The sequence below is a fragment of the Meleagris gallopavo genome, chromosome 1 (assembly GCF_905368555.1).
Source record: "Meleagris gallopavo chromosome 1, MGAL_WU_HG_1.1, whole genome shotgun sequence".
In the NCBI taxonomy this organism is placed as follows: domain Eukaryota; kingdom Metazoa; phylum Chordata; class Aves; order Galliformes; family Phasianidae; genus Meleagris; species Meleagris gallopavo.
This window is the reverse complement of record NC_139404.1, coordinates 167,766,412-167,999,066: the sequence shown is the minus strand read 5'-3', so window position 1 is coordinate 167,999,066 and position 232,655 is coordinate 167,766,412. Positions and strand designations below refer to the sequence as shown.

The following is a 232,655-nucleotide window of genomic DNA, read 5'->3' as shown; positions in this document are numbered from 1 at the left end:
CAGGAAAGAAAAAGTAGGAGGGCTTAAAGATTAGTAACATTTAAACAGGAAAGTGAGTCTTTTTAGTGAGATGTGAAATACGTTTGAAAACGTGCTTTAAAAAAATTGCTGCACAAAGGGGAACCAACAACAGGCTGTACAGCCAGGAAAGCCGGGGTGGCATCATTTCAGACCAACCAGCTGCAGAATGCTTGAACACCATTTAAGGATGTATAAAAAAAAAGAATTTCCCCTGAAGAATTTACCTTCATGGAGGCAGCTCCTCAGACTCAGATTAATGTTATGAATGGCACTTACCTTTTTAGTTCTATTTTTTTTTGCATTCTCTCTCAAGTGAAGGCGTACAGCTCTTCTCTGTGTATCAGTGTGCTTTATAGTGGTAAACACCACAATCTCCCACCAAGAGGGGAGAAGCAAAGTGCAAAATGGGAGCAAGGCTGAGTGCTGCTGACTGCTGTATTTCATCACAAAGACCAACAGCAGCCCTGTGTCAATAGGAGATACAGAAACACTCAGCCTGCAGATCAAGAGCATTGCCAATAGTGTGTTAAAAAGCAAAATGGATTTAGAGGAACCCAGAGATGACTCTTCATTTAAGACAGTTTTAGCAAAACTTTTGTTTTTCCATCTTGACACTTTCCTTTTAAAAGGACAAGTTTGGTCAATCCAGGTTTTTTAAATACTTCTTTATTCTTAAAAGAAACCGCCAAATATGACAACAGGACAATAAGTGTTGTTCAGCAATATCAGTTTCTGATCTAGAGAGGAAATTAATAAAAACATCATCAGCATTTTAAAAAATAAATATGACTAAACGTATGGAAAACAGGAAAATCAAATTCATGTTTCAACAACACAGACAGGTACAAATGCTGAAATGCTGCTGCACAAGGTAGAGGTAGAGGTAAAACAGACTTCTCAACTCCAGATCAGTTTTAGATCTGCTCCCCCACTCCCCTGCGCACACTCCTGAAAGTTGTTGCCAATAATTTCATTTGAATCCTCCTCAGCCTCATCAGACTCCAAGCAGGTCCGTGTGCTCTTTCTAATGCTCTGAGCTGGAAAACTATTTCAGCTTTTGTAGAAATAAGTTGCTAAGCAACCTGGCCCCTGGGTTTTGCAACTGGTGCAGCAAGGAAAGTGGCAGGAAGCCATGCTTTAGCTACAACAAAACAACAAAATGCTCTCCAGATGATGTCTGCTAGGATAAGAGGATGGTAGAGCCCTTGTTAGGAATTGCAAGTCCATCAGATGCTTGGTGATGTGACCACAGAAGGTGCAGTGCCGTGCCTGGAGCTCTTCTGCTGAAGCGAGCACTGTCAGCAGGAACATCCCAAACACACAGGTGGGGAGAGCCGATTGCCTTACACTGGAAACTGACACAAACCAAGAACCCTCGGTACAAAGCAGCAAGTATCCTGACATCACGATGTATAAAAACTAAAAATTGCACCGCACACGGATTCTCCAAACAAACTCAAGACAACTGAAGTCAGATCGTACAAACCGTTAGTTAAAAAAATACCTTCTTGTGTATTTTGAGAATAAATGGAAAGAGTCTTCGTGCAAATGTTCAACCTTGATCAAGCAGAGGACATACATCGTTGTAAACACATGAGTTCCTTTCTCATCCGCCATATGCGCCCAGCATTACTTATCTTCTGCAGAATGATTAGGGTTAGGAAATCTGCTTCTTCTGTAAATGTCACCCTTCAAGTTCCACTGATGTATCAAGACACTACCGGCGTCATATCCCACAGCTGTTAATACAACAACATATCATAACATGGTGAGTAGTGGTGAAATATAACAATATATAAAACCAATTTGCACTTTTTAATTTCTGTTTAAGGGAGGCTACGTGCCCAGAGGGGGATGCACCAGGTCCAAAGTTTAATTTCATTTTCCAACACTCATATCACTCGACATGGGCCCCTTATAAGCCAGGTTAATATCTGGTTTTAAGCTATAAAAACCCATATCATATTGCTAACTTGTGTGATTAGCAGTTGTAACACAATTACAAGGTAGATCTTTTCTTGCATCCAAGCCTGGGGCCCCCAGCACAAGAAGGAAGTGGAACTCTTGGAAGAGGTTCAGAGAAGGGCCACTAAGATGATCAGAGGGCTGGAGCACCTGTCCTATGAAGAAAGGTTGAGGGAACTGGGCTTGTTTAGCTTGGAGAAGATAAGGCTCCAGGGAGACCTCACTGTGGCCTTCCCATATTTGATGGGAGTGTATGAACAGGAGGGGGTATGACTGTTTACGAGGGTGGATATTGATGGGACAAGGGGGAATGGTCTCAAACTGAGACAGGGGAGGTTTAGGTTAGATATTTGGAGGAACTTTTTCACACAGAGGGTGGTAATGCACTAGAACACGTTGCCCAAGGAGGCTGTGGATGCCCCACCCCTGGAAGCATTCAAGGCCAGGCTGGATGTGGCTCTGGGCAGCCTGGTCTGGTGGTTGACAACCCTGTACATAGCAAGTGGGTTGAAACTAGATGATCACTGTGGTCCTTTTCAACCCAGGTCATTCTGTGATTCTATGATTCTATGATTCTACTGTTGTTGTTTTTAATTGCTGAAGTCCTGTTACACACTTATTATTTTAACTACTTTTCTGCATGGAGTTTTGACATCTGCGGGTCCTTTGTTAACCTGGCCTCACAAACTACATAAGCCACTCCAAAAAACTGTTTTGTGTTCTTTATGGAAAGGGCACTGTTAGCACTTACTTGGCCGTGACTAATCTCGTCCCCATCCCTTTGGGTTTACAGACCAAGATCTCTGTGGTCTTTTTTGGGCAGAAGCGTATCAGTTGGTGTGAGAGAGATCAGTGTGGAAGAGGGTCGCTAGGACATACATGGATTCCCATGGGAGAAGAAGAAGAAATGAAGTACAGAAGCTAGAGCTATCTCCTCCCTCCTACCTTAATAACCTTGTCTGTCCCCGAGGTCAGCAGCCATCCTCTAGTGGCATCAAAGTGTACATGAACTATGTTATGCTTACTGTCGTGGAAAGTAGCTGTGGGCGCCCGCCTTGAAGAAAGAGATCCCAAATCAGCAAAAAAGACGGCTGCCAGGTATCAAGGAAACAAGCATTTAAAGCAAGCACTCATCTATTAGGCACTGATGGGACTTCTTCTGCTAATGGGACCCAGGGACCATCCCACTGGCTGCTCCCTCCCCAGCCCTGCAGCCACTCGGGCCACCCAGGCCCTCCCAGTTACAGGCATTTTGTCCCACTCCAGCTCTAGGCTGCTCGGTGCCCACACTTACTCCTCATCCGTTATGGACTCGTGGCAGCTATCGCAGACCCTCACTTCAAACTCAAACCCCATCAGCGGGATGGAGGAGCGCTTGGAGCTGCACTTGCCGCAGACGGCCTTCCCGCATTTGCGGCAGTGATGCTGTAGGAGACAACACATGAAAGGACATCTTCAGTCATGAGCCTGGGGACGAGTTGCTGCTCTGCTCCCAGCTCTCCCATCTCACTTTCGCAGGGCTCAGCTGAGGCTGCAGCAAAAAGGAAAGCTATTCTTCCAATGGGAGATGAAGGAAAATGGTCATCTTCATGAACACCCACCTTCTCCTAGCCATGTCCATCTTTCGAGTCTCTCTTCAGGGCAGTAGGGGACTACACCCCCAGTGAGCAATAGGTATTGTATTAAAATATGTCCAGCTCAAAGTAGGACAGTGTACACTGGTACAGCATAACTCCAGAGCCTCATCTCAGCCTCTCTGTCTAAATACAAATACACATCACCTGATCATCTCACTCAACCCTGCTGGCCATTTTCAGCCACTGCTCAGCACCACTGTTCCTGCATTTTGATACTACCTGTATTCTGTTTTCTCACACACTGACTGCATAGGACCAAAGGGCTGCCAAGCCTGTCATAAGACAGCCAGGCCCTGTGGTGACAAGCATTAAATAAAGGGGAAAGGGAAGCATAGCTGTGACCCAGGCACCTGTTTCAGGGCCCACGAGGTCACCCTTCCCTGCCTTTTCATGCCCCTCTCCCAGAAGATTACAATCCACAGCCCCCTCCTGTTGGGTAGGGATGTGCAGCAGTATTCCAAGCAGACCAGTAAGCCTTTTCCAACACAGCTTAAACAGTTACAGATGTTTACCCAAGCCCATTAAAAACAGCTTTAGTTCCAGCACGATCTCCAAGAATTAGCTGCAAATTTTTTCTACAACAGATTCAGATGACAATAAGCAAAATCCCACATGGCTAAAGCTACAGACAGTCCCAAAACAATTTACTCAGCTCAGACTCTATGATACACATTTGCTATTGGGACAGGCTGACAAAATTAAAAAGAAAAAAAAGAGAGAAAAACCTTCTGCTTCTGATGAGCATGAATCATTGAGGGGAGCTCAAACTATCCTATTATTGCTGGAAGAACAAAGAGAAAGTTCTCAAGCCTTTATAGGAAAAAAAGATACCATAACATACTATGAGAGAGAAAGAGGTTAACTGCATCATATTGACACAGCAAAGGACCCATACAAACCTGCCTGAGGCCTATTTTCTTACTGTCCCACATTTGCTTGAAGTTCCAGAAGAAAGGCTGGTCACATTTTTGACAGGAGTCGCTGTCCAGCCACTCAGGGGTCTGCAACACACACATACACAGGTGGAGGACATGAGAAATCAACTTCCACCACAACCCAGGGACAGGATAAGGAAGATGTGATGGAGTGCAGTAATGTGGTCAGCTGAACTTGATTAGAACTCCCCACTGATCATTTTACCTGATCAAGGTAAAAGTATGCAGGAGGAACACTTCTCATCCACCACATGAAGCAGAGTCTGATTATAAGTCCATAAAAAGAACCTTGGAACAAATAAGCCTCCCCAGCCTCTTCAAGTTTGGAATTAAGTATCTAAAAATGAATGTCTTATCTGGACAGCATTAACCATCTGCACTGGAGGCAATTAGTACTTCCAGTATCCAAGCTACTCCAAGAGGCATTCTTGCTGTTAGAGATATCTGTGCTGCAAATCTAACAAGGCAGGCAAGATGAAGTTCTGAAGAAGCCTGAAACCCCAAACACCTCTTTTCCCTGCTTTCACATACAGATGATGAAAGGAAAGCTTTCTGTTTCCTAATTCCATGCACAGATTTGCACTCATGCTGTGGATGAAGTGGGTAAAAAGATTTAAAGAATATAAAGAAAATATTAAAGGCCTTTCTCCCTCCTGCAGCCAGGTTTTGCTGTGAAGAGTAGCAAGGATGGACTCCCTGCAGGGAAGCACTCTCACCAGACACTGAAGGAGCTCAGGAAATGCCTGAAATGGCTGGAGGGCTTGCGGAGGAAGAGAATGACCTCCTACCCTACACTTGGGTCCCCTGACACGTGCCTTGCTGGTGGACATTCAGTGCTTCTCCCCACAGAGTTAAGGAAACACAGCTTTGGACGTGAGACTCCAAAAGAGTCGTGGTTCCTGCATTTGCAGAGGGCCACCAAAATGATCGAAGGGATGGAACACCTCCCCTACAAGGAGAGGCTGTGAGAGCTGGTGCTGTTCAGCATGGAGAACAGAAGGCTCCAGGGAGAGCTGAGAGCGGCCTTTCGGTGTTAAAAGGGAACTGTAAGAAGGAAGGGGACAGACTCTTTAGTAGGGTCTTTTGTGATACAACAAGGGAAAATGGGGAAATTCAGACTGGATATAAGAAAGAAGTTTTTTACAATAAGGGTGGTGAGGCAGTGGCACAGGCTGCCCAGAAAGGCAGTGGATGCCCCATACCTGCAGACACCTGAGGTCAGGCTGGACAGGGCTCTGAGCACCTGATGGAGCTGTAGGTGTCCCTGTTCAGTGCAGTGGGGAGTTGGACCAGATGGCCTTTAAGGGTCCGTTCCAACTCAAAAATTCTATGATTCTATTATTTGACTCTTCTCCATCTGTCTGTCCATCCATCTGTCCTATTTGGGCTTAGCAGGAGTTCTTGGATGGGGGATGACTTCTGCTCTTCTTACCTCACCAGCAGGACTAGACCCCAAGGACAAGGGTTCAGCCCAAAGTGGTGTTGGTGAGCAGGCCTGTTCCAACCCCCGAGAGGGACAACCCTCCCAACACTGCCTCAGCATGCTCCTACCCAGCCCCAACTGGGCAAGATTAAACAAATACCAAGTAAAGTTCAAAGTGAGGAAGCCCCATTAATAAACTGCATTTGGCTTCTTCCATACTGTAATTTAAAAAGGCAAGAAATGCAGCTGAGACTGAGAATTAAAAATACTATGAAAGCCAGACAAAGATAAGGGAAGGAGGATGGAGACCCTCAGATCCCATGGCAGTTTTACCCCCAGCAATAAACTCAGGCAACTCTGAGCTTCAGCTTGTTCTGTCAGTTACTTTGAATGCTGTTCATACTGTAGGGGCAAATCCCTGTCTTTTCTATCCACAACAGTCTTTTAGATTAATGCCTACAGATCTGCATCTGAACACTACACATGAAGATGTTTTGCTTGTGACAAGGAACTGCTTTGTAGTCAAACAGAAACACAGCTTCCAGCATTTTTCAGATGTTTTCTTCTCACAGCTTTTTAAAAATAGATAAAAATAAGGAATCAAGCAACAAAATGGCATAATTCACTCCAGTGCAATCGCAGAGACGTGGGAAAACCTGATATCAAACTGAAGACAGCACACATCCAGTGGAAAAAAAAAACAACAACAAAAATTACATAAGGGGAAAAATAGCAAAGCCAACATCCAAGTATTTGATAATCACATCTCAAGGGTTCATGTTTGGAAGTGGTTTAACACAATGGTTGCCCTACTGTGCTGTGGATAACAAAAACGAGCCCACATTGCCATAGTCAGAGAGCACCACACACATCAGCACCTGCTGCTAAGCCCTCCTGTAGCTCATTATACTTCCTCTCCACTTTTTAACCAGTCTTCTCACATTATTGTTGTCTGTTTTGCAACCAACCAGTCTTAACCCTTAGTGCAGTCTTTTGAAGGCTGCCAATAAGTAAGTTTTCCATTTCTGGATGTTCAGGCTGCACCAAAAAGGAAACATCTGTTGGGAGGCAGAAACCCACTCTGCTTTTGTTTCACTTTTGGAGCTGATGACATAATCAGCCATTAGATTAGCAATTAAAGAGAGCCAAATGGAATGCTAATTCACAGAAAAAAAAGGGAGCAAGAGTAGCTCAGTTCCTGCTTAGGTCTGTTTGAGCAGGTTTTTAAATCCAATTTTCCACTTATCTTTTTTCCTTGCTCTAGGGAGACATGCACAACCCGGGGAGACCAAAACCTTCGTGGAGAAGCAGCAAAGCTGATTACAAATTGTGCTGCCAAAAGCAGCTGGAAAAACTTGCTGCCCTTATCCTTCCTTGCTTTTCTCTAATCTTAATTACAGTGGTCTTCCCCACCACACACTAGAAGGAAGACATAAAGGGATGTACCCAGACGTGTGTTTCCAGATGCATCTCTCCCAGCCACAGCCACACACTGGCTGGGAGTAACCTTGCCCCAACTGACCCACCAGGGGTATTCAGGGCCTCAGCGCCCTCCCACAGAAATAGGGCAGAGCATTAGGAACAGCTGTTACCCCCATGCAGAAATTCGCTATGACTCATTTTACCAGGATTTGCCATGTTCAGGGCTAGGGCTGGAGCCCGATTCTCTCACTTGTCCTGCTGAGTCAGGTCTTCAAAATTGCTGAGCGGAGGCTCAGCACAAAGACTTGGGGTACATTTTGCACTTGTTTGCATCCGTTGGCCACACAGCACCAAGGTGGTTGGGAACGTGTCAGTGAAATCTTACTGCCTGTATCAGCAACGCTGTCATCTACCCAATTCCAAAGAGTAGCAAGGCCCAGTAGTAGCAGGTGAGAGTGAAGCCATAAATAAATGTCTTTTCAGCAAGAATAGATGGGAAACCAACACTGGGTTGCACATTTCCAGAGATAACAAAGAACTTTCTAGTTCTGTTTTCTGAACAAAAATTCCAATAATTATCAATCCATCCATTTACCTCTGAAATGACAGCATTTCTCATGATGTCCTTAAAAATAAAGCAGAACATCTCACATCCTTAGAGGACACCTTCAGAGCAGTAATGTAAAGGACAGAAACCATTTAGCAGCTTACTTAATACACATTTTCTGCCAGATAATTTCCCCTGTACCATATTATCAAAGGCATGGCATAATTGCTGTATGAGAACTGGAGCATATCCAACAACATTTTTAATGTCTGAAAAGTTCTTGTTCTAATTGAAAGTTACACACGTTAGAAAGGCCACTTTCTTCCCAAGACTGCTTCAGACAGAATCAGCAAGAATCATGCCCCTACCTCCTGTCTCTCAACATCCATGTTCCAGACAACTATTCCCCCGTCGGCACCACAAGAGATGAGCTGCCGAGTGTGGTGAGCATAGGAGAGAGACTGAACTTTATCGCTGGAAAAGAAACAACACAGTTACTAATCAACCATTTAAAGCTAGCACAAAAGTAAGGACAAAACATACAATAAAGAATCATAGGACCATGGAATCATAGAATGGCTTGGGTTGGAAGGGGCCTTAAAGCCCAACCAGTCCCAACTCCCTGCCATGGGCAGTGCCAGCCAGCAGCTCAGGCTGCCCGGGGCTCCATCCAACTTGGCCTTGAATGCCTCCAGGGATGGGGCCCCCACAGCATCTCTGGGCAGTGTAAATCATTCATTTGCCTGCATGTTTTTTTCTCCCATTCTCAATGCACTTCTGGTATTTATCGTAAGCCTTTGCTGTCCAGTTGGAACCAAAACCAGAGCGCTGCTCACTTGGACAACATCCACAAAATCAAGGACCTGTTCTGATAACTGGCTGCACTGCTCCTGAAACTGAGAGTTGAGCTGGAAAGGCAAAACAGAGCTGCAGCTTCAGGGGCTTTCCCAAAGCACATCTGAGTGCATAAATGTGGCTTTAATAAGGTCCATTCTCTTCAGTAGGTTAGTAACACTTGGTTTTGGTAAATCTCTGCAACATCTAGACATGAAGCGCTGAAGAACCACTGAATCTTTTCTTTTAGCACTAATAAGCATTATAAAAATAATATAGGAATTGTTAAATTGTTTCTAAGCCTTCCCAAGATTCAGTTTATTTTCCTTCTTTTAAACAAAAAGCTGCATGTGAAAAATAATACAGCTTAAACCCAACCTGCTGACTCTAATGTCACCATTTCTTAGTGACATTCCTTGGTCCCCACTGCCATCAGGTCTCTATACTATACAGAGCCAGCCAACAGCCACGCTATGGATTAAGATCCAGATGCTAACTTCATACTAAAAGATCTAATTTCCATAGTAACAAATGTAGCAGGGGTGCATTAGCAAGCATCAGTGTTAGGGTATGAGGATGATCTAGGGATTTCACAAAAGCTCTGCAGCGCTCCGAAATCCCAGTGGCCCAACAAAAATGTCCAGCAGAGTGCAGCATCACTCAAGAGAAATGTATGAATACATAAGAAGCTGTAAATACTGTCAGACCAAAACAGCCATGGGATTTTGCCTCTTCAAATCTGAGCCTGGCATGCTATTCCCACATATATGCTCTGTCAATGCACCAAAAACCTGTTGTAAGTATTTAAAAGGCTTGGAAGTGATCACAGCTAGTGACACTCTACCTCTAATTTACTCAATGTCCAGAAAAAGATTACTCTTCTTCAAATGCATCTATTGTACTACGCAACTGTGAGGTCTGTATGTGCAAAGATGAAGCCTCTTTGCATTAAGGAGATGCTGCAGGCACATATGGGTAAAGAACATTCCTTATATTTCAGGCTGCAGGTAAAGTGAGATGGAAAACACATGGTTAACATGCAGCAAAACAGGACTAATTGTCCAAGCCTGATGCTCCCTCTAGGGGAAGGAAGGAAAGAAATAACCTGACACCTAAAAAAGAAGGAATTTTCCCTGCAGCTGTTCTCATTTGTGGACCCCTCCTTTCCAACTGAGGTGCAGACTCCCACATAACACACTCTGGACTGTAGGTAACTGTGCTTTCTTTCACTATCTTTTGCAGACTTTCACATCAGCCCATGGTCTGGATGCTGAAAAACTTACTATAAGCCATTTATTCTCATTGTATAAGGACCAAGGGGAGTCGCACATACAAGCTAAAGCCATGTGAAGACTGTAACCTCTGGGCTGTTTTTGCTTCCACATGGGGTAGGAGGAAGGGCTTTGAACGTACTTATGTCCTTGCAGCTCGATGGCTGTTCCCTTTCTTCCTCCGATATCCCACATTATAATGGAATGGTCAGAACTGCCTGAGAACAAAACTCGCTGTATTGGGTCCCAACAGAGAGCAGTGACACCACCTGAAACAGGAGATTCATAGAACAGCCAATTAATTACAGAATGTAGCTTAACATATAGATACATACTTAAACATTATTAAAAAAAAAAAAAAAAAGAGAGAGTGATGAAAAATGTGGGTCTCTCTAGCAAGGGCCATGCAGCCACCGTACTGGCCATTTGGTAAGCAGCAGCCTAGAAATCCTACTGAAGCCCTGCCCTGCACTTCTGCAGCCTCGTGTGGGCAGAATGGGCAGCAGAAAGCCACCATATGATGGTCACAGTGTGATTGCACAGCTTTTCATCTCCATTTCATTCCCAGGAGAGAGATTTTATTATAGAAGAGAAGCAAGTGGGGAATATTATCAGCAACCTTATCTAGAGGGAGGTGTCCCTGCAGGGGAGTTGGAACCAGATGATCTTAAAGGACCCTTCCAATCCAAATCATTCTATGATTCTATGATTCTATGATTATGGGCATCTTCATAGTGCCTTAGCACATGCACTGAACTACCTTGTGACTGAACTACAAATATGCAGTCAAAGAGAAGGGATATGAAGAGAGGATGCTGAGCAATGCCCACCATTTCTTCCATTACATGGCAAGCTTATATCCTAGGGCTGCGGTTTTAAAGTGTGATAGAGCACAAGTCCAAGTAGGGAAGCAATCAGCCAGCATCCCCAGTAAGCTCATCCAAGATACACCTAACCCACCTGGGCAATAGTATCCACCCATATGGGTCTTTCCCCAGGAAGCATCTTTCCCCCCAGAGTTACTGCAACTTTTATCCTTACTCTGCATTAACGAGCTACTGATCATGGCATTTACTACACTTTTCAGAAGTTTGATCCCTTTCTTGTTTTCCTCAATAAAGAACAAGCTTTCCTGAGTGATAGTGACAGTTTAATCTCCCTTTCACACTCCTGTTTCACAGGATAGTTATAGCACCTTGATGCAGAGCACAGGTGAAGAACCAAGTAGGGTCTCCTCCTCAAGCCTTACCTGTGTGCCCCTTAAATGTCGTCACCAAGCTGCAAGACTCTTGCTCTAATTTGAGTATGGTTACTTGCCCAGAATGATCACCAACAAACACGTGCCGGGTTTCCACATCAAATCTGATGCATAAATGCTGAGGAACATAGACTGTTTACACAAGCTATGCATTACTTTTAGTGGCTTGTTAATTCTTTTAACATGAGCGTTCTAAAACCTTGTGAATAGCACTCTAATCTCAAGGCAGTAAACAGAGTGTATTTTTAGGTATTAACCTCATAGTTGTTCATATCAATAATGCAGTCTCCCCAAGCTAAACCAAACAGCAAAGAAAAAATAAAAAAACAAAGTTACCAAACCTTGCAATAAGCCTTTTGTCATCAATGAGAAGTCTCATCTCCCTAGTATCTCCAGCATAAGTTGGATGGTGTTCATTCTTCCTCTTTCCCCGTATTGTTTAAAAGAACTGTTTTCAACTTCTTCATTATATTTAAGTATATGAATACAGCTCCCATCTTTTCTCAGAACACTACCCAATGTCACAGAAGTCCTCCAGAAGAATATGTCTGATCTAGTGGTTGGCAACCCTGCACACAGCAGAGGGGTTGAAGCTAGATGATCATTATGGTCCTTTTCAATCCAGGCCATTCTATGATTCTATGAATATCTCCTTAAATGTTTTTAATACCAATTTGGTGGCAACACGGTTATGATGCAAGAACTAATTTACTTTTCATGGCATATTTGGCAAGTGTTGGCTACATCAGATGTACCACACACCATATTCTAAATGGAGTAACATCCACCTACAGGAACCATCTATCTCAACTGATTCTGACCTCATTTGATTTAATTGCACATTTAGATTCCTTATTGCTTATTTAAGGAAAAGTTGCTTCAACTGATCAAGTGCACACATGACACTGTTGGAAAAACAGGTTCTGCTAAGTTTTTCTGCAGTATTTGTCAAAGGTTGTCCTGTCCCCTGCCCTCCACCAGAAGGATCTAATAACCCAAATTAAAAAGTCCTCCATAATTTGGAACCTCTTGCAGCAGTCTGCCTCTCTAGGGAGCTTTAGGAAAGGCAGAACAAACTCCTGCATTGCACTTTCTAAGCTCTTCAGAAAATTAACTAAAAAGGAGTTCATCCTGTAGGCCATTTAGATCAGTTTGCCCTTCATTCAGCCCGAGATTACAATGCAAGGCCATATACTTCCCTTATTTAATTCTGAGTCAGTCTCATTTCCTGCAAAGTAGCACAACACATATCATCTACACCACATATGCTATGGGCCACTAAAAAGTCTGTTTATGCAGACCCCTGCTTCCAGCCTAAGAGCTCATACTTTTCCACATCCCTTTTCATTTGCAATAAAGCTGAATTAATATTTCTTTTATTGCTAGGCAGCTGGGGCAGCTCTAGGTGAATAAGGCACTTGAGTGCCATTTCTGGAGCCATTTATTCTTTAGTTAGCTCAAATTCCCAGTGCACAGTGGGCTGTTCCAGAGTGAAGGACGAGTGCTGATTATTTGATATTAAAGCCATTTAATTCTTACCATCACGCACAAATGCACACTGACCTGATCACTGACCTACTTTGTTATACCATCATTTCTCAGAAAAAAAAGAATGTGCTGCATGTTTAAAACGAAGGCCCTGTCCTTATTTATTACAATGGCAGACCACAACAGGTTGCAGATTGCCCATTGTTTCGCTTAGACCTAAATATGCCACCCCGCATTAAAGAGACGAAGCAAGGAGAGCAGACAGTTGTTTTGTGTGTTTTTGTTTTTTTTTTTTACATTGGCTTTAGAGAACAGTTTCTCACAAAACACTGAACCTACACAGGGCACAAATGCTGGAGGACAGTTAGAAATAAAACCAAACAAACCAAAAGCAAACAGAAAAGTTGTTTAAGGGCCAAAGGGCAGTGCCAACACGGAGGGCTCAGCAAAGGATACTGTAGGCCGCAGGCCCCCGCGCTGGTGCGGTAGCCTCCCAGCCGCTGGCCGCTCTCTGAACAGTGCCAGGTGAAGTGCTTGTCTTGGCCGGTGCTCAGCACCCACTCCATCTCCAGGACAAAGAGAATCATGATGACCCTGCTTTGATGAGCTGAAAATTAAGCAGACAGACAAAGAGTCACATGGCAAAGAACACATGGGCAGCAGACCACTGGAAATGCCATCCCCTTGTACCCAGCTCTGCCATTCCATAGTCATCTGCTCACTCTTTCCTATAGAAGAAAATGATGTTCGATAATCCTATTGACCTGAGCTACCATGTAAGTGAGGTTCCTCCCCTGAATTTTAAACACTGGCTTGAGGAAGAAGAGAATCAAAATTAATGTAAGTTGCTCTGAAAGTAACGCCTCCTATTTATTTCCATGGAAACTACAACAACTACAAAGAGCACAATAACACTATTTTGTAGACCAAATTCTCAGCTACAAAACATTTTTCAACATAGTCACCACTGTTCGCTGATTTGTGTGGATGAGCTGATTGAGACCCTCTTCGTTACACGGTATGACAACTGTGCATGCCTATCCAGAATATTGCTGGTCTTCTGCATTGCTGTCTTCACTGCTGAAACGCACCACCCACCACCTCACTGTGCTCACACCCTCTGTTTTGTCTCCATAAACTTTCAGCAAGCATCAATGAGTGTCAGTGGGTGCCATTTTTTCTGCATGGAAGAATTCAGTGACACACCTTCATACACACTTCTGATATGTCATTTTGTCAGACTGCCCCTCAACTGCCATCTGTTACACAGCAACAACATGGAATAGAATATTGGTGGGCAGGTTCAACCTGTACTTCCATCCAACCAACATCCACCTTTGACACTGTGGGCCAATGTAATAAAATAGGAGGCGTTACTTTTTGGAGTAGCCTTCGTAATTCATTCCTTGCATGCCTACAGGAGCCATCCATCTTCTGATGTAACACAAGTCTTCTTTCCATCACTGTACCATCATCCACAAAGCTGCCATTGTGGAAAACACCCCAGGCTGTATTTAAATCTGCTTTGAGCTGGTTTTTAGACGGCGGAGCAGATTCTCATGAAGCAGCACACTGCCAGCTCCAGTGGATCTGGCCATGGATCGTGGTACCTCAGTGGAAGGAGGAGTAATGCACAGGCACAACCCTACATCAAAAGGAAGCTTTAGATCTGCATGGGAACCAGTTAAAAAAGAATATGGAAAACAATAATAAAAAAACTGAAAAGATCACAGCTGGGCAAAATGAATAAAACAGATGAATGAATAAATTTCTGCTGTCACCTAAACAAAGTCATCAAAAGCTTTTCATTAAACCAATAGAACCCAGGCTTGTATAGAAAGATTTCTGTATGAATGACCACTGGGTTTGGTTGTGAAGTGCTGACTGAGATGACTTTTTATAAAAACAAGTGGCTTGAAAGACACACAGAATTATCCCCAGCTGTAAGTGAACAGCGCCTGCCGTGCTCCTCAATCCACAGGCTTACTGCTTTATTGCTGTTTTGAGACTTGCACAAAGAGGGCTGCTTGCGTTTCTTAGTGTAGAAGCTGACACACTGGAAACATTAAATATCTCTGGAAGCATAACAACCACTCCAAACCCTCTGTTTGAAATGCAGAGAAGTTCAATAAGAACAATATGGAAAGATTGCTGTCTACCCTGCACAAATATAAAGCACAGATGAGAGCTGTGACCAAACTCTACAATGCGGAACAAGTTATGTTAAAATACAAGGCTTGCAAACAGATCTCTCTATCTTCAGATTTCTTCTCTGGGTAAGAAACTCAATGATCCCCATTGCACTAATGCAGGGCTTCATGTATCTGTTGATCTGCCTGCACGCACCTGCATGAGCCAGTCAGTGCAGTGCGGCACTGCAGAAAGGGCCATGCCAGTATCCATGGTGATGCAAGGACCCGATGAGATCACAAACATGTCTTGAGGGCTTGTGTGCTCCAACAGTGCTGCAGACAGGCTGAGGCACTGCCATAAGACTGCAGAGCTTGCTGTGATCAGGCTGTTCAAAGCCTGCTCAGGGATGTTTTCTTTATCGACAATGGAGACGTGCCAGGCTCTCTGGGCAACTTGCTCCAGCGTTTGACCTCCCTCATTTTGAAAAACAAATCAAATCAGAACATTTTTTTTCCTGTGTTGCAATCTCTGCCTGCTGCCTCTTATCCTTTCACCGTACACCTCCAAGAGCAACGTGGCACTGCCTCACCACCCTCCCATTGTGTGGCTGTAGACCACTGTCAGACCCATCTCAGCCTTCTCTTAACACCAAGCAAAACCAACCCTTTTGGTCTCTCCTCACACACCACGTGTCCCACTCCCTTGTCAACTTGGCAGTCCCCCACTGGCCCTACTCAGGGACTTCCTCATCCCAGGAGGCCAAAACTAGACACAGAAACCTCATGAAGTTTAACAAGGTGTTCAAGAAATTTGTGGGACCTATCACACTAAATACTTTGCAAATATCTAGTGTCTGTTATGATCGTTACTGACTCAGCACTGATGTTGGTAAATGTTTAGCTAGGCTGGCTTGCAACCGAACTCATGTTCAGATATCTGCTGCTAATGCTTCTTCTGTAAAGCAGGACCTTTTGCTAGAAGTACAGCCCATGGATGGTGAGGCAATTCTCGCTCTGCTTTTGAAGAAGATGTTAAAGAAATGCACACATCTCGTGGTGGAAGTGGAACATGAGAGAACTTTGCTTATCCTCCTTCCCCAAAAAGAACTTGCAAATTCAGCACTGCTGCCCACACATTAGCTGGTGCCACACACACTGATGTCAGAAATATCTGAACTGAGTGAAAGCCTGGTAGAGGTCACCTAAGCCAGGGAATAAAGAAAGGACAAATGCAGGTGGAAGTCATTTGGCATTTAGAGAGAATGTGATCCATGTGATGCTTAAAGAAAAATTCCAGAAGTTGACAGTAGGGCAAGGCAGAATTCTTGGCCCTAGGATTAGTATAGGCTCAGAGACATGAAGCAGCAAAAATATGGTGGTCCTTCGTTCACGGAAGGCTTGACCACTGTGTGCAGACAAAGGTGGAGAAAACACTTCCAGCACTGCTCAGTGCAGCAACAGCACAAAGAAGTGGAATGGAGGGTGGCTGTTGCCATGGTACAGGGAAAGTGACAGTGAGCAGCAGGCCAGTAGGAGAATGGAATCCACATATGGGGGAAGATTATGGGATAGGGAACACAGAGAAGCAGCAGAGAGGAGGAAGATGCAGGTCCATTTGCAGAGGGAAGGTAGGAGCAAGAGGACAACTACATTCCTAAGAGAAGGCAGCAACAAGCATTGGGCAAAGAGCAGACTGGACAGATGGAGGGGCCATGCCTGGAGAAAATAGGTTTAGTAGTAACAAAGAAAAGGGATGGACTGTGAGCATTCAGGGTAAAGGGGATGCACAGAAAAGTCCAAAATGTGCAAGAAAAGTCCAAAACAAGAGGTTGTACATAGGGAGAGCAGTAATAAGGAGGTGGCGTGAGCTGGCCTGAAAGGAGACAGGAGACACTCCTGAAATGGGAAGGCTGCAAATGGCATGGGGCAGAAATAGATCCAGAAATCCTATTGAGTGGAATAATCTTGCAAATAATAAACAAAAATGAGTAAGAGGTAAAGCAGGAGCCATTCTTTTTCATGCAAAGAAAGAAGTTATTTCCTGTGAGAGGTCAATGTCCCATAACTTGCCATGGAGTACTGAATTACAGTGCCACAAACTTAACCTCTTTGTTTTGATTCCTTTCAAGAAAGAGGTTTCACAACTCCAGGCACAGCCTTGCAACAAAACTTTCAAGGTACCATGCCAGCCATGTCCTGGCTGCACGATACCAGATCTGGCCATAGACTCCTGCCAAAAGTAAAGCACAGCCTATCACATGCACCAGCAGACTATTTGGCAGACATACAACTGGCTTTTTAAGACACAATTAGTGCTTTAGCCACTAGAGCAGCTTCAGCTACTCAGAACAGTGCCTCATTGTTTCCTACCTATCCCATCCCCTACACTTTTACATGGCCATATTAGGACGGTTTGGAGAGGTTTGTGGAGGGGAGTCACCACAGACAGGTGAGGAAGGCTCATCTCTGCTGGATCATGGCATGCCTACTAGAAAGATTACATTTCCGTTCCCTGAACACTCTCCCAGGCTGCCAGGTGCAATTAGGCACCTTCTCTTTGCAGCAATGTCTCAGCAGCACTGCTGCACTCCATCCCCAGTGATATCCCCCACAAGCAAAGATGCAGTGTCAGGATGGAGGCAGCTGTGCCTACCAAAGTGTCTCCTGGTGCATGGTATGATAAAACTGTAGCAAGCTGTGAGCAGCCCTTCACTGAGTCTTGTCTTTTATCCCAAACACCTTTCCTGTAGCAAAGAACTAAGATCTGCCTTCCCCCTTTCTGGCCACCATTCCCATCTGCAGCACTGGCAATAAGTCTGCCTTTCTTAAGTGGGGAGGAGATGGGGGAGAAGAAAAATACATCTCCAACAGTACCTGGGGGCACTCTTTTTCCAAAACAACCATTTGCTGACAGGGTTGGCGATGCGCAGAACACAGAACATTGGACCTACTGCTTCTTTAACCCCTTTATAACAGGGATTACTATCCAGATACCCCTCCCACATACAAATTTAGGAGATGCCAGCAACCTGGCTCATCACACTCTGTTCTCCCCACCCAAAAATAGCACAACAAGGATGTGGAGGAGGTCCAGAGGAGGGTCACTAAGATGATTAGAGGACTGGAGCATCTCTCCTATGAAGAAAGCAGGCACTGTCTGTGGTCTCTGACTGCCATAAGAAAAATGGCTTCTGCAGGTTATGGTTTGCCCTAGACCTGAAATGATGCCTATTCTGGGCACAGATGTCACTTACCTTGCCCTAAAATAAGTACATAGCTTTCAAATAAAATCTTCTAACACACTGTCTGAGAGTCCTGCACCTGGTACAACAGGCCTCCACAGTGGCAACACCTGCCTCCAGGTTGGTCTCACCAGGAGAATGCCCATCTGTACATGCCCTGTCCCTGGAGGTGTCCAAGGCCAGGTTGGATGGGGCCTTGGGCGATCTGATCTAGTTCTTATCTAGTGGCTGGCAGCCCTGCGTGTGACAGGGGGTTGGTGCTCGATGATCCTTGAGATCTCTTCTAACCCAAGCCATTCTATGGTTCTTTGATTCTCTTCATACCTTTAAATCTAAAGGTTACGAAGTGTTCCCCAAAGCCTCCATTTAGAGATTTAAATTATTCTCTCAATTTTTCAAGATACAGAAACTCAAATACATGAGTAAATATATATGTGAAAGGTATGAGAGAGATCTTAAGCCAACAGGTCAGAGACTTCTACAGAAACATAATTCTTAGCATATAATACATCACCTCTCAGTCAAACAGCAAAAAAGGTGTAGAAATAAGTGGTAGCTATTATGTTACTTTTATAAGGATACCTGATCTAAGTGTGGTGTCCTCCAGAAGTTTAGTAAAGATAAATAGCTATGTTTCTTACAACATCCCATTAATAAATAGCCAAGTGGAATTAGAAAAGATATGGACCTTTTAGTATGGCAGATATCCACTGATAATATTGAGATTACTAAAACAAACATTTACTGAAATACAACTGTACTCGTCCCAAAAGCTACATCCCTAAAAGACAGTCAGCTTTCTACATAAATTCATTAAGTGCATGATACTATTAAATATTAAAAATTAATGTTCCTCTTCCCTCTACACATTTGGATTTTCGACAGCTTGCTGTTTATGATGACATTCCTAAGGTACACTTCAAATGAAAAATAGAGCATGAAATAGCTCAGTAACAGTCTTGCAATCTCAAAGCACAGTATTGATCTATCGATAAAAACAGCATTTATATTAGCTTAAAAAATTACAGTAAAGGAGAATATTTTGATTCATGCCCCTTAAGAGCACATTAATAGAAAGTAATGACAATACAGACTAATTAGCACAGACCATGGTTCTTACCCTGGTAACTCTTCACTAGTGTCATCTTGTTGTAATCTTCTGATAAAATGAATTCCTGGGGAAAGGGAAAGAAGAAGAGCAATACAGAAACAGGGTTTAGAGATGTGAAGTGTCCAAGACTATTGTCATTTGAATCTATGTTTTTGCTAATTTTGAGTACCTCCATCTAAAAACCCACAAATCATTTTATTTTTTAAAAAGGCCTAACAAAGCCTCATGAGTGCTTCTGAACAGAAAGGTGGAGATAAAAGAGGAACCATTAAAAAGAGCTTAAGAAGCTGACAGGATGGCTGGCTACAAATGAGCCAGTGTACCACAAAGCAGGAGACTTGAGTGCCAGCACACAGCAAACATCTCACAGCTCAGGATTGCTGGAGCAGATATCTGTGCATGCACCCAGCTGTGTGCACATCTGCATGCACACCCCAACCTGAACCTCGGGAAGCTCCAATTAAATTTGTGAGAGTCCCCTGGAGATGCTCTCTCCATACTATGTACTAATAATCCACAATGGGGGAAAAGCTCAGATTTCTGTTCAGAAGTCTCTCAATACTTCAGTCAAACAAACACAGACATTCCTCCCCACTTTGATTTTATCTCACTATTAATTATTATTTATTCTGGTATCTTAGAAGCAGGCTTTCTTGCTTTGCTGCTGCTCTGCTGTGGCTACCAAGCAGTAGTGCATGAGCACAGAGGGTGGCTGCCCAGGGACAGGCCAGGGAAGAACACCCCTACACGGAGATGCTCTGCAATCCTGCTGCCCTGGTGCTGCTGTTTAACCATCTTTAAACTGGCTTTTAGAGGATGCGAATGATGAAAATCAGCAGTAAAGAGTCTTCGCGGAGGTCTCAGCTCCCAGACAGTCCCATGTGGTTAAAAAGAATGAGCACCTGGGTGTTCCTGCTGTTTATTTTGAAGGGGAGAGCTGCTCAGAGCAGGGGAAACAGTGGTCACAACACAGTTCCCGCAGCTTCACCTGGGAGGAAACACCTGGCAAAGGCTGGGCCCTGCAGCACCACTACATGAACTGGCTTTCAAATTGCCCTCAGGTAATTGTGTGCACACATCCTACTGAGAGAAATGTGAGAAAGAACAAGGAGCTCAAAAACACATCGTATTAAATTATTTAAAACAAACTATGCAGAAGCTCCCTGGTCTAGTCTAGCTTGGGGCCAGCAGTAAAACCTGATTTATTTAATCTGGAAATAGTGTGAAAATAAAAGGAACTTTGTAAAACACAAGATGAGCTACATTTTAAAGTTGTGCAATATTCATGCATAAGCACTGCCAAAAACACTGACAGAAAGGACTGGGCTTCATGAGCCCACGGACTATTTTTAAGGCAAATCAAATGTTTAGTGCTGAAGAGTATGAGAAAACATTCTAACCACTGAAACACTCATATTTACCCAACTTTTCTGAACGGGAACAAAAAGAGTCATTCTGCATATCCTGTGGGATCTCCAGGTAATCAGCATGGCTCTCCAGCACCTGGATTGTCCCTAATACACCATAATTCCTGCTTGGCACCAAGGTGGAGAGGCTGCCACACGCATCTGTTGGAAACCAACAGCTCCCAGCTTCCAGGAAACAACAGTGAGTGGGTTGAGACAGCTATGTATTGTGCTATTTCTAGTTTTCTGCTTGTAAATCAGTAATGAATATGTTCTCTTGAATTGTACTGCTTCACCTTCCTCTCCTTTATTCTTATCCACCTCCTCTTAGCTTTCCTCTGGCAGCTGAGGATTACAATGAGGGGTGTTATTTAAACAGTGGTGACAAATCAATTAAGTCAGCTGGATTTCTATACCAGGGTCACCTTAACTCTACAAACCACAGAGCATTAAAAATCTGTTATACCTCCCTACCTACTTACAGGGGAAATGGTTTTAATTAACCATGGCCTGAAGAATGTTAAACCACCACACAGAATGCTTCTCTGCAAAGCCCACTTGAATTAAAGACCCTTTTCTACAAACGTTAACTGTCTGCTGACGTTGCCTGAAAAGAAACAGCTTTAATTGCTGCAACACGTGGTGGGAGAATATGTTTGTCTTTCCCATCCTGATACTGAACCCAGATTGCACTGGGGTGACGCACAGATGCGGGTGATCAGAAGTGCAGAGGTGAGGAACAATGTGCATTCAAATTCCGCTTTGGTATTTTGCCTTTGACAAACTTGACATGGCCATTCTGCTCAGTTATCTGTATACAACTTAATGGAAGACTGAAAAAGCCTCCTGAATCTCCCCGTTACAATGCAGTGAATCAAAACACAATGGCAATTAGTAAGGCTAAGCCAAGTATTGATTAGGTGTGCTTTAATACAAGCCACAGTTACATGTTATCAATTGAGCACTCTGTCTAAAGAGATGAACACAGTACAATATGAACAGAGTTCCATTAACCTGAATACTGGATGTCATGATATTACACGTTCTTCTCTCCACCTCCCCCAAGACTTCTTGCATCTTATTTTCTCTCCTAAAAGCATTTGTTACTTTGAGAGTCATCTCCTTTTCACATTTTCTAATTTTTAAGTTATTTTCTTTCTTGCTCCCCTGTACACAGTCACATGTTTTTCCACTGCCCACATTCCCCTATCCCTCTCAAGGCCAAATGTTTTAATTACATCAATAGACAGGTAATTTAACACAGGGCACCTTGCTCCACGAATTCATGCTCTACTGCACATACACTGTGGCTGCTGCCCTACAAAAACATTGACTACATCTTTTTAACATTGTACCAACAGAAACTGGTTCTTATCCTTCCATACATCAACATTTCACTCTTTTCAGAGCTGCTGATGCTTCAGTTCTCATTAGGCAGTTTTTGGACACTTCTTAATGAGCTAGAAAGGCTGAGGTCAGCCACACAGCTCACACACAGCTTGTTAACAGAATAGGGAAAGATTTGAGTCTTGTGACAGTGCTTTTGCACAGGAAGAACTGTGATACATCACAGCACTTGGAATGGAAAAACCAAAAACCTTCCTCATAGAGATTAAACATTTTTCTGACAAGATCATCCTTTGCTGTTCAGAGAGTTTTCTTATATGTGTTTTTTTTTTTAATTACATTTTTGTTTTTCTCCTTTGAGTTTCTTTTTTTTTGCCATACTGAAACATTACTGATCAGTCTTGTCTGTTTAAAGAAAACTTATTACTATTACATCAGTGGAGTAATCAGTGCCATGAAAGCCTTTAAGGTGAAGTCCTGAGCATTTGAAAAGGCCAACCCAATGCCCACTGCTGTACAAAGGCTCTCAGTTGCACCTTCATAGAGCACATCTCCCTCACACTGTAACATATACACACCAAAACCTTCCACTCTTGATTTTAAGACTTCTATAAGTCTTCTGTAAGACTGCAAATATCACTGATGTTCTTTTTCTAATTATTTGTGTTAAGGTAAACAAAACATATACCCTAGTGCATGTCATTTCAGAATCCTTGGCCGTGCATGCTGGCTGATATGACACAGAGTCTAAAGAAGAGCCATACCCTTCCAGAGCTGCAGATGGACATCATGTGATGGATGACAAAATAGAATTAGAGACCTCTGCATAGGCAACTGAATCCCATTCCAAAGAGTTAATACTCTTTATTTGTTACCTACTCACAGCCTAGCTCCCACCCCAGGGAATTTACAGTCTATACTCTGTTAGATGATGACATTTTGACAGCACAGTGTGGATCTTAGAGGCTTGATCCTATTAATACAAGTTACTGCCAGTGCTCTCACTATATCTTCCAGAGAACAGCAAGCTAGCTTCAGAAGTTGAGAGGAATGAATACTCTTAAATCTAATGTCAGTGACTATGTCTACATCTGCTGCAAAGAAAGGTCTTCAAAATGATTACAGCATTCTCACTTCATTAAGTGCAAAAATCAGAATAGGATAGAAACTATTATGCTATTTCTTGGAGCAAAAAAAACATTAAACTTCCCACTGTGGCAGAGGTGCACACCAGCAGGTACAGCCTAGGTGTTCCAAGCACTGTTTACAGCCAAGCTTGTGGACATCTGCAAGATCGGATGATGTGGATGATGAATATAGATGAATCTATATTAAGTGCCATCCCCAAGATAGAATTCAGAGAGGGCTGTTCCTGTGACTTGTTTTCCTTGTGGACCTTCTCCAAGTATGTAACAACTTCATCTGAATACAAGCAAGGTCAGATAAAAAGTTCAATTTCTTTCAGTTTCAGCTACCTAAAAATTAAATGCCTCAGTTATATCTTCAGAAATAATGTAAGCAACATGGGTATTCCCAAGGGCAATTCACTTCTCTACTGGCAGCAGAGCCTCATGATTAACTTTGTCTAGGAAGCTAACTTTTAGATGAAATTAAGTGGAGAGTTGCATCCTGGCAGTCAACTCTCCTATTTATTTCAAGTGATAGACCTTTGCTCTGTTGCTTGCTATAGTGGTATCAAGAAACTTGCACCCATTAAAACAATATTTCCTTCACTTCAGAGGAAGGAATTTATGACTGCAATTGTGTCTTTTGGCTTCCAAAAGCAGCCTAAGGCAGCCCCTAAGACAAAAAGAAATACAAGTGCCATTTATCCTAAAAAAGGGACTGCAAGGCATAAAATGATCACAAGAAACTTTTTTTGTGCTTCAGGTACTCTTGCTTTCCAAGCAAGATGCTTGACAAACTTTCACTCAAGAGAAAAGTGTATTGTGCTGCACAAAGTTGATGCAGCCTTCATGCTGAGAAGTTACAAAAGGTTGAAAACAGTCTCTTCATCTTTGTAGAAGTAAAAACTGTCACTCTGTTTCCTAAGGAGAAACAGGGCCTAAAACCTCACTTCACTGTGGCTTTGCTGGAACATCTTTATCTAACAATAGCTCTGCTGCCCATCCTTCTTAAAAGGCACCACAGGCATTTCTGGGGTGTCAGACTTAACCAAAAGCCACATAACTTTCCAAAGTTTCATGTAAAAGGCAGTTGCACTTTCTTATTCATATTTATGTGTGAAAGTAAAAGCAGTAACACAAAAAGATTAATTTGACATCATGGGAGCTATATTAGCTTATGCAGCCCTTGCGATGAGTTCTTCCCTTCCATACAAAGCAGAGATGGACATGCCTTTCAGAGCTTTTCTGACCTGCACACAAGGTGCTGGAGCAGCTGCCAAGTATTTCAATCTACTGAAGTGAATTGTCTGTACATTTCTTCTGAGGGTTACACCGTAAAAGTGCACTAAGACCACCTTGTTGCAGGAAGGTCTCTTACTAAGTGAACAGCGTGCCTTCCTTGTACACTTTTGTTCTAGACTAATTTTACGTGTATACTCCTGTATATGTGCTTAGAATGTCCCTCCAAAAGGTGCTTGTAACCTACCCTTGAGTATTTGGTGTTGGACTTGAATGTGGGGCTACCCTTCGTCTTCCTCCACGTCCACCTTCAACACATCTTGCAAGATAATACAGTTGTGGCTTTTCCTGCAACCCTTGGGTTTGCTGCAGAGGGAAACTTTCCATCACTTGTGAAAGTTTGTGGAGTGTATTTTCTGCAAAATCCTCTACTACACAGTTGCTTAAAGCTAGTAGGGACAAAATGAAGCAATGCAGACTAGCCCTTCTCTCTCCTATTTATTGTATTCAAAAGAAGGGAAAAGGAAAGCAAAGCATGGCAACAGATACAATGTCTAAGAGGTGGCAATGCATACTAAGAAGTACCCAAAGTAACATGTTGGTTTACCACCTGCAGACCTCATTGACCATCTTTAGCTCTGGAATGGAAAATACTTCACCCCGTTCAGACTCTCTGACTCTTCAAGGCAAAACGCCATGAAGATAAAGGACATCTCTTTCATCAAGCTGGAATACTTAAATGCCTTATTTACACTTGCTTTCACATTCCTCAAAGGCCTGGTGAAAACAAATGCGTCCAGTAGGACTGGAAAATTAAAGCTATTTTGGAGAGTGGGAAGGAGGGAATTTCAGAGGTGCAGGGAATTCTCTGGCAGCTGTCCCATCTCCTAGATAGAAAAAGAGAAATCTCCTACGAGCACTGAAAATCTCTGGTGCTGATCCATTAATAACTTTATGGGTCAAAACCTTCACATCTTTGAAACAGCTCATGGGCAATAGCTAAAAGGATTACAGGTCCCATCCCAAATACCATCTTGGTTTAGTGCAGACAGCTGCCTTTCTGTGAACCTATGGGCATACATTCAGTTATAAAGCCCATAAAGCAGAGACAACAGCAGTAAAATTGGAAATGACAATAAAAATGATCTTGAATTGTAGAAGTCTAATGATGGGGCATAGGTGTGAAGTCCCTCCCTGACCCTTAGTTCCTTTCTATATGGCAACACAGCATTTCATCAGCTATTCCACAAGAAAAATCCAATGATTAAGGTCAACTGCTATTTTCTATTCCAAATCTAAAAGACAGGCTCTTGTTCTGATATCCTGCTTCCTTTCCACACACACAGATCTCTGAGATGTTAATAAACCAAATCTTTCAGCAAGAGCATTGCCTATATGAGCTACTCCTATGGAGGAACTGAGATGAAAACAAAATCTGAACCCTGAAACTTGGAAAAGCAGCTAAATATAGAGCAGAAATTCATCTTCTGCCTCTCAAATATTATTTTTCCCCTCTCAACTGCTGCTTTCAGAAAACTTTGGTATGGCATGATTAACAAGACACGCATTTAATAAAACAACAGCTGTTCAGCTGTTTTTTCTTTATTTCTTTTTAGTATTTTTTTAAGACAGATGCAAATTAAGACTGTTTAGTTGCCTAATAAATATTGCAAACTCCACTCAATCTTTATGTGAGGGCTGGAGAAAAATTTGGAGTAATCTACCACTTTCCACACTACAGCTTTAGATCCACTGCAGTAAAATTCTCTCTCCCAAACACTAGCAAAAATATCCTCACCCCATCACACATATACTTCTCAAAAGGGAAGCGTTTCAACTAGAAATCTTTGTATGTACTTACTGAGATTGTACCATTGTCTAGACCTATGGACAGCCTTCTGGTTTCCGGGTTAAAAGACATGCATGAACATGGAGCTGAAAAAAATGAACATGATGATGAAGTTAACAAAACTGCCATTTTCTTGTAGTTCTGGAAAGCCTAAAACTAGCTAGCATGCTTCACGGTGCTTCATCATTTTGCCCCCTTCCAATAGATAAACATTTAAAAAAAAAACAACAGTGCTTGTGCAATTCATTCTATCCTATCCTATTAGGATATGGATTAACAGTTATTTATTGCTCCAGTTTCTTCATTTTTCCTTACTAATGCTTTCTGAAAGTGGGCATGAGGCATATTATACAAGAACTGTGCTGGTGTAACCATATGAGCGGTACCTGACATTTCAGTACACATTTTATATTTATTTAGCTGAATAATTTGGGCAGTTTTTATAAAAACAAAACAAAACAAAGTCATTTGCCTGCCCTTTATCAGCAACAAAAGAAAATGCTGTCAAAGACTCACATCCTACACCTGCAGTAAGAAAGTGAACTCAAATCACTGTTAACAGGAGCTGACCTACCAGCCAGTACGAAGAGCAGTCAGTCCAACTGCTCTGTGGTCATTTCCCCAAACAACGTTATTGCAATATCACATACTATGGCCAAAATACAAGACTCTATGGAAAACTAGCCATTGATTCTTACATCAACACTAATAAATATCTTAAATTGCTCATAGATCAGTCCCTCTAGGATACGGAGAGGTTCGCATACAGGGTAAAATCAGACTTTTCTTGTAATAACTTAAGCGGTATGCTTGGTTTAATCAAGATACTGTGAGGCTGCATTCAGAAGGCAGGGATTGCTTTTACCACCCAGCACAGCAGGATGCTGTCCCCACAGAACCCTTCAGTGATCACTTCTCAGCACTGTGACTAGGGACAGGCATCCATCCCCTTTCTGTAGTGGTAAGACCGTTGATTAAACCATATTTGTGTAATAGATGCTGAGTGCAGTCAGATGTGCTTTTAATTCTTTTCCCCTCCTTCTTAGTTTCTTCTCTCCACTGTGATTACATGCAGTGGTTTTGTTAGTAACAGACTCGGAGTTCTTTCTTTTACAGTGCCATGCACTTGCTATACTCCCCATTTGAACAGTGTCTTACCTACAGTCATATAGTTCATAGCTCAGCAGATCTTTGTTAGTTAGCAGCTGAGCTATATCACAGCAAGGAAAGCCTGTTTAACAAAACTATTCCACCTTTAGTATTGCACACCCCCAGTACTTTTCCTAAGGGACAACTAATTGCAAGCAGGAAGCCAATCACATTCACATCCAAGAATTAAATCAAAGAAAAGGCTTCAGTTCAAGGGAACTACCAGAATAGAAATGCCACATTATGGCTACTAACACTAATGAAATCATTCCTTTCTGCACCTCTTCTTCAGAAAAGGCAAACTCAAAGCTTTCCTTCATATGGTGGGACACTGCTATGATATCGAGACTTCCAGGTCATAGTGGAATTAGGATGTTGTAGGAAAAGCTGGCAGAGACAAAGCAATTCTAAGTAAACGTCATACCCTTTTAAAAGGCACTTAATACCGGAACAGGCATATTCAATATTCCAGCTTTAAAATGTCAGACGGTGTGCATACATTGAAAAAACTATCAGTAGCTCTGAAGACGACAAACAAACAGTTTACAGTGAAAAACTCAGTTAAATTAGCTATTTAAAGTATGCTTCTTCCAGATAGCTCAAAGCTTTTCAGATACAAAAGGTACAAGCAAATATGAGACACGCTGCTAAATAAAGGTCACATTTGAGTTCCAAACCCACATGTACTTTGTCACAGCAGTGTAAAGATACTTTGCTATAATCATTTCCCTAAAGGAATTCTTAAATAACATGTACTCTTGGAAAAATGAATGTCAGCCCTAGCTACACTAATGTAATTGAAGTGGTACCAGTTGCAGACAGCAGTAGCTTATATTTTACATAAAGTTAGACAGTGACATTCAGATACTTAAACACTTGGGCTCATTATAAGAAGGGGAACAAAAAAGAAGAAAAGAAAAAAAGAAAAAAAGAAAAAAAGAGAAAAAGAAGAAAAAAAAAAGCTCTAATTTTCCAAGATGTTAAAGAGTCTTTTAATATAATACCGAGAAAAAATAACAGTACTTTGAAGACTCTCCACTTTAACATCTGGCTATGATTTGGATTTCACACTACAAGAGGCTTGATCTGATCTGATGGGCTGGATATTCCTGACATGTAAGTCTGGCTGTATTCTTCAATATAGGGCAAATACACACTGATGCTATGATTTTTTTGCCTTTGAAAACAGAAATCCTGAATTACTTTATGCTGTAAACAATGAGTCTCCTCAATTAGAAGCTGACAGAAGTGGAAGACAAATACAAACTTTATATCTGCATTTTCAGAGGGCCAGAAATGGCACAGTGGAAGACCTAAGGGTTGTGTTTCGCTTTGCACAGTTTTGACCATCTGCTTCAATGCAAAGTGTTAGCTAAAAAAAACCATCATAAGGCCATGTACTATCTGCCTCAAAATCTGGGTATTCCACTACAATAAAACCTTTACTCAGTTCTCCATCTGCGAGAGGTTTTTTCTGGTTGGGTTTGGATCTATTGTAGTTGTTCATTTTTATGCAAAGCTTTCTTGTATTGGCTACAATATCCTCTTATAATTTTGTAAAAAGGTGGGGTTTTTTTCCTCTTGTGCAGATACTAACAAAAAATTTAAAGATCACACACCTAACCATGAGGATTAACCTGTTCAGAGGTCTGTTGTTAACACAAGTTGTTCAGACAACTCTGACATGAAGTAGTCAGATATTCAGCTTACCTAGTTTGCCTACTGACAACATAGCAGTGTGTATTTTTGATAGTGGCTCTGCCTGTGGTGGTTCTTGAAAGCAGACTGAGTTCTACCAGTGGTTGAATGCAACCTACCTCCAGCCACCAGCATCCATGACCACGCTCTGTCAAGTGTTTATCAAAGGCCTTCTGGTGCTTAATGCTGTGACACTCTGGCTGAGGAAACCAGTAAAAGACCACAGAAATGATATCTGTCATGGGGTGTTTCCATTACCCTTCTCTTTGCAAAGGCTTGGCTGTGCAGTGACCTGGTTTGAACTCTCACAGCTCACTCCTTCTCAAAAATGGGGCTGCTGTGTTGTCCACTATTTTCTGAAACACCCACGGGTTGGGCAGAAAACTCTGTAACTGAGGAAAGTCCACTCCTAAATAGCAAAAATGTCCCTAGTTGGAAGAACCTACAATACTGAGCAGCTATTTAATGGGCTTCACATTCAGAATGCACTGATGGCTCCATTGGTTGTCAGAGCCTGACCAAAACATATGGCTGGCTCAGCCTCAATGCCTCATCCTCCTCACCTCCCAGAGTACCCAGGATGCAATCTCAGTTATTAAGGCTACCTGACAACAAATTATGAAAGGGTGTGGGTCACGCAGCACTGTAACCAGCCATGAGTCATGCTAATGGGTTATCTGTAGGTGGAACTGCCATTCTCACAGCTTGCTAAGCAGCACAAAAGCATCATCATGCCTACTACTTTTCTTCTGCAAAGAACCTCTGTTGTTCTCTAGACAACAAAAAACAACGTGAACCTAAAGCAGAGGACAATCAAAAAAGGTGATCCATGCAGAAATAGACAAAACGCAAATGCACGCCTGTGCAGAGGCTGACTCAGAGCCCTCCCTATGATTTTAAAGCTTAAAGCCATGGCTGATAACTTAATTGGCATTGCTCCAATGTTTAATTATACTTGATCATTCTTGAAACTGGTGAATAACTCAGTACAATGTAAATGTCTCATGACTCAAAAATTTTCCAGCCTTAAGTGAAGGAACAGCATCAGGTGCTCAGATTCATGAAGGAACTCTAAAATAGCCCCCTCTGAGTGGGTCTGGATCTACTCAATCTTTTCCAGCGTAGCTATTATTACTGGCAATAATGCAGCCTCTCTATGATCAGTGGAAGAGCTGATTTTAAAGTAAGAAGTGCCATTTCATAACAGTTTGTCTGAGGGAAGCAAACCTTTTTGGACAGGTCAGGGGAACCAAAGCCATGGCTACTTATTGTTACAGAGGTCCACAAACTGCCATATCATTAGCTGCTTTCCAATACCTTTTTGAGCCAAATTTTGAATAGAAAATACCTTTTAGGCTTGACATATTCTTATGAGTCCATCCATCAGCAAAGGAAAAAAAAAAATCTTCCTCTCTATTTAGCAAATGAATGCTTTCCTGGAGCAGGCAAGCAAACATTGAGGCCACTCTATGGCCCCAAACTGCTGATGTCATGGTACTATAACTATTTAACATTTATACATACTAAACATTTTATGCATCATGGAGATCCTCTTGCAAATCTAACAATAAAATACTTAAAATACTACTTTCTCCAGACAGTAAGAATGTCTCAATGGGACTTGATAAATGCTCCTTGATCTGCTTTCCAGAGACAAGCTAGCCCAGCACATATGAGTTAACTGAGGAGCATCAGCGTATTTCTGCTGCTGATGGCCTGCAAAGTTTTCTCCTGCACTCAACACAGGTTATGACAGGGCAATAGTCTCTTCAACTACCTCTAGGAAAAATGAACATTAATCTGCAGTTTCTTTTAAAGCACAAACACTCTCTTTGGGATAGAAAACCTACAGTAGATTATACTGGAGAAATTCATGATGAAGGCTTGGTTTTCTGCATCTAATTGTGGGGTAATACGATTCTGCTCCTCTACTGGAAAACCAGCCCTCTCTGTCTAGTATGCCCTCTATTGTATTAGCTACTACAGGATATTAAGTTATTATCAAATAAAACCATTTACCATTGTACTCTAATGGACTGAGCACATGCAGTAGGAAGGGCAGAGTGATTTATACTGGAGACTTACAAAGCTTTATGGACCCCATTAGTGGTGGAACACAGGACTACATTTCAAGCTTCCACATTTGTTGATCCATATTCACATAAATGCTCATCCCTTCCTAGCATATTTGTATGCTTTTGCTGCTGTAATCCCTGATGCCTCTTGGGAACATTAGCATGCAACTTGGTAAAGCTTCACAGAAACCATGAGAACTACTCAAGCACTGAATTTAATATAGAGTGGTAAGCCCACAAATGGCCATAAACATTAAGTTTAATCAAATAAAAAAAGACATTGTGCAAATACGCAGTAGATAATGAGCATTTCCTTATACTTACATGGCATTGCATGGTATATGCTGGGCCAGTACTGTCCACTGTCTCTCTTCAGCCAGACACGAACCGTTCTATGAAAGAAAAAACAAAACATGTGAGGAAGAATGAAGAAGTAACTATGAATGAAAACAAACCAGTGATGCTGAATGCACAAGACTATGTTCAAAATGACATTATTTCACAGAGAAGTAAACACAAACTCCTACAGCAGGTCTACACATCCAGCACAGATGATGATGATGAGGGTAGCCCATTCCTTGGTACTACACAGTACCAAGCTGAACACATCATACAAGGCAGCCTGGCAGTCTTCCTCTGCTCTGTCAGTTCAGAGCTGCTGTCTTCAAACAGAAGCAACTAGACCTTTTGCAGCGCTCCAACACTTTCACAAACACATCAGTGGTTTCCCTCTGCTGGAAAACCTTCCTAGTCTTTTGCTTGCTCATACTGGCATCATTTGCAGCCCCTGTCACTCAATTAGCATGCAGTTTATCTGTGCCCATTGCACACTAGATGTTTTTCACTTGTTTCCTAAGCAAACAGTGTGAAACTGATGTAGAACCTGGGTCATTAAATATTTATTATTTCAGCCTTTGGTATCATTTGCTTCTTCTGGTCCAATCTCTAAAACTCCTTACTGGGACTCTTTCTCAATTTGATTTATCAGCTAATTTCATCAAAATATGCATAGTGTCACTGGCTAAAGCAGCTGGCAGCCAGTCCTCTGTTAATCTCAGCAGTCAGCTCCTGATTGTTCCTGCACATCCCACTGTCATCCCAATTTCAGTCAACTCTTACCTGCCTCACTGTTCTTTGAATCCTTATCTCTAGTTTTAACTAGTGAAATTTCCATATAATTCAGTATTCCATCCTTTACTGATTTACACTAAATGTATTAACCTTACCTAAAATACTTAGTTATCTAAGACAGCATCTTGTTAATGCAGCACAGTACATTTTCATTCATGCCAACATGTCTATTTTTCTCCACCAAAGATATCATGTGGCAGTAGATACAAGAGGGATTTAAAAAAAGCAGTGTTGAATATTCTCTAGCAGCAAACCTAAAGTTTGCATGTGATAGCATTGAGCAAATACACACCAAATGAACAACAGCTCTGTCCAATTAATGAAACATGGAAATAAGCTTAAGGAGAGGAATACATGGTAATAATTCATGTTACATCTTTACCACAGAGAAAGTAGATTTCAGTCCTTCTTAGTCAGTAAACTTTTGTTTACAGCAACACTTTATTACAATTTAGTACAAGTTGACCTAAAACACTACACATGCAAAACATAAGAACAAAGATGTCATATGCTCTAATAAAGCAGCTCAAACTACTTATTTGCCCTGTCAATAAATTAGTGTGCAAACTTCAGATTAAGAGCTGCACTATTCTATGTTCCTGGATTACAGATATTCCAAATCAGTTTTCTGCTCATCCTGCCCTGAATCCAAACTGATTTTTCAGCACATATTTCAGAGACCTGAATATATGGCCACTACACAAGCTGCACCATGTTACAGATTTCTCACATTTACACTTCAACATCATATACAGCTGTAAAAAAGACAGTATCTCACTGGATCTCCAATTCCCACTGTCATAAATCTCTCACAAATCACTCAAAACTTAAAAATTCAGTATAATTACTTCCTCACTGTAGTGGCTTTTTTGAAATGAACACATCAGCAGCTCTTCAGCAGACGTGAAGTAAAAGCACCAATACCTGTGCAGTGAGAGTGCCAAACCTTGTGTCCCTTCTTGCTTTAGATGACTCTGCATCCTGACCCCAGCACAAATGGCTGGGAACTCCTTCTGTGGCTGTGCCCTGAGTTTGGGACACATCCAGCACTGCCTGCTCATCAGAAAATCAAAGTGCTTGAAAAGCTTGAAGTAGAAGTAACCTTAAAGACTATCTAGTCCCAATACCAAAGAGGTGGTAAGAAGGTCACTGCAATCCTGAAAGAGGATCAAGCACTGTTTCCCAGTCAGATGAGCTCACGACAATGTGTTTTCCACAACTGAAGTGGAATGAACACTGCATGCACAAGAAAATACTGGGATGTATCACAGGGAATTGAAATTAATCAGTTTGAAACTGCCTTGAGGATATGCACCAATACTCAGTGACAGACCTGTCTTTTTTGGCCATTCCAATCCATATATTCATTGCTACTATTTTTCAAACTCTCGAGCTGAGATAAGGTTGCCTCTCCTTCCCACTTCAAGGTTCTGGCAAATAATAAATTCAGCCTGGAGAAGAGAAGGCTCCAGGGGAAACTTATAGCGGTCTTCCAGTACCTGAAGGGGGCCTGCAGGAAAGCTGGTGAAGGACCTTTTTTAAAGGCATGTAGTGACAGAATGAGGAGAAATGGCTTTAGAATGGAAGAGGGTAAATTTAGACTAGATATTAGGAAGAAGTTCTTTACTGTGAGGGTGATGAGACACTGGAACAGGTTGTTCAGAGAGGCTGTGGGTGCTCCCTCCCTGGAAGCATTCAAGGCCAGGCTGGATGGGGCTGTGAGCAACCTGGTCTAATGGGAGGTGTCCCTGCCTATAGCAGGGGGTTGGAACTAGATGATCTTAAAGATCACTTCCAACCCAAACCATTCTATGATTCTAAATTTAGTGAGGTACCATGTGTTACAGATTATTCAACTTGTTAAAACAAAACCAAACAACACCAAAGACTATGTGTAAGAAAAGATCTTCTAAAAGCTAGGAGAAGCGAAAATAAATGTTTGCAAAAATGGCAATACTTTGGATGCTTTGTTTGTGTTTTTGTTGTTTGTTTTGAAACTACTCACTGCAGACTTCCTAGTTAATCTGATAACTGTGTCAGCTAAGACTGTTCACCAAGTTGTGCTAGGAAAAAAAAAAAAAAGCTTTTTTATGCTTACTTTAGGAAAGACAAAAATGAAATAACTGGCGGAGTTTCCTTGGGAAGAGTGTAACTACGTGTAACTACTTCTACCAGTGCATGTTTCTTCTGGAGGTACACAGTAAGTTCATTCCATAGTCAAATATATTTCTATTCCATTACTGCTCATGCAAAATGAGAAAAAATATCGTAAGAACAAACAGTATGAAAAGATGTTATCTGAAGTGTCTGAAAGTGAACATAATCAGTAAGAACATTCATGTAACTCGCTACAGAAATTCATTTTACTCTCCCTAGTAATTCATTTTAATTAAAAAAAAAAAAAGTCTCGTTAACAATTTATTTTTACATTAAGGATGATTATTATCCATATCTTTAAAACAACTATCTAAAGGATATGTTAAGCTTTATAAGACTTCCAAAATCTATGTATAAGCAGACACAAAAGTACAAAAGTCCTTATGGCTTATAACTTTCTTCTCTTAGATCACTGGACTACTGAAAGAAAAAAAGCAGATGTCAGTTCACCAACTTCTGGGTAACCAGCATTTTTCTCCAAGAGGGCTCAGGCTGAAGAACCAACAGCTGAACGTGAGAGAAGCCCTCAGAAGAGAGCATCTTTTTTCAGATGCAGTTCTGCACATCTTTGTGTACTTTAAACAGTATTATCCACCAGATGTGAAACCCTAAACTTTTGAAGCCTCAAAGAATGCAGAGAAAAAACAAGTATGAATGAAAACTTCTAGTTTTATGGTTATGTAGCACAAAGAGTACTTGCTGGCTGCAGGGTTACTGGATGGCAACCAGCACCCACCCAGGTAAGGATCCATTCTTCAGCTGCTCTGGAGCGATTCAGTTGGCATTGCCGTGGAAATGAATTGCCCCTTCATTCTGTGGCCAGCGAACTGGCTTGGAAAGATTTTTAGAACCTATCAAAACAATAAATACTCTTCTAGTGCTTTCAAAACAGAGATTGTTTATTTTTAAATGATACAAGCTTCACAGCTACAATACTACCATGCACAAAACAGATGGGGGAGGTAAGGATGTAATACAACCCTGCCGAAAAGGACTTGGTGGATGGGAAACTGGACATGAGCCAGCAATTGGCCCTGGCAGCCTAAAAAGCAAACCATATGTTGGGCTGCATCCAAAGCAGTGTGGCCAACAGGGCGAAGGAGGTGATCCTGCCCCTCTGCTCTGCATTGTGAGGCCTCACCTGGAGTACTGCATCCAGATGTGGAGTCCTCAATGCATGAGAGATGTGGACCTGTTGGAGTGCATCCAGAGGAGGGCCACAAAAATGATCCAAGGGATGGTACACCTCCCTACGAGGACAGGCTGAGAGAGATGGGGCTGTTCAGCATGGAGAAGAGAAGGCTCCCAGCTGACTTGAGAGCTACTTTTCAATATCTAAAGGGGGGCTGTAAGAAGGAAGGGAACAGGCTCTTTTTTCAGCAGGGTCTGCTGTGACATGACAAGGGGAAATGGTTTTAAACAAAAAGAAGGGTGATAGAGATTGGTCACAAGGAAGAGGTTTTTTACGATAAGGCTAATGAGGCAGTGGCACAGGTTGCCCAGAGAGGTGGTGGATGCCCCATCCTTGGAGACACCCAAGGTCAGGCTGGACGAGGCTTTGAGTACCTGATGGAGCTGTAGGTGTCCCTGTTCACTGCAGGGGAGTTGGACCAGATGGCCTTTATGAGTTCCTTCCAAATCAAAAGCTACGCTATGCTATGCTATGCTATGCTATTTTATTCTATTCTATTCCATTCCATTCCATTCTACTCTAAAGCACTGGGTTTAGCAAAGACCAAAGCCTGCCCCATTACAGTTCCTGCTCTTTGGAAAGGGGTGGAGGTTATCAGTGCTAATAACATGACATGGTTAAAAATGAAAGCACCCCCTTCTGTCAGCAGTCCTAACCACAGAGCTGATTTAGTATAGTTACAGAGCAGTTTGCAAACAGGAAAAGGAACTATTCTGGAAAACTCTTTAAAACTCAAAGCCAGCTATTTAATTGTCAGACAATGAGAAAAGAGTTTAGTTTTATCCACACTTACTGCTTTTTGTGAAGTTTTCTGCATGCACATTTTCCAACCATCAATATTTTAAATTTTATCTTGAAACAAAAAGAATTAAAAATGCCACGTGTTCCTCAATATAAAATAATGGACAATTCAGAATTATTGAAAAGCCATGCCTCTCTGGAAACTAAATAACTGGACTGGAAACAGCAAACTCTTTATCCACTGTCATTAAATAAACATGACAATAGTAGTATTTAAAATCCAAGCACAGCACTGACAGTTTTACTGCCTCTAACAGAGAGACACTATCATGAGAAGTAGGATAAATAAAGATATTTAACAACCGCATTAAAGATACTACATCATTACAGCCCATCACCCCACAAGTTTTTCAGGCACTTTAATGGGCAAGAGACATGAAGAGATGCTGGCGCCTGTCTGTTATGATACAAGACATTCCTGGGATTTTCTGAAAGAACAAAAGACCTTTCATTTTAGGGGCAGTTCATGAACCATTGTGCTGAGATCAGTAACAGACAGTTTCATTTCTGATAAATTTTGCAAGCAAGTGTACAAAAATAAAAGTTAAAAATGGAACTGATTTCCAAACCAGTCTCTGTTTCAGGGAAAACAAAATAATTTTAACGGCTGAGAGCCAAAATCTCAAGCACCAGGAGAATTTTTTATTATAGACCGTCATCCTATGTCCCCCTGCAAAACAAATCAAACAATCAAGAAAAACCAAGCCAAGCAGCCAAAACCCAAAACACTTCTATCACCATCCCAGTCAAGTTCACGATTACTCCTCTCAGGCTCATTCATTGTAGTCCCCATGAAGGCCATCATACAACCCTGATCTGCAGGAGCCATACAGTACCGGGGCATGTGTCAGGTTCTACCTCACTTTCAGTGGTTTTGTTGAACAAACATAAGATTTAAGCTGAAATCACTGTGAGTTTACAAACTCTACTCTTGCTAAGAGTATGATATGGTATAAAATCATTCTTCACTGTCCTCTGGGTCTCTCTTAATAAAAGAGCAGGTTGGGTTTCCAATATGTAATGCAAGAACTTCTGGTTCAAGAAAACAGGACAATGAGTGGGGAACAGTCCGAATTTCAAAAAAATTGGCTTTGTTTCAGGCGTGTTTTAGTGAGAGGTTATCTCACAAGTGATTACACAAGTGTGTTTCAAGAATTTCAAAGCCTTTGTTGTAAATTTAATATCTCAGACATCAGGCTTCCCATAGGACAAACACCTTTTAAGTAAACATTGCTCTCATTGCTCTGTATGCATCGTGCCCCACAGCAAAACTGTAGGAGTGGTACGACTCCTCCTTTGAGAGAAGCTGGGACAGCTCCCAAGAAGTTCAGTATCCTCCTGTTGTATCTGAAATCCCACAACAACCAGCCTAGCAATCCTTGGGCACAAAGCTCAGAAGCGCCAGACAAACTCGATCACAGCCAGGGAGCTGAACCAAACTACTGCTGCAAGCAGCCCTGGATGTGAATGGCACAGGGAGGCAGCTGGATCCCATGGAAGTAGTACAGGCACCAAACTCTGCCAGGGGAAGGAGGCTGGTGACTCCTTCAGCCTTCAAGCATTGATTGAAAAGACCCAGTGATATAAAACCCCACTGCTAAAAGTGTATGATATTCAGGCTAGCACAGAATGTTTTAGGTGATGTTCATCACTACGGCAATCTCTGTGGTGGTGACCTACGCAGCATTTGTCATACAGAGGTCAATAAAACTCCAGACTTCTCATTTCTACTCTTGCCATATAAAAATGAAGCCACAGGCAGTACTTACAATTGAGGCACCTAGAACATCAGAAGCAGCTCTTCAGCCTGGTGCAAAGATCAGGGCAGGGGAGAAACATCCATGGGGGGTTCAGCCATGGACTTTTTTGATCATCAGCAAAGGATATGACTTTTGCTACCATTGATTTTTCTCCTTACAAAATCTAAATAGTCATAATAAGTCTTTACTTTCCATCATAATCTTCCTCTTGCCTCATCCATTCTCAGAGTCACTCATATAGTTTGTTGCCATGCATCACAGCAAGACCCTGGATCCTATAAAAATCGAAGTACATATGCTCGATAAAATTTTTGATTATAAATAGTCTCATTTTGAGGCTATTCTGAAGAGACATGGAATGAGCTACACAAGAGTTGTGTAAATTAAGTTCAGGAGTTAATGATCTTACAAAGCACTTGCTAGTTTCTCTCTCCTTAGGAAAGGCACAGTGGAAGAGTCTGGGAATGAAGCTCAGAGCTGAGGTGCACTAGGAAAAAAAAAAATAGCAAACAAAGTGCTGTATATCTACACCAGTCTAAAGACAGAAAAAAGAAAAAAAAAGACTGCACAGTATGCCAAGAGAGTAGACAGATGCCTCAAAAGGTGGGATTTTTTCACATTTTTCTTTGTAAAGATTCAAACCACTTTTAAGAACAGCTGCAACATCACATTCTGCTTGCACAATATTCTAACATAAAGCTTGCTTTGCTATTTCCCTATTTAATTTATGCTGCCATAAACTAAATGCAAATGCATATTGCATAATAGGGAAAATGTTGAAGTTTTGGTAGGTTATATGCAACTCTGCAACTACAAGTCAGAAAAAAAACTATTATGACCGTCAGTGGTACTTGGTCTTAAGAGGAAGAGATGCCTCTTTATTTAAAACAGCTTGGCTTACAAAAAGGGCCTTTTTTATTCTGTGAGAAGTGACTAGAAAACACAGCTTCACAGGAGGCAACCTTAAGAGAAGTGGATTTTTATTACTCAAGAAAAAAATGATAGCAACTCTCTCTTCTACTCAGTTCTTCTACTCAGTTGTGAAACAGTTTCCACCATTTTTTCTTCAGTTTTCTGGACAATGAGCAGCGCAGTTCAGTGATTTTTCCAGTTACCCAAGCACATACGCCTGGAAGCAGTCTACATTCTGCTGCACCAAAATCAGATTTGGACCGGTTCCACTGCTAGAGGTGAGTAAAGAACAATCAAAAATGGACCAAAAGTCACAACTACAGAAAAACATCGTGTTATCTGAAGATTACTGGCACAAAGGTCAAGGTGCTGAGCTACCTCAGGCCTTCAGCAGCCCCACAGAGGCACTGTAAATCACGTATCATGTGAAATTGTGCAGTCATTTTGTGTATTTTATCCACAAATTCAGGTAAATGCAGGGTTGAAGTTCTCTGTGAGCATCAACCTACAGCTTTGGAAGATATTAAATATCACACTCAAACTCATTCCCAGCACAGTTTCAAAATTAATTCCCTCATGAAGACCTGTGCCTCAGTCTCCTTTTCCAGGCCTTTGGGGGAAATCAAAATGATTTCCATCATTCCCATTCACCCCCGGATTTCCCACTCACGCACCCCACTGAATTTCCATCCAGAACAGATCAAGTGTCAGTGCTTCTTGCACTGATCAATTCTAGTTTGCGTTCAAGAAGCATAAACACACAACGTTTTGAAGGTAGTCGCATTGCATAATTTAATTATTTCAATCCAATTACTTTCACCTCCTTCCCACATTCAAACTTCTAAGTAATAGAAGTTATTAGAAAGATCCTCATTAGATTGGAACAGAGGCCTGCTATGCAATACATGACCCAGTGGAACCATGCTAAAAACACCTAGTGTTTTGAGAAAGCAACCCACCAACTCCCCTCCACATTTCCAGCAAAGCAAAAGAACAAGACTCCATCAGCCAGGTCATCAGCCTGCTTCCATGCTGCCCCGTAGGAAATCTGTTCAGGGGAGGGAACACTTTCTTTTTTTTTTGAGCTGGTATAGACTATCAACTAAGTTAACGATCAATTTTGTCATTTATGCATAGTTCACTCTACAGAACAGACACAAAGTAAGATGCTTTTAAGTCTATATAGTGAAAGTTAGATACACCCATTTCAATATACACACCATCAGCATTACATTACTAAAAAATAATATCCATATATGGGTTTCAGAAGAAGACTGATATTTGATTCCAAGCACTAAATGAAGTCTCTAGCTGGAATTTACAACAAAAGTGAATGGGGCAGAAAGCGTTCCCTCAGTTTTTTTCTTTGTTCACCTTCTACTCAGAAATGATATCATGGCATCCATGAGAATGGCACAGGACCTGAGAAGAGAAGGGAACATGGAAGAACAAAGCTTGCAAGTAATAAAAGGATGTGGAAGAAGACAAGAGATCCTGGCTCAGAGTCATAGCTTTCGGTTACAATTTATTTTTCAGATAAGCATTTCCCTTGGTTAACTATACAGTGCAGCATGTAGTCAATATTGTACTTACTGCAGGGAAGAATCCCACATTTCCACTTTCATAGGATCATGCCCTCTCTTGGCATTATAATTTCTGGGTGAAAGTCATGTGCGAGAGTAAATGAAATCCTGAATTGCTTGACCTTTTCTTGAGCATAACCATCTATTGCAGATATTTGAGAATCCTAGTATACATGTACCAGAAATAAGGTTCTGGCCACTAAAAGACAAAGAGCACAGAACATGCAAAAGCACTGACGATATAGTTTGTAAATTCAGTAAGATAAATGTCTAACGTATAGTTAATGCAAATAAAATTGTAAGGGAAAATCTGCTTCTATGAGGTTTTTTTTCCTAATTTTGAGTAAAGTATTGATCATATCCTGACCCAGAAGACCCCCTTCCTATGAACTTTCTTTTCAGTTAATTATTCTTTTGGTTTTGTTTTCTGTGCAAAAAACAAAAGCCTCACATCTGTACTGTACAGGTAAGTTCCTTAGCCAACAAGCAGGACAATCAGCAGGTCACACAAGGCTGTAGATGCTGAAGACTTACTGAAACAGCCTATGTAAAAACAGCTGGGCTTTGTTTTTCACATAGCAATGAACAATCAGGTCACTGTTTTTCCAAACAAAGCAAAACATCTACTTGGAATGTGTTTGGCTAGTCTGTGCCACACCAAGATGCTTCTGGAAATGCTGTCCTTGGGATATCAAGTTCTGCAGAGTCCCATTTCTTGTTCATCCAGTTTCCCACTGAATCTGAACTCTGATTCATGGGTGATAGTGTTTCCTCAGCTTTTCTGCTCATTACTGCTTCACTCTGAGGGCAGCCTGACTCACAGATGTCCTCACATAAAACCAGCTCCTACTTGCTTCGGTCTGCCAAAGGAGACTGGAAACTCTGATCATGAGAACAGCAGGACCTGTTGGTCTGAACAGCAGAACAACTTTGGCTGGGGTGCTGAGTACTCATTTGAGAAGGAAAGAAGCAAGCCCAGTAGCTTTAGTGCCACCAACAAGGGACAGAGAGCTAGGCAAAGCAATACAAATCCAACCTAGTCCTCAAGCATTTGTTTTTCAGCTGCACAGGGACTGCAGCCCTAAAGTGGCATGCAAGGTGTTCTCAGATTTTTTCTTTGCATGCAGACTGAAGATGCCTTGTGAAGTGTGAAAAATGTCAAAAACTCTGTACGTGTAACTTAGAAGAGATCTGACATTTCAAGGCTTTAGCAGACAGTCACAGTTTGTCACCTTGGCATTCCCGTGGGGGTCGTGCACAGGGATGGAAACCAACACAAGTGAATAGAAACTCTTTTTGAATGTGTAATGTAAGACTGAACATCACACTCTAAACTTGAGATTTTCCTATTAAAAAAAAAAATCTATTTCAAACTGGCAATACCTCTTCACACCCAATCACTTCTTACATACAACCACATTACAACTTCTCCACCCTTCAGTATTCAATATTCTCGTGTGCAAATTTTGTCACATTTAAGGCTAGTTAACTGATTCATGGCACGTCCTCCTGCTCTTGCGTTACAAGATTGGAAGTTTCTCTACTTTCTACACAGGTTAGTTGTTGTGTATAGTTCTGTAATTTCTTACATGCTTCCTTTTTAACGTAATCAATCTTCTCAGTCTCTTGGGAAAGCTGCACTTGTGTTTTCCCTACTTGTCTTCCAATCCCTCTAATGAGGCAATATCCCGTCTGAACCGGCATCTTCTTCATCAAATACAGCAATCCAGACTCAGACAAACCTGATGAATTGTAAGAGCATTATCATTCTTTTCTTTATCCATCCTCCCCCCTTCCTTAAATACCCTAGCAGTGTTTGCATACTTGACAGCAGATGTGCATGTTTTTTTAAATTAAAACTGGCGCTATTTAAAAATTTACAAAACATGGATGAAAGAATAATGCATATTTATCAACATCAGATTTTCTCTATAATACACTGCAATCCACCTACTACATTTTTCCAGCAGTTCTTCCCATCTCCCCAGACCCAGTAATTCATCTGCTAATTTTGGGCAGTGGACTGGCCCAGACTGCATTAGGCTGGCGGGAAGCAGAGGATTCACCAGCTACAACTCCAAGGGGCAATCCTAAAGACACATGTTCCTTGCAGGAAGTGTGGGAAGAAAATAATAAAGGAGAACTACAGGCAGAGGCAATCATATGCCAGGGAAAAGGTTGATGGTACAAGTCACACTTTCTCCTTTGAAAAGGAGAGACCAGAAAGGCAAGTCTGTGACATAAGCATGGGGAGGACACAAGACCAACTCCATCCTTGGGTGTGGAAAATAATATCGCTTAAACCTATGAAATGGTGCAACATATTACAGTGCACCCTTGCAAAGACATGTGGAAGAATGGTGTACTGACAAGAGGCCACTGCTTAGGCAATTGTCATCTATTCACCAAATCAATAAAGCCTGCAGAAGCTCCAGTTCAGTTATCTGATTGCTACCTTATAAATAACTAAGACATTGCAAAAAAGGACAGTATCCTATTTGTTGCAATACCACTAAATATTAAAGCCTCTCTGCATCTTGTTACTATCCTACTACTTACTGCACCTTGTATTCTGCACCTTGTCGCTACTTTACCTTTCTGACTTCTTTTAAATAGAGGGTTACAAGAGGAATCCTCTGCACTTCAGGTCCAGATGCTGTCTATGCTTGCATTCTCCAGATCTTTGTTGCTGCCATTCATTGGAGAAGTAGTGGCCTTATCTCAGGAGAAGCAGATTTGAGGTCTCAAGACAAAATCAGCTCTGAGGATCAGCTTCTTTGTTTTGCAGCCCCCCACATTTAAATCTTATTTCAAGCTGATATAAAAGGCAATATCTTGAAGTTCAAAAGCAATACTTTCTTACAAAGTCATTCTACTAGCTATGGTGATAACAATAGAAGTATTAATATTTATGTACTCGCCAGAATCAGGGATTTGAGGCAGAGTAGTTCAAAGCAAGGACTTTTATCTTCATTGCTGATTTAACTCCTAAGCAACTGTATGTTTTCATGGGATAGTTGATGCACTTTTTCCCAGCTTGAATAAAGGCAGGATTCCTCACCAGAAAGCTTACTTTCAGTAAGCTATCTTTCCAACATGTCAAAAATCAGACAGATACATATTCTTCAACCCACATCAAAACACTGAGAGCTGACATATATAGATTATAACAAATCCAGACTACTTCATAACATTCACAAAGCTGGCCTACAGTAACACAGTGCATCGTTTACCGTGTAGCACCATTACAGGCAGCACACCTCATCCATATCACGGTCAATGAAGTGCCATGGACAAGAGATAATAGCCTTAAGTTGTACTAGGGGGGGTTCAGGTTGGACATTAGGAAAAATTTCTTCTCAGAAAGGGTGGCTGGGCATTGGAATAGGTTGCCCAGGGAGGTGATGGAGTCACTGTCCCTGGAGGTGTTCAGGAAACATGTAAATGTGGCAATGGTTAGTGGACATGTGTTGGTGGTTGGACTAGATGACCTTAGAGGTCTTTTCCAACATTAATGACTATATGATTATATGTTACTATTATTAATAAACTGGAAAATCCCTATAAAGAACAGTAGAGACTGGAGACAGTAGGCTATTCTTCTAGCAAGAAGAAGATGACTTGTGTGACTTCTTTTTAGGAAAGGGTAACTTGGTGTAAAACAGGACAAATACACAACAAAAATCTTTGGGTCAAGAAACATTTTCACAATGGCTGGAGTTACATGTAGAGGGGTTACATGCAAATGAACACAGTTCTTTCAAAAATGTTTTATTCAAAGATATTGCCTTTCAGTAGGAGACAACTAGTTAGCACAAGCATGGTCTGTGAAAAGGAAGGTGTGCGAAGTAATGACTTTGGGCTATTTGAGAGCCATCAAAACCAGAGGATGGCAGCAGACTGAGGCAGACATTGACCTTGATGGAGGACACCAGACTTTAAATGGTAATACAAGGTGGAAACCAGCTAGAGACCACCCATTGGGCAAGTAAATCCTAAAGCATAAAATCAGCTCAAAGCATTTGCTGGGAGAAAAATGAGCTGAGAGAGAGGTAACAGCAGTAAGTAAGGGAAAAGTCTTTCATGATTCTGCTGCCTTGCAGGCTCAGCACTGCCTGAAAAATTAGATCAGATTTGCAATTCTAGCTCAGCTATTCACAGGTCAGACAGGATTGCATGGGGGAGAGGAACAGCTTCTCCTGCAGACAGCTAAGTACCATGCAAAAAAACTGATAAGATATGCCCAGTTATCTCAAGCCATGAGAAATGCCCCACACGAGCTTAAACACTCTTTTGGTTTCAGAATCTATGCATGTTCTGCTGTGTCAAGCCATTTCTGTTCCCACTCTTCTGTTCTGGCATTTGAGACATGATGAAGACACCCAGGTGGAACAACCTGACAGTCCAGGCAGTCTCTGCCACATTTCATAACACGAGTGAGTTCTTCTATTTATCAAGTATACACAAGGAGCTCTGGAGGGAACATATACAATCCATGTGTAGTTATCAAGAAATGTAAATCATTAACAGACTTCAGCAGATTAAACAGTTTACTTAATTTGGGGATGTCCCAGCTACTGAACATCTAGGGGGAAGGAATGCAAGAGAGCTTCGGGGAAGTATTTTATTAATTTACTCAGAAGCCAGTGGAAGCTAAACATTTTTGTAACCATTTTTTATTACAGTTGAGGGGACAGAAAGAGAACATTCAGATGTTAGAAAGAGCTGTCCTGTGTGTGTAGGGTCTGACCCCTAAAACAGATCAGCTGGACAGCTTACTCTAAACAATACCAATAAACAGCAACTGTAAGTTTATAAGGAAGACCCAAAACAATTCTGACCTTGGGCACTGATGTGAACAAATGGATTGTTCACGCACTTTCATCATCTGCACTGCACAGTACAAATATATAAATGCAAGCTAACAAAGGCTCTTAGAAGTACATCAGTCAGATCATTTCAAAAATGCATCTTTTCCTCTCTGGCACTATAATCTTTAAAATACTTCTCTCACATAAAAGATCAAGGTTTGTCTCTGCTTTTTCAATTTATTTATTTATTTCCTGGAGAATTTAGTAGTTTTGTTCAAGTAAGTACAGTGTTCAGTTTTGGGCACCTCAATACAGAAAGGACATGGAGGTGCTGGAGCAAGTCCAAAGAAGGGCAGCAAGGCTTGTGAAGGGCTTGGAGAATATGTCCTTTGAGGAGAGACTGAAGGAACTGGGGCTGTTTAGTCTGGGGAAAAGGAGGCTGAGGGGAAAACCTTCTTGCTCTCTTCCAGTATCTGAAAGGTGCTTACAGTGAGATCGGGGCTAGTCTCCTCTCACTGGTGACAGATGACAGGACGAGGGGAAATGGCCTCAAGCTGCACCAGGGTAAGTTTAGGTTGGATGTGAGGAAACACTTCTTTACAGAAAGGATTGTTAAGCACTGGAATAGGCTGCCCAGGGAGGTGGTTGGGTCACCATCCCTGGATGTGTTTAAAAATCATCTGGATGTGGTGCTCAGGGACATGATTTAGCAGAGGGTTGTTAGAGTTAGGCAGTATAGTTAGGTTGTGGTTGGACTCAATGATCTTCAAGGTCTTTCCAACCTGAGCAATTCTATGATTCTACGATTCTAAGTGTTTAAAGGAAAATATTTCTGCAGAAGGAAACAAAAGCTCATTGTATAGTAGCTACGTGCTAATTAGAAGTCATTGAACACTAGGTATCTACACCCCAGCTTTCCCAGTGCTTACTAGTAACTTATGTTTAAAACACATAGGCACGAAAGACAGTCCATTATTCTCTTCCTTCCTAAATCAGTCACTGAAAATCTTAGAGACATTTTTCTTTACTTCCATCAGTTCTCCTAGGCATCTGCTCGTCTGGCACCCTTCAATTCCAGGTACATTTCAGCCACACTGTTTCTCTCCCCAAGAACTTTGTTGCAGCGCTCTGGTTAGACAAAGGCTGACGGTGATTCATGAGTCCTGCTTGACCTTTTAACAACTCATGCTGTTGCCAAGAATATAGGTTTCAGAAGTGTGTGTGTATGTAGGAAAGGTGCAGATACTCCCTCTGCATTCCTGTCCTCCTGTTCTCTGAAATGCAATTTAACCAGAAGCCACCAGTCTGCCAAGGTCACCCCTCTCCTTGGCAACGGAAGCTTTCAGCATGCGTGCACCCACACACAGTTGCGGTGGTAGCCCACATACCCACTCCAGCAGCTGTTGTCCTCTTCAAGTCAAATATGACTTTGAAACAACGAGGCAAAGGCAGATATTACCATTCACTCCACCTCTCCCCATTTAAACGCCAGTTTTCTACTGCATGTAGCATCCCAGCCCACTCCCTGTTGCCTGAGAGGCATCATATATTTAGTGTCTCTCAGTTATTCAAAGCAGTTGAATGTATTTCAACAACAAATAAGTGTAATAAAATCTATTACTAACTTGTCAATTACTGTAGATTGCTGTCAGGAAAGAAGATACTGGATACTTCAGGAGATACAGGAGATACTTCAAGTCTTCAGAAGGCTACATCTGGCTGATAGAAACATTGAACACACCCAAATACTCTCTCAACACCAATTCATGGGGTACTTTTTTTCTTTTGCCCTTTTTTTTTTTTTTGGTTATTTTTAAATCAAATATCAGATGCCAGTGTTTTTCCAGTCCAAGCAGTCCCATTTCACTTTCATTACAGATGACTGCTGAATATTGCTATTGCTAATGCTGTTAAATACCAAGGATGTGCGACTGACTGCTCCAAGACTTCATGCAGGAAGGAGACAGCCTGCCTTTTTTGAATTTCAAATTGATAAGACAGAGCCACCAAAAGAATGAATAAACAGGAAGGCAAGGAACAGGAGAGAGCAAGGTGAGAGGAGCTGCATTACAGATGTAACATGAGTGGGAAGAATAAACAATATGTTATAAACAGGTTATAAAGTACAAACGACACAAAGCCTGCAGTAAGGATGGCAGCGAGCATCTGTTTCGGTAACCTCAAGGCAAGAAAACCATAACAGCATAGTGTTCTGAAATAACAGATTTATTCAAACTGAAGAGCAGGCTGAAGACAGACTCTTCAAACCCCAAGGCTTCCCCCACACTCCAGTTACTGGGATTTCTGGAGCATCAAGAAGGCTTTTTGCATGAGGTCAACCCAACACCAGAAGGAACGGAGAACTCCAGCTCCACACTTTGAATTTATGAAGCAGTCTAGTGGTGACAGACATGGTAACAAAAACCCTTCAAGCTGCACTCGACAACTGTGTATTTCCCTATGTGTAACCTCTAAATATGTAACATGGAAAGTATTTCTTACATTAAGGCTTCTGTATATAGTGCACTTGCATTTAACAAATGTGAGGTTCTTGCACTGCTACCTGGGACACTAAATCCATTAGGCTTTAAAGGGATCTAAGGCAAAAAAAAGTGAAACATTGTGAAATAAGCAGATAGCAAATTAAGTAACATTTTTAAAAAGGAGGTTAGCTAAGGCTATTTATCTGAATTCAAATTCGAGGTTGTTCATTTGTTTGCTTTTCAATTGAAAATTTGTATTTGAAAGAAAAAATTTTCAGAGAGAGAAAAAGCATCAGTTCAGATGACTTCTACTGCAGGGCTCATGGAAAGTTTCATGTTTCAGCACTGGCTGTTAGCAAGTTCTTCCTCTTGTTGCCTACCCAGACTGAGTCAAGTTGCTATTGAGACTCAAGAATAAAACATTTTTCATTTTTAACTCAAAAATCCTTAGTAAACAATAAGTAAACACACAACATGGAATGAAACTTGGTGCTGTTTAGTTAGCATTTACAAAATACTCACATTTGGTACTTGCCTGTTTTCAAAAAACTGCAGATACTTGATATGCTTCTAGATTAATTCTGGACAGATAGAGAAAGAAACACCAGGATCCAGCTTCATAAGAGAACTTAAGCACAGTAACACCAGACACTTGGAGGTCTAATGTAAGTACACAGGTCTGGTAACACTGTCCTCATAAAGGAGGTAAGTACTCATAAACGAGGGTCATAAACTAATCATAAACTAGTAAACGTGGCAGCTCAAGCCAACCAAAGCAAAATGCCAAAAGGCTGTGTGAAATCCCACAATCTCCCCAGACTGTGCTGTACCTCCAATCCTAACTTAAACTGCATGACCTTATGGATTCCAAACTCTCTCCTCATGACACTCATTTTTACTCCACAATAAGAGTAAGAACACTCAACTAGGAGGACAAGGCAGGCTATGAGATCTTCTGAGCATGCAGGCATTGGCATTACACTCCCTAGAATAAGTTTCAAACAAATCTGAGGGAGGAAAAAAACATGAAATTAATAGTTGATTCTAGATCACATGGTGGGATGCCATTAGTCCAGCCATCCTCTTCCCAAGAGATCCAGAAGCTACCTATCATAGAACAGAATCATAGAATCCTTAGAGTTGGAAGGGACCCCTGAGGGTCACCTAGTCCAACTCCCCTGCAGTGAACAGGGACACCACAGCTACATCAGGTTGCCCAGGGCCTGATCCAGCCTGGCCTTGAAAGTCTCCAGGACAGGGCATCAACCACATCACTAGGTAACCTGTTCCACTGCCTCACCATACTCACTGTAAAAGATTTTTTCCTTATATCTAACCTAAAATTACTCTCCCTGAGCTTGAATCCATCTCCTTTTGTTCTGTCACCACAGGCTCTGCTATAGAGTCTGTACCCTTCTTTCCTGTAGCCCCTCTTTAGATAATGAATGGCTGCTCTCAGGTCACCTCGCAGCCTTCTCTTCTTCAGGCTGAACAGCCCCAGCTCTCTCAGCCTGTCCTCATAGGAGAGGTGCTCCATTCCATGAAACACCTGTGCCTGCTAAGATCTTATGACAGTAATTAACTACTATAAAAAATGCATCAAGGATGCAGCAGTTACCATCGAAAGCAGTTAGAAGCATAACATCAAGACTGGATATGCTCCTATTAAACAAAAATTACATTTATCTGCTGGGCAGGATAGATAATCAATCACACATTCTCAAACGTTTCCTCCATCCATAAAGAAAATTTTCATTTCTATTTTCAGCTTCAGCAATCGATTGCCCCCACCTGCTTACTTTTTTCAGGTAATAGATAACCTTGCCAAATGGCAATACCACGTTGCTCTGATCTGTGATTTCTGGAATCTAATCAGTTTAGCTACACAGGAGGAAAGGGAGCCAAGTCAGGCATCTTGTTCTGTTTATTTTCATGTTACTTATGCATAACTGATAGCTACTCATAACTTCAGTATATTTGACTGCAAATCCACTCCTCCTTCACCCTTTCTGGCTAAAATTGTTTCCATAAGACTTGATGCAATGGAAGCTGAGTAGAACTTATGTATCTGGAATGAGAAACTACAATTTTGTGGTACAACAAAAGAAGGAGCTTTTGTAGAAAAATGTTATGAAAGCCACAGTAAAACCACTGTTTCCAAGGTATTCAGAGTACACATGATAATAAGGAAATCTTTTTGCTTTTTTAATTCTCCGATCTTGGATCTTAAAAAGGCAAGTCAGCCTTCAAAGAATCACAGAATCAAAGAGGTTGGAAGGGCTCTGGAGATCACTCAGTCCAACCAAACCCCTGCTAAAGCAAGTTCCCTACAGCTGGTCTCACAGATCGGTGTCCAGGCAAGTTCTGAATACCTCCAAAGAAGGATACTCCACAGTCTCTGAGCAGCCTGTTCCAGTGCTCTGTCACCTTCACAGTAAAAAAAATTTTCCCCATGTTTATATGGAACTTCCTATGTTCCAGTTTGTGCCCCTTGTTCCTTGTTCTGTTGCTGGGAACCACTGAAAAGAACCTGGCCCTATCCACTTGACTCCCACCCTTTAGACATGTATAAGCACTGACAAGATCCCTGAAGTTGTCTTGTGATAACTCAGGGCTAAGTAGAATAACCCAATACAATTTCCTTACTACCAAATGACCAAGACCAGAGGATAATTTCACACTAAATCATCCTGAGAACAACTGAAATGATATTAAAAACTAACCAAGAAACTTTTCATAGAAAATTTTCATAGAAAAGGTGTAAACACAGAAGGTTCCTATGATGGAACACACAAGAAGCCCAAGCTAGAATAGGTTCCTTCCTGGATTGTGAAGGAAGTTACAATGACTTTCCATGAAAGATGAAAAAAAGCCCAACTTGGAGGCATGAAACCCAGTTAACAATTGGGTGAAGCTCAGGAGCAGGAGAACACAACTGCCATGGGCAGCACCATACCAAAGTCCTGGAATAGCGATGAAACATCCTACAGGTATTTCCTACTTTTGCTTCCACTGCTGTGGAAGCGAAGGGTAAGACATCATTAGCACCATTCTGCCTCATATAGCACCTGTAGAGACACTACTCTATTAACACCAATATCAGAAGCACTTACTTGATCCTACTCATGGGATCAGCAGCAGAACGTTCAAGTGGGATGAAAACAACAGTGATGATTTTACTGTTTATATACTGAAGTAAAGCAAATTAGAAATTTTTTCCTAACAGGACACATATCAGTGTTATTTGGATGGGAGGTGGAAAAAGCACACTTCAATTCAGGATAGTGCATTCCCTCACCTCCAGACTCTTTCCTAAAATTACAAAACTGAATGGGTTGGAGGTGGGAAAGGACTGAACTAAAGGACTAAACAAGGTCCTTTAACCAGGTACCCAAATGTAAACAGCTTGTACAAAAATAAGCTATGGAAGACTCCAGAAAAGATAATTTATCTCTTGAATGTGAACAGTGGCAAGCAAACCAGTCAAGACCTACAGAACGGTTACAGAACAAGAATCTCCATCTGTACAGTGTTTTCTATTGCAAACACATTCCAAATATTTCATTTCATTTCTGTACTTGAAATTTCCTGTGGTCTGAATGTGGAGAAATGCACAAGCCACTGAAGTAGCACACGTCCTTTCCATGATTCTGTGTAGCATTACCATTTTTTAATAGGAAATGAAAGTTTATTATCATCTGTCCACCCGAACATTTTAGTTCATCCTCTATATATTGTGAAAGTTCTCTGTAGCCATTTATCAGCGAAACCAGATCTTAATGAAGCCTTGAGTTATAGGAAAAGGCATATGAGGTGAAAACAATGCTTAGAGTAAGGTCTGTGGCTACTCCATGATCTTATTTCAAGAATTTTAGGAACTGACAGGAGCAGAAGTGTCACTTCTATGACCAGAACTTTCTTTCCAAGACAAAAACCTTAGGTAAAGCCTTCCTGTGTAGGGACTACAAACTTCCTCGATCTCTAAGTTTTGTTCCCTACCTACATCACCTTCATGATGAATTCTTTCTTCAGCACATAACCCCTAACTGTATGCTTGTTTCAAAGGAGTGGATGGCTTTTCAAAATTTGTCTTTACTACCATTTAGCACACAGAATGAAACCTTTCATCTGCTATGAAACACTAGAGGGTGTTACCCTAACTATGAGTTAGGCTTGGGCTCTTCTGGCAGGCTGCTAAGCAGCCCCACTGCTGTAGCCAGGAAGGTGCCACCCCAGGATGACAGAAGAATGGCACAAGCTAGCTTGTAAACTCATACCCCAACTCCCATACCTACAGTACATGACAAAACAATGCTCTATTCAAACCAGCCAAGAGTATTTCTCTGGGAATCAGAAGCAAAGAGAGGTTATCTTGATTAGTGGTAGACTCCATTAATGAGCACCACAAGCAGACGTAAGCAGGTCTAGCAGCTAGAGGGGCAGCAGCAGCCACTGAGATCTGAGCAGAGAACCAGACTGCAGAGGCTGTGGGTGCCACCCCTTTATTCCAGCTGGGGCTCAGCCCTGGCAGCAGCCCCTCAGGTCACTGGCTGGTGTCCCACACAGGAATGCTGCTGGGGCTGCTCTTCTACTCGGCACTGAGGCCTTGAAGATCTGCCCTCCTCCAGACATTTGGTTCATCTTCAGAATGTCAAATTATTTTTGGTCTCAAATTCCAGCTTTTCAAACTTACTTACACAGACCTCAAGTTAGCAGAAATATTTGCAGACTCATCTGCTTAAAGACCTCTATCTTGTTTAAACCAGTAATTTTATTTTTATTTTAAATCACAGAACCAATTTCTCATAAGCAACGTGACACCTCGAGAACAGGGCCAGCCACATGATCTGGGTGACTTAACCTGTGAAATGCATCCCGATGAATTAATGATACAGGTCTGGGACATGATTCTGGCAGAGAGGCCACCTGGCACAGAAAACAGCGACTGCATCCAGGCTGTGTACTGGGAATAGTCCCCGATCCAAGCTAATTCCGTCCCCAGGCAAGCTTTGGGTTTGACACCAAGCAAACTGGCTCACAGCACAAACAGTGCCTGGTACCAATGGTCATGCAGCGCAGACAGATTCCCCTGCCTCAAAACATATCCTGGCACTGTTAAGCTTATTAGAGAGTTAGTCATTACAACAACTGGCCTTTAGGCTCAGCTGCTTCTACCAGCTGGCTCATGCCATTATTGAAAAGAGGAAACAATATTGATCTTGTTGAAGTCCACCCTACATCTATAGTCACGTGCAATTTGGTGCTGATCTAGAAGAATTAGAAAGTTGGAACAACATGGTTTTTGCTGACTCTACTCAAGACAGCCCTACTTCCTAGTTACTTTGTACCACAACAATATGCCAAGGTAGTCCATATTTTCCTCTTTTTCCTCCTTCATTTTTATTAGCCTGAAGTCACTGTAAAGGTGTAAGCCAATAAGCCAGCAACTGAATAAACAATTTCTGGCTTAAATACAGTCATGACTTGCAGCCATAAATAGAAAAACCAAGCAGAAAAAAGAAAACCCAACCCACAAGAAGTGTAAACCAATGCCAGGATAATGCTCCAGAGAATCACAACAGCTGGTATGCAAACCAGGAGCCTGCTAGCAGACAATATATTTCCGGAAGAATAGCACTTATCTGAGGTGTCAGTACATGCACACACACCACTCTCTGAAACCATTCTTTGCACTTTTTATCTTGCATGCAGAACACCTGAACACAAACTACCCATGCCATGTTTTTCCACATCCAGATTTATTTATGGTCATTTATTTACTTCTCCCACAAAACCCAGTAGAGAACTATCTACATAGTTAACAGGTACATTCTTGTAATCCAGAGATAAATAACAATTCTATTTATTTCTAAAAAAAAAATATGGCTCTTTAAACCATGTAAAAATGTCTGTTCGTGTCCAAAATGCATGTGAACAAAAGCTCAATTGTAGAGCAAGTCAAAGGAGAGACCACAGCAGACAGCAACTGAGGTACACCAAGCTCTTTGTTAGGCTTATCCAAACTTCCTGCTTCTCATCCCAAAGTTTGCAGACCTTGAGCCATTCCTTCAGACATGTTCACATCTCTTAAAAAGCAGATGGATAAGTTCATTCCTGCTTCCTCAGAAAGGGGTTTTAAGTCATCAGAGCTTTAGAAGGACAAATATAGCAGTGACCAAAAGTGATGCAGTGGATGGAACTAGTTGTGGATGGAGACTTCTTGGCTTGGTTTCCTGTTAATAAAAACTTATTGAGGAAATCTTTGCCAAGCTCACCTCTTATCTACCAAAGAACCTGCTGGGGAGAAGGGAAAGGAAGAGTCCAAGCATCCTAAATCACAGAGAAGCTTTCAGAATTCAGTTAAACTTGATACATTTCCAGAGATGACAGCATGCAATTTGTTTTTAAACAATCAGTACATTCATAACCCTTTCCCTGGTATCTAACATGGACTAGCCATAGTATTTGAGGAAAAAAAAAAAAAAAGACTGGAAACCTAAGGATCGCATCAACCAGTATTCATAGAATTGCTGATTAAACCAAAAAACCCACCACTGCTTTCAAACAACTACTCCAAATCCAAGATTTTACATAAGTAGTGATCCAAGCTACTATAGGATTTCATACATTCCTGCTGGTCTTATTCTCCCCCACCATACAAGCAACTATAGTAAGGAAAGAGCACAGATAGGGGAAGGTGCCAAACAACAGCATCACAGCCCCACCAATGTTCCCCAGAGCAATGTTCCCAGACATTTAGTCTGGAGAAATCACGCCTGCAATGGCCCATTGTGCTCCTTGTCTGTCCATGCTTTAGACCTCCATGTGCCACAAGACTCCAAGTGCTGCAGCAAGTCAAGTTCTCCATATTCTTCAGTGCTTTTGCTTTTTTTGGCTACAAATAAAACTAACATCAACATGAATGTAACCCAAAGGAGTTAGTTCAGTAAGTGTTTATATGGGACTGAGCTTAAGATCCTCTCTAGTCTAGCAGAAACATTTACTAGCTGGTATTCTGGAAGCACTATCACAGATTCATCTATTCCCATTCGTTTACTGGCAGTTGCAGAAGTCAGTGAGAAGAGATTTGTTTATGAAGTCTGATTCATTTCCTGAGGGGAAGAGACTGCACTCTTCTAGGGAAATGGATTAGTGTCTATACATTGTGTAATCAGCCCCTTATATCTTACATACAGTGCTGATGACAGTGGTCTACCACGCACTAGAGCTGACATGCTGAAGCTAACTGCTCTCTCCTGCTTGGAGAAACCCAACATATGTCTAATCCTAGCTGATAATTGCAGCTAAAACAATTTCAAAACTGCAGTGCAACCTAGAAAAATGAGGTATATTATACTTCCACTCTTCAGAAACTGCTAAAAGCCTTTACTGCTAAGTACAGGTGGGGCAAGGCGCAGGTTGGCCTAACACACACTTCTGGAGCTTACCTGTAGACTGTCTGAGTCTACATAGGACATGAAATAGGGTCCTGTAGAACTGAATAAAATGCATCATTTTCCTGATGCAGAAAATATCAACTTTTTATCTCCAGACATTAAAAAGTCTTGGTCCAAGCTTAGGGTACAACAAAGCCAAAGGTGTCCATTCTGACTTCACAGATACATTATCTTCTAGTCCCTCTCCTTCAGCACCACTAATACAGGATCAGTTTATTCTTTTCCTCTGCATGTTTTTAGCACAAACAGAAGCAAGAACTGATAAAAACCTTGTTGTAGTGGTGGATTGAAATCAATCCTTCAGCCCTTGGAAGCCAAATGCAGGGCTATTCAAAGGCCTTTCCACCTCCCCTTTGGATGCTGGCCTGCAGAAAGCCAAGCACACAGAGGCTGCTGGAGTCTGAAGCAATGAGACCTATGGGACAAGAGTGGCACCAAGGGCTGTAGGCACACCGATGGGACAAGCACAAGGGCTCCTGCTGGTCTTCCAACAGAAGTGCAATCAGCTTCTGACAGGAGCTTACTGGTACTGGAGCTGCTGAAATAAAAACTCAGTTCATGAGCCCAACAAGGCACCATGTGGAGGATCTTTCCTGAAGGTCATTTTTACTGTATGCTGCACGCAAAGCTATGTGTGTGCTGTAAAACACAAGGCCTTTGCAACATCAGTTCGAACCACGTTTTGGATGCCTCTGTAGCCTACATCTGCTCCAGCAGCATGGTGGGAGGGGAGATACAGTTGTCCCTGTGTCAAAAATAAAAGCAGGGAATGCAGAAATGAGAAGACACTGCTTAGTAACATAAAACTCCACAAAGAAGCATTTAAAGATTATTCAAAACATAACGAAAATGGATGCAGATTAAACAAAACATAAGCCATTATTTCCAATTCCAAGGTACTAAAATTCCTAAAGTTTCCAACTCACATAAAGGGCAACAAGTACCTAATAAAGACCCCCTCTATTAAAAGAGATACTTTTCATTACTTTATGTGGCTTTCAGAGATAAGAGGCAACCAGGTGATATAGCCAGGCAATCTCTTTTAGATCCCCGAGTAATAAATGAGCCTAGAAACAACACATACAGGAAAATACCTGGCAAATATTGAGTCTGACAGTATCTTCAGCCAGAATCTGTAAAGAAAGAAACCTCAATGTATGCGTTCTCAGATAAGCATTCAAATCAGAGGACACATGCACAAGATAAACTTTGCTGCACTGCTTCATAAAGGCTCAGCAGCAACCAGAATGAATGCATGACAGCAGACTAATTTTCAGCACTCTCCTGCTTCATCTTATCTTGCATCACAATAAACATACTGATTTTCCTCCCTTAATCACTTATATATGTAATTTCAAACCATGGATAAGCTAACTAATGTGGAAGTAGGAGACTGTTGGTACATCTAAATCATGAAAGCACTGCATGCAAAGGATATGTACCAATGGTTGGAGTTCTGAATCAATCTCTTACCTCTTCCCCTCCATCCTGTGGAATACATTAGTTTGCACAAATGCAATTATGTTTCTGATATACGTTATTATCTTAGAACTAAATAAAAGCTTCAGCATCAACTCAAAATGAGACCCTTCTTGTGCTTAAAAATGCAAGCTGTTTACTTATGTATTTCACAATGCAGATGCGCTGCCTGTTTAAAAATACAAGTAAATTCTTATTTGCTATTACAAATGAATTTGAAGCTGCGGATAAATTCATCAAATTTGTGCTCACTGCTGGAGCTGAAAAATCACATTATCTATCACATTCTATGTGATTCATTCATTCATTCTTTCCCCTGTGAAGATAGGCTCAGGGAGCTAGGCTTGTTCAGCCTGGAGAAAAGAAGGTTGCGGGGTGACCTCATTGCAGCATTTCAATACCTAAAGGGAGCCTACAGACAGGACGAGAATCAACTCTTTGACAGGGTAGATAATTGCAGGACAAGGGGAAATGGTTTTAAGCTGAGGGAGGGAAGATTTAGGTTGGATGTCAGGGGGAAGTTCTGTAATATGAGAGTGGTGAGGTGTTGCACAGGCTGCCCAAAGAGGTTGTGGATGCCCCGTCCCTGGAGGTGTTCAAGGCCAGGTTGGATGGGGCCCTGGGCAGCCTGGTCTGGTATTAAATGGGGAGGTTGGTGGCCCTGCCTGTGGCAGGGAGGTTGGGGATTCGTGATCCTTGAGGTCCCTTCCAACTCTGGCTATTCTGTGATTCTAAACACAGTGATGGCTCTTTCTTTGGTGCCTCCTGAAGAGGGTGCAATGCATTTGCTCTATCATCTGCATCCAGAGAATGCAGCCTGGTGGCAAAATAGGCCAATTCACATTAGGACAGCTCTTTCTCAGATGTCTCTCTACAGGAAACTGCTATTACGTACTGGTAAAGGTCAAAAGCATTGCCTTGTGGGATAGGATTGACCACCACTGTTACTTCAAAAACCTGCTAGGAGCACTGATCTTTCCTCTCATAGTAAGGAGGAATGATGCGCAATTTGAAGAATAAAAGACAACTTCAGATCAAACTTGTCAGTAAGCTTGGCAGTAGAATTGTCAAGGGCTGTGCTTTGGCACTGCCTTACATTCAGAGCTCAAATCCTTATAAGTTCCCTGAAAAAAACTTGATTTAAATGGAGAATCCACATGGTATGACAAGCAAAGCCCATATGTTCAAAGCCTGGCCAAGGTTAGTTACACAACACTATTTCCTGCAGCCTAAGAGCAAAATTAAAACACTTTTTTTTAAAAAAAAAAAAACAACACAGTCTCCACAAACATTCTTCCTTTAATGAGGATGGAGGCTGTATTTTGACCACCCACAATTTTAGCACAATCTCATTCTCAAAGTTTGTCAACTATCTGATATCCAAAAATTCTTTTTGACCATTATTTAGCTGCAATTTCAAGCCAGCAGGCACACGAAGAGTGACAAATACAGAATCCTAGGAGATGCATATGGTTTTGTGATTATGCAAAGCTCCCTCCCTGAGGGGCAGCCTGGCACACTCCCCCTCCTGCTTCTCCTTTTGCATAATTGTTCTTCCCATTCTCTAGGCTTGCTCCAGACATTCACCCAACCCTTGACAGCATTTACTGCATTTTATACTTCATCCCATGAAAGTACAAAGAAACCCATTGTGTTTTCTCTTTCCTGGAATTACCAGTGGGGACTGGCTCAGCTATGCAAGCTGCCTGCCCCCATGCACAGCTGCACCCACTGTCATCCCAGCATCCATCATTTCCCCAAACCACATATGGACAGGAAACAGAGCTTTTTACACTCCTATTTTGCAAAACCTTACAGTAGTGACTACCACAATTCTCATCAAGTAGCTACAGAGTTTTATAGGAAGGCACCTGTATCTGACAGGCGGGTGATGGAAGCAAGGCAATTAAATACAGTCTCTGGAGAGTTTTGTGCACATCCTTTCAAATTCAAGAGGCTCAGAATGCAGAGATGCGCAGCAGCTATTTGTGAAAAAGCCAGCTTCTTTCCTTGGGGCACTGCCCACTGTGTATGAAGCTTTCAAAGCTCTCTAGCACAAGAGCTGAACATTATGCCCTCTCATATTCTCCTCCCCACTTGTTCTCAGAGATGCCAAGCATATTCTGACGAGACTGTTACAAGCTACATTTTGCAAAACAAGGAGCAGCAGGTTTTTGGAAGAACTCCGGCATCACATCTGAGTGGTCTTCCTGCACACATTACTATGTGCATGGCAGCATGCAAAATCCTGTGCAGCTGGAGAGAAGAAAAAAAAAATAGGAGTTTGCCTCAATAGCTCAATCCTTCAGGGCAGGTCAGGCAAGCTGCTGACATATTTTCACAGTGCCACAACTTCATACACTATTTGAGAACTTCAGTCTGCTAACTGATCTTCAATGAGAGCCTTACTGAGCTACCAGCTTTACAAACGTTGCAATTCATTTATTGTAAGCTATTGCAGCTATTTAAAACTAAAGCATCACTACCTCCTAGGCATAATTAGTTTTAGGAGAAAGACCAACAGGTTTTGTGCAGTAGTCCATTTTGAGTTGTATGCCAGCTCTGCACTGCACAGCCAGCCCATAACCCCTGTTTGTTGTCCTGCCAGTGGCACAAAGAGGTGGCATTGTGTGGTCCCCTCTGCAGAAGGAGCATTGTTCAGCTGCAGAGCTGGAATGAGTGCAGAGAACAGTCACCAGGACAAACAGTGGAGCCCGACAGATATACAATGTGCTGATGAGAGATGGGTGTCGACAGACACCAGTGAAATTAAGTTGAGGTTAGAGAAGACAAGGAGAAAGATAAGACCAAGTAAGACAGGAGGTGGATGCGCAGTCTCAAAACTTGCGGCAACTTGAGAGCTTTGTGCAGCTGCTGGCAGAAAATGAGGCTGCTGCAAGGCAAATGCAAGCTGCATTTAGCAGCTCTCCTTGTTTCATACGGAGGCTGTGAGATATGATACATGCATCTACACCTTCTGTATAATGGATAACCTCTAAATCAGAGAGGGGATCAACAACCACTGCATCTCAGACTAAAGGCTCAAGTGCCTAATCTCCCACTGTACTTTGATACCTAACCACAGCACTGAAGCTGGGTCTTTACAAGCCGTGGTCCAAGCCATGCTGTCATATCACATTTTTGCAGCTGCCAGCTTGCAGTTAAGACATGAACTTAACACAGCTGCAGGAGCTGCATCCATTTCTGCATTGACCTACATGAGCCAGCAGTAGCAAGAGAATGAAAAATCAGAGAGACAAGGCTGAGTCCTTGTGCTTTAAATCTTTAAGTGACACTAAGTGCTCAGTGGAGAGTACCAGAAGGCAAGGTAAACACAGGCTTTGTCAGCCTTCAGTACATCATCTCTTGATGGCACAAAGCAAAATCACTCAGTACCCCACAAACTGCTGAGGAAAGTATATCATTCCAGCAAATACTCAGAGAATCATTTTATGTACCAGCCCCAGCATTTTGGCATCTCAATGGGATACATGTTAATGAAAGCAGGAACAGTCACTTTTCAACATCTGGAACAAGTTCTGATTCCATGAGGCTTTTGGGCCTCCTCTCAAGCCTCTTGCCAACAATCCACTTCTTTCACTTAAGCAGCCAGCACTATCCTCCACCCCGAGCGTGGTTCCAAACACAGTCATCCACTTGCAACACATCCAAATAGTTGGAAAAGAGAACATAAACCCTGAGCAAACAAGTTGCATTTGCAACAACAGGCCTCAAATCCTTATGTTGTTTTTGAAGGGTTCCTCCATTTCCTCTCAATAATTCCATCAGCAACTGATGTTCTTAATCAAAATTTAAAGAACCTCCAGCACAGATGAGTCTTCTTATACTTTTAAAGAGCACCCACACCTTCTGCACTGCACTGCACTACTCATACTGCAATAACCTGGGTGTGAAATTACAGGCTTGGACTGATCAATGCACAAACAGCCACCACCGAAAATGTTCTCATACCACCTGCACTTCTACTGCAAGCCAACAGCCACAAAGCAGAATGGTTTTCAGTGGAATAACTCTGTGTTTAGATGAGAATTACAAACCCATGTCACAACCACTGCTCTATGAAGCAATTGCTCTGCATCACTCCAGCACAGAAGAGAAATTCAGAATGTTTCTGGGAGCACGCAGTTCGTCACATCTTGCCTAACTGCAGGACAGGGTGATGATCCCATCTCACTTGGGAATGAACCACAATGCTTGTCCTGGATCCGGACAAGAAAAGAATCACAAGGAACAAAAGACTGCTTTTGAGGTATTTCAGAGTGGAAAGCGCACACTTCATCCCGTTAGAATGACTGTCCGCAGATGCAAAAGCCAACTTCCATGATTTTTGTCATGTATGCATATTCCCATCCCCAGCGCATTATTAGTTTATCAAAGTCCAGACTTCAGCTACAGAAGACTCACTCACTTTTGTACCCCTTAAAAACCCTGTCAATTAACATGCCCAGAAGACAAGCCCCAAAAAACAAAGTCTGCATTTAAAAACCTCAACCTGCAAAACAAACCAAGGCATAGAATTCTGTACAGTTTTCTCCATGTGAGACAAAGACATGAATATGAATGTACATGAACAACAGCTGGGGCTCACTGCCACTTATGTTCAAATATTGAACCACACAAAGCCGAGACATCTCAGAACAAAAGGACTTCAGATGACAGAAGAGAGTGGAAAAGGCAAAGGTTTCTGTTCCCTTATTTAAAAAATATAGAACTATTTCCTAAGGCATACAGTTTACTCCTGGATTTTGTCTCCTTCTAGAGGACTAGAGCGCTTGTTTTTGAGAATAAATTAGAGGGGTTTCAACAATTTTCTATTGTTAACTATGGAAACTTTTACTTCCCATGAATACTTTAAAGAAAACAACTCTTGCCTGCAACACTGGCAATATATCATTCAAGGTCCGTAGCACGGAAGTTATAGCACACCTAAGAGGATGCAGACCAGAGTTCATATTTATCAGGAAAGCTGTCTGCTTCAGCACACTTCTAAGCTTTTCTCCCCTACAGTACAGCTGATAGTACCACAAAAAGAAAGCTGGTGGCCTCCAGCCCCTCCTACCACGGCAGCTCTGCATCAGCGCGCCAACACTCAGCTGAATTAACATTCACATCCCTGGCAGGCTCAAGGAGTCACAGAAGGATGCCAGTGCCAAGCCCTTGCTGGCAGCAAGAACTGGGTGAGTCGGGATGCTTCTCCGCCCCATCCCCATGCTCAGGTGAGATTAGCGATACTAAATCTCCAAAGCACGAAGGAGATGTGTCCCAACTTGACATACCAGTGACCTACTTTGCAGAAGTGCCCAACACCCACAGCTCCCTATGAAGTCAACAAAAGACAAGGACGCACACCAGTTTTGAAATGGCAATGCATGCTTTTAACAGAGCAAGCTGGTGACAGCCTAGGGCCAGCTGTGCACATTAGGAGAATCCCATTTAGCTCCACGTGGAGAACTGAGAGCGCTCAGTACTATGGATCCCTCAAGATGTATGTGTCTGTTTGGATGTATGTGCCTGTTAATTCCACCCATTTGTTGACAAGGAAAAGAGCACAGATGAAAGCTCATCTCCTCCTTGTAGCTCACCTGCATCAGGTATATACATGCTTGGATAATGAATGCTGCTGCTCATTTAACTTTCACCTTCCTAGACAGGTGCATTCTCTTGCAAAATAAAATTATGTATTATTCCAATGTAGCTGTCTTGTAAAGAGATACAGACCCAACCTACTTTGCCCTAGTAAGGAATAAGCAGTAGCAATTAAGATCAGAAGACAATGCACACTGTGTAACTCATGTGACTCCAACTAGGAGTCAGAAAATACATACACAGATGATGCACACTGAAAAGAAATTAACTCCACAGACTATGTCAAGTTCAGATAGTCTTAATCAACCCCCCCTTGAGATTACCTGTTTCCTCATCTATGCCTTTCTTTTTGAAGAACCTCCATACTCTGCATTATTACTTAGTTTTCATTTTATTCCTGAAAATATATGCTACAAACACAAGCAATTCAGGGCTACATCATGTACAGCTATGTCTGCAAGCTATAGCTGAAACCACTTCCACAGTCTTTAAAAACCAGATAAAACCGCTTGTACCACACAAAATACAGACTGGCGGCCACGCTCCTGCTTTGAAGGATTTATGGTTATAGAACCGTATGATACACTAAGGAACTCCTTAAAGCAGTGTCTAGCTGTTGTGCATGTTGAAACCTAACTTCAGCATCGATGTATCCAGCCACTAGCTACTGAACAGAGAACTGTCTCCACTGTGCTCCCCAGCCCAAACCAGCACCAGTAACAGTCCGTCCCTCCAGCTACTCCTTGGAAAAGTTTCAGAGCATCTCTCTCATAAGACCAATGCATATCACAAGCTGGTGAGCTCAGCCAAAACTCACTTATTTCCCTAAGAGACAGATAACATCTCCACAACCGGCCTTTGCAGATTCCAGGAATCTCTCAAAGCCCTCCACATTCCAAGGCCATGAAACAACAGCCTTAACGCTAACACCAGCAGACAGGTCTAAACAGGAAGGATCTGCGAAAGCAGTGATGTTGAGAGCCTGGTAAACTGCGCTCCAGCCCTAGGTACCCTGAAGCCTCCAGGTTGGATTCCTAAACTGCTCTTCCTTCCAAAGTTTTAATCTCTGAATCTTCTAATTACAATAAAAATGCTAACATGGATGGGAAATGAAAGAAAGAGCCATCAATGAACATCTCCATGCCTAAAGAAAGAAAAGGCATGATCACAGCTTGTAGCACCTCAAAGACACCACAACCCAGCCCCACAAGCAAGCACTTTACCTTGGTAGTGCCTTTAAACTAAACAACCTGTGAGCCTCCAAATGCAACACCATATCTCTTGCTTTGATGGAGTTACCCCGTACCATCAGCAAAGCTTCAGCCAAGCATCTGGCAGCACATTCAGCAGCACAGTTCTTTGCAGGTTTCAGCAGCTAACAGGACTCAGCTGGCCTTTGTTAGGGGTTGGAGGTGGGAAGGAGAGGGGGGTTATCCCACTGAACCAGACAGTTTGGAGAGAGAAACCCCTAGGTTCTGTTTCCCCGCTGCTTTCTTGAACCTGGTATCTCTGGTATTCATGAAGTACAGACCTCTCACTAAACCTCTCCTCTGCAAAGAAACGCTGACATGGAACACCAAGCTGCTCTCCACAAACCATAGCTGCTAAAATAACACAAACCAGGTAATAAGGTAGGGAGAAAGATTGAGTGAGAGACCCATATAAGAGCAAATTCATTTTAGGAACACTTTCTTACAAATAAAACAATTTGACTGAGTAAGCACTGTTCAGCTTCACAACAAATACGTAAAACACAAAAAGAAAATAGAATTGTGGCCATGTAGTGCTGTAAAACTCTACATCAAGTTCCCTTTGCAGAGCATTTGCTTGAAGCAGCTCTTCTCCCCTTGCTATGAGGCATGGCAGCTCACTTGGAAACCATGGCTTGGATGAACTTAAGCCATCTCAAATTGGCATGGTTCACGTATCTGACAACTGGCTGGAAATTAATGCACATAGTGACAAGATAAGAGATACTGACAGATTTTGGGAAAGCTAACAGAGAAATAACAGCAGTCACTCTGCAGGATAACAGGCAGAGACGAACAGTCCAAGATGACCCTTGGGAATCACAACACATCGGCCAGCATCGGCCTTTCAAGCAGACAGCTGGGGACGCAGTTACGAGCACCTGAGCTGTAAAGAAATTCCGGTTAAAATACTTATTCGTGGGCTCTGTAAGAAAAATAAGCTCGTGTTTTGAAGGCCGGCACCTCGTGAGTACAGCGCCGACACCGCTGAGGGCTGAATTCAGCCCCGGCTCAGGAGAGGACGAAGAGGCGCCAAGCAGCCTCGGACACGCTCACCCCGCAGCGCACGGCTGAGGGGCCCCGAACAGCGCTCCTTGGAACTGAACTCAAGATCTTATCAACGAGATACGGTATTTTAAACAACTATACGGAGCAGGGAAAGGGGAACTGGAAGCGCTGTTTCAGCCCGGTCCCGGGGCAAGGTCAAGCAGCGATCCCCGCTCCGTGCCTGCAGCCGCCTCGCTGCGGCCAGGAGCCCCCGCCGCAACCCGCCCGCCCGCCCGCTACCTGTCCTCGGAGACGCTGATGACCCCGTCCTCCTTGGGCACGATCGCTGCCATGTTCACCACCTCCTGCGAGCCCTCCACTTTGTTGAGCAGGAGGGGCCTGCGGGTCAGAGCTTTGGGCTGCGGCTCCGCCGCCATGGGCACCGCCGCTGCGGGAGGACAGACGTGCGGGTGCCCGGCAGCACCGCGCATCCCCCGGGCTGCCCGGGAAGCAGGAACCAACGCGGCGGCGGCACCGCCCCCGAGCCGGGCCCCCGAGGGGCGTGCCGGGCTGGCAGCGGGAGGCGGGGCGAGGTGTGATGGCGGCCGGAGGCGTCGCCGTCTCGCAGCGCCCCCAGGGGGCGGGTCCGCCTGCTCGGGGCGGGAAACGGGCGCGCTGAAATGCTCCCAGGCAGAAGTGGCCGTGAGTGCGAGGCTCTGCTGCATGCGAGAATTCGCAGTGATAGGGTCTGCAGTAAAGCAGGGCTTCTTGTGTGATGGAAGCAGAAATTCACCTTCAGAGTTCGTCCCTAAGGGAAACGAGACGGGACTCCAGCAGCTGGATTTCAGCAAGCTGCTGCTGCTTACTCGCATTTCCCGTTGGATTTGATGAGGTCCAAGAGGGTCCAACTCTGTGCTTAAAAAAGCACTTAAAGTGTATACCAAAGGGAAACTTTGATACTCAATCTGGAGGACTCTGGAAAACAATGTGAGGTGTCTGAGCTGTAGTCTTGCATCACAGATGCAACCTGCAGGCTGGAAAGCATTATTTCCTTCCAGCAATCCACGGGAGCATATGAGGAGGGGGGGGTGAATTTTTACACGGTGTGATAATGATAGAAGAATAAGGAATGGCTTTAAACTAAAAGAGGTTAGACGTTAGGCAGAAATTCTTTACTGAGAGAGTGGTGAGGCCCTGGCACAGCTGCCCAGAGAAGTCATGGGTGCTCCATTCCTGGAGGCACTCAAGGCCAGGTTGGATGGGGCCCTGGGCAGCCTGAGCTGCTGGCTGGCACTGCTCATGGCAGGAGGCTGGAACTGGATGATCTTTTAGGTCCCTTCCAGCTTGGGCCACTCTATGATTTCAAGTGTAATATTAAATTTACCCACAGTAAGGTGAATAGTGGCAGTTCTCTAAAAAATAATAATAATCCAAGCCAACAAAACAGTGCTCATGCCTGTCAGTAGAAAAACTGAGGAGGCTTATGAATTCAGTGGATAGGGATATATTTGTTGTGTCAAGATTTATAGAACTGAAAACTAAGCTCCAGCTAATGTTTAGTAAACTGAATGTGTTATGCTAAATGAGGAAGCAGTACCTGCAGGAGCAGAGAGGCACTGAAGCTCTGCTTGACTACACTATGTGCAGTTCACAAGTGTACTGCAGGGGGGAAGGTCTGGTAGGCAACAGATAATGGCTTGCAGGAAACGAATCTGCACTCTCAAGCTATTTCCCAGAGGATGTATGATCACATCAGATAACATCCCTTTCTCACAATTCATAGAAAGGGAACTACTACCAGAGAAGCAGAAATGCAGACCAGCCCTCCTACTACTGTGGATGACCTGAAGTTCTAGGCTGGACCTACAGCCAGAAATGCTTGCCTTGCTACTTGATGAGATGTGAGAGGTATTTTTTGAAGATGATGATAAAATGGACAATTTTCAGAATAGATATCTTAAAAATGCCTTTTAGAACTGAAGTCTGAAGAAATCTGGCAAGGGCTGCTCCCTTTGCAGTTTGTTTGTATTCAAGACTATGCACTGTTAGCAGATAAATAGGGACTGACTGTATGCAAAAGGCAGCATACTGCAGGCTGCAGGGAGACATACAGTGCTTTTTGTCCAACAGACTCCTAAGGAAGTGAGTAAGGGAGAAAGGAGTGTCATAAACAGTAGATACATGGTTCACAGGACCAGAAGTGACTCCTATGCATCTTCCAAATTAGCTGTTTTTTTTTTTTTTTTGTCATTTGCTTATTAAGGTGTTACATTTTGCTATTTACCTTGCCTCTCCTGTATCTTTAAACATTTTCAGACAACACTTCTCCTTCAAGATTTAAGATACTGATCTTCTGGAGGAAAACACTGAAAGCAGTTTGAGATGCACTTTTTGTTTGAATCTCCTTTTTCCAAAAACGTGAGGGAGAAACTTTTTTTAGTTACTATGACACAGTTGTTGGTGTGCACCTGTTGAATGCGGGTTTCAAGGGCTGCTACCAAGTACATGCATTTGGAGGAAAGCCAAGTAATAATATGCTGAAACAAAATCTATGCTTTATATAAAAATCTGATTTTTGGCAATAATTTACCCATTGAAAAAACAACAAAGAAGAAACCAAATCCACAATGCAAGAGATGCTCCAGTGGGCTTACAGACAGTCAAGATAAAAATTTTCAGGACTTATATTACAGATTAGCTTTAATGGTGACTTCTTCAGCAAGACTAGAAAGGCACTTGAATAACAGAAAATTAATGGTGTCCTGAGGTCTAGTATATCATTTTATGTGGTGTCCAAATCTGAGGTCAATGCTCTAATTTCCTTGATCAGGTAGGGTAATATGCTTGAGGTATTCTTCCACTCAAAGCAGCATTTGAATGGCTCAGAGAACAAAAAGTGATGCTTGAAAGCTGTGGAGAGAGGGAAGGGAAGCAGTGAAAAAATAAGATCTCAGAGTAAGCCAGGAGCCTGTAGCATACTCCTGTGTTGCACTGACAGGCTATGGTCATAATGATGGAAAATACATTGATGAAATTACCAAGATCTGAGTGTTTTTCCAGATCTAGAGTTGTCACACATAATCCATCCAAAAATGATTTGCATTTTAGAAACAGTCTTCTTACAACTACACAAATTAAGGAACAAAAAGACTTCAAGTTAGAATAGCTATAGTCATAACTTTAATAACTACTTACAGAATCAAACTGAGGGTAGTTTAGAAAAGCATTTCCCACCCTAAACAAGAAAAAAGAATCAAGAAAAGAAATCTTACAAATACTTCTTAGCAGGTGTTTTTTTTCTTCCATTTTCTATCATAGTTTTGTAGCTAAAATGCATGGATTAAGAAGTATTTCTAGGATTATGTCTTGCAACTAAATTAGAAACCATGAGAAGCAAGCTTAAATACTTCTTTTTCAACATTCATAAAAAGCACAGAATTAAAAACGATGCTTGTCAGGTATGTATTTTTTTGCAGGTACTGCCATGGTATGCATGGAGTATTTGGACTTTCCTGTAAGAATCTATCTGCCAGTAACACAGGCTGAAAAACAAGGTGAAAAAAACACTTAATTGCTATCAAGTTAATACTGCATCTTTGTTTTTTTTGTTGGTGGTGGTGGTGCAGATTGACTTTCACCCTTTTGCTTTGGATGGAGTAGAACTAGCCTACCTGCCTGCTTGCAAGACTGGCCTCCATATTTCTGTGCTGGAAGAAGACAGAGGAGCTCTGGGAAAGGGCACTGTGCTGTTTGGAATTGGTGTGCTTGCACACAGTGGAGCTGTCTTCCATGCCCTTATATCACACCAGAGCCTTGGTTATTTTCCGCAGTTTCTCCTCTGCAGTCTGGTTTGAAGCTTGTGAGCTGAAACCAATTCCAGAGCTTCTCTGGCACTCTGCTTTAAAAGTTGCTCTCTGGCTCCATCTCCTGTTTTGTTTGCTGAGTTTTGTTTTTCTTTTCTAGTTTTGGAATAGCTGGGTGAGATTTTTCTGAGTTTTATAAACTATACCTGTTTTAAAAAGTAGGTAATTGCTTCTTGTGTGACAGTTGTGACCAACAGGTGAGTGTTTGGCCCATCCTGGCTCTTTCCCAGCTCTACCCTTAGCCCTGGTTTTAGAGACTTGTTTCTGCAAGGCTGTTACTACTGGTAGAACCAGAAGAAAGAGCACAGCCCTAAAAGCAGTGTTTATCCTTTTGGGTAACTGTTTTGCAAAATGGTGATCATGACATGATCTGACAACACAGTGACACTTGCAAACCTTTCAGCTAGAACTGGAAAGCATTGGGGCCACCAAGTAGGAGTGAGATGACTTTAATAAACAGCTTGAATTTTGTGGATACTAACAAAAACAGTCCCTTAGTAGAGTGCTGAGCAATTATACATGTGTAATATTTATAATACCAGGAACAAGCTTTTCATAAAGAAAAAAAAAAAACGATTTTATGTTGATTAAATTTTAGGCCAGAAGACATGCCCCTTTGAGCCACGAAGTAAACTGATTGCGGTTGCTCTCACTCTGCAAGAAGGGCTAATGTGGGAGAGAAGCTGCACTCTTCCTGATTCAGTGCTTAGATTCAAAAGTGCTCCATTGACAGCGAGCCAGATTTCAGCTTCTGAAGCTTCTTCCTCAATCACCCGTGCAGAACCAAAGGGCTTGTACACACAAAAGGTAAAAACCCTTGGCAACAAGTAGAGGCACCTCTCAATAGCCACTGAATGCAGCAGTGGCTTACTCTTGCCCATGATTTTCTGCTCTGCTGGTAAGCTAAATGTTTTATTACTTTATACTACATGGGATTTACTGTTTCTTCAAAGCCTATAGCTCTATGCAACAGCAAAAAAAATTGTCCTTAAAATTCTCTCCTTTGCAGTTGCCTTGTTTTGTCAGCAGTGATAGCCTTCATGAGATAGTTACTAAAAAAATTAATTTCAGATGTTACATCATTCTTAGAAGCATGTGGGAAATAGATATAGATCCATTCTTCATATAGAAAGGCAAACTTCACAGAGCACCAAAGGATTCAGTGGGAAATACGTTTGTCCAACTTCCTCAAAAATACAAACTGTTGTAAAACTACACTCTTATTTTGCTCCAGGTATTTATCATTCATTCAGTGAACAATACTGCCTATCACATTTCTGATAAGAAATCCTTCTTGTTTATTATGACAGTTATTAGTTTTATGTGGGCATTCAGAGAATGGGGACCTATCAGAAATCAAATCTGCTGTATGCAGAAGTTCTGAAAAAAAGAAAGATTAGCTTTAAAACATATGCAAGGCACTAGGCATAGCACCTTGCTGAGAAGAAGTACACTAATTTTTAGCTGCCATGTAATTGCTGTTGGCTTTGTAACTGACTGTGAACATGTGAGAACAAAAAAAGTGATGCTGTGTCAGTGTGTGGGCTGCAAATGAGAACTCCTGGCTCATGCATTTTGCCCCATAAGCAGTTCTGGCATTGTATGCAGTCTTATTGCTGTTTCCTTTGTCCTCATTGATCCAGCTTCATCCATAGTATCACTCACATTTTGGGCTTCCAGCTTGGTGTCAAAAATCTCTGTAATTTAAATCACTGTCTTTTTGGTGGAACTCTCTGATCACTAATTCTTATAAGCTTATTATTCTTGTATTTTTCTAGGCCTCAGGACTTCAGAACTTGTTCTTCTAAATCTTCCTTCTCTGTGATATTGAAGGATCAAGAAATAAATTCATATTCTATTTGGAAAATGGATTAAAGTCACCTATGTTATTTGGTTAAAAGGTAAATAAATTTATCTTACATAGGCACAAACAATACAAAAACTTTGAAGCATTTCCTTTTTCTTTTTTTTTTCTAAAATACACAGTTAAGAACATTTCTAGGGAATATCAAAGAACATTTTTTTACAACAGCTTGTGTCTTTTAATTATTTTCTTTATTTTTCTTTACTACTAATCACGCAGCCCTGGATTTTCTTAGGACAGCAAAATGCTTTTAACCAACTGAGCATATAGAAGTCAAAAAGATCAAAAGAGTACTACCTTGGTCATGAGAGGAAGTTTATGAAGGTGAGCAGTTTTCTTGAAGTTGAACCCTTTCGAAGATTACTCCTTACTGCAAGTACATGGAAACCTTCAGAGCGTACAAAACCAGCATGAGAGTCTTTAAAAAAAAAAAATAGGTAGACCCTCACTGAAGCCATTAATTTTTTTCAACTCAAACCTGTAACAAAAAGTTTATTTAAAAGCTTGTGGTTTCTGAACCAGGGTAGGTGAACTTTCCCTTTCAGTGGAGAAGGATTCCGAAAAACCATGGAAGTTGAAGTGTGTGCAAAAGCTTGTGACTCAGTACCATAGGGCTGTCTGAGGAGTTAAAAAAGAATCCCAGATCATTCAGTTGAACTCTTTCAGGTCTTATTCTGTGTAAATGTTAGGAGTCACCTTCACTTTAGCAAATAAGTCAGCATTTCTGGTCCTCACTGAAGCAAGGAGTTTGTCAGTCTGTAAGCATATATATACATTCCAGTGATTCTAGATGTAGATGGGCACTATTGTAGACAGTGTTGTGAAGCATTTAGTTGCCTTGGTAGCCTTGTGGCCCTTCCTGATCAGCATGATTTTTGTTCTAGATAGATTTCAGTCCAAATATCTGATTGCTTTGAGTATCTTGGAGTAAGTTCATAAGTCTATAGTCAGAATCTACAGAGTACACTTTGATTTTGAACTTATATCCATATCAAACTCAGGTTTAGCTGCTTTGAGGATATGATTTTGGGAGAAGCATGGGTACACAGGCAAGAAAAATCTATGAAAACAGGAAAAATACTTCTTATTTTTAAAACAGCAAATGCTCTAAAGACAAGAGGCCACACATGTTTGAAAGGGAAAACCAATTATTTAGTTATGTTCTCATCTGTAACTTGATGACCTCCTTGTGTAAAAATATCATCTGACAATTACCTCTGTAAAGACTGAAGAACTGGTGAATGCCTATCTTGTACCTCCGAAAGCAAATGATGAAAGTCCAAATGGGGAAAAAAAGTCCTGGGACTGACTGAAAAAAATGTTTTACATTCTCACAAGTTTAGATTAGAAGCCTGATGTTCAGGCTAAATGGCACCAGAATAGCCTCTGAATTGTATGCTTAATATCAGCACGAGGGAATTTTCACACACAGGCTCTAAATCAGGTATCAGTGGCAATGAGAAAGGTGCTCAAAAAGATCCATATGAGGCCAAGTGATGCTCTGAGGTCAAAAGAACTCATCTGTTGTGTTAGACAAGTTCCCACTAATAGGAGGGAACAAGGTGATAGTTATTTTTTACTGAACCGTAGCAAGAAACACTGTAAGAAATGGCCATGTAAGTTCTCATGAAGTGCTTGAATGAGAAGACCTTGGATAAAGGGCAGACAGTAATCGTGAGCATGTAAATACCCTCAATTGTAAAGAGTGAGCATTGGAAAGGAGTTTCCCACTTTGAAAAGCCACAGGGCTATGCATGTATTTATGTATATACTTAAACATGTTGAAAACATAAAATGAAAAAAAAAGCTTTCCCCAAAGCCAGAGAGCCTGAGGCCATATATGCAGCAACAAGTTTCGCTCCAGGACAGGTCCACCTCTATTGGTTCACAACATAGATCCTCTCTCTGTTTTTCAGACCTTGCCATTTCAGTTTTGAGGCCAAACAGTGTAGCACACTAACATCACAGAACTAAATTTCCTTTTTCCTCCAATAAAGCCTGATCATACATAACTGTCTATGGGGAACAGTTCGTATTCCACGTTTTCCTCCAAGCTGTGTCCAGATAGCTTTTAAGAGAGTCCTAAAAGTCATAGTGCCAAAACTGCCAGGCAACATGCTCACAGTTCAGTTAGAGCTCTGCACAGCAGTGCCTGAGCACTGGCTTTTCATTTTACCAGTTGCACAGCAAAAGAAGGCACTGTCATTGCCTTCTAATGGGATACAAGCACTACAGAACAACAGCAGAAAATTGGCTCGCCCCTCCAGCAACCAGTGATAGCTCAAGAAGAGCACAATCTCTATCTGGAGGTATATTGTTCCTTTGGCTGCTAATCCTTTAATGAGAGGAGGGTCAGACTCAGAGTCCACCCTTTTCTGTCACTCAGGTGCATTGCTTGCAGCTGAGCTCCCTGGGTTAGCCACACCTTCTCACCTGCTGCTCAACCATTGGTTCAGGCTGGTCCACCTGGCAATTCTGCTGCATCACTGTGAATGTAGCTGATGATTTTTTTTCTGGAATTTTGGTTCCTAACAGCAATTTGACTTTAATGACCCTTATGCCATTAAGAGCAGGTATCAGCAAGACATCTACTGAGCTTTTCTGCATGTGTGGTGAGGGTCCCAGGCAGCTGCTCAGGAGTCTGAGTTTTGTTCTTATGATGCCATAGTCTCCAAATTTTATCGTGAATACTTCATCTACTAACAGATAGAAAAGAGAGAAATGTATCAGTGTCTGGTGGTATGCAGCTACCAGCAGTACAGTGAGCACAACCCCCAGTGAGAGGCCAAAATCCAGATCCTTCCCAAGGAAAATCAATGTGATTTTGCACTAAAAGTTTAAAGGTTTATAAAAAACCTTTTCGTGTGCCAACAGTCCAAATTCTCTCCACTGCAACTGAAGAGGCAGAAAAACAGATGACAAGCTAGGACAACTTTTCTGTGTAGGGCTAGGTCCTGATCTGAATGGTGAGGTAGGAGGAGGGAACAGTTGTCCAGCTGCCATGCGATGTCATAGTGTGTGCACATCACTACCCAGAGCTAATCTGGTTCCAGTGTCTCAAAACCCTCTTGTATGACTACATTTGAATATACGTAAAAGTGATGGTCTAAGTTTTTCCTATTGTGGATTTTTCTGACTACTTAACTCTTTAACTCTTCCCCCAACTTAAGGGTTGACACTAACATCTCTGGCTTGTTTTTGTAGCAGTGCTTTTTCTTTGAAATTATATTTTGATTCATTTCAGTGTATTTCACTCGTGTCCTTTTTTTTTTTTTTTTTTAACCAGAAAAAATGCAAGTATGGACATTTATGTATGAAAACATACATATACATAAAGATTCAAAAGAGAATGAGGGAGAAATGCCATTTGTTCTAGCCAAGACAATTCTCAAGGAGAGATTCATACACTTTTTATGCTTTGTTTTTTAGGAAGCGGTAACATGCTGCCCTAGTGCTGACTTGTAGCAGAAGAACTAAAAGTTCTTGGACCACCAGCAGCAAGAAATCACAGAGTTGTATTTACAGAGACCATTAATTGTCCAGACTGTTGGGTAACAGATTCTGATAAACACGGATCATGATATGGTTCTTGAATTATGCAGAGGATTATTTCACAATCCAGAAAACAGAGAATTCAAGCATAGAAATAGCCATACAAAACATCTTACTGCCAGCTGGGGAGGAATTTGCAATAATACCAGAATTACAGGAAAGTTGAGTGCTAGTGACAGTGGTCTGCTGGATCACTCTGTGTTGATAAGGAACAGCTTTACTCAGTGATCTCAATTACAGTTACATACTCCACAAAGTAACTGACATTATGGCAAAATGGGCCATAGCAATTAGAGGAATGCTATGAAAAAAGCTATCTGGACAGAAGTAAAGCCTGCAAATGCCTTAGTGAAAACTACTGTAAAATATGTTGCTACATCGGTAACAGATTTCAATATATTAAAAAAAAAGGGGACTTAGGAAATGATGAGCAGATGTAGCAATGGGGAAAAAAAAAAGCCAATGGTGGAAATAGGCTGGAGCATTCCAAATGATACATAATTAAAGCACAACAGATCTTAGATCGTCTTGAAAAAGGAATATTGTCCCTTTCCTGGTAACTTAACTGTTCAGTAGAGGACCACAAGCAAGCCCAGTACTGCTGCCCTTTACTGTAATCAGGTTAAAGGGCTGTCACTTACCTCTGAAATGGGAGCTCAAGTGATATCTGTCAACCTTTGGAAGTTTTGCTGGATCAGGAGTTACTTATTAGCTGCTGCTGAAGTCAAGCACAGAGCACAGCAAATCATCAAAAACATGGGGGTGAAGACTTGTCAGGGCAAATAAGCAGTTTCAACTTTTTTCTCTCAGCCAGCTGTGGAGAGCCACACTGAGTATCTAAGATAAAACATCAGGAAAAAGATATTGTAACTGATGAGATAGAGAGCTAGAGCTAGAGTAACTAAGAGATGACCTGAAATAGAAGACGTGAATGAAGAATTGATCGAGGAAAATAAAATAAATTGGAAAAAAAAGTCACAATACTGTGAAAAGGGATGCAATGTATGTCACACTTAAAAGCCTAGATTTGTCTCCTTTGAATTATTAACCTCCATCTTCCTTCAAGACCACAGTTATGTAGATCAGTGGTAGCTGAGTATTCCTAGCTCACATAAACCAGTCAAACATGAACACATACAACAGTGTCAGGGCCCTCACAAAACAGAAATAACAGCAAATAGAAATACCTCAGGAGCCAGAAGGAGCAGGAGGATCTCAGGGAAAGCATTACACTCAACGCACAACCAGAGTACACAATCTACTTTGCCTAAACTGGAGAAGTGTATGCTTAGCATCAGCATGAATTATGGGGAGGGATTTCTTGGACTTTTCGTTTTGGATCAGTGTTTGGAAAATAACCATAAACTGTATATTGACTTTAAAATGGCTTACCAACAGGAAAATATTAGAAGTGATCCTGAAACGCTCAAGGCTTTCCGATTGCAACATAGTGAAATTCAAAGCCATCTGCAACAACAAAAGAACCCATTACTGACCAAGCAGCACTGTTGGATGAAGACTGTTATGAAGAAGAGTTACACTTACAATTCAAGGTTCATTACAGGTTGGTCTCAACTCTCTTCTGAAATTTTCCTTGTGAGAAATGCTTTTGTGATTTCATCTTGGTGAGAATTATCCTTTTATACTTTTCAAAGCAGTGTTTTAAGTGTCTTTCCTTCCCATTTGGGATTTTTCTGCAAGAAGTCCCTTTCTGCAAGTTACTGCGAAGTAGATTTGCCCACTGTGGAATCCATTTGACTTTGCTGTGCAAGATTTTGGACCTTTTTAACAAGTAAGTTTTATATCAGAGCTTTAACATGCAACTAAAACCAGAGACAAACACAATCTCCTTGTATTTGAATTGTATCTTTTGAATAACATGCTCAACAAACAGTCGCAAACATCTAGCCAAAGGTGCTTTAAGTCAGGGAATACGGACAAACACATTTCTTTCTCAGATGAAAGGATGCTTTACTTTTTATCAGGCTTGTTTTATTCTAGAATACCTATGTCTTTGCTTCATAGATGGTCTTTTAGAGAATTCCAGTTACTTGTTGAGATTTGGTAAGTTTTCATTAAATGCTAAGTGTCTAAAGGCAGACCAAGTGACATTTATTCCATATGACACCAGTCACATTGTTTCGTAGAGCAACCAAGTGCATCTTTCTTTTACATTGTACTTTGCTTTGGGGCAAAAGATGGCAATGCATGATAATCACATTTTGAGTAAAGGCTGGATAATAAACTTTTACCACGTGCCAATACTGTAAAGAAAGGACTCCTAGCTCTCAAATACTGCATGCAGGTATGGTACCTCAGTGGGATACACTTTAGGGATAAATGTATAATTCTGCCTTTTAGTTTACTATGACCATGCCGATTACACTGGCCATTCAAAATAAATAAAATAGACCTCATCTTTTCATTTTCAAACTTGTTTTGCCTCCCTGCAAAGCACTTATAGGATATTTTTAGCTGTAACCACTCTGTGCTCCAAGCCAACTGTAGCTGGAATTGGTGTTCTTGAACCACTTGATTAGTTGGATAAATTCTGCACGCCCATGTCTGGGATCCATGGCAATAGAGTTACGTTGCTATGCTATGAAATGTGCAGGAGGGTGCAACCCTTCAGAAGGGATATGATTTCTGGAGCTACTGAAACTTTGCAGTGTAGGCAAGAAAGAATGCTTAAGGCAACAAACAAAAGAAATCTCTGGAATGGTGACAAGTAGGATCACTCAGGTCAATGAGTATAGGCAGAGCAGGGAAACGAGCTATCTGAAAATTGTTAAAAAATTATGTTGTGGGCAAAGATTATCCTAATTCTGTGATGGACATTCTGAGGAGAGAGCACATGGCAGCAGCGTGTATAACAGGTATTTATGTGAAGGGCTGAATTAACCCATCATGATACGTACAGGAGCTTTTAGTCAGGGCTGGAAAAGTGAGAAAACTAAAAGCAAGGATTCTAACTAAAAGCTAAAAAACAGAGATTGCTGCAAGCAATCTCTCACAAACTACCTGACAGATGTAACTATTATTTCTGGCCTTACTGATGACAGGATTTTCTTTTTCTCCCCTGGCATAATAAGCAAAAGTATCCTCAGACCTGTTGTTTTAGTGAATGCAAAAAACTCTTCCTGTTTTCATGGCCTGGGGAGAGGAGGGAAGATGAGAAGTCTGTACTTGTATTTTTTCCTAGGCACTATGGTACCATCAGGAATCAAGTGGACTGCTGCTACCAGCATCTGAAAGATGAATAAATTCAAGAAAAAGGGAGTGGGGAAAAAGAAATAAAAAAAAAAAAGGTAAAAATACCTTAGCTTTCACATGCCAGAGAGTGTTTTCTGTTCTCTTTGGGTCTTGACACTGCTAGCTGAATTACCCAAGAGACTGAATTTAAAAGCTTGGAGTTGTGACAGGTTTTTGTTCTTGACCAGGATCCTACCTGAAGTGAAAGGAGCAATGTAGCACATCAGGAAGGATATGTAAGGACTGTAAATCTACTAGAATTCTACTGCCGTATTAGAACTGTAATCTTGAAATATTTGTTCTAAGCAGTTTTCTCCATGTTAAATTTAATATTTCCCTAAAGTGCCAAATAGAAAAGGCTCTGCTCTGTTAAACACTGTTAAAAACATATGAAGACAACACGTAGCCCAGAAGACCTTTCAATCTAAGGCCAGTAATACGAAGGGAAAAGCAGGTATCAAATAAACAGTCTAATTTGATTTTATCTTTCTCTTCTATTCAGGTGCCTTAAAACCTTTCCATCATTAATTGACTGACTTCCACTGTCACAGCACAGATGGTCCTCGAAGAGATTAGTTTTTCCTCAGAAAATAATCTGACTATGCACTTCCATCATAACGCACTTTTGAAAAGCTTAAGTACTTCACAAATATTCATGAACTTCATCTCTTGGTGCCCACATTCAGTCTGGACAGTTAGAAAACAAACTATTTCAAACTATCCTAACCCCAATTTCCTTGAAATTCCACATTAACTATTCTACCCCTGGATGGCAAACTTGTGTTCTCTGTGCTCCCAACTATTGAGCCAGGAAACAGCAAGGGATGAATGAAGTAGTGGTGGGGAATACAAAAATCCCTAGGAAGCTTCAAGAGCTATCCTCTGGGCTTCCCAATCCACAAGCACTGAAAATGAAGCTGTGTTTGAAAATGGGCCAAGAGAAGCCAGAATGCAACTTCTTCTAGGGGTCATCATTCTGCAGATTGGTGTAGTTTCACTGTGCTGGGAAAGCTAAAGTACAGGCTTCTAAAAGGTGCTAGACAGTCTCGAAGGCAGACAGCTGCCTCTGCAAAATTTAGAAAAATAGGCATTCTTGGTCAAAGTCCTAGAATATAGATAAAAAACTGAGATCAAATTATCTCAATGTCACTTTTCTGAAAAAATGTTAGGGATAACATCTTATCTGAGCCTTCTCAGAGCTTTATAGTTACCTGAATTACAGTTTCTCTTTGGAAACAATTTCAGGAAGAGGGGGAAAAAAAGAGTAAGGTAAAAAAAATCACTGAATATAAAATAGAGAAAAACAATCCATCTAACAGTATAAGTTCCCATGTAGTCAAGTTCAAGACAAGTGGAAAACATCATTTTATTTGTAAATAAAGCAAATAAACCAAATGCACAGAGCTTGTATAAAGGAAGACTAAAGGGAATATGATGCAAGCAAGAAAAGTAATAAACTGAAACTCAGAATGCTATATGGGAATATGTTTTAGTGATGAGCATTAGCATAAAACTAAGCAATGGAAAATTTAAAACTTTCAATTGTGAAAAAAAAAAAGTGTGATGATGACAATTTTCAAGGCTATGGAATGGGATTTTAATGGAAGCTCTGAAAAATCTACCTGTGTCACTAGAACCTGAGCAGATCAAGATCTTTGTATCTTTGTGAAATGATTCTGTATACAGGAGGAGAAAGGCAATTTGAAATAAACAAATAAATACATAAAATATTAAAGTTGAACTGCCAGTTGTACTTCAAACCTGTGGTTTAGGACAAAATAAGCCTAACAGTCTAATAATATAACAAAAATTCTGTGAATATTCACTGGGAGAAGTTGTTTATCTTCAAGGAAAAGAGAGAAAAAAAAAACAAACAGCAACAGTATATCGAAGCCTTTTTTATTTTTAAATAATTTTATTTTCATGCATGTATTCATACTCATATTTATATTTTGCTTTACAGTGTTAGCATTTCAATTTTAAGTGAAAGTTGCACTTTTAATACTGCTTTGTTTGTTCTCAGATGGATAATGCCCACTCTGAAGATCAGTTCATGAGTATTCTTAGATATGGATGAACGCTCATAATCTCCTATGGATGCACGAAAAATAATAAACAAAAACTGTGAATGAAAGAAGCTGGAATTGTTTTCATTATCAGTACAGCAAGATTATTCCTTCAGACAGAACCATGCTGAATTAATTCATCTAGATTTAGGAGAAAAGCTAGAACAAGCTCATTTAGCCTGTACACGGGGTATAATTTTGCCCATCATGTAGAAGGGCTGAAATCAAAGAAAGATGCATCTGTTTTCGGTGATAGAGTTTCATACTCTCTTGCTGCTCAGCTGCCTCAGCTGTATCAGTAATGAGCATAAGCACAAATATCACTAGGTTTTGTTCCTTCATAACAAGTCCCTTGTACAGATTTATAAATGTGGCTCTGATGGCAGCACTAGCCATTATGGCTCTCACATCAAGAGGCTGATACACACTTAGGCTTGGGTTGATTATCTTTGAAAGAATCTTTCTCAATATTAATCAAATTGGCCAGCTCCCAGCAGAAAAGTAATGCCTACTACAGACAACACAAAACTACCCTTCATTCTGCCCTATAGGGGATCTAATATGGATCTAATATAACATGCACAGAAAGAACTCAGTGTTCCAAATGGCTTCAAAGATAATAGCAAAAAGAAAGCATGTACAGAATTCATAAAGTATTTCTGCTTGTATAAATCCCATTGGAACTGTGCGAGTTTTGTCTGTGGGATTCTTTTATCAGTGATGATCAGTGGGGCTGAGCAGACTGGGGTAGAGTAAGCCCAGATGCTCCAGCCCCACCTTCTTCTCATGTTGGTAAGGAAAACACAGTGTACCTACTGCTTCCACTTTCAAAGTCAATTCAGAATTCTTGCTGTTTTATGACTGACTCTACTACTAACAGTTAATATGCCTTTCACTCCCTACCCCCACGCACACTCTTTCGCTTACTGGCAACAAAAATAAAAATTCCAAATGACCTTCCAGGCCTTGCACAGAGTCTCCATGTCCCAGGCTGCCTTTCATGTTTTCCTGGTATGGCAAGTATTCTAAAATGCCTTATTTTATTTTTTTTATTTTTTTCCCCCTGCAGTTCGCAGAAGGCTACCTCCCAGAAGTTTTCCATTTTTAGAATGCTCTCCAAGAAAATGGATGCTTGACACGTAAAACAGATGGTCTTTTATTAGGACAGTCAATGAAACATCACTGATACACAAATAGGAGAGAAGATGGCATGTCTGAAGAACGTGCCTGTGTAAGAGATTTAAAAGGAAGCCAATTAAGAGGCCAACATCATACACTCACTCAACTTGACTCCCAAGTGAAGCTACTAATCCCAAGGCATGATTTGTTAAAGCAGCATTACAGCCTTTACTTAACTTGAATCCCACCACCTCAGAGATGATCACCAGCCTCACAGCAGTCAATCCTGCTGACCTCAGGAGCTGCACACCTGACAGAGAGCCAGGCGATGCACACAACTGTCTGTGGAGAGCTGAGGGGAAGAAGGACATCTCAAAATACAGCTGTGGACACAAAAAGATTGTGAACCAAGTCTTTCCAGTAGTCCAGAGGTTTTAACTGCATGATGGGGCCTGGCATGCAACTGATTCCAGAGCAACCCAGCAACGTGCCTTGGCAGCATCTTCTGGTTTACTTCCCCTAACAGCAACGGTTCGGGTTTATCAGTAGAACCCAGGCCAGAACAGCCTTGCTGTTGGTCACAAGACGCAGGACTGCTACTTTAAAAATGAATGGCTGGAAAGAAACAAGCAGCTCGGGAATCAGCGTGTACAGACAAGCTTGGCTATTCTTACTAGGCTGAAAAATATTCATGACACAGGCTGTTACCATAGAAGAAACATAGTTGCCAAACTTCATTAGCCCTCCACTCTAAACATGGGAGTTCCTTTACAGATCTCATAAGCTGGAGATTCCTTAGTGGCTCCTAGCAGCGACCCAGGATAAAAGACAATATCCCTGACTCTGCCCCAGTGCCTCAGCATGGATGGCACAGGTCACAGGTGCCAGTAGGAAAGCCAAAATATCTATTCACAGGCGTAAGGACATATACAAACCTGTAATGGAAATGTGATTCCACCTCTGTCTTTCCAGCCTTCCTAGAAACTAAATGCTAATCTTTCATTAGTCTTAAAAAAAAAAAAAAAAAAAAAAAAAAAAAAAAGAGTCAAAAACAGCTCTTGCCTAACAAGACAGAAATGTTGCCTGGAAGAATGAAATGATTCAAACCAGGACACTGCCAATTTTATCTTGAGAGAAGGAGTACAGTGGCTTCGTACCTTCTAGAGCAGCGGCTGTGGGAGCACATCAGCTGGATCGGGGGAAAACATCAGCCAGAGAGGAAGCAGAGCAATCTCCTGAACAGATTATGTTAAGAAATGGCTCTGGAGTCAGCGCTCCAAGGCTGGGAGAGCTGGAACAGCGCAGGCACAATTGTGGGGAAAAACAAACAGAAACCTCCAAAGGACGGAGAGCTCAATGTAAGGCATTAATTGGCTGGAAACACTCCACGATGATGTGATTTATAGGAAGTAAATTCGGAGTGCCCGAGCACGGATCAAAGGGACACCAGTGTTAATCTCTGCCTGCGCGTAGGGAAAAGGTCACAGCTAAGGGCAGCCAATTTTTTTTTTTCATCTTTTTTTTTTATTTTTTTATTTTTCCACATCAAGTGAAAGACCAGAGCGGGTCTCTGGAAATTGACCACACGACGAGCCCGGCGCTGAGCCCCGCGGGTCCGAGCCCGGGCTCCCGGCGTCTCCTCACAGCCCGCGGAGAGGTCCGGGGCTCTAAGCGCTGTGCAGGACCCCGCTAACCCCCTCAAAAATAAAACGGAGAGCACCGCCCTTCACGCCTCGGAGGGCGACGAGCGCAAGCAGCGGCACGGAGCACGGCCGAACGACAGCCTGGAGGGGCTGGGCTGAAATGGGGTCACCCCGCCGACCCTCAGCCTCCACCCCGGGGCAGGCGGGGACTCCGCTCCGCGCGGGGACCTTCCCGCGGCCTCGAGGAGAGCGGCGGCGGCGACGCCCGCCCCTTCTCCCCCCTCACCATGACTCACCCGCGGGGACAAACCGCCGCCGTCCCCTCCCCGCTGGGCTGCGGTCCCCCGGGCCAACCCCGCCACCCTGGCTACCGCCGTCCCCCGCCCCGGCCCCGGCCGCAGCCCAGCTCCCGCCCACGGCCGCAGCCCCGCGGCGGGGCGCTGTCCGCCCGGGGCTCGGCAGAGGGGCGCCCCCTCCCGCCATTTTCGGAGGAGCGGCGCCCCCCGATCGCCGCCTCTGTCACCCCCCTCATCCCACCGCCACTGCGCATGCACGGCAGCGGCGCTCGGGCGCGCGCTCCCCCCCCCCTCCGCCGTCTCCCACAGCGGCTCCAGCCATCCCCCCCGCTGCCCCGCCCTCCCCCGGCGATTTGAATATGCTAATGAAGCGGCCGCCAGAAGCCCTATGGCGGGGCCGGGAGGCGGTCACGTGGGGCGGGGACGTGTCCTTCGGGGGCGGGCCCCGACCTGCCCAGGCGCCCTTAAAAGCGGGCGGCGAGCGAGGAAGCGCCTCAGTCAGAGAGAGAAAGTGCCGGGGCGGTCGGGCTGCGGCTGGTCCGCCCGAAACTTCTGAGTAACATCAACAGGGGGAGGGGAGGGCGGGCGGCGGTGGAGGAGGACGGTGGTGGCGGGGGGGAAGATTAGCAGCAGCGCAGCCCTCCCCGCCGCTCCCGCAGCACCCGGCCCGTGCCGGGCTGGGCAGGCCCCTCACACAAAGGAGGGCAGGGCAGGCAGCGCTGCCCCCTTCCCCCGCCTCGGCAGAGGGGCAGCGGGAGGCCCTTCCCGTGCGCAGCACTCACAGCCACTCGCTCCTCTCCCGACCCCGGCTGCCTCTCCTCCTCCTCCTCCTCCTCCCCTCGCTCTCTCCTCTCCCTCCCGCCCGCTGTCCATGTAGCCGCCTGGCCGCCGGCCCCTCCGCACTATGCCCATCTTACTCTTCCTGATAGACACGTCCGCCTCCATGAACCAGCGCACCCATCTGGGCACCACCTATCTGGACATAGCCAAAGGCGCTGTAGAGACTTTCATGAAGGTACCGGCGCTGCCTGGCGAGAGGAGGCGAGAGAGAGCGAGAGGGGAGGGGGCGGCGGGGGGCTGCGGGCCGGGGGCGCGGGGGGCTGCGGGAGAGACGGGAGGGGGTGGGGGGTGGGCAGCGCCGCGCCGGGGGGGTTCCGGCGCCTCCTCTCGCCTCACCCTCCGCTTTGTCCCCGCGCCGCAGCTCCGAGCCCGGGACCCGGCCAGCAGGGGAGACAGGTACATGCTGGTCACTTTCGAGGAGCCTCCGTATGCCATCAAGGTAACCCCGCTCCCCCCTCCCTCCCCGCCGCCCCCCGGCCCTCCTTCCTGCCCCGCCGCGCCGCCCCCTCGGTCGGGCCGGGCCGCGCGGCGCCGCGCACGCACGGGTTCGGGCAGCGGCGGCGGCGGCGCTGACATCAACATGGCCGACATTTTTTTTTTTTATATCCCCCGTGTGGTGTGTGTGAGCGGCACTGAACTGTGGGGGAGGTGTGCTCAAGTTGGGAGAAGTGACAGCAAGTCCGAGGAGAGTTCGGCGAGGAAGGGGCGGGAGAGGAGAACCCTCCGGGGGCGGAGGCTGCGGGACGCGGGGGGTGAAGCCGCTGGGCATCGCCTTGCGAGGGTCGCGAGCCGTGTGTGGAGGTACCTTCGTGTCTGTGTGTGTGGCTTCGCAGAAACCCGTCCCTTGTAACAAATACTCGATGAACGCGGAGCGTTAAGATCTTAAAAGTCCGTCTTTTCCTCGTGAGATTGAATATTGGTAACTTCTGAGGTGTTCTCTTAGCGTTAAAGGGAGACGCTCTAGCCAACAGAAAAGCCCGATCCCGTAGGAGGCTCCTGTCCCGAGCTCGTCCCACCAATAAGCCTTCTTGCGTTTCTCTTTTCAGGCTGGCTGGAAGGAAAACCATGCGACGTTCATGAATGAACTGAAAAACCTTCAGGCTGAAGGACTTACAACTCTTGGCCAGTCCCTAAGAACAGCTTTTGATTTATTAAACTTAAATAGATTAGTAACTGGCATAGACAACTATGGGCAGGTAGGTTGACTGGTAATAGGTGGAAAAATCATAAAACACAACCCATTGCCCAAAGTGGTGTCTTCAAGAAGTATTAAATACAGGGGCTTCATCAAAAGCAAACAGAGCTCAGACAGTCTGAAGAAGTTCAGATACTGACTACAGTTCTGTGCCCAACTATTATTTCCTATTTTACTCATTACTCTTTTTTTAAAACTACAGAGTAAGCTCCAAGTTGACCTTCTCAGTTAAACTGTAATTTTTTTTTGGTAACAAATTCCAGAACCTTAACTGATGAGTCCGGTGAGGTCTTCAAAACTTTAATTTCTGTATACGGTGCTGTATGATCAGTTAAGTACAATCTGGGAGATGAGCTTTTTTTCTGACAGCACTAAAACACCTGAAGTACTAAGCTGAGCGCAACTTTTTCAAACCTTTATTTTCCAGTGAGTTTACTTAAACATTTCTCTGAATACCCTCATTTTCACATTCCTTTTTGTTTATCAGAACCTTCAAAAGCTCTGCTTTTCAAATGCTTATATTGCAGCTGTCCCTTTAAAGCAGGACTACTTCTGGGAAGGGACAGTGTTCCCTTGCTCGGTAGTATGACTTGCTACAAGCCAGTAACTCTAGGTTAAATATGCACTTTAAGAAGCATACCCAGTTCTTTCTGGCACTGGATCAAACCTGGATTTGTTTTACATAAAAGATGTTACCAGTACTGGGCAAGGTATATCCTGTATTTTTCATGTGGGATGTACTAAAGTGAATCTCCCCTTTTCGTTTGTTGTTCTCATGTAATGCTTCATCTGCTCTCTGAGGATTAGTTACTGCTCTTGGTATTTAACATGGGAATGTGGCTGTGAAAATAAGTCCCCATTTTCTCCCTCCCTTTTCCAGTCTGAGTGCAGTTTATGATAACACGCCATGTTTGTTTGGGAAGGAGATCTCTCTTATGTTGCACTGTATGGCTTTGCCACTAGGTGACTAAGTGAGTCTAAACATTTGTAAAATGCCACTTTGGTGATGAAACTTCAAAAAAAAAAAAAAAGTGCTAGTTCCACACACAGCTTTTTTTTTGTCTATTACCATCTGCTGTCCTCTCTTGTGTGCTAATCTTTCCCATTTTCTGCCATTTTTCTTAGTTACATTAGCAATGTGAAGCTTTTTGGAACATTTACCATAGTAGACACGTACATGAAATACATGCTCTTTACCATTGCTATTGATAATGAAAAAATATATGAAACCTATGTCTCATAATTTGCACTGAGTGAACCAGCTAGGCTCGAGTACTTAGTCAAGTGGATTATTGAGTGGTTGTGACTATTTTGGCCAGTTAGTAGTTCTCATTATTGCAAGTCGGTGCTCTTTTGTCTGTGAAGCAGTAGCTTTGTCTAGTCTGTTTTGGTTGGAGGTCTTTCTCTGTGCCTGAACCCACTGTGTTTAGGCATGCTATTTGCCCTGTTCCGTGCATGGAACAGGCTGTTAAAGAGGTGTCCAAATGCACAGTCAAGTGACGGAGTAGAACTTTGACGACTTTTAGCATCTGCAAAAATAGATGGGTATATTACAAGTGCCAGATCATCTGCTGCTGAAGTGTCTGGTTCCCATTCTGGCTCTACTAATCAAAGTAGCAGATTTTCATAAATCAAATTAAATTCTGTAGCTTTTAGTTGGTCTGTCGGCACTCACAGGATGAGATGCAGGCCAGCTCACTTGCCTCAAGTTCACGCTGGCCTTTGAGTAATAGCTCACGTTATCCATTAGACTTCTTATTGTTGAAGTCTACTACCTAAATGTCTCAAAAGAAATCTGTATCTAAACGTATGTGCTAAGAGAGGCTTATGAAGTCAGGATAATAAAAATCACCAGAATTCTCCGTGACATTCAAAATATATATTTTTTTAAACTCAGATTCACTTATTTCTTTGTCCATTTAAAAATACTAAGATTATAGAATATTTGAGTATTTTACTTAAATGTAGTGAAATGTTTGGAGAGTGATTATCTTAGAGTGGGGGAACAGATAATTTTAGAGAAACACAACATTTAGATTATTTTAGGTGTGTTGCTATGTGAAGTAATAAGTCCAAACATTAGTTGAGCTTTTCTGTGGAAAAAAATCTCAACATCTTTTCACTAACATGCTTGTTTTTTGGTTTTATGGACAATCTTCCATTTGTTTCACGTGTATGAGTTGTAAAACAAATACTTATACATAAAAATGACAAGACACATTATGAACACAATGGGGTTGTTTGCTTAAGTCATCCAGCAGCATGATGTCTCCCTACTAACTTTGAACTGTTTGTTTAAATGGCAATGTGACTCACTATGCTTGATTTCTTTCTAAGTAGACCAGAGTTCTCCATCAGCTGACTTCCTGAACGAGAGTGATGGCTGGTCATTCTGAAATTGAGAAAAATCTCTTTCAGGTTTTCTTGGAAAATTAATGTTTATAGTTTAATGAGTATTTACCATTTTTACTTTTTCAGTAAATAAGTACTCAGTTGCTCATGATGATTGAGCATAGAGTTATATTAGCTGATAATAGTATCTCATGTTCAGATTTAAGGAGACACAGTCAGCATCATTAGATTATCAAGAATCTGGAAGATATCTTTAATAGCTGTTTCTGATATTATGTTTTTATAAGCCCTTTGTCTTACCTAGGAGTTTTTTACATCAGATTTTGAAGGCTTCTGTCAACAGCACACACACATACATGCACACACACAAGGAGGCAGTAAAACAGACAAAAAGAAAACAATTTTATATTCTTAACAGTCAGCTTATTAGGGATTTTGGAAGTAAACATTTTCAGGTGAGTATTTCTTTAATTTTTACAGCACTTGCAGACTGATGAACTGTTTTATATTTCTTGAGAGTAATAATTTCGTGCACTACTATGTTTTGTCCCGATTATAATAGCAAAAGAATGAACCTTCAAATAAGGTGTCAGCTTTTTGCTAAAAAATAATGATCCTCTTCACTTCCTGCATTATTATAGAAAAGGAAAAGAAAAATTAGGAAAAATTCACGAGATTTTGATATATTTAGGAAGAAAGCAATTTAAACATACACAGTCCAGTATGCTCACTGTCATATCACACAGAACGTAGTACTTCATTAGCCCAGTTTTAGCTAATTGATTTCCCTTTGCCATCTTTTCCCCAGTTCAGTTTCCCCATTGTTTTGGGTAGTCAAATACTGAATCTATTTCTAGCAGATTTTTCATCCTTTTGGAATATACTCCTATCTCTTACTGCTATGACTTATTCGGAGGTATGAGTTACAAGTTCAGCAGTGTAGTTACAATTTAACTGAATATTTTTGAGTGTTACAAACAAATGCAGCTTGTTAGAGATAATGGAAGAGTTAAATACTAGCGACGTGTTGCTGGAATTATTCTGTCAGTGAAAACAGAAAACACAAATGTATCTATTATATAACAGCAAAATATAAACAAGTGGCTGAATTGAACCAGCTATTCAGTTGTTTGCAGTTTCTAGTCAAGTATCTAAGAATGAGCAATAAAGCTAAGGTAGGTGAAATGCGTCACTGGTATTTTGAAACTTGCATGCAAAGGACCAGCACAGCACTACTAAAAATGAATCTGATGGATATTTGAAATTGCTAAGGCTCTGATTATCTGAAACCCCGTGTTTCACTTTCTCTATTATTTGCTTAATGAAGGTCTCTTACTATTTTTTTTCATTATTACATCAAATGAGGCTTGAGAGGTAAAATGCATTTAAGGATTTTCAAAGTCATTGTGTTGGTATTTTTTTTCTACTTTTCTATTTTTTCCTTTTTCAGGATGAAATTTCATTTCAGTATTGCTAGTAGAAAACTTTTCAATAGCAGATAATGAGCTTTTTATCTCATTAATTTAAATTGCAAGTATCTTCAGCAGCATAATTATTGATATGGACCAACTGGCTTAGAGATGAATTTCACATGTTAAACGTGATGGTACAAAAGCACATGCTAACATAGTTGTTTTGAGACAAAAAGGCCAACAATAATTCTTCCAAGTGGATTTGAGAGACGTATTTTTCATTCCCACTGATGAGATAGGTGCATTCCCTATTTAAAAAATGGATTATATTTTGAGTGTCTTAAACAGTTTGTGCCCAGTTTTAGTGAGAGCTTCTTTTTTTTTTCTACACTGTATTTCACCCAGAAAAGTGTATTAAGACATTTTGAAACTAAGATAAATCCAAGTGGAAGTGAATTGTTTATGGGTATTTTAGAAATACAGTAAAAATTAGAAACACCCATTTCTGATTTGGAAGTTGAAAGGTGCCCTGCATTCAATGGCTTTTTTAATTAATTTTTTTTTTTTCCAAAGGTTTTATTCATACAATGCATGAACATCAAACAACCTATGCTCAGATTAGTTGCTGCTCTGCATTTCTCTGAACACACGGTTAGGCCCATTTGTAGTTAGGGTAGCATAATGCTGATGTGTTCGCACTGTGAAGCTTAGAGTTGGTTTTTAGAGACACGTTTGACCATAATAGCTTAAATATGAATATATTCCAAGTACATGTAGATAGCGTGCCTAGGAGATTGATTCTAATTTTGCTTGTAGGTGCTCTTCAATTTTTAAGTCACACACTGTAAGCTGTCTTCTTATTTGTTGCGCATCTGTGCCCTAAAATATGCTGAGCTTAAAAAGAGCATGAACCACTCATATGAAATCTTGTCCCTGGTATTTACATATGTTATGCTTTTGCAGTGACATGTTCTGTTGAATAGTTTTATTTTCTGATTATTTTTTGAGGATTGTTACTGGAATTCCTTGCTTCCAAAAGTCAAAATCCATCAAGCATACCTCTTGTCTTGGCATTTTGGGGTCATAAACACTGCACTGGAGTGGCTTGTGTTAATGTGCATCCAAATTTGGAACCAAAGTTTAGATAAGCATTTCCTGCTTTGTCATGCTTGCATGGTTACACAGCGCTTTGCTTTTCATGTTGGTAGAGGCAGATCTTTACGCTCCTTGTGGAGTTCTCCCATTCTCTTTCACCTTTCCCAATAAACAGAAAGAGGAGAATTTCAGACAACAGAAAACAACATAGCAAACTTAAGTATAATGTCAGAAATACTTAAAGAAAATAGAGGGCTCTGAATTATCCTATAAAGTAGAAATGGCCTTAGCATAGCTTTTAATGCCTATTACATCGAAGACGTATGTGAAGTGCTGGTGAAAATCAGTGTTTTTCACCTCCTATATGATGAAGTTAAGCACAATTTCCTAATTTATAGTTTTTAGTCTGCAATTTATGAGTTTGTTATCTAGTCCATATTTAAAATGATTCTAATTTGTAGGTAGCTTTGTTTTATCATATCGTTTAGTGAGCACTACGGCATCTTTTTCCACTTGCCAGGAGGGGCTGCATTCTTTTCAGCCTTCCCAGACTAACAAAGTTCACTGAGTCTCAGGAGAAATAATCACATCAGACATAGGTGTTGTTAAAATCACTTGTCTAGTTCTAATCCAGTATATTTTTAAGGAGGAATTAAAAGTTAAAGCAAGCTTACACAAAATGCTGTGCTTTTCCTGGTTAAAATGATCTCATCCATCTCTTTCATTAGCAGGAAGAATTGAGATACTTCCTCATGTTCTGAATATCAAATATACTTTGGCTGCTTTGATTCTTTAAGTGCTTGATATTTCAATAAATTGGATTTGGAAGGGTCAGTGCCATAATGTGTCAGCAGTGACTTTGATTTTTAGGGATCAGGTGGAGGCGGGCTGCCAGCACTTCAGCAGCTGCTGTAGGTGTCTGTGTCAGGCTGCTCCTTGGCCTCACTGGCAAGTCAGAAGAGGACAGTCTGGAGTTCCAATATTGTATCTCTTGCCTTTTTATCTTGAATCTTGTATCTGCCACAGTTCATCATAGAGTCTTTGGATATGCTTTCTTATTTAGGTGCTTAAAGATGTGTCCTCTAGGTGAAGTATTCTTTATGTTTTGTGCTTCATCGGAGCCAACTGCCAGGGACGGGAAGCAAATACTCATATGTTCAAAGGCAGAGATTGGTCATTTTATAAAACACAAAGTATTTTTTCCCCAATGTCTATCACTGTATTCTCTTTAAGTTTTTTTTTTACTGAGTAGTTGGACAGCCCATGCCTCTGAAGTCTGAAGGGAAGTGCTGTTGTTTGTTATGTGTCTGACTTTATTTGACTGAGATTCATTTGGAACTAATTGTGTTGCTTGGGAGCCCTGCTTGCAGTTGCTTTTTTTTTTTTTGCTTTTTGTAGTGTATTTGTGCCTGTAATGGCACAGTGTGTCTTTTGGTTCACAGAATATTTCCATATCTGCATCTACCAGTTGGAGAACATATTAATGTTTGCACTCCATGTTGCGATTTTTAGCATCATACTGTGTGGCCCTTTAATCAAGTTGTTTTCAGCTGTTGTTTGTGCAACAGATTGGAATTTCATAAAATTTGTGAGCATTAGCATCTGGCTAATACAGAACTCCATCAAGTATGCAGTTTGCATTGTGTGATTATGGTGCTAATTTTTGTTGTTTTAAGCATAGCCCAGTCTTGTTTCAAGAAAAGCTACTAGATCAGATAGGAAATGGTTTGTGTGTATTTATGTAGTATTTTCTATGTATCAATGTGTTGATACTAGTCTAATGCCAAATACTGAAAGCAAATAGGATTTCAGGTGCTTATTATTGCTTGTATGCTTTACCTTAAAAGTTAAGAAGGGATGCCAGTAATACTGGTACTGTAAAGCTGACCCCTAATGGACTAGATTTTACAAAAAATGTATAGCAATTTTTATCTTAAAATAATGAGAACTCAAGAATGTTGTCTAAGCACCTGCTGTTTTTATTCTAGAGGTAGTGCCTCTGCCTCAGTTAATTGATTTGCCCTGACTCACGTAAATCTGCAGTCCGCTGTAGATTTAAGCCTACGTTTTTCCAGTAGAGAAATTGGATTTGTGCCTACAGCTGAATTAAAATAGGTAATATTTAAATTATAGTATATATATATATATATATATATATATATGTATACATAAAAAAAAGTAAAAAGTATTTAATTTTAAGATGGCAACTTAACTTTAGTCTGGAAACATGAATGAGTGTGACTAAGAAACTGAATCGATAAGGCCTCTATTTGAATGAAAGGATGAGAGGTTTTGTCAAAAGCCAATCCTACTCTAAAATGTGGGTCTGGCAACACTGATGACTAGATAACCAGAATAGCAGATAAGTATTGGTTATGTCTGGTGTTGTTCCATGGCTTTAAATATGGGGATGTTATACAAAACTGATCTAGCAGGAGCAGAGTAGTTCTCTAGTGTGCAGTTCTGACAGTTATTCAAGGACATAAACACTGAAAATCATGCTTAGTGTCCAGTTGTTGATTCATCCAGTAAACTTTTGCCTGAGTAGTCATATTTGGTGTCTGTCCAGTGTCTGTTCCCTTTAATTCATGGATTTTTTCAGTCTGCATATAACTGTGCCTGCTTGTGGAGAGCAGGGTGTTAACCTGATTTCATCCAGTAACAGTGCTTGAGGATAAATGATCTGAATATTCTGTGCATTTTTGTCAATGTCTCCTTGAGACAAAAGACTGCATTGGACAAATCCAGAATATTTGTCACTGGAATCAATTTAAGGTGCTGACATTGTTGCTTTAGTTGAAGATAGCCATTTCTCATATTCTGTGTTCATCTTTCCTTCACCAAATGCTCCACCCTGGGACTTTAAAGCCCAGAGCACTCACTTCATATTGTGCATTGCTGTAAGGCTGCTGAAATGACACCCATCCTAACTGTCTGCTCTGCTCCACACCTGAACTTCTGGATTCTCATACTTATGCCAAACTAGGAACAAATTGTGACTGTGACTTCATGAAATAAATTAAACTAAACTAGTGATTGATTCAGATACCTTAATAAGCTGAACTGTGAACTTAAGTAGTTCAGAATCAATTTTTTTTAACAGCCAGGTTGTTCCTGCTGTAGTGGTGATAAACTCCAAGAGGGAATCATTGGGAAGTGTTGGGGCAGCAATCATTTATCCTATATTCATGAGTCAATACTCTACCTTCAGTCAGATTGGCTTTAACCTGAGTTGATAACCTACAAAAAGGTAGGGTGAATTTTGTATACATCTCTTTGGCTTTTCCACTTTGGTTATTTGATTTTTTTTTTTTTTTTTTTCCTGCTCAGTAGGCTGGTAGGCTGTGAAATTTGCTACTCCAGTACATGGAGGACAGAGACCTGTCCTAGCCCTGTGAATTCCACTGACTGAGCCAGGCCTAGCTATATGAAGTCATTGCTATGAAGCAGAAAGACTGCAGTAATTAGGGACTTGATCCAAAGCCCGACAAGGTCAGTTATTTTTAGAATAAAAGATTCAGAAATATTTTTAGAAAATATGAGCAAAATGATCTTCCAACCCAGTTTTTGGGAGGTTGGCTTTAAAGATCAAGTCATGTTTGGCATGGACAGTTATATCAGCTGTTTTTAAAAAACGTATAAAAGCTCAAATATAAGCTGTTCTTTAGCAGCTTGCATTTACTGTACTTAGCCAACAACTTTGGAAACCACCAGGATTTGTTGGCTGATTTATCCAACTTCAGTGTTATTCCAGTAGCAATTCATTTACAAATCTATAACTAATAAGATGCATCTTTATTTTTAAGTAACGGTTTCCATTACCTTAAAAATAAGGTGCAAGATATGCTCACAGTTGTTTTCCTCCTTGTATATTTCAATTTCATGCAGAATTAGTTCTTTCATTTGGGGGATTTTCATGAATCAGTTAGTTTGGTGCCAACATGTTTAAAATATTACTAGCTTTTCTTTTTGTTGTTTTCAGTTTTATTGCTGTTTCTAACTATTACTTGCTGGAATTGACTGTATATGAAGAACATTATGTAGTTCTTGTTTTTTTGAGAATATCATGTTAAATTACCTGTCATAAATTGTGAAAGTTTCAAGGACTTGTTTCTGAAACTTACCAAGGACCTAACCTAAATTGGAGTGCTTACAAGTTAATCAAGAAGATATAACTTACATAATATGTTATTTAGAACTCAATTAAATTTACTCTTAGATAAAAGAAACAGGACAAACTTTTATAATGAAGTGGTGTTTTTGAGGCTGATTTCCAAATGTTTGGAATTATGTGATTTATGAACTTAGAATATCTGTGAATCTTGGGATTCATGGTCTGCTGTCCTAGTAAATCCTACTGTGTATTCATTATTTTTGTATTATTCAGTACCACATCTATAAAAATGCTTCCTTGAGAAATCTCCCTTCTGTTTTCATATGTGCACTACTCACTGTGGAGGCTTTATATTCCAGAATAATCATCTTTTGCATTGAATCTCCTTCTTAAGCTGTTTTCAGTTGCCCTTTTGGTGTTTTCTGCCGTCAATCTTGGTTTTGTTCTTAGGACAAACTTTTGAGTAGAGTTCCAAGATGACTGAGTGTGCATAATTAGGTAGTATTGTATGCATTAGTCTTCACTAGATTCAGTGCTAGACTTGGGAACTCAGAATCTGCAAAGTTATGAGCATTGTAAAAATGATACTACAATTGCAGAATAACTTTACTGCACGTTTCAGGACAGGTATACAATGCAGTTATTGCTTATAGAAGTCAGACTTGCAAGGGCAAAACAAGCAGAGTGCCTGTACTTAAATATTTATCATATATTAAAAATTTGTGATTTTTTTTAACAGAGTTTGGTATCTCATTTCTTATGTAATTCAGTAGTTTTGTCCCTGTAGTATATAAGTAATATCTGATTGGATCTCTGAATTTTGCTGTGGGGCTTCCAAGCTGGACAGAAAAGATATAAGAATATATTTGCAACTTCAGTATTATTTTAAGATATGTTCAAGAGTACTCTGGTGCAAATTACCTTTTCATCCTATGTATATTTTACTAAATACCTTAAATCTCCTTAAGTGGAACAGCAAAACCTGTTTAAGAATGCTCCCTTCATTCCTATATTCTGCAACTGCTGTGCCAATAAGTGTAATTTCTGACCTGGCTTAGGAGGAAGTTACACTTGTGTTCTCCTTTGCTAATTGTTTTGTTTAACCTGCAACTCTTTTTCCAGTCACCTGAAATACAGAAAACTTCAGTTGTATCATAGAATCAATATCCTGCATGTGTGAAGATCATTCAATTTGCTGTTAATCTGTAGTGCCAGAAAGAGATGAAGGAAAAGCTGTACAACTACCTTGTAATCCTTTGCAAGCATTCCGGATAAGAAACCATTTATTGTACGCCTTGGACATTGGAGAGTAATTCTTAGTTATTTGTAACATAGTTAGCTAAAGAAGAGTTCTCGAGGAAATGAAAAATCCTTTTGCCTGTAATATCTTACATGTAGCTTGTAAAGAAGGATAGCTGTAAGTTGCTGAGTTCAGGTTTTGAAATCACATCACGAAGAAAAGCTCTTCTGCGGTATCCATTCTTACTGCAAAATCATTGGCATCAATATACTGACTTCCAGAGTGTGAATGAGTGCAGGAGAAAACGTGACTGCTTGAACATCATTATTTTCCTGATGACTTAGTGGAAGCATGAGTTCAGATCTTGATAAGTTCTAGAAAACTGTTTCTTAAAGTTGTTCTTAAGGTTTTGTCCAAAAGATAAAATAGTTCTTCCTATCTTCAGAACAAAAGTGTGGGGTGAATATAATTGAATGTTGTAACTGAGGCTTCCAAAGGATGGGCATTAGAATAAGGGCAATAGACAGCAAGAAGAACCAAACCAACAAACGAAAAAAACCAAACCAAAACAAACAAAAGATTTGGTTTTATGGTGTGTACTCTCTTCGGTGTTAGAAACCATGAGCTAACAGATTAAGATAGTTTGATTAAGAGACTAGGATCCAGTAAGCTGCTGCTTATCTCTGCTTATACAATTGTTCAGCCTTTTCTTAGGTATATGCAGTCACAGAGGAAAAGAACGTTTACTTGTTGCTATGTATTTTGAGATAGTATTCATACAGAACATGCCTCTCATTTATCTCCTTGTTCCTCGATCACCTCTTATGAGGTTTCAGTAACTTGTGCCCCCTCTGCTGGCTGACTTTCTAATTGCAGAGTAAAAATACCAGATAACATAGCTTACTAGCGAGTAAGTATCTCTCTTATTTTGGCCAAACATCATTTTATGGATACTTCACTGTATGGGAGTAGAAGTACAATAAAAGCCAATCTAATCCTAGTGTGTGGGAACTGGGAGTGGTTTTGGAAGTTGGTGTTTTCTTCTTAGTGTGTTTGTCACAATCAAAACTCCGTCGGCAAACCTCTTTCTTTCCCACATCCCTCTGTCAGACACATTGGTGTTTTTAGTTACTGTATGTCTGCTACTATTAATTATGTTTCTGATTCACTTTTATTTCAGGATGTACAACTCTTCTTTTTTTGAGGGGGAAGGGGGAGGCGGAGGGGGAGTGGTGTATTAAAGAGTCTCTCAAATGACCTTCAAGTATTATTTTACCTGTATTCTTCCTGAAACCTGTACTTAAGGGTGAAGTAGTATTCCCAGCTGCCTAGCTTCGGAGGAAGGTAGAACATAAATCCTCCCATCTTGGATCCTTTAGGGATGAGAAAGATGTTGATGTTTTAATAGAAAATGGATGTCTGTACTGCTTACGTAGACTATAGAATGAGAATTCTATAGAATGAGAATAGAATGGTAAGAATTCACCCTCTTCTTTGTGTCTCTTTCAGAAGAATACTGGGCTCTTCCTTTTTGGTGGTAGTGGAATTCCTGGATTTCCTAATTTCATAAGATTCCACTCTGTTATTGATTGTCTGTCTTTGCCATTAATCGGATATCAGTGGAGACTTCATAAGTCTTCAGCCACTTATGTCCTATTTACAATTTGGAACTGTTAATTTAGCTTTCATGAAACTTTTAAGGCTTCTGAAAGTGATCTTGAAATTCATGTGTGGTACAGATATGTTATTCTAGTAGTAACAAAGTTGTTGTTCCTATTATAAAGCTACATTGTCTTCTCAGTGATCACCAGTGTCAAGAGTATATTAGAATCTTACAGGTAGCAAAACAGATGACTTAGCAACTCTTTTTGCATGAAATCTGGCTTGTCAGAGCTCTTAATCCTGTGTATAATACCAGAAAAAGCTTCAGTTTAAAGCAGTACTGCTTCTTATCAAATAGTAGGAAAATTTATTAGACTACTGAACTAGAAAGCTTATTCTTGAGCACTGTAGTATGTATATTTGTGTGTAGTTGTAGTGTGACTACATTCATTTGAAAAAATCTTAAAGGCAAAGTAGTTTCAGTGAACAGTTCTATTGCCAATTTTGAATTCATTTAAACTTTAGTATGATGCCAGAGTGTTCAATTGTGTTTGGGACTTGGGAAACAATTGTGTAATGTATAAAATAGAATTGAATTTATAGTCCTGCATGACTATACTAACTGGTTCTGCAGAGATAATAGAAGATAATGAGTGCTGATAAAAGTTGAATAAGATGCTGTTCTTGTGTGGCTATTGGTGCAGAGCAACTGTTAAATACCTGTCTGTTTCCCTAATAATCTTCTGCCTTGAGCAATGAAAAGTCTCCAGTAAAGGCAATGTTCATGTTCTAAACACTTTATAATTATGCTAGAGCATAATCGATATTGCTAAGATAAAAAAGAGATGGGGGAAAAAACATGATAGATAGGATCATTTATTTTGCTGAAATCCAGTTTCAGCATTTTGGTATTTAAGTCTTTACCAGTGTAGGAGGTGCAGATCTTCCAGTGTTATTGCTAATAATTCTACCATAATTCTGTCTTTTTTAGATCTCATTTGAAACAACTGTTTTTGCACCAAGGTTGTTCACAGATGCTCATTGTCATTTATGAGAATTTTGACCTTTTAAGATCTGGAAGGAAAAAAAAAAAAAGATTGAACTGAAAAGTGCACACTTGTATTTCCTGAACAGATTACTGAGATCTCTTTACTGACAGTTAGGGCTGTTATTCTTGAAAATAAAAATAAAAGGATTTACTGCAAAAATGTGTAATGAACGAGCAGTAGAACTTTCATTCTCCTGTTAAACTCTCTGAATTACTGAAATGAATGCATATTTGCATTCAGGAACTTGATCATGATCTGAAAATTAGCATGAGAAGAATTTTCCGTGAGAACTCCCTTTCTGATGTCTACTAACACATTCTTTTAAAATTAGTCTCTTCCGTTTGCATTTTTTCAGCTTCTAGCCTCTGGAATTTACATGAGTCTTTCTAAGTCACTAATCTTGAATTTTTAGTAGTCATTCCTTGTTGGTATGCCATTTTTAATCTCTGACTTGGTATTTTTTGTCATGTTTCTAGTTCAGCTATTTCTTACATTTGTCAACACTTCTGACGTTGAAATTAATATTTAAATGTATGCGTGATGGTAGTCTTAAGTAAATATTCTCTTGCTGCAAGTATAATAGTGTAAAATACGGTATATTTGTTCAGCTGCAGGTGATGGTGGTTCTAGAATTGATTTAGCTGTACAACTTGGAGAAGAAAAAAAATCCATCTGCGTATTAATCATTCTGAAAGTGGTTGCTAAACTTGGTTATGAAATTGAATCTTTGGTCCTGGCACTCTTAGCCAGACAATTGGGCTTTTGATAATTTATCCATTTCTGGCTCAATCTAAGGCTCATTTTAAAAATGACACACAAGCCAGGGCGAGCTAGCCATGTCTCTTGCTGTGGCATATGAGAACTGAGAGGTGAGAAGCTTCATGGTGTTCACAGCCCTTCCTTTGTTTTGCATTATTTGAGCACAGAAGTACTTTGTTTGGAGAAGAAGCATCTAATGTAACTGAAGTTGCTTTGTGGTTTGGAACAAGCAGTCTTCAAGTGATCAGCTGTTGAGAAGTATGCATGTTGCATAACAGAAGTTTGTTTTTTCAGGCTTTGGATTTCTTGCTTATCCAATTTTAGCCTAGCAAACCTCCAGAATTTGCCCTAATGTTTATACTCACTCTTAAGTTTTCTTCTAAAACTGTGTTTTTTTTGGTCTCATCAGTGTCTATCTCTTGAAAATGCAGGGCGTGTCTCCTGTAGCACTTTACAGTACTTGGTGGTTAAATAGGTCAGCTGCTAAAACCTCAGGTGCTGGTTCTTCAGTATGCTTTTCTACCACTGCTAGAAGCCTTCATAAGGAAGACTGTATTCAGAGAAGTTTGCAGTTGGGTAACTGAGCTAATTGAAATAAAAATTAGTATGTATCAAATATGATACAACTAGCTGGAGACCTTATGGGAGCTAGCTGGTGCTGAATTTTCAGCTAGAAAAATACTTAGCTTTTCCAAGATACTTATCTGTAAACAAACCTACTTTTTTATCTTACTAAGAGTTTAAAACACTTATTTGATGTAACCTGAGCAAATTGACACTCAAATTACCACAGTATAAATGTAACTATAGAGTTCATAGACTCTGAAATGTTTATATCCTGTCAATGGTTATAATTTATCCGAAAGCAGAACACAGGAACAGAAATATCTTTGCTTCTACTTTGTTGGAATAGGCCTATATAATGCTAGCTTAAGTAGTGAGCAAGGCTCTTGTTTTCAAAGCAATAAGCAAAGTTTGCTTATACTGAAGCAGAGTTGTCTTTATGTTATTTAAGAAAGGGGAAACCCTGAGTTCTTGTCTTTGAGTTTGTTATAGGAATGCTGGATATTTTCAAGAGCCTGGTATTTCTAAGACGTGGAAATTCAGTGTTTTGTTGTAATAGCATATTTCAAATCGAAAGGCAATCAAAAATTATCAGTTTGAAATAAAGTTCTAAAATGTTAATTAACACTGCTACAGTTCTCTTAAAAAAAAAAAAAGTTGTAAATGTCTTCAGGAATTTCGTTTTGCCAAACTTAAAACATCTGAGTTTTGAAAGCTTATTTATAAGAGGTTGTTCTTAAGAATGTCTGACAATACTGGTTTTGTATGCCTCCGTGTGGCTAAGTGAGGAGTATGGCTGGAGGAATTGGGATCTTAAAGAATTAAGGACATAGAATTTTTTGGTCAGAAACAGTAGGCGTGTTATTGATACATTTCTTTTTCCCCTTGGTATATTCTAATTAAGTTTACGTTCCTCTAGATGGAATGTAGATCTTCATTTCATGTTTCTAAATTATATGGGGCTGTGAATTTAAGTGCTAGGCAAACTCATGTCTTTAATTCACTGGTGAGTTGTGTAGTCTGGCTTCATTTCGTAAATCCTTTCTCGTAAGGATAATATGTAGCTCTTTTGATGAACTCAAGGTTATATGGGTAATTTCACATGTGAAGAGATTTCAAGGGGAAACTTTCCCTTATTACTTATATAGATATGAAGTATTCTGCAACAGTGAATTGCTACTGTTTCCACATCTAGGCCTTGTGTGAAAAGAGTTACTTACTCTTTGAAATTCTCAAATCAGTTGCTACTCTGGCTATAAACTATATGTTTATAGCTATATGTTGCTCTTTTCTGTTTTTTTTTTTTTAAAAAGCTTTTGTAAATAAGTTGCTATGTTTGCATTCTAGACAGTATCTTGATCATTATCATGTGAAATTATGAGAGATTAAGGCTGAAGTCACTATGCATACAATCTTCAGAATTTTTCTGGAGGAGGTGCAATTTTTGTTCCTCCTTTAAGAATTTCATAATTCTAAGATCCTAAATTTAAGGCTTAAATTTTGGATGGGTAAGATTAGGAGATTATAATTGGGCTACATAAAAGCACTTAAGATAATGAGGAACTGTAGTTAATAGATGATGTTAGAGACTAAATTTTCCGTAATTATATTTTGAATTTGTTGTGGTTTTATTATTTTTGTTACTGGTATTCCACGTCATAATGTCATGTAGTGCCAGAAGTACTAGAAGAGTATACCTCATAATGTTCTAAATCTAAAATCTTGTGTTTTTATTCACTTTTTATAACTGTTGTTGAGCTAAGATGAAAGTATTTTTTAAAACTCCATATTCATGAGAAATATTTTTTTCCTCTAGATAGAAACCCTTTTTCAAAGACTATTCCAGTTGCAACATCATTAGCTTCCTGCTGATATTTTGTAGTTGTGGTGAAGTTCTAGGAGGAAGTTTTTTCACACAGAGGGTGGTGACGCACTGGAACAGGTTGCCCAAGGAGATTGTGGATGTCCCATCCCTGGAGGCATTCAAGTCCAGGCTGGATGTGGCTCTGGGCAGCCTGGTCTGGTGGTTGGTGACCCTGCACATAGCAGGGGGGTTGAAACTAAATGATCATTGTGGTCCTTTTCAACCCTGGCCTTTCTGTGATTCTAGTTGGCAGAGTAACATAACTGTTCTTCATAGTTAAATGAGACTAAAAATTCTACAATTGCTTTCAATTAAAATTAATTGTATTTTAGGAATCCTTAAGTTCATGTAGCTATTTAAATTAGATTATGAACTGCTTGTCTATCATAGAAGGAATTGATCTTCACTGTTTAATTTCTGGTTTTGCTTAGTTTTGGTATGTAGTGCTATTCTAAAAGAAAATCTTATAATCTTCACTAAGCTTCAGAAAATGGAGCAAATAGCTTTTTCATTTTTCTGTTGGCCTAAAGTAAATTGTCCATGGTAAACATGTTGGTGAAAAATGAATGCCCCTTACCAAATGGATTTCAAATTCAGTGAAGTGATATTTCTGATCTAAACAATCAGTACTTAAAACCACTATATATATACATATATGATAATTTAAAAGGTCTTTTTACTGAAAGCTGTTAATTGTGTCCACTATTTCAGAATTAATTATAATCCTTCATGAGAGAGTTTGTTTATAAATGGTACTAGGCTGTGAGTCTGGCATTGTGTTTATTGTTTTCTGAAGAAAAAATGAGGTGTCAAGCTTGGATGTAGAGAATAGGACCCACTAAACAAAAGCTTGTGCTGGCCCTTAGGCCATTCTGTCTTTAACCCTGGCTAGGGTATAATGTACTAACTCTTCTTGGAGTTGACACATCTATGGATTAATTTAGGATCTTCTTTCTTATTCAGAAGGGCCTGAAGATTCCTAGCATACTGGCAGTAATAAAAAAGGAAGCACCAATAGCAAACCAAACTTATTTTTGTTACAAATCACTTGAATGACTTGCTTGGATCACAATGTCTTAGATTGTATGTTTGAATCTTAAATAATTCATTATAGAAGGTTTATTTTTTTCAAGAACTTTCTTGTGAAGTTTTCTTGCATGCATGATTGAACTCGAGTGGGGGAAAAAAAGAAGTAGCTAGTACTGTTCATTTGAAAGTTTGTCCTTAATATATAGAACACTTATCATCACTAGAATCACTACCACAGGGTGCTATGAAAACGCTTTAGTTGGTCACGCAGTAGTTAAATCAAGCATAAAATCAACTATGCAACAAGTAGAACAGGGCATATCTGATTTGAAGAGTAAGTTGCTCCTCTAAATAGCTGCAAGGCTGTCTGAATACTGCTGTACATGTTATTCTTAAAGTCCTCTGTTAATCATTTTTTGCCATATTTTGTATATATTATCTGAGTAGAGATGTGTTGCATACCTTTCTATGGCCAAACTGTAAAAAGTCTGAGAAACCCATGGAACCATACATGAGAATAACACTTGCTGTTTTGTCAGTGACTGCTTAATGAACTGAAACTTATGAATTTGTTGCATCATTTTAAATGAAGTTACTTTTTTCTTTTCTTAGGGAAGAAACCCATTTTTTCTGGAGCCAGCAATAATTATAACAGTTACTGATGGGAGTAAATTAACTACAACAAGTGGAATACAGGAAGAGGTAAGATCTGACCTCTGTTTGCAGTGGTCACTAAACACAGTTGAATACTCCTTTGAGGAGAAACTTACGATCCTACTGTAAGGTGCTTTAATTAATAGCTTAAATTTGCATGTTTTTTCTTTTATCTTGAGGTAATTTTATACAATAGTACTGTCAATCTAAATTGCTCTTTTTTCTTATCACGTGACAGAAGCATGTAGTGCAACTTTGGTCTGTTTAGTAGACTCAGTTCACTATTTCTTTCAAGTGAGTTTATTTAAAATATGTTAGTGAAAGAAATTGATTTCTTTGAGACATCTAAATATTTAACTGATCTAAATGTAAGTATGTATAATCCAACTTAATGTAGTCATTTCCCAAAGAAAATTGTTGCTGGTCAGTATATGAAATACGTTGTTCACACTAAGCTCTTAAAGTGATTATAATCTAATTAGTAATATCCTTATATTTCTTCCATTCTTATTTTTGATTATATTTCAAGTTAAATCTGTAGTACAGTTTTTAAAGCACTAAGAGGCTTTAATATATTGGATTATCTGCTTGGATATCTAGCCAACTCAGAATCAGTTAACGCTGAGACACCAGACTGTTTTAGCTTAATGACTGCACTGAATTATTTCCTTAAAAAGATGTGGAAGAAAAAAAAAATCAAGGATGGCTTTGTGTGACTGTCTTAGTATCTATTTCATGCAGTAGAAAAACAAAGCTCTCAACTCATTTCCCTTTCAAGGACAAGCCTAATTTTCAAATGCCTCTCTTGAAACTTAAGAGGTGTATTCAGACTTTTTCATGTGGTACACCACATTTGAGTATACAGAGTAATTTATCAGACATCATTGTTCATCAGTTTCTTGAACTTCTGTTAATACTCTATTATATTGCATTCTGATAACACTTATAGAAGTTGCTTGTATGGAAAGTGATATTTGAGCATTTTTGTAACGTGTTTGACATAGAAGGAAGACACTTGAATGACTTGATAATTCTATATGGACTACTAACAAATAGACATAGCCAGTAAATGAAAAGGCATGCCTGGATCCAAAACATCAAGTAGGTTATTTTTATAAAACTTCTGTGTTTTTTAACCTTCTAAGTTATGAAGTAGAATAGCAACTTCATGTTAACTGGAATTTGGTGAGCAAGTGTAAACTAAAGAGAAGACAAGCTTTCTACAATATGTAGTAGCACTCTTAACAGCAGAATACTGTGTTTTATTTTTGAAAGATAAAACTGATCAAATAGTCATGTAAATCCTTCCTTGAGGATGAGCAACTTCAATATTGAGTGACAACACTGTAAAATCTGGTACTGACATCCTGGAGTGAGGGTACATAAAGGTGATCAGTGGGTACTCAGCACTTGAGTATTGTGTTCAATTTTGGCCCCCTCACTACAAGAAAGACATTGAGACCCTGGAACGTGCCCAGAGAAGGGCAACGAAACTGGTGAGGGATCTGGAGCACAAGTCTTAAGAGTGGCTGAGGGAGCTGGGATTGTTCAGTCTGGAGAAGAGGAGGCTCAGGGGAGATGTCACTGCACTCTACAACTGTCTGAAAGAGGATTGTAATGAGGAAGGGTTTGGCCTCTTCTCCCAGGCAACAAACAGAACCTGAGGAAATGCCACAAGTTGTACCAGAGGAGGTTTAGATTAGACATAAGGAAGAACTTTTTCTCTCAGAGAGTGGTCAGGCACTGGAATGGCTGCCCAGGGAGGTGGTGGAGTCGCCATCCCGTCGTGTCCAGTTCTGGGCTCCCCAGTACAAGAAAGACAGGGATCTCTTGGAAAGAGTCCAGCGGAGGGCCACAAAGATGGTGAAGGGCCTGGAGCATCTCCCCTATGAAGAAAGGCTAAGTGAACTGGGTCTGTTTAGCCTTGAGAAAAGAAGACTGAGAGGGGACCTGATCCAGGTTTATAAATATCTGAGGTGTGGCGGCCATAGTGGTGAGGCCAGTCTCTTTTCAGTGGTACGTGGAGACAGGACGAGGGGAAACGGACATAAGCTGCAGCATAGGAAGTTTCGCACGAATGTGCGTAAGAACTTCTTCATGGTAAGGGTGACAGAGCACTGGAACAGGCTGCCCAGGGGGGTTGTGGAGTCTCCTTCTCTGGAGATATTCAAGTCTCGCCTGGACGCCTACCTGTGCAACCTGGTGTAGGGAACCTGCTTTGGGAGGGGGTTTGGTCTCGATGATCTCTAGAGGTCCCTTCCAACCCCCACAATTCTGTGATTCTGTGATCCCTGACAGTGTTCAAGAGGCGTCTGGATGAGGAGCTACGAGATATGGTTTAGTGCTTGTGATAGCAGTGGTGATGGGAGGGCGGTTGGACTAGATGATCTTGTAGGTCCTTTTCAACCTTGTGATTCTATGATTCTAAAGCAAATGTGCACAAGGTTGAAAATTGCACGTGTTCAGCTTGTACAAGAGAAGCCTAAGTGTGGGGGACTGTCTTACCGCTGCCCATGTGAAGCCAGTAGGAAAGATGAAGGTAACTTTTTCTTTCAAATGGACATTTGCATTCTTACCAATGAAATTGGCTTTATTGCTGTTGGAATGTTGTCACTTGCCCTACTATAAGCTATCAAACTCTATTTCAGAGCCTGAATTCTTGGCTGAATTCTTCAGTTGTCCTTTCCCTCTGGAATTTGACACCTTATCTCAGACTAAAGACAAATGGTGCAGTCTATACAACTCTCATAAGTACCAACACCAATTAAAAGGACTTAAGAATCTCAGTCCTTCAAACACTGGCTTCTAATGAACCAGTGCTGAGGTACTGAAAAGTGCCTGCATCAGTTCTATGTTCAGCAAGGCATGTTGAGCAGATTCTTCCTTTGATTCACTTTTGTTCAGTTATAACTTAAGGAACTGAGGGACTCATACTGTTTGAATACCATCGTTAATTATAAATCTGATGCTATAAGATCTTGGAAGTGACATTCACTTCTGTCATGGTCCCTCAGATTTGGTCTTTGCCTTTTCCTGATATTTCCTTTAGAAAATGTTCAGTTGCTTGAAAGGATTTCTTATTCCTCTTTACATTATGAAATGCTATAATTTAAAGGCTAGTCAATCCAATGTCATACTTCTCAAGTTTTGCAGCTTCTGGGATATCTCCCCCACGTCTTTCTTCTACATGTACTCCATTTTTAGTATGAAGCATTAAACTCCCATTTGCAAGCATGAAACTAGGTTATTGACACACTGATGCATAATTATGCATTATGTTCTTTGCCCTCTGTATGTTGCCATTCTTATGATTTCTTCCTGCTATAGGAGACTCTTATGGGAGGAATTGGTGATTTTGGACTCTTCATTCCAAAGCCATTGGCATTGCTACATCAAGCCTTTCCAGAATTTGTCTTAAATCCTGGCTGTAATAACTGTGACAAGTGGCAAGATCCTCCTTACTTTCAGCAGTAATCAAGAACTGTAAATACTCAATAACACTTTTAAAAGTAGCTTTTCCAACTCAAGTCTGGGTTTCTAACCAAACTGTGCAACAAGTAGGTGACGTATCCCTTTCACTGCGTGTTCCCCTGCTTCCTCATCCAAGTTATTTCTCTTAGCAGTTGGTGGGTTTTCAGTATTTGGCGCTGAGGCCCAGAACACTTGAGATGAGAATACTGTGCAACTATTAGCTGAGCATGTACTTGCTTGTAGCTAACATAGTTAGCCTTAGAACGGTAAAATCAGTCACGTCATTGAGATGGTCTCTCTCTGATCTGAAATTGTTTCCTATAGAAGAACATCTTGTGGTTTTCTGTTTTAACTGCAAATGACTGCACAGAAAATAATAAGAAAACAATGCTGTCATTTCCTAAGGATCTGAAGTAGAGATTCTGAAGGACTCTTATCAGCTGGGCTTGGATCTTGGTAGGTTGTTCATCCTACTGTCCTCTAGTGCTGAAATACTGAGTATGCTTGGAATGTTAGATCTACTTGTCATGGGTAAAAATCTTCAGGAAAAAGTAGAGTTTGTGTATGCTCTTACAAATAAGTCTTGAGATAAAAACAAATCTGTTTCCCAGTACTAAGTTACAAGGTTATGAGGGCACTTGTGTGTTATTCAACACAGACAATGTTGAAGACTGTGGTTGGTAAATAACTTCTTTTTCACTTGTTCATTCTTTCTCTCAATGACCAATCTGAAAGATAAAACAGGAAAAGGTGTGAAATGTGCAGAGAAAGAAAATGCAAGTTGCAGGTTTCTGGGCCCACCTTATTTTCTGTCAGGTATGCAGTTGTTATGGTGCTACGGTAAATACTTGCTAGTTTTGAGGGGTGTTTTATTTGTTTCAAAACAACAGCAACAAAACTTATGAACAATGCTGAGTGTAAAAAGACAGTTGTTTACATCTGTGGAGTATGAAACCTGGTTTGAATCTACAACTCCTCCAATAATATGGATGTTAAATTTAATGAAATTAGACTGTAGGGAAGAGAGTGAGGACATATGATGTAATACTGATGGCTCTGCATGTGGTCTTAGATTTTAAAAACGTTTCTGGCAGTAACCTGTGCATGTTGCAGTGGTCTGCTGCTGAGACCTGCTTTGTTTTTTGGGTTTGCTCACTTATAACCAACTGAGCTGAATGAAGATTTTGTAGCTTGAGATGCACTGAACTCAGAATAGCATTGGGGCAGGGTCAGATAGGAACCTTGTAATGTGTGCTGCCTGGAGAGAGATAGTGCTGCTATGAAGGTATATTTTGCCAGGGAAATGTGCTCTCCAGAACCACTAAATCTTACTCATCTGTTGGCTGAGATCTGTGTTGGAAAGTTTGTTGACTCCTAAATAATAGTCCCAGTAGATGACATTGTGGTGCTTACAATTGAATCTTCTTACAATTGGGATTGGAGGCTATTTATGAAGAAATTGGCTATTCTTTTAGCTTTAAGTTTCCTTTCTTGACCAGGTGTTGGGTTCTGTTTGCATAAAAAGGGAGAAGGCATGTATGAATCAGTAATAAATCACATACATAACTGATTACTCCTTGAGCACTTTCCCATAAAACATTTGGAGAAAATAATGTACTTCTGACATGCTGTCTGCTTGTAACAGCAAAAACAGATTCAGGAGTAATCATCAGGTGCTCTGAGAAGGCAATATTCTGATTCCTGCTGACATGTTGAGTGGCTTTGTCTCATTTCTACCTGGCTTTGAGGCTGCATAAACTAATTATTCTTCGAAGATGGAGGCATGTATTTTTCCTAATATGAGATGCTTGCAAATAGATAAGCAGAAATAGTTTGTTTCTGATTTGGTAATTAAGATTTATGCTTCCAGGTTAAACTTTAAAACAACAACAAAAAACCAAAACATTTTCCAACAACTTTTTTTGCAAACTCCTTAACCAATCACTGTGAACTAAAATATATCTTTGGTGGACTTGCATCAAATTTTGAAACGATGCTAAAGTAGAGAAGGTGCAGGTTTGGAATTTTTTAAATGCTGTGTTAGAAGGAAAACATTTGAATTTTATTCTAGCAGCTGTCCCTGGGTTTCTGCTGGTTTGGGTTTAACCCTTTCACGTGGTAATAGATCTGTTAGTACTACTTGGCTATTGTTCTGGGGATTTTTTCCTACCCTTGTGGCTACATTGCTTTAATAAAACAAAGATTTTGCTTGTACTGATGGTGGCAACATCTGCCAGGGGTTTGTCTCATTTTTCTGAAACCTGTAATTACTTGTTATAAGCCTAGTTTATCTGTACAAGTTTTCTAGAGTTGATTATGTTTAAAACTTTAAAGCGTTTTGCTCCACTAACTTGTGGATAAAGTAACTGTGTGCAAAAAGAGATATCTTCTAAATGCCTTCTAAAGCATCGATTTGTTTTCTTGTTTCAGTTAACTGTAGTTATAAGTGTACAGGAATTTGAGATGTTCTGATGATCTTTGCTTGTTAATTAATAATTTTGTTGTATTGTTAGTGAACTGTGTTTAAAGTTGGAAACTTTTGAATTGCTACTATTTCTATTGGTACCTAAAGCAAAATGAATTATCCCCATCTATTCTGTGTCCCTGGGTGGTATCTTTTAATATTAGAAATTAAAAATCATTTAGTTCTTCCCAGATAAAGGCAATACAATGGCACAGCAGACGGTTCTTCCTTGTATAGATAGCTGTAGCTGTTGTTATTGATTATGTATAAGTAAGAACTTTAGATTTCAGTATTGATTTTAACCTGTTCTTTACTTACAGCATAGAGAAGGTATGGTTGAGAGATGTGCCCAACTTAGCTAAAATCACTCTTTTCTGATGCTGTAACATAACCACCAGATTGATTTGCTTGAAGTTAAGTTATTTGGATCAGATTGTCGTGGTAGCTGGATTATTTTGAGCAGCTATACCCAGGTTATGTTTCTTCCCTAGTAGGCTTAAATTAAAAATACCTTTTCATTTGGCTGTGCCTTTTAACTTGAAGAATCCTCCAGAAGACTCAGCTGACAATAGGCTTATTCAGCAGAAAATTAGTTCTTACAGATACAATTCTAAAGAAGATATTCTGTTGATTCTTAAGTTTATATTCAGAAGGTGTGGTTTCCACTCAGTTTGTGGTTCTCAAGTTTCTGCCTCATCTTGTCCTTAAATTTCTTTGAAGTGCTGATTAAATTAAGTTTTGCTTGTACAGTAGCGAAAAAGAATCATAAATAGCTGTGGAAATGTTATAGGTGTTTATAAGTGGTTATAGATTTGCTATCACTATGTAACTTGATTTATTTTTTTCAAGTAGCTACTCACAGATTTAAATTCCTTTTCAGCTCCACTTACCTCTCAATTCCCCTCTGCCTGGAAGCGAGTTGACTAAGGAACCCTTTCGATGGGATCAGAGGTTGTTTGCTTTAGTACTTCGTTTGCCTGGTGTTTCATCACCAGAATCAGAGCAGATGGCAGGGGTACCAGTGGATGATTCTGCAATCACACCGATGTGTGAAGTCACAGGAGGTAGGTGTCCTGGCTTCCTCTGACAAATCAGTGACTTTGAAAATGAATTGAACTTGGCTTTGTTAATCAGGTATGTGGGGTGAACTCTTGCTGAAAACTTAGAACTTGATTACAGTAAATCTAATGACCCTGCGTTAATGCTTCAGATGTAACTTATCTTGGAAGAATTTGAATCTACTTCCTTTAGCAGTAAACTTATTTCTTAATTCTTCTCAGTATCATAGTTAGAAATTATAGCAGTTGAGTCTGTAGTATAGTTATGATAAATTTATGTCATACTTTAATCAAAGCAAGCCAAAAGTGTGGGAAATGCTTAATGTTTTTTTTTTTAAGAGAATACACAATGCAATGCATGATTTCTACAGTGTAAAATGCAGAGTAATTCTGCAAAATTGTTGCTTTTCTTGCCTTTTTAACTCTTACCTGTGAGAAATTATATTCAAATTTGGGTGTTAGCTTTTTAATACCTTTGTAAAATGCTTTGATTACATTGCATGCTAAAATGTGATGATTCTTATGATCCATTGCAGGAGGTTTGGTAGAAAGCAAGCAGAAGGATTTTAAACATTCCAAAAGAATCTGATTCAACTACTTCCTGGCTAATGTAGGCTTGTGCAAGTAGTGCTTTGACTGAAATTTTTCGACAGTTGTGTTGATGTCTGTCACAAGGGGGAGCCCATTTTCCATGCATTCAACCAAGAATTGGAGTTAATGTCATTAAGGAGCTAGAACCCAAACATTTCAGATAAGATGCATGTAGCACTATCACTGCTTTACTAGGCTGACTTGGTCCTTAGAGTGTTTGGCATATGCTTTAAATCAGTAATCTATACCTATTTTGTTGAGTGTAACAAAACAATGGCTTTGAACAATTTAGGTTAACGCTGAGCAAACTTAAACATTGGCTATTCTGTTCTAGGTCGATCATACTGCGTATGCTCTCCAAGAATGCTGAATCAGTGTCTTGAATCACTGGTGCAAAAAGTGCAAAGTGGAGTGGTAATAAACTTTGAAAAAGCTGGACCAGATCCCTCGCCGATTGATGGTACTTGATGTCTTTTATATTTTGATATCAGATGACAATGATGATGTCAGTATAGTTTAGTGAAGTTAATATAAGAATTGCCAAAACCAAAGGGAAACTTGAAATTTAGAGTAGCAGATATGACTCTGCTGTCCTTACATTCTCATTCTAAATGTAGCCTAAGTCCATTTTGGGATGTTCCTAGTCTTAATTGTGTGTATGAAATATTGTCTTTAAGCATGGAGATATGAAGGTTAACTGGGAATAATAATAGGATATTATAATAATAGGAGAAAGGCAATCTAATGGTTATGAAGGACTTCAGATAACTCTCTCAACTGTGGTTCTGTAAATATTCAATGCTCACTTGTTTTTTCATCATTTCTACTTTTTTGCACAAGTGTTTGTTGAATAGAATATTAACTGAAGGAGTATCAACCCTGGGAACGTAGTTCTTGAACTCTTCACAGAAGCTACTAAATACTCTTTGAGTTTTAATACTATTTTGATTTATAAAGCATTTTTTCTTTGTAGATGGACAGGTGGATATAACTAGGCCCTTTGGACCCCAGCCTTGGCACAGCTGTCACAAACTCATTTATGTCAGACCAAACCCTAAAACTGGGGTTCCTATAGGTCACTGGCCTGTTCCTGAATCTTTTTGGCCAGATCAGAATTCACCAACGCTGGTAAGTACTGAAGTTAGATAAAACAAAAGGGGGAGTATTCCAGAATTTCCTGTCTAATTATTTTTAAGCCTTGAAAGATGTGCTTTACTGGGGCCATTGTAGAAGCTCTATTAACTAAGGAACGTCACATGAAAATCCATATTGTTGTTATGTTTGATAATTTGCTCATGAGCAAGTAACATGGTATTCACTTTGAAGCATTAAGAAAGTGATGGTTGCAGATAAGTCAGCCTAGTCTATGCACAGTGTTTGTCAAAACTCTTAAAATACCATTCCAGAAATAAGATGGCACTTGGTCTGATAATGGACTACTAAATTTTATTACCTAACAAATGATGTTAATAGAAAGAAGATTGTATGACCTTACCAGTTTTTGCATCCTTGAGATAGTTCTGTTTGCACTGTAGCTGATGAATGCAATTTCATCTACTGTTTGGTGTAACTATATTTTTAGCTTATCCCAAGTAGAGAAACTTGCCTTTAAGTGCTATCTACAGAATTAGTTTTCCTTGTTGTTGTTTTCATAAATAATATATGCCAGTGCCTTTGTATGAGAACTAATCTTTAGTATAAAATATTTAGTTCTACTTATCTTTGAAAATCATTAAAGTGGCACTCGTGTGAAATTGTATAATTCTTCCCTGTCTTTCATGATGATTTTTGTTGATTTTTGATCCAAAAGTAGTTTGACTAGCTCACTGAGCTTCTCATGAAAATTATGTTTGCAAAATTTACTCTGAAATACAGGTTGTTGTAAAATGATGCAAGTATGAAATGATAGTCAAGTTTCTAGATGTGGTGTTGCTGAGATCTGTCCCATTCCGTGAACAAAAAAGCAAATTAATATAATAAATCTTGTAGTCATTTAAAAAGCAAAAAGCCACTGCACTGGATATTGGAAAAACTGCTCTGTCAGAAAGCTGCCCTGTGTACTTCTTGTAATCACTATCAGTAGTATATCTGCTTCCTTTCACTGTGAAAAATTTTTACGATTTGTCTGCTACTGTGGATCTTGATTGACATTGCTGAAATAGATCTTGCCAAGTGAAGAAATGTCGTTCCAAATCACTGAAAACTTGAAGCTAAATTGCAAGAAGATGTGAAAAAAAATACTTTGCTCTTATAGTGTGTATACCTCTCTCATAACTGCACAAAACATTGGATCACTGCGCATGCAGCTAAATTCCTGTAGACATCAATTGAAATTCCCAACTGAACCTTCCCTATGCAATGTGAGGGAGCTGCATTTGCTTATAGTGTTTCAAGACTTATATTTCCTGACTTTTATGACTATACAGTGCTAGAACTTAACATCCTGTTTACTTAAGAATTTGTAGTTACATTTTTCTTTGCCCCCTGATACACTGTGGAGTTATCTGAAATAGGCCTACCTCAAAACTGTTTCATATAATGTAGATGGTACAATCAAGGCATTCTTAAATGTATGTGAAAGTCTGCTAATGATTCTGTTGGTACATCAACATGTAAATGGCTGCTCTCACTGCTTTGAGGTAAAAAATAGTTTTGCTGTCCAATCAAAACTTATCGGACTACTCAAGTCTTAGCATTCAACTTCTTTTGCAGCCTTTTTATTCTTAGTATAACTGCTTCATGGCTTGGTCAGAAACTCCGCCACAACTATTTATTGGAGGCATCTTCTTTCAAGAGAATTGCAGTTCCTTCAATTGAGTGGGCCTCTTGTTTTGTGTGCACTTGGACAGTACACCTTCCTCAGAGAGGAGATACTCAAGGCAAGACCAGCTCTGTGGACAGATAACATTTGGCTGGCTCATCCTAAAAGGAAGAGACTAAAGTTTATAAACTTGTAGGAAAAATTACTTTCAAGGTGAGGTGTTAGGAAGGTCCAAGAAACTGTGTAGCTCATCTTACGTATTTATTAGTTGACTTCTTGTAAAGAGACTAAATGGAAGGAGACTTCCAGGTGAGATCTTCCTCAGATTCTAATAGCCTTGGAGGAGGTTAAGGGTAAGTATAAAAGCTTTAGCTCCTCTCCTGAAAGTCCTTTGAAGTAAGGCATATGGTTCCAATTTTTGTCACATAAAAATTTGCCACCTCTTTGTTCAGCAAAAGAAATTACAAGTGTTATCAACTTATATCTGAAACTTGAGATTGAAAGGCTTTTTCCCTAAAATTAATAAAAAGATTACAATTAAATTGCCTGAACTGAAAGTTTTCACAATTCCAGTTAAAATGTGAGTTGCTGTAAACTCTTCTCATATGAATCACTGTAATTCAGTTTGAAATTGTTAAATATAAAATTTGCCTCTAAGGAGACGTGCTGTTAAACAGAGAAAATCAACAAATATGAAAGTACAAAGCTTAGTTCTGCAGGGTTAAAGTGGGCATGCCCTAAAGTAGCATTGAAGTCCACACAAGGATTTACTTCCATTTGTAAAGTTTTTGTGTATATGTAAGAAATTTTATTGTTGTGAGCTTAGTAGGTAAAATGACTAGTATTTAGAAAATTAATTTCCAACAGATTTCAAGACAGTGGCAATGTCAAATGATGTGCTTAGGACTTATAAGTATGAATCCTGTATTCAGTAGGCTCCTTAAATGTTTCTTTTCAAAGACTCTATTTTAGTTGTCGTAGTACAAAGAAGTTTTAGTCATTGTATGCAGACTCATTAACAGTGGAATGCTTATATTTAGCCACCTCGCACTTCTCATCCTGTGGTGAAATTCTCCTGCACTGACTGTGAACCGATGGTCATTGACAAACTGCCTTTTGACAAATATGAGTTAGAGCCTTCACCACTGACCCAGTTTATCCTGGAAAGAAAATCCCCTCAGACCTGCTGGCAGGCAAGTAGAAAACACACTTAATTGTAGTCTCTATAAAGCTATTTGTCATGTAATTTATTCTAGAATCAAACTAGGATGCAAAACTTTACATATACAAATACATAAAAATGTGCTTAACTTGTAATGTGTTTTATTGCAGGTGTATGTGAGCAATAGTGCAAAGTACAGTGAACTTGGTCATCCTTTTGGTTACTTGAAAGCTAGTACAGCCCTGAATTGTGTGAATTTATTTGTGATGCCTTATAATTACCCAGTTCTTCTTCCACTGTTAGGTAAGTACCAGACCATAAAATCTTTAAGTAGTAAGCAACTGAAAAATTGATCTGATCTAAAGAGTTTTATCCAGCTGCTGACAGTATTAATCACACCTACAGAAAGCTAGAATGTTAAGCAATTTTATCCATGATAACATTTATTTCACTTGTAAACAACTGTGTGATGTTCCTGACTTGTGCCCAAAGTGCAAGAATAATTTATGTAATCATTCTTTTGGATATGATGTAGTCTCACTTCTTTTATTTTGGTAGCCATTATTCTCAGTCTTTCATCTCATTTATTAAATTGATCAGGTTCCATCTTCTGGCTGCAACTTTAATCTTTTGTATATCGATCTTTTGTGTATATTTAGTTTAGTTGTATATGTTAAAATTAAATATATTTAAGCTTTAAGGAATTAGTATTTTCTTAGCATTTCTCCTATTAGGGAAAAAAAAGATGTCTTTCATTGTGTCTCTGTTTTTCATAACCATTAGATGACTTGTTTAAAGTACACAAGGCAAAGCCAACATTAAAATGGCTGCAGTCATTTGAAAGCTATTTGAAGACAATGCCTCCTTACTATCTTGGGGTAAGATGACTTGGTTTTCAAGTTTCTATTTTATTAAACAGCTATAGTTACCTTTCCAGTATGGGTGCTTTTTTTTTAACCTCTTTCAAGTAGAATATATATTTTTAAGAGAATAACTGGACAGTGATACTCTTTTCACTGTAGTCCTGTGAGAAGGCTTGAAATTTGAATATAGCAACAAAATTCAACAACTGTAACTAATAAATGATTTCTGTTTATGACTGATTCAGTATGAATGGAATGATACTTTAAACAACAACAAAAAGACCTGCCCTGAAAAATCTGTCTTTTGTCTTTAAGGACTTCAGGTCCTGTCTGAAATGGGGGCAGTTACTTAAAGTATGTATATAACATGTATAAAGTTAAACATGACTTTGCAATATATTCCATGTTTCAGCCTTTGAAGAAAGCTGTGAGAATGATGGGAGCACCAAACCTTATAGCTGACAATGTGGAATATGGACTTAGTTACAGTGTCATTTCATATCTCAAAAAGTTGAGTCAGCAGGTAATGTTGAAGCACAAGAGCAGTAAAAACTTGTAATATCAGGATAATATCTTAAAATACTCAAGTTCAAGAGTTTTCAAGGAAAAAGAGCAGGAAGATCAAGTTAATACCTTCCCATAAGTAATTAATATAGAAGTATTTTGGTTCTGTGAATTGAAAGTAAACATTTAAGCATAAATTTAGAGTGGACTGTATAGATAGATGTGGAGATACATATTAAGATCTCTTGTATTTAAGCAACATTTATACATGTCAGTAGCATATTTTTGTCCAAAAGAAAACATGTTATTTTACTCCATTTTTTTCAGAAAATAGGGATTTGTACTTAGATGTATCTGAATCAGAATGTGGCTTTTGAAATGGCAAGTGTTCAGTAAATGAAAACTGAACTGACGTAACCTCAAATAAGTATACATACAAAAGTTGCAAGTGACCTTTTGTAAAATTATGAAGTTGTTGATGCTATTCAGAATAGTGCATGTATCTCTGACTAGTCCCCTGCACCAGCTAAGACATTTCTGCCCTGCTACTTTTGCTTTTTTGTTGAGCTGTGCATGTTAAGCTTTCTTGTTCAAGATAATGGAAGAATGCAATAAGCTTGAAACTTTAATAGTAGTGCAAGTACTTCTCATGTAGCTAACAAGTTCTTATAGATCAGATTTTATTAAAAAAAAATATAAGTGAATATAAGATATTATTTGACAGGGGAGCAAACTTGCATTCTAGAGCATATTCTAGCAAATCATGGTCACATTGCTTAGTGTTCTACTAAATGAACTAATCTCTCAATCTAGCCTTTGTGGACTCTTAAGATGCTATGACATACACTGCAAATTGTACATAAAGCTTTTCTCACTTCTGAAAGGTTCTACCAGTAAAGGCACAGTATTCTTAAGTACAAATTCAGATTTTGAGTAGTCTGTAAATTTATATAAAGCTGAAAAACAAACATTGGCGAATTGTCTTGGCAAATTACTTCTAGCTCTTTGTTCAACTGTATTATGCCCCAAAGTTGGCATTTATGAACATGTTTAATTTTGGTACAAATCTAACAGTGCTGGGGGTTGAGGTCTGTCTGGTCAAATAGGATTGGGTATTTTCATGTATTTCCTATTTGTTATTTAATGTTATGACTGTCTGTATTGAGCTTTTAGAAAGCTGATACCATTGTATGACTGATCACAACTATAGTTGTGAGAGAATCAGTCTTGAAAGCTAGCATTTAGCTCTTGTAGGAAAACAGTTTGAGTATAGATAGACTTGCAGAGAATTGCCAGTCAAATTATGACTTCTGAAAATAAAAGCATTGCATGCATATTGGTGCTTAGTAATGGGCAGCAGAGGGAGAAATATGCAGAAGACCTAGGCACAAACTGTTCACTATATTTGAAATTGTAGTAAACATTAAGTGGTTATGTACTAAGCACTCCTTAAGCACTCATCCTGGTTATGGTAGTCATAGTGTATTAGCACATTGTTGAATCTTCTAGGTAGGAATTTAAAATGAATAAGTGACTAATTCTTTTAAGAGCATATTGTCAATTTTATTTATTTATTTATTTTAAATTAAGGCCAAAATAGAGTCCGATAGAGTCATTGGCTCTGTAGGCAAAAAGGTAGCGCAAGAGACTGGAATTAAGGTCAGAAGCAGATCACACAACCTGTCTATGGCACATAGGAACGATTTTCAACATCTGCTACAGGGAATTACTGGGGAAATTCCTCATAGACCTCTAGACTTCAATATGAAGGAGTATGCTGGGTTCCAAATAGCTTTGCTGAATAAGGTAAGCACCACTGTGTGTAATGTTGTTATTTTCAATATACTACCATTGAAATGCTAGATATTGTTCCATGCTTTGTGTTAATTGAAACTTTAATTGCTGAAACCATAGGATTTGAAACCTCAAACTTTTAGAAATGCTTATGATATACCTAGAAGAAATCTTTTGGATCAATTAACACGAATGAGATCTAACTTATTGAAGAGTACTCGGAAGTTCCTCAAAGGACAAGATGAAGGTTAGTTGTGTGGGTTTTTTTGTTTGCTTTTATGTGATATTGCTTTCATTAAATTTTGGAAACTCAACAAATATTTATTCATAAAAGCTTAGCAACCATTTGCCATTAAACTTGACTCTTTTCCTTACCTAATTGGAAGAAAAACAGCTGGGCACAGAGGATGCAGATTCACTGCTCTGTCCTTTAGTCTGAGGAGACTTGGCCTTTTACTTATGGATTCTTTGTTCACTTATTTTTTTTCCACCAAGTTTCATGATGTATCTAAGAAAACTTGAGGGGATTTTTGAACATTAAGATCCTTTTCTATGTAAGAAGTGTTTTGTGAACAGGGGAAAGATGAGCTTACTAGGTGCTGTCAGTGTGATTCTTTTGCCCTTTAGGTCAACAGTAGTTGTATAATTGTTTCATTTTCACTTTCATTTATGTCTTCTGGCACTATGTTAGAGCATCTAACAAATAGAAGATGATTTAAAAAAAAGTGGAGAAAATGGGTAATGCAAGTGAAAGTGTATGTTGCATTATCACTTGGTCACTGATGTTTATCTGACTTAAGTAGTGACAGAACATCATCTGAAATCAAAGAAGTTGCTCTTTGGTGAAGGGGTTCAAACATCAAAATTTACAATTATTTTCTCTGCTGTTTTTGGTAGCTTATATTCTGCTTGATGAAAGGCTTAGAAGCTTCAAACTTGTAAGTTTTCAGGTCCTGTAGATTTCAAGACTTTGATTACAGTGGCAAAAAAAATCACTGTTGCTTCAAGAATGTGTCAGTCTCAACAATTACATGTGATGTACCCAAAATTGGATAGATGTTTATCAAAGCTATATGCAGCATGGCATTACTACTCTGCAGTACTGTAGGTTTTGTTTGTAGTAATGTTTTAGATAAAATTTATTGCAAGTCTTGTTTTTTTTTCCACCCATCTACCTGTTGAAAAGCTATGGGACACTCTGGAAAACTAAAATCCATGCATGACAGCTATTGCTTTTTCCATGTCATGATGGAATACACGACAGATTCATTTAAGCAAGCTTTCTGCACTCAAAACATGATGTTGTAAATACCAATTAGGTGAGAATAATGGTGAGTTTTGCACATCTACTCTGTTAACGCATTTGATAAGACTGAAAATTTGAGATGTTAATGTGGATATAGACTGAATTCCCATGACATTAGTATAATATATTAATAAATCATCCTTTTACAACAGATCAAGTTCACAGTGTACCTATAGCACAAATGGGAAACTACCAGGAATATCTAAAACAAATACCTTCTCCACTCCGAGAGCTTGATCCTGATCAACCTCGAAGGCTCCATACATTTGGCAATCCATTCAAGTTGGACAAAAAGGTGACTTTTCTGTACAGCTTTTTAAAAACTTACTGTTGTCTCTACTGCTGGTTAGACTATTCAAAGAGTAACGTATAGGAGAAGTATTTCCAAGTATTTGGGAAGGCATCTTGTAGAAGGAAGTTCCTCAGATGTTTTTCATCAGTGTTAACATATGAAGAGCAGTCTTTATTAGAAACCAGTGTTATGCCTTCAAAGTGCTGTTTAAACGAAATATTTGTCACTGTAGTATAGATAATACCTAATCATATTTTGTTTGCCATTTGAGAAGCTGATAAATAGTGGCATATTGTACATTATTGCCCTATGAGCGTCACTGCATCAGAGTATTCACAGCATTTTATATTATGTATTTCTGGATTGAAGTTTTAAGCGTTCTACCCATTAAATACAGGGAATGATGATAGATGAAGCAGATGAGTTTGTGTCAGGACCTCAAAATAAACATAAAAGACCTGGAGAACCAAGTATGCAAGGGATTCCAAAAAGGCGTCGGTGTATGTCTCCCCTGCTCAGAGGTCGACCACAAACTCCTCCAGTTGTGAATAACCACATTGGAGGAAAAGGACCACCGTCACCAATCACACAAGCACAGCTTGACCTCGTTAAACCTATTCCTATTCACAAAAGTAAGTGAATTTTTGTATGTAGAGAACTTGGTTTTTATTTAATTTTATGTAAGAAGCTTGTTTATATGGAAAGATCACTGGCTGATTTCCCAAATAGGGCAATTTTTGGAAATGAGGTATTTAAGTGTGCAGTGGGGGCTTATCACAGAATTAACATTGCCCTTCAGACAGAAGTCTCTCTCATGAACTTTCCAGTATAAACAATGTATTTCCCGTATTAAATGAGGAGGCAGTGTAAACAAAAGGGCGTTCTTCTTTTTCCTGGAAATTTACAAGCTCCAGAAGTTATCACAACATGAGGTTATTTTGAATTTCACTGTAGCGCAGTGAATTTATTTTTCCTATTATTGAGCTGAGGTACTCTGTAAAAGTCTTGCTCTCATTGTTCAGTGAGCAACAGCTGTTCAGTAAGTTTGTCAGTTCACTTTAATAAGGAAAGAGAAGTATGTCACAAAAGTACATTTTACAGGTTCATTCTTTGCTTTGTTAATAATATATTTATCAATTTTCCCTTTCATGTGAAGAATACAGATTTTATTAAGCCATTAATTGACAGGAAATAAGCTAAAGTGCTCATTATTACAACCCTGAAAGAACAACCAACAAATGTTTTCTTGTGCCTGGCATGTATAATAGATAGACAAGCAGGAGCATAGTTTTAGAAGTATTGATGTTTGTTATAGTTTCAGTGACCCCTATCAGATCATAAAGAAGGTAAAACTTGTAAATGTAATGTTTTATTGTATTTTTTTCACTTGTTTTTAGCATCAGAAGCTAATAATGAGATTGCAATAGATGATGTGGTAGAGAATCATGTTACAGACCCACTTTCATCAGATGATTTCCCAGATGCTGTGGATTCTGAATTTTCAATGTCTTCTCCATTCAATTCATTGGATCGATCAGCAGCTCATATAGAGGGTGCAGGCCATGAGCATCTAGGGAATAACTTGAATGTTGATGGATTTTTGGAGAATCACGATGAATCAAGTAGTAAAGAACAAAATACTGAAGATAGTTTGCCACTATCTTCAACCAGCAAAGGGAAAAAAACAGTGCCCTGCAGAAGTTCCAGAGAGATTAATATGGAGCTGAGAGCACAAATTATGAAAGAGATCCGAAAACCAGGAAGAAGTAAGTATTCCAAATCTCTTCATTAAATGACTGGCATGAGAGCTAGGCAAAGAATTGATATTATTTTGCCTTTTCAGAAAAATAGTAAACTGTGAGAGGGAAACAAAATTGAAAGCTGGATAGATTTGTTTTAAAGCATCTTGTAAAAACTTGCTTGGAGGAATGATTAAAATATCACTGAATCTGTCAATATTCATGAAAGTAATGATCTTCATTATTGATACTAGAATTATAGGTATCCCAGTAATATCCTAAACACCACCATTTTATTATGGTTTTTAATGTTAATGTTGATAAAACTGTATGTTATTGTTATGAGCCTGGGTTTTAGGTGATCTAACTTAAAATCTCACAGAAGCTGAATTAATTCTCTTGCCTGTGTTCACATGAAGCAAAATGTTATAACAGACATCTGTTTAACTGTTTTTGCTCTTATTTCTTTAAGAATATGAAAGAATCTTCCTTTTACTGAAGCATGTACAGGGAAGCTTACAGACCAGACTGATATTTTTGCAAAATGTTATTAAAGAAGCTTCGAGGTAGGTCACTCAATTGTAATTAATCTTATAAAACTGCACCATCTACTGCTACTCATAACAGCTTGACATCCATGCAGTCCTTTGTCTTAAACTTCCCACACAATGCTTTGTACTATGAGTAAATAATTTCGTAGAAAAAAACTCTGGAAATACATAAGTTTCCTGATGCTTTTTGCTTCATACTGAGTCTTAATGTTAGTATCTGTAACTGCTAAATCATCACAAAATTAAGTGAACAATGGTGTAGGAAGAAAAGGTAATTAGAAAATCATTTAACTTCTGGGGTTCAAATGAGAGTGTACTGCTAATTTGAAAACTTGAAGGCACTGTGCTTTACTATGAATAAAGCTTTCATAAACAGTTCAAATTCATTATTCTGCATCGACTCAAAATCCTGTCCAGTTCTGAGATCCAGATGTGCTCTATGAAGATGTCTCTGCTCTTCACGTTTTCTTTAGAAATAGAGTAGTTCTATTTCTACCATCTCAGGTAGTAATTTGTCGTAGGGAAAGAGTTTGGTGTTTTAAAACCCATGTTGTTAAACCAGATAGCTGTCCTTAAGGTGTCCTTAAACTGTATTTGCCTACCCTGCTATGTAACCATTCAAAGAAAAAAAAAAAATAATTATGATTGGAATCAAGAGTGTTGGATTTAAAAGGAATTAATGATTTCAACATTATTTAGGTTGTATAACTTTGAGTGAATAGTTTTTCCTCCTCCTGTGTTTTCATAGAATTCTTTTTTTTTTTTTTTTTTCCTTGGCATTGTTGCTCAAATCTTGATTAAATAAAAATCAGTGATACTTGTGTAAAACTGTGCTTGGGAGTTCAATGAATACTGAATATTGGACATTTATAGAGCTTCTCTAGCCTTCTACTGCCAGCACATATCGATTTAGATAATGTTTTTCCTTTAGCAGTAATTCTTTATCATGCTTTTGCTTGAGCTCTTTCATGTTTTATCACCTGTCAAAGCTGTTGCATAGCCTGTAGATTATACATGCTTTCTCATCGTCACCAATACAATACTGTTTCTCCTGTAGTCTTTGGCAGCCCTTAGTGAGGTTGGAATATTTGTGCCTCTGAAATTTGACTCTTTGGAGCCACTGTAATTCTTGTTTCTGTCGCACAGCTTGTCTATTCCAGTATCTTGCGTTGACTCTTTCCCTACAAAACTTGGCAGCAGTTGAGTCTTGCTGTCAGATGCATCAGATCTAAATCCTGTCTCTCACCATAGCCAACAGTTTTTTCTACCTACTGGTAGAAAAACTTGGCAATTCAATTTCTTTTGACTGTTGTAAATATTATTAGTTTGTATGTAAGAGCAGCTTAATCCTTCCCTCCTTTTTTTTCTCCTAGGTTAGGTGATTGTAATGCAGTCACGTTATCCACCTGGATAACACCACCTGCAATCTCTGTGCAGTTCTGTCTCTGGGTGCTTCTGCCCTTATCCAGGCAAGCTATCTCTGTTAACCAAAGTTCCCTGCTCCCTGTAGGAAACACTTCCAAGTTCTTTGCAGTTAAGATGCAGTTAAGTTTTGCTAACTGATAGCTGATTCTTTCCCTGCTCCAAGGAGCTCTTTTAACGGAGACTTAGGAAAGTTCTTGAGCAGTGCAGCAAGAAAGCATGTGTTTAAAAACAGTTCCCATTCAGTTCTGGAACTTAATCCAAAAGAATGTTATGAGAGGAGATGTCTAAAATAATCTAGGGTTTTCTTCTTCCTTTGGGAATGATTTGCCATGTAGTTCTTTTACTACTTAGTGAAAGTCAGGGATGCATCTTGCAAAAGATGCAGAAATCAGGAACAAATAAAGCTATCATTTTTAAAAGGCAAAAACCAAGGTGAGGGACATAGTAGATTTTTTTTTTTTCCGGTTGACTGTGAAATATTGAGGAGATTCAACATCTCAATTTCAAATTTCAATTCTGATAATGACTCTTTTTTTATAGCTGGTGGTAAACTTCTGGCTCAGCCTGGGGTGGGTGTGAGTAGCAATTGTAAGGACTCCTTGTTGAACACAAGGAATACAAATTCCCAATAGATGGCTTTACAACCTAGCACAGAAAAAGTGATACAGGGAAGGAATAGGAGGAATTTCTCAGTGAAGGTGAGAGGTCTTCAATATTTTCTGGAGCTGGCATAGCAATCTATTTATGGTCTCAGCACTAAGTGTTCTTTACTCTCTGCTAAATAGAATTGTGGAATCATATAATAGCCTAAGTTGGAAGTGACTTCAAAAGATAATCGGTTCCCAGATTTTATGGGAAAAGAGAGTCTAGATGAGATTATCCAGCACCCTTTAGTCTAGAGCAAAAACTGATAAAATTTGGATCAAAATTCTCCAAATTGACAACTTCTCGGTTATTCTATTGTTTTCTAAACAGAGAACGTTAAGCTATTAATGTACATAACAAAATATAATGTGTCTACCTAAAGAAAATCCTAAACAATATCCATTTGTAGTATAAGTGCTGGAAAGAGTTAATAGAACCTAAAAGTAATAATTAGTGCTCAGTAGCTGCAGTTACCTGAGAGTTTTTTACCTAGAAAAATCAGGAAGCTCTGCATTTTTTGGCAGAGTTGACAAGTAAGTTAGGAAGAGTTGATGCTTAATTATGTTAGTTATGGTATCAGTTGCTATGGTGAAATATTTCTGTTGTCCTGAGAAAACTGCACTATAGTGTTTAACATTTGGAAGAGGAGCCTGGGACATGCATTGTGGGGCTGGATGTAGTATGCTGCTCTGTTGGCACAAGGATTCACACTGATGTGGTAAATTAGTAATCTGTATTTCCCACCTTTCACCAGGCTTAATTTCTAGGAAGTGTCTCCTGTTAGCTTGTACAGCTGCTTCAAATGGACTTGATCATTGTTTCTTCTCAGAATATTGACACTTAATATAAACATGTTAAATTTTTATTGAGATATGCTGTATAACAAAGTACTTTGCTGTTAGCTTAAGTTATTTGGCTTTTTATTTGGGCAAATGAGGAGTTAGTTCCATATTTCCCAGGTCTATACTTTGCAACAAGTAAGAATCAGTTAGGAAAGCAATGATGAATGGAAGTGAAGCAGTACTCGGAGGGTGGGTCTGTTATGAGTTACTGGGAACCATAATGAAAAGGATGGGAAAGTACCTATGGCATGGATGTTCAAGAGATAGTGATTGGGAATGGGAGTTCTGTTTCCCCATAGTCCAACTGGGATTGTGGGGAAGTCTGCACTTTGGGAATTAGGGCAGATGAACAGGCATGGACTGGGAGGCCTGCTTGGGAACACATACTTTTGCCAGAGTTTAATAAGATCATAGTACTGAACTCAGAGTACAGTTCAGAACAGTGCTGAGTTGAGAAAGTGTGTGATCCTTCCATTGCTGCTTTGAGCTGCCAAAGCATTGGTCAGAAGTTACTTCTTGAATGCAGAAATGTTGCAAGGGGTAGGGTTAGCTGGAAACAAGGAACAGCATGCTGCAAGACAGCGGTTTGAGCAAAGGAGACAATGTTCTCATGGTCAAATTTCTGTAGTCTGTAGGGAATGAAAGTACAGAGACTCCAAGTATGGTTTACATCTATATTTTCTTCAGTTTCTCTCAAACTTTTTATTTGTATTTTCTCATCATCTTGAAACATGCTCTGTACTGTGTGATGGCTATTTTGTCATCAGAACCAAATTCTCTTCTGTGATTGTGCCATGAAGGCATACAAATAATCCCTAAAAGCTGCTGCTACCTTTAGGATTGTAGTTCTTTCATATGTTTTCTTTACTTTAGAACTTCTGGAAATAGAAAACAATATTTTTCCGGCATTACGAAGGCTGAGTGATGTTTAACCACACAATAGGACAGATTTGTAGTAACCCTGGTTTGTGTTCTCTCCCTAAATGGAGAAGCAAGTTAGTAATTTCCTGAAGTTCTGGTAAGCAGCAGTACATGCAGTGCCATCACACAGTGTACCTAAAACGATAGTTCAGTAAAAGTTCTACTAATGATACTTGAATGTATTATGTGCATTCATTAATGCCTTGTTTTAAATACAGGTTTAAAAAACGAATGCTGATAGAACAGCTGGAGAGTTTTCTGGAAGAAATCCATCGCAGATCCAATCAGGTCAACCATATCAACAGCAGCTAAGGAACTGCACACCAGAGCCACAGCAGGGCACTGCTGTTCTTACTTGCATTCATTTTTGACATGCACTCTTATCTCAAGTTCTGTATATGAAAGAATGAGAAGCTGCTCTATAAGAAGATGAGAAAAGCATCCATCATCTTTTTTTCTTCCTTTCTGTTATTTTGTAATGTGAAAAATATCACTAAAACATTTTTATTTAACTGAATGGAGAACTCCTTGTCTGTTCATGGACTTAAGTGTCACTTTCCCTCAGGTTCTATTTTCTTATTCTAACCTTCAAAACTATCACCTCTTAAGGTTGAACTTTGCCAAAAAGTTGATTTGTAATTTTCAGAAAAAAAAAAAAAGCACATACATAAAACAAGGTAATGTTTTGTATATACAGTTATTTTGGATATATTATTGTAAGTTGTATAAATGTATTTTGAAAAATATTTAAGAAAAGCACTTTTGTTATTCCATCAATAAAAGCTCTATTTTAATGTTTGTGTGGGATTGAGTTCAATTTATACTGGAATGGTTCGTTTTACCTTGCTTTTAGGGAATTTCCATTTTTCAGTGTTAGCCCAATACTGAATGATGAGCAGGTTTGTGTCACTGAATATTCTGTTCTTCATTAAAAGCTACTGAAGCAAAAGCAGGATTGTGACTATGGTAGGATGAACAGTCCAGCCATCCTGGACATACAGCATCACTTTATTGGGCCTGCCTTTTGTCTTTGCTAGATGCTCCTAGCTTCTTTCTTGTGGAACATTCCCTTTTAGATCACTTGCATTCTGACTGTGTCCAGCTGATTAGCCCAGCACTGCCAACAAGATGATGTCAAGCAGAAGCTGTGGCCCAGGTTCTTAAGTAGTTCAGTGGCAAAATCTGTTCAGTTTTTCCTCTAAGATACATGTTTAGTCTTTGCTGTAGTTGTGGTGCTAGTTTTTTCCAGACAGGTCTAAGTTTTCTTCCAGTACTTGAAGGGAGCGTATAAACAGGAGGGGGAAATGACTGTTTACATGGGTTGATAGTGATTGGACAAAGGGGGAATGGTTTCAAACTAAAGGGAGGTTCAGGTGAGATATTAGGAGGAAGTTTTTCACACAGAGGGTGGTGACACACTGGAACAGGTTGCCCAAGGAGGTTGTGGATGCCCCATCCCTGGAGGCATTCAAGGCCAGGCTGGATGTGGCTCTGGGCAGCCTGGTCTGGTGCTTGGTGACCCTGCACATAGCAGGTGGTTGAAACAAGATGATCATTGTGGGTCCTTTTCAACCGAGGCCATTCTGTGATTACTATAGTGTGTATAAAAGTAATAACGTAGCAGAGAACATTTTTGCAAGAAGCAAGAATGTTTTAATAAATACATATATAATGTAGCCTTTAATTTCATCTGAGGGAAGTTCACCATAGGTAGAACAGAAGATGGTATTTGACTAGCATTTATCATGAAGGATTTGTAACTCTTCCCATAAAAAGTATTGAGCCTGTAAAAGAAAACTGTGTTAAAATTGGGACCAAGTTTTCAAGGTGTAGTACAGCACGGAAGTAGCAGAATTGAAATTCTTCATTATATGAAAAAAACTGAGTTTGCAATTCCATGCTTTCCTTAGCATTTGACCATTACTGTATTGAAAACAGAAAAGTGTTTCCAAATAGTAACCCAACCAGGTTGTTTCTCAGGACACATCTTAAAGAATCCCTTCTGAACAGAGTGATACAACTCTGCTATTTTCCCAATGGAAAAACTTCTTTTACAGTCTGAACAAATACAATGACAATGCTTTTGGGTTTCTTTCTTTTTTTTTTTTTCATTGGAAATATTAAGTGTACTTCTGAGTTTTGAGTTGCAGCACAATGATACATACACTTCAATCACGTAAGGATCCAATTGTACAATTGCATTTCCTTTTCATGCAATTTATCATGTACTGTGAAGTGAGCAAATTTATTCCCTGAAATTACTGTTCGGTCTTAATCCTGAAGAGTCCTTAATCGTGGGCCAGATTTACTTCAGTGCCTTTTTTTCCTAATTTTTGCCCTTGCTTAATACATATGCTTTGATTCATCAGAATTTATAAAGCTGAGTGTTAATTACGTGGTTATTTACAGGCAATGAACATAATTATCTGCTATAAGCAATTAAGGAAAATAATTTCCTCATGTCTTTTTAGGCAGGCCCCAAACAGTGTTTTACTGAATCCTGAAAATGATTGCGAAAGTGATGCCCAAGTTCTAGGCTTTCTGCAGAGCTATGGTCTCAGTCTGTTAGTGACATCCAGTGCACGTCCATGGCTTTTGAGAACCTGAATGTTTCATGGGAATGTGAAGCAGGGATACAAGAGGAGAGAAACTTATGTGTATTTGGAACTGTAGCTGTGTGGAAGGCTGTTAGTTTGCTGAACTGCTGAGCTATGCCCCTTCAAACTGCTGAGGTAGTGCTAAAATGGAGAATTTCAGGCCCTGGAGTCCTGCTGCCTGTGCTCAGAAGTCTATTTGCTGCATGCCACCTGTGCAGGCGTAAGTTCCTTTTGCAGACAAAAATATCTATTTTAACTTCAGCTACCTCTGCTGCCCATTTGGGATTTTGATTGCCCTGCGGAGCTCTGTTTTCCGTGCTGAGGCATTTAAGGTCTCCAGTAAGTACTTCTGGTGCTTACCATAGTAGAAATTATAGAATCATAAAACCGTAGAGTAACTTGGGTTGGAAGGGACCTCAAGGATCATCAAGCTCCAACCCTCCTGCCACGTGCAGGATTGCCAGCTGCTAAATCAGCACTAGATCAGGCTGCCCAGGACCCCAACCAATCTGGCCTTGAACACCTCTGGGGATAGAGCATCCACAGCCTCTCTGGGCAGCCTGTTCCAGCACCTCACCACTCTCTCAGTAAAGAACTTCCCCCTGACTTTTAAATCTCCCTTCCTTTAGTTTAAAACCATCCCCTCTTGTCCTATCACTAATCTTCTACATATAGAGATAGAAGTTAATTTGCCTTTCCTGACCTGACTCTCATTCTTCTATTATATATTTTAAAGGAAATTAAACTATTCCTTATGTGTGCTTTAAAATCTAAACCCACTCTTCCTGGCTGTTGAAATGTCCTGGACTGAAGATGCACAACAAGCTTCTTACCAATTTTGATGCTACTTGTGAATGATTCTGCTGCTGAATCAGAAAGCGTGTGTACATACCTGTGTTGGCTTGTCTCAGGAAAAAAGTGAAAGGTCTGTCTGCTTTGAAAATAGGTGTTCGAGATCTTTTCAGTAGTAGCATTGCTGTAATGCAATTAAGAAGATATTAGTAAAATGCATCAATTTTCATTCCATCTTCTGTGCTGTGTCCTCAAAATTCACAGTACCAAACCCCAGAGCCTGAGATGCTACACTAAGAATAAACCAGTGATTTTGTCCTGTAGAGAAATCAGTGGGGATGAATGAACAAGTCGTGTTGTGTGATTGTGAGCAGATGGGACACGCGCTTATTGCTGAGGTGAGTCAGTCTGGTTTGGATTGCAAAGGTAACAATTGTTGTTGTTGCCACAGTGGTAGCTCTGCCCAAGTCATGCTGTGCTGTTACCCTGAAGCCAATTCCTACCGTGTTGTTCCAGTCAAAAGATGAGCAAGGCACAAGTGTAATCCCCTCTTCTAAATGGGAAACAGCAAACAGATACTTACATCTTTCTGAAATTAGTCAGAGCTCACAGTAAAGACTGAGTATCTTCAAAGTGCTCCATGGGGGCGGTTAAATAGTCTCTAAAATTATGATGGCTTAGAAGCAATTATATACCTTGTTCAAATCAACTCTGCCTTGCAGCTATGTAGTATTGACTATATTAACAAAACTGAAAACTCGGATAATTGTAATGAGCATTTAAAGCAGCAGAATTCAATTGAAAATTTGAGTAAGACTCAATAACATGAATTTGAGTGGCACTATTTCAGTGCTCCTAAAACAAAAAACAAAAAACAACTTCAACTTCAAAGCCACTGCGTGTCTGGATGCAGGGTTTTTAATATCCAGCAATAAACATAATCAGACTTTTTGTAAACCAGCTTCTTTGCTTGGTCTGATGGGAATTCATGGACGTTCTGGCATTGGTTTCAATGGAATAAAGGTGTGATGCTGTCTGACTGTTATTAATCTTAGATCTACAGAATGGCTTGGGTTAGAAGGGATCTCAAAGATCATCCATTTCCAACCCCTGCCATGGGCAGGGCTGCCACCGACTAGCTCAGGCACTAGATAAGGTCATAGCCCTTACTCTTTGCTATGCAATGGAAGTCTAGAAGTTAGGAGTTTCCTGGAAAAAAAATGATGTCTAGGTCCAGACGGACCAAGACGGGCTGGAGAAGTGGGCCCTTGAAAACCTAATGAGGTTCAATAAGACCAAGTGCAGGGTGCTGCACTTGATTCAGGGCAATTCCAGGTATTTATACAAACTGGGGGAAGATCTCCTGGAGAGCAGCCCTGTGGAGAAGGACAGGGGTCCTGGTGGACAAGAAGCTGAACATGAGCCAGCAGTGTGCGCTTGCAGCCTGGAAGGTCAACTGTGTTCTGGGCTGCGTTAAAAAAGGGGTGGCCAGCAGGGAGAGGGAGGTGATTGTCCCCCTCTACTCGGCTCTTGTGAGGCCCCATCTGCAGTACTGCATCCAGGCCTGGGGTCCCCAGTACAGGAAGGGCGTGGAGCTCTTGGAGCGGGTCCAGAGGAGGGCCACTAAGATGATCAGAGGGCTGGAGCACCTCTGCTATGAGAAGTTGAGGGAACTGGTCATGTTTAGCTGGAGAAGACAGGGCTTTGGAGAGACCTCATTGTGGCCTTCCAGTACTTGAAGGGAGCATATAAACAGGAGGGGGAATGGCTGTTTACACGAGTGGATAGTGATAGGACAAGGGGGAATGGTTTTAAACCGAAACAGGGGAGGTTCAGGTTAGGTATTAGGAGGAAGTTTTTCATACAGATGGTGGTGACGCACTGGAACAGGTTGCCCAAGGAGGTTGTGGATGCCCCATCCCTGGAGGCATTCAAGGCCAGGCTGGATGTGGCTCTGGGCAGCCTGGTCTGGTGCTTGGTGACCCTGCACATAGCAGGGGGGTTGAAACTAAATGATCATTGTGGTCCTTTTCAACCCAGGCCATTCTGTGATTCTATGATTCTACGAAAATATTAACACTGAAAATACTGATGTCCTTACAAAAATGAAGATTAAAGGGACTTCAATATAGCTCGTGTGACTTTTTAATGTTGTTTTTCTTTAAAGGAAATGGGGATTGCACAGCTCAGTTTCCCTGTTGTATGTTTATGTTGTGATGGAGGATTTCTAAGAAAATGTCATTCAGCTTACAGAGGTGAGTTATTAACTCTGTAGTCCAGAGCTGAGATTTTACTTGGAATGTCCCTGCTGAACTGGCCCTGACTGCTCACGTGGAAAGTGTCTGAGAAACAAAAGTCTGTGCACAAATATCACTGTTCTGATGTTAGAAACAAGCCTAGAATACATCGAAGAGGACAAAACTTTCACATCATGAACTGCCAAGGTACCAATGGGACTGTCTTTAGAAACAAACCCTGTCACAGTTTAGGAGATATAGATGAACATATAATAACCTCTTTAATGCTTTGATTTCTGAGATCTGAACAAAGAGATTGGTTTTGGGTGGTGCTGTGTGGAGGCAGGAGTTGGACTCAGTGAACCTTGTGTGTCCTATACAGCTCAGGATTTTCTATGATTCTATTTAACCAACAGAAAAAGTGCTTCATTTTGTTAAACTGGATTTTTCCTGGACTGGTAAAGTTGGATTTCACCTGAGCATTTGCATGTTTGTCTAACATCAAACACGGAATGGGAGGAGGTTTAAGAGTTCCTATGTGCAATTACAAAGGTGAAATAGAAATGTTAAATACGAATGTTTGCGTTTGGAGTGGGTGTGCTTCTAGATGCTGACATACTTTTGTGAAGCAGTTTTATGATGAGCAGTTGTTGCTGTAGTGACAAGCTGCAGGGATGAAAAGCAACACTTATTTGTATGATTTACCTGTAGCTCCCGATGCCTTTGTGCCATCCTCTGTTACTTCAATCTTTGCATTGTGAATAGCTTCTGAAATATAAAGGCCAGCTTGCTCTGCAAAACAAACCAACCCAACAGGTGAATATTAATAACGTTCTCATGCATTTTATTGTGAACACCATTTTTATTTTATTAATTTATAATGCTTCTACCTTTTTTAATTATTCTTTTTTTTCCCTGCAGAATCTAGGGGTCTTAGGCTGAACCTAAACTGTGCTGAAGGTGAGCTGGGCCAGAGGATTTTTCATGCATGTGTCTGGTAGGGATAAATACAGACAGCCCAAACATCTGAGACAGGTCAATGTCAAGGACATCTTTGCTCAGTCCATAGCTGAAATAATAGGGCTGTGGGGTTTTTGGATCAGCATTCTCCAAGCGCAGGCAAATCGGAGAGTAAATCAAAACCCTTGTGTTTGTCTTGTATCTTTCTGCCTGGAAATGTCCTCTGTTACACGTTCAGGCTGCAGAAGAACATCGCTTGACAGAATATAGAAACATCTTTAGAGTGAGACAACACATGAGGAAGGCAACATCAAGTTACTTCACTCTAGTGAAGACAGCAAATCTCTATTGCTGATGGAGAGAGACGAAGACTTCCAGACCGTAAGTAGGAACACACAAATTTGTGTGCCTCTTTGATTAGCGAGATTATTCACTGTTGTGAATACTCTTCTCTCTCATTTTTACCTTCATCTGCCTGTTCTTTAGTCTATATAAATATTTTCCCACCATTTGGACAATGGTGTATTGAATGCATGTGCCTTAATATCTCTTCCAGGAGAATCTACTCCATGATCTTCCCAAGCGTAGAGATGAGCCTCACTAGTTCCCTGGTCCTTCTTCCTTCCTTTCTTAAAAATGGGAGTGATGTTTCCCTTTTTCCAGACATTACCTGACAGCCAGGACTTTTCAAACATGATGGAGAGCATCTTGGCAACCACATCAGTCAGCTCCCTTAGGACCCTGGGTTGCATGTCATCCAGCCCCATGGGCTTATACACAATCAGCATCATGAGGCAGACTCAGTTTTGCTCTGCTCTTACAATGGGAGGGATTTTGCCTCCCACCCTTCCCCTCCACACACACACACGTAGAAGTTCAGGTGTGAGAAGCCTGACTGGCCATGAGGCAAATAATTCATTGAGTACTTCAGCCTCTTCTACCCAATGTTGGAAGGATAAAACATGCCAATGTTGGGTAGAAGAGGCTGAAGTACTCAATGAATTATTTGCCTCATGGCAAATCTAAAGAATCGCTTGTGTTTTTTTCAGGCCCCTCCAGATGTTCAATACCATCTGTGCCTTAGCTTTCCTAGTCCTATCCCTACACACCTGGATGGTGCCCCTATATTCTTCCCAGGCCATCCACGCCAATAGCAATATCAATAATAAAGTAGATTGATTGCATGGGAATTTTGTTTTGGAGTTCACAGAGAAAGAAGTACAATCAATGCAGAACACCTGAGTCTACTGAATCTCTTCAATATTATCTGAGAATTTATACATGTTGGGTAAATGATCACTTTGTATTCATTGAAGCCTCTTACCTGAAATGCCTTTAAAATTAGCAGTGGTGGGATTAAATGCGTCTCTAATTCCCAAGGTGGAAAAAACTGTCTTTAGATCAAAAAGGCTTTGAATACTAAACCTGAAATTAAGATGAGAAATGTAATCTAAATGCAGGGTTCATAGTTTCATAAAGCTAAAAGGTGGAACATGCAATTTATTTCAAGCCTTCGTACTTCATCTATTTCAGCGTGAGCCCAATGCTTTCTTCTTGATTAAGCACACTTTCCAGAGAAGCAACTGCTCTTCGCATGAAGATGTTAAGAGCAACAATCCCTCACCTCTCTCTATTGCAATCATACTGCTTCTCAATCTTCTTGACATGTGAACTTTGCGTATTCCTGAACGTGCTCTCTTTAACATTCTATTTGGTCATAGCAAAAGGGCTCTTTGAATTGTTTCTGAAAATTATCTTGGAGGAGATGAGTATTAATGTACAAATTGTTTTTCACATGGAAAATGTATTGTGAAAGACACTTTCACATGGAGAATATTGTGAACCAAAGTACCTAATTTGGTTCCGTCCTGTAGGTTGTGCGTGTCATTGCTATTACACATAATTCTGGCAACAGGAGTAGTGAACAGAGGAACAGAATTGCTTACCTAGGTAGAAAAACATCCATCTTTGTTCTCTTTAAGCTGCTGGACCAGAGAGTTATGGTTTTGGCAGAAAGATGAGACTCAATCTGGGACAAAGGTGTTCTTTTGTGGCTGGGAAGCACTATGAACATGCTGAGTTTCTCCCCTAGGTAGGGTAACTCAACAACACTGAAAGCATCCTGAGTTGTTGTCTGGAACTGACCTGTATTTATGTGAATATAGATCTTATGTCATCGTTAAAGTAAAAAAGAAAAGAACAGTCACACCTCAAAAAAACAATTGTGGGGAAGCCAATGGTTCAGAACACCAGTGGAGTGCAAGGAGTTGTCTGTGATGCATAGGCTCAGCTCAGGTCGCCTATAGGTCACCACACCAGCTCATGTGAGCAGAGCTGGTTTGCTGAAAAATGCTTTTTTGTAGCTGAGAATTTGCTCTATCAAATAGTGTTATTGTGCTATTTTTTATATGTTGTAGTTTCCATGGAAATAATTAGGAGGCATTACTTTTGGAATATCCTATGTTTATTAGCAAGGCAACGACAATAACTTCATGGTGACAGTTCCTGCAGTGCCTGTTCTTTGAATAAGCTTTCTTTTTCCCCTATGATATCCCTCTAATATTTTTCACTAAAAATTAGTTGCTGAAAGAAACAACAAAAAAGAGAGTATACTATTTAATTAACTGAAACCTTCTTTTCCTTGTGTTTTCTTCTTTACTACCATTAGGAATGAGTTTTAATCTTATTTCAGGAGGTCAACAGCTACATTAAATGGTAAAGTATTTGGGCATATACTTATAGAGGCACCCAATGTATTCATTTTGAAAACTGAAAAACCTATCAAAATCAGATGAAGGTTTTAAAAAACAGTCTCAAAGATAAAAGCTGTTTGGCTTCCAACCCTGTAATTATTTAGACATGTTGTAACAATGACTTTAATTCCATATTTCAATTAACAGATAATCAAAGCATTTCTAATGGACTGTTACACAGTAGAAAAGATCCGATTATCACAATTTTCCTTTCTTATTTTATCACCAATGGATAAAATTGGTGGAAAACCCAATGGATAGCATTTCAGGAACACATAGAATTAATTGTCAGAGAAAGAGTTAAATACAAGTTACGAGCAAATGAATTATTATTACCATTGCTGCAGACCATTCAAAATAACCTACTCCCTTCTCACTCAGCTGCAGTAGCTGTGTCTTATAGGGTAGATACTCATGCTTTTTGAGTCAGTGTTTATAAATAGTGGAATATAGTTAGTTATTGTTCATCATACCTAAATATCTTATCATAAACACAGAGATATAGAATGTCTTAAATGTTTTGTGTAAAATGTTTGCTAGTTTTGCAAATCTAGGTTAGATAGCATTCAGTGCATGCTGGTAGTCCTGCTTGAACCTAGAAATGTTAGATTCTTAGATCATCCCTCCCACCATGCAGTCCTGAGAGGGAACTGCATTGGTATAACCATCTCCCAGCACATGGGTTGTTTTGCTGGAAAAAAGCTCTCTTCTGGTTTGCAGAGAGGATTTGTGTTTGTTCTGCACAGAATGGGGGTGGTTTAATTCATGGACATGATGATATTTTGAAGTCTGTTATGTCTACAGAGGTTATACAGACCTTATTTGTTAATTAAAAAGAAAACTAAAGACTTGTTATGATTGAGTTGGGATGTCTCGCCTTCCTTGCTTGAACTGATTTTTAGCATCCCATAAGAATGGTACACAGCTAAATTAGTATTTAAATATAGTTAACAAATTGCTTGGAAAAAAAGAACATGTAATATAGCTGCAGTGTCTAACAGGCTTACACAAATAGTAATCTTGGCACTTTCTTAGCAGCATTGATAGTTCCCAGGCTTATTTGTTCTGCATGGCCACATTAAAAGGATAAAAAGTGTTGTAAATGCTAGATCAATATCGTTCACAGTTAAACTTTCTTGATCTTTGTTTTGGATGCTGGTGGTGGACAGCTGCAATAATTTGATAATGAAGGAAAGTTATCTCAGATCTCTGTTTTGTTGCAGTAGACCAGTCCCTGGCCAGGCCCTGTAGCATGACCAGGGAAGGACAGCAAAGCTGTGAAGGGTCTGGAACACAAGTCTTATGGGGAACAGCTGAGGGAACTGGGATTGTTCAGTGTGGAGAAAAGGAGGCTCAGGGGAGTCCTTATCACTATAACTGCTTGAAAAGAGGTTGTGGTGAGGTGGGGGCACCGGGAGAAATTTAGGTTGGATATTAGGAGAAATTTATTCTCAGAAAGAGTGGTGAGATATTGGAGGTGGTGGAGTCACTGTCCCTGGAGGTGTTCAAGAAAAGAGTGGATATAGCACTGATGGACGTGGTTAGCAGGCATGGTGGGGATGGGTTGGTGCTTGGATGAGATGATGCTATGAATTTATGACTTTTGAACAAATTAGTCAGAAATATCTGTAGCATTTCTTATGACAAAGAATTTGGCTCAGACGTTTTAGACTTCTCATTTATGTCTCACCCCACTAAAAGTTCAGAGAAAAGGCTTGCTCCTGAGCTGATAGGTATGTGTTAGTCCCAAGAAACCCATTTTGTCTAACTGGGTAGCTAACAAAGGAGCAAAAAGTGATGTAGTTTTAGACTACATGAGCAGCCATGTACCCTGCAGTTAGCTGGGGATACAGCATCACCCAGGGCAGAATGACCATGAGCTGATGTAGTAGTTTACACTGCTCAGTGATGAGGAGGCACTGGGTTTTGGAAAAGGAAAATTCTGCATTCAAAATTGAAGTTAATTCCCTTCTAAATGAGTTGAATGCACCAGAGGAATGGGAGCTCTCCAAGCCAGAGGTGTGAGTGTGTTCAGGAACGGGTGATCCTCTCAGGAGGAAGAAGTGTGTTGGATACACTGCTGGTTTTCTTGAAGATGAAATACCACAGGCAAAGCCACAGCAATACAGGCAAACTTGCAAAGTGGGAAAGAATGATTCCTCAGACAGGTGGATTCTGAGATAGAGCTGTAAAAATAATGAATGGCCAAGTGCCTGCTTGATGTGACCAGAAAAGGAAACTGCTTTAGCTGTGGAAACGAGAAAAAGGAAGAAAGAATGGTACAGCTGAACACTGAATTTTTATTTTTATTTTATTTTTTTAATTTATTTCCAATTATTTGCTGGAAATAATGGGAAAGGATTAGCTTGATGATAAATTATTGAATAACAGTGAGCAGCGAGGTACCTAATGGGAATGAGGAAAGAGCAAGAAGACTTGCAATGCCAAGGATGCAGATGAAATCTGACCTACTTCAGAGAGACAAATCTGGGTCTTGGGTAGTTACCACTTTAGAATTCAAAGAGAATGAATGTGAAAATTGAAAGTTTGTTAGCAAAGATTTTCCAGAAACCTGTAGTGTCATATCTGCATCTCTAGGCGAGAGTCTAGAAAGCAGAAGTGTATTTATAAAGAAAAATAAAGTAGTCTGAGAAACCAGATGAGGTTCAACAAAAGCAAGTGTAGGGTCTTACACCTAGGGAGGAATAATTGCATGCACCAATACAGGCTGGGGGATGAGCTGCTGGAGAGGAGCTCTGCAGAGAGGGACCTGGGCGTCCTGGTGGACGACAGGTTGGCCATGAGCCAGCAGTGTGCCCTCGTGGCCAAAAAGGCCAATGGCATTCTGGGGTGCATTAAGAAGAGCGTGGCCAGCAGGTGGAGGGAGGTGATCCTCCCCCTCTAGTCTGCCCTGGTAAGGCCTCATCTGGAGTACTGTGTCCAGTTCTGGGCTCCCCAGTACAAAAAAGACAGGGATCTCTTGGAAAGAGTCCAGCGGAGGGCCACAAAGATGGTGAAGGGCCTGGAGCATCTCCCCTATGAAGAAAGGCTAAGTGAACTGGGTCTGTTTAGCCTTGAGAAAAGAAGACTGAGAGGGGACCTGATCCAGGTTTATAAATATCTGAGGTGTGGCGGCCATAGCGGTGAGGCCAGTCTCTTTTCAGTGGTATGTGGAGACAGGACGAGGGGAAACGGACATAAGCTGCAGCATAGGAAGTTTCGCACGAATGTGCGTAAGAACTTCTTCACGGTGAGGGTGACGGAGCACTGGAACAGGCTGCCCAGGGAGGTTGTGGAGTCTCCTTCTCTGGAGATATTCAAGTCTCGCCTGGACGCCTACCTGTGCAACCTGGTGTAGGGAACCTGCTTTGGCAGGGGGTTGGTCTCGATGATCTCTAGAGGTCCCTTCCAACCCCTACAATTCTGTGATTCTGTGATTCAGTGAAATTTTAGGTCCTCATTTGAAAAAGTTTAGAATATACCCTGGAGAAAAAATGGACAAGTCGAAGAGGGACACAAAGTGAGATAAACTGCAACATCAGGCAGGTCGTAGTGTCTTTTTGGTTGGGTAATTGATTTGGTAAAAAGGCACAGACCAAGCCATGTGATTTTAAGGTAGAACATAAGACACAGATTCACTATGGCACTATTAACAGGTAGAAGTGATGGTAGCTAGAACCAGAAATGAATGGTAGAATGCACCTGCTTGAAGAGGAGATTAAAATGAGTCGAGATGAAAGTGGGGTTCCCATGTTGAAAAGAGTTCAAAGCATTGCCAATACTGAAGACTTTCATCAAAAATGGACAGTGAGGTTACCTTGATGGAAATCCCATGGTGTCCAAGAAGCCAACACAAAAAGGCATGCATTTATTAAGATTTCTTTGCCCTTAATTTACCTGTGACTCATCAGCTGAAAAAAAAAATGGAATGTTTGGAGATCGGAACAGGTAGGGTACAGCCTGAGTAACCACTCAATGCGCTAAACAGTGCATTTTAGTAAAGACAGAAATTCTAAGAGCAAAATACCAAGTGTGTATATGACCCATTACAGTTATGATATAAATTTCTTATCCCTTACTTTCAAGGAAGATTAACTTGAATTGGAAAAGTACATAAAAGGACTCCTAGAGAACTGGAGTATCTATTTAATGAAAAGACTAGATGAGATTGGCATCTTCATTTTAGCCAATTTCATTATTTACTCATAAATATGTTTAGGAGTAAATATCAAAGCTGAAATAAATGATTTAAGTTGAAAGACATGTCTTGCACAGTTCTAAGATATAAATTGGTCTTGAAAAAAATTTAGACTTGGAATTAGAAAGATTTTTATCCAAGTGAAGCTCGCAAATTTATGGCAGAAGGGAAAGGTGCTTTTTAAATTAAAATAGGTTGTAGATTTACTCATGGTTGAAAATTAAGCCTACTGCACGAGTTGTTGTGTCACAGCCCATATACTTCAAACCTTTGAAAACAAAATACTATCTCTATGAATCTGGAATGAGAGCAGTTACCGTAGTTAACTTCAGCTGTGTGATGCATTGTGGGCACTTTCAGGGTTGAGCTCTCTGCCGTGGTAAAAGGCAAGATCTGGGTATCCATAAAGGAAAATTTCTTCAGCCACGTGCTCTTGAAGTACATGGTGCTCACCACGGCGACCCGGCTGAGCAGTGATACAGCTTCCTCAGAAGGCATACTGTGCACTTCCCTGTCTGCAAGAGAGAGAGATGGAGAGGGAGACATGGGCTGTCCTGCTCCCACAGAACGGGTCTGTGTGAGGAAATAAAGCAAACGAGGCCTGCCTACCAGCCCAGACAGCAAGAAGCATAGTACAGTTCGGTAGGTGGAACTCCTCAGGGTTGCCTGGCGGTCCATATGGGAGCTCAAATTCATCAATGCTGAAGGCCAATGCCATGCCAAGATGGTGATACTCCCTGCATGGTGTGAATTGAATGAAGGCAGACCACTGTCCTCGTCCTAACTGATTTTCTTACATAAACATGCCAGTGCATATTTTGCTGTCTTTCATCTTTAGATCCAGAAATTCCTACTGTAATCATCCCATGATTACAGATCCCCTGATGAAGTAACAAAAGCATCTGTATCTCATGTTCTAATTCTTCCCCTCTCTAATTTAATTAGTAGTTCACCTCGATCTGCTTTGCACATCTCAGAGTCCTGAAGTGTGATTCGGTTTTAATTTATTATATACAACTTTCTGAAAGGTGGTTGTAGCGAGGTGGGGGTCAGCATCCTCTCCCAGGTAATAACAATAGGACAAGAGAAAATGGCCTGAAGTTGCACCAAGGGAGGTTCAGATTAGATATTACGAAAAATTTCTTCTCAGAAAGAGTGGTGAGGCAGTGGCACAGGCTGCCCAGGGAGGTGGGGGACTCACCATCTCTGGAGGTGTTCAAGGAAAGAGTGAATATGGCAGTGAGGGACATGGTTAGCAGGCATGATGAGGAAGGGATGGTGGTTGGACAAGATGATTTTTGTGTTTTTTTCCAACTTTAATAGTTCTATGATTCTATGACACTCACGTGAGTACCACAACACGGACTCCCATTTTACTGTCTACTTCTAAAGCAACAGTTTCTTTTTGTGAAGTTGGATCAATTATTACAGCTCATTTAAGAAGGATAGAATTTTTTTGGACTAGCAGCTTTAATGTATATTTTCAACATCACATTATGTATTAGTGCCCAAATTAGCACTCAAGTAATTTAAGTTGATGGGGCAGATCAGGGATTTATTTTGTTTACTGCTTCTAGGGACTTGTTTTTTTAATTAATTTTTTTTTTTTTTTTAATTTACACACATTTAATTTCACTACTTTTTTTACTTGTGTGGAGCTCTTTTCATTTCCTATTTTGACTTTTTAACTTCAGAGTCTGGCTTACAGCCCTCCATGCTCCCCACCACAGCATGAAAGCGTTCTGTGCAGCAAGCTTGGCCACAGGGGAGTTTGGCTGCTCCTCGTTAAAACTGAGAACACTGAAAAGGATTCCCATCTTAAAAATTAGAGGAATAAGGCCAAGAAGTTTATGGCTTGCAAACTTACAGTCAGAGATTCAGTCTTATTCTGGCTCCTTCCTCCCATTAGAAACGAGCAACAGCACAAGAGTGAGATTTCCTGGCTGTTAGTCTTAGAATCACAGAATCACAGAATCATAGAATCACAGAATGGCCTGGGTTGAAAAGGACCACAATGATCATCTGGTTTCAACTCCTCTGCTATGTGCAGGGTTGCCAAGCACCAGACCAGGCTGCCCAGAGCCACATCCAGCCTGGCTTTGAATGCCTCCAGGGATGGGGCATCCACAACCTCCTTGGGCAACCTGTTCCAGTGCGTCACCACCCTCTGTGTGAAAAACTTCCTCCCACATATCTAACCTAAACCTCCCCGTCTCAGTTTGAAACCATTCCCCCTTGTCCTATCACTATCCACCCTCATAAACATCCATTCCCCCTCCTATTTATATGCTCCCTTTGAGTACTGGAAGGTCACAATGAGGTCTCCCCAGAGCCATCTCTTCTCCATGCTAAGACTCTTGGTTTGAGTGTGGCAAAAAGCTTTATTCTTGGTTAAATGCATGTTCTCTCATTATTCTTATTTTACATTTTATTCATGTGCAATCATTCTCATGGGTTGCTACACTACCTGCAATGTTACCAGTGATCCACCCCTGTATCTGGGCTGCAGTTTGGTTGGGGTCGGTGAAGTTGGCTTGCTGAAGGCTGCTGTTGGCCCAGTGCGCGACACGTGCAGCAAAGTGGGGTGAGAGTTGCACACCAGTGTGCACGAAGAGGGAGCATGCCAGCTGCACCACAGCACCCTGGCCGGAGTCAGCTGCTCCTTCATACACCTTGTGCAACATATCCTGCACGCTTTGATCTGCCAAGGGAGAGAGAAGGATTAACTGCAATTATTATGTTGAAGCATCAGATCTCAGCTCTGAGCTCTGTTGCTGGCACCACTGTTCTCTGAAAGTTACAGCAGAAGTAACCTTGACATGATGGGGTATTCCTGTAGAGCACAATGACACAATGGGCATAGAAAATTCTTCTTTGTGCTGCTATAGGAGTCACTCTAGTGCAGATATGCCAAGTGGCTGATGCAATATCATGATCACACTTTTTACGTATGTGAATATAGATCTTATGGTTCATAAGAAATGTTATTCACTTGGGGCATTCTTTGAGTTTTCATCTGAGCACCTGCAGCAGTGACTGGTTGAGCTGCTGTTGGTACAGTACTGACATACATCTCTTTCTCATGTCATCATTGGTGCCACCCATCCCAGGAATCATAGAATCATAGAATCACTCAGGTTGGAAAAGACCTTAAAGATCATCAAGTTCAACCAGAACCGAACCATACTACCCTAACTAAAAACCCTCTGCTAAATCATATCCCTGAGCACCACATCTAAATGGCTTTTAAACACATCCAGGGATGGTGACTCAACCACCTCCCTGAGGAGCCTATTCCAGTGCTTAACAACTCTTTCCATAAATAAGTGTTTCCTAATATCCAGCCTAAGGAATAGGAATATCCAACCTAGGAATAGTATCTCCCTGACTACTCCAGCTCTGTCTGCTATCCTTAACCCTTCAGTTTTGAAGGACACTGCCCCAAACTGATCCTATATTGTATGTAAGGCCTGACAATGCTAAATAGAGTTGATGCGTTTCTTGATGTTTGTTACAAGTAACTCTTCTTATAGAAATGACAATAATTTCTGTTCTTCCTGAATTACAAATATATTTTTCATTCAATACTTTTCTTTAAATTTTAATTTTTATGAGCCATCCAATCCTTTTATAAAAAACTGCTCATTAACTCATAGTTTCTTCACCTGAACAGCTGATTGCTCCTTCTAAATGCAGAATTTTGAATTATCCTTACTGAATTATGTCCTATTCATTTCACACATTTCTCTGATTTGCTAAGATCCTTTTAAATTTTAATCAGGCCTTCAAAAATGCTTGTAGAAACTACGAATATTCAAAGATTCAGTAATGTAGTCCCTAGTGGATTGACCAAAATACTAATGAAAACAGCAGAACAGTGCCCCAGTCTCCAGTTACTGGGGAACTCACGATGGGCTAATGGTGGGGGTTGCTGTGATGGATACAAGGTTATGTTGTAGGCCAGCAAGGATGTGAGTCTTCCAAACTTAGGAGGACCGTGTGTTTCTAAAATCACAAAGTTTCTAACAGACCTCCCCAAGGAGTGATTTAACAATTGTTTTTCTTGTCATTAATTTGCTCACTCTACTAGTTTGTGATGAGACAATTCATGCTAAAGTGACTGCCTGAGGCTCAGCACTTGCAACTAGTCTGAGCAATGTTGTTGGTTTTCACATCGCCTCAGACTTCCCAAGCACGTGGGTCAGCCCCTTTCCTACAGCCCTTGGAGAAGACTTACCTACATCCACCCAATAACATCTTTTAGACTTTTTCACTTCCCTGTAGGAAGCTTCCTTCAGGTTGTTCTTCCTATAAATAAGCCTGCCTCAAGGAGCAGAGCACTGCTGTCCTTTGGCAAGACACCACTGCCTGTTGGCTCTGTGGGATCAACAGGGTCTTTCTGATTTCCCTAGGTGGAAAGTCATCACGTCTTCACTGTTACGTACAAATTATTGGCCACCATCTTCAGGGAGATAAGTACTGTGCTCCATGCTTCTTCGGAGTGCTGCAATCAGCTCCAGTGCTCTTCTGCCTTGGCCAAAAACCTGGGGAACTCTGGACACAGCAGGGCTCACTGTTATGGTCCTGGTTAGAAACATTATGTTTGACCCCAGGGAGACTGTTGAAGGAAGTCATCAGTTTCCCATAGGCAGCACTGAGATAAGGCAGATTTGGACATGAGTGATTTGGGGCAGGTAATCCAGTTAGAATTTTGGTGGGCTAGATCCATCCTGCTTTTACTGACCTGCCCCAGGCTGAGCATCAAGCCAAAGGTAAGGTCACTGTGACACTCCAGCTCCCAGCCAGGTCCCTCACCTCATGAGGAGACTTCTACTGCATCAGTACAGATATTTGCTGAGCTAAAGGGAAAGTTTAATGTCTTCATGTCTTCCTATTTCTACCACCCAAGAATCTAGTCTGTGAGTTTTCTAGCCTAGAAGTGCTCCTCTAATAACCTGCAGGGAGACTGATCACCTCTATGAAGACTGGTATTAAAGCTTAGATCTATTACTCTTGAAGGGATAAAATATTGAACTCCTTGAACAGATGTCAAGAAAACTCACACAGTTTGAGGTGTAAAGTGCTTTTCTTGTGTGTTTTGCATTAGTGCTGGAGCATTTGGCAAGCTCTCTGGAGGACGAAAGAAATCAAAGATGGTAAATTGGAAGCAGATGTTAATGTGAGGTGTGGTATCCTGAGCCTGGAATTTCAGTCATATCAAAGCACTTAGCTAACCAAAGTCCTGAATCTTACTCAGAAAGCAGTTCAAAATTACTTTAAAATACTCTACCATGGATCAAATAAAACAGCAAGGAGAAAACATTTTTAATTGTATTATTTTGCCTATTTTTTTTTTTTTTCAAGACATCCCTTTAAACACCACTTTTCTTAGTTCTAGAATAAAGGTGAATCAATCTTCCAAATGTTAAAAGATTACGGGTGCATGTAAGAGCTGATTCTCTGTGAATGGTGAATGAACCATCAATGCTTTCATTGTTTTTAGTCTGCCAAGATTTTAACCACATCCTTCATTATCGTGAATGAAGGACCAACTAAAACATGAATGCAAATATCTAGTGGAAAAACAGAATATCACAGAATCATAGAATCACAGAATGGCCTGGGTTGAAAAGGACCACAGTGATCATCCAGTTTCAACCCCCCTGCTATGTGCAAGGTCACCAACCACCAGACCAGGCTGCCCAGAGCCACATCCATCCTGGCCTTGAATGCCTCCAGGGATGGGGCATCCACAACCTCCTTGGGCAACCTGTTCCAGTATGTCACCACCCTCTGTATATATGTATATATATATGAGCAGTTTGCTTTTACTTACATGAAATCTGGCTAAGTACTTATTTATTAGATGTAAACCATTGGAAGACATGATTTCTTTCTCCCCCACTATAAATATGTTATCATGAATAATAACAATGGATCGCATTCTACATTTTTCTCACATTCATACATTAATATTGCTAAAAGCCTCAATGCACATGGCTAATGCCATAAACTAGAGAGAAACTAAAGTAGAGATAGAATGTCTCTAATAGAATGATATTTTGCGACATACAAAAAGAAGGACAGTGCAAAAGAGCCACCAGGTCATTAATAACGTCTATACTTCTCTTAGTTATATCTTGTGTGGAGATTTGTGCCTGAATTTCAATGTGCAATATTCTATCTAACCTAATATTCTCTCCTTAATAATCGAGTCTTTATGCAACAAAAAGCATGGCAATTGCTGAGGTAAAATCCCTGTCTGAACTAATGCTGTTTAAAATCACTCTACCAAATTTACAGAAAGTGTATCAGCCAGAATTAGTTTGTACTGCTATATTGGTTTTGAACAGCAGTGATATGGAAAATGGCATTGATGACTAAGGTAGGTTACAGCACAGGGCAGTGAAATTACTGTTGGTTTTATCTTTAGTTTTCATATGCCGAAAGTAAATTTTATGCTGAGAAATAATAGTGTTATCTCTTTACATAAGTCTTGTATATAAGCTGTAAATTTTGAAGATGAGACAGCCATCTACTTCTTATAAACACTGTGCCCATAATGTCAAACAGTTTTGGATGTGTGGTGTGAGATGGTAGGATAATCCACAATTAAAATGAAAACAACATCCTTAAATTCAGCTGATTCATGCTGGCTTGTAAGATATCTGCCTTTTCCATAACTCTTCCCAGACAGCTTTTTATTTTAGCTTTTCATGCTTTCATGGAAAGATGTAATTGTGGCATCCACCTGTCCATACAACTCATTTCCTGCCAGTCACATTCTGCTAAATTTTCTTCTAATTTTTTTGCTAGAAGATGAACATTTTCATCTTTTCAGCCAGTTATAATAGCACTAGGATAAAGGCATAAGTCCTAAAGATAATTCAGTTTCTCAATTTGAGATTAGGGTAGGAGACAAAATGACTGTTGTCTCCTTGGCATCTCCTTACAGAGGACACAGTAGAGGCCAGCTCACAGGGGGAACCACAAAGCCCTGGGGAACCAAGATCAGTTTTGCTGTTCACGGAAGTATCTTCTCTAGGAGCAGTTGTACTTCAGTGAAAGAGTAAGCAGTACTTGAAGGAATAATAATGTGTGTACCTTCTACTGAGTGTCCCTTGTCCAGCTGAAACCTGCCTATCAAATCCAGAGAAAACACTTCCAAATTACATTTTTGCAGTCAGGTAGAAAAAAATAATTCATTAGACATGTACAATTGTCATCTCCTTAGTAAGGCTTTCCTGCAAAACATAGGGAAATTAGTATTATTTTAATGTGGTACATTACCATGAACGTTGTATCCCAGAGCATTCTGCAGCTCCATGAAGGTATTTCCTTGAGCTCCAAACTGCAGCAGCTCCAAAGAAATGGCCACGCTTGCCGGGGAAATGACCAAATTGGTTCTGTTGTCTGCTTCAGAGGCACGGCGATAAAGATTGATTGCAAATTCAATCTTCAGGTCCTTCAGCTCATCATAGGAGATGCAGTTGCCTTTGGTTGAGCACCAAGTAAGGATGAATGCAAGGAAGACAATGGGCAACATGAAGGTGAGCTGAGAACGCACTCCACCAGATAGTCATACCTGCAATTAATAATAGAGGTACTTAGACAATTAATGATAACTGGTAAAGCATCTGCCCACGTCTAGTCAGTAGCGGTTGCCATTAAAAGATAAGGTGTAGGGGCACACTGACTATTGTTGGCTAACAAGAATCAAGCTTTTCTAGTATGCTGTACCCTTATAGGATGGTTGGTCAGTGCAGCACATGGAGACACAGTGCTCCTCAATTAATAAAACAGTGACCTGAACTGTGAAGGTACCCCTCTGTCTCTGCTCTCCACACTGCCCAGCACCCCCAGCTCCTTTCCATCCCCAGCAGAAAGGAGTCACTTCCAGCACTTCCCAAAGGAGAGAATTTGTTCACATTATATTAAGACACACTTAGATTTGTATTTAAAGGAAAAATGATAAAACAACAAAATAGCTTCTTTCTTTTTGCAGAATTTCACTTTTGAACAACGTATGCAAATACCTTTAAGGAAACACTGCAACTTCTTTCACTTGAGGATTTCCTACAAATCTTTCTCTGCGCCCTTTGCTCTAGAGATCACCTAGATCACAATTCTTTGCATTTACTCACAGTTAGCTCTGTTAAATTGTCTTGCCTTTCTGAGTCCTTCTGGGTGTCTGAATTGAAGCTATGTACGCCTTGTCTCCTTCTTTAATAGGTAGTGGAGTAAAGACTAAGTCATGAGACTGCATTTAAAGGGATAGTCAGTGATCAGAGTCTCTGTCGGCGATGTCTGTACCACTCTGTCCAAATTCCTGTAGGCTACAAGCTCTATAGAGAGCCAGGCAAAGCAGCATGCCACTGACCAGCAAATCCAAGGCAAGGAACAAAAAGGTACACATAGAGATAGAGCTGGCAACTGCCTTCCAAGCACTGCCCCAGCCTCATGAGGCTTGTGACCTACTGGTACCGACCAAGGCATCTCCTATCTCTCTTCCCACCCCCTCCTGCTTTTATATGAATTCCATTGATTCCTCTGCCACAAAGGGGAAGAGAAAGGGCTCACTGTGTACCAGGCACGTAGCTACTTTTTCCCCCTATTTTGAAATCTTATTCAGAAATCCCATGCAATTAAAATGTCTTTATTTGCCTTTTTTTTTCTTTTTCTTTTTTTTAATGCCATCCCAAATAGGAAAATTTTCATTCACTCTTTAGTTTCCAGAAGGAAAGAAACAACAAAGCAGTGCCTTAAAGGGGACGAAATGAGGGTGGGGTTGCTTTGAAATGAACCAGGAGCAGAACAGCTGTGGTGGAGACCACTCCAAAGATCACTTTAAACAGAGTTTCAGTGGTTCATGGCTTTCTTCATGTGACAGAATCAAACCCTGCTCATCATCTACAGGTTCAGCCTCACAGCCTCCTCACAGCCACACGAGGTTGTGGTCTAGAAGAGTTTGTAAAGCTACAGCTCAATGAACTTCATGGTTTGGCATTATACAGATACCTGGTTATCTTAAACTGTACAGCTCTGTTGCATGTGAGAAAGAAATCACAAGGACAAAGGTCACTGCAACCAAAAAATAGCTTTTAAGCCCTGCTGTTCCACCTTTAGCAGTGGAGGAGCAGTGACTCAATTGAATTAGGGCCCAAATGAGAACAACAACAATGATCCTCCTTTTCTGTTCTTATGTTGATCCTCTCCTGCTGCTTTTAGATAGTCACAGAATAGGTCCTGGTACAGAGGGCTGCCTCAGGATCCAGGGGTTTGCACCACATTCCTGTTAGGACCACAGGCATAGCTGTAGGTTCTGCCATCAAAATCAGTACTGAAATTCATACTGAAAAGTGCACTTGGACTTAAGAGTTTTGCTGAAAGAGGATCTCCCTACTAAAGTTGCTAATGGTGCCACTGGGTTGGAGATGTACTCAAAAGGAAGTAAGCTGGGAACACTGAATGGCTTCTTGAAGGGCTTGGCACCATCATTGTTTAATGTGTTTCAGGTCACGGATGAGGACTGGTTGGATGGGACCCTGGGCAGCCTGGTGCCAGGTTGGTGACCCTGCATGCAGCAGCGGGGTTGGAGCTTGATGACCCTTGAGGTCCCTTCCAACCCAAGCTATTCAGTGAATCTATGATTCTACAACTGCACAGTTGTCTTGGTGTGGTGTTCCCAGAAGCACCAGAACATGAGGCATTTCCTCTGTGCCCTTCCTGATATTCTCCTGTGGAATAATTAAGATTTGGAAAAAGGATAGTGAGCCCCTGATGGCTTTAGGCATTGCTATCAAAAATTAATATTAAATTTTCACCTGGCATAAATTAAGCCAATGTTGCTCTTCAGATTTGGGGTAAGTATTTATGGAACATAAAACTGAAAGTTGGGCCCAGTATAAATATGGTGGAACACAGCATCGTTTCTGTGGAAATCAGAGCAAAATACGTTCTGTTTTATCACAGAGGGTCTCAGAAATTGTGTGTGTGTTTCAAACTTTTCCTCCCTCCACCTAATTTAGGAAAGGAAATCCAGGGAGGAACCTGGTCAGCAAAAGTAATGTTTATTAACAAGGAAAGGAGGACTTAAGAAAACTAAAAATAAATCAATGTTGTTCAAAGGAAGTGTGGGGAATAACAAATGTTCTTTAACTATAATTAATGAAAGCAAGGGGATGATATGAACATTTATCGTGATTAAGGATAGATCCAAAGATCTTACACTCCTTCAATTTAGCAGCCTAAGATTTGAGTTTCTCTTTCCCAAACAGGGACCAAAATCTTGGAACTGGGTGTCCAAGGAGAAAATGGAGCCCCATGGGGTTTATTAGAAAACTGTGCTTGTAAATCTGGAAGCCAGACCCCGAGCTGCTTATGTGAGGGTGGTTTAGAGGGCACAACTCAGGGGCTGTAAACCAACCAGGCCAATTACAGAAATTTCATGTCAAAAAATAAGGTGTCCTGGATCTGCAGAGGTGGTAGGGTTGGGCCACTGTGGAGAAAGGGTTTCTGGTTGGTTATTTTTTACAACTTTTTAGGGAATTTTGACTTATTTATGTCCTAGCTTAGACGTAATATCCTTCTCTGAGTCTTCATCTGGATAAGAATCACGAGGTCCTGAGGAAACTATTGATAAATTTTGTCTTTGAAAAAATGGAAAAGCTTATTTTTAAGAGAGTAATTGATTTGTCCCGCTCCTCAGGAACAGAAAGAGAGAAAAAAAAGCTGTCTTTTGAGGGTTTCTTCTTGACATTGAGATCACTTAGGCTGCCTCTGAGGGCAGTGAGGAAAGGCACAGACTGGAGTTGTTTGGAGAAGACAAGGCACGGATGGCAATCTGGAACATATATACTGTGGTGAGGGCGATGCCTTTGGACTCTTCTTCCCCAGTTGCCTCTCCTACAAAACTGGAGTTTTCTCTAGTGTGATATTTGTGCTCTAGCAAAATTGATTCTAGCTGTTGCTAGACTACTTAGAAGAGAGGGGCAGCAGTTCTGCTTTTAGGTTCCGGTCAACTTGGGCTCCTGCTGCATTGCCTTTCATAGCAATTCAGGGCAGAATATAGCCTACAGACAGGCTGCATGAAGCAGATGTTTCTCTTCAGAACCCCCTCATTTGCTTTCTTGCATCGGGGGAGTCTCCAGCAATCTTTCTTTCACTCCAGCACAACCGTGGTATCAGCAGAATTACTGTACTTCACCCCCTTTGTAAATGAGAATAAGATTTAGCCTTTAATCAATGCCATTTTTTTGTGTGTGCACACTTTAAAATATATAACCCTTGGGAAATTAAACTGAATCCAAACCAGCTTGCCTCCTGCTTACGTCTCTGATGCACTAGAGAGCTCTCACACCAAAATACACACACATTTGCTCAATTAGGAAGGAGATTGTGCTGAATTTCAGGATAAGAATAATCTGCATCATCTTTTCAGAATACAGAGTTTATTCTGTGGGGAGGTGGTTAGCTGCAGAGCCTCAAAACACCTAGCTGAGCAAGTTCAGATGAATTTGTTTACTGCTATCCACAAGCCACATAAAAACAACTACTGCCTCTGCCTCCTGCACTGCTCCCCTGTTGGGGCTTGAAGACAAAACCTGGCTTTTCAAAGGGTGACCACTGCAGAGGTTCTCTTTCAGAGAAGCTCAGCAGAACAAAGTGTGTTTTCATTTTTCTGTATCACTACTGCTGTGAGTAGAGCAACAGAGCAGTGATTTTATAGCACAATGTTGAGGTTTGGAGCTTTCTTCCCTGTGAGAAACCCAAGAGCTCATGGGTGCCCTGTGAGGTGTGAAGGCTGATGGGCTAGCATTGGAAGACTGGTCCTATAAGCTGCTCAGTCTGCCCACGGCCCCATCCAACCTGGCCTTGAGTGCCTCCAGGGATGGAGCACTCACAGATTCCCTGTGCCAGGGCCTCACCACTCTCTGAGTAAAGAATTTCCTCTTAACATCTAACCTGTATCTCTCCTGTTTTAGTCTAAAATAATTCGCCCTTGTCCTGTCACTACTTACTCATATAAAAAAACATTTTCTCTCCTGTTTATAAGCTCCTTTTAAGTTCTGGAAGGTCACAATGAGATCTCTCCAGTCTTCACTTCTCTAGGCTGACAAGCCCAACTTCCTCGGCCTTTCTTCATAGAAGAGGTGCTCCGGCCCTCTGATCTGGTGGCCCTCCTCTCGACCTGATCTAACATATTTTTCTTGCACTGGGGCCCCAAGACCGGTTGCAGTACTTCAGGTGGGGCCTCAAGAGAACAGAGCAGAGGGGGACAATCCCCCCCCTCTCCCTGCTGCCATCCCTCTTCTCATGCAGCCCAGGATACTGTTGACTTCCCAGGCTGCAAGTGCACACTGGTGGCTTATGTTCAGCTTTTCATCCATCAGGACCTAGAAGTGCTTCTCAGCAGGACTACTCTCAATGACTTCTTCTCACAGCCCATACATGTATCTGGGATTGCCCTGACTCGAGTGCAACACCTTGCATTTGGCCTTGCTGAATCTCATCAAGTTGATGTGCTCTCACTTTCTGAGAGTGTCCAGTTCCCTTTGGATGACATCCCTTCTTTCTACTGTGTCAACTGTACCGCTCAGCTTGATGTCATCCACAAACTTGCTGAGGATATGCTTGATCCCACTGTCTATGACACTGATAAAGACACTGAAGAAAACCAGTCCCAAGATGGACCCCTGGAGGACACCACTCATGACTGGTGTCCTACCTAGACATAGAGACATCGTCCACAACCTCTGGTTGTGATGATATAAGAGTCTTATGACCCTTCCTCTGTGGCCAGCTGACCCGTGATGGTTGTGATCAGAGATCAACCCCTTTGCTGTCTGCAGGAGCTCAGAGGTGCTGCATCAGCATGTAGAGAGTTTACTTGCCAGTCTGTGAAATGTCACCTCTGCCCTGAACTGTTGCCCTTTTGATATCTGTATACTTAGAGCACATATGGGAGGGAGATAGTCCCAGCACCAGGGGCTGGTAGAAATTCACACTCAGATAAGGCAAGCCAGTGAGCCATAAGCAGAGCTGGGGAGCAGCATGGTGGCACATTTTTCTCCAGCTGGCTATCTGAGCTGACAACTTAAATATATTTGCAGTTGACACGGAATAGAAAGTGTGGTAAAAGCTGATTTGAATTCAGATACCTCCCACCCCCCCAAATGCTTATCTAACTGACTATTACAGTCTCCTACAATTCCAAATAAATGATGCCAAGGAAATGACACTGAAAGTGGTCTTCATGTGAGCATGTTGCCAATGCAGTTTCTGCTACTGATCTTGCTGGGATTACAAGGAACAAAACAGAAGATGATAGCACAAAGATGTTTATCCAATTGCAGAGCTGAATTCTCATAAGAAGCCCAGAAAGAGGGATTTGACTGAGTGGGCAAGAGACAGATGATATCAAATGGAAATCTTCACAGTGGAAAAATACTATTTTCAGGGTGGTTCTGCACCGACCAGTTCATCATCTGTGGTTTTACCTCTCATCTGGCCTGAACCATCCAGGTGTATCCAGGCTAAATGATGCTTTGCCAAACTTAGAGCAGACATATCCTGCTCCTGGTGTTCATTGTTTCTTCACCCACGCTTCTGATCCTGTTCACAGATGATGACCTTGTACAACCCGTATTTCTCCAGACCCTCTTGGCCCCCTCTCTTTCCTAAGTAGACATCCGTATTCCTGCCATTCTGATGCGGCCACAGCAGCACTGAAGAGCAGCAGTGTGGGTGCGTGCCCCAAATATCAAGGGCCCAATCCAGCCCTGCTCCACTGGCAGAACCTCACTGGGTTTTTGTGGCAGCAGCAAAGGATCCTTTCAATACCAGCCAGCTCCACCTAGGAAAACTGTAATGGTCCTGCTCAGCCATGACAGGTGGAGGAGGAAGGGTGGGCAGTGGGTGCTTCCCTTTTGCAGGGCAAAACAAAACCTTTATTTTTTGGGAGCTGATCTGCTCTTACAGCTTACACCTGACCTAGCTCATAATCCCTTTTGGTGACATCATAGACATTGCCCCAGTGGCCAAGGTGATGTCACAGAGAGAAGTTTATGACTGTAAATGGGGAATAAGTCACAAGAACAGACGACCTCAAAAGGAGCTAGAGTCCTGTTATTACATAAATGTCCCTTACATAAATGTATCAGTAGCAAAAAAAAAAAAAGAAAAGAAAAGAAAAGGAAGAAGTGGCCAACAATCTATCAGTGTACATGGAGAAATAAATTTGCCATTTTCTCATAGGCCTGAAGGTCCTTTATTAGTATGTCCTGTTTCTAAAAACCATTCTACTACTATTTTCATTCAAGTAGCTGCCCAGTTCTCTTAACCAGCTCTATGATCCTTTCTCAGTTAAAGTATCTGCTACATTAAAAAAGAAGAAATCACAAAGGATCTCCATATTTCAATGTGCCATTAAAATGCTTAGAAATAGTTAAGCATTGAAACAAATTGGAATTTATATTTTGTTGCCATGAATCTATTAAATAATTTTACATCAGCAAGAAAATGCGTCTGTTTTGTAAAGCTAGACTCCATGGGAGTATAATAGAGTGGGTGTAAATGCAAAGCTATGTAATTCTTAGCTGTTGTATTTTTATGATAAATAGGAACAAATAAAATGGAAAACAGGGTACAGTTGTATCCCAGAAAAGTCTTATTGCAGTTACACAACTTATACTTCATAAGCTGAAGATGAAAGGAATGTTCAGAGTCTTTAAGGCTTTTTTTTTTTTTTCTGTAGATGCCTCCTTTGTGTTCCTGGTTGATTATTCTGTGACCAAACATCTGCTACATTTCCTCTGAGAAATTTTGAACTGGATTTTCTAGCTTTGATAGAATGCATGATTGAATGCTTCTTGGGGTAAATAATTTTGCATCAACACTTCCAAGCACAAAGTCTGGATCTTCACTTGGTTTTCACATTATGCAAGTAGACATTTAAGGCACTTAATACTTTCTAACCTCTAGTGCCCTTTTTGCACAGAGACAGGCAGTCAGCAGGGATTAACCTGATCCTAATTAACCACTAACTCTTCTGATATTTGGTCACTGCACAGTAGCGTTCTGCCAGGTACACAGAGGTAAATTGATCTGGATTATCTGCTGGTGCATGTGCTTCTCAGAGGGAGGTCTAGCACTGGCCCTGGGAGTGAGTTACAGGCAGATACGGCTTTAAGCACAGAGCCTAGAGGCTGCTGCGTGAAGCTGGAGGGGCAGCGAGAGGGGAAAGCATGAATTGAAGGGTCTCTTCAGAATGGCTTTCTACCTTGGTTTCTATTTTATACCTAGCTCTTGTCACTCTGGCATTGCTACAAGGCAGAAACCAAAAAGCATAGAAATCCAAAAAGAAGAATAGTTTCTTCTTTGACATCAGTAAAAGGACGTGATTATGGATTTAAGATGTCTCCCTTTTTCTTTCCCATGTGCAAGCACCATTTCTGATGGAGGCCAGGGAAGGCAGGAGCTAGGATGTCTGTCATTACATGCTGTCTTCTGTGACTTCAGTATTTCCTTGCAATCCCTGGAGTGAGCAGCTGAATGCCACTTTCCTCATGGAGAGCACAGCACAGCACTGATGGCCTTCCCCAGGCAGCCCCACAGCAGCCTGTAAAGCAAAAGGAGCACGCTGCACAGTGAGCAAGGTGGGCAAGGGAAGACACTTACACTGGCATCTGCAAAATCCTTGAGTCACTGTAGCAAGAGTGCCCTGAGGAGGATGAGGAAGTTTCTGCTCGAGGTATGTGAGGAGATGCAAAAGAACATTCTGAGAAGCACCAGGACCACAGCAAAACACTCAGGCTGATACTTCCCTGGTGTCCTGGTGCAATCTGAAAGCCCGTAACAGCCTCCCTGGTGCCGGATCCTGCTCTCCGCTTGGGATCAGCCCAAGGTGTCCTGCAGCACTATGAGATGATGGCAGGCAAAGCCTTTGGCTGGCTGCCCCTATAGACCTGCAATATTCAGCTTTCTGTGACTGTTCTTGAGACAGCTGAACAGCTGAAGGGACAGCCCTGAACAGGGATGAGTAGTCGTGCTGGAGAAGAAGCAAGGTCAGCTTAGAGAATAAGGACAAGGGTAAAGGAGGAGAGCCAGAGGTGGATCAGTAAGTACACTCATGATAGCATTGGCATCCTCCTTCAAATGAAAATATCTCTTTGGTAACTGAAGACGATCGAAGTCAGTGCAAAAAAGGGCAATGAAGTGTTGATTTACAGCAACGTGGGTGGGTTGCTCTTCCTCTTGGTGTCCAGTTCAATGCAATGTGGCTGATTTGGCTGAGAAATGGACTTGCACTGGGGCCCCAATTGCTTTCTGCTTTCTGCTCTTGCTTTCTGCAAGAGCAAATTCTCCCTGGTTATACAACATTGTTTCCCTGCTGACAGTTTTCTACAAAGAATGTATGCATTTATAGCATGCATTTTTATATATTTATTTTTTTTCTAGCAAGGAAACTGCCCTAGCACATATCCTTCATAGGCCTGAGCAGGTTTGTACCAACAGAAACCTGGGCCTAGCATTTAGTTCCTTAACAAGTCAGTACAGCTGTTGAGACGACTTTGTCCTTTCTTTCCCAATGGAGCACCTGAAGGTACCATTTGTCTCTTGGAAGGACAGCTCCCATACCCCTCAGCTGAGTTTGGGAGAGAGTTAGCTGTTAAGAATAAGCCCTGGGTTTTTCTACTAGTAGGCACAGCAAATTTCTTTAGTCCTCAGGAAAAAGCTGAAGAAATTATCCACCTGAGTCTGCTGCCAGCGGCTGGCCCTACGCCATCAGTTTCTCCTCCCTGCCTTTCTGCGATGACCCAGCTTTGTTGAGAGTTGTCCAGTCTTCTCCCTTCCTAACCTATCACAAGCTGAGGCTTTGGGCAGTATTTGATCTCTGTCACCAGGATCTTAATCACAGGAGCAATATTTCTCACCACAGAGTTAGGGCTGAAGATGTTACATGGATCTCAGTTCCATGGGAATAAGCATTGATTTGCACAGCATCGTCCTACCCACCAGCGCTGGAAAGCAATGCTGCAATCTCTGCCAAGGTTTGCCCACTATCTGCTGAGACAACAGAGAAAGCTGAGCACATAAGCGGCAGAAAAAGCTTGTTACAGAGCCAAGATATGCCTTGCATGATTTTAATGATGAATGTTAATGCTTGCAAGAGGCAAAGTGGCTTGTCTGCAGGCTATTCACAAACTCTCAGTCCCCCTGGACTGTTGCCTCTTCAATAGTGCCTCATTTGTGACGGGACTTCTGGGTCACACCGAGGCAGGATGATAGGATCACCTCTGGGCTCTGGGAAATGACTTTGAAACTGAATTGTTTTCTGTATTGCTGCAGATGTTCCTGCAGGAAACCTCTCAGAAAAGGGATCTTGAAAGGAACTTTGCTGATCCTGAAGCAACTAACAAGCAAACTCACCAAAGAGGTTGGTGGGCTTTCTTCAGTAGTGACTGTAGTGCCTCCGATTCATTGCCTGCGGTTCATCTTTGTACAGATGGCTCCAAATAGAAGATCTGAAAACCAGCTCAAGCTGGAGAAGTAGATGAGCATGTACCCATATGAACAAGTTCTAGGTTCCAGTATGAAGTTTCTTGTCTTCTTTTCTTTCTTTTTTAGATATATCCCTGTAATCCTGAAGCATTCTTCCCTGAGCCACAGCAGTTCTTGGAGGTCAGGAGACTCAAAATAATACCAAGTTTGGCAATAATTTTGGAAAGCTGCCCTCTCCTGTGTCAAGGTGCAGCCTGCTTCTTATCCAGCCATTGGCTCACTGTGATGTAACTGGAGTCTTGCAGAGTCGAGAGTTGGTTTCAAGCTGAGATGCCAAGGCTCTGTAATGCAGGCCTATTTCTTAGAGAAGAATACGTATCTTCTCCTCCTTTAAATCAAAGTCTGATCGGGTTTGCACCTACAAAGACACTATTGTTTTGTTTAGGTTTCTCTGTTGTATGCAGCTTGACATTTGGCCTAGGCTCAGTGTTGTTGCTCCTAGTTTTCCTCTGGGATAATAAGACCTGTGTGAAGCCATGCAAATGGTACGTGCCATTAACTACAGAATGTCTGCTGGTGTTATAGGTTAATCCCCAAATCTGGAGTTGTTCTCTATGCACTTTTGTCCTGAGATGCCTTTCACAATAAGACCCTTAGCACTGTTATATTCCCAGCCCCTGCCAGACGTTTGTTCTGGAAGATGACATTCAACGACTAAACTATCTTGCTTCACCAGAAACTTCATCTGTAATAGAAAAGGAAAAGTGCTAGAAGGCTAATTGCTCTTTCTGAAGGTCACTTCTTCAAGGATACAACGATGTGCTGATTTTGCTTGAGATGTGGCATAGCACATATGCTCACCGCACGACTGTCGTAATTAAATATCAAACATTTATTTCTCAACGGATTTTTTTCTTCTTGCTTAATTTGTATCTCTTGCTGCTTTTCCTGTTAACAACTCTATTAATTAAGAGAAAGTGTCGAAGGACCAGCTGATGAATGAATCATGAAATTAAGAAATGGCTGTTTTTCAGTGTTTTTTTTTCTTCTTTTAGAGATACAACAGCTACATCTGTCTGGAAGCGCACTTGTCAAATACAGGGACATTTAAAATTGCAGTTCCTTGTAAAATAAGATTCTTCTTTATTTGCTGTTTCAAGAAGGGAAAAAAAAGTCAAAGTATAGGGGAAAAACAGAGCAAGCAGTTGTCACAGTGTCAAAATTAATTATTTGGATTGGTCCATTTACCTTGGTCTTTATGACCCTCAAGAATTCTAAATACCTATCAGTCAATCATTTATATGACTCAGCTAAATCCCATTCCTCATTAAATAAAGAAATAAGGAAGGTACTGATATGCTTTTCTTTGGGCCTGTCACTCCACAGTCTGAAAATACAGATTATGGCATCTAAAACTATTCTCAAGGGTTTCCTTTTTAAATAGCAAAGGAGCCTTTTGTCCCCCTAAGAATTCCATCGCAATCCCATTGGTGTCAGTTTCATAGAATCATAGAATTATAGAATGACCTGGGTTGAAAATGGCCTGGCTTTCTTGCTGATCCCTCCTGGGATTAATTTCAAATTCCAGCTTCAACAGCAGGGATGGAAGGAGACCGGTGCAGCATGGGAGATTATATTCTCTGGTGACTGTGCTGGTGTCAATAAGCAACAAAAGACTGCTGGGTGTTGCAATGGTGTAATGGAAGGGAAGTTTGGACCAGGCCCTCAGCAATGTGATCTAGCTGTAGGTGTCCTGTAGGAGCTCCTGTTTCCCTCCCTTGCGTCCTCCCTTGAGCTGCTCAAGGAAGTCCTACTGCAGAAACTTTCCAGTTTGTGTAAGACCCATAAAGCCTGTAGGGAGGCAGGATATCCATCAGTGATTGGAGCTGGGTGCATAAGCCCTTTCCAAACTGCTGTGGTTGTAGTACTGAACCAACCACTTCAGAAATTTGATAGATTAGGGAGCTGGATCTGAGAACTCCTCACATGAGTGCCTGCCTATGCACCATGTTGCAGATGGATCATTAGTCTGTTATCAGCAGAGATAGGAACGGCTACTTCTGCTTGGTGCTCCCTTCCCAGGAGGATGCCAACAAGAAGGGGCTCCAGTAGCAGCATTTCCATTCAATTACAAAGCCATTGCCAGTTTGATGGCAGAAGATCATTACTAACTCCCACACACCTTTGCTGAACTAAACAAAAACACGTTACAGGGTTTTCAAAGCGCCACAAATGCTCTCTTAAGAGAGAAGTTAGGATCTTTTAATTCATTCTGGAATCTCCTGCACTGATCATCTTTGCATTTCTTTGGACCTAGCCCACTGCTTTTGGTGAGCTGCAGTCATACACATTCTAGGATAGGAGAAAAAGCATCATCTTTCTCTTCCCAAACCATGCTGTCTTCACAGACAAAGTTCTGCTGATGTGTCAGAATCAATATTCAAACAATGCCAGTAGATTCATTTCACATACGTCATACATTTCATTTCATCATACATTTCTACTGATGCATGAACACTGGGTTTTGCTCTGATCTGTTTTCTTACGATAGATCATTTCTTTCCTGAGCATTCAGCTTCTTCAGGACAGCACAGTCAGTTTGTTCTCTACTTCCAGCTTTTCACTTCTCTTCTCTTTCTCTCTGCTGTATTTGAGCCTGGACTTCTGCCAAATAAGAAGCTGAAATCAAAGGCAAATCAGAGCCATTTATAAATCAAACTTGAACAGATTTTGCCGTAATTTTTTTTTTTTTTTGTCCTTTAATATTGTGTGCTGTGATAACTTGAAGGGGAAAGGCATCAGACTTTCAGGGTGCTAGCATTTAAGCTTAGACCCTGAGATAATATCCAGCCTCCTCAAGTTTCTCTTTCCCTAGCAGATAAGACCTCACGCAGTGTGGTGGCCCTGGTCTGGATGTGATGAGATACTCCTGCAAATAGCTCTCCAACACTCATCACCCTCCTCTTCAACATTCTGCTTTCCTTCTCCCCTCCTAACCAGACCCAGGTGCGTGACACTCAAAGCTCTGTGTAGACATTGGGGCACATCAGCACCCTTTGCTTGGCTTCTCTCTAGTTCCCATGGGCACTAGATTTTTGGACTTTTGATATACCTTACGAGTCAGAAAGTTCCCGTGGCTCAATTTGGCACGCAGGTGACTTTGTATCATGCACCTTCAGCTGTCAGGCCCTGTGCTCATGGAGATGTCCCTGCTACATACACACACAGAGTGTATGGAGATGCACTGTACCAAAGTCACAACACGTGCACTTCAGTTTTCTTGTCATCCTTGCCTCTCAGGGGCAACCCCAGCACCTCCAAAGCTCTGGAATAGGCAGTATCCCCTTAGTGAACACTGGGGGCCAAACCTGTCACTGCCACATGAGGTATTAAACTCAGTGGAAATAGTGTGACTCCCTTCAGCTGGGAGTCTCTCTCTTCTACTTGTGTGTTTGCCCTGCATGAAATTCAGATTGCATGTGGCATCTTCACTGGAGCCTTTGAGGAAAATGATGGCTGTCTCATGGAAAAGCTGATGCTCAATCCCTGAGGCTGCAATTCCCTGAAGAGTTCTGGAAACCAGAAATAAGAAGTAGGGCTGACTGTTATTCCTATCACTTTTGGAAAATTCTTTTATGTGACAACTTCTAATTTACTTTGCTTCACATGCTGATTTTTCTATAGCATTCTTTTCAGAATCTTACCCGGAATCTTAGCTCCTGTATTGCAGATTCCAGTCCCCTGTCTGTACTTTCCATCCACGCATGTCTCAAGTCTTCTTTTTATTCATTCAAGTCTTTACATCATCGCATATCATTTTCAGAAGATTTCACACTTTTGAAAGTCCATATGGTTGTCAGATTCTTTTCTGATGGCACTTGTTTATGGCTTCAAAATAATCAACATGAATTCACACATCTCTTCTTTTTTTTTTTTTCTCTTTTTCCCCAGTCTTTTTTGTACACAACTCCAATAAGATTCTGCCACTTCTCCAAATGATGCTGCCAAACTTAACACATCAGCAGAGGAAGCCTGGGGCAAAAAATCTGTTCAATCTTGCTATTCATTCATGTCAGGCTGCAAGCTAGCTGTCACTTCTGAGTGTAGACAGGTTTTCTTTGGACCATCTATCAGCATCCAGAAAAGATGTGTCTATGGCTACTGTGTCTATCAGGCAACAAGCAACCATGCAGAGAAGTGGGACTTGCTCCTCATAGCGTTGCACCACAGGTTCAGCCCCAAACTGGGTTCTGTCTGAACAGATGAGAGCAACTGCTGCTGGAAGGAAGCAGCTCAGTGCCTGGAAGAGATGCAGAGGGCAGAGGCTGCTTTGCTGTGGATTTATGTGGCATAGAGAGGCAACATTGGCAACCAGTCAAAATTCATAAGCAGAGTAATAAATTAAAGCTTTGCTTTCTCATAGCCAAAATAACAACAACAGACTAGGGGGGAACAACTGGGAAAATCATAGCTCTTTGATGGGAAACCATAAAAAAAATCATAATTACAATTCCATTCAAAAAATATCTATGCAATAGCACATACGAGCTACAAAAGCACAGCTGTTAATTCACCAAAGTAGGAGGAATTATGGAACTGGTGCTATGCATTACATTCTTAATGCACACAGGTTCCTGGAGGCCCTGTCACGGAGCACATTGCCCAGAGGAGCCGGCCGGCGCTGGTGGCACCGCTGGGTGCTGGGCCTGACAGGCAGTATTGTATTGGCAGGACTTGGGTCATACTTAGCAGATTATCCCCGTACCAGGAGGGTTGAAATTTCCATCCAAGTAATAGAGGAATTTGTGACAGGCAGCCGGCTTACTGCCCTGCGCTCTAGGGCTGGCTCACAGTGGATGCTCGGCTTGGTCCCAGCACAGCTCCAACCTCAGCAAAGCCAAAGGCCGTGGCAGAGCCATTCAGGTCACCAAGCCATTTGGTGACTAGGCTCATCAGTTCTGGGAGTGAAGGGAGGGCAAATGAAGCAAGCTGATTGCAGAGGAGCCTAGCATAAAACCAAAATGCACTGCAGAGTTGGGTAGCGTTTGACTGGAGCAAGGCTTGAGGTCTACCACCCTTTGAAACAAGTATCACCACTCACACAATGTGCTCCTCAGGGACTTTTGGTTCGAAGCACCCAACACATCTATTGGGAGCAGACATGGCATTGCTTCTTTCTGCTGGGGGCACCATGCTGGGTCACCCAGTACCCTGATGCGGGCCTTGGGTTACCACCTGCTGGGGATGGCAGCTCCCTGCTCCATCACTTCTGTTCAGGAGAGCCACGAGATGGCACTAGTAACTCTTGCAGGCTGGTGGCTTTACCAAAAAAAAAAAAAAAAAAGCTAAAAAAAAGGTTAGAAAATAGCATGCTGCATTGCTGTGATCCCCTTAGAAAATGTACAGGCAATCCATAGTCACCTCTCTGCAGTCTTAGAGCTGATTGGGTATTTCTCTTACTGACCAGTCAGCTTTGGCTAAAACCATCCCAGTTACCATTTTACTATGTATTAGCGGTCAGCAGTTATTACTTATGCTGAGAAAGTTAAATTAACAGCCTCCATCTACCAAGCTAGTTTGCATTTTATGTCTCATATATTCAGGAGGAAAGTAATTAAAAAGGACAAGTGATTCCAAAGTGAGCCATGTTTAATTCAAAAGGCTGAGTCAAAGCAGAGGCTGAGTGCATATGCTCAGTTATTCATCTCTCTGACTTCATTCAGATGCTCTTTCTGTGGCTGGAAACAACACATTCCATCTGTAAGTGTCGGTGGGCTGAATATTGACCTCCAGCTCCAAAGCCAGCCCAGCATTGCTGTGACCCACTGGTCACAGGCATACTAGTCAGCATCTGGTCTGGGTTCCCTCCTGGACAGAATATCTGTGGCTTTAGGACACCATTATTCCGTTTTGCAGGAGAGGCTGCTGTCTGTGATGATGCAAGAAGTGTTTTTACAGCATGATCCTGATGTTTTGTGTTTCATGCCCCATGGGATGCCCAAGAGCAAGTGAGAAGACAGGAGGGTGCAAAGTCTGATCACGGAATTGCAGAATGGTTCAAGCAGGAAGGGACATTTGCTCCAACTCCTGCTCCAGAAGGGACGCACAGAGCAGGGTATCCAGGACCATGTCCAGGCAGCTTTTGAAGATCTCCAAGAAGGAGACTCTACAGCCTTTTTTGGTGACCTGTGCTAGTTCTCTATCACCCACTGATGGGACAACGCTGGAAACAGAGGCAAGCAGCCTTGATGTAGGATTAAGATTGTTCTCTTAGTGGGAACAATCCATGGTATGAAAGGCATTAGGTATATCTTAGGGAAAGATATTTGAGGAGGCTCAAAAGAGAGCCAAAAATCAAGAAGTGATAATGAATCCACTGTCTGAACTTTCGCCCTGACCCACTTCCATTTACCATTGCAGACATTTTCCCACCACAGGATTTACAACGCCTTCACAAGAACATTCCACACCTGGATGTCTCCCTCGTGTTCACGTGCAGGTGTCTCCTTCAAATTATCTGAGCAACCTGATTTAGCTGTGCATGTCCCTGTTCATTGCGGGGGAGTTGGACTAGACAACCTTTAAAGGTCCCTTCCAACTCTAAGGATTCTATGATTCTATGATCTCTCATTCTGTTCATTCCTGGACTCAAGGCGGCAAGATCCTTCCCAGCTATTGAAATAACATTACCCAACACTGCACTGAGTTCATCTGGCACGGGAAGCATTCAATAAATGACCTCAGTGAAAGCTGCAAATAAACATGAATATCTTTTCACATAGCATACAAATGCAGCACTGTTTGTTGCCATAAGGTGTTGTGGAAATCGGAGGAATGACAAGAGGTTCAGTGGGGAATTTGACAAATTCATGGAGGATAAATCCATTGGTAGCACAATAGAGCAGTAGGTCACACAGTGATCTGAACATAGGGTTGGCTCAGGAAGTACATAGGTCCTGTGTAAATTCCCCAGTTTACACTGTGCTGAGTCCTGGAAGCTGGAAAGGGATGCTCTATACTCAAAGGACACAGACTGTTGAGAAAATTCTTTACCAGAACAGAAACCATGTTGAGTCAGTCTAGGGAAGAGTCAACATGGTTTTATATGGGAAATCACATCTCATAAATCTATTAGATACTTCAGAAAGCATCAGCAATGATGCGTACAGCTAAGAACAGCTTTCCAATGCCTTTTCTCAGAATCTCTTGAAGAAACCATGCTGCGATAGTTTAAGAGGTAAGGTTACGTGAATAAAGAACTGATTAGAAACAGGAAACAGAAAGCAGAAATAAATAGTTCTGACAGTGGAACGGGGTGGGCAGTGGAGTCACACAGGGATCTATACTTGAGCTGGTACTGTTTTGCATGACTTAAAGCTGGAAAAAGGGTGGGTTCGTGAAAAAGAAGTGTCTTGAGGATATTAAGTATTCAAGATAGTAAGGATGATGGACAACTGGGGAAGCTGCACAGGAGTCTTACAATACACAGCAACTGGGCAATAAAATGGTAGATGAAATTGTAAATGAAACTATAGCCAATTCTCAAGTAAATTGTGTTGAAAAATAACTCTCTTTACATACACGATACCTGGCTCTGAGCTGACTTTTACTACTTGGAAATGGACCTTGGGACTACATAAAGTTTTATGAAAAGTAGCTCAGTAGCTCAGCTGCTGTCAATGAAACAAATCACATTTTACAAATTACTAGGAAAGTAATGGAAAACAAAATGGAAAACAACTTCAAACCCTTCTGCAAATTGACAACAGACAGATTTTCCTATATATGTGAGTAGATCTAGAAGCACTCAGCAGTATAGAAAAAAATACAGAGGGGTAAGAAAGATAGACAAAGCATGGAATGGTTTCCCAGGAGGACAATATTATAGAAACCTATAAAAACATGAGTATTCTGGAAATGGTGAACAAGAGAAAGTTATTGAGTATCTCTCCCTGTAGCAAATCTTGGGTTTATCAAGGGGTGTTAAGAGCGGGCAGGCTTAGGAGATGACCCTTTCTGTAAACAAGTTTGGCAGCAGAACTTCCTTTCACAGGATGCTGCCAATAATAAATTAGAAAGCAACTGAACGCAAAGGAGGAAAAACATTTACAGAAGTTCCTTCGATGTCACCACAGGGTTTCCTGAGACAGACATGAGGAATCAGAGTCACCCATGTTTTGGGCAGGGCACCTGCACCTTCCTCTAGAAGCACAAAGCCCCATCCAACCTGGCCTTGAACACCTCCAGGGATGAAGTATCCACAGTTTCTCTGGGCAACCTGTTCCAGTATGTAACCATCCTAATCACTCCCATAGCCTTTTGGTATGTTCTTATGAAGGTAGCTCAGGTGTACAGGCTTGCCCACTGCAGTACTTACTACCTAGACATGAATCTGCAGGCCTTGAAAAGCTTCTGAAAACAATCACAAGATCTTATCTCCTTGCTGATAACAATGTGGTATATTCAGTATTCTGATTTCTTTTTCCATTGTTTAGACATCCACAATTTTTCTCTGCCTCCAAAACTCTTTGCTGAGACAGGATTGGACCAGCAGATACAGACAAAGACCAGGATAGCTCCATGCTGCTGGGCAGATGGGATGGCCAGTATCAAATTCTCAGGCTGATGAACCTGGAAATAACTTCTAAAAAAAAAAAATCTCAGCACTTTCAGAAGTAAAAACATGATTAGATATGTGATGGGACAGTTGCACAACTGGAGCTGCCTTGGCTGGATACAGGTTCTTTAGGAAAGGCTGGAAGATAGTGGTGGAGTTTGTGCTATAGGCAGCTGAGCAACACAGATGTATGCATATTTGCCAGGGAACAGAGGATGAGACAGCTGAGAGCTCATAAGTCAGGAGAAGCTAGCAAAAGAGATATTGTTGTGGGCATGTCCTACAACTCACTCAACCAAGAAGAAAAGACAGACAAAGCCTTTGAACAAGTGGAAACTAGCTCAGAATGGACTACAGCAGTTACAGTTTTCTGTAAATGAAAAGAAAGCTGTCAACTGGGTAATCCTCAGTCCTCACACACAAGCTCTTCAGTCACAAGATCTGCTGTCAGGTCTTCCAGGCATCTGTGGCTAGTAGCAAAGTTTGAAGGAGAAAGGTACTAATCACATTAGGGAATGACTGCATCACATATTCAATGAGCTGGACATATACAAGCCCTTAAGGCTGGATGGGCTACTTCTGATAGTGCTGAAGGATCATTGTGACACTCCTTTTTGACAGTTTTGAAAGACTGTGGTGATTGGTGAAGTCTCAGATGGCTAGAAGAAAGGAAATGTCCTAACTTTTAAGAAGGGCAACGAGAATTTGAGGAACTACATGCTGATCAATCTAACATCAATCTCCTGGAAGATAATCATGAAATCTTCCTCAAAGTCATTTCCAGGCACAAGATGAATAAGAAGGTGATTGAGAACAGCCACAGAGAACATGGAATATTCTGAGTGTGGATTAGGAAATTATTCTTCCCAATAAGCGTGATTAAACACTGGCACAGGTTGCCTAGAGATGCTGCAAAATTGCCATCTTTGGAGGTTTTCAAACATGACTGGATGAGGTTCTGGCCAACCTGATCGGGCTTGGAACCTTAAGATTTGAGCCTTCTTCCAACTCAGTATATTCCATGACTCTATAACGACAGCTTTGAGAAGATGCTTTGGACTAGACAAGGCCCAGAGGCCCCTGCCCACTCCTCATGTTTCTGTGGCCGATACCACAGTGTCAAACCAGAAAACCAGAAAAACTAAACGAAGCCAAACCTACATAGCTTTGCATGTACAATGTAACATTGACATGCAGACAAGTCTCACAAGAGGAATAAAAGAATATATATTAGATATCACCACATAGATGGAAATAAAAAGGAAACACTTATGAAGATCAATGTAGATGAAATAAACCAAGATGGGGTTTAAGCACACAAGATAGCAATGTTTGTCACAGTTCCTATTTCATCTTCCATCTTTACTGGAGCAAATGATTTATAATAATACAAAGAGAAACAAAAGATCTGGTCTGCAGAGGCAAAGATGAGCTTAACATAAAAATATTTTTGCTATGCCTTTGTTGCAATTATCCCACTGACAGGCACTGGGGAGCCTGTGTCACTGCGTTCATTCTGAAGCCTAGTTAATAGAGTCAGTGAGTCTGCAATACTTCATAAATGAGCATACAGAAGAATAAGCACAGATGACTTTTTGTCTCTATTTTATTTAACAGAAACAACACATTTTAGGGCGAGAAGGAGAGAAAGTCCAGGGAAAACCTGCAGTTCTCAATACATTATTCATAATTTAACTTAAACAAAATGATACATAGGTAAATACCACAAAACTGTGCATATTTAGCTTTCTGATGAGATCAGTGTCATCTTAAATAATGGAAAGAGAATGAATATTAGCTTCAGTGAAACACTCTTCAACTTCTGGCTTTCTCCGTTACAAACAAAATGTTTTATGTACACTATCTTTGCTGTTTTTTTCCTGTCAGTAAAACACTCAGTTATTTCAAGCACCATGAATGTAAACAAAGAAAACTTTCATCTCTAGTTAAGTACCAGTAAACAGAACAGAAAACTTGGAGACAGAATCAGTGGAGACACCATAAATTCAGTCTGTGGAAGTTCATTTGGCTTTCTTCCTGTTAAGACTAATGGGATAAAATCTGAAGGTCAGATGATTGGGGATCTCCAGGTTAACAGCACACATAAGCATCGCAGTTGTCACTTGAGCTCTCCTATTCTTGCTTGTAAACTTCCAGTACCAGTGTTTCCTCCGGTGTCAGGAGATGACCCCAGATAGACTGAATTTCTTCCTGCAGAGCTGAAAGACATTTAAAAGCCTACTCTTCATTAGGTAACCCAATCAGCTTTTGTCAAGAGCTTGGATGTTGGTCTGATTCCAGGATCTAACAAATGCATCAGCTGAAATCAATTCTCCGAATACTTTGATTTCATGTCCAGATCAAATGTTACTTGTGTTATTAAAATATTTTGAGATTATCTTTTTTCCCCCCTTCTAAATCATAGAATCATAGAATCACCAAGGTTGGAAAAGACCTAAAAGATCATCCAGTCCAACCGTTCACCTACTACCAATAGCTCCCACTAAACCATGTCCCTCAACACAACATCCAGTCTTTCCTTGAACACCCCAGGGTCGGCAACTCCACCACCTCCCTGGGCAGTCCATTCCAGTGCCTGACCACCCTTTCTGAAAAGTAATACTTCCTAATGTCCAGAATACTTCCTAATATCCAGGAATGAGAAATACTAAAATTATAATAGTATATAAATACTAAAATTTTATCAGATTTGAACCAATTTTACGCCGTATCTAAAAGTGGCTAGTGTTCATAAAGTGTCACTCCAACAAATACAGAACTCTAGTCCATCATTTTTCTTTGTACTATCACAGATATGACAGAAAATCATAATTTCAAACCTGTGGAGCCTGTCTGTCCTGGGCATTGCTGCTTGCAGAGTGATTTCCAAGCTACTGGAAAACCTCATAGTGTTTAACACATATTCTGTCTGCAGAGCACAGATGCATATCAGGACAAATTCTTCATTGGTGCTACTTCTGGTCCCAGACATTTCATAAGAGAATGGTTTACCAAAAATTGCAGCAAACCTAAACAGCTGTGAGGACAGGAGAAGACTGATAACCTCCTATGCTCTTACAGCCTCAACAGAATTTCCTCTTTATACATCATATTTAGCACAGAAGACCAGCTTACCTCTGGTACACACCACGACTGCATCTCACAAAGAGGAGACTTGCACTTAAGCCTGATGCCTTTCTCTATGTGGAGAAAGTAACAGCAAAAAGAAAAAGTCTTGGGGAGTGATATCCAGACCTCATCTGGATTTGAGGTACAAGTTTAATGGAATTTCCCTCCTTCCACTATAAACACGTATTCAGTTTCCCTCAGACTTTCTTCCAGAACTGTTTGCACAACTGCATTTACTGAAATAATTACAATGGGCCAGGAGATCTGTTCCAAATTTCACAACTATTATTTAGATTATGTGTGTGATAATTTAGATTTGTTTGTTTCTTTGTTTCTTTAAAGCAGCAATTCTTCACAATGAGACTCCCTAGTAATATTAACATTTTTCTTCACAAATGCATTTTTATTCAGTGCCATCAAGGTAAGCCTTCATATAACTTCATATAACCTGTGTATAGATCTCATGCAGCATCTAACATCCACCTTTTAACACAGCCATTTTCTTACTGACTAGACCAAAGCTGCAGTCAGTGTCACTTCTCTCCGGCACAAAATTAAGTTTTCAGAATCAGCATGACGCAATCTATAAATCTGACTTAGAATCAATCACAGAATGAATCATAGAATGGCCGGGGTTGGAAGGGACCCTAAGGATCAACAAGTTCCAACCCCCCTGCCACAGGCAGGGCCACCAACGTCCCCATTCAATACTAGACCAGGCTGCCCAGGGCCCCATCCAACCTGGCCTTGAACACCTCCAGGGATGGGGCATCCACAACCTCTCTGGACAGCCTGTTCCAGCACCTCACCACTCTCTCTGTAAAAGACCTCCCCCTGATACCCAATCTAAACCTTCCCTCCTTGAGCTTAAAGTTGCACTTAGCTGCCATATTAATGGCTTTTTACTTACAATTTATTCTTTTTTGAATATCAATTTGATTGATATGGGCTATCAAGAAATCAATTTGATCGTAGCAAAATGGGCTATCAAGAATACGTATTTTAAAAACACAATTTGAAAAGCTAGTAAATTTTGACTTGTTATCCCTTTGGACAGACTTATATGAGAAGAACAAATATGCTTGCTCTGGAAATATGAAGAATACATCTTTGCAATTATTTTTACAAAAAAATAACAACCCTTAAAAAAATGAAGTTGTTATATATTTTGGATTGGTGGTGTAGCAAGGTATAAAAGGCTGGGTTATTTTTCCTGTTTTGTATTCCAAAAAGGTAAACTCTGAATTGTCTGAGTTAGAGGTAGTAAATATTGTTTACTTGAATTACCACTGGCTTACATAAAGCAGTTTGGACTACAGTCCCAGCTGGAAAGAACAGGCAGATGAGTAGAAAAAGTTACATAAAATTTCCAGTTTGGCACTTTCCATACTCTGTACAGTCAAAGCAAAGATATCCAGTGGAGCTTCCTCTTCCCTGTGGAAGGAATGGAGCTTCTTTCTTCCCAGCAGTGTAAACTCTCAGATATTAGACAGAATGATGGGCAACCTCACAGGCTTCTCTGAGTCTATGGAGACACACTACTGGGACCTGCATCCTTATAGAAACGTTTGGAACTTGCAAGCAGAAAAGAAGATCTCTTTGTACTCCCATCTCTCTGAGTTAAGGGAATTTCTCTGAAAATTTAAAGCAGCTTGGTGTCACAAATTACTCTTCAGTCTGTGTCAAAGAGAATTGGATTATTACACACCTTTTCTGGAATTTTATTCACCAACAGTCTAAGGATCAGTCATAGGAACCCTGTGCCCTGCACTGGCACGGACAAGCCTTTGTGCAGATCATCTCCCCCTGTGCAAAGGTACTGGGCACCGGCACAGACTGCTTTCTGGTACATACTTTGGGGACATTCATCTCTTGAGGGATCCAGGAGCTTTCTTCAAACATCTAGTGTACTCCTCTGCATCACCTTCTCTTCCATGAGAAAAATCCTGTAAGCTCAAGTAGGGCCCAGTCATCACAAAAAAAAATTTGTCCTGGAAGATGCGAGACAGAGAAACCTCAGATGTAAAATTCTTCATCATTAGTTGGTGAAACTGGGAAAATACTACCACAATCATCAAGGGAACAAGGGGCTGTTCTTGAAGACTGTTTGGGCTGCTTAGAGAGAGATGTTGCCATGAATGAGCTGGATGACCACTCAGAGAGAGATGGCAGCGAACCATCCATAGGATCAAAGGTACTGCACACAGAGGATACAGGCCTTCCACTGATAGAAGCCTTTGTACTCATTCTGCAGGCTTGCTTCCGTAGCGGAAGAGAGGCTTCCAAGTCATTGCAAAATCTGTTAAGGCCAGAGTATGCAGAGACCACAGACAGGTCTGAGAAGGACAGCTTCCTCCCTGTGTCCACATCAGTCTCTTGTGCATCCTCCAAGTCATCGATGTTAAGCCTAGGGCTGCATCTCCATGTTTTTAACCTGGTTGCAGGTGACTCAGTATTTAAAAACTGAAACGCTTCACTGAAATGGGCAGTCTCTGAGGCTGAGGAGGAACTCACTGTAGGCAAGCAGAACAGAGACTTGCTTCGTTGAAATGACCACAACATGCTGGAGGCACTGCTGGATCTGCGTGTGAAGTCTTCTTGATCACTGTGTCTGAGGTCCTGCTGGGAGAAACCAAGATAATGACCAAGGCCATTTGCATGATGCACCTTGTTTTGACTCATTTCTTTTGGCGGTTCAGGGACAGATTGGTGGCTCTGAGGATGAAAGCCTGGCAAAGTGGTGAAGTGGGAATCTGTTGACACAGATGGATATGGATGCTTGTTCTGCTTTGCAGACTTCCTACACCAACTGCGTGCTTGCTGCAGCAGGAGAAGGAGAAAAGAAGATCATATTAATACAGAATTGGCAGTCTTACAACTGTAAGTCTCTGATGCTGAGTTGTTACTGCAAATAATTACGAAGCACACTTCATTCAGTATGCTCACAGCAAATGTTTCACTTCAATAACAAAGAGAAATCACCCTGCCAAAATCCCAAATATTTACATAAGGAGCCTTGAAGGAAACAAGAATAAATGGAAGAGGATCCCTGTCTTGCAGGCTGAATTACACTAGCTTGAAATCCTCACATAATATTGACTTGTTCAGATTCATTCATATTCTGCTTTCTAACATTAATACCCTAGTGACAGCTAAAGAACAAAAATAAAGAAATGGGAGATGTGTGGTACTACCATTATTCCTCATTTCTTTATTATTGTGGTGCAAATGTTTTTATTTTTCCTCTGAGACATCAAAAAGCCTTTAGCAAGTAACTTAATTCTCTGACATCTCAATGGGAATATACCACTTCTTTCAACAGGGACATTATCTCTTTCATCCAGTTCACTGAGCAGAATACTCCAGAATCCACTCGCTCAGTAAGATAGCTGCTAAGGATTTTAAGGACAGCTTTAGACATCTAACTTGCTTGTAGACACCTAGGATGAAGAGAGCTGATGGTTACGATCTGAATCTGGTTCCAAATCTCATCCCTCCAGAGGAATTCAGTTGCCTACCTGCTGGATTCTTGAACAGTTGTTACATGTGGAGAGCCAATGTCCTCAAGGAGCAGCTAGAGGCCAGGTGAATCTCATACGGGATTAGACACTGATAAGTAAACTAAGCCCCTAGTGTCTCAGCAATTATAAACTCTTGTCATCATCCCACTCATCTCAGCAAGGCTTTTAGAAGTTTGCATTTTAAAAAGTTTGGTTGAGATTTTTCTCACTGGGATTTTTCATGTAATACAAAATGCTTGATTTCCATCCCAAAAGGGAGAGGAATTAATGGGATGAACTACAAAAACTCTTGAAAATAAACACTTATCTCAGCTATGGGACTTGTCAGTCAGAAATAACAGAGGAGGAGGAATTAGAGATCTCGGTCACTATGCACTATTAAAGTGACAAAGCTGTGAGAAACATGATTCTGAGCAGTTTCAAGTTAGGTAAAAAAGTATTCATGCAGTGCATACCTTACACTAGTAAGGCCTCATCCAGAATGCTGCACGTGACTTAAATCACCTCTATATGAATAAGAATAAATTCAAACTGAAAAAGATGCAGGCAAAAGAAAAAAGAAAGATAAGATGAATTATCCATTAAGAAACATGTATGACAAACTACTGAAGGGTTTCTAATCACATCAGTAGAGTCTTCTGGGGCAAGTAATGGTAAAGATGGAGCTTGATCATTTTACAAAAGAGATTATATGGCATGACAGAAATGGATGAGGCCCGGCAGCCAAGGAGGTCATTTTGTTATCCCCTTTCTCTAAAAGAACTCCATACACTGCTGCTTCAAACATCTTGCTAGTGCACATCATATTATCTTAGTGACCTAGATCTGTCACAACAATCTTCTCTTTCTCATTGCAGTGATTTTACAGGAGGAAAATACAAGATAAAAAAGAAAAAGAATTTTCATGTCTATACATTTTTTTGCTTGTTTCTGATTGCCTATCTGGAGGTGATTTACAAGACAGCCAATCCTTAGGAATTCAATTAGGCATTGTTGATGAATGTAACTATATATTCGGGTGTATCTGTAATGAAGTCTGTTAATCCATAACCTATTTCTGTTTAGCAAAATAAGATGTTTTCTTTAATGCCATAAAGAACTACATATATTCATGAGTAAATTAACCACAGTTTCATAAACTGACAGGGATTCATGGGTGCAAAAGAATCAAATAAAATGAGTTAAACTGTCAACAAGCTATGACTGAATGTCACTTTAGATGTCTTTATGCAACATCAGTTTATTTACACAGTTGATGAGTTAATTTGCTTAAGAAATTTCTCAACAAGATAAAAGATTTGTGTCCGTGAAGAAAATACCAGCAGTTTCTTAACTGAAGACACTTCTGGGTAACCCAGAAATGATCATATGACATTCTGAAAGTATAAAGCAAATCACTCCATTCTTTTGATGGGCTTGTACAAGACAGCACTCTTTATTATATTGCTGGTTGCACTAATCAAGGGTACTCCTTTTTTCTATGCAGTAACTCTGATATCAGATATGCCATGTGGAATCAGTTACAACTCCTGATGAATCAGCAGGAGTTCATGCTTCTCCTACTTTGCAGAGAGAAGATTGTGGATTGTCTGACACAGTTTTGCTCCCATGCAATGTCTTTGGTTTCAGCAGACCTGTTGGTAACAGAGTTATTCTTGTTTATGAAAGGATAAACAATGGCAACACTCAGACAAAACTGACGTGGAAACACAAGGCTTTTGGGGACAGATCTGACACTTTCACAGGGGTGAATTCTGTGGGCACTACGGAAGTCTTGCCTCTAATAGATGATCTACGGAAAAGGAGGGATCAGGCTCTTAAGCAGGGTCTGATGTGACAGAACAAGGGGAAATGGTTTTAAGCTTAAAGACAGTAGATTTAGGCTAGATATAAGGAAAAAGTCTTTTACAGTGGGAGGTGGTGATGAACTGGAACAGGTTGCCCAGAGTTGTGGTTGATGCCCCATCCCAGGAGACTTTCAAGTGAGGCTGGATCAAGCCATGGGTAACCTGGTCTAGCTGTGCAAGTCCCTGTTCATTGCAGAGGAGTTGGACTAGGTGGCCTTTAAAGGTACCTTCCAAGTCTAAGAATTCTACGATTTTGTGATCTTCAAGGTCCTTTTCAACCCAAGCCATTCTATGACTCTACAATACGCACATTCAGCTACTCTTCAGCCTTCTCTCTGCTTCTCAGCTCTTCTCTTGGCCTTTCAGTTCCATGGGCTGAATTTCTTTCTGAATTATTTCCTTTATTTAATTACCTATCTTCAGCCTTCTCACCATTTGATTTCTCCATTGCTTGCTGTCTTGCCACAGCCTGACCCAACTGCTGGCATCAGGAGCAAGCTTGGTGGAGATGCTGGCAAGAAGGATCAGCCACTTAAGACAACAAGACTTGATCTAAACGGGTCTGCACAGCTTCCACCACACCAAGAAAGTAGGTTTTGATAGGAACTCCAAATTCAGGGAGAGAGATCTGCCAGACCCTGTCAAAAACACACACATCAGAACTGGCTGTAGATTGAATTGATCAGCTCTCTGACAGAATGGGCTTTCTCATCTAATGCTAATCTGCTACTCATTTATAATCTCTGCACAAATCTTTGCGAAGCAGGGAGGGATTTAGAGTCTTTATGCATTACAATAGGTTGTAGAAGAATTTCATGAAAAATAATCCAGGAATGCAACAAACTTGGGGTGAACCTCACAGAGAAGTACTTTCAGCTTAACAAGGGCTGCCCATACTGGACAAGCATTCCACAAGTGCTCCCGTAGCCTACTTTAAGTTACCTGCTTATAAATAAAAAAGATCATAACCAGTGAAATAATGGGCTGTACTGCAATTATGTCACTATTGCAAACACAGGTTTTCCCAGCATTACTCAATAGCAGCATGATGGTGTTTGTTTAATCAGTGAATTTAAACTAGTGGGATTGATTCAGAAATAGAATATATTAAAAAAAAAATCAACTAGAGAAAAAGTAGCAAAGGTTAGTCTTTATCATCACCATAGTAAGTTTTACTTGTAAGGTAAAATGTATTCAGAAGGACAGAATATAAAAAGACAAAATCCACAAATGCAATTTAAATTTGAATTGATCATATTTGAAAAGTGGTATGTTGTATGTTTACAAAACTAGAATGAGTGTCTTGATATATACCTTATCAAGAGCTTTTGCTGGATGTAAAGAGTTATCAGAGATCTTACTACGCCATGAAATATAACTGCATCAGTGGAGAAGACAGAGATAAAAAAAACAGAAATCATCTCCCATCTGAGTTATAGACTGACTCAGCTATGTCCCCACCAAAACTAATCATTAGTACTAAGAACTCTACTGCCATAGTGAGACTGTGCTTCTTTCCTTTATTTTTCTACCCTATCTAAAGATATTCTCCTAATTTAAAGAGTCTATCATCTGTGCACCTTCTTTTTTCTGCTCACTAGCCTTAGCTTGCCAGCCACACATGACTAAGCCAGCCCATGACTTATTAACCTCTCCTGCTTCCCACACTGCACTGTCAGGCATGCACATTCATCAGCTCTTCAGATGCCCCTGTGAGCGTTAAGCCCAGAGGCAGCCAGGAATTTGGATAAGATCTATGAAACCAGCAGTATATTCTGTGTACCAGTATCTGGTATAATCTTAGCCACAATATTTACATATTTTTCCCACAGCTCCTGCTTCTGGGCTTAGCAGTGGTGAAGCAGAGTGGGTGTCTTCCTACCCATAAGTGTTGCTCTTAATTCTTGCTTACCCCTTAGCATTGGTTGGTATACAGGTACACCATTGGAGCTAACTTGCCAACATGCAAAAGTTACTGTGACAAAACAATTTTAATTGGTTTCCAAACAAATGAAGGAATGAAGTCCATTATATTAAACAGACTTATCCTGCCCATAAATAACCTTATTTTCTCCTGCACTGACTCTATTTGAGCCTTTTGATAATTCCATTTGCAAAATGCAGTTTTGAAGAATATGAATCAATTTGGCTGGCAAGTATCTGAGTACCTGTGAGTGCACAAAGAAGAACAGAGGTCACATCTTGTTAGTCTAATCATGGAATTATGCTCCAATTTCAAACATTAATCACTGCCTGTTATTGACAGGGTTATATATGTATAATTCTAAGTATAACAGTTAATTGTACTCTGTAGAAAAGTACAAATATCAATAGCTAGTAAATAAAAATATTCCATTAATCACTAAGCACCAACTTATGTCCAGGCTGAAAAATGTGGTGCAGTCATTCTTTGGACTTGCAGAATTATGAAGAGGTGAAAGTTATTACTAATGGTGTGGTATTGATAGTACTGTTAATAACACCACTCTGCAAGAAGTTGAAAGGTAGTCGTATATCTTACTTTAAAAGGTAGGCTATAATTTGCTTTTAAGTTAGAAAGAGTTCAAAGAGTATGAAGAAATCCACAGATCTCCAAATCAAATGCTTCCTATAACCCATGCCCCATCATATAATTCCTTTTCCTTAAATGACCACCCTGCCTTGAATTGAGATGTTAACCTGTTTGCACTTGCTGGGTGGCTGTTATGAAGTTGGCCATCAATACGAAGAATGGCTGACTTAAATCTGCTTTTTGACAGGTTTTTGCTCCTGTGCCAGAAGAGTAATTTAGGTGAAACCACCTTTTCCCACTCCTGCTGTTAACCTTCTGACATATTTTCAGAGCACAGTCCCCACAGATTGACCTTGGCTTGACTCCCATGGCCTTACTCCATCAGTTTCTATTTCTAAGCACCTTTCCTCTGCACACACTGGGAGCCGTTCCGTGCATGTGCACCTCTTTGAAGTTGCCTTTCTGGAGGCCAAGCACACATGAGACTTGCAGCACCTTATGCAGAGGCACAAGCACTGTCCACATGCCTTAGGGGATGCAAACTCTCATGCATACTGGAGACTACATTCTCCTTTTCATGGGGAGGCTGCAAGACATCTAAGTACAAACAAGACATTTTCCTGATTCCTCTCCTGATAGTACGAAATTCTTAAACCTGTATAACAGAACCTTGACTACAGGACTTTACAGCCTCTGCTCTCCCCCTGTTTTGCTCATATTGAACTTCTTTTGCTTCATTCCACTTCAGAAAGCCTTTTCCAGCCCAGATGATTCTACGGTTCTATGTGATAATTTCCATTTCTTTAACTTCATTCCCATTTGCACTTCAGCTTCACATCATCATCCTCACTGAAAACAGCAATGAAAATCTTGCATTTGGAGGCTTTCATTCTTCTCTTTTGATGCCTATAATTAAAGTCTTGTTTTAATTTTTTTGCAAGGCTTATCTTAGTCTGCAGTTTGGTAAGTCTCACTTTGCCTTCATATTGTGTGGTGCCTGTTATTTCTGAAAATTTACTGTTTTGAAATTAAAAGCCTTATTTACAAGGCCTGTAGTGTGTTTTCCTTTTTTTTTTTTCTTTTTCTTTTTTATTTATTTATTTTCCTTCTGCTCAATTTACTTGAAATCAGTGCAAGGCTCCATAAACCAGTTAAATCACATAGAAAACACTTGGCAAAAAAAAAAAAAAAAGGAAAAGGAATGAAAGTGGCTGTTGTCTAAAGGTATAGTGGTGGTGGCTATCTCAACCAAACACAGATATGCCTACAGAGCGATGGGTAACCCTGACAAACTAGTCTTTATTTTGGCAGAAGGGTGAGAAGCTGAGTTCACAAATGAAATGCACTCCAAAACAAACACTTTTCCTCAGAAACTGAACAACTGTCTTCCCAAGATCTATCCTCCTTCTTTCAGCAATAAATGCCTTCACCTCTACAGAGAAGGAATGCACTGACCCTCACTCAGGATTGCCACACAAACCCTCTGTGGAGCAGATGTCTATTTAAAACTTCCTTCCTGTTTTCTTACTTAACTCCCTCAGATGTGATGCATGCTGATACGCTGCCCAGAAATCATGGCTATAGGTGTCTTAATGAACAAATTATCTTCTATGACTTGATTATGAGCATCAGAGATTACTCTGAAAGGAGAATCTGTGTGAATCTGTATCCCAGGCTGCTCTCCAGGTTGCATTTCTTTTCCTTTACCTCCTTTCTCCCCATCCTGATAATCACTGGGCAAAATATAGATGCTGTCACATTGTTTTTTTTTCAATTTGATGCTAGAAAATAATTTAAACCATCAGGAATTCTTCTTGTCTCTCACAAAAATCTCACAGCTGAGAGCTATTTTATAGAACTATCAGTTCTGTGTATACTTTTTATAAAACTTTACCCATCAGCCATTATTTCTCTACTTGGACTCATAATTCCCTCTCTCCTCATTCTTTAAAACAGCTACCTCATCTCACATCATTCTTTGCATAAACTGATGTTGACTGATATCTGGATAGTATCACCAACTGCCTTCCTGAGTATTTACACACACAACAAGGGCTTTTGAGTTCTTTAGCAGTAATGTCCTGGCTCTTTCACCTAGCACAGAGCAGTAGAAGAGCCTCGACTTCTTCTTGCTGAAGTAGTCTAAGGTTTTCTGCACAAAGTCAATCCTGTGCTTCTGTTTCACTCTGTACTGGGCTCACCTGCAAAAGGATCCTATTTCCATCATGATCTTCAGTCTGCCACCTGCCTTCACTGATTGGGCTGCAAGGGTTGGGCAGGAGAGGAACAAGCTGTCCAACATCTTTCACTCTGAACTCCAACACCGCTGACTCAGTTGGCATTGGCGTGTGGCCCTTTGGAAGCTTTTTTAAAGAAAACTGGATGTCTATTTCCATGTTAGAATAGACAGGAAAAACACAAAAGTCTGCTTTTTTCTGACATACTGGTCTTTTCAGTATTAACTCATAAAACTTCAAAATATCAACAAAGTTTTCATTTCTGCAGTATATTGTGAAGCGGATAATTTCTTTTCCATAATGCACTGGACGAATAGCCCACAGAGGAGTCTCTGGAGCCAAAGTGTAAAAGTCTTGGCTGCATGGCATGTAAGGGAGGAACTTCCCATGCACTCGCTCTGTGTGGTGGTAATGCCAAGGCGGCCGCTGAAAGGTTTCGTGGAGTTGCAAGATGGGTTCTTCTCCATATTCCTCCTGCAGGAACAGAATGATGGCAAGGGCCGGCTGGGAAACACCAGTGTTATCTGGCTTCCTGTGCTTTTTGGACACACGTCTTTCTGAGACTCGAAACAGCTGGAGTTCTGGATGGATCCAGGCCAGAAGCTTATCGATCGCTTGCTGAAGAGTCTTGGATTCACCGGGGTCTGTGATAATATGTACACTGACAAGGAATGGGTCCTGTATGTCTTCCACAGAAAGTTCACCTGTAAGTATAAAAAGAAAAAAACCCTTGAATGTGTCAAACGTACTAATTTCCTTGATTGTTGTCAACATTGAGCTGATCCTTCACAGAGAAGCAATTTACTCAGTCCCACTGGGCTTTTTTCTCACCTCCCTCAAGATCACTTACAATAAACTAATGTGCAGACATGCACATTGAGAAAATAACCAGAAGACAGAGAAGTTTCATTAAGCCTACCATAACAATTGCTCTTTCTACTGAGGAAGCATACAAAACACATTATCCAAAGTGCATTTCAGTGTTAGAAAAGAGCTGTCTCTTATAGCTAAGATGTAGGAAAGACAAAAATATTGATTTAGCATGGGGATGAAAGGACCCCTAACGATGTACAGAACAACTGGGGTGGAGAGTGTTCACCCCACCTTGTTTTAATTTGTACCACTTGGCTTGGGACATGGAAATTACATCGCTGAACTTCACTCTATCACCTTGACACTGGAGTTTTCCACCAAGTTACAAGTGTTCTGTGTCCTGAAGGCAATGGTTTTAATAAGTAAGGCAAAATTCGTAGAGCAGAAGCAATATATTTTATTAGACCAACAGATACATTTGGGGGAAAAAAAAACAGACAAGCCTTCAGGCACACAAGCCCTTCTTCAGGAAAAGATATTACTCCTTCCTATAAATCCTGCTCCGTTTAGATCTTTAGACCATCATAACTACAATACTACTGCTTCAAGGTTTTTATAAGATTAGGGAAGAGTGGTAAAAGCAGGAAGCACAAAAAGTTATCCTTACTCAAGAGAAAAAAGAAATCCCTACTTAGCAGTGAGAGTGCTCAAAGGGGCTGCGTGTGCTGCTGTCCCCAAGACCACTCTGACAGTTCAGCAGCATTGGCTGGATGGAGGGCAGGGGTGGAATTACTACTTCTGTTCTGCTGGAGTCACATGCCAAGAGAGACGCATGCAAACAAAGATCCAAGACAGTTCAATAAATCATCCAGGTAATCTGGATAATTTTGCTGAAACGGTTCCCTCTATGTGGTATTCAGAAACTACCTACATGTCTGAGACCTCAAGCCTGGGCACAAAGCCTAAGTGTGTGAGGGCTTAGAAAGGCTTCCCAAGCTTTTCATTGTGCAGACCACATTTAATAGAGGGATTGTCTCGCAGGCTGCCTCCCCTCCTATTGGCAATTCTACTAAGCTCTCCCTCCTCCCTCCTGGCATCAGAACAACATTCCTGTGATACTTTAGCAATTGCTTTAATGGAAAACCAGCACTATACAAGTAGCATATTTTAGTTGTCTTTTAGAACACAGAGAAAGCTTTCCAGAAATGACCAGAAAATATAGCATCAATTTAGAAGATGCAGAAATATACAGTATGCAGAGCAAACAACAAGCATGCATTTTGCCCAGGGCAAACAGAGAAAACCCAAGGGAATGATCAAAAATACAATTACAGCAGAGTTCTTGTATCTCTACATTAAATGATTATGCAGAGTGACTTTGTCAGATGGTTAATGTAAGAAAAAAATGAGGCAAAATAAATCTGTGTCAGTACATGGCAAGAGGCTCTGCTGTGACAATTGTTACCGGTAGGTATTGTGAAAGATATCCCATGTCCGTGTGGGAGAAAGACAAAGGGGTTGGAGGGGGAGGTCTTCTTGTGGTCCTCTATGTGGGACAGCAGGACAGAAGGAAAACAAATTGTGGAGGACACTGACCTAATAAAACCAGAAAGAAAATAATCACCATAACTACGCAGCCATTCATTTCCTAGGATTGGAATAGAAGATGTTCAGCTCTTTTCTCTCTTCATTTCCTTTGTCACACAAATGCTATGAAAGCATGCAACAAGCGACAGGCTTGATATTTATGCATACAAATGACTGCAGCTTCAAAAGGAGCCTGGGTGCAACAATGCAAAACAAAGAACCATCGCTGTTGCAAGCTTCTTGCTCTGAACTGGAAAAAAAAAAATCCCTGAGCATGGCATCTCTGCCATCCTGTTGCTCAGCATGGTGTAAGGACGCTGAATGGTCTAAGGCATTTTTCAGCAGAGGAGCCACTGGAGGAGCCAGCAGCAGCATTAGTATTCTGCAGCAACTGCTGCCTGTGTCCATCAGCACCAGATACTCAGAGGCAGCCTCAGAAGGGCACCAAAGCACTGCTCAAAACCATCATTAGAAGTTAGGTTTATATACATAGCATAGAAAACCATATTTTTATTTATTTATTTTCTTTTAAGCTAGAAGCAGCTAACTATGCTGAAGGGAGAAAAGTGTAGCAAATCAGCAGAGAGGCTCTTCAGTGTCTATTTTATGTTAGCAAAGATGCTTTGACTGTAGTATGGGTGCCACTTTCACACCTTTCATTATGTAGCTTCTATGCTTATAAAACAGGAAGCCACCCTTTCTCATTTAGTAAAAGAAACAGAAATTTAAGGAAAGTAGAAATGAGAAGCAAGGAGCTAAGAAAAACTTCCCAGAGCTGATCATAAGCTGCAAAGTGTTTCTATGTTACTAACAAAGCTTTTTGCTTCACCTCACAGGGAAGGAGGGGAAATGGCACCATTCCCCATGACATAGCTCAATGTGCCCCCTGGCAAATTGTCACAGAAGCAAATGAAAGCTCTGCATATGCATTAGCCTTTCTGCATTGCTGGTTAATCCCACAGAAAATATCAAAACGCTGAGGCATCTATTTGGAAATAAGCTCCGTGGTTCTCACAGCCATGACATTTTTTCCCCCATGACAGAAGGGGATTAATTCTTTTTGACTTAGCAAAGCAGCAACATTGCTTAGAGGTAATCACTACCAAAAAACGAAAGAGCATTTCACAATTCCAGACTTTTTGCTTCTCTGCCAGGTAGCACTGTCAACCTGGAGAGGTAACAGTTAAGGTTTATGGGACAGGCGCTGCCCAATGAGATGCCAGGCATTCAGAGCCTGGTATCCTGGTAACACAGTTCTTGCTGAGGCTGGCCAGGAATGCAGGGCACACCATGCCACAGCTGCCTGAGTACCTTTGGGTCAGTGACTCCAGCAGCTCAGCCCAGCTGGGAATACACACAATTGGAGCTGCAGTTCCTCCCCCATGGAACATGCCTACATTTCACATTAAAACACATGAGATACATCACATCACTGGAAGCTGTAAGAGGAGGTTCCTTTCATGACAGCTGAATAACCCTAGGTTAGAGAAGTTTCCCTCTTGTTTTTGCTTTTTGGCCCCAGGACTTTTGCTCACCCAGCTCTAGCAGAACGGTCCTTCATTATCAAGCCACAGCCTGGCAGCTGGTCCCTCTTTTACAGATCCATTTCCCACTGAAGCTGTTCTGCACACAGGTCTCTTCAATTTTCAGGGGAGGGCCCCAAACACTTCTTTATTTCATAAGTCACCATCAACAGCCTAGGTTGAAGCCTGGTTTTCCTGGCTTCTCCAGTGGACTTGTCTGGAATTGCTAAATTCAGCTCGTAGCTGATCCTAGGAAGGAGATAAGCACCTGCCTTCCTGAAACGCAAAATCATAGAATCAAAGAACCCCATGTCTTGGGTTGCAAGGACCTCAAAGATCATCTTGTCCCATTGCTGTATGCAAAGCTGCCATCCGCTATAGCAAGCATTAGATCAGGGTCCCATCCAGACTGGTCTTGAACACCTCCAGGGATAGGGCATCTGCAACTTCTCTGGGCAGCCTGTGCCAGCCTGTTCCATCTCTCCTAAGCCTGAGTTGGTGAACAAAGATAGGGACCTACAGGCTCCTGAGACTCATCAGGTGATACTTCATGAAGACTTACCTACAGGATTAGGCAAACTTGGTAATACGGGAAGTAGGATGGAGTCTAGAACAAAGTGAGATTTTAAGCAGGCTGGATCCCAACCCCAATTTCTTCATGGGAAAGTACATTTACAGAGGCAGATATTTTCAATCTTCTATGTGTCTACATTTTTATTTTTATATCAAAGAAATTGAGAGGAAGTGCTTAATCTATAAATATTTTACATAATATTTTGAGTTGAGCAGCAACTTTGCATTTTAAATCTCAGCACTGCAGCATAGCCTTTCATTTCCCTGTTGTAGCATACTGCTTCATGGGAACAAAGTCTGAGCCTTTTATACCTTACAGAGTAGACTCCTTTGGCACTACATCAGACAGTAAGATTTCAGATTGAATTCTGACCAAACTGCCTGATGTGCTACAGGAGACGTAAATCAGGCATCGAGAGAGGATCAGAATGAATGTGTCAAGCTCCACAACTGCAGCTCCCATCAAGCAGTACTTCATTATCAAGAAATAATTGCTAGAGGAAAGATAATGAAATAATTTAGTACTGAACATCAGCAAATTTTCTTCATTGACAATAAATCAAAATATTTCAACTGTGAGAATGTAAAAGAAAAAAAGAAAAAAAGAAAAAAAGAAAACAATGAAGTCCATTGTACAAATAACGTCAGTAAGAAAATGAAACACTAATATTTCCTAATTGAGACCTCCTGAGATTTTTGCTGCACAGATCATTTCGATTTTTCCCTAGTTCATTTCTGTTCCAAAAAGCAATGCTGAAATGGTAACATTTCTCACTGAACAGGACTTTAGCATTTCATGTGACTCTAACACAAGAGTGAGCCTTTTAGGTGTGTTAATTGAAAGGCTCTAGGGCAGACACAAAGGCAGAGGCTATTTGCAGAAACAAGGACCGTCATTCTCTGGGCAGCTGCAACAGAGGCAGTTAGTGGCCAATTCTAGCAGCAGAATCCACTGCTAGGTCATGCTTTGGTGAATTATACAGCATTAATAACCTTTTGAACAAGAAGGATTTGACAGATTCACCAGCTCCTCCATTGTCTTTCCCCACTGTTTAATAGCATCTGACAAATGTAGGACTGCAGGATAATGTGTTTCTCAGCATGCTCTGCTTAGCACACCACCTCAAGCTCAGGAAAGATGCGCAGAAGCAATAAGAAGGGGGATGATCTCCATGCCACAGTAACAAGAAGAGAAACACCTTTCATACTACTGTCAGAGCAGTATTTTCCTGTGGAGCTGCAGCTGAATGTTCTCTAATGGAGGTAATGGTGCCAGGATGCTCACTCCTCCATCCTTGCTGAAGTAGTTTAGAAAATCATCACAGGTAGAACAGCATGCTGATGAGCATGGCAAAACTGTCAATCTCCTCCTTCAGATGGGCACATAATATTAGGCTCTTTGTGCTGTTATCTAGTTGCTCCAGGGCCCAGAAATGTTATTGAGCAAAACCAAAGCTGGAAAATTAAGACCATTATCTGCCTGATGGAGATAAAAAGCTTTCTGATACATTAATATGATCAGCCTTCTGAGGAGATGTCACTGCCCTCAGTGTTCAGCAAGAAGCCAATCCTGCAGGAATGAATCTTATCAAAAAGTGATACTTAATGCCCACAGAGGCACTGTGTGATCAAACAAAGGCAATGGCAGGTTTCTCCATATGGTACCACTGCTGTTAGATGGTGAAACAATTGCTGAAACTCCCCGCTATGCTACAGACCCAGTGAACTCACATCCCTCCCCACCAGCTCCACTGCCCTGACCTCCCTCAGGCAATGTTTCATGATAAGCTCAAGCTGCTGTTGAAAGGGGCCATCTCACTCCCACTCATCTCTCCATGCACTCTGTATTGCTTGCCTGGTGACTTAAGGGCCTAATCATCTTAAGCTAAGCACCAAGACTTGCTCTCCTGCCTGCAGTTGTTGAGTCCATGGGGCCATGACTGCCATTTCAGCTGATATTCAGAACCACACAACTCTCTTCTTCCCCCCTTCTTCTTTGGATCACAGCCACTGCAGACATTCTGTGGAAGGCTAGGTGCCTAACAGATGTCCCTCTAGAAGAAATGGGCTATCCTGGGTTCCTTTTGTAGTCAAAGCTGAAAGACAGAGTCAAACCTGAGATGACACCCCGAACTCTCCACTGTCTACAGCTGCGGTGGAGATGAGTAACTGCACTTCCATCTTAACCCCTCAGCTATGCAACTCAATTCAGAGGAAGAGTTTGTGAGCCTATAACCTTGACCTTGAAGATCATTGCTCTGGTAACCTTTCTTGCTGTACCACTTTTGTCAACAAATGAGATGTGATGGTCATTATGGGATGAATACTCTTGAACTATGTGTTTCCATTCTCAGAAATCAACTACTCAGATTCTTTTAGTCAAACTGCTGATGATCACACCAAGGTGAACACTCAAAGGCTCCTTAGTTGATGGATTTCCCTATTTCCCTCAACTCCTTATGCACAGTGTTTCACCCATGCCCCAACAACCTGGCAGATAAGAAACAGCTCACACTTGGTATAAAAATATACCTGTGTTGACTGTGGGCTGACTCTCAGATTGGAGGTTAAGAATACATACACCTTGAACTCAAACTGCAGCCTTTTTAATCCCTGGAGGCCAAACTTTGTCCCTCTGCCATTCATCCAGTTCTGAGGAAACCTGTTGATTATGTTAACATAATCTTTATTTCTCCATTGAAATTCCCTGAACATGGGTAAGGGGCTAAAAAATGATTCTGTGAAGAGAACTGGCACAACTGTATCACATTTCTTTTCAAAACAGGCTAAAAAGGAAGGGTCTGGAATGCCACATTGTTCTTCTAGCTGTGTAATCTGGTGTCCAGAACTCTACTGCCAAACAGTAAGAACCCATGGTAGGTGCTTTCAAACAATGGTTATAATCAAGAAAAGTGCTTGGCCATTTCTCACAAATGTCCCCCAAATAAGGATTTTCCCACCAGTGCTGTGGTCTCCTTCATCAGCTCCTTACTCTTCATGCTGCTTGTCATCCTTGCAATCTGTTCTCCTCCCCTATAAAATGCTGTTGACACCATACTTTACATTAGTAACCGCTACACTAGAAACAGTGCTTCAATATTAAAAAAGTAAAAATCCTTTTCATCTACTTACTCTCTGGAGAGAATTGCAGTCTCACTTCAGTGCTCACCTCAACACAGATTTAGCTACAAACTTGCCAAAAAGCAAGAATGCCAAAATGTTGATGTACTCACACATTTCTGAGGCAAGCACTAATAAAGCAAGACTAACAGTAAAAGGGCAGAAATTGGCAACACTGTTAAGCCAGCCCAGCTTGGTTACACTTGCATCTATTATGATGGTGCCAGGATCTCCTTAACAATTTTCTAAGAGTATTTCTTGTCAGCCCAACTCATGGTCCTCAACCCGTACTTACCTACCGCTGATACCTGAAGCAAAACAGCTTTTTGTACTTTTGGATATGTCCATGAGCACTCAGTGGTGAACCCAAACCTAGCACAAAACCCTCATTCTGGTCAGAGATGCCAGCTTCTCACCCTCAATTGCATCAAATCCATGCTCACCCCTTCTCAGCACATCTCACATTCTCACTTTGCTATGTGTACTCAGAATGAATAAAAATCATTGTAGAGTTTGCAGACAAAACCCACTGCTTCAGGAAAAATCACCCTGAAGAGAGATGTTTGAGGTGCTGAGTTTCTGCAGTTATTATCTATAGTTCAGTGCATGCAGAGCACACAAAACAGTCTACAGCAGCTGCTCACTGAACATCTACAGAAGCCAGGATGGGAAGATTAGCACAAAGTATTATTATAGGATTTCAGGGGTATTCTCCTGGAAGCCAATGATTTTTGTTTCCCCTCTTCCCTCCCACACTGTTCACCACAATTCAAAAGCTATCTTGAGAGTCTCAGCCCAGTTGGTACTGCATGTGTGTTCAAACCACAAAATGGATTCTCGTGATTTGGATCTTCATTACCTGTCTTCACTCAGTAGCCACAGTCTCCCTCCATTTCTCCATTAGGGGCTCAAACAGCTCCACTTCATAGAGATTAATTCTTACATGAGACCTGATACCCATAGAAGAAATGTTAAGTAAATTCTTTTTTGAATACTGACTGAATATTACCGATCTGTGGAAAACAATTGTCACTCTGCACCTTTCAGAAACAACAATCAGAAAACCCTCTGCAGGGAACTCAATTGTAGCAGTGAGCTGCTGCTCACAAGATTTGCCCAAGTGAGCTTGTGATGCTGTTGGCATGAGCCTGCATCATTAGGATAAAGCATGGAGTTTTACGTAGCAGCCTGTATAACATTCAGTCCAGTGGAGAAATAGAGGAAAAGTGCATTAACTATTAATGTTCAACCATTACATGAATTTGTTTTATCATTATTTTATATCACATATAGAACTGAAAAAGAGCTGCCCCTCTTTCTGAAGGGGCCAGGGGAGGGAAGAGGGTCTGAAACTGAAATGGAGATTGAAAGTAATATTCCAGATGACTCCAGATTTCCAACTTAGACAGTTCAAACTTTAAAAAGATGTAAGTCCTTTCTGATGATAAAATTTTCCTAAATGAAGATATGGATTATTGCACTGGGCAAGAACCCAGATGCTGATCTTTGGCATTCATTTCAGATCTGTGGACAGAGTTGTAAGGTGTTGTAATTCAGTAAAAGTTTCATCAGCAATCACTACTGTGCATGTTGACATTCAAATTGCAGCCAGCAACAACACAGAGTTCAAAGTCCTATGACTGCAAGCACTGTATTTTCTTAAAATCCAACTCCTATATAAAGCTGGGATTCTCAAAAATACGTTTTTTATAAAAGCACAGAAAGAACATGGTGTTTGAAAAACAAGAAATTCTGTACACTCGAGCAGCTGTCAAATTTGGTCCAACAGTGAGCTCCATACCTCACACAATGTACTCTAGTTAACTGAGAGTGTGATTTTATGATTGGCTTAAGACAATTTAAGACTTCACTGCTGGCACTCTTCCCCCTACTATTCCCAGCTAAGTGTTTCCACTGCTTCCCATGTGTCAGATCTAGATGCAAGTAGAAACAGCTTGCTGAACAGATTGGAAAGAAAAACTCAGACACGAATAATCAGGACTGTGTCTTCTAGTGGCAGATCAGAGAACTGATCTGGCTAGCAATGTTAATTTTCAGGAACGCTTCTTTTAATCAGCTTGTTATCACAAGGAGGTAGCAGGGAAACCTGTCTAGAATCCATGACAAAGCACCTGCAATTGAGATGCATCTCATAAAAACATGGGATCAAGCTCTGAGGCATGGTCAATCATTTGCCATATTTGTGCAAACAAATATGCCTCTCTACTGCCTCTCTAGACAATCATCTTCACAGCAAAAGGACATTTAGGCTCTCCAATTCAAAAACCATTTTGTCAGGATCCTTTCAGCTGACAGGAGTGTGCCATTCAAAAGACCAACCCCAGCTGATGGGAAAAGTAGGGAAGCAGTAATAGAAATCATGTCCTGTGGTCACTGTTTCATTTTGATCCCATACAGTGACAGCCAGGAGTAACCTGGCAAAAATTCTGTGGACATTTAAGAAATTACAGACAGAAGTACTTTTGCTTTTTTTCTAAAGACACCAACAAAAATAAAGCAGGCATTTGATATCTACTGCTCTGGAATGTGGACCACACCAATTAGCAAATGCCCCAGATCCCCACTGAACCTGCAAAATAATTCTATTTATTTATTTCAAAGAGTTTAAGTAAAAGAAAGTGAGGCAACAATACAATGAGAAAATTAATTGCTGGCATTGTCAACATGGTGTTCTTGTAGTAGAAATTGCCTCCTTCATCCTTCTTGTGTGTTTTGTCATTTGACTCAATGAATCAGATGGCTTTTCCTTTTCTATCTACTAGTGCCTTTGAGTGAGAACTTGCCTTCCCAAGTTATTATGGGAAAGATTTACTTCTTTGTCTTCTCTCTTTGAGCTTTAACATCTCAGATATATACCTTGACAATTTTCAGATCATTTTCATCACTGTACAAGCTGAACTTGGAGCATGAAAATCTTTCCCGCAACACATTGCTCTGAATGAAAGACCCACTGAGCAGCTGCCTAGCTCCTTGTGGCCTTCTGGGACAGCAAATAATAACACCTCCACACAGAAAAATACAATCCACACCACCTAATAATCAAATTCAACTTTCTCTGAAATTTTTCCTGTAAATTTTTTACTAGAACTGTGCAGTACTTGACAACTCAGTATTCATCAAAGCTTTCCTGTGCTTCTGAATCACATCTGGAAAAGAGAAAGAGGAAAGATTTGATTATGTGGTTTTGGCTATGGCTATGTGTGCCTAAAACAGGAACTACAAAAAAAGTCAGGTTGTCATTCATAACCCATTTTTTTCTTTGTAATTTTTCCAGTTTTCTTCTGCCATATCTATATGACAGGAAAAAGAACTGACTGGATGTGGTAAGAAAATAATACACAATGGTGATATGAGCATCAACAGAAGTAGAGTTCTGATAACTCTGGTCTAGTAATTGTGTAGGGTATGATTACACTTTTTCAATACTGAAACTCAAGCTAGCACTAAGCCAGTAGGGAGTAATTTAACCATGGAACACACATTTGGGTGTGTGCTAAATGATACTAAAGAGTGAAACTCTGATCTTAACCCAGAACATGAGTTTCTCCAACATTTAAAGAGGAACTTCAGCCTTTACATGTGGCTTGTGGTCAACACCACATACCTCACAGGCAAAAATCAAATCTGATTTGATTTCAAGCACAGTTCTGCAATTGTGTGTGCCCTTACACACAACTGTGTCTCAGTTCTTTTAATTGTACCTTTCAGGGCATATGTTTCCCCCTTAATTCTTATGTTTCTAAATAACCACATGCAGTAAGACCATCCTCAATATATAGCACATTCAAACTACTAAAAGCAGCACTCTAACCTCAGCTTCTATAAAGGTGAACATCCCTATAATGGCTCTCAGGCAGTGGTACAGCAGCTGACCCCATGCAGTACCTAATACAGGCCAGGCTCCAATGGCACCTCCTCTAGGACAGGAATGGATGTTTGTGGATGAAGCTGTGATGTTGGTGGGTCTTGGAGGATGTGTCATTAAGTTGATTAAGCATTATGCACTGGAGATGGCAAACTAAGGATTGAAGATGTTGCTGGCCTGCTGATATTGCTCTGTGTAGATGATTCAAAATGAAATAAAGGAAATTCTGCTTTAACATAACAAAAAAAAAAAAATATATATTTTTTTCTTTTATATTGTGAGGGTGGTCTTTCAATGGAAGAGGTTGCCCAGAGAGGCTGTGGGGATATTCTGAATCTAAGCAACCTGCTCTAACTGGCCCTGCTCTCAGCAATAGGCTTGGACCAGATCATCTCCAATGACGTTTTCTGACCTCAGCTTTCTGTGATTCTGTGCCACATCTTCTAGCTCGTATTTTAGCCCTTGCTCCTTCATTGCATGATGACGAGCAGTCACACCAGCATATTTCACACAGCTGACTACTGCCATGTGGCACGTAGTAGTAATGACACTGGCTGCCTTCACACAGCCACAGCAGGCAGCAACATGATACAGGCCAGGCAACACAGAAGCTACTCCCTGTAGAGTTCTCCAAGGAGCTGCCACTTCAGATTTCACCACTATAAAAAACAGCTGAATTTGCAACATTGCTACAGGCTAAGAGCTCTACACAGTTTGGGTCCAATTTCCAGTTTAATTTTACTCTACACTTTGATTTGCATTCTTTTTACGACACCTTCTGGAAATACAGCATGATGCTGGAAAGCCCACCATAAACTGGCCTTAATATTTAACAGGGTCTGTGGCCAGCCATTGTAAAATCATCTCAGTTCTCTATGGAAATAATACTGTGGTATACCTTCATATTGCTGTAAAATAATTCAGTTATGTCCTTACTTATTACATGACATTGGTTGGAGAAATATACTGGAAATACACCCAGTCCAGAAGTTTCTGGGACAGAACTGGTTTCAAGTAATTGAGCTTAAAGCACACAACTTTAGTGCTATTTTTTTATCTTTCTGACAGGTTTTTAGAAGTCCAAATGTAGCTCACCCCCTTCCTGCTTCTGGCTAGTTTTCACTAGCTTCAACAGTTAAGTGAAGGCAACCAGGTACTGAAATGAGACATGAGTAGCAAGAAGCCATTTCTTCATATGCTATTGTTAGAAGATACCTACAAATATGCACAATGCTATAGATCCTTACACTCCTTTAGCTCCCATTATCTCTGCAACCAGGAAGGCTACTGTCTTTAGTCCAAAGCTCCACTAAGTGCTATTTTGAATGATACGATCCCTCAGTCCCTAGAGTGTTTGGTAATAAAAACTTTTAAGAATTAGAAATGAAAGAATTTCTGAAGACACTGACATTTCTCTCCTGTATAAAGGACCTTGTCCTTTGGCTGGATATTACACTTTTTTTTTTTTTTTTCTATTTAGGGGTACTTTTTCTCCTTACATTTCCTTCTGACAATGGTTAAAGTCTAAGAACTCAAACAAAGATGGAAGAGTCAGATTCTTCAGTGGTGATATCAAGATACAGAAGACATGGGGGACAAAAAAAAGGAGAGAAAAAAGGAAGGAGCAAAGAAGAGAGGTAGCATATTGTTATAAGCATATGGGTTGAAAATGGTATAAAAATTGTGCCTTGGGAAGCTCTGGGGATAGAGAGGACAGGTGGCCTCATACTGACTTCTCACGCTCTGATAAATGACATCTGTACCCAAGAAGCTCTTGCCAGGTCCTCAGGATGTAAGCACATGCAACAACTAAATTTCCACTGCTGAGGTGTAGCCGCCTCACCACAGGGTTCAAGATAGAGCTGCTCAAAATGAAAGCAGCCTGGTAGAGCATTGAGTCAGTGAGGTAATGTGAGGAAACCACAACGGCTTACCTCAAATTCAGGACAGCACTACATTTTGGGCAATCCTTTTTTTTTTTCCTGTTTGGAAATTGTGACTTGACTGCATGCCATTAACTTACCCTGTCATTTGTGAGAGTTGTTAGGTGTTTGGGAATAAGTCTGAAGGAAAAAGCACAGATTTGGCCATGATGTCTTGGATGAATTAATGGCACATGCACCAACAAGAGGTTTCAAGGCTTTTTTCAAAAACAGCTTTTTCTGTAATGCGGGAGATCACTTGTTCCCTATAACCAGACCCAATGCAATGATTGAGAGGTGAAAAAAGCAAGAGGAGTAACAAAAGGAGAATAACCCACCCTGTTATGGCCCTGTAATATTGTAAACCAATAATGGGAGAGCAGGACAAGAGAAGGAAGAAGTATTGGGACTGGCAAATATTCTCAGGCAATTGTCATTTAGGGATTAAAATCTGCTGTCCAAGTAGGGCAGCCTACTTCAATGCACTTCTTTTGCACGGAGATAAGATTCAGCCACCTCCTCTGCTATCAAGAATAGGAGAAACATCACCACTTCTACCTCACACAGAAGGCAGTTTTGCAGACAAGCACTCTTGCTACTTATAGGGAAAATAGTGCAAACATAGCCCAGGTGAGCTGATACAGGTGAAGCTTAGAAAACACTGATTCAATCCCAAAACAGGTACCTGAATTTATACTGGCGTAAGAATGGAATACAAACAGAAAATGTGCTAAAGGTAAATGTTATGAAAACAGCAACATGCTTGGTACCCCACATATTTGTAAATCTGCTGAAAGAAATTATCTTGTGCTTAATTATTTGAACCATGGGTTCTAATAATGCACCATGGAAAAAAATAATACTAGTCCAGCTCATAGGTGGAATACAAACCATCCTAAACTGTATCAGAAACAGTGAATTATTTCCTAGCTGCTAAGTGAAAGGAGCAGAGGAAGGTGAATTACCAGCTTTCTAACAGCAAAGCAGGTGGGTGACGAGCCTTTTTTACCTTGCAAGACATGAAGCACTGTGTTGCTACATGGTTTTAGTATCTCAAATGCTTTGCAATCTGCTACAAGCTTGTGTCTTTTCCCACAGGGCGAGATCGTGCTTCATTTATGACTCAGCTGAAACAGCACAGAGTGTATCTAAGTAGTTCCCTACTGATTGCCTAGGTGAATAATATCGGCGGTGTAAAAAGTGCTACTTATTTTTACTGTTATTTCTAAGACACCCTGGTTAAACTGTCCCCCAGATCTAGGTGTGGAATACTTAATGTTACAAATCACAAAAATCTTTCTTCAAAATGCCTGCTTCTGATTTGAGTCTTTCTGAAGTTCTATTACCATAAAAATGAAGACTGCACAGAGGAGCAGGTAAGCAGGCTCCATCAAAGCCTTCTCCCTGCTTGAAAGTCATCCCTGAAATGTACAGATCAAAGCAACTTGGAAGTAATCACAGTGTTGATGTAAAAAGACTGTTCCTCACTGTGCTGACCAATACTAATTAATTATCTCTTTGTGATTCCAACTACCTGCATCCATAAGCTGCCAATGGCCTTTATATTTCTCTATTATGCACTTTGGGTAAAAGTCTACTCTGTGTTTGTAAAACGCCTAGCACAATTGCCTCTCATATATGATTAGGGATCCCTTAATGGTAACTGAAAGCTGTAATTGAAAAGGTAATTGAAAATATGAGCAAAAAAAAGCTTATTGCATTTGCTAGATTAATGAAGAGCACACCAATGGGCAAAACATCCTATTGAGATGAAGCACACCTCCTGCTAAAGAACAAAGGAAAAAGTAGGTTATGCACATTAGAATTCAGAAAAGGAAAAGAATGTTAGAATTAATTTAGCACTTACCTTCCATGAAATCACACTACTGAACCTTTCAAAGCCATAATGCCTCCCAACCTAGCATCTAGCAAGCAGGTTTTCTTGGACTATTTATTCTGCTCAATGAATAGAAAGGGGAAACGGCCCACAGTCATGGCAGCAACAGCCAGTGGCGTGGGCAACGAGTGGCCCATTTTCCTAGAGAAATTAACTCAGATGCACTCTGCAAACTTCAGCATTCTGTCCCAAAGTAACTGCTATACAAAACACCAATGACACACAAATGCTGTGATGAAGAGCATTCTTTGGTTACCGAAAGCTGGATCGCAATGGCAAAGAAAAAAAGGACTGAGATGCTGCCTTAGACCAAAGGTCCACACAACACACCAGAGAAGCCTTTAAACTGGTAAATGTCTCTCACAAAAACTGCCTGGGGGAAACAAAATAAAAATTAAATAATGCCTGTACAGACTGCTTCTTCCATTGCCACAAAGCAGCCCAAGATATTCACTTCTGATCTGGGAGAACCTTCTCCCACAGCTTCAGCATTCCCATGGGCTTTGGCACTGGTTTGTCCAGCTGCTGTCCTTGCAGGGAGCAGCGTAGGCATTTATCATTAATTCACCGGCCAGAGCTTTCCTATCCTTTCCTTGGGCATGTCTGTGTAAAACCTTTGTACAGAGGAGCTTATCCAGAACTTCACAAGACAGAATTAGTCATTTATTAAATGCTGAAATCAGATCCTTGTTGGCTCCAGAGAATGAGACCTCTGCAAAACCAAATGAACCTGTAATGCTCCTGGCTCAGATAAGCTCCACTTCATTAGACTAGGAACTTCAAATGAAGCAGCTAGATAATAGAGACTCTTCACTTTTTAACCTTATAGCTTATTTGGTATTAACTTAGGTTCTGATGGCACCATGGTTTACACTGGTTCTGTATTACAAGAGGAGCCATTTTCCGAATCTGTTTTTTCCCTGCATAAATTAAAATAGTTAAATCATGGTGTGTTTTTTTTTAATATCTGTTCCCCACTAATCTTTTCTTCAAATGCATTACGCACTCCCTGTCTTCCAGCCTCCAACACAAAAGCACTTGTATTTTGCTTAACTCCTTTTGCATCAGTGTTACTGTTTCTCTCTCACTGTCTGACCAAAGTGACCACACAAACACCACAAAATGCAAAGTTAAATACTGCTGCTTGTGAAGTCGTAACAATATAATTTGCTTTGGAAGCAGAAAAGAAGAAGAAAGAGACAGCCCTGTCTCCTGAACTTTTGTGTCTATAGTGGAATGACAAACATCCTTGTACTGACAAATCACCAGTGCTGAAATGCAACTGTAATCCTCACATATTCATATGGACAGCCTCGGTCAGCAAGACATTGAGGTGACAACACTCAGCATAGCAAACTGTAGCTGCCATACAACTAAACATTACACGTGCAAACAGCTAATTTAATAAAAATGAAGAATTACAAAATTAGTATTACCTTTATTTGTAAAATATATAGCAGCCATACCAAAATGGTAAGGGACAAAACCTGATGGGATATAACTGACTTTCTCAAGCCTTTGTCTTCTGAATGTAATTGCCAAATAAACATGCTTACTAGCAGCCCCAAATGATTACCCAAAAGTGTGATTTGAGGGGAAGGGCACAAACTGGGGTAACCTGGCAAATTCCAAAAATACAAAAAAAAAAGAAAAAGTTATTTGGTTGGATTCTATCTCTTAATCATTTCAAGAATTCTGTCTTCCATCGGGAAGCCAGGAATGTATTTAAACAACAAAGTTTAGGAAAAAGCTGCATTGAATTCTTTTTTCTCAGATGTATGCACACAAACAGAGCAGATGGGGAAAAGGCAGCAGGCTCCCTGCTAGTCACATCAGCTGAGGAGCCAGACATTACGAACGCTGTCTGATCCAGCGCTTGCTGAAATCAATAAAAGCCCTCCATTGAAGATCATGGGAGATGGAAAACAAACCTCTCCATGCTTCAGCACGAATGTGTGAGTGAAAAAAAAAAAACTGATGGCTTTCTTCTCCTCTGATTTTCATGGTGCATAAAGATCCAGATTATAAAATGCAATTAGTCATCTCCGAATTCTTCATTTGCTTACTTGGCATAACTAAAATTGTAGTCTGTGTGTGTACCAGGGAGACAGGTATCACCTTGCACTGTATGCAAGTGAGTGAGGTACAGTATGTCCTACAACTAAGAAAATGGTTTGAGTGGGAAGATAGAGGACTGAAAAAGTGTCACTTGGTATTGCTTTGCTTTGGTGAAAAAAGAAGAAAAAGAAGAAAAAAGAAGACTGTGACACTCACTAGATTATCTATTGCCTTTGAAATCAAAGAAAAGCTTCCTAGGATTTGTTCTCAAGTACTTCCTTGGCATCAGATTGCAATAAGCATTCAATTGCTTCTACATCCCCCAGCTCTAATGTCATTCAGCAGTACAGATTCATTTAGCTGCAGGACCCATTCAAATAGGCCAAGTCATATTTACGGATTTTGTTCTCATTTTGCTTTGCATTCGTATCACCTCTAATATTTATGATTTTACACATGGCTTATATTTTAGTCATGAACATCCCATCAGCTTAATTTATATGCTGCCTCTAGACATAGATCCAAGAAGAACAGGAATGGAGGCCTCACTTGTCAATATGAACTCCATCACAACATAAGGCTGATGTTTATAAATAGTAGCAGTTAGGAAAACAAGAAGCTGAGATTCCAATACAAAAAAGTCTGAAAGTTATACTCACTGCTGGTAGAGGACATGCGGCTGTACTCAGACCTGCAAGACAAATAGAGAAGATCACTAAAAATGTACCAAATTTAATTCACGTTGCATATTAAATTAGTTTAGAGACCATTTGTTTTTGGTTTTGTTTTTCACTAAGGTAATAACAACTGGAACAAGCTTTTGAACATGGCCTCAGTATTATCTATGAATTTTGAAAATATTTATTTAAAGCACTGAGGTTTTTTTTAGGAATGGAAGTGGCAAATCATTCTACTACCCTTCAGACATAAAGACAAAGCTTAGAAGGCCCTCTGAGGAAATAAATAGGCTGCTTCAGAGGCAGGTTAGGAAAAGTCTACTTAATTTTGCTTCTATTCCTCATCTTTCTTCTCAAGCTGCTGTGATGTACTTTTTAAAGAGAATTCTATTTGCAAAGTAGAATTTTTATTTTTCTTTGGATACAACTGGCCAACTCTTTGGAAAGAACACCCAAAGAGAGAACTGTCAGCATTTAGATTATCGTACAATCTTTTACAGCCTCTCTTTAATACTGAAAGGCCAAGCAGGTCTCCCAGAGCCTTCTCTTCTCCAGCTGAACAGCTCCAGCTCTCTCAGACTGTGTTTGTAGGAGAGGAATTCCATCTCTTGGATCATTTTGGTGGCCCTCCTCTGGATGTGCTCCAACAGCTCCATGTCTCTCCTGTACTGAGGATATCTGGATGCAGTACTCCATGTGAAGCCTCACCATCACAGAGTAGAGGGGCAGGATCACCTCTCTCACCTCATCTCTTTGGACACATTATAAGGTTTTTTGCTTTAAGAAACCCTTTTCCTCTTCAAGACATCTCTCAGCAAAACCAGTGGCTAGAGGTTGTACTTCAGTGCATATGAGATTATTCATGAGAACATTGTAGAATCACAGAATCATAGAATGCTTATGTTGGAAGGATTCTTAAAGATCATCTAGTTCTAACACCCAGCTGTGGTCAGGGCTGCCACCCAGCAGCTCAGGCTGCCCAGGGCCCCATCCAACCTGGCCTTGAGTGCCTCCAGGGATGGGACACCCACAGCTTCTCTGAGCAGCTGTGCCAGTGTCTCACCGCACCCCGAGTCAAAAATTTCTTCTGAACATCTAATCTAAATCTACCTTCTTTTATTTTAAAGACATTTCCTTCTATCCTATCACTATCTACTTGTGTAAAAAGTTGCTCCCCCTCCTGCTTATAAGCTCCCTTAAAGTACTGGAAGGTCACAACAAGGCCTCCTTGGGGCCTTCTCTTCTCCAAGCTAAACAAGCCTAACTCCCTCAGCCTTTCTTCACAGTAGAGGTGCACCAGTGCTCTGAGCATCGTCGTAGCCCTCCTCTGGACATGCTCCAACAGCTCCATGTCTTTCTTGTGCTTGGGGCAGCAGATGTGGCCTCACGATGGCAGAGTAGGGAGGGATAATCTCCTCCCACTCTCTGCTGGCCACCCCTCTTCCAACGCAGCCCAGGATACTGTTGGCCTTCCAGGCTGCAAGACCACTGCTGGCTCATGTGCCACTTTTCATACACCAGTGTCAGAGCTGTTAACTACTTCAGGCAACAGTGCAAATAATTTTGCATACGAATAACACCAAACTTCTGAATGTCCTGTTCTGTGCTGCTTAAAAGTCACAAACATGACCTATTTGTTTCCCAAAGATCCACAAATAATGAAGCTAAACAAATATGCCAATACTTTAAAAAACACGCAAGAAACAATAAATTCATTTCCGTGTCCCTCCAGATGACTTCTGAGTGTTTAGATTTTGGAGCTCATTTATAGACCCTCCACTCCTTTATTCTCCAAGTGCCCCTGAAGAGACCTCACAGAACGCTCTGCCACTGTTACCTTCTTGCACATTTACCCTGCAGTGCCCTGATCATTACAGGCAAACTGTTCAGGGAACCAAAACACAGTTCTTGGATCCAAACCTAATTGCTTGTTTTATATAAATAATTGCAACAATTTTGTAGTATTTCTTTAAATAAAAAAAAATGTGAGCCTTGACTTCTAAGATATTTGTCTGGAAATAGATACCACTTAAGCATATTCTCAGGATACCTTCACAATCCAGGCTCTCAGGCATCCAAGGGAATATAAGCAATAAATCCCCAACAACTATAGCAGCTGATTAGGGTTCTGATATTAACTTATCTCTGCAGAGGAAATAAAGCAAAAACAGTCATCCCTATATTTCACAGTCCCATGCTTAGCACTCAGTAACCTGAAGGTCAGATGCTAAGTCTGCTTTTTCAGGTGAGCAGGTGCACAAGGATCTACCCCATCCTGAAGGGCTAGTAAAAAATGGATCCCCTTGAATCATCCACACCTTCTGCACAGCATCTCCTTCACAAATAAAATGTTACCACTCAACCACACTTCCCCCAGGACACTTGTACTGCTGGGAAAGGTGGAGGTAGAAATGGCACAGGCAGAGGGAGAGATGCTCTTTTTTCAGCTTCTGAGGGGATAAGACAATTGCAGGGACTGGTGCTGTATGGGGCACAAAGCTGTGGGGTATTTTCAGAAGAAAATCATGTGGGTAATCATTTGGCAGCATGTATATTTGGGAAGGTGTTAAAACTGTTAACACAACCCTCTCTGTTCACAAGCCCAGAGGCAAGCAATATCCATCCAGCTGCCTCCAAGCATCCCAAGCAAGGATTCATTTAATCTGCACGTCTGTTAGTAAACAGCCCGGGGCTGTGCCTGCATGTATCTGTGTTCAGTAGTTCGTAGCTAATTCCGTATGAATCTGCATTGCTTGTATTTCAGAGAGGAGCAAGACAATGCTTCATCTTTTGCTTACTGCAAGTGGAAGCAGCTTTCTCTTACTTCACACTGTTATTTTATTATCCCAAAGTGCTGTAGGCGCATTATCGGGCATGGAGAATTAATGAGTCCCGAACCAAGGAGCTGGCATTCTGTGTACAGGAAGGCCATGAAAAATGAGACAAGAGGAAAAATAAAAAGATGGGGAGTGTGAAGGGAGGAGACAACAGTGTGCTCAGAGACTAATTGCACAGATGCATCTTAATAGGCTTTAGAATTGTATTGGGGGCCTTCTGTAATTCTAATATGGTTCAAGCTAATATTTAATTCATGCTTGTTGCATAACTGACATACATGGAATTAAAAAAAATAAAAAAGATAATTAAGCACAAAGGCTTATGTCAACCTTACATGCCAAAATAAGGGCTGCACTCTCCCTTAGCTCCACCTATAGTCGATAATGAGAGGTCTGAAGTGTATCTTTCCCTTAATGTTGTACGGAAAAGATACTGAAGGACCCTCAGCTACATGCCTAAAACCTAATGGCATGAATAATAGTCTCTCTTTGTACTCTCAGGACCAACACATGTCGCCTTTTGTCTTCCCTCTGACTCCTTTTTTTACCCAAATTTATTTTGTCTTGAATCTAGTCCTTAAGAGCAAAAATCACAGAATCACAGAATCACAGAATTGTAGGGGTTGGAAGGGACCTCTAGAGATCATCGAGACCAACCCCCCTGCCAAAGCAGGTTCCCTACACCAGGTCGCACAGGTAGGCGTCCAGGCGAGACTTGAATATCTCCAGAGAAGGAGACTCCACAACCTCCCTGGGCAGCCTGTTCCAGTGCTCCGTCACCCTCACCGTGAAGAAGTTCTTACGCACATTCGTGCGAAACTTCCTGTGCTGCAGCTTATGTCCGTTTCCCCTCGTCCTGTCTCCACGTACCACTGAAAAGAGACTGGCCTCACCGCTATGGCCGCCACACCTCAGATATTTATAAACCTGGATCAGATCCCCTCTCAGTCGTCTTTTCTCAAGGCTAAACAGACCCAGTTCACTTAGCCTTTCTTCATAGGGGAGATGCTCCAGGCCCTTCACCATCTTTGTGGCCCTCCGCTGGACTCTTTCCAAGAGATCCCTGTCTTTCTTGTACTGGGGAGCCCAGAACTGGACACAGTACTCCAGATGAGGCCTTACCAGGGCAGAGTAGAGGGGGAGGATCACCTCCCTCCACCTGCTGGACACGCTCTTCTTAATGCACCCCAGAATGCCATTGGCCTTCTTGGCCACGAGGGCACACTGCTGGCTCATGGCCAACCTGTCGTCCACCAGGACGCCCAGGTCCCTCTCTGCAGAGCTCCTCTCCAGCAGCTCATCCCCCAGCCTGTATTGGTGCATGCAATTATTCCTCCCTAGGTGTAAGACCCTACACTTGCTTTTGTTGAACCTCATCTGGTTTCTTACTGCCCAAATGACAGTGAGTAGAATTTTTAATATTTTCAGCACATTATCACAAGCCACTCAGATTCATGGTGTGTAATAGTTAAGTGACTTAGAAAATATTTTTTTTTTATAGTCATTTTTGTAGGATACTGAATTCTAAATAGACTACAGAAATAAACAGCTCCTGAGTCATGTGGACTCTATGGACACAAAGCAATTTTATCCCTTCCCATCCTTTCCATCCCTGTTCTAAACATCCCGAGTCTCAGCTCCTATCAATTCCCTTGGGAGAAATTCTCCCATTTGGATAACTCAAGAATAATGCACTCTCTGGCTTTAATGGTGAAAGACTGGAGCCATATTGCCCAGAGGTTCCCAGACAATTACATGCTCTTGCAACCATCTATTTCCTCTGTGTTACTGATAGATATTACAATTTAGATAAAAGGAAAGAGACATTCAGGACAGAAATCAAACAAAATGGACAACTGTTACTTTTACAGGCACATAATGAGGAAAAAATGATCAAAAAGGACACTGAAACAGTAGGAGGTACTGAAAAGGAGGGCAAAGAATCTATACCCAGCAGTCAGCCCAGCAGCAAAGAGGAGCTGTGAACATGTCAAGAAGCATTAAAGTAATAATGCAGAAGCTTGAGATAAATGCAGGACTAAGATTCCCACCAGAGCTGCTGAAGCATCAGGAGTGTGCATTATCAAGGAGTGTAAGACCATCCCAAGTACAAAAGATCCTAAGCAGGCCTTCTAGGTCAGACTGCATTATTCATTGATATTTATTAATACAAAGCCTTAGAATACCCAGGAAGAGGAAAGAGACACTGAATATCAGTAGCTGCTAGCACAACTTGAAGTTTCTGAGTATAATGCATAAAAACACGGTAAGCCCATTTATTTGGGGAAGAAGAGCTGCTGTGTTATGTCTCTGCATCACAGAAAGACATCAGCAGGGCAACAGTGGCAACATCTATGCTAGTAAACAGATGTGCTCAGAAGAACTGTGCGGGATCAAGGCCAACTGCTGTGTAAGTCTGCACTTGTACCATTAAAGCCTCATGATATCCAGCCTAGTAAGCAGTCTTCTATCAATGGCCCCTGGCTCATGTTAACATGGTAAAACGTATCTAGAAATCCCACGGGAGAACAAGATGGCTTCATCTACACTGATGCCATCTACCATCTAAAATATCCAAGAGTAAAGACAGTCCTGACCCAGTGCTCAGGAACACATTCATATATTGTTTAATATACTACTGTAGGTAGAATTAGAGTTTTTGAGCTGAGCAACATCTCTACAAGGCAGTTTGCTGTGACAGATGAACATACCACTCAAGTTATTTTAACAAATGAACACAAAACCTCTCCAGTTATTTTAACACCATGCTTTGCCCAAGGTCTCCATTGCCAAGACTCCTAAATCTCCAGAAAAAAAAAAAAAAAAAACCAACCAAAAAACACCGCCCTGTAAAGTGTACCAGCTCCTCTGTTGTCTACATCCTTAGCTTGCCTACAACTGATGGTATGGTGCCTGCTGTAGTCACATTTTTCCCTGCCTTCCCTACCTACAGTTGTTTCAAATTTCACTGTTCCATATAAAAGCTGTATTTAACAGCTTCTTTGCCTTTCCTCCCCCAGAAATTGCTCCATGGGGCATTCAGAAGGATTTTATAGCAGTTAAAGCACAATGTGTGAGTCAGATTTAGGTTTTTAGTCTGTCTTGGGTTTCTTCTCACCAAATTCCTATGGGTCAGATTGCAATCTGTTTCACTGATATCGATCCAACACAAACCCATTACCTTCATTGAACTTCTACTTGTGTAATCAAGCTGGCTGCAGTGAAATAACTGGGAGCAACTCATCACAAAACACCTTGCTCTGGATTCCCAGTAGAGTGATGAAGTCAGAGGATGGACTCCCACAGCTCAGCTCGTACTCAAGAGCTTATTTCCAAGAACTAGTTTAAGGCCCCATATGAGAGACATCAGCATTGTCATCACTGTCACTGTCATCATCATCATCACTGTTGATATCAGCATATTACAGAATCATAGAACCATAGAACCATAGAATGGCTTGGGTTGAAAGGGACCTCAAGGATCTTTTCAAATTCCAACCCCCTTGCCAGAGGCAGGGCTGCCAGCTCCTAGATCAAGTCCTAGATCAAATTGCCCAGGGACGCATCCAATCTGGCCTGCAACACTCCAGGCCACAGGGCACCCACAGCCTCTCTGGGCAACCTCTTTTAGCATCTCATCACTCTCTCAGTAAAAAATATGAATTATTGCTTCAAAACTTCCAAAATGCACCTGATGAGGCTGGATGTACAATCTCATACTGCAACCTAGCCATTGTGAGTATCAGTACAACTCTCCTGGTCAGCAGAATGTGATTTACATCCATATCTGTTTCAATATTGCTTTCAGTGCCCAGCCCCAGTGCAATACACCATCAGGTCTATCTACCCATAACTTCAACAAAATAGTTTCACTCAACTTAAATCTGATCAGAAATGGTGTTTCAGCCCCAATTTGTGACAAAATACTCCAGTTTACATTGTTTGAATGTCAAATGAGACAAATTTTATAGCTTGACATATCCAGAGTGATGGATATATAGGAAGTGAAATTTTCAGGAAAAAAAAAAAAAAAAGCCCCCAAGGTAAAAAAAACAACAGGCTTTAGCAGCAGTGGTTTGTATTCTGTGAGTTTGTCACACATGGATGAAATCTGGGACAGGAAACTGACTTGTCATACTGGAGGACTCCCATACAGATGACAAAGATGACAAAGTCTTAAGTATTGAAACCCTTTAAGTTAGAACTATCTGACACAGACATATAAACAGCAACTCCTCCTCAGCAAATAAACAGTTCATCTATTCATTTAGTAATTTAAGCAGCCCATTCTCACCAAGGACACAAATGGACTATAATATTACTAATACTTTCAAGTGATGTACACCCTCTTTTTCATACTCTCCTGTCTTCCATTAACAACTGTATTTGCTGCTTTAGAGTCTCACAGAGCTTACAGAATTGCAACCAGTAAATAAATAAATAAATGAAAAAAAGATTTTTTCTTAATCTGCTTAACAGATAAGGAAAAAGAGGCTCAGAGAGTTTGTGACTGATCTAGGGTCACATGGGCAAATAGGGAGAGCCACAAGGAAAAGCAACGAATGCATACAGCACACCCAAGAAGTTAGGACAACTTCTATAGCAATTAATTTAGGGAAAATAGACAGAAGAAAATGAAAAGAATAGATCAAACCCCAAGACAATATCCTCAACTAAATAGTAATTGATTTTGCTAAATACACATTCCAGATAGCTGCTGGGTGGTACAGAGTCCAAAGTCTATGCAATCTTTGGTTTTTCTGATTGAAATGTTTCTTTTCGAACTGTTCCTTGACAGTTTACTGCTACCAAAGAAACAGGACAGTTTTCTTTCTTCCTAAAATTCATCACCTACTCAGTATTTAATTACCAAGGGATGAAGTCTGCATCATTAATAAAATCTCAGTATTTAGGTTTTTAACTTACACTGAAAACTACTTCCACGTTTTGGTGTATTGGGAAGATGTCAGATTTTCCCACTTTCTCTAAAAAGATGAATAAACCTTTTGAAGTATAAAATGAAAGGCTCAAGTTGCAAATCCAAATCATTTAAAAGCTGTAACTTTTCAAAACTTTAAATGAATTCTTAGTGAGGAAGGGAAAAAGGAAGAGTTTAGGTAAACTTTGGCACTGCTAGCAGGCTAATGATTACAATGTGAAACCTTTACAGCATCAGCCCTTAGAGCTGTCTGAGGGAACACGTGAAGTTCTGATGGGAATTGTCACATATATCGAAATCATTGATGTCTCTGATCTCACTAAAGCGTTATGCTCAATTAGGCTGTATAGACTTAATGAACAGGAGGAAGTATTCCTGTTGAAGCAATTCCTGAACACAGCTAACTGGACCTAACAAATCATAGAATCATAGAATCATAGAATGGCTTGGGTTGGAAGGGACTTCAAGGATCATGAAGCTCCAACCCCCTGCCACAGGCAGGGCCACCAACCCCCACATTTAATACTAGACCAGGTTGCCCAGGGCCTCATCCAACCAGGCCTTGAATACTTCTAGGGACAGGGCATCCACAACCTCTCTGGGCAGCCTGTTCCAGCACCTCACCACTCTCTGTAAAGAACTTCCCCCTGACATCCAACCTAAACATTCCCTCCTTCAACTTTAAACCATTTCCCCTTGTCCTGCTGTTATCTACCCTTTCAAAGAGTTGGCTCTCCTCCTGTTTAAAAAAAAAAACAACAACCAAACACAAAAATCTAGGGAACAAAAAATTTAAGACTCTAAAATCAAGAAGATTGAACAATGTACTGCAACTCATTTTCAGCAGCTTAGTATGAATTTTCTGCCCCTTTCGCTTTTCTTCATAATTTATAAGTTCTTCAAAGATGATTAAGATTTTCACTCCTTCCAAATTCTTCCAATTGTTTTCTCTTCTCTTTGCTTTCTAATCAGAACACCTTCCCTCTCAAAAGACCTTTTTCTTCTTCCTAAAATTTCAGGTCTCAAGAGTACAAAACCACTGTAAAACATTACAGCAGAAAACTCTTCATTCCCCATACTTCTGGGCTAAAAGATTTCAGTAAATGAAATAAGTATTTTTACTAGAAATCTCCAAAATACAGTTTCCAGTAAGGTACACTTAGTACATATAACATCTCATAGATCAGGGATGGTCAAATACTTCCAAATCTCATTAATAAATAGCCAATATAAACTAATAGGCTTACACGTTCTCCTCACTTTATTTAGGTACTTGATAACAACAGCTCAATCCATCCTGATTGGATTCAGTCACTTAAAATACACTATTTTGTTCTGCGACCTCTTTGCCAGCCGTGTTTACTGAGGCAAATGCAGTAAGAGGGAGATATTTTCCAGCGGATAAGGAAAATGAAGGTTTAAAACTGTAAGTGAGCTTTTCTATAGCTGTAAGCCACAGCAAAACCTTACAAGACATATGGAATACTTGATGTATGAGACTGGCTTGTTTTTATACACAGCTTCCATGGTACAGGCTCACACAACAATATGTACAATTTTGGAGATGACAGTGTCTTGCAGCGCCTGGCTTCACTGCAGTCACTGCACGCTATTGTTCAGAGACAGAAAGGGAGCACTTGATGTAAAGCCCTTACTGAATCACTTTGACTGCTCTCTCTTCATACTGAACATCAAAATAGTTAATTTTATTTTGAACCATTGAGTAATTAGAGAAAAAGGAAAACAGCTCAATTCAGCAGTTCGGCAATATCTATAATGGGACCGAGACAAAGCAAAAAGCAGATCGTCTGGTAAGATGAAAAGGCAAGTGCTGGGAGCAGCTGGTTTGGTGAGAAAACTGAAACATAAACATTGTGAAAGAGACATACGCAAAGTGCTTATCAGACTAAAATAGATGCTAAACAGAACTAAAAATAAGAATAGAAGTGCAGGGACCTACTGCTTTTCAGAATGAACACCTTTGCAATGCACTGCAGCTATTAATTGCCATATGCCCCTGTTAAAGTTTCTCAGACACTTTTATGCCTGAGCTGCACCTTCCAGTGTCAAGCCAGTGACAGGGATGCTTCATAAAATCATCAACATGTCACCAGCATCGGGCATAAGCAGCTGTCATGCTGCTCAATGTAGTCTAAAGGCTCACATCACCATCTGGGGCAAATCCTCCTGAGTGCCCCTCGTGAGGAAATGCAGGTTTTCCTGTTCTGGATAAGCACAGTAAATTAAGAGTGACTTGGCCCATCAAGGATGCTTTGAGCTTTGAACCAGCCATGATTATTTTGTCTTCCTTTTTACCCACATTCCTCAAAGACGAACAGAAAACCTATTGTCCCAAGAACTAAAAAGGTGTGGATTTTTATCCTTAAGCTCAGGTCTCATAAAATACTTAAAAACTTTCACTGTCAGGTGTCTGCAATATGACAACTATGTAAGATGATAGAGAAAGTCCTTCACTTCTCCGACCACAGAAGAATTAAAACACACATATTTGAATTAATAGCTAGATAAATGAAAGAGATTGCCATATTTCCTGTCTACTTCTTTTTTTAATTGCAATGTTGCTAGTTCAGTTTAGGTGTTGAGCACCTGATATCACTCTGCAAACCATTAGCTTTACAATTTTGTTACACTCTCAGTCTCATGCACCACCAGCACTGTGCATCCCAGTGGGTGCTGTTACTCACCAGAATCAGTCTGAGATCAAGATACTGTCTTTTTCCCTGAATTTCAGCATGTGCTGCTTCAGTAACAATGAGGGAGAAAGTCAATAGGAATAGGAAGTCTGCTTGACTTCTGTGATCCTTGTGGGTGCCTGCCAAGTTAAGATATTCTATAATTCCATGACATTACACAAAGGGAAATACTAGTGTGTATGTATACTCTTATCCCCATGCAACAAGGTGAAGATATCCCAGACAAGGAGCTGGAAGAATACAGCTGGAAGAGAGGGAACAGACCTGGAAAAGAATAGCATTAAGGGATTTGTCCTTCTGGAGCCAGAAAACGAGCACAGGCTCACTGCTGTTCCCAACAAGATGAGCCAGCAGCACCATGTGGGATGACTGCAGAGAGCTTCCTGCTGTCCTGCAGAAGTGGGAGCTGAACGAGTATCCCACGGGCAATCCCTGCAGCTCGGGGATCTCAGACGTCACACCTCTGGTTGCTGGGTCACGGATCCAGGCAAAACCGACTTACAGGACACTTAGGTTGAATAAAAAAAACCTGCAAAGTTTACAGCACTTCATAGGTTGGTATGGGGAGCACCCACAACTCTAAGCACCTCTGTGGCTCTGTGGTGATCCCTCCACAGGAGCTGACTCTGTCCGATGTCACTGCTCCCAGCAGGGCACGCTGCCGGCCATCCTCATCTCGAGCTGTCCCGGGAGGGAGGGATGGCTCTGGGAACACAGAGCTGTGGGGCTTCAACCGAATGCCCACGGCCACAGCCTGGCACTATCTTCCTCCCCAAGCGTATACTGAGGGGAGTTTTCCCCATCACCCGAAGGAAGAGCCCTCCCCGCTCCCCAGCGCATCCTGTGGCGCCGTGGAAGAAGGCAGCCCGCGTACCGGCACACAAAGCCCTTCCCCCGGCCGGCCAACAAGTGCAGCCCCCGGCAGGAGAAGGCAGAGCCGCCCCGGCCCGGCCCCGCTCTCACCCGCCCGTCTCGGCTCCCGAATCCCCGCAATCCTCCTCGCCGCCGCCGGGCTGCTGCCGTTGCATGCTGCCGGCTCCCGGCTAGCTCCATGCCCGTCGCCGCTCCGCCGCCGTCTGTAGGAGGCGGTGGCTCCCGGCACCGGCCCGCCCCGGCCCGCCCGCGCGGGGCTCGGGGCCGCTCCCTCGGCCCGGCCTCCCGCCGCCGGGCTGCCCGCTGGTTGCCGCCACGGGACTGGGGGCGGCTGCGGCTGCGGCCTATGCGGGGCGGGCTGCGTGGCTTCGTTGAGGCCCTTCACTGCCCTCACCGGGCGCTCGGTGGCCGCGTTCTGTGTGATCGCTTTCAAACCGCGTGGAGACAGACGCGGAAAGGTTGTCCGAGCAGCAGTAACGATGAGAAAGTGAGGCGGTGCAAAAACAGTACTTGGAGTGATTCCTGTGAAGAGGTAACGGTGTAGGAAACGCTACCAGCAGTCATATGCACTGAAGTGGGACTGCAGTGAGAAGTTCACAGATCACAGCACAGCTGAGGCTGGCAGGGTTCTCTCGGTATCTCTGCTCCATCCCCTGCCCCAGCATGGACACCCAGAGCAGAGTGCCCAGGGCCACGTCCAGGTAGCTGTGGGAGATCCCCAAGGCGGAGACCCCACAGCCTCTGGGCAGCCTGTGCCAGTGCTCTGTCACTGCACAGCACAGAAGGGCTCCTGGTGTTCAGAGGGAACCTCCTGTGCTCCAGTTTGTGCCCATGGCCTCTGGTCCTGGCATTGACACAACCTGGCTCCAGGCTCTGGCACCCTCCCTCAGGTACTTATGGACATTGATGAGATCCCCGAGCCTCCTTTTCTCCCGCTGAGCAGCCCACTCTCTCAGCCATTCCTCACAGGAGAGGAGTTCCAGGCCATTCTTTGTCTTGGTGGGTTTTTGCTGGACTCTCTCCAATATATCCAGATCTCTCTTGTACTGAGGGACTCAGAACTGGAAACAGTAATCCAGGTGCACTGTCACCAACACTAAGTAGAGTGGAAGGATCACCTCTCTGCAGGCAGCTCCCATGCTCTCCACATCCAGCATATCTGGAGGTGAACACTTCCCTGTTTTTCCTTCGCACCGAAGTGCAAGTATGCACCCAGGTAGGTATAAACTGAGATCTCATTTGGCAAAATAATCCATCATTCTTTAGTCCACATGGTTTAAAGTAGAAAAATTGTGAAAATCTCAAAATCATAAAATGCTAGACTGGACCAGAAGGAAGAAGTGTACCACACAAAACAAATCTTATTTTGGAGTAAGAAGTGCTAGGTTTCCATTAGTACTTTTTAAGCTATGACTACTACTAGTACATCATTAACATCCCTCATACATTTGTGCTTGCCAGTGGTGCAAGTATACAGTCATGTATACTGCATGCAGTAGCTCAAATGAAGAGTGATCAAATGAAGAATATCATTTAAAGGGCTCATACAGGGCATAGTTCACGCAACTGTTTTCTCCAAATGTTTGTGCCCGTGGTTCTCTAAAATAATCTATACATAGGTAGGAGTTCTGTGAAATTAGAGGAAGATAGAACAGCTTGAGAATAGCTGCAAAGCTGGGTTAGCATATTGTAGGAGCAATATACCTATCCCAGGTTGCCCACTGTGAAATCGATGGTTTCTCTACCAAATCTTGCTGCAGAGCTTGTGTGCAGTCTTGTGGCCTCTCAGCATCACGGGTCAATCCACCACATCTCCATGGTCTTTAGAAGAAACTTTCAATCTCTACTGTTCATCAGCAGTTACAAAATAAAATGTTCTGTTGTATAGGAAATTTGGTATTTAAACTATTTTGAGTATCTGATTTGATTTGCATGCATATCATTTTGAAAGCAGTAAAAAATATTCTTCAGTTTATATGCAGGATTTCATGTAAATTTTGCAATAAATATAAGGTTCTGTATAATAGAATAAGCCCCTTTGATTAGAGTATTTATTCAGTTTTTTTCCCAGGCAATTTACTTGAAGTTATTTGGACAAAATGCTCTAGAAAGTACTCATACACAACTGTGCTGTCCTTCAGAACATAGGGAAAAAACTTCTGTCTTTCAAGACTGCCTTCCATCTAAATCAATTTACTTACATACATAAAATTAAATGCATACAATTTCTTCTAGGCTGGGACCAAAATGCTGTGCTTTCAACTTGTCGAATCATCATTTTCAGGTAAGAGCATTGGTAAGTTTTCAGATATTGTGTGTGGCTAAATGATTCATCAGGCAAAACTGATGCAAAAAAAAACAGTGTATCTTGATTCCCATCTTGAGCCTCTATTTTGGGAATAGCTAAATATTTATTCTTCAATAACTGCTATAGGGATGGAGGATTCTGAGCCCCCTTAGGACGTGTTTGGGAGGCATTTATGTTATTCTCTATTTCCAGGGCTGAACAGGCTTTGCTGTCACTTAAACTACACACGTACATTTATTTAGTTAATGCAGCGGTGTTTGAAAGCAGGTCACTTCCACTCACTTTTAAGCATGATTTCAAAGTGAAATAAATTGACTGTGGCCACTGTTGAACTGATTTAAGATGTAACCAAACCTCCTTAAATATTTAGAAATAGGTTTAGTTAAATGGATACATTTCTGTACGTTAAATTTTAGGTGGTCAGCTAATAGATCTTTTCCATCTCTGACTTTTATTATTCTAGTTAGTAATGTTTAAGCACTGGCATATGAGAGGATCTGGAATAGATTTTATGCTGCATTTAAGATTAATTTATCCCATCTGTCCCAGAAAGGGAAAAAAAATCATTCTAAGGAAATATATATAATTAAGATAGTAAGTAAAACTACCGCAAACTCCAGGCTCTCTTATTTATACACTTCCCTCATTTAACTCTGTTTTATTCTGTCTCTAACATAACCATGGTGAAAAGGAGACTTTTCTGCTTCGAATTCCAAGCATTTCAGAGATTTTAATGAATGAGGTGCTAAGTCTTAGCCTTTCATTAGCTTTTCTGTGTTACTGGTGTTTCACATTAGGTCCTCTATATGGTCTGTTGAAAAGAGAGGTTAATTTTTAATGACTTTCTTGCACTTCTGTGGCTGTGATATTGGTTTAAAGATAAGGCAAATAAGATAAAGATAATAATAAAAGCCTTTCATTAAAATGATTTAGTAGCAGTGTTCACAATATATCAGCAGAAGTCTTCAAAGAAACCAAAGAAGTAAAACCCTCTCCTGTTGAAATCAAAGTGACGCTGAGGATGTGCATACCTCCTCCTCATTGCTCATGCACTGGTCTGAGCAATTAAGAGCAGGGTGCAGAGTAGTGCTGGCTGCAGCCAGATAAAGACAGAGTGGTAACCTGAAAGTTGAACCATAACAGTTCATACGCAAGCTAAAACAGAAGAGGAAGCAAAGCATCAATTTTCCTGATGGATCCACACCTGGATTCAGATTTCAATCTCTTTTCTATTCTCTGCCTGCTGGGCTATATCATCTGTCCTACAGGAGCTGGGAGGACGGAGTGCATGCTTAGGTACAAGGCTGGCTCTCAGCACAAAGAAGAGTAAGAGAAAAAAGGTGGCTGCACTGTGTTCACATGCATATGGATCTCCTACTGATCAGGGTATCATGTATGGGATATCTCTAGCCTCTACTTTTTATTTCCTTCTATACAGAGGCAGAACTTCACTACAGGGTAGAGAGAGAGGGAAAAAATATGTCCCATCTCATGTAATTTAAATTCTGATGCAGGGGCACTCTGCTGGGAAGAAGTGTCCTCAATTCAATTCTTTTCATACAGCATTTTGGCTTTCTCCCTTTTTTTTTTTTTTTTTTGATTTTCCAGAAGAAAAGGGTCAGTTGGCACTGCAGTTCCTTCTGGCATTATACCATAAATTACAGAGTCTTTACAGTTTTTGAAAGCAAGAAAAGACACCATGCTTAGAGGATTCTGGACTGCTCATAAAGGCAAAATACTAAAGGATGAGATTTTTCATTCCTGACTAAATTTTTTCAAAACGTACTATACCCATGCTTGCTCCATTCACTTGTCTCAGTCTGTAGGCAGAATCCTGATCCTAATACAGGAAAAAACATACTAATAATTCTGACCTCCACTCCTGACACCTTCCATCCCATTTTAGGTGCTGCAGCGAGGAAATTTTCAGTCTACAGAATCTCGCCTTTGTAGAAAAGGTTTCCTCCTTCAGTGGTCCCAGAAGAAATAAGCATCCTGCAGGTCAAGACTTTGTTAACATTCAGCACTAGACTTAAGGTGCTGGGTCGTAGATTAAAAAAAAATAGACGATAGCAATTTTGGAAGGAGGAGGGGAGTTACAACTTGGCATGTGGCTCTGTCTTCATGCTAGGTCAGCCCAAAAAGACTGACTTTCAGACTGGTAAATGGTGCCAAAATATTTGTGGCAGTTTCTCACATAGGCTATTGGGTTCTTGGGGTTTTTTAAGGGTTATGGTGAGGTCAGGTTCATTTGTGGTAGGTCTCAATACACCCAGCCTCCTAAAATTCTACAGTTTTAAGGTAAAATACAACTGTGCAATAAAAAATTGTTTCTTCAAAGCACCAGCAAGGGTTTTCAGTGCAGTTTAAGGGAATTTGGTTCCAGGTCCCACTACTTTAATTTTCATTTGAAATCCCTAGTATGCACACTGCTACCAAAGTTCACAGTAAGCACAGAAAATATGTATTTTATTAGCAAATTGTTCTTTTTTAATTTGAATTCTACTGCATTACTTTTTTATTGAAAACTTGTAGCACTCAGTAACAACTGCTATAAGAACTTGAGTGTTTGAAGTCCTTTTCTGTATCATCCCAAAGCCTAGGGCTCAATGAGAGTGGAATACAAGGGGAGCAGAAATGCACCCATCACTGCGTAAGCAACCAGCTGGAGTTTTGGATCTGAAGACACTCCTGTTGCTCTCGTGTTGCACATCATCCCAGTCAGCCAGATCTTCCCTGTGGATTAAATCAGGCTTGCCTTCCCTAGGCTCAAGAATCAGCTACCTGCTACACCTCTGTGAAGGGATGTGGAGGTCAGGTCCTGCAGCTGAATTCCCCTTTTTTACCAGATCCTGCTAAGAAGCATCAAGCTCAAAGCAGGGACAGGAGCTGTCAAAGACGCTATCTCCTACACTACACCTCTCGTTTGGTGCCCCACAAGAGAGAATGCATCAGCACAGTCCAGCAGACATCAGAGCTCGTGTCAGTTTTCTGAGGTCAGTGAGATAACTGTGGCTTCTAGGGAGTGTCTAGAGCTTTTCACATATATCCAGTGTCACTACCCTACTAGAAATGATCATAGAATCAACAAAAGCACTTCTATGCTGGTAACCATGACGACTTCCATTGAACAAAGTTTTTCATGAAATAGCATGTTTTACAAGGCAGAGGAAACATTTACTTTGAAGTATCACTTTTGTACCCACTGGTGTTCAAAGACCAAGGACTGAGCCCCTGTGGCAGCAGTATTAAATATTACAGCAGCTTTTATGTGTAGACACTTCTGAAGGGAAAAATGATCTTCAGGGTTTTTTTTTCTTCTATTGCATCTGGTCCTGACAGTAAAACATTCTGGAAGGCAGTTACATTTAAAACTGTTGGATCTCCAAGGGAGATTTTATTTCTGAATTGCTTTACCACATTTTAAAAAATCCAGTTTTGAATTACCTGTGACTTAAATTTTTAATCGTAAGATTAATAATCAGACGGGCTTATTGGGTTTAATATTTTTATTAAATCTCTTCATTCAGTAGTTGTGGGATTTACTAACTGGTTTATCAAGTAAACATGAGGAGTGCCTGCTTAATGCATAGTCTAAGCCACAGTAAACATCACAAAGTAGATCACAGAAATAAAATTTAAGTTTTTTTTCCCTAGAAGATATTTGTGTCTGTTTCTACTTCTGACATCTGTAACCTAAAGAAGATTTATGGATGCAGAGGGGAACATTAATTTTTTTTTTTTTTGCAGTGGCTGATGCTGCAGGAGATTCAGTGTCTGTTGGCTGTGTCTTGCTGGGTGTACAGACTTCCTTTCCCCACCCTCGATAGACTGAGTCTATAACCATTCCCTTTACTGGTGTGGTGGGAGAAGAAATGTTAAAATATCCTTTCGCTCATGTGTGCAGTAATCTTGTATACATGATGCCTCTGCCTGTGCTAAAAGCATTAGGAGGCAGTGATGTCCAGTGAAGCATTGTGAGCCAAGAACATCTTGCTTCAAAGGCATCATCTCTACTGATCAATGTGGGGAGAGGCAGGTGGGAAAGATAAATCCTGCCTGATATGAATGTCAGCTTCTGTTAAAAATTGGCAAGGAATGAAAGCATAGCCTTGTACAGAAACCATGAAAAGAAATGGGACTTACAAGGAGGAGAAAAACTCCCCCAAGGTATGGGCCAGATACTTATTTAACAGATACTGCAATAACAGATCTCTTGGAAAAATAGCTATTTCCACAGGCTGATAGGTAAAATATTTACAGGATGAACCTAGAAATTATTATGCAATTGAAAGCATTTACTCTGCTAAATAGGACGGGCTTTTGCAAGACAGATGGAAATAAAATAGAAAACATTATTTCTAAACTTACTCTTTTTCTCTGTTGTTTGCTGGATTTTTCCCCAGAGTTGGATCTGCATATCTCTCTAGCAAATATATCCTTGGCCAACCTTTAGGAGGGCCGAAAGGGGCAGGAAAAGGATTCTAACAGCTATTCCCAAGGCACCTGACATGTAGCAGCTAAAAGAAAGACAATAGCATGTGCAAGACACTCTTAATCCAAATCCCAGTAATGGAGTTACATAATAGGCTGCAGCCTCTTGCCTCTTAATTTATGAAGGATCAAGTAGTATTAAAGGCAGTCAGCCATGCATCATAAAGTGCTTATCACGGCATGTCAGCATGTAAAAAAAAAAAAAGCCAATCCACAGAGAATGGGGAATAAAGTCATCATCATTATCTAGCTGTTCATGGGAAAGCTGGTCATCATATTCTTGTCTGTGAGGGAGGAATGTTGTTTATGCTCAAAGAAATGGTGTGTGACTTTCATGAAATGGTTTAGACATGGATTCTGGGCAAAAGAGAAATGCATGAAATCAATGAAACAGTAACCTCCATTGTCTGAAAACACACTGTTAAGATTAACAACCCTCATCCTTATTTTCTGTCTGCTCACCAAATGGGCACTAATAAGAAAAATGTTAAGTTTAATTTTGAACGCATACGTCTTTTATACCCGCACATATATGTGTGCATTTTGGCATTTCTAGAACTATTTATTGTGGCCTATTACTGCATGGTATTTTATAGACCTGCATTGTATTATTGGATATGCACTACAGACAGTATTTTGTATGTCCAAAATCTTTTAAATAGTTTCTTTCTGTCTATTTTCCATGATAATAACATAGCTATAAGTGATACAAAACCCCTTAAGAAATACCTGAGGGTCAAAAAAACTTATAAAAATTTTATTCCAAGTCTGTCAAAAGAAGCAGCAAAATAAATGATTTTAAGCACTTGCCTTTGTTCAAAGAATGGGAAAATAAGTTTTACAAGTTCCTTCTGCTTGTCCAGAATTTGATCCCAAAACTGCTCTCCAGAAGTTCTGTGCCTAGTGTAATGATTCAGTTGCCAAGTTTATAAACATGGGATTTGTCAAGTAAAATCTTATCCCGCATTTAGTCAACCACTTTCAAGCCTATCTGTTCTGCATTAGGTATCCCTCTTTAGGATCTCGCATAAAACTCACAAGATTTTCAGAGCTTACCATCCATGGGCAATGCATACTCAGCCTTCCTTAAAAATCACAAGGTCTCAAGCATGTAAGAAAGGATGGAGCGATTAATGAAAAAGCACAGAGAATCTTCTTGTTATCCAAGGTTAAAACATCCATTTATTTTCCTCCCCTTTTCATTCATAAATTGTCATCTTTTGTCCTTCCTTTTTTTATCTCATTTCGTTAAGGAGATTATTTTTCTGAAAGTATAATTTATTAAAAGCTACAGATTAACCTTCTTTAGCTCAGGTTCTCTCTTCTTCTTGAAAATCCACTTCTTTTTCATAGTGCTCACAAGAAAACATAGCAAAAATGCCTCACTCTATCACTTCCAGCATCTGCCTCACATCCTTAAATAGACGTTTAACTTTAATAGAAGTTTAGAGACTACTCAGCACAAGTAAAAATCTGTGCTGCTGTAAACATGGGTAGTGTAATCTCCTTCCAGTCTCATTCTTTAGGAGTCTGTGCTGCATGTATAAGAGAAAAAGGCATTTTTTTTTGCCAAGATAGTTTAATTGTGTTCACTTCTATGCAAAACAAAAGGCAGATGCAGTCACCAGCTCAGAGCACAAGCACAGTATAGAGGTTTCCTCTACTTTTGTCTGCATTTTGTCTTTACTTGTTGAACAGATTAAATGGACGGATTTATCTATAAGAAAATTTCAAAACAAGGGAAAACAAAGATTGTCTAGGCATAAAAACAGAGGGCAGTGCCTGTTGTGCAGCTTCATTTTGTAGTCCAAGGGAACAGTGATGACACCAAACAGGTATGGGATGCGTTTTGCTTAATTTTAGGCACTCTTCTGAGCACTGCTTGAGGAGGAGCTTGTGTGACCTAGTCAGTTGCCTTCCTTAGTCAATGGGGAAAGATAAGCACCCTCACAGTGATTCACACCACTCATGGTCTTTCTACACTGCTAGAGAGGAAGTCTGCACTTGGGTGGTAGGGAAATTGTGTCCCAGTTTATAACATTAATCTCCTATGTAGACTAACACCTACAAATTCCTCATTCATGAGGAATCCTCATTCACCTTTTAATACTAACTAATATACTGTAGTTAATGTAATTGTGTTAGCTTACTGTCTATTTCTGCCAGACAAACATTTCTTGTGGGGTTAGATCATTTATCTGGGGCAGAGAAGTTTTCTTTGGTAATTATTTTAGTTACTGTGGTTGCTGTATTGTGAGATTAACCACATGAAGAAAATGTTTATTGGACTGTCTGAGTGATTGCTTCCTTTCTTGCATTTTTGGCAAAGCTTTTGGCACTGGAAGAAGTAGATGGACCAAAAAAGTCTTATTCACCTCCCCACCCACATTGTCAGCCATAATTGTATCAGCCATGATATAATAACACGTTTAAACATTCTGTAAGCGTGGAAGAATTTCAATGGGTGATAATGGTAGAAGCTTATGGTAGAGCTTTGACCAATTTTGCAGTGACTGTAGAAAAGGTATTGGATGGCTTAGGGAAGAGAGTGTGGATTTTGAATCATTTCACCAGCAAACAAAAAATACTAGTGGTTTATAGTCTGATAATTAAGCAGTGATTCATCTGCTTTAGGTTCCCTTTCTAGTGTGAGTGACAGAAGACCAAAGCCACATCTATTCACCCTGTAGGGGAGGCAAAAGGAGAGGAACACAGCAGGTGTCTGGATAAAGGCAGGTTTTCTGGTACACAGAGAAGCTACTGGGGTTTATAGGGGTATTTATGACTAGGAAATATTTACACAGTGCTATGATAATATGAAATGCTGGAAGAATGTTGACTGTTATTTTGTGTATGTTAGTAGAACTGAAAGGCAATGAATCCTGCTGGTAATCTGATTACTTTATCTGCTAAGCAAAAGCTCTACTTTCAACAGCATCCTCTGTGGCAGAGTATTTGTTTAGTCTGTAATGGAAAGGCATTGGTATGTGCTTTTCCCAGTATTTGTACCAATCTGATTATGAGGAAATCTTCCTGTGAAATTAATTCCATTGCTTTTTGAACTACTTTTAGGGCTGTTCCTCAGTTCCAGCTTGGAATTTTTTTCTATTTTCATGCAGTAAAGAAGTGCACTAGAGGTAGACCTTACATCTCTCTAAAGCTGCTCCAGTAAGGCCCTTACCGATAGGCTGCCTGTCTGCTTTGTCCATCTGTCTCCCCGTGCTCCTCTGCATGTACTGGAGATATGGTGCCATCATGACTGTGCTCCATGAGATCACCCTGGCCTCCCACGTAACAGGGGTTTTTGGAGATTTGTAGGGAAGTAGTCTGGTTGCTAGAATTTAGGTGCCCAGGCAAGGGATCTTATCTCTCTGGACTCCCTTCAAAGTCAGTGAAGAGAAATAGGTGCTCTGAATCAGCACAAGAAGACTCTGATCTCTTCCACTTCCACTACTGAACTTTATTTTGTCAGTAACTGATGTCTTAAACACCTAATTTCACTGCTTTGAAATGGTGAAATCAATAGCCCCTGTATTGACTTGCAAAGGCTGACTTCATGCCTCAAAATCTTGAAATTGTCATTATTAAGACATACACTATAATGACGAGATAAGCTGTTTGTTGAGATGCTGATTTGTGAATCTGTATGCAATTACTGTGTGATTTTTTATTGATCTTTACGGGTCACTGATCTATTCCAGCAGGGTGGCTGGGGCAAACAGGAAAAAGCTCCCCTCCCCTCCCCTCCCCTCCCCTCCCCTCCCCTCCCCTCCCCTCCCCTCCCCTCCCCTCCCCTCCCCTCCCCTCCCTCCCCTCCCCTCCCCTCCCCTCCCTCCCCCTCCCCTCCCCTCCCCTCCCTCCCCTCCCCTCCCCTCCCCTCCCCTCCCCTCCCCTCCCTCCCTCCCTCCCCTCCCTTCCCTCCCTTCCCTTCCCTCCCTTCCCTTCCCTTCCCCTTCCTTCCCTTCCCTTCCCTTCCCTTCCCTTCCCTTCCCTTCCCTTCCCTTCCCTTCCCTTCCCTTCCCTTCCCTTCCCTTCCCTTCCCTTCCTTCCCTTCCTTACCCTTCCCTTCCCTTCCCTTCCCTTCCCTTCCCTTCCCTTCCTTCCCTTCCCTTCCTTCCCTTCATTCCTGTCCCTTCTCCTTCCCTTCCCTTCCCTTCCCCTTCCCCTCCCTTCCCTTCCCTTCCCTTCCCTTCCCTTCCCTTCCTTCCCTTCCCTTCCTTCCCTTCCCTTCCCTTCCCTTCCCTTCCCCTTCCCTTCCCCTTCCCTTCCCTTCCCTTCCCCTTCCTCCTTCCCCTTCCCCTTCCCTTCCCCTTCCCTTCCCCTTCCCCTTCCCCTTCCCCTTCCCTTTCCCCTTCCCCTTCCCCTTTCCCTTCCCCTTCCCTCACATCCAGCAAATCTGCTGAAATTTCTAGGAAGTGTGAGTACTTTGTAGGATAGCTGCCTATGGGCATGAGAAACTGAGGGGAGGCTGACAGTTTTTATTTCCAGAAAGATGCCTCCAGCTAATGTTGTCACTGCCCTTCTCTTTTCTTTGACAGCAAGGACAAATACGATCCTGGCTCTGGCTCCTGGGCGCAGAGCAGTCTGCCTGCATCTCCACACTCCAGTGGCTTCATGCCATTAACCTAATTGTATCAGACGTTGGAACTAGTGCAAGTTTCTCAGACTTTGAGTTATATTTCTGACTGGTAAAATTATTAACTGTGTAAAAATCAAGCAATCTAAAAAAGTTGTGTAACTGTTATTAGTAAACAATTAAGGAACAGATTGGGAATACACCAAATATAGTGAGTATATTTAGGCAGCAGCTGGCTCATTAGTGGAAGAAAATATATTTAACATTTTGGCTGGGAAAATGAATGTTCACAGGACTGTGTTATAACTATAGTTTAGAATAAAACTCAACTTGAATAGTAATTTAAATTTCAGCCATCAAGTTGCAATCCTTGCCTGTTTCCATACACCAGTCTACAATCTATGTGTGTTACTTTTCCACCGACAAAATCACAGGAGTCTGCAAGTCATGAAAACAGAAAGTGGTTAGTATTACAAAATGGTGCATAATTGCTGTTTGCAGTTTTCCATTTGATAAACACTAGCAGTACCAAAAAATAAAACGATGAAATGCTGTGACATTATCCTTTATTCCATGTTGATACTATTATCCATGAGACTTCTTCTTCTTTTCTCCAAATCACATTAGATGGCACTTCTAAAAGCACTGGCAATCTAAAATGCATTTGGTTTGGGAAATAAATTCAAAGTATTTTAAGCTAGTACAGTTACCAACGATTCCTGCCAATTTGTGCTTTTATTGCTTTATTTTTGATTTTGCTATAGATTCTTCTTCTTCATTACCATATAAAATATAAATATAAGCTGAATATTATTAGTTCAGGCTATTGTCCTTCAGTGCTGAAGTTGAGATCTTAGCCAGAATCTCCAGCTGTTGCAGGACCACATCCTAACTCATATGGTATACCCCACAAGGAATAAATAGGAACAAAATGCACAATGAAACCATGCCCAAACCCAAGATTTTCTATTCCTTTCAATTACAATAATCTCCAGTGTTACTTGTGGTAACCAAACAAGCAATTTTCCAGGAAAAGTAATTTTTTTTCAGTGTCTTTTTAAAGTTCAAGCATACTGCATTTAGACATTAAGTAGTTTGTAGCGCTGAGAAATACATGTATATGATGTGGACTAGCTCATGCAGGAGAGATTTCCCTTCTTGTAATAATTAGGATAGCTGATAACAATGGATTGCTTCACAGTAATGGTGCATCTTCCCTTGCCTACCTCAATTCACAGAAAGGATACCCAATACAACCATGCAGGACTGTGAAACGTTGACTGAAATAAACAGAATGAATTAATGCCAGCTAGAATAATGGGAGCACAATCCTAAAACCAAGCAATCCTCAGGTGAAAAGAGATGTCTGTGAAGGCTGTTAGAAGATTGATTTTGCTGTTGTTATCACATACAGATCATTTGCAAATGGCAGCGTAAAGAAAATAAATCTACAGAATTTTTCTTTCTTAAGCCTTGTACCAGTGTAGACAAAATCCTTGATGAGAATAAAAGTGTGTATATCAATTGAATTATCTTATCTATGTCAGCTCTGAGCCTTGACTCTAAGAGTAGCATTTGTATTGGTGGATGAAACGGGTCAATGGCACTATGATTTCATGAGTAGCCTGTGTCAGCAATTTTAGCATGTATTAACAAGAATCCCATCAAACAGTGCCCATCACAATTTGGGCAATGACAGAGAGTAGTCTGCAGGCAATCGTTCCAGTTGGCAATAAAGACATTCAGAGAGAAAAGGAGAATTTTAGGTGGATACATACATTTCTGTGGGACAACTGGAGGATGTACAGGACAACCCCAGCATGGGTTCATGAAAGGAAGGTCCTGTTTGAACAATCTTCTGTGATTGAATGATACTTTGATACTGTTTCCCAAGGTATTCTCCTAGAGAAGCTGGGGGCCATGGCTTGTACAGGTGCAGTCTTTGCTGAGTAGAGATGCCTGGATGGCCTGGCCCAGAGAGTAGTGGTGAATGAAGTTAAATGCACCTGGCTACCGATCACAAGTAGTTTTCCACAGGGATTGGTATTTGGATCTGTCCTGTTCAATACCTTTATTGTTTATCTGGATGAGGGAATTGAGCGCACCCTCAGTAAGTCTGTAGATGACACCAAGTTGGGAGGAAATGTCGATCTGCCTTGGAAGGGAGGCAGGAAGGCCCTTACAGAGGGATCTGGACAAGCTGGATAGCTGAGCTGTGGCCAATGGGATGAAGTTCAACAAGACCAAGTGCTGAGTTTGCACTTTGGCCACCCCAGGCAACCCTACAGGCTTGGGAGAGAGTGGCTGGAAGACTGTGTAGAGGAAATGGACTTAGGGGTGTTGGTCAACACTCAGCTGAACATGAGCCAGCAGTGTGCCCAGGTGCCCAAGTAGGCCAGTGGTATCTTGGCTTGTATCAATGTCGTGGTTATATCAGTATTCGATATCATGACATCATGCAACAATCTGATGTAGAAAGACAATGCACTGCAGTGCTGTACTGTCTGGTCTTGTGTTCTCTAGCAGTCCCACGTGAGTTTTGATTCTGCAAGAGGAAAATACACTGAAATGTACTACAATTCCCAAGGGCCTCCACATGATCTACAGTTCTGAGTGATGGGTGTGAAGGCATTTCTGGGTTCCAGCAGTGCAGTGAGCAACAGCATGGTCAGAGCCTTCCTCTCTCTCCCATTTGAGTTATCAGTTGTAACTTTCTTATTATTATCTAACATTCTTTTACCATTTGTAGTAAATTTATTATCTCTTAATTGGGCCTTAATTGGGTTATCTTTCTTTCCTTCTCCCTGAAAGGGGAGAAAGGGGCTCCTTGCCCAGTCATGCTTGAAACTGCAACAATCAGAAGTAGTGTTGTCAGCAGGAGCAAAGAAGGGTATTTCTCTCCATACTCAGCAAAGATGAGTCCGCACCTCAAGTACTGCATTCAGTTTTGGGTCCCTCACTACAAGAAAGACATTGAGGCCCTGGAACATGTGCAGAGAAGAGCAGTGAAGCTGGTGAGGGGTCTGGAACACAAGTCTTATGAAGAGCAGCAGAGGGAACAGGGATTATTTAGTCTGGAGAAGAGAAGGCTTGGGGAGATGTTATTACTCTCTACAACTACCTGAAGGGAGGTTGTGACGAGGTGGGAGTCGGCCACTTCTACATAACTATCAGAAGGACTAGAGAGAATGGCTTCAAGTTGCACCAGGGAGATTCAGGTTGGACGTTAGGAAATACTCCTCCAAAAGTGTAGTCAGGTGCTGGAATGGGCTGACCAGGGAGGTGGTGAAGTCACTGTCCCTGGAGGTGTTCAAAAAATGTTTAGATGCTGTACTGAGGGACATGGTTAGTCCATGGTTAGTGGGAAATATTGTTGATAAGTAGAAGAATGGACTGGATGATCTTAGAGGTCCTTTCCAACCTTAGTGATTACATGTTTCTATGATTCATGATCATGATTCATAGTCATGTCAGTTGGCCTCAGAGCCAATGGTCAGACCTTTGACTGTCTGAAATACTCGCATAGATGTAGCCTCACATGTCACTTGCTTGGCATGCACACCTAATATAACTGTTCTACAATTTAATAGCACTACAGAAGTAATAGTTGCAGTATTGTGTATGAGAAGAATTACAGGGCTTAGATTAGTGGATTAGATCAGACTTTTGCACTTTTATTAAAAATAAATAAAAGTATTAAAATATTAATAATATTTTGAAATATTAAAAAATATTAAAAATAAAACAAAAAAAATCAAAAAAAAAGAAATGAGGAGTTCATCCCTTTGCGCTCAGATCTTCCTATGGCCTTGTAAAATATGAACTAAATATGCATGAGCATCAGAAGTTCTGGAATAGCCTTCTGATTCCCCAGGAAATTTCTACAAATTGTGTTTCCTGTTTGCTCTGTCTGAACATTGAAATTAATTTGCTGTTTGCTAACGCTGTAGAGTTTTTGGCATCTGCTTTGGAACTCAGGAATAAAAATATCTCCCACTGATTTCACTGACATTGGCTAATGACCAACAAAAGTTTTCTTCAAAAGCAAATTCTGAGTTCATACTTATGAGTATTCAGCAATTCATATCCCACTACTAAAAGCTACTTACCCAGTCAGCAGATGATCCCCTGAGAGCCATATGTCCTACACACTTTGAATTCTGAACGTAAAAATTCACACTGAATCGCTTAAAAATAAGATATAAAAAGTATCCTTTCACAGGAATTATTTGGTGAGCAATTTCTTAAGCCAACAATTGAAAACTTACTCTTTATTCATGTGGTACTTGCAAACAGAAATGTTGTAGGAAACTCAGAGTATATGGCAACATTGATGCTCTGTATACGTTGATGTTATCAGAAATGTTCGGAATCTGTGATGTGTTGGGAAGATTGTGCTGCTCAAGGGAGTAGCCTTCACAGATGTAGCAGCCCCAGCTATATCTCCCTGGTAACTGCCACCTCTGCTGAGACTGGTTGGAGGTAGATTCAATTCTCTTCCCTTTGCTTACCCATGGCCAATGCCATATTTTTGGTCAAGATATATGTAGTCCTACTAGTCTGTACAGTTCTATCTGAGATGCTTGGGAAACTTATGCACTATTATACCCTCCGTGCAAGAATCAGTGAACTACAGCAATGCCTAAGCTCAGCCAATTATTACTTAAATATCGAAATGGGTGTAGATAAACAGCTTATCTGGAAACTCGGATATACAACTAAATGGTCAGGAATCTCACGGAGTATCTCTGGAGGTCAAGGCTTCCATCTAGTGGTAGAACTTAAAGGTGCAAAAAATGATAACGGCTGAGGTCCTTGTGAATGCTCTATGAGCACACAGACCAGGCAGCATATGGAAGAAGAATGCAGCAGAAGAAAAGACTATTCAAAAAGTAGCCAGGCAACCCACAACATCACTGATGTTTGGGAGGAGGAATGTAGCTCAGGGAGGAAAGGAATGTAGCTTCTGAATTTATTTAAAGACAGGAGTGGCATTCTAAAGACATAGTGGTGATCAGGTGTACTAGATAAGCTCTGTGACCCATTGCCTCAGGTGTGGCAGAAAGCACCCTCTTCTCTTCATGTTTACCTGTATTCCTGAATTTCATTTTCAGGAAAAAGAAATCATTTCTTTGGGAGTGAGGAGGAAGATGTTTTCCAGGTTGAGGTCATCCTTCCAAAAGTTCTTGATAATCTTTTTCCTCTGACATGGTTTACACTGTAATCTGGCTCAAAGTCACTTCTGCAAGGGTTGCTGAAGAGATGGAACAAATGGAGCCTTTATTGGAAAACATAATGACATTACAGGCTCTGCAACAGGCAGTGAACTCTATAAAGAAAGAGGGTTTTGACCTTGTAGAGGTTGTCTTTGCAATATTATCCTGCCATTTCTCTGCTTATCCTCTTCCCAAAAAAACACACCAACCAAACAAAAAAGCAGCCTCAGCAGGACAGTTCTTGATATTCATGGGCACAAATCCAGGCATACGCTGCAGGAATCTAAGGGCATCTTTCATAAGCATATCAATAGTCATAATGATATTCATTATGCAAAAAACGAGAAATGTTGACACTTGTGTTATAAAATACAATGTTCTTCATACTGTTGAAGTCTATAATGCGAGTGGAAGTAAATTAAACTCAAATATCAACTCAGTTCCCGTTGCCTCATATTTTCAAACAATTGGATTTCTCTCCATACAGGAAGAATTATGGATGAGAGATTGCAGTTCATTTCCACTGTAACATATTCCTGTGGATGTTCCAGTTCTATCTACTTAGTTCTAGTAGATGTGAAAAATATCCACCACAAAGTTGTCAATAGCTGTGTTTTGACCCAGAAATACAGTGTCCTTTGCTTGCTGCCAGCTCTCACCATGATCTGATGTACTATTCTGGCCTGTGCGCTTTTGTAACTACCACAATTTCCTGCAAGTGTTTTTTTATTAATAATGTTTTTAGAAAAAAATTGTAAGAGGATCAACTTTTCATACTGAAGGGACTCTCTCAGCGGTGCCTGGTGCCAGGACCAGAAGCCTTGGGCACAAACTGGAGCACGGGAGGTTCCCTCTGAACACCAGGAGCCCTTCTGACCGGTACAGGTACAGGCTGCCCAGAAGCTGTGAGGTCTCCTCTTGAGGATCTCTCAGAGCCCCCTGGACGTGGCCCTGGGCACCCTGCTGGGGCAGGTGATGGAGAAGAGGGACCCAGAGGGCCCTGCCAGCAGTGATTCTGAGGAATGCTGAGGTAACCTGCCTCAGTATTTTCAATTCTGAAAGTCTCTTTCAGTTTGTGTGGGTGCCTGGAATACAAACCCGTAAGACTCAGATCTTTCAGCTCATCAAGGTTCATACAAATATTTCCTTCCATTTTGGTTCCCAAGTTTCAATTCCCTCATGCCTAACCTGGAGATCTCAAAGAAAAATGTGTTTAGAAGCTCTATATTTTTCTCTTCTTATAGTCAAAAACACATGTTCTGCCTGATTTCAGGGTGTAAACATACATTTCCACATTTCTTTGAGCACAGTGTGAGTTCAGTTGCAAACATTTAGAGTTACAAAGGTATTTTAGGTTGGGAAGCGTCATTTAGCTTTGCAGATTACTGTAAACATCTTGCTAGGGTGCAAGGCCTATTTGACACAGATACCCACCAGGGCATACCCTCTTTGTGACTTTCTTACCCAGTTACCTTTCTTGAGACTTTTCAGGTTGTGTTGAGAACATGGGTGAATGAAAGTTTGCATATCTTTGTCTTACTCTCTTTATTATTATCAGTGAACCACCTCTGAGCTTTATAAAAATTCCAAATTCACTGCAAGCAACATCTGTTCCAGGAACTCATCATGCATTCACTTTTAGATATTACCAAAGGGCTTTGTGCAAACTTTCTGAATCCAAGTATTCCAGCAGCACTGCACTGTGTCCAACAGCCTGGTGGTGGGTCTCTGCAACTTCTGAGCAGCTGTTGCCTTAAAATAATGTTTCTTCGTGTTTAGATCCCACACAGTATGTTACTTAGTATGGAAGATGAGGTTGATTGAAAATTTCAGGAAGAATGTAAACAAGCTCTCTTTGCCCCTGTGAACAGGCATACCAGTAATTTGACTGTTCACAGTGAGGGGAAATTCTGTAAGTTTGGCTTGAAAGTGGCAGATTAGGGTGGTTAGTTGTGTTTTCCTCTTCACTCTTCTTTCAGCTGTATCTACAGACTGATAGGGCTGTTTGCAAGAGTGATGGAAAGGCAGGTAAGAAGTGAACACAGGCAGAAGATCAAACTAGCCAAGGAGAAATAGTACATTTGCCAGCAACACTATTTTCAGTTAAGAATGACAAATGAGCAAGAAAACATGGAATCTTAATTCTCCTCCTTCAAGGAGCAGTCAGGGAGAGGCAACAAAGACTGCTCATGACAGTCATAGGAAGTAATCATCCTGTGTTAGGCTGCATACAGATTTTTTTCCCCTATGGAGACTGTGATCTGAGCAGAAAATATTTTCAAAAAGACCCATTTCAAGACATATTTATTCTCTTTCTATCTGGTCTCCCTAGTGTTCATATAGTATCTCTCTTGCACTAAGTTTTCCTTTCTCGTATCTCAGCCGAACTGCTCGTTTTTAGCTGCCTCAGTTTAAGTAGTCTTTGTCCTGTTTCTTTGTCTTAGCAAAGGAGGAAGGAATTAGAAATGGGAAACAGGAATCCAAGGATGCCTACAAAAAAGCCTCTAGGTATCCTGAGTGGGTCTTGACTGGAAATGACTGACACAGTCTGGCAACTCTCTGGCTTACCAAGAAGTCCATACTCTCCCTTGTCTTAAATCCTCCTCTGTGCTTCTTTTGTGAGAAGCAATAATAGTGAACTACAATTTAATTGGAATGAAAAGCAGGTCAAGACAGATAGTTCATTTAATGTTTGCCTTATATAAACGAATTTGAAGAATGGCTGCTTATAACATTCATCCTCATTGAGCCATCCTGAAGGAATCTGTTTATTCATCACCCTCTCCTGTCAAAGACTTCATCAATGGGTGATAGATGTGACAGGCAACTAGCTAGACATCACAACAATTCTTCAGCCATCTCTGCAACAAAAGACTCAAGAGCTGAGAGAATAACTAATTCAACAAAGACTAGCAGTGCTTGGAAATGTCCTAACAATGTTTGTATTAAAAGGACACAAATTCTTCCAGTGAAACAAGAAAGGACAACTGGCTGTTCCTTGACCCTTGTGACAGAAGACAAGACGAAGTTCCCTTGTAAACCTTGTCAGACAAATGAAATGGGGTTGTTTGAGGAAACAAAGGGAAGAAGTAGGCTAGATAAAGAAGTGAGTAAGAGTAGTAACCTTTCACTCTCTAAAAATGCTGCCAGGAAACAGCTATAGAGATATGGATATATGTAAAGGGAATTTCTCTAGAGTGAGTTTTACTGCTTTGTCATAAGATGCATGCATAGCATTTCCAAAGAGCAAAGCCAGGTAGGCTGAATTATAAAAATGAAATAAAATAATAGACCAATATCTAATTTGGACAATCATTTTCTAAGCATTTAGATGTGAATAAATTATGGCATTTCTTTATCTTTCCATGCCTGATGGAAATGTAGTCACTCCTTTGGTTACTTACTGTCAGTGCTTATGCTGCAATAAAACCTATTCAGTGAATGAAAATGTCACATGCAGTGAAAATTTATGGAGAATATGCAGGATCTAAGTCAAATGGAAATAACATATTCAAATCTAGATTAGCTGGGAAGATGATGCTCCAGATTTACAAAATTTTATTCATTCACTGACCGCAGACTTGCTTTTCTGACTCAGCTGGTTTTACAGGTCAGTGTTGCTTTAGCATAACTCAGGCATATCCTTGAAAAAAGAAGGTCACCATTAAATATGACATGGATGGACATGACGATACATCTAGACTTCACTGCATTTACCTGAAAATCAACTCAAATGACAAATTCTTTGGGGACTGATTTGTCCAATTTCATGGCTCAGAGAAGCAATAATAGTTTTTTTCAAATGCATGGTATCGGAACTACTCTCACTTCCCATATTTTGGGAACTTCCTAAATGAGGAAGGACCGAGTTTTTGCTGATCAGTTTTGAGGAGGCAGAACTCCAGACCATTGCCTTCGCAGTTTCCACAGAAATAAATAGGAGGCATTACTTTTCGTGCAACATACTTATTTTTGTTTAGTATTAAGTTGTGTCTCCAGAATTCCTGCTTTCTTTTTAACATTTCTCTTAAATAGGAGATTCATAGGAGGCTATGTAATTTTTTGTGTGTTTTTACAGAACTTCAAGGGAACATATGACGTGGCTAGCAAAGGATGGGGATCGAAGTGAAGGAACAGATATGTGTTGTGATGAAGATCTGCTGATGCTTTTCCTCTGTTTTGGATTGTTTCAGTTAACTCTCTACGAGACAATCTACTGTTTTATTTAACTATACAGACATAAATAGATTTTAATAGAGGTTGACAACAGCACTTTATTTATGACCCATCTGAAATAGCACAGGTCTCAGCAAATTCACTATCCATTAATATATCTTATACTGATTTTTTTTTATTTTGTTTGTTTAAAAGCTAGGAAAATGTTTTCACTTTTTAAAAAATGTAATAAAATATATGTAGGTCTCTCTAAAAATAATGCCTCTGATTTTTTTTTCCATGGAAACTGCAACAGATATGAAGAGCACAATGACACTATTTATAGAGCTAATTCATAGCTACAAAACACTATTTTTCAACATTCACCACCATCAGCTATGAATTTTTGCCAACAGTGAAAAAGACTCTGCATGTTGCGCTCATAAATATCTGCACCAGTGGAGGTGATCCACTGCTGAAATGCACCACCCACCTTCTCACTGTGCTCATAGCTACCATTTGGTCTCCATAAACATTCAATAAGCATCAATAAATGTCAATAGGTGCAATTTTTTTCCACGTGGAAGAATTCAATTCCACACCTTTGCTTCATATGCACTTCCATGCCAGATGCCATTCTATCAGACTACCTCTCTGCTTCCATCTGCTACACAGCAACAAAATATAATGGAATATTGGTGGGAAAGTTCATCTACAGGTTGCCAAAGGTTTCCTTCTTTGGTTTCAGACATTTTGACGGTCTTTGCAAAAAAAAAAAAAAAAAAAAAAAAACCCACAAAACTTAAGGATGAGAGATTTTATAGTTTAATCCACCCATTAATCATGAACTCATGTGATCAAGGTATTTTAATTGCATTTATCTACACATCTGATATTAACTATGTATAGTTCATATCAAAATACATATATTGTGTTTTCTAGTTGGATCTTCTTACCCAGTCACGATGGCTCAGGAATTGCCAGTATGCTGAGTGTAGATAATCAAGGCAATTTTGTGTGCTGATGAGTAGTGCCCTATGGAACTCAGATCTGTTCATTAGGTACAAAACCAGACAGAAATACTGAAAACAGTAGTAGGAAAAAAAAAAAAAAGCCACTTAAAAATTATTGAGTAAGTGAAGTAAAAATCAAGTAGCCAAGTGAACAAATAAGGTAGGAGCATTGTCTTGTCAAAGTTAGTAATCTTAGATGCTGTTAAATATTTAGTGTGGTCTATTCGATCTGCTTCTCACAAGCTTCTTCTCTGGAAGGTCTATTTATGAATTAATAGCTGCCTGTGAGTTTGGTACTTTGAATTGAGAGAGCAAATATTCTTCTTCAATCATACTAGCCATTTGATAAGTGTTTGTGTTTTTGTTGTTGTTGTTATTTTGTTTGTGTGTGTGCATAAAAAAATAATTCCGGAATAAAACCATGGTTTTTAATCACCACTTGGCTTAGATGCAGTGACATATTTGGTCCCCAGCAGTAGGATGAGAAGAGACCTGTGATCTGTGGAGGTCAAATTCTAATTGCCCTGCTATTTAGTTAAGTGGGAGCAGTTACAGATACAAGAAAACTGGAGTTTGACTTTAAATAAACAACAGCTATTCAGGAAACATGTTTGAACAAAAATGCCCTATAGGAAATTACCTTGAAAAGATGTAGGGCATTCCTTTTCTCACAAAATACACTAGAGACATTTTTGACCTTTAAAGATATCCATAATTTTATTCTTTAACTTTCTAATTCCGGAGAGCTATTTAAATTACAGTAGAGACACTGAAGAAAATAGATTGATATTAATTTTTACCATAGGGAAGGAAACTGTATTCCCACTGCTCATAACCAGTACACAGAATAAAATATTAATGTCTGAAATAATCATAGATGTCCATTTATTACATCAAATGAAATTCTACTATATAACATAGCTATTATCCTGACTAATGCATTTATTAGTCTTATTTTAACACCACAGTGAACAATGAGAACTACATGTAAGTTGACGGCAGGAAATGTGAACCAACAAGCACTTTAAAAAATTGGGAATGGAGACACTTAAAAGAGAAGCCTCTTAAAAGCTTAAAAGTTTTTTTTTTTTTAATTATTTTTATTTCATTATTTATTTTTATATCAGTGAGATATCAGCATATGCTTTAAGTGCTTTGTTGAAACAGGACAGGAGTATCTAAGGCCCATATGGATTTATTATCATTATTATTATTATTATTACTATTATTTATTTTTTTTACCCAGAAAGCAGCATGCATCATTGTATTTACTCTTCATGGTGTACGACGCACCTACTTTTTTATTTTCACTAACAACAGCCTCGTGGATTTTTTGTTTGTTTTTTGTTTGTGTGTGTGTGTGTGTGTGTGTGTGTGTGTGTGTGTTGTGAATTTGACCTATAGCTCTTCATAAGATTGATTGAGCTTAGAAAAGACAATGTCTGATCCTATAAGCAGCTGCTCTGTGGTGTTCCCTTCACTCTTACTGATTAGTGTGTTTGTCAATAATTCCTTGAGCTCCCACTGATTTTCTTGACTCATAGACTTTTTGGGTGAAGTGACTTCAAGGTTACTTAGAGTGTCTCCCTGAGGTTCACCAGTATTATATCTTATTTATAACCAAAGATCAGAAGACCATGTAGAAAATCAAGCTGTTATTGATGACGAGATATTTCTCTGATGGATAAAATTTCAGAGGTAATTTTACAGAGATATTTAGTCTCTTTTCATAGTTCTAATGGTCCACACTAGCATAAAATAAACTTTATTACCTAGCTGTTGCAAATTCTTATTAGAACCTTTTGAGATCCTCTGATTCTTAGGTTGCATAAACCTTTATTTGACACTTCCAGTATAATTAGTGGAAGTTTGTTTAATAGAGTCTGCAGGATGATATCCATGGCCTTTCAAAATTTCCTCAAATATCCAAAGTTTGAGCAGAATGAAATATGAAAACTATTCTGAATATATTAAATCTGGACATTCCTGCTTGTTTTCAAAGAGCTGATTTTCTTGGTGGTGTGAGATGAGCATATTTACTTTCTACTTATCTTTAAAACATTAACCATGCTGTTACACAGTCACAAATGATACTGATGCTTGAATATACTAATAGCAGCCAATGTTCTCTGTAGCTTCCAGTCAACAAAAACACTACGTTAAAATGCTCTTCCATTTGTCTAGGAAAAGAGCTAGCATAAATTGTTTCTGTCTGCTTTTTTTAGAACAAAACAAAACCACAAAATATTATTTTAGAAGTGTTTTATTTTACAGCATCCCTTACATAGAGCAGCTTTGTACAGAGCGTAACAGACCCTGACATCTGAATCCACTTTGCTCCCAGTAGTGCTGTAGTATCGGGTAGCTGTAGCCATCTCCTGATTACCACAGAGTGAAACTCGGAGCGATATCTAAATTCTGCCCGTTAGAAACCATCCCTCTGCACTTTGCCCCTCTAGAGGCTGATCGCAAGAAGCAATCCCGAAGAAGCCACACGCAGAGGTCTGGGATGCTGTCAGGGCGGCAGAAGCACTTCAGCACCATGGCCAGCACCGGGCACAAGCCTGCCCGCTGAACTCGGCGGTGAAGGAGGCGGCCGCGGCGACCCGCGGGGGACCGAGAAACGTTGAGGGGATTTCCAGCTCGGTGATTACTTCTTTTATGGAGACTAGCCCCACGAGAGGTCAAAGCATGACCCTTGACCTTCTGTGCTATGTTTTAATCCGAGGAAAGAACAGAGCTATTTCACTGATGCAAATGGAATAGAAAACACGCTTCTGCTCTATGATCACACTCTTCACAATGTGTTGGACTGCAGGCAATGGTAGCAGTAATAGATGTTTTTTGTCTTCGTTACAGTAAGTGGCAAATCTCTTTGTCAGATGAGGACAAGGGTTGCAGCTACTGGTTACAAGATTTTGGGTTAAACTAAGAATCTAAAGGAGAAAAGTGTAACAGGGTCACCGAAACACATTATGTTCAGAAAGATCCATTCCATATTTCACCCCAACTCCAACCGAAGAAATGCAACAGATGACATTCCTTACTGGGATGGCACAGGTTCTGCTGTCAGATTGATCCGCAGCACCTCTATGTATGTCCTTGGAGATGAGCAGGAAAAAGTGAGTGAACCATTAAAAAAATGCAAAAGTACGAACAGCATTGACTCCTGCAGCCAGTCAAAAGAAGAAGACAGGGAGTGGATGTACTCCAAGACTCAGGATTGCTTGAAATACTTGCAGGACTTGTTAGCCTTGAGGAAAAAATACCTTGACAACATTAATAAGTTGAAATCCATGCATATGACTGCAGATTCCCCGACATCCACGAAATCATCCAAAACTGGAAAGAAGTCATTTCTTCCACTTTCCTCCAAAGAATTTTCTAAGGTAATTCCTAAGAACTTTTATTGTATGATTAGTCTTAAACCATGAAGCAATTAGATGTATGACCTATGTTGATTTTTTGTCTTACTGGTCTCAGCTGTCTGTCTTTTTTGTTGTTGTTGTTGTTACTCCATCTGAAATGCTACTAAGTACCCTAAGATATTTCCAGAGTTGTGTGAAGTCAAATATGAATGACTGGTCATGGAAAGAATTATATGTGTTTGTAGAAGTATGGAGAGAAAATAAGAGAAGATAGGAACTACGAGAAGATGGAAAGTATCTGAAAACTTGTTATGAAAGAGATGTTTTCTCTCAACTCTGACAGGCTACTTAAGTGGCTCATAGTCCTCCACTGTGGTTATTTATAGCTGTTAATGACTGAAAAGCACAGTAGTCCCCATGTTTACTGGTATCCTTCTAACAGACGAAACTTATTGAAAACAATTGTGTTTTCTAAGAAACAGCTGTGATTTTCTTTGATTGATCAGACAGCTTGTCAGTGCTATGTTCATCATCTGTGCAAACTACTGATACATTGTAGGCAATGGAGAATTGGTAGGGGTTCCTTTCTCTGTTTATTAATGAAC

The 232,655-nt window shown here is 40.8% G+C and overlaps 5 protein-coding genes and 2 long non-coding RNA genes across 14 annotated transcripts in view; 3 read left to right on the top strand and 4 right to left on the bottom strand.

Moving 5' to 3' along the window:
* Positions 1 to 819: 819 nt before the first annotated feature.
* Positions 820 to 65,373, bottom strand: WDFY2 (WD repeat and FYVE domain containing 2). 2 transcript variants are annotated; one of them, XM_010728780.4, is made up of 12 exons: positions 65,087 to 65,371; positions 31,501 to 31,568; positions 26,267 to 26,340; positions 19,296 to 19,350; positions 13,258 to 13,408; positions 11,305 to 11,417; positions 10,198 to 10,324; positions 8,319 to 8,424; positions 4,523 to 4,624; positions 3,281 to 3,411; positions 2,932 to 3,040; positions 820 to 1,760 (listed from the first exon to the last, which is right to left on the bottom strand). In XM_010728780.4, exons 1-12 carry the CDS (start codon positions 65,275 to 65,277, stop codon positions 1,731 to 1,733), a joined length of 1,257 nt encoding a protein of 418 aa, XP_010727082.2. In that variant the 5' UTR covers positions 65,278 to 65,371; the 3' UTR covers positions 820 to 1,730. The 2 variants fall into 2 exon arrangements, with proteins under 2 accessions (XP_010727082.2, XP_085072049.1); XM_085215923.1 differs by lacking the exon at positions 4,523 to 4,624 and having other exon boundaries at positions 65,087 to 65,373.
* A 1,721-nt stretch (positions 65,374 to 67,094) lies between these two features.
* Positions 67,095 to 82,741, bottom strand: LOC109365397 (uncharacterized). The gene is made up of 6 exons (XR_014881018.1): positions 81,660 to 82,741; positions 75,458 to 75,532; positions 74,707 to 74,902; positions 70,811 to 70,931; positions 67,825 to 67,911; positions 67,095 to 67,696 (listed from the first exon to the last, which is right to left on the bottom strand). It is a non-coding gene; the product is annotated as an uncharacterized LOC109365397 (long non-coding RNA).
* LOC146545772 (uncharacterized) lies at positions 69,475 to 79,430 on the top strand. Of its 5 annotated transcripts, XR_014881023.1 has the most exons (7): positions 69,475 to 69,547; positions 70,428 to 70,550; positions 70,733 to 70,837; positions 73,943 to 74,064; positions 75,464 to 75,629; positions 75,721 to 75,857; positions 77,268 to 79,430. It is a non-coding gene; the product is annotated as an uncharacterized LOC146545772 (long non-coding RNA). The 5 variants fall into 5 exon arrangements; XR_014881020.1 differs by having other exon boundaries at positions 73,943 to 75,629; positions 75,724 to 75,857; XR_014881022.1 differs by having other exon boundaries at positions 73,943 to 75,629; positions 77,820 to 79,430.
* A 204-nt stretch (positions 82,742 to 82,945) lies between the features above and the next one.
* INTS6 (integrator complex subunit 6) lies at positions 82,946 to 125,397 on the top strand. 3 transcript variants are annotated; one of them, XM_085215921.1, is made up of 18 exons: positions 82,947 to 83,456; positions 83,643 to 83,720; positions 84,328 to 84,477; positions 102,169 to 102,258; positions 109,026 to 109,209; positions 110,129 to 110,254; positions 110,768 to 110,922; positions 113,596 to 113,748; positions 113,888 to 114,020; positions 114,501 to 114,595; positions 114,993 to 115,103; positions 116,675 to 116,890; positions 116,999 to 117,125; positions 118,337 to 118,479; positions 118,874 to 119,108; positions 119,874 to 120,242; positions 120,688 to 120,781; positions 124,818 to 125,397. In XM_085215921.1, exons 1-18 carry the CDS (start codon positions 83,346 to 83,348, stop codon positions 124,909 to 124,911), a joined length of 2,664 nt encoding a protein of 887 aa, XP_085072047.1. In that variant the 5' UTR covers positions 82,947 to 83,345; the 3' UTR covers positions 124,912 to 125,397. The 3 variants fall into 3 exon arrangements, with proteins under 3 accessions (XP_085072048.1, XP_085072047.1, XP_010727084.2); XM_085215922.1 differs by lacking the exon at positions 116,675 to 116,890 and having other exon boundaries at positions 82,946 to 83,456; XM_010728782.4 differs by lacking the exons at positions 82,947 to 83,456; positions 83,643 to 83,720 and adding an exon at positions 83,783 to 84,082.
* A 759-nt stretch (positions 125,398 to 126,156) lies between these two features.
* SERPINE3 (serpin family E member 3) lies at positions 126,157 to 145,714 on the bottom strand. Its single transcript, XM_003203312.5, has 8 exons — positions 145,427 to 145,714; positions 140,604 to 140,837; positions 138,454 to 138,651; positions 133,132 to 133,330; positions 132,510 to 132,610; positions 130,931 to 131,017; positions 128,089 to 128,172; positions 126,157 to 126,383 (listed from the first exon to the last, which is right to left on the bottom strand). Exons 1-8 carry the CDS (start codon positions 145,680 to 145,682, stop codon positions 126,343 to 126,345), a joined length of 1,200 nt encoding a protein of 399 aa, XP_003203360.2. The 5' UTR covers positions 145,683 to 145,714; the 3' UTR covers positions 126,157 to 126,342.
* A 20,186-nt stretch (positions 145,715 to 165,900) lies between these two features.
* On the bottom strand, positions 165,901 to 207,364 carry FAM124A (family with sequence similarity 124 member A). The gene is made up of 4 exons (XM_085215920.1): positions 207,011 to 207,364; positions 195,540 to 195,571; positions 177,466 to 178,205; positions 165,901 to 170,204 (listed from the first exon to the last, which is right to left on the bottom strand). The coding sequence occupies exons 1-4, from the start codon at positions 207,073 to 207,075 to the stop codon at positions 169,401 to 169,403; spliced, it is 1,641 nt and encodes a 546-aa protein (XP_085072046.1). The 5' UTR covers positions 207,076 to 207,364; the 3' UTR covers positions 165,901 to 169,400.
* Positions 207,365 to 231,657: 24,293 nt separating this feature from the next.
* C1H13orf42 (chromosome 1 C13orf42 homolog) overlaps positions 231,658 to 232,655 on the top strand; it is a 5,937-nt gene continuing 4,939 nt past the window's right edge. The window contains exon 1 of the mRNA XM_031552430.2: positions 231,658 to 232,071. Coding sequence (XP_031408290.1) covers positions 231,658 to 232,071 — 414 coding nt within the window. The remainder of the gene's footprint in view (positions 232,072 to 232,655) is intronic.

Bases quoted from the DNA above. Each gene is read 5' to 3' on its own strand.
- SERPINE3 (XM_003203312.5), bottom strand. From the start codon at position 145,682: ATGTTGCCCATTGTCTTCCTTGCATTCATCCTTACTTGGTGCTCAACC. The intron at 138,652-140,603 runs GTAGTGTAGCAA...TCTCTCTTGCAG, and splicing joins GATCACTGGTAACATTGCAG to ACAGGGAAGTGCACAGTATG. The intron at 131,018-132,509 runs GTAAGAGGCTTC...TTTGTTTTGCAG, and splicing joins TAATTTTAAAGGCATTTCAG to AGCAAGCTGGCCTTTATATT.
- INTS6 (XM_085215921.1), top strand. From the start codon at position 83,346: ATGCCCATCTTACTCTTCCTGATAGACACGTCCGCCTCCATGAACCAG. The intron at 83,457-83,642 runs GTACCGGCGCTG...CCCGCGCCGCAG, and splicing joins CTGTAGAGACTTTCATGAAG to CTCCGAGCCCGGGACCCGGC. The intron at 120,782-124,817 runs GTAGGTCACTCA...TTTTAAATACAG, and splicing joins GTTATTAAAGAAGCTTCGAG to GTTTAAAAAACGAATGCTGA.
- WDFY2 (XM_010728780.4), bottom strand. From the start codon at position 65,277: ATGCGCGGTGCTGCCGGGCACCCGCACGTCTGTCCTCCCGCAGCGGCG. The intron at 11,418-13,257 runs GTATCCTTTGCT...TTTATGCATCAG, and splicing joins GCGGGGGCCTGCGGCCTACA to ATTTGATGTGGAAACCCGGC. The intron at 3,041-3,280 runs GTAAGTGTGGGC...TCTTTCTTCAAG, and splicing joins GAGTCCATAACGGATGAGGA to GCGGGCGCCCACAGCTACTT.
- FAM124A (XM_085215920.1), bottom strand. From the start codon at position 207,075: ATGCAACGGCAGCAGCCCGGCGGCGGCGAGGAGGATTGCGGGGATTCG. The intron at 195,572-207,010 runs GTGAGAGCGGGG...TTTGTCTTGCAG, and splicing joins TCGGGAGCCGAGACGGGCGG to GTCTGAGTACAGCCGCATGT. The intron at 170,205-177,465 runs GTGAGCCCAGTA...CTCCTGCTGCAG, and splicing joins GAAATAGGATCCTTTTGCAG to CAAGCACGCAGTTGGTGTAG.